Raw genomic sequence first — 288,358 nt, forward strand, 5'->3', positions numbered from 1 at the left:
CGCTTTCTGAATTCTTAGAAGAAAAACTATGTTGGGCAGACTTCTATAGCAAATCGGCAGATCGGAAAAGGAAGTCGGGTGGAGCCATATCTCTCGTGACAAGCGCATTTGTCTTAATCGATTTCATAATATCATTCTCTTTCTCTCTTTCTAGCCCCTCTCTCTCTCTCACACACAATACATAAAGACAACTCAACTGGGAAACCAAATAGAAGCAAGCCAATGTTAGGTATGGTTTTGAATCTAAATGAACCTTGCCAGTCTCGTCTTGTCTCGTGTGTGAAGAGCTCTGTCCCGATTTGTAAATACCTGTCTTGTTTTCGATTGTCTCGATTTATGAGCACCCATCTCGATATTGAAGGCCAAATCTCGTTCTCGTCTCGAGTTCAGAAACATATACATAGTACAAGCAACATTTACAACGTGTCACGGAACTAACTTTCACAGCGTATATATAAAGTAAACAACTTTTCTTATCATTTCTCTGTTTGACGTATCATTTTGATACCACGAACCGTCGAAAAAACTTACCCTCCATGCATGCAACCACGTTTTAGAGGATTGCAGCTGTCTCTGATGTATGTATGAATAAGTTACATAGAGAATTATAAATATTATACATTCATATATTGTGGTTTATCAAAACTTAGGACACTAAATCTCGTCTCGTCTCGATTTTTACAAGGCAACCTTGATTTAGATACAATTCCTACCCTGGTTTATATTAACCACTACACTCAGCATTATATTAATCAGAACTTATATTATTTAATTTATCACACGAAAGCCATTGGTAATTTCCGACAAGGGATTTTAATAATTCACTAGGATTGTAGCATTGTAGCAACTTTACTCTTGTACCGTTGCATATTTCAATAGATTTTCTTACTCTACCTGGACACTGTGGAGTCTTGGTCACTCTTGAATTATCCCTCTAGGCAGTCTTCGTATACACAAACCCACAGCTGTATTATGGAGGTGACTTTAATACCACCACACAGAATCCCTGAAGACTGAGACTAAATAAGTTTCCGAAACATAGGAATAAAGCTACAACAACGATTGAAAGTCCAGTTAAATACAGTATTATTTTCTCCTTGGATTCACAATAGACTTAGGCAAAAATTAATCTGTTCAGGGAAGTTTTTTAATGTTGTTTTTTGCGTGTACGTAAATACTCTGTATAAGTATTTGTAATATGTTCACGGATAGGGATATTCCCATTTTGGGACTTTCACCTTTTAGATACCATGCCATTTTCCACATCATATCTTTATAAGGGTGTTCATCTTGGAATCGAAATATATGGATTGAATTGAAGTCGATAAATTAAAATATTCTATTATACTTTCTGCAGTAACAACAGATTGCTTGCATTGTCTATATATTTGTGACAATTTCATGACTCCGTAAATCTATTTTATATAACAGATATATGGAGAAAAGCGAATTTAATTGACGTTAATATTTTACTGAATGTATAGGATAGAAATAGTAATAATAATAACAAAATTGATATTTGAATGATTTGTAAAATATCACACCCTTTGTGTTGTTAAGACAAGTCCAAGTTTCAGCTGAAATTGAAAATGGATTGGAGGTAATTAACATTTATTTAGATGCCTATTGTGTAGAATTAAAGATCTGCAATGTTGGAGACACAGTTATTGATGAATTATTATGCTAAATCTGCACCAAAACTCGCATTTATTGAACACACATATCCACATTTCTATTAATCACACTTCTCATATTGATACATTTGCGTATACCCCACATTATTTTGCACAAGACGCGAACTCCAAGTCGTCACAAGAAAGACAAGTTTTCTTCACTTCGTGGGCTACAAAGACGAGACGAAACAGCCTCTGATCCTCCGACGAGCTCCAACTCATCCGGTTGGATACAGACGGAGAAGAGGACAAAAAAAGAGGAACGAGTGCCTGAGTTACTTTCCGTGTTTCTATGCAGACGTCATTCCAACTTCAAATCTTCCAGACTTCCATGTGCAGTATCTGTCGTGTTTGTTCTCGGAGACACACAATCTTTCTCCCGGGCTCTTTTGTCGCTGGCGCTGCTCTTTGGCAGTTCCGCTTCAGGTGCTTTCATATGAAAAGGTCATCTCGATAATTGCTACTTGGGTGACTTAAGTCTCAAGGTCTTCCTTTGCCAACGTAGCAAGTTATTGAAACGAGAAATAAAGTATCTGGGTTATATTTCCTTCTGGGGCTTAGCGACAACAAGCATAAGGGACTTACACACTTATATCTTTGGCAATGTGCCGGCAGGTATTAAAGAGGAGCATCGCTTTGTCATCTTTTCTAAGCAATTTGACTGAGTTGATCAAAGTTGAGAAGTCAAACGATTTCTTTACGTTATGAAGAAAGCATTCATTCTTCATTGTTTTTTTTATTCGCAATTCTTCTTACACACATAAACGTTTAAGTCTAATTGAACCTGATTTGCGTTACATGTTTCACAGAAATATCTTGAAATAGTCATAAGAACAAATCGGAAAGTCTATTACCTTAGTATTAAGTGTAGTCATGCAAGTAGTTAATAAGCGTAAACGTGGAAAACATTTTGGATACACTATACAAACTGCAAAGTAACACCAAGCGTGCTCTTACAGATATTTTTTTGTTTGAGTTGGTGTTTTAAGTTCACTTAGTGCACAGCAAGGTTAATCTGGACTGTACCTACAGCTTGAAGTGGAATCCGAACCACTATGTGCCTCCACCGGGTATCGAACCCGGGACCCCTTGATTACAAGGCGACGACACTACCACTGCGCCATCGGGGAGGCCACTCTTACAGATATGCTCGTCTTGGTGGAACAGAATACTCCTTCTGGTGTTAATACGGGATCAACATTGTTGAGCACCATTGAATGTCAAACAAGAAGTATTATTAGTAAGTTCTGTTTCGGGCATATTTTTTAGTGTAGATATTGTAAACTACTTATGTATTTTGCGGCTGTGATGCAAATTTTCTTAGACGGATCTGTAAATTTGGCTTTATTTGTTTGTTGTGTTTTTGAAATTTAAACGTTATGGCTTTTATAGATAAGAAATATCTAGGATTGGATTTAAATATGAATACTTGCTTGAACACGAATCACGAAGAATATCATCCATGCGGCTTCATTCGCAGAAATGTGAGGGAACATGGAATGAAAAAATATCTCAAATTTCTTTGGTTTTAAGTAGAAATTCAACAAGTTGTATTGACTCTTGCGGAAGATCAAGATGGTGGCTTTATTTGATTTAATAACGTTTTGTTGTTATACGAAAGGTTTATGTAATGAAGTCAGTTAAATCCGATTGAACTTTAGCTTTGAATTCTCATGAGTTCTATGATGCATTTAATACTAAATTGAGCTTCCATATTTTTGCTCTTTTAGATATTGAATGATCTAACCGTACGACCGTACCGTCTGCGAATACGAAACCTAAGGATAATTTGTTAAATCTTAATTTTACTGTAATTTAAAATTTTGGAAATTACCTTTTCCTTTTGTAAGTTTTTTCACAAAAAACAGAAGAAATGTACACGTACAAATTGTCAATTCGGTTCAACCCCCTCTCCATCTTAACTTTGGGCAAATACTGATATTTGTGGAGATGTGTTACAGGTACGTACACAGATTTTTTAGAAATGGTAATCATTGCTGTTTTTTTAAAAAGTATCCTTCTTCATATAAGCACTGTACGCTTACAAGTAGCATCATGCCCGATTTCCTATGGTTGGAAATCCACTTTAATCTGTAAGTCCAGTCTCGATTGACCCATCTGAGCATTAAATGAACTCGAAACAAACTTTTATAATTTCTGCATTCTTCGTGTTACTACGTATAATGTGGAATGTTGTATCCTAGGTGCTCGAGCATATTTGACTCATGGGATCCAGAATCTCGCCACCGACAGTTCCAGGTTCGAGTTCCTGCCTGGACAGGAGCGCTCTTTGTAAGTGTCCTTTCATCAATTTCATCTCCATCACCGCGATTAGCCTAAAGAGGCAAGAAGAGACGTTAAATAAAGTTTGAAACTATTCAAACCACAAATATAGAATTGGAATCAACTTAATGCTCTCAATTAACCCATCCGTATGTGGGTATTACCGATTGACATTTTGGGCTCCTCCATGTTGATTTCCCGGCCCTTTCACCCCCTTCATATAATCAGTAGATTTGGGAGGGGAGGGGGACGAAGTTTGAAGCGCCAGGAACAACGTAACATAAGCAACACACGGTAATTGATGCTCTAAGATCACCCGTATCAAATATTACTGTATTATTATTATTACCTACGTGTACAGCACCGGAAAGGTAAGATACATACAAATATTTTAATTAAGGCAGTTTCATCAATTGTAAAGAAAGTTTATATCACCTGAACTCTGTGTCTCTCAAAAGTTTTAGGACAACGACATTTTAAACTAGGCAACCCAATTTACACAAGGCGTTGGTGGGTTGCGTGTAGAGTTAGGCTCAATTTCAGGGTTGCCACATGCACAATAGATATTTATAAAATACTTGCGTCAGTAAACAAGCATTATGTCTGTTGCAGTATAACAGGAAAAGAATATTGTCCTGCAATGTTCAAGCCTCTAGATATTTTCCATTAATAATGTCTAATCACAATAATAAGTTAGAAGAAATAACTCGCATTTTCGCAACTACCAATATTCTCGTTTTTCTTCATCACTTCGAAAATTATTTCTCGAAGATATCTGCTATACTACAAGAAAGAAATTCAAAATTAAAGTAAAAGTTCAACTACATGTACCCAACGACATTTACAATATTGGAGGGACAGAATACTTAAAAATTGTTGTTTCAATCGAAGGTAAGGTTGTGGTGTAGTGGTTAGATTTCTCGATTGGGCTGTTAGCGGTCCCAGGTTCGATCATCCATACTAGGTGTTCCTTTTTTAATTCTCCTTTTATTATAAACAAGAGCATGGTAACATTATTTGTAATAGCAGTGTATAGTGGCTACATTGTTCTGCATATGGAATTTATATATAAAAAAATAAACAAATAAATGAATTGACACACATTCCAAGGGATATTTTCATGTCTAAGATCGTGAATTATGATACTCTAACGATAATTGTGTACTGCTTCAAAGACATTGACAAATATTAATGAAATAACTATTTATATTTGTGGCAATTCATGACGTACTAATTTTAACCCTTTTCGCACTCGAGTTCAATGCAAGGATACCTCCGCAAATATCGAATCAAAAGTTTTCATCATGTGCAATTCTCCATTAAATGTTTTCGCTGAGTCGTACTACCTTCGTTTTCTTTGTTACAAACAAGTATTCTTTGCACATTATGTGTACGAGGAGAGTTGCATCTACATTTCACATTGGTCAGCTCCTTCTACTTACTTTCAGGAGCGAAAGCTTGTAGGGTAGTGTTTACCGTTCAGGACTGTCAATCTGATGGTCGTAGGTTCAAACCCTTCTGGCGGAGGAAAATTTTCGTAAGTTTTAGACCTATCCCATTGCGTTCATTGTCCACACCGTGTGAAACGGAATGATTCAGTTTGGAATTAACGATGGGGGGAGTGGAAATATTAAATTACAAAATCTCCATTTCAACAAACCGAGAAGTGGACAAAAATTGGATAATTCTTATAAATATTCAAATTACATTCATGTTTTTAGTGGTACAATCGCAGGTAAAATCAAAGATCTTACATGGAAGATTTTACCTTGCTCTGAACTAAGCCAAAAGGCATTTCGAAACGATCTAATACATTCTCCATTTTTTTCAAAATGTTATTGAATGTTTCATGTCGATAACACTGGTCAACAAAATAAATAATATTTTTTCTGGCATGGACTTTTCCAACTGTTTTAGACAAATTTCAGTGTGCTGATTCTAAATCTGATCTCAGATTTGCTGTATCACATCTCATTTGTATGCTATTGGCAAATCCCATTTTCAATGATTTTACCCGGAATTGACCGGTGGTCACTTATGATTACAAGTTGTTGCAGTCAGTGAGTGCTTTAGTGATAAAAGATGGTGTTGTATTTGTAGGATAGTGTGTTTATAATATGATTTTATGTAGACATCAACATTTATGTCATATTTTTCATCTGCATGTCGTGATCTAACAATGGCTACAACATTCGGAACAAGGACTTGCCGTAATGACACAGATATCTTCTGCTAGATCTGTGGCAGCTTCACTTTGAGGGATCAAAGGCACACCATCAATACCTTTGTCAAGAAGGTGTATCTTGCCTACATTAATGTACGACCGGGAGACCAAGACAGATATTGGGCCCCCCACAAAGTGTGCAAGACCTCTTTGCGATCATGGTCTAAAGAAAAGAATGCTAAGCTGAAGTTTGGTGTGCCAATGGTTTGGAGAGAACCAACAAACCATTTGGATGACTGTTACTTCTGCCTTGTCAATGTAAAAGGTTTCAATAAGACGAACAAACACCACTTACAATTCCCAGATATCCCATCTGCCAGACGACCAGTTGAACACTGTGAGGAAATAGCTGTGCCTGTATTTACTGAGGTACCAGAGATTGATGTTGAAACCCTCACTTCACCTGCTTCTACAGACGATGAGGACGATGCTCTGACCGAATATACGCCATCTGTTGCAGCTTCTGATAAAATTTCTCTGTTTAGTCAGCCTGAATTAAATGATCTGGTAAGAGATTTATATTTGCCAAAGCAGTCTGCTGAAGTGTTGGCTTCCAGGCTGAAAGAGAAAGGACTACTCAGACCTGGCACTAGTGTCTCCTTTTATCGAAACAGATAAGCAGCACTGCGAAAGTACTTCCATTCAGACGGTCAACTTGTTTATTGTACTTATGTTGAAGGGCTTCTTCAGAATATGGGACTGCCTACAATGATTCAAGTGAATGGAGACTTTTATAGACAGTAGTAAAAGGAGTTTGAAATGTGTGTTACTGCACAACAGAAATATATATGGTTCAATCCCAATAGGACACTCTGTACGAAAGAAAGAAGAGTATGCACACATCAAAACAACTCTGGATAGATTGGAATATCATGTTCATGGATGGGTAATTTGTGTTGATTTGAAAATAGTTAATTTTCTGCTGGGGCAGCAAGGAGGTCACACCAAATACCCTTGTTTCCTCTGCTACAGGGACAGTAGGGCTGCATTAGAACACTGGGTTCAAAGGACATGGCCACCAAGAATCAGATTGACGCCTGGTGACAAGAACATCAAGAATGAGCCTTTGGTTGATAGGAATAAAATTATATTTCCCTCACTGCACATAAAACTTGGATTAATGAAGCAATTCGTCAAAGATCTTGATCACACTGGAGACTGCTTCAGCTATATTTGTTCAACCTTTTCAAGTGTTAGTGCCGAGAAGAAAAAGGCAGGAATATTTGATGGCCCTCAGATAAGAACACTCATCAGGGATCCACACTTTGTTACAACAATGACTGCGGCAGAGGCTAGGTGTTGGAATGCATCCTCTGATGTGGTGCGGAATTTCGTTGGGAACAGGAAAGCGGACAACTATGAAGAGATTGTGGAGGAGATGCTCTTGAGTTTCCAAGCACTTGGATGTAGGATGAGCATCAAGGTTCACTACTTACATAGTCACTTGGCCGACTTTCCAGAGAACTTGGGTCATTTGAGAGAAGAGCATTTATATGCAGTCACAACTGTGTTACGACTCATTAAACGTTTGTTTCGTTATTATTGTATATTGTATTTTATCTTATTCTTATTTGTATGTCTGTTTAGCTCTTCGTAAATGATCATAAATGTGCTGTTTTTATTGAAAATGCAATATTTGATATCTCAAAAACCTGATGTGATAGTGACCACCGGTCAATTCCGGGTAAAATCAATGAAAATGGGATTTGCCAATACCATACAAATGAGATGTGATAGAGCAAATCTGAGATCAGATTTGGAATTAGCACCCCAAAGTTACCTTAAAACCATTGGAAAACCTTATGCCAGAAAATGTGTGTTGATCAGTGTAATTTGACCAATGCATCAATTCTTGACGCTGAGACGATATTTTCTGCAACTACCTCTTCTCTTCAGTCCCTTTTGTTCTTCTCTTCTCCTTCTCCTCTCCCCTCCTTCTGCTCGCTCTGCTTTTATCTCATATCGCCTTCCCTACTTTCCTCGCATCTTATCTCCATCCCACTCATCTCCACTCCTCGTATCTCCTCTCCTGTCTTAGATGTCCGACTCCACTGCACTCTTCTCCTCTTCTTTTCGTTCTTCTCTTTTTCTCTCCTTTACTTTACTCTCCATTCCCCTCTTCTTGTCTCCTCTTCCCCTCTTCTCTCTTCTTTGCTCCATTTTCCTCATCTCTCCTAGAATCTTTTTCCATTCTCCTCACTACATCTCCTCTCCTCGTCTATCCTCTCTTTCTTCTCTCCTCTACTTTTCATGTTCTCCTTTCGCTTTCTCTTTCTCCTTTCCTTTTTCACCTTTCGTTTTCTCTCACCTCTTTTCCTTTCTGTAGACTCATCAGCGATGAAATACTAGAAAACCTATTTTTTTCTTTCAGAAAGAATTTTGTCACTTGCGATATAATAGTGATATTTTTAATAATTTTATACAATATTACTTGTTTTTATTCCTTTCGCGTATTTTATAAATATCTATTGTGCACGTGGTAACCCTGAAATTAAACCTAACTCTACATGCAACCCACCAACGCCTTGTGTAAATTGGGTTGCTTAGTTTAAAATGTCGTTGTCCTAAAACTTTTGAGAGACACTGTACAATACGAATCCCATTATGAACAGCTTCCCAGTAGACTTATGTAGGCATTTATATTTGATCTGTTTCTTTTTTCTATGGATTAAGTATGTATGGAAAGATAAATTAAATTAAAGTGTTTATCTCTCTTACACTCAACGTTATCTTACAGTACAATGTGGCGCATGGGCATTACGACTCATTGAAATAGTCATGGGATACTTTTCCCCCAAATTTTCACATTTCTTTCTGGAAAAGGAATCAGATCAATGCGATTTTTTACGTGTTGTTTGTACTTAAGTTACGAGTGAGGCTTGAATCAGTATCTTTATCATGAATAAGTTTGTTATCCGTCGAATTTCCATATTGAATAAAATTGATCCATACATTAAAGATTGTACAGATTCTTGCAGAGACAAATTTTTGCAGATAGTATTTAAACACCTTCATATAGTAAAATTAATGATTTGTATCTGTTACAAAGAAAGTCCAAATTGTATACGAGGGTGCGCGTATCTTTAGACAATAATATTTTCTATTATATTCCATTCCAAAGTTTAGGTTTTTGCATTATTTTATGTCTAAGCTTAAGCCAGCTCTCCTCTGTCGGCATATGCCATTGGCACAGGGACACGTTTTCCTTAAGAGACGACTAAGTATTATTAAAGGTGATGATATCGTTGTATCCCAACGAATAAGAAAATTTTGAGGATCATAAACTTAAATTCAATTATATCAAAAATGCCAAATAATACGAAAAAGGTTTAACACAAATAGGCTAATATGTACTGGATCTCTTCGGAATTCAAATTTACCTCCACAGTACTTCGAATCCGGAGTATCTTGATGGCAGATCGATAATGTTATACAACTACTACAATGTGAATACACAATCAATTGAATTTCATAACTTTTTCCTGTATTTTCAAGTACACTAAATTTTTAAACGTAAAGAAATCACGAGAATTCAATTATGCATTAATATTCAAAACTTTAAAAAATAAATAAGAATAGTATTGTTAATTTTACTTACATTGCAATGGATACTGTAGAAATTCTAAGGTTGTTTTATTATACTGCAATGGGCGACACCAGAGGTCCCGGGTTCGAATCTTGGACTGGGCATGGATGTTTGTGAGTGTCCATTCATCAATTTCATCATATCGTCACTCATCCCCATCTTCGCAAATTAGCCAAAAGTTGGACAAAAAGCGAAGTACAATAAAGCAACTCAATCAATCAATCAAACTACTGCAGTGGAAGGCAAACAGACATTGTATTTGTTAGTAGATATTTTTGCAAAATATTATGTGCATTGTTAAAATTGTATTAAACTCCTCTTTAATGGTCAGAAATATTAGCTTCACACTACAAAAGATAAGAGCGCCTTCATTAAGAAACGATTTTACCAGAACTTTGTAAATTTACTGCTTGTAATTTTCTTGAACATATATACGCAATGTGTCTTAAGTCAACTAGCTGCTGCATAGCCGGGGGGGGGGGGGGGGGAGGTACGTTCGTATTTAAGGGGTAAAGGTAAATTTAGAACCAAAATTACCATAAATTGGGTTTGGGGAAATTTTTAACGGGGTGTTGAGGAAATTTGGGAATGTTAAGGGGTGTGGATAAATCACTGCATAGCGTAAAGATTATCTCTTCTTCTTACCTTTTATACAAGCGGTCCCAGGTTAGATTCCCCGTGGAGCTCCAAAGCGTTTATGTTGACCCAGCATCGTGAGGAAAATTGGAGAGGTACCTGAAAGCCGTTGTAGTGGACTCATGTCTCGAAAATAAAGAAAAAGCAGTGGGGATGAGACACCATGTGCTGAAGATTCAGCACCAGAACAAGCTTACAGGTCTTGACCTTTAACATTCTGTTTGTGCCACGAAGTTTAGTAATCTCTGTACAACACTGGCAACTTTCAATATGTATAGAGTACTTTAGAGCGAAGAACTTTTCTTAGTAACTGCTTGTTGAAGCCTTGTCTCGATATTACGAGCGGTCGGAAATGGCATTTTTTATCTGTATCTATGCAACTCCGTGGATGCCACGGGCATTTATATTTACTGTTGAATAATATTCTAAAAGCGATACTACACCGTGGAAACAATATCATGCCGCCAGAGATACTGTTATACATGTATCATCATATGCATGCACCCACATGTTGCTAATTATATTTGGAGCGTTTGCATTAAGAAAGAAATCGTCAGTTTTGTAAGAGATTCACATATCAAAGGACGGACTTTTCCTGGTATAATCGTATCGTACTACATAATGTTTGTCGTTTTCCGACAGTAGTAATAAATGTCAGTTGCTACTATAAACTGGGTCACGTGGTTGCATACATACGGCATATAAAATGTCGTTTTTTTGTTCAAGGATTCTTTGCATCGTTATGAGCAAAATGTCTTTAAGAAAACTTGTTCGCCTGTGTGTGGGCGTGCGTGCATTAATGGCTGTTTGAGAGGTATGCAAGGTCAAGGCAAGGTGTTGCCGTACATTGGCGGAAATAGCGGGGGAACATAGAGGTATGTGGCTCCAAAGGCAACGACTTAATATGAATAGAAGTGTTATCGTTACATGACAACAAAGTTTGAGCAACATAAAATAGAATTCTACAATAATGGTTGCTCCCACAGCAATCAAATGCACACAGAGCCCTTTCTCAACCACGTAACTCAAATTCTTTCTCAAGCCAAGAAGACAGCTTTAACAGCGGATTTCACACACGAGGAACGTATATGTATACTCTGCAGTGATACAGGTGAAACCCACATCCTCTTCTGACATCGATAGACTACCTAGTTCATTCTCTCAAAAATTTTGGCCTCTACTGATACTAAATGGGTCAACACAATCTCACAGCGCAACGTTTGGTTAATCACCCAAAGAGTCTGACGGGAGTGAAACAATTCAACTAACATCACCCGTCTATGTCAATAGTATACCACGTCAATATAAACATTTGCGATAGTTGATAGTTGATCTCTGCTACATAATGTTACATTTACCCCAAATTCAGATACCGAAAGTGGCGCAAATAGATATGTTGAACTCTCTGTACATAGATAGACAACAGCGGTAACACTAGAATCATTGCACTCTGGTACCGAAGTTTCCAACCCCCACCAAGGTCGAACATTATTGTTCGATATTGTTACTTTGTGCTGTACAAATTATTTTCTCGTTGTCTGCCCCGGCGAATTCTACCGTACGCAGGTCAACTGGTTGGTTCGTAACAGCATTGTTATGGAACTAATAAAAGCTTTTACCAAATACTGCAAACACTTCACGAAGTGATAACAGGCTACTAGAACCACTCTGGTGAACAACAGCAAGCGACAGTTGATTTGGATTTTAAAAGTGCCCTTGATACGCTAAATCACGAATATTTGTTTCAAGTTTTAAATAAAATAGGCTGTGCTATCGAATTTGTTAATGTTATCAAGAGTCTTTATGAAAACACCAGGTCATGTGTAAAAATTAATGGGTTCTTGTCTTCTTGACAAGAAACTTTTAGAATGCAGCGAGGTGTCCGACAGGGAGACCACTTATCTATGTTGATCTTCTGTTTCCGTGATGTCCTTCCTCCGAGAACTCGATTCACAGTTGCACGGATTAACCCTACATTCTGTCTTTGCCTATGCATATGACGCCACCACTTTTGTGACGCTGCTAACGACCTTCAGACAATCTCCGAGTGGTGGGCGGCGAACAGCTCTGAGTAAGTGGCCGGATTAAGAGGGATATCAGTAAAACTCTGTGTTTACCTCTTGGTTAATTCTCTTTTGAACTACCCCGGTGTGAACCTCGTCCCATCTATCTCTGGAGCAAGGCCGCGCATAGCGTCAGACAATGGGAGGAAATCGAGTGGTCAGAGCGAAGCAGTACAAGGTGCTGCGAAGGCTGGTAACTGCAGTCGCCCTGCCCCCCTTCCACGAAATCTTGTTCCCTCTCACGTGTTCATTGGTGGAGCCGTCTCGCTTCACTACTTGCGCAGACTTGTTTTTCTTCGCCTGCTCCAGAGATAAGTGGGACAGGGTATAACAATTCAGCAAGTCTCCGAACTTAAAATTCTAGGAATTATCTGCATTACATCCTTCCAGGAAATAGTAAAACGAAACTGTTCCTCTTGCGTAAATACGATGAAAGTAGTGTTATGTAAACACAAACTTCGTGACCTTAGCCTGACGTCACGTGTTGCTTTGTGAATGTGTATGCTTGTTCCAAGTTGTGGTATCTAGCAGGAGTTCTTCCGATGAGGACATTAGATTACGACAAAATACGAATTACCATACATTGGTTTGTTTGGGAAAAACCTATCCTCAGGGCGAGTCATGATACTCTTTGCCTACCTGTAAATCGCAGAGAGCTCTAACCTTGACTCAGGACATCGCATCTTTGGTTAATCATTCAAACAGTCTAACGAGTGTGATGACAAGAAACATTCTGCAAACAATTCAAAACTAGAAAAAAAGAAAAATATATTTTTTTCGTTTGAATCTTTGCCTCAAGAAGACCCTATTAAAGGGTGAATCGTTACGTGTATAGTGTGTTATTATAAATAATGACTGACTGCCTTGGTCAACATTTTTAGATTTTTTTAAAAAAATTCCAATTGATCAGAATATTTCCACTTTAATATATTTGTTAATGAAAATTGATGCGCAAACTAAATTGACTGTGGTGCCCGTCCGTCACCCTCTAAATTTGGAGGCGGGAAGCAACGTACTCCCCGGTTGGATTGTGTGATCCATCACGGCTATTGTCACAAAAGCATTTCCTGTTATCGCAGCCGAACTCGAAATCCAAGCGGGCCCACTGTTGCTTTTTATGGTATGGCCCTTCGGGCCCTAGTTTGGGCGGCCCTGGCATATGTATATGTTCTAATCCCATATTTTCATTTGTGAGGACATATGCGTTTGATACAAACTGGAACCAGCCGATTTCGTCATCGTTAGCACCGAAACGGTCAAGATCCGGAATGGGAACGCGCTACTTTCTGGGCACCCTGCACTATAAATGATCTTCCCCGGAGTAAAGTCAGGCAAGTATGATTTAAGTGATCTAAGATAACCTTTCATTACAGGTGCATTTCTCCATAAAGCATAAATTGGTCATATTACTATAATTTTCTACATAATTTTTATTTTTCAAATTTCTAGCAGAATTGTTGATTTTAGCGAAATAATGATGAGACCAACAATTGAAGGTGTTATTTAGAGTATTCAAATTAAAAAAAATTGAAATCGGTTGATAAATAGCCGAGAAACAAGGGATATAAAATTATGAATTCCACCTTTTAAAATCCAATATGACAGCTAAGTAACAAAATGAAACACAAGTTTTCTATACACCACCTTGTACGTGCTCTCTACAGCGATGATAACAATAATCAAATTAGGAGTGTCACTTTTGAGATATAGACTTTTGAAAATGGTTTAAAGAGCTAAACTTTGGCAGAAGGGGTTTAAGGATGTATAACTCAATAAATCTTTGAGGAGACAGGACACTATTTATGCAGCGTTAGAACATGCTCATGGCTCATACACTGGAGAAATGTCAGCCACTCAAAGCAATTTCTTCAGTATTCACAGCTTGCTAAAGTTTGGGGAGCATTCATCACAACATTCGTATTTGCCGCGGCATTGAAAAAGTGGTATTCACAGAAGCAGCCCTGGTGCTCCAACCGAACCACTTATGAATCTGAAACTTTGCAGGTCTTCATATAGGATACGTATGCACAACCTTTAGAAGTTTCATCGAACTTGGAGAAGGTAGAGCAGGGACCATATCTAAGTTTAGGCGACTTGACATGACCCATATGTATGTATTTATGTGTATATCCCTGCTTATAGTATTTTTATGAATCTTGCCCTCCCCCAAAATTCTTGATCCACTGATGTTACCGAACATCAACGATAAACTTGCACAGCGTGTAGAGGACATAAAGGTGAACAAGTTTTGTATGCAATATGTATGCAACCACGTGGCACACATTAATAGCATATGCTGTGCCTCTTCCCAGGAAAAATTCTGGATGACCTAAATTCGGCTACAGCCAAAACCATATAGTCACACCCCTAAAACAAGTACATTCTTTTATGCCAACTTCTAAAGGAGTGTCGGCACGGAAGTGACAAGTGACACTTAACTACACACTCGAGTAGTCACTTTTCCCTTGAAGAAAAAAAAACAGGAATAGAATAAGGCAGGGGAAATTGTAAAAGAATACGCATTTACCATTCACTTTTGTTTTATTGTGATTAGAAGAGATGTCAATACATTTAAAATATAAGATTTCTTTCAATTCTTTATTTTTTAGCCGCATCATCATGTTGGAACAGAGGAATTCCTCCCTGGAAGTTTATCATTCTTTTTTCTCCATGATTTTCGTTCTGTTGAAGCGTACCACAAAAATAACTGTATTCCATTATTTGTTCTTTTCAACAAGAAACACAACGAATGTTATGGAAGGAATTAATGGTATACAATAGAATTTACATGAAGGCTGATTTGGGAACAGGTCTTGTGGTCTCGATGAAGTTGCCCATAAGAGTGTGAGATTGGATGACAATGTTCATATCGTTTTGTAGTTTTACGTGGCCTCAATGTGAGTACCAGCATTCCATTGAATGTAGCCTTGATCGTATCTGCTGCTGCGTTCTGTAATACCATCGAGACCACAACATCATGTTCTCTATTAAACTAATTCAAACACACTGTAATTGGAGGGATCAGGAAAATGTTGATAATCTGTATACGAAAGAAGGGGTAAAAAGAAGAGGGAGTAGACTGTTGGGTATCTGTTCCCAGACGCCAGCCTCTTAGTATTCGCCTGGAACGGGCCCCAACAGAAGGTCCGATTGGACAGCCGGCAGAGGGGCTCTAATCGCAAGCTGTCCTCATCTTTGGGGTTGTGGGTCCAAACGGGTGAAACCTGAAAAAGAACGAGAATCCGTTACATAAATAAACATTTTTATTTAATTTAGAGTGTAGCGGTTTTAAAGAAAACATCGTTTAGCACACATAAATGTTCATCTAAGTACGTGTTACGTAGCAAACATTATAGAGTGCCGTGCAAAAGTTTATCAACTGTGTTTTTTTGCGATAGCTTTTTTCATAGTTCATAGATACAAATGAATTTTTTTATGTTTCGTAGGAAGGTAGGTATATCTGTATCAAAAGGTGATAGATCAGTTACAAAATTATTAAAAAAAATATTCGATTTTTTTCAATCTGGCAAAAAAATGACACTTTTATTGTTATCAATGTTCCAGGCTGTGATTGATGCTAAGAGCTTTGCAAGCAAGTACTAGAGTGTGTTGATACCGGTGACGAGCTTGGTGCGTTCATGTATTATGGTGATAACAATAAAAGTGTCATTTTTTGCCAATATATAAAAAATTCACTTGAATCTATGAAGTATAAAACAGTTATCACAAAAAACGCGATGTTGATAAACTTTTACACGGCACTGTATGAATATATACACGTATTCTTTATAATTTTGAATTCAACACCGATCTTAAAAATGTATTTTTGTGGTTGATACTTTTTACATTGGTATTTAATTTTGAAAGTGGATATAGTTTAAGTACAATCTGTAATTATCGATTGTCACATGTTATTCAACAAAAATTCCCAACAGCTCATAGTTGAGAAAAATTCAAAAATATTTACTTGAGTATGGTTATTTTCATCTGCATTATGCGTTTTTCCTGAAAAATAGTATTTAACATTGCTTTTCCCCGTAGTCTACATTGAGTAAGCAAAATACCAGCCAATGAAAACTAAGCGCAGATTTCCTATAGACAACATACGTACTTATATTCAGTTTGGCACTCATCTGGTAGGTTGAGTAGAAGTGTATGCAGAGAGAGAGAGAGAGAGAGAGAGAGAGACTATATAGAGAGAGCTGTGGTGGGCCAATCGGTAGGGCGTGTGACTGTCACGCGGGAGATCGACTTTCGATCAAGTGTGAATTTTACAGGAAATGCCCCTATATGAAGCTCTGGAGTCCCTTCAAGGGGTATTACCTAGAGGAATCCTGGAGACCTGGAGACCTGGAGGTAAAGGTGGCCGGAGTTTGTTGCTGATCCCATTTTCTCCACAAGTGGAAGAGACTGTGAATGTGTGGAGCCCTACCTCCACAACCCACTGTATGCCTTTTTGGCATGTTGCAACGTGCAACCTTTATATATACAGGTATAGTCAATCTCATATGTATCTTGAAAAAAAAAAATATGGCTAATTATTCGTATTAATTCTTGTACTACTTTCTTTCAGTATTTCCAACTTACAACACAATTGATTCTTACACTTGTAGTTCAATCGTGTTGGTCCTTTGAGTTTTTCTCTTTTCTTCTAACTTAAATAGAAATCACCCACGATAATTATTTTCTTGCAACTGTTTGCATGAAGCAGATGGTTTCCTTCACACGCAGCGTAGAACCACGGCGTAACAGTTTCTGATATCATAGAAATTCGTTACTGCGTCGGCATCTCTCCCGTTGCTAGGCAACATGTTTATTTTCTCTCCGCCAAAGCATAGAAGCAATAAGCCCCAAACAACCAAGACTGTTTAAATTTATATACGATGCCTTGTATTGCCTCCTAGAAGACGTTGCAACCCTACACCTAACTCTATCTGGTTTGTGGCGTAAATGGAGGTTGTTTATCGCTCTCCTACGCACCTCTTTCCATTTTCGTCAACATTTCCGCGAGCTAAAACTTGCTTTGGCTTCCCTGTGGCAGACCTGTTGCTCAAGGCCTCAAAAATCACCTTTGTCTGGAAAGTCCCTGTTTCCCTCCTTCCCTTCTTATTTATTGATGCTTTTAAATCGATATCCTATTACAACGCTAGAAGTTTGGTTGTCTTGGAGCGAGAATGAGCTCAAGAGATAGATAGGGTATATGGAGGCGGGGTTAGCAAATGGGGACATGTTTACCAGGAGCGAACACTGCCCCTTCTGATCACCCTGATAATAAGTTTACGTGAGGACCAAGAAAGACGTGTCGCATTATGGTTCCAAAACTACAGGGAAGATTAAAACCAAATTCGGCACACGAGTTGACGAAGTTGGCAGACGCCGAGGTTGTTAGGCTATAGCCATTGTCGTTGGTTTCTTTATCAGTGCTGGGACAAGCAATAAACTTAGGAAGGGAAGAAGCAACGATGGTCAATCTATATATATACGTATGTACCGTCCTGGTGTTGTTTCCATTTTGCAGTCTGATGAAATTTTACAGTCTTTTATGAAAATAGAGTTCTCATTATATAGGAAAGTGATTGGAATACACATATATTATACAATGAAAGGTATGAATAAAGTGTAAGGGGAAAAAAAATAAACAGCAGGCGAAAGTGGTTCCATTATTTCACCACTATACATTATAATCGCTCTTCGAACCGTCTGCCTGGATGAGGTTTATTGTAAATGAAATACAAATATAATTTTGATGTTCGTATATTTCCAACTTTTGGTGAGGAATAATGAAAAAGTTTGTTAAATTAATTTGACCTTTTCTTAGAATTAATTATGACAGAGTTTTCTTCCAAATTATATTTCGTTTTAAAATATGACGCTTAAACGATCCGATCTATTTTCAACCACAGTCTCTTCCTTATTGTACGGAATAGTAAGAAGGTCTCATCTATTTCTCACTTGATTTTTATTCCATAACAGACACAGCCTTTTCTTCAATCTTCCAGTTTTACAAAAAACAGAAATCATTGTAGGTTCTCACATATCTCACCAAGCACATTTACATAATGTGGTAATTTATTATTATATTTCCTCTTTATCCAAATGAACATCTACTGTAAGAGCGATAGCTGCGAACGTCCCTCCCAACCGTGTTTCTTGGCACTTTCGAGCCTTACAAAGGCGATATTATTGCCGAGACTAAATTAATGTGTCATTGATTTTCGTTTTTACGTCGCTACAGGTACGGCTATATGCATATTAAAGCTGACACTAGTTGCAGTGTCACTGCTATTAGTTGACTTTGCTAATATACACGTGAAGTTAATTCAGAATGAGTAAGTCATGGTCGTCAGTGCTGTGCTCAGAAATTTGGGTCGCAAAGAATGATTTTGACTTTTTCAGTGATAGTAACAAAAGGGGAAAAGAAATGTAAAGCTCTGCTTGCGCCCATGAAGGCGCGTGAGGGATATGGGTAAGTCCTCATTCATTCTCAATCTCGACCACAATGGAGGTGATGTGATCAGCACCACACATCGGCCGACCTTTACCTTCCAGGACAATGTATTTTGAGGGACTACCAGGGTTGTCTCCAGGTACACATTTGTTAGGGGCTGGGTGAACCCCAGAAACGTTTTATGCAGAGACGTTGTTAGAGAAATTCTCACCTCGGACATCTTTTTAAAAGGAAAACTAGGCCACAAGGGGGTATATTCCCATCAATCTGTTCATTGGCACGCCACCGTAAGGAGATTTCACACCGAAACGCAAGCAAGGCGTTGTGTGTCACTTGAAGATCGACCAATGAAAGCAGGCTTATGCAATATGTCACAGGGCTGCTGTGTGAAACGTCGAAATCGACTGCTTCGTTCTCAAGTGACATGTGTCGCTCGTCAGTTTGGTGTGAAACCTTCCTATGTTAAGCAAGTACAACAACAATAAGCTAGAAGGTACCTGGGCTTATTTTTCAAGATGGACGCTAACACAGCGAGTGGCATTGGGCTGGGTGGAGGTCTCCTTGAGCCACGCACCTTCTGATGCAACTGGGACTTCTTTTGGCTGCCTCTCCAAACCCTGAAAGAAACAAGGAAGAACAAATATTGTCAGTCCCACCGTTCACTGTCAACGAGGTAGGTTATTATATTAAGAGCGCAGCTCAAAGGTTATTGCCAAAATCACACTCTTCTGGTGCAATAGAAATTACACATCTTTCCAGGAACTTAAAAATAACAGTGAAAAAGTGACGGATTAAAATTTGTAAGGCTATTTTCAAGGTTTTTCGTTCGAAGATTTCAAGGTTTCAAATTAAGAAGAAATAACGACACAGGGTGACAGTATAATTAATATAATTTTGCACATTTAAGAATTTTACAGGCCTTCCAAGCGGCGGTTCTACAAAACTAATGTTTGGTTGCGTTTTTTGAAGTTTTGTTGTTTAAAAGGTTTTGAGTTTTTGTTTTAAGTCTCCTTTATGCACAGAAAGGCTAATCGGCACTGGACCTACAGTTTAGTGTGGGATCCGCACCACTATGTGTCTCCACCGGATATCGAACCCGGGACCCCATGATTCGAAGGCGGCAACATTATCATTACTCGATAGGGGAGTGGTGTTTGGTTGGGCTTTCAATTTATATTATTTAATACATTACTCTTAAACACCACGACAGATCTTTTAATTATATTAATTACCTATGACTTTTAGAGCCGCGGTGGTCCAATCGGTAGGCATCTGACTGCCACGCTGGAGACCTAGGTTTAATTCCCGGGATGGATGATTTCAGGTGGGAATTTTTCCAGAAATGTCCCTGCATAGAACGGCTCTAATAAAAATGGATATCTGGAGTGCAAACCTGCGGGTAAAGATGGTCGGGGCGTTGTGCTGATCACGTCATATCCACAAATGTCCGAGATATGAATGTATGAGATGAATGTATGGGCCCCACTCCCACATCCACCTATATGAATTCACGGCATAGTGCAATGCACACGGGTAGCATTATCTTTACCTTACTTATGATTATAAAAATAAAATCTGTAGTTATCGAGAATCACAACTGTTCTAAAGTACCGTACCATTAAAATTATTTGGGAAGTATTTGAAAATGAGGAGGGTGATGGTGGCGAGGGCGAGTAAAGTTGCCTAATATTAAAACATTTCTGGTTACTAGCTTACAAAGGTTTTTTTCTCGGAGTGGATTTGAATTTTGAAGGTGGATATTACATAGCTGCACCCTAGGAGGGGGGGGATACACTATAAAATATATTGTTATAAACTTTTTTAACCTTCCATTTAAAAGTTGCTCAATGACAAAAATGGCAATCGGAGGCCATTTTAAGGCCAGTTTGCATTTACCACTTTGTTTTTTCCATGCTTTCATTTGAAAATTTTGATTCTATCCAAATTTCGTGTGGGGCTCTAACCCCAATCATCTTCCCTCCTTCGTACGCCAATACTTCTCGCCAATTGTGATTACAATTTTTTTTACCAATAAAGCGTGCAGTAGCTACGAGTGATTACTGTCCTCACCCCCCCCCCCTTTTCTGGGCGTTTGCTGAACTCGGCTATAACTGCTTCTAACAATAGAAAACAAAAATGGATAAAATAAAAACATTTGCTCACCCTACTTGATTAGAATATTGACTTCTCTAAATATTCCATGGTAACAGTGACATCACACTCTTGTCGCAGTTTGACACCAAAAATGTGCTGCCGCCACACGACAGCTAACCGAAAAATTTACAATAATTGCTAAATTTAACTCTGAACGCTTACAACTGCAGGTAATTAATTTGGTTTATTCCAGAGATGTCGACGTGGCGTTGCTAACGAAGAAGGAACGCAATTTCCGAACGTTATTGCGCTTCTAAAAATATTGCACCACGTCGAGTGTATTGCACAATGAGTTAATTAAAGTCAACAATTAATCAGCAGAAGTCACGAAGTGCATACAGTAGGTGGTAAAAGTGTCGGTCTTTTTGTGGTACTGATGTCTGGCGCTTTTTTGTTGAGTAGCTAGAAAATCTGGAGGTAAAGGAGGGGGGAAAGGTGCCGACCATGTGCATTCATTTCGTTCAAAGTCCAGTATCATGTCAATATTCAATTGTTAGTTGTACCTCCAATAAATGCAGTATTGTTCTTTTTTTTTAGGTCGTTTTTCTGCATTTTGGCTAATTTCCACAGGGAGGATGAATGATGGTAAGATGAAATTGATGAAGGGTCACTGGCGCCCAGGGCTGGAATTGAAACTGGAACCTTCAGTGGCGAATTGAGTCGATTACTAAGAGACGCTCGACGACCGAGACGGTTGAAGATTATTAGCACATCTTCTTAGCCATTATTTTATCTGCAGGGATACACAGTAATTTGAAACAACATTAAATATATTTTGAAGTAATACTTTATTTTGTGGTTCTAGATCGTAATTTGAAATCAACATTGAAAAAGCATAATAAAATAGATGTTTCTTTACTATTTTTTTTAAAAAAAATCGTTGGTACAATGATATTTCTTAGTACGCATGTCAGATAGTCGGCTGGTTTAATTTTTAATATTAAGATTTAGGTTCGAATCGAAATATCCTATTTTCGAGAATAATTGTATTGTAAGTCCCGTGCCTGCTAACACTTAATACACAAGGTTAGTCAAGAGTTTTGTCTGTGCATTGAATGAGCTGCCTAGTCTCGCCAGTGCTAGACTATAAAAGTAGTGATAATGATTAAAAAAAAATGATCAAAATGCATTATATTCTATAGCATTTATTAACAACAATTCTTCATAATTGAATTTGTTTTGTAAAGCTGACAAAATCCAGGGGCGCAGGTTGCGTCCACCCTACTTTTGAGGGGTGGGTATTTTTGTTAATGGAATAAACAATACAGCATTGAAACAACGTTGGCCTATGTTATTATTTAAGCATCACTGCTACGTACATAAAAAAAACAATTTATAAACTGTCAAGGGAATTATAACGGGTAATGAGTATTATTAGGAGGGAACAATATCCAGCTCTTACATATTACGTCTTAAATTATCACGTGAATTCTGGTTGGGGTGTGGGGTTGAGGATCAAACTTTGAAAGTGTCAATATCTAAATCTTGAGTATCAGTGTTAAATCTTAGGCTATCACGGAAATTCTGGTTAGGGAAATTGACCGTTCAATTTCAACGAGGGGATATTCAACTATTAATTATGAATATTGCGCCTTACACTGTCACGGGAATTATATGTGTGGGGATTCAGAATTATTTTTTTGAGAGAGAAAAATGTCCAGCTTTTGAATATCAACAGTAGTCTAAAATTTGCTTGGACATTCTGGTGAGAGATTGTTAAGGGGTTTATTAATGGAGGTATCGAACATTTAAAATTTTGGAGAGAATATTATCGATCATCTATAAAATTTCTGTACTGATCATTATTTGATATTTTCCTACACCTTTTAACTTACCACTGACCCCCTATAAATATATTTTGTTGTTACAAAACCACTACTTCCGAAAATGCACCAAATTTATATAAAGTTGCTTATCAAGCGTACTTATTTTAATTATATAAATTATTATATTTTTATTCGAATAATTATAAGCAACAATTACACTGGGCAGTGAAAGATGGCTTAATGTTATATAATGAGAACGCTGGTATCGCACTTCACTTACAAGTCTCGTTATTACTTTGCGTAAGGTTGTTTCTCACCACTAGCTGATTTTACATTTGTGTCTAAGGTCGCGACGAACGCAAATGGACCGCTCTTGGCTTATTGATCTTCTGCACATATGAATATAACATTAAGTTTTGTATTATAAGCTATCTGTAAAACATATAAAAAGTATAGTATCCCGGGGCTATATCGATAATTTCACATTGAACCGTATATAAAAAAAATTAAAAAAACTTTTCTTCCCAAAACTGTTAATTTATTCTGAAACACCATTCTTTTGGCTACGAAAGTGCACAATTTAAAATTATATGTTTATATTTCTGATAGTTGTAAAAATGGAAATACTGAAACACTACACATTGCAAGATTTTCCAAAACTATGGGTAATTCTGATCATTGACAGGGCTATTCTGATCACTTGCAAAATCACATGTCTAGATAAATTTTCCACAAATAAATTGTTTCTTACCAAAAGCCCCGACACATATTTCATGAAACCAAGTGTTGCATCGTTGGCATCGTATCCAGTCACCTTTAACAACACTTTCGTTGTAGTAGTACAATTGACCGCAAAAACCGCAAGGGATATTGTCTTTATCGTTACCGACATTCTTTTTTTTTTGCTGTCGTTTTCTCATTTTCTTCCCTACAGGCGTATGCTCGTCAGATGTTAAATGGCATGCTCCCACTTTTCTTCTATATCGTTTTTTCTTTTCTGGCTGTTTGGTGGGAGATGGGATTATTTCAGAGAATGGTGAAGTGGAAGAGGATCGTAATAATCGTAAAAGCCCCAAAAGCCGATATTTTTTTCATTGGTTAGCTACACTGCGCTATACAACTTTGGCGCCACGAACGTGTATGACTAACAAGTAATATACCTACCCCATTGTTACATATATAGTCAGCAGCGGCTTCTGCCTATTCGCACATTCGCACGTGAACACCCAAATAAATCTGCAATGCAATTAATTTTTATTATACTTATTCACTGGACACTATCTCCTTCAAAACATCAAACGTTCCGAAACCCAATCGCCCCATCGGGTTCGCATTACCAGCGCCTGCCGCTAAGATACGTTCGCTTGGAACACAAGTCGCCCTGTGCTCGTTTGCCGCTGTTTGCAGCACGCAAGAAAAGAGAAGGGACTTACTCTTCTAGATCGCGGTATTATGGGCTCCTCGCACACTTCTAGCGCTGTGTTCACGATACAGCAGTGTTGCAATCCCGTTCCATTCGAGATCCAGTAGCGGAGTAGAGGCAACCCACACATCGTCGTAAATCGAGGGATTTTTTTTTGGAAAAGGGAATTTCTATGATATCTTCGCCCACACTGTTCCGAGCATTACAGGCCAAGAAAGAAGGGAGGACGGAAGGGGTGGGGGTGGGGGCAACTGAAAGCGAAACGCGTGCTTTAAACAAAGTCTTGCATTGTCTTTGCTTATTGCAGCTTGGCCAAAATAAACTGCCCTTGTGGCGCTGTAGTCGAATTATCAACCCGCGCAGGGGAACCGTGGATCAGTCAGCTGTGCCTGCTCTGCGTTGCAAAATTGTTGGACTGTCAAAAGCTCGTTCCTGTTTCAGTGGAAAGTGTTTGCTTTCATAATGAAAGGGAAAACTGTACATAGCGAAAGCAGAGACATAATATTTAACGTTGTTGAATTTTCGGAAGGAAGTTAGCCGCAAAGCGTGCAGCGACTGCAGTAATAATACGGATACGGCGGAAGGGAAAGGAAAAGTTTGAAGTACGAAGCACGGCAGTGTGGAGTGGAGTGGACTGAGTGAGTAGTACTGTTATTTTCCTTAATATTTATTATTATCTTGATTTCGCTTTCTTCTGTCGGCCATTAGAAGTAAACAAGTGCTAGATAGATTACAACTGATTTTGTGCATGTGGTCGTTGGATCTGCTACCTTGTTTGCAGGAGTGGCTAGAGATAAAATTTTCACCCGGTGAAACGGAATTTTTGCTCCCCCTACTTTCCACATTCCTCCAATATAAATCATAACCATGTTATATATTTACGGTTTTAATGACGAAAAGTAATAGTCATATTTTAAAAATACATAATACTGTTGTTTATTGTAGGTATGTGTTTCATTATTACCTACATAATGACATCAAAACAAAAAATATCTCTTAGCTTAAATTGCTTCATGATTTTGCAATATACTTATTAAGTTATTAAGCAGTAACTTAATAACAATAAATCCAACTCTTTTAAAATCAAATAGCCACGGACACGGTGGAGGCACATAGTGGTTCCGATCCCAATTTAAACTGTAGGTCGTCCCTATTTGCTTTTCTGTGCATAAAGTGGAGCTAAAAAATAAATTCAAACAAAGAAACAAATAGCCACGGTTAGGATTTGCCTCTAATCAAGGAGGATCCTCGGATTGGCGGCCCTACGAGGTCGGTGCTCCGGATAATCGCCTGGCCCTGCTTGTTTGATGTATGCAAATGTTATTATTCTTGTTCACTATTATCAGTGGAGCGAAGGAGAAAATGTTTACTAAATATTTTGAAAATCGACAATGATATTGAATATTGTAGGTCGGAATTTCTATGTTTATAGTGATTTTGTCAGGTTATCGAATGTTGATTATCTACCCAATAACATCACTCTTTTCGTGATCGACGGAAAATTCACCGAAGTATTTCCAATTTATATACGTATATATTAATATTTTTTTAATATTTTTCATGAAATGAAACTCTCTCTCATAGCCTCATCTTCAGTAATAGGTGATCATAACTTGGGTTGATAACACTTCTTCTGGACACGAGTGAAGTGCACACGCATAAAGATAAAGTCAGACCACGAGCTGCCACTGTATATAGTTACTCACTTACTCATAATAATGTGGCTGGTAGAGCTTACGTTGTAAAGCTTCTCTGTTTATGTGAAAATGCACATGTAGAGTAGCTACATACCTTGTTTCCAAAACCAATTTTTTACAGGCACATCAATTTACAAACAGCAGCAGTGTAGTGCGCATCTCAACCGTGTAGGTTCTCTTTCTCCACCGATGCCATGCAGTTTGCCAACCCGAGCATTAACAATGCGCTAGGATCGAATATTCTTTCATCGATCGATATAGTCCTGTGATCGATATAGCCCCGGGCTACCCTATTAACATTAGAACATTTTTACTTCCCAATTACCTATTTAATTTTTGAATCGGCCTATTTAACAATCGGCAACCTATTTTTGTCAAACGTTCACAACAAGGATAAGAATTGGAACATTTCTTCAAACCTTCCGGAGAACAAACAAACGTGATCCACAAACACGACGAAATGTCATGTTTCAAATTGCTATATTCTTGAAGTCTCAAAAACTAGACGATGTACCGCAGTCAGCGTTAAACTAGATAACGGGGGCATGGTCTGTCAGATTCCTCCAGCCTTTTTACAAGTTTCAAACGTCCCGCCTTCCGTATTGCGCCGCATACGAGAATAATTTCGAAAGTACAATGCTTGGGTGAAATACACAGCAAATTGGTGTTTCTCTATGTGTGATAATGGAGGCACATAGTGGTTCGGATACCAGTTTAAATTGTAGGTCCAGTCCCAATTAGCCTTACTGTGCATAAAGTGGACTTAAAACACCAACTCAATCAATCAATCAATCTATGTGTGATAAATTTGTCGGCCCAAATTGACCGAAGACCGGCCATTCTGGCATTTGCCAGATTATCAGCCAGGCGCTGAAATTATCTACGAAAAAGGATTATTATGTTTTTGATCATCTTTATCATTTACCAGAAATTTTTTATAGTTTTTACGCCATTTCGGGATGAGGGTGATGCACACGCCGAACATGCAAAATGAGAAAAAGTTCGAAGAATATTCAATATCCCGGCACCCTGTGAAAGCATTGACGTCCAATTAAATTAATATTATTATAAGTTTACAAAAAAATAGATCTAAAATTTTGTTGCTCGCTTTGCCCGGAATACTGCGTTAAAAGAAGATACACGTTTATGGCGTTTTGATGAAGTGCCCGTGAAGGGTTATACTATAACTGCATAATAGGATATAATATTCTCGGTACTGATTAGATAATATCAGTTCTAAAAATATAATATTTAGCGTTGGCATACTATTAAATTTAAAACAGATGCATCATTTTAACAGTTTTGTTCTATTAGAATGTATCTATCGATTACATATATGCTGTAATAAGTATACTCTATAGTGATTCCTTGTAAATTACCCGATAAAACTGAAAAATAAATAATGTCAAACCTCTTGTCACAGGTCAATTTTCCTTTGGCAAGTTAATTTTTCACTTGAGATAAAAATCCATGTTACCCCTAGCAGAGGGAGTGAATTCCTTGAAGGAGGCACCAAATACTATTCTTGCCTCTGCTTTAAAATTTCTAGACACGGCTCTGTGTATGACATAGTAGAAAATAGTTGAATCGGTAAGACAGACAATACAATTGCATCACGAATATTTGGTGTGCTTAGTTGCTATAACAAATTATTAGAATTGTGGGATTTTAAAATCATATTCTCTGTCCACAAACACTGATTAGAATGAAAATTTTCCATCCGTTCAAATTAACTTAAGTATCTATCCATAATTAATGTGCTAGCTTTCTTTGTTTCAAAAATTTGAAAATTTGAAGATATAAATATCTACCATTTAACGGACTATTACATCAAATAAAAATCAATTATTACGTATTTATCAAAATCATTTCGGGGGGGATTATGCTGAACGATTTGAGGGAGGGGACATCGTCTACGATCTTGGGGTGTGGGGATGGATACCTCTGGCAACACTTACCGTCAAAAGGGGTAACTTCGTACAGATTTTGGCATATTCTAATGTGCCCTGCAAAATCCGTGGTGAGTGACAACACGAAAATTATAAGCGAGGAACACTTTGTCCTTTATAAATGTACTGAAGGAATACCAAAGAAATTCCAAAATATTAAGGGGGGGGGGGCAAATACGTCACCATTTTCATGACGAAGTTACCCGAGCAAATGGGATAATTTCGTCATCTCTGCTTACGTTCCTAGCAGGTCAAAATTACCCCCATGAAGAGATAACATCGTCACGCTTCCGCGACAGCTTTTCCCTTTCCGATCAGTCATAAAGCCTCCTGCACCTGATCGAAGGTATAGTTCTGATATTTCCGACCACCAACTACCTTCTTATATGTCCTTGGCATCGTGCATGAGAAAATTCTGCAAACAGCGCCAAAGCACAATGCACTTGCACACAACACCCTTCCTCCCTTGATGTCCGCTCCACAACTGCACGTGTGTGACTTCACACTCCCTTTGTTCCACCAGACATCCTACTCCTACCCTACCGACATCTATGTCTCATGACTTAGTTACACTCAAAGACGAAGTTACCCAGTTTAACGGTACTTTTTACTTCTTAGTACACTTTGGTACCATTCTAATTTGTCACCGTGGACAAGTATTTGACCCCAAACCGAAAATAAATGATAAATTGTACAGTTACCTTCAATAATAATGGGACACTTAGATCCTGAAATACCCTCTTCCCTGCAAGGCGTTATGTGTAATGGCTAATACTACGACGATAAGTGGATTTAATAGCAAAATTTCAATGGAAACTTCTACCACCGCCGTAGTATTAGCCATTACACATAACGCCTTGCAGGGAAGAGGGTATTTCAGGATCTAGGTGTCCCATTTTTATTGCCGGTGACTGTACATTTTCTATAACTTGCTCTTCTCACTCAATTCCCGGACAGGACTTTAAAACAGCATTTACCTCTCTTAAAAGTTCCAAATATTTCCTCCGTTCTTCCCTCAGGGTGGCTTCTGGGGCGGATTTTATCGCCAGCAGCTTGTAGACCTAATATTTCGCCCAATACACGCCAGGAGGCAGATCGGTCGCTATTCGTCAGTGGTATCCTTCTTGCTTCCTGTTCGTAGTCACCGTCATTGAACGGTAGGCTCTCCGGTCGCTCCAAGGGGGCGCTCTCCTCCGCGTAAAACGTTTCTGTGTCCTGAGCTGGACCTATTTCTGCAAGAGAAAAGTAAATTACGTTGTTACAGTGTTTTAGAACGCTATGTTCGTTGCACAGAAAGAGATTAGGAGAAAGATTGATTCATTGATTTGATTTTTTTTCTCGCTTTTTTCCACTTTTGAGCTAATCGCGAAGATGAGGATGAGTGACGATTGATTGATTGAGTTGGTGTTTTAAGTCCACTTTATGAACAGTAAGGCTAATCTAGACTGGACCTACAGTTTAAAGTGGGATCCGAACCATTATGTGCCTCCACCGGGTATGGAACCCGGGAGTGAAGTGACGATATGATGAAATTGATGAAGGGATCAGAAAGAACACCTATGTCCAAGCCGGGATTCGAACCCTGGACCCCTAGCACCGTAACGCGCTCTGCTAACCACTCCGCAGATTAAGAGGAAGAAGGAGTGAGGCAGTGAGTAAGTGAGGCATAGATAGAATGGAAGGAAGTGAGGATGAGAAAGAAATGAGAAACAGAGAAACCACGAGGAAAGAGAGAGAGAGAGAAAGCAAAAAAAAGGCGATGAGAAAGAAAGTAAATCAGAGACGGAAGTGAGAAAAAGAATAAGTAACAGGGTATAAGGTAGAGAGTGATGGAGTATGAAATGAAGGATAAGAAAAAGATGGAAAGAGAGAAGAAGATTATGCTTAAAGAGAAGGAAGCATGAAGAGATAAGAAACAGAGAGAGAGAGAGAAAGAGAAAAAGAGGAGGAAGGATGAGGTGAAGAGAGTGAAAGAGCGCAAGGCAATGAAAAGCTGCTAAAATAGGTACGTACAGTGTCGAACATTTCTTGATTGTAACGACTCATTTTCTTTCACAACCCAGAAGTGTCCGTGGCTGTACCAAACTACATTCTCTACTTACTCGACTCATTGCACATGCTATTCAATACGACAACCATATGCACCGACTTGGAATAGAGAAGGTGCTTCTGCTCCTTCCCCCCGACAAAACTGAACGGAGAGCAGTTATGTATAAAATATTATCGATTGTCCATCTTGCCTCCCCCAAAATGTATTTTAAGTCGGCGTCATTGACTACGAGAGCTGTACGTGAATCAATTTTCTGATTGAGCTTGAAAAACACCAAAGAGAAAAGTAATAAAGGAGGGAAAGAAGTGAAACGCACAGACACAGAGAGTCTTCACTTACCGTAGATTGCCTTGTCCCTTGGCCACGGGGATGCTCTACCTCTGTTGTGTACTGGAACTACTCCTGAAACCCAATTCTGCCGGTAGATGTCCTCGTAGTCACCTAACCTAGGTGATTCTTCTTCGTATGGTGCTGATTCTGGAATGAGAGATAATGGAACAATGTAGAATAGCAAGTTGAGAACGCCATTAAGATTAATGCAAATTCCCGACGTAATTTGTGTGAGATATTACCTGAGTAGATCCTGAATTGATCTTGTTTCACACCGTATATAATTATGTCATTGTACTGCGATGAATTGTTTTCTTGCTATATATGTGTTGTATAAAGCTTCTAATTATATTCAACGACTGATTATCATTATTGTCATCATCATATCAACAATAAAAATCACAGACAATTCAATGGAAATACAAATATCTTCTATATGGCGGAGTGGTCAGCGTAATTGTTTTACGAAGCCAAAGGTCTCAGTTATAACCCTTAGGTAAGACATGAGTGTCTGATAGACTATTTCATCTCTTTACCATTCATCCTCATCGTCACTATTAACCCATGAGGTAGAAAATCGAAGCACAGTAAAAAACCAAAATGGAATGTTAGATAGAAAGAAATACATATTAATAAATGCTGTAATTTACATTTTTACTTTTTCTGAACTGTAAGTTCACAGTTAGTCGGTAAGAAGTAAAGGTTGGCATATTGTCAGTAATGAAGTGATTTATGTTTTTACATACGTATGTCAATGCTAGGCTACAGCAATTTCCATAATGTTACAATTGTTTCCACTGGGTAGATAAAACTGACAGATGTATATTTTTTTTATAAATGAAACTAATTATAATATGTAATTTTATTCGCAAATGGATGAAAGTTACTAATATTGTGACCAAAGATATTAAAATATTTCTTTATTAAAAATTACAGGAAGGATATTCCCTTAACGAACTCACAAGCCCTGAATAATTCCCTTGTGAATTTTAAGATTGACGCAAATTAAATTCGGAGAAATATAAAGTACCTGTTCCGTATATTTAAAATAGTCACATTTTTTACTGGAGATTTTTCTTCTGAATCGACAAATCAAGAAATAAACGTCTTGGCAACCAATTGATCGTTTTCCAACCAAAATTTCTCTACGATTTAGCTGATGCGTGACATTTGAAGACCGTTTGTGGGAGAAGAACGGATATCTTAGCCTTTTCAGCGAAAACAGAGGGAGCAGTGATGACACGAACGGAGGAAGACAATTCGTGGTACGATAGTCGATAAACGTTACGAATCTAAATAGAACATTTTGGGGTTACATTCGCTACCATTAGCGCAGATTCTTCTATTTAGCAGGTAAGAATGGAAAAATAATGAAACTCCCTGTAAACGTTTATGAATGGAAATCAACTTATTTTGATTTTAATTGTACAAGGCGTCACATACACAAGGAAGGAGAAAAGGACGGGCGTGCAATGGGCGTGGCTGTAACCCAATTTTCACAAAAATAGGATGAAACAGTTAGGAGGAGGGAAGAGAGAGATAAAACATGTATCCAATTATTAAAACAATCATGAATTTTAATTGCATTCGTACTTATGTGTAACACGTGACTGCATTATTCCCACGCAGTTACTTACAGTAGAATTAATTAAAACAGAGCAATATCAAAAGCCATTATGTTCATTTCTAGTGTTTTTAAAAATATGATGCTATTTTTCTTCATACCAATTATTCACTTTTATAAAAATATTATACGTACATACTGTCTTACATGAAACAGAGATTTAAATGCTGAAACTCTTCCTTGGAAACTTGATGGTGTAGTAAATTCAATCATTACAATGCATAATTAAGATAATAATTATCTAAATGCTCTCTTGCTCATACTCTTTCATGTTTTCATTTCATTATTGCATAATTTATGTTCCTTTATTTCCTAATAGCCCAATGGCTAGGTGCGTTCAATTTTTGATTCACGATATCACGAATCCGAATGTTCCGGGTTCGATTTCAAACACCAATTTAATCTAATCACTATTCATCCTCATCTTCGTGCCTAATCTATTTAGATAGAAAAACAACCTGAAATAGGTAAATATACAAGAATACAAAGTACTTATTTCGGATTTTAGCAACCCTATACTGTGTCAAAATATAATGTTCCTATTCTTTCATACCATAGTCTCAGCAGTGAGGGCCGGATTAAGACGAAATTGGGTCTGATGCTGCATACCGTTGATTTTTCTGTACAAATAACTTTCAAGGTGAAAAATTTACTACCTGTGTCTAGGCGTCCGAAATTGGGGCTCCAAATTTCATTCTAAGATTTATTTTGAGGTTAATATAGCAAGAGAAAACTGTTCAGCTTTCGGAAAATTCTCGTCTGTTTTCATCTGGGCCTATTTCAGGAATGGGCCTAATGCTGCAGCATCAATAACACCCAACTTAATCCGGCCCTGTCAGCAGTATATATATCTACTTCCTTAATGGTTAATTTTTAAATTTGATAACAAAAAATGATCTCTTTTGATTTACATCCGAAATAACATCAATTCTCTCTCGTAAGGGTTTTTGGTTGAGGAGGTATTCTCTAGCGTGGGAGCACGACACTATTTCTTTCCTTTTCAACAATGAGGATATCGATTGTGGCTATCCAGGAATGCGGAAGAGCTCATTGGACGAGCCTCCATTGTTCGACTGTTAACGTGGATTTTTCATGGAGGAAAACAAATTAGAATCGACGGATGGCAACGGAACAAGCGCATTCAGGAATACGCTTTGCTTCCCTTTCACCCACGCTTGCTTCCGCGATCCAACCTCCGTTCCCCATTGTTGCCTTTCTATAGCGAATCCGTTCGCTCTTCCTGGTTTCGTATCAGGTAGGTCCACCGAAAGTTCATCCAGGGTTCATAAGCGTGACCTTTGAAACTATTCATCTTCTTGAACTTCAAATATTTCTCTCTTACGTTTCTGTTTGAAAGATAATACAACCATATCGGTTCATTCTAGTCCTTTCAATATTTTAACGACAAGGAAAGGGAAGTTTATACGAAATTCGCTCTCTTTTTGAGAGGAGATAAATATTATTACTTTTGTTACTACGAACACTAACTATAATAAAAGTGAAAATACTGAAAGCTACACAATGACTCATTCATTTCCTTACACAATTAAGTATTTTCCCTCCAGTGTTCACTGTTACTAGTCTGATTTCTCTTTTATTTACACGAATTGCTATTGCATTGCACCACGCGTGTATTTGCATGTGAGTTACCGAGAAGAGTTGTTGATCAACTCCGTCTTATTCTGTAATCATATAATGCGAGAATGATTTGTAGATTTTACCTGGGTTCGATTTTGGATGGAGCGACATTTTAATAGTTACTAGTAGTTTAATAGTTAATACCGGTGTATAAGCTTAAATCTGCTGTTTGCTCATAGATGGCGTTAGTGAGCGTATGAAGCTACCATGGGCACGCCATACCTGGTGTTTGTATGAGTGCACATCGTCAGCACGTGCAGACAACAACAGACAGTGTTCCTGTGGTAAGCATGTCTAGTTTTGTGCCAGAAAAATAGCATATGTGGGAAGCTCTGCTTTTCTACTTCCATTTGAAGAAATCGGCTGCCGAATCGCATCGAATGCTTGTGGAGGCGTATGGTGACAGTGCTGTATCGGAAACAACGTGCAGGGATTGGTTTCGTCGGTTCAAAGACGGCAATTTTGACCTGAGCGACAAGAAGCGTGAAAATCAGCCCAGGAAGGTTGAGGACCATCAATTGCAAGCTCTTTTGGACGAGGACGATACCCAAACGCAAGAGATGCTTGCCGAGCAATTGGGTGTTACTCAAGCAGCCATTTCCATGCATCTACGTGCCATGGGAAATGTTCAAAAGATCGGAAAATGGGTGCCGCATGAATTGACCGATCGGCAGCTGGAGAGTCGCCAAAACACATGCGAAATCTTGCTTGTCAGACAAAAAAGAAAGTCTTTCCTGCATGGGATTGTGACTGGCGATGAAAAGTGGATATATTTCGAGAATCCTAAACGCAAGAAATCGTGGGTTGATCCAGGCCAACCATCAACATCTTCCTCGAGACCAAATCGCTTCGGCCGGAAGACGATGCTGTGTCTTTGGTGGGATCAACAGGGTATCGTCTACTTTGAGCTCTTGAAACCTGGTGAAACTATCACTGCCCACCGCTACCACCAACAACTGATCAAATTGCACCGTGCTCTGTGTGACAAAAGACCGGATTATCAACAAAGACATGACAAGCTGATTTTCCTTCACGACAACGCCCCATCGCACACGTCAAGACTGGTCCAAAACTACTTGGAGACACGCAACTGGGAGGTGCTACCCCATCCCGCCTATTCACCAGACCTGGCCCCATCCGACTACCATCTGTTTTCGTCAATGGGCCACGCCTTCGCTGAGCAGCACTTCGATTCGTATGCAGACATCCGAAAATGGCTTGATGAGTGGTTTGCCTCGAAAGAGAAGGATCTTTTTTTGGCGTGGTATCCACAAATTGCCCGAGAGGTGGGCAAAATGTGTAGCTCGGGAGGGCAAGTACTTTGAATAAATTTCTTGTTGCTTTCTATAAACAAACCATGTGTTTTTCTGACTACAAAAAAGCAGATTTAGGCTTATACACCTGTAGATAAACTACGTATAAGCCAGCCACGGCTGATCATTTGTGCATAATGTGAATTTAAACTCAAATATTGCAAATATGCAAACAATAAACACTCTTGCCAATTTTACACCGTAAACTTTAAAACAGCGCATGTTTCCCTTTCCTAACCCTCTCTCCCATTATTCTCACATCTATGAAAATGTTTACGAGGGGCATTAATCATATAAAAGAGTAAACACATGGTTCAAAGTACTCTCCTTGCATCTGAATGCGCTTGTGCTATCTGCCCATCCTCTTTTGAAATACTGCTTTGAACCTCTTCTTTTGAGAGGTAGTTCGTGTGTTCTCGTAGTTGTCTTCTTCAGTCTCTCGCAAAACTTGATAGCTGTCCTTTGCTTCTGTTTCAAATTCATGTTGGATAGCTCCTACATGCGTTCACTTAACCTCTGGTGGAAAACTGAATTAGTGGACTACTTTTGTAACATGTCTAAACAATTATCGATATGTTGCTCTACTTTTACATGAACACATATTAGATTATCTATGTTTTCCTTCTTTAGGAACAGTCTCGTTTTTTGGATGCACCTCGTATTATCATTGTGCCTGGCCAGTGTGGTGAGATGATTAGTTTATTATTCTGCAAAATAAGTCTTATGTTCTAAACCAGGTTAAGGAATAAATTTATTCTCTTATCTCCTTAATCTTGATCTTAACCTAGATATGCAGAAAACGGACGAAAAATAACAGAAATATAAATATATGTCAAGGTAGGACATCAATTCTATGAACAAACACTACCCTGCAGCCATAATGTTTCCAAAACATTCGAGTATACTCGTAACGTGATATTATGAACATTTCTCCGCCTTGTTAATATTCGATATTGTTTTCGCTAATAACACTGCACAACAAATTTGAAGACATTGTCTGTCCTTTAGATGATATGTGATTTGGACTAAACAAAGGATACAGAATTGAAGTGTGAAAACCGTATGCTTCTATCACGCATCATTTTCATTGGACAGCCACCTGATGCATTCCTACAAGTATGTCTGAAAGGTATATTAAAATACAGTAACAGTAACAATACCTACGAAAATGACGTTGTGGAGCTTTTACGCTTGTACATATCTGCAGCGATCTCCCTGACCAACAATAGTCAGCAAGCATACAGCCGTTCCAACGTCTTCTGAAACCCTTTTCAAACGCAGTAATGTTCGTCCCTGACTGCTCCCAGGTTTTGCTGCAAAAAGCCCACATGTGAGTCCACAAAGTGTAATTTGATTGATTGAATTAAAATTTTTGGTTTCGTCGGCAAGTGTGGCCATTTTGTGCCCTTCAATATATGCGGGGAAATATCCCCTTATCTAAGATTCTTACTTAAAATGTAAGGAGTGTAAAAAGCGCGAGGTTGTAGAGGAACCTGCACAAGACAGAAACAACACATTAAAAAGTCGAATTAACTAAAAGCTTCCTTACAGACGAGCTCTTCTCAAAAAGCTAAAATCATTTGATAAAACATTGTCATCATCTCCCAACAGGGATGACAAACAGCTGGGAAGATTAAAAAGTCTGCCGGAGGAAAGCAAAATCGGCACATTCAACAAGAATAGTAGAATACTTAAAACGACATTACAAATACGACAGATCGGAGGGTCCAACCCTTTCAGCAAATGGCCATGGGTTAGACGGCTGTGTTCAATACGCAGTCGAGTAAGAAAAACTTATTCTTGACTAGAGAGACGGACGAGAAACGCTATGCACCTATGGTGGGCGTGAAGCTTCTTCCTCGTTGCTGCATCCACATTTTGGAACTTCTCAATAGGATCTCGTGATATGTTATTGGTGCCAGTATTGTACGCCTGACGTGGCGGCCAGTGTTTACGGACATAATGATTAGCTCTGTCCCGACTGCCCCACTCACATAGGAAGCAACAGTATTTCGTGTAACCTTGTTGCATGCATCTTATCCTGTCACACCATTTTACAATTTGAAGCATTCATTCTTTGTAATACAGGAGAAACACACTATCGGCCATTCTACCATATGTTTCTTATGTAACTTTCAAATTTTGTGTTTTTGACTAAATGACACATGATACACGGAAACAAATTGCAGATTCATTTTTGTCATGCACAAATACATTAGAAACACACATTTTCATCTAAAGGACAAATTTCGTGTTGTGCAGTGTAATCTAGAAGGTAGTGTACTCTTCGTGCCTACATTATCTCTGGTGACCCCGGGTGGGACAAATGCGCACGCCATCCACAAGGAAAACAATGACTGATTAGCGTAGAGCTGTGGTGAAATACGAGTGTCTGATGCTAGGCAATGATATCCACTGTACCTGACCGATGCCTCAAGTTGAAGTCGGTGTTCAGGCGGGAAAAAAGAAACAGATAATGGAAAGGGGGCACGTTGACACACACATACACGCGCACCTAGCTATCGTAAATTTGACATCTTTACGGTCGGGCCGTCAGGCACGCGACAGATGGACTGATTAAATGGCGTTGCGCGTTTCCACGCAGGATATCCGACTGCACGTAGCGACAATTGTTCCGAAAGTTCCACTTTAAATCAGTCGCATTCCTGCGTCTATTGACTGTGGGGAGGATGCACCCATGTTTCATTGTTTAATTCTCCTAGTAGTAAATTCGTTCTACTGGCTTCCCCGATAGTGATAATGATGTTGTCTTCTAATCATGGGGTCGTGGGTTCGATACCCGGAGCAGGCACACAGTGGTTCGAATTCCACTGTAGACTCAGTCTCGATTACCGTATCTGTACATAAAGCGGAGTAAAAAGTTATGTGTCAGGAAAGACAGTATGAGCGGAAATTGTACGCTGTATGTCATAAGTAGTCTATTATGGAATCGTTAATATTTGAATTTCCATTTGAAGCCGTACACGTAAAGCTAAATATGGTCATATTGAATAGAACTTGCAATTTCCTATTGTGCTGAACTTTTTTGGACAACCTGTGTAGGTTCTTTTACTTGGGCATGCGCAGGTTCTCCATGAATTTCGCACAAGAATATATGACGTCTTTTTTGGCTTGGCAGTATTATCTTTCCATTATTATATGAATTCAACGTTTTATTTAGGACACTTGAGGTAATTAGGATATAGAATTCAACATCCTCTCTCCAAGACGTGCCGAGTTAGGAAAATATATGAGAAAATGTGTATACAATAGAGAAATGAGATATTTCAGGTGTATTGTAGGAAAGACAAGACAAAACACATAATGAGAACATCAAGAAAGTGATGGGAAAAGTAGTGCAGAGAAGCAGAGAATGTATGAATGATGTGGTACCTACATTTGAGGAGGATGTACCAATGGAGACGTACGACTCGAATATGAAAGGAGTGGAAAGAAGAGGGAAGGATTTGTGATAAGTTGAAGAGAAGATTAGTGGAGAGAAAGAAAATTGGAGGGGCTTTGACATCGTTCCCGACCAGCCCTGAGGGTGGAAACTGCGGGGAATTATTATGATGCCCGTAAGATAATGCTGACTGATAATATACTGTATCGCTACATATTTGGAATAACTACATCAAAATCTTTTATTTTAAAATATACAATTTTCACTTGTAATGATAACCATTACACGGAACACCAATTAGAAACTACACAATATTTCAACGGAAAATAAAAACAATTTATGTACATACGTATTATACAAATACATGTGATTATGTCTCTTTTTAAACTTTTAAAACTTTTTGTAAACTTTGTGTGTTTGTAAACACACATTAAACTACATTCATCCTGTTTTCAAGCAGCACAATAGGTAGACGTATAAGTACGTATTTTTAAAACAATTAACTTTAGTTAGTGTTGCCAACTTTACGACAATTAGAATACAAGTATTGTCAACAGTAGTTTTTAACGTTTTTATTGATAATAGTGATATCAGTGCATATTTTATTTTGGATTTTTGTGCTACAATAGCTTTAGTTATTGCATTGTAAGTACAGGGATACTTGATTGAAAGTGATGAAAATGTTCACTGTTGATCCACGCAATCCGTCTTGCGCAGGTCTTATTTGCATCGCGTCAGAGGATGGTTCTGCATACGTCCTGGTGCAGAGGTACTCAAGGTGCATGAAATATTTAATGGAGCTATTGTGAATTCAACATTTTTCATTCCAGAGAATCAGAGTCTTCGTGTAACGCAAATGGAAATATTCATGAGTGGAAGACACCCTTCAAAGATTTTCTGTTAAAAAGAGAGAGAGAGTTTGCATCTGGTTCGACCGTTTCCACTTTTCGCCAACAAATATAAAAGAGTAAAGGTTCCGAAGGTTACAGGTTCAAACCACACTGACGGCTACACTGTTTTTTCCTGTCTGTCCTCAGTCAATTTAGGCTAATGCTGCTATGGTACCTTTAGCTAAAGTCAGGGATGGTTCCTCACCTTTCCTTGTCCATTCATGCTGGTTTCATTGTGACAGGAGTGAAAAAAATTGAAAGTGAACACATTTCTTTAAGAATAAAAATTGATGTGTGAAGTATGCAGTTTTCAAGACACACATAAAAAATTGATCAGTGTTACCTGGTGTTCTTCAGACTCGATAATTAATATTCACTTTTAGGTTTTTAAATGTTCCCGAATGTACTGTATTTTGACGTAATTGTGAAACCATTGCTTCAGTTCATATAAGAAAGCAGATTTGAAAATCCTAATAAACTGTATACGTTAATAGTAGAACACTTAACGTACATTTTCATTACATAACTTTTACTCTTTACTTTTCGATTGTCAATTGTTTTTAGAAATGTACGTTCATAAATTCACCTTAGAAAGCCATCAGCTATAACGCTGGTCAACATTCCAATATTTGTGCTGATCGCAAAATGGCACTTTACCGGATCGTTTCGCACTGAATTTTAAAAAAACGGCTTTTTTTGTGCATCGTCATGCGAGCTGTATTTTATTGTCTTCAACTTTTCGATAACAAAACTCTCCAAATTACGAAAAACTGAGGCAACAGCTATATATTTTTTTCATATTTGTTAAGCAAATTTTTCGTGTTTAACCAGAATTTTTCTAGAATTTTCAATCTTAGGGTGTAATCACGTTTTTAAAGAAATAGTGAATTTAGCACCAAAATGAAACAAAAAATGTTGGGCCATTGGGAATGAGTGGATAAATCACTGCTAGGTTAGCAAAAGCAAGACCTGCTATCGGGAAGAGTAGGATGTTTGACGTACGTAAAAGATAGACTTCCAAGTTACAGAAAGTGTACAGGGTTACTTTCCGTGTTAACTTTCGCCCCTAAAATAGATCAATCTCCATTGCTTGCTTCTCCGTCTGCCGGAGGGCCTTGTGTGCAATCGGAAACCGCTTCTCAGCGACGGCGCTCTTCGTCTAATATGTTTCTGTATTAATTAATGTTCGTCGACGCAGAATCTTGCGGCTTCTTCATTCCTCCCGTTTCCCAGAAGATGATGAACAGGAAACTAGCAACGTTTAAGTGAAACCCGAGAACACCGTCACGAGGAAAGAAAGCACTTAGATTGAGTTGCCCTCACGATCTGGGCTCCGGGAAATTCACAGAGAATAAGTATAATAAAAAGAAACAAGTGTTTACTCGAGGCGTGACGTAAACGCCTAGCAACGAGGTGCAGACGTACCAATTAGATCAGTACACACCGTTGTACTCACAGATGTCGTAAGTTATGACGCCTTCGGACTGGTGCATGCTCTGTAGTAGTGATGTTACGAATTTACAGATCTGTGATCAAATCACTGTGGTTCGTACATCACAATCACAAATTTGATTGGACTGGAATTCGAACTGTGGTCGACTGTTACATCTCCTTTGTTCTCTTTTAACATGTGAGAAATTAAATTTTGCCGGATCATTTTACTGCGCGAATCGCCTAATTCATGCGATCCCGTGTGAATAGCAATCGCACAAAATCACAGTTAAAATTAACTGAAGCAATTACAGTTGACCCTTGTATTACAAAAATCACAGTTTATCCATTACTACTTTGTAGCACTCCAATATCGATTTTTAATTACTGAGTAGAGACGTAAATAATGGAATACAGCAGTTATCCTCAAATATAAATTACGTCAAAGTTGCTGCTTTCTGAATTCAGCAACAAATTTGAATTTCCTTAGAAGAACAAAGTTAGAAATCCGCCAGACGTTCTCTAAATAATTCAGAAATTACAGAAAACTCATAGTATTTTTGTTATGCTGGCGTATATACGCATTGTGTACGTCCCTCATGCATCTTCCTTGTAAAATAGGCGAAATCTCCCTGTCATCTCATTGGAGATTCCCGCATGTGTATATACGTATATTCGTAATTTTTCTTGCTTATGTCACTTGTTTTGCCTCCTAGGCTAATAACGACGATGAAGTTGATGATGGGACACTCCCAAAGAACAACCATTTCCCGACCCGAATTCTAAGCCGGAATATTTTGATGGCCAAAATATGAGTCGAATACTTAATGTTTAGGCTCCCGAGGCGCGTGCGTGTTATATATACAGTAGAGCGTCGATTATCCGAAGTAATTGGGGGGCATGGGTGTTCGGAAAACTGGTTTGTTCGGATAATCGAACTGTACATGTTTATTTGCCAAAAAGAAGTACTGTACAGTAAATTTATTCATAAAAACAGGCATCTCTTTAAGTATTACAAAGTAACGTACAAAGGCAACTTTAGTAGGAATATATAGTATGTGGTACAGTTTATTAAACAAAAATATGTACATATTACATACGCATTTTGCATGAACAATACACACAGTACACAAAATTAACTTTTAAAAAAATCCTTTATTTTGGTCAGCAGCGCCTTATGAAGGCCCCATTAGAAGCAATGTTCCGCCAGCGGTGGTTCAGTGCGGCGACTACTGTGGGAAACTTGGTTTGGGAGTGAGGGGGATGATGGACGGTAGGGTGGGAGAGTAACAGGTGCGAGCGAGTACACAGTTCGGTTAAGCGGTCGTTCGGTTGACCGACGTTCGGATAATCGACGCTCTACTGTATATATATATATATATATATATATTTCTGAGAACACATAAGCATCCCAACAAAGACATTTCTCTTTCTTCATTTCGCTAACCAACGAGACCACTGGGTGTTCCCCGGAACTCGTCTTGTTTCCTCGTTGCGATCTCAACATGCGAAGTGACTCACTCACGTCACGAAAGGAGATGCAAAGGATAAATAAGGAAGAATGGAAAGAAATTCACTTTCAATGCGACGAGCGCTTAAGCAGCATGTACAGGGAGGTTATTTCAGTCGTTCACCGCCAGCGTAGCGGCCGTTCGGCGGACTCTTCATGCAACAGGTCCCGGCAAATTGCATTACAGGAAGTCCGTAACAGAAACCGCTTGTTTTCTAATGTTTCCACTTTTCACAATTACAGTTACAATTGAAATAAGCACGTACCTTGTCGCAAGGATGCTGGAAAAGGTGTCCTCGCAATTACAAATATTTCTGGCACATTATTTCTGACATCTAATCTTAGATTAGTCATCGCTACTTTATCCTCAGTTGTCGCGACAGCGCCGGCAGCTTATCGGAGGTTGGGTGAGTTGTCAGCCGCGAGAGGGCGCTTCATACTGCACGTGTCGGCAGTGATGCCAACCGTAGGGACATGTCCCTACGCATAGGGACTTTTCACTAAATTTCGCCCGCGTAGGAACGTAGGGACAGATTTTGCCAAATGAGGGAAAACGTAGGTACTTTTTTCAATCTTGGTAAATTACATTTTATGAATTAGTTTATCTGGATACTTTAGCGAGGAGGAGAAAAAAGAACTAACTAACAGATCTCCATCAGAATTTTGGAACATGTTATCGGTTACCAAAAACTTTCAAGGCAAGTTCCTTTTTGAAAACATTTCCACTCTCGCGAAAATAGTGCTAACATTGCCGCATTCTAACGCGGAAACGGAAAGAATATTTTCAATGTTAAGTGATACAAAAACAAAAAAGGGAAATAAAATGGGACCAAAATTGTTAAAGAATGCAGGAAATACAGCATCACCAACCAACATCTATCTCTTCACAGCAGCAGCATGTATGACTTCAAATAACATAATCAACAGTAAACGACTCAACGTTATTCATTAGGGGTGTGCTGGATTCTTTACTTTAAAAAGTCGTTAATTCTCGACGTTTTCTGCCTTGTAAGTTTCTGGAACTTATCGAAAGTTGTAAGTTTTTATTCTAGAAATGCAAAAACAATCACTTAAAGTGAAAATGACTTGTAAAATTCGAGATTTCCAGTGCTTCGGGAAATTTCGAACATTTCCCGTCCCGAAAATTTTCCGACTTGGTCGGGAAATTGCAAATTTTTCAGTCCCGAATGTCGGGATTTAAAAAAATTACCGTCCCGATCCCGTCCCGACCCAAAAAATTCTGTCCCGCGCAACCCTATTATTCATTAAGGCAAGAATTTACAATACCGGACCCTTCTGTAATTTCTATGCTACGTCTTATACTCACGAAATAATTATTCGTGATGATTTATCTCAAATTAACATGTTGGGGTGAGGGGGAAAAATGTTCATTAACGTGTAGAAGTTGTAAAATAAGCTTTTCAATTCTTGCAATGATTCTCCGTATACAAGTATGGTAGCCATATTTGTTGATATGAACAAATTACAATTAGTTACGCTGTCTACAGCGTTGCCACACTGTTGATTTCATACTTGGAGAGCATGGATCGTGTAAGAATGGCGGAAGAGAACAGTAAAAAAGTTGTTAATGTTGTACAGATTGTTAGGTGGAGTGTGCAGAAGGATGGCTGTGGGCTAATTAATAAACTTATGGATTTCAGTATATTGCCCAAAGAACGTGCTTACATGTGACAGCGACAATCACGATGTAGAAGAACTGATTTGATTACAGGTAAATTTGGCAACAGTACATCAATCATAAAATTGCAGGATACGAAAATAGCGTCTTCGATGATGAACGTTTCCCGTTAAAGTGCTACGAAAATAATATTTTTTATCGGTTCGTAATCACAATTACCGCAAAACCATTCAGGAATAGCCCCACTGACCATTCTCGGTAAGTTTAGGTTAAGTTAGGTTAGGCAAACATAGTTAAAATTTGGGCTCGAAAAAAACATGCACGGGTAGCCCAACAAACCATTGACGGATAGCCCCACGAACCATTCAGGTACGGTTAGGTTAGGTTAGGATAGGCAAACATAGTTAAAATTTGGGGTCGTAGTAATATCAGGAATGTATATTTCGTTTTTTAAGTATTGGAAACACAAAATCTTCCGGTAAATAATAAGCAATCGTGCCGATCGCGGACCACTCAATGTCACTTATTTTGCAATTTCTACACGTGACCCCCCAAATCTTAACTTGAAATTCGTGATTAGGAGGCCTCAATTAGTGAGTATGCAAAATATTACAAAAATCGGGGAGGGGTCATGTATTGTAAATTCGCTCCTTCATTAATTGTGGAAGCACCGAGCAGAAAGATTTGGTAAGTAAATGTGTATATTTTATCTTCTGTTTTGCATGCTAATGAGGTGTTGTTTTTTTAGTTACTTTACTTGGCGTAGGGACATTTGGTCAGTTGTAGGGACATTTTGACTACGTCTGTAGGGACATTGCTGAAAAATGGTTAGCAACACTGTCGGCTACCAGACGTCAGTGTTCGTTCATGTTCAATTCTGTTTGCGTTCAACAGTACGCGTGTTGCTTATACTGTGTTATTGTAATGTGCTACTCATGGCCAGTGCTTTATTGTGTGTTAATTGTTATTCATTCATTACTTATGTCGTTAAACAAATATAGTCTTGAACAGAGAGTTTTTATGTACGATAATTACGTGAAAACGAATTCTTGCAGAAAAGTGGTCAGGCAATTACGAGACACAGGATCTCTTGAACCTAAGAAACGTGTTGTATTGCTGTTGAAGTAGGTCATTTTCAACATCTCTTATAACACAGGAGGTTAGTGATCATCATTATTATTACTTTTAAATATCATTTTACGCTTTCGGTTTGCTTTATGCGCCGGGATGCTGTCTTCCTTTCTGTCAACTGAGGTTAAGTAGCGATGTCTAATCTAAGATTAGATGTCAGAAATAAGGTGCCAGAAATATTTGTATGTGGGAGGACACCTTTTCCAGCATCCTTGCGACAAGGTACGTGCTTATTTCAATTGTAATTGTAACTGTAATTGTGAAAAGTGGAAACATTACAAAACAAGCGGTTTCTGTTACGGACTTCCTGAACGCAATTTGCCGGGACCTGTTGCATGAAGAGTCCGCCGACCGGCCGCCACGCTGGCGGTGAACGACTGAAATAACCTCCCTGTAGTATGCGTGTATATACAGCGTCCATCAAACAACCCAACTTGCACAAGGAGTTGGTGGGTTGCATATAGAGTTTAGCTAAATTTCATGGTTGACACATGCACAATAGAAACGTATGAAATACACGAAACGTATATAGAAAAGTATTATGTATTAAAAATACAAAGAATTCTCTAGTATATCACAAATGACATAATTCTTCATGAAAGAAATAGAGTTCCTCTACTTAAAGCAAATCCATTTCCTACTGTCATCCCTTATGACACAAAATAATGGAAGAGAGGTGAGGAAAGGAGAGTTTAGAAGAAGATGAAGAGCAGAGGAGGGGAGAAAAGAGAGGAGAAGAAATGAGAGGAAAAGAAAGGAGATGCAAGGGGGTAAGGAGGAAAGGAAAGAGAAGAGATGAAGAAAATGGAGGGAAGAGGGAGAAGAAAAATACTAAATGAGAGGAGAGATGACAAGAGAAGAGAAGGAGATGAGAAGATAAGTACAGTAAAAGATGGGAAAGAGAAAAGCGGAGAAGAGGGCTGCGGAGTCGGGAGTCGAAGACAGGATAGGAGAGGAGAGATATGAGATAGGAGAAGAGAAGTGAAGAGAAGAACATAGTGGAGACAAGAGGTGAAGATACGGAAGGAGAGGAAAAGGTAAGAGAGAAGAGCTGTTAAAAGAAGAGAGAGGAGATAGTTCCAGAAAATATTGTCCGATTATCTAGAATTGATGCATTGATCGAATTAGCAACATGCAATAATCAATAACATTTTTTAATTGAAATTCTCGGGAGCGCATGGCGTTGCCATTTGGCTACATCAAATTTACTGCATCCTAGTTATGTCAACTAATTGCTAGATGGCAGTTGTATGGCTTCATTTTATAATATGAAATATGAGTTTGCCCTTTGTAGCAGTAGATGTCATGAATTGAACTTAATCGCTCATTAATGTTAAATAATGTACTATGACCGCGTTTGTCAAGGTCATGGTCATTTTACGTATTATTTAGTAATTTTTATGTACAATCAAATGACATTTTTTACTTTCGCAAAAAATACACAAAATAATTTGAAGGTTTTAAGTTCTCTTTATGTGACTGGATATGTAGCAACAATTCATTTGCTTGCTATTGTTACGATAATAACCTTGTTTCCAAATGGCAACATTATGCAGTCAGGGCCTTTTACAATTCCAATATACTTGTTGCCAATTGGCAACATGATGCAAGATGCAAGAAGTAGCAGCTGTAGCCACAGTAAGTAAAGCATTGTAGCACATTTGTACTGCTTCCTGTGAGCTTCGAATGTGAATGTGGTGTCATCGCGTGATTTGTAGTTGTGGAAGTTTGTTGAACATTGGAGATTTATCTAGCTGTGTGTGAGGTGTGTTCCAGGACAATAGATCAAGGAGTTGACAATACGAGGGGAGGCTGATAAGTATTGAGCCTTACCCAGAAAGAAATGAGCTAAGAGGCTGAAATTTGCAGAGTGTACTGGCCAATTCTTCTATATGTAATGGTGAAAAATCGACTTTATATGATTTTAACTTCCCTTTGTTTTTCAGGTACAAAGTGAAAATGGCAGCACCTCCAGAAAAAGCTGTCCAAGGGCGTCATCAAGTTGAAAATCGTTGTCGCTTTATGTGTTTTTCAGATGGGGGAGCAGATAATAGTCAGATGGAGCCAGGTCGGCGAATCAGGTGGATGGGGCTACACTTGAAAGCCTAAGGAGGTCCGTGTCACCATTGTTTCACCTGCAGTGTGTGGCGAGGCATTGTCATGCAACAGGATGACGTCTTTGGAGAGCTTTTCTGGAAGAGCTGCCATTTTCACATTGGACATGAAAAACAATGGGAAGTTAAAATCATAGAAAGTAGATTTTTGCAGCATCACATATAGAAGAATTGACGAGTACACCCTGCAAATTTCAGCCTCCTAGATCTTTTTTTTTTTTTTTGATAGAGCGCAATACTTCTCAGCACTCCCTCGTATACGCTTTGTGGATGACAACGGAAGTGTTTGAGGCCATTGACACAAAGCATTATACTAGAAATCCCCAGTGGTAGCGAATTGGATCTTGATTTTGACGACAGTGACGTGGACACAACTTTTAATCCGAAATGTATAGGGTTGGACACATGAAAAACTGGACCGCCTCATCTTGTCAGACATTCACGAACTATTATTTCATCTACATTCGCCCATTCCACTACTTTCCCCATCTGGTCACGTGACGTCACGTCACGTCACTTCACTTCACCTCTCCCCCGTATCTGCTCATGTTCTTGTTTCTAGAGCACATTGACTTAGGTTTTAGGAGAAAGTTTTGTTTCAGACCAAGTGATATGAGGTGGGCCAGTTTTTCGTGGAGAACCCTGTATAATGTTGCAATTTGTATCTTATGATAATAATAAAGTAACTCAATGCATGATGTTGCCATATGTCACATGAGAATTGTGCATACAATTAATATTTTTCACTATTTTTGAATAAAACTTCAATTGTATATGCTTTATGTTGAAATTTGTATATTCTAAGAATAATAAATAATCTCAACTCAATGCATGATGTTGCCATTTGTCACATTTATGAAAATTGTTCATAAAATTAATATTTTTCACTTTTCATTTTTTAAATATTTTTTCATGTGTATATATTGACTGGAGAACAGAATATATTTTTTCGTTTCATTAAAAAAATCATGAATTGTAGGGTTAAACAAGTATTGGTTTGCATATTTGCATTTTTTAATATTTTAGGTAGCTTTCCTGGCACTTTTGATTAATCGTTACAACGGAAATGCACTAGGCCTCATAGCCGGTAAATAAGTGTGTGTGTGTTTTGTCGTTTATATTAAAAATTCTATGCACAGTAGAGGGATTTGTAATCCTTAGAGACGAAAAACTTCTAAATTGCATATCTATTACACACAGAAAAATGAATGCCATATTTAATACAAAGTATCTCAAAGAAACGGAAAAATAGATTAATATAGAATATTATGGAATGATGAATTCAGTATAAATATAAATCATGTGAAAGGAACTGCAAAAACAATTTTATAAAGATAACTGTTCAGGCAGAAAAGCAAATCACGGTCTCAATGCTCAGTTAACAGCGAATGTCTAGTTCCATTCTTTTGTCTGTTGCCTCGTTAACTTGCCTTTGATTGCAGGGCAATTCATTCACTTCAGTTTCTTTACAATTTGTTTCTATAATTTCCGCCTCTACCCGATCAAGACCGGATGTTAAAGCCTTTGTGAAATTAACAAAGAATCCAGTGACCTTTCATCCTGAGTAGAAAATGCGAGCAAGAAATGTGAAAAGGTATTAAGATGAAGATGCCCCTTTTCCGGCACAGATAGGTATAAGAATAGTTTTCCTATTTTATGGACAATTGGAACTCAGAATTAGATTTACATTCAGAGAATACTGAATTCAGCCCATTCTTACAAGCAACCTTCCGTCAAATATATAAAAAAAGCACGTCAGTAATAAAAATTGAAACAAAGGTAATCATAAAAACAAACAGAAAAATTGAAAAGTTATATTTAGCAAATTTATTTTATAATAACAAAAAGAAAACGAAATGTTAGTTGTAAGATGGTCACATGTAATAATCAAATTACAACGACACAAGAAATAATTATAATAATAAGTTAAAAATGAGATAACTGATATAAATTTAAACAACCAATAGAAGAACGATGTAATTCGTTCCTTATTTGTACGACAATAATACATTTCCACGTCGTTCAGCTATTTGAAGTAGCTAACAAGAAAACAACATTTTAAATTTGGATCATATGACAGAGATTAGGACAATTGGAAGAACTTAGAAAGTTGGAAGAATTCATACACTCCTAACGCCAATGCACCGAAATTTTGTACAATAGCCTAATGCGATCATTTGGTGCTATATTTACTTTTACACTCCTAAAACGGCCTTGCACTCCGTCTAGTGGAAACATTTGGATAAACCTTTGATTACGTGTGTGTTGACCGGTAGTGAAGTCATACTATCTGAGTTTGAAGATATTCAAGCAATTTACTTCCGTTAAACCTGTCTTGGCAATCTTAGCGGAACACTACACAGTTCAATAGTATGTCAATAGTATAGTGAGCAACGAAATGTTAAACATTTGTTTTGCCGTTTTTAATACCTTTCATGTTTATAATTCTTGTGTTGTGATGACATACTCAATAAGATGCAGAATGGTCAAGCACTTATGGGTTGTAATGGGGTTGTTACAAACCAGAAGTGACCGCAACTATATAAGTCACATATTAAAGACATATAGTCAAGTGATGGTGATAAGCATTGATGGGGTGCACATGGTGTAGAACTGAATTAAATCCACATAATTATCTTATGGCTCATCCTAGGTATCAATATTTATATACCGACTACAATGTCTGCTCCAACTGAGGTAGGGGGATTGCCCAATGGCGTACTGGTAACGTTGTCGCCTTGTAATCAAGGGGTTCTTCGTTCAATACTCGGTGAACGCCGCTTTAAACTGTGGATCCAGTCCCGATCAACATATCTGTGCATAAAGAGGACTTTAAGTGAAAACTCAAACTGAGGCAGAGTATTCTTGCCAGTTCTTTCTATGTATTTATTTTTATCTTACTTTGCATCACTTTTCTGCCACTTTTAGCTAACCACGAAGGTGGGGATGATTGATAATGGGTGAAGGGACACTGACATCAAGAAACATCTGACTCAGGCCAGGAGGTGCACCCGAGCCATTTGGTCGCGAGATTTTGACTTGTTCAGTTCGTTATTGAATACGTTTGTCAGAAATGGTCTTCCAAGCTGACAATATTGTCTGCAAGCTGTGGTAGATGCACACATTGTACATGCATGCATATGAGCAACATACAAGGGAATTTTATATGTGTTAAAAAACGAAGATTTAAGTGCCATATTTTCGTAGACCACCCATAACTTGTAATTCATGATTTGACCACCAAACCTTATTATAGATAGATACCCGACTTGTTTCCGATTACGAAACCAGACAACCAACAATGAAAGACATTTGTTTGTTTAAAGCTTATTATAGATAGGTACCCGACTTGTTACCGATTACGAAACCAGACAACCAACAATGAAAGACATTTGTTTCTTTAGAAACACCCACTTTACGGGTCTCTTGGGCAAAATCAAGACATTATACATAGAACTGTTTTTGTAACCACGAGTTGACAACGACTTCGATAATATTTCAATACTTCAGCTTTACATGCTGTAATGTGATTGGCCGGTTGCCACCTTGCGGCACTGCGGAAGCCCCCGCACCATCACCGGATCGTGTAGCCTACAGCTGCGGAAACGAGAGCCATACCCTGCGGAAAACCACAGATACCTGATGATGCCAGCCACTCTTGGAAGGGCCAGAGGCTACGAAAGTTTCCCTGGCCAAGAAGCGGAATACAAGCCACTCTTGTTCTGAGTCCTGTCTCAAGTTACAAACGGCTGCATCGTTCCCGTTTTTACTGTATTTTCCTATTTTTATTATTTTGAGTCGACTTACTGCAATTTCTTCTAATCGCGAATAAGAGGACGAAAAATTATTGGATGAAGGCTGGGATCAGCCACCGAGGAGTTCGGTTCTCGGTCTTGTCTCGATTTCTAAACGTCCATCTCATATCCGCAGAATACTGTGTCACAAATATCTGAGCCCAAAGTGGACTTAGAGAAACAAGTGTCTCCCATTTTTTTTTTTTTTTTTTTTTTGCTTTGCCGTCAAGTACCTCTGCGAATGACCAAACGTAACTTAATTGGCGATGCTTGAGAGTTCAGGGGTGGACGAAAAATTTCACTTTCACACTGTCTTTCTTTTACATTTTCTAACTTCCTTCCTTTATTTTTCTATCCATATCCATTTACTTTCGCTTTCTCTATAATTTACTTCTTCATATTTTTTCTTTCTTTCCATCTTTAATTTTCTCTTTTTACTTCCTTCTGTTTATCTATCCCTCATTCTTTCCATATGTGTTCTTTCCACTTTCCACTTTCTCCCTCATTCCTTCCATCTCCTTATTCTTACGTGTGAGCGCGTCTGGTTCTTTCTCTCCTATAAATTATTCTGAAATTTTCTATTTGGTGGGGTTGCGTTTTCACGATCGGACAGAGCATCCCCAGTGACGACGCCTATGATCGTCGTTTATAGGGAATAAGTTTAGTTCGAGACTAGAATTTATGGTAAGACAAGAATAAGCATTGAGCACCGATGGAAGCTCTTCAATGGAGTTTCTTGCACCCTACGTCGCTTGTAACAAGTGACGTGTATCTGTCTGAGAACCACCGCCGCAGCGTCCCCTTCCGCCCAGCTGAGACGTGAGAAAGGAAACACTCAAGACACCGAACGGAGGATGTGGGAAGAACAGGATGAGCCAGTCAATATCAATCGCGGAGGACGACGAAGTAGTGGAATCAGATTTCAGCGGCGACATTCGTGATCGATAATGGCGGGAAACATCTGCCGTGTGTCAGTGTGAGCGAGGTGATGGATCGCTTTCTAAATTTCATCCTTATCATCTTCTGCCAATTTCAAGCTTCGTTGTATTTCTTCCAACTACTTCCATGTATGGTCACCGCAAATTTTGAATCTGCACTTAAATCACTGGCGTGCTTGGAATTTTCGTAAGGGACGGGGATAATGATCGAAAAAAATGGGGGTTATGTATTTTTTGTTAGCATTAAATGAATTCGAGAGGACTGGAAGAAATCTGAGAGTTTAATTACTCAGTTACTGCCTTTCAGTCAGAATAAAGAATGTGATGATGAAAAATATATTGATTTATTGATCGATGGAACTAGGATAATTTACGTTGCTTTTCTTCTAGTTTTGGCTAATCGCGACGATGGAGATTGTATCGCGGAAAGGACAATAACGAACACATATGGACGACACAACACAATTCCTACAGAGGATTATCCTGGGCGCAGGTTCAGGCACCATAGCCTCGTTAGTTTACAAGCATGCAGTCCAGGATCTATTGATTTATATCTTACTTCTTACTGCATATCGCAATGAACAGAAAGTGCTGAAGTTACTGCTATATCCCCTAAACACAAGGACTCGATGTTAGCGAAGGCAAATCGAAAGTGTTGGCTTTCTTGCGTTTCTTTCCATTTCCAGATATCAATGATATGTCTCTATATTTTTAATTTTAAAACTGGTTTTATAATATCTAGCTTTACTACTTTAGCTGCCAATAATAATATTCAATCCCTATTTCTACCATAGTTTTTATATTGTGTGCAAATTATTTTACACAAGATGCTGGGGTAAATTTACATGTTTGCATGTAAATATATTTTCACATCATCGTATCATCTTATATATAAACGAATAGTACGCGGAAACTATTTTTGATTGATATTAAGGAATTCCAAATAAGTTTTTAGTGTAGCAATTTTATGTAGTAGTCGCCTCTTTTGGCGGGAAAATCATGGGATCGTCCTTTCATGTGTATACTGATTGTGATATCCATTCTTCCAGCACAAAAACATAAAAATGTTAACTACATTTTCTTTTGCTGTAGGTGAGGAACACGGCACAGGCATTGTCGAGAGAAAAAGTTTTGTGAGGTTGGTTTACTAGGATGTTGTTCACTCTGAATGACGTACCAAGTAATGTTTCTTTGGTGCCACGAAGGAAGTCTTGATATGTTTACCTGCATAACATATGGAAAATTCGAATTCCAAAGACGTAATTACTGATAGAAGCAATGCAAAGGTGACATGCATTCCCTTTTTCAGTTTCAAGTTAATTCTCACCAACTTTAGTATGCCTCCAGCGAGTCGGTGATAACACTATGACCTGTTGAGCTGCTAATTCCATTTTGGAAGGACGAGCTATCGTGTCTTCCCTGTGATCATTTTTTTGTTTCTCTTTCATGTCGCTAATTATGTCTGCACTCTCTCGGTGTTAAATTGACAATAACAGCGATTTCGCGCCACCAAGCGGATGGATATTTGCTTTCCGTCAATTGGTTTAGAGCGCGCCATAACCTTCCGCTTCCCTTTCCGAGTGAGGATGGAGGGATGCCTCGGATAATGCAAAGGTGCTCACCATCTTGTCGGACGCCTCTTTGCAAGTTTCAACGTTTTCGCGTTGCAGACCCGACTACATCCCTTCGGCAGGTCCGAACAACGCAGTAAGTGTAAACAAGAGAAAGATTTCATTTGCCACTTTTTTATTTTTTGATAACTCGTTTGGAGGAAATTAACGAAAATTTTGATTTACAAATACGAACAAAGAAATTACATGTGTACTGAGGGAGGTGGGGAGGAGGAACATTTTAATTTCCTGAAACAAAATATCAAGCTTTTGTTTACCTGATGAAATTTCGTGAATGGCTTCTTTCCGTTAGTTTCCTCCTCTCACTCCAAAAGATAGCAGCACTGGGGAATCCCATCCATATCGAGTCTGACTACAAACAGGTTCATAGTTTAAATGAAATTGTGGTTGTAATTATTTATTTGATTGTTTCGTAGAACATTAGTGAACTGATTATTGCGGAAGTTATGATCACGTGGCACATTTTCAGGGATGGGCAAGCAAGACAATTTTCTCCAGGGGGGGGGGGGGGTGAATTAGGGTAAACAAGGCATTTCCACCAAATACAGTGCTGCTCTGTCAAAGAACAACCAATAAGCAGTGGCGAAGATTATTACTTTCCAATAATACTTAAGTTTTGCTGAGGGCAGACACGTATAGAGAAAGAAATAGACAAGAAAATTAATCATCATTTCTTTAAGGAATTTCCCAGTACACATTAATGTGAAACTTACAGGAGAAAATAAGGTTAAGTTAAAGGCATTAAGCTTTATGTTGCTGCCATACTTGAACTTCTTAACTCTGAGCGTCCATAAAAGTTTATATCATTAGGCGTCATTATCTACGTAGTGCGAGTCACGAGTACGTCATGAACAGTCACCGGCAATAAAAACCTAGATCCTGAAATACTAGCTTCCCTCAAGGCATTATGTGTGTTGCCTAACTCTACAGAGTGGATTTAAATACCAAATTTCCAATGGCAACTTCTACCAACGCTGTAGAGTTAGGATACACACATACGGCCTTGCAGGGAAACTAGTATTTCAGGATTTACGTGTCCCGTTTTTATTTCCGCTGACTGTACTATGTAGAACATAGTTATTTATAGGCAAACGCACATCAGATGTCGCAGTTAATTATTCTCTCCGCGGTTCCAATCACTTGAACTTTGTTAGATCTACATTCGTTTGGTGGGGTGTGAGATACCCCAAAATAGAATTTCTTCATTTAGACCTTATAGCTTAATCCACAGCTCACATGATAACAAAGAAAGCCTTTAAATGAATACAACTAAGCGTAGGAAATAAGCTCACTTTTACAGTATGCGCTGTTTGTTGATTTTTTTTAACGACATATCAACTTCCTGGATAAAGAAAGCAACCAGCCGAATACTCTTAATCATTATGAAACGAACTCTAAATCGACAAACTTAATCATTCGATCCATGCTTTCATCTTCATAAAATTATTAACAGACCGTAAGACACACTATCATGACGTGTAGTGGGATGTGTCACACCCCAAGCGGAAGTAACAGGACGCCACAAGCAACAATATTTGCAACACCGTCTACGATATGTAGCTGGAAGGTATGCGAGGGGATATAATGAACTCATTGTAGCGTGTGTTGGGTTTCTGGCACATCACATCACTAACTCAAGGTTAAGTAACTCCTAGTGTAACAATTTGTAGATTGCGTGCAAGCAACCTGTCGATATACAATTATGGCGTATCAATGGAGGTTCAGGCCTCTGTCTCTAACTCAGGATATATCTTTCATAATAATAAGTTTAAGGTTACACGACCACCGATAGTTATTTCTCCTCTTAAAGCTGCGACGTCGTAACCTTAGCTTGTCCACTCGTTAGTTCCACCAATCAGATTCAGAGTTCCCTGTTCGTGGTCTCGGAACGCCCGTATCGTGGTGTAATCCATGCTGTGAGAAAGGCCATAAAACGTGCATTAACTTTGGAATATGGCGGGAACAGAAAGACAGGAGTCAAAACCAAGAAGCCGCATTATTCTTTCGTGCGAGGAAACCGTATCATTGGGATTTTATGGCTGAGTGCGACCCCCGCTTAGCATTTTAACAAACCAGAAATAACGTATCGTACCCAAGGTATTGGGTAAGAAGTATAAAGTCTTAGCATAGCAGGTATCAGAGAAAGGAATGCTGAATAAGTAATCAGGCAAAGGTCGGGTGATTGACTTGGAACGCGTATGTGGCATGAGTGTTGAAATTGTCAGGAGGTGTGATCAGTTGGCGAGAATAGGAGAGAGAGTAAGGTCTGCGGATTGTGAGAGAGGAGCAAAGTGGAGAACGATTATTGGACGATGGCGTGTGATAGATTCGATGTCTGACAGGGAGGTCAGACAAGTGATAGTTGAGAGGACAAGTGTAGGAACAATCTTCATATATTTGTAAGGCAAGTAATATCCTTTTCTTAACCAATCCATATCGGTTCAGTCATGGAGAGTATAAAACCCATATCTAATCTAAGTTAATTTCTATCGCCATTCCTTTAAAAGTAACCTCTTGCATTTATCACATTTAGGCCAAGCGAGTGATAACCATCTGAGAGATGAATGAGAAATAACTACATCACCCAATTCAATCTAGAGGTTCTTGGTTCGATCCCAAACGCAGCATGGGAGTTGCGTTACGATAAAGTATGTGGGTTGCCTATGTTGAAATAAAACAGATCATCTTATGCGAGACATAAAATGGTTTCGAAGATTCTAAAGTGAATTCTTGAAAAGTATTGTCTTTAAAAAACAAAAGTACATGCAGGGAAGGAAGAGTAGAGCGAAGAAAAGTGCATCACAGATGGGGAAGGGGGGATTGTACTGGGACATTTTGTAAGTAAAATGAGCAATACTTGCCTCTCAGATTATCAGAGAGTCCACTTGTATTGCAATTTGCCAGACATTCTCCACAAAATAGACAAACTCTTGATTTATTCCATCCAATCTCTTGTTTTTATATAACTTTGTACGATACCTTTCAGATTCATGTTCTTGCATTTCTTTACTTTTATATAATCATAACACGATACATCCTCCCTCCTCTCAATTAAGAAAAATAAGAAATTGAATGCAAAAATGACATGGGATAGTTTCATGGACAATAATTGAATATCTGATGTTATGTGAATCATCTATAAATAATCAGGTCGCCCATGTTAGAACTCCATTACGTCACCGGGTGGTAATTTTTTTACATTTTCCAATACTTATTTCGATCTCGTAAAGGGGGCGGGGAGGGAGAGGGGACGTCTGTGTGCTGAAAGATGAGCTTGTAGTTGGCTTACCTAACTGGTGAATTTGAAGAAGCGGAGACTTAAAAGTTCGGGAAACTTAATTACCATGTCTGGACGCGTCCAAATTGACTCACCGTTGCAGGGGACATCTGTGGTAAGTCCGGATAATCAATGACAACGCCACCGTGTTCCTTTGCTAGGTTTTTTATTTCCTGGAGAATGTTCTCTCGTTAACACCAGAGAAGTCTTTTGGTTTTTAAGGGTATTCAACGTAGCGCACCCTGGAACAGTGGCGGAGAAGGGGTTTTCATTGAGATTGAGGTTTGATTTCTTCTTGGACACAAACGATTCGATTTAGGTTAAGAGAGAGACTGTTACACTCGACACAGGACCAATTACTGTTCGACCACGGAAGACGCGCCTTGCTCGAGGTGACGAATTCAAACACGAAAGGAGAAGCAGAAATATACACGCTGTAAATTTTACACCAATATTTCAATTGTATGCGTTAAGTTGTTGTGGCTCCATTCTTTTCTCTTTATGCTGTGTGATGTTTGTTAGAAATCGTAGCTAATTCTCTCAAAGTAAAACAATGACAATTTTTGGGTTGCATCTGCGGCCATCCCTATTTTGCCAATAGACTCGACTCGTCCGATTAGAGCATGCGCACTCAAAATACTGTAAACGGGTCGAGAAATGGAAAAAAAGATTAATGCGTCCTATGGTACAGGAAAGAGATATCATGGCTCTCTAATCCACCTTGAAATAGTCGTACATGTTCGCCCAAATAGCTCACACGAAACATTTTCTAGATGCTTTATTTATAAGGCTACCAGATCAGATTTAGTCGGGACGGTCCGTTCTATTTAATCTCAATCTCGACTTTTTCCAGACGGCAGTCGGGATGTGCGAGTTTCCCAATTTTTGTCAGTACATAATCAAGCACGTAATTTTTTTATGAGAGCAATGGCTACTATGTATCATTACATTCATACTAAGTCTACTTAGTTCAAACGCATCAGAGAAAAAGATGAACTAATAAGGTGAAACTCCTATTTGTCCTTATTTCATTACTTAAAATAACTCAGAAACGGACAAAAAATTTATTCTTCCATTAAAATTAAACATTTTTGCGTAATTTGAAAGTGGTGGACAAAAGTTTGATTGTATTTATCTTATTTCACTGCGCTTATCTATCTCTTTAGGATAATTGCGATGATGAGGATCAATGATAACGCAATTGATGTTGCACATCAATGCCACTTCCAGAACTTGAATACGGAAACTTCAGTGGTGGATTTGGGCTTAGTATGCAGATTATAACACAGAAGTAGAGCAGCGATCGGACTACTTTTCCTCTCCTATAATCTCATTCTCCCCAGCCGCACCCTCAAATTTGTGACATTTAAAAATCTCATTTTTAAAAGGGGGCGGGGGGGGGGGGTTAAAATGTGTCCCGATTCCACACTGAAAATATGGCTGCCTTATTTTACTATACAGTAACACACATAGCATCTGATAGAGAGAGAGAAAGAATGACAGAAAGAATGAAGAAATATAGAAAGAATAGCAATATAAATGGAGAGAAAGTGAGAGGAAGTAAGAGGGGAAGAAAAAGAGATATAAAGATACAAGGAACGAAAAGAGATAGAAACAGAAATAAAGATAAATAGAATGGATACTGAAGTAGAGAAGTAAGAGAGAGGCGAAGAGAAAGGGAGATAGAGAAAGAGTGGACGAAATGAAAGTGAGAGAAACAACGACAAATAAGAGAGAGAAAGGAAAATAAGTAGAGAAACATGAAGGAAGGTCGAAGAAGATAGGAGTGGGAAGATAGAATAGGGGATAAAGAGAAAGATACAAGAGACAGACAGTCAGAGAGAGAGAAGAACTAGGAAAACGTGAGTCCACCGAAACAGACCGCACCTGAACATATTCTCTTACGACACAACTACCTTATGAATGCACATGCTTCTCCCGTGTTCCTTGTTACCTTTGTTAAGCTAGCTACCATACGCCCTTGACCTCTCATGTATATACATCGATTAGGTTTTGGACCAGTATTTCCTGTGATGCTTATTTACGCATATGTTCATTGCATGGCGGTATCGATCGTGTTTTCTTCAAAACGTCCTCCGTGAGTGAGGATTGTTGGTCTTTTAAACCACTCGCATTATCAGTGTGTGTACACACACGGGTCAAGTATCACGTGTGTGCATATTACGACACGCGTACACGATTTTGTCACGTGACCTATTTTATGTCTAAACAGTTGTCGATAAATTTTCACTGGCTCTGTCACATTGTATGGTGCGACAACCTACATTTGAAATGAAACACATTGCTGTTCAATACTACTGTACTGTAGTTTTGTCATTTTTGATATGGACAGACACCAAATGGAAACACAAACAAGTACATCTTTCATTCTTCCATGCAGTGATGACTTAAAGGTGTTTAGAGACGTGACTCGTAGTCAGGAGTAAGACGGAATATGGATTAGACAAATGTAGGAAACTGCCACTTTAAATTAATTAACCCCAAATGTTTACTTTTTGTGTTACATTGTACGAAATTATTCCAAACCCTTCTCGTCAATAATATGAAAATTGTAAATACTAGAAAAACTATTGAATTAAGATATAGACAGAATTATTGTCGTACCTCTATGATAAGGACCAATGCAAAAGGGTATTTTACCATTATTTGTATTATACTTGTACGTACAGTCAGAGAAAGAAATACTTTCCCCATAAGACTAATGGTACTAAGGCTCTATGCAGGAAGATTTTTTTCCATGTCTGTACATCTCGATAACCACCTACCTAACCTATATGAAATGTCTGTTATATTCCAGTTGATCAAGTAATGTTCACTACAAAGAAAAATGTTTATTGTAATGCCGAGACTGAGATATATTGTGCGAAAAGGACTTCCATGTAACGCCAATAGACAGCACCGCCTCTTGATAAAGGAGTTACGAAATGCATGTAGCGTCAGGCATACATTTATCTTCGTTAACTTGAAAAACGACCATGCAAAGGATTTAGCCTGTTTCTAAGACGCCTTTTCCACGTGTATACAATGGGGGTACGTTCCATTAGTGTCTTTCTAAGGGTAAAGGGAAAACATTTTCATCTGTTACCCGGGATGAAGTAATGCAGACCGAGTCAGGATATAGTTAGCACTGTTTAGTTACTACAACGAATTTACTTTCGAGAAGATAGTTATTGTTCTAATATTTTCTCTAGGGGTTTCCTGCTGGGGCAACGATTGATCCTGTAATAAAGATTGCCCGGGTTCGATTCCCGGTGGGAGTACACTTAAGTGATGGGTTCAATGTCTTTAACATTTGAACGTACGCAGTGGAAATTTCCAAACTTCGTAAAGTTGTCTGTTCCTTCAAAATTAACCTCAAAGAGAATATTTATAGAATTTATATCTACGTCTTGCAAGTGCTTTCCTAATTCTCTAGATGGAGGCACATAGTGGTTCGTATCCCACTTTAAACTGTAAACCCGATTATACTTTCTGTGCACAAAGTGGACACAAACCACTCAAACTCAAACTCTAATTCTCTAAACAATTTGAGCTACTTGCCCTGGTTCTGGAGGGCGTTATGCTATATTGTCTGGTATAGGCAAGCAGACTACAAAGATCTACATCACGATTTGTAAATGTCATCAGTGATTTTTCACATGAACTTACTGGAAGAAATACCTGATGATGAAAAGTAAAACAAGAAAACAATTTATTGTGTAAAATGTAGTGGGAAATAAAAATCACACTATTTTCTTCACAAATCTTGATTCTTGCCGTAATCAGATCGTGCTCGATCAAAAAAAGCTAAAGTTACTAACTCTCAGGCATCCTTGATTGATTTATTTGGTTTATTTTACTTCACTTTTCTGCGACTTTGGGCTAACGCGAAGGTGAGGATAGTGATAATATGACGAAATTGACCACGGGACACTCATAAAGAACACTCATGCGCAGGCCGGGATTCAAACCCGGCGTCCCTCCTGGCGTCGGAGAGCTGTGCTAACCACTCCGCCACGGAGGTCGGCTCTGCTACTGACCAATACCAAGACAAATCATTGCTCATTTCCTTTAGGTCTATCTTCGTTTTGATTATCCTACCATTAGGTTTCCCAGAAAAGATGTACATTCTTCTCTCTCTCCCATGCGCATCACGTGACCTGCCAAGTCTTCTTTATGTAATTATTGTAATAATATTTGATCATGAACATAGACTATGCAGTTCATTGTCTCTTCACCTATTTTAAGTTCAAATATTTTGCTGCTTTTTTAAAATTTGACCTTTAGATTATTTGGATAAAAATGAATCACAAGTAGGCGTATCGACTGTCGGATCAAAATTAGACACGGCGACAGGTGTTTGTGTGACCTCTTTTCCCGCGGACAGTTTTGTAATTATTCCCGGGGACGAAAACCGATTAGCACCGTCCGGTCCTATCCTGCAGGGCGGTCGGAAAATGGACAAGGACCGAGCTGACGGAATCCAGAAGGCCTTAACAGGCTTGTTCCCGAGAGAAGCTTATTTTGATGAAATATGAGACGCGCGATGAGCAATCCCCACCACTGGAATTCTATCTTTGGATCCATGGAGGGCGGCGTTTCTCTAGAAAGTATATTCCTTTGTAATAGTGTTAATATCCGTGTCATTCAATTTCCATAGATTCTATGAGGTTTCTCTTGATCTTGTGCTTGTTTCTTTTCGTTAGTCATTCAACGTAATGCGTTTCTGCAGCGAGGCTAATCGAAAAGCATAAATTGGAGGAGGATAAATGGAAGGAAAAGCCAAAGAATTGCAAATAAACAAGCACTTCTTGTACATGATAAAGCTGCTATTCTGATGTTCATCTTGAAATTACGCAAAGACAAATCTCTGTTGGATTATATAGATGAATTTCCTATTTTTTGCACCTTTTTTATACCTCTGATTGATTGATTGGTTAATTTTACTCGCTTTCATGCCACTTTTGCCTAATAGCAAAGATGATGATGAGTGGTGATAAGACGAGATGGATGAAGGGGCAATCACAAGCATATATGAACAACGCAACATGAGCCGCACAAAGGATTATATTGGCTGTGGGCGCCAGGGCCTCGTTAGTCTGCAAAATGCAGTGCATGGTGTACTACGCGGAAGAGAGGTTCACAATTGAGTGTCTTCACAACGGATCACCCCTTACACACCTTTCTAAGAGGATGAATAATAGATGTAATGACTAGGAGATCCACGTCAATGAAACACGACACTCTCGAACCAGGTTCTGTAGGTTCGCAGCGAGTCAACCATTATGTCACGATGGTGATAATTCTCTCTCTCTCTTGTTCACGCAGACACTCACATAAATTATTCACGCATTGTGAGTTATCATTTTACTGAGTTGTTTGTGCGTAAATTATATCTCTCAACTACAATCCAGACATTTAAAATTGTTATTGATCGACAGAGAATAACTAATGTTCACTGCAACTCGACATGTCACACACCGATCAATTTGGAGTCAGAATCCTCTTAGAGACGCATCAATGGAAATTATTCAAATAGTCTTATTAGATTCTGAATGTCATTATTTCAAAAGATTCGGACAAGTCCACTTTGTTTCTGGGCAGACCAAATAATATGAATCGAAGATAGGACTTGTTGTCCACACGGCACAAAGATATGCTTTTTTATTTTAATATTGATTTTAATTTGAGGAAGTTTGAATCCGAATATCAAGCTTTCTCCCACCACCCATCTTTTAATTACGCATAGCGCTGCAACTACGGGTTACAACAATCGCCCTTGAGGATATGATAAACACACCAACCGAACGAAAAGCCTTGAACAACAACACTAATTTCCGGTCTCTTGAGAGTCATAACTTCCGGCAATGAAAAGTTTTTGGTAATTTCTCGCGCCTTCTTTGAAAGAGAGCTTCTGACAAAGGCCATCAAAGGTCGTCATGGCAACTACATGCTTCAAGCACGGCAAATTAAAAGTTCAATAATGAAATAGCATAAAAATGAAACCTCTTAACGCCTTTTAGGGAACCTACACGTTGAAGTAGCGGCTACGTTATTCCTGGAAGTACGATGGGTGCTGTTCAATTTTAAAATATGAGGAATGAAATTAGTCACGTTGAAGTAGCATAACGCTACGCTGCTTCAAAGCAAACATCTTGTAAGGAAGAATTACAGACGACACTAGTGGTCCGTTATGTATTGCGCGATGAACGAACAACCAATCGAATACTGATTCTTTCTGTATTTGTCCTTTAAACCTTATCTTTGAATGAATGATTGAAGTAAAATTGCTGGGTGCTTCGATACATATGACCAATTTGAACCCTTCAATGTATATGGGGAAATATTTCCTTATCTAAAATACGACTTGTAAGAGTTATAAAAGGGTTGTAAAATTTCCCTTGAGAAATGTTAAAAGTGCAGGGTTGCAAAGGAATCTGTACACCCAACGGCGAAAGAAAGAGTAGCCGAATTGTCCACCACCATTTTAATTCGGTCTGTATTACACATTGTGATGACAATGAATTGAAATAATGACGTCAATAAGCAGAGAACAATGCCTGCTTCAAACCAACATAGTTTCATTTCTTAAAATAACACAGGATGTAGAATAAAAAAGTATTATTACAATTAAAATATTACAATAGCGGTGGACAATTTGCCTACCATTATATTTACCGTTGACTGTACAAGACAAACACAACTTAAGAAGTAAGTACTATAAACAAAAAGTTCCTCGTAGACATTAGAAGAGAACAGTTATTCTTAAAAATCTAAAACTTTTGTTAAAATACTGCCCTCATCTCCTAACAGGGATGAAAAATGTTGAGAAGATTAAAAATCTGGTGTGCCGTCATAATGGCGTGAGTACTGGTGAACATAGTGATATTCACTATTTTTTCACCCTGTCCAGGTGGTAGCGAGGAGGCGTTCTCTACTCCTCATCCGCGAACTTCTTTGTATGCGTAGCATGATGGAATCCTTCAAGTAAAAGTGTGCAGTGGCGAACATTTCCTTCGAAAGAGGGTCGGCCCCTGTGGCGGAGTAGTTAGCACATCGCGCTACGACGCCAGGGGTTCCGGGTTCGAATCCCGGCCTGAGCATGGATGTTTGTGAGTGTCCATTCATCAATTTCATCATATCATCACTCATCCGCATCTTCGCAAATTAGCCAAAAGTTGCACAAAAGCGAAGTAAAATAAAGCAAATCAATGAAACCTTCGAAAAAGGAGGAGCGGGAGCTACAAAACACACATCCACCCCTTCATATATCAAGTATGCATATTTTAGGTATTATACCAGTATGTACGACACATCAACTTTCTTTTCCCGCAATGTTGGAAAAATATTCTATACCAGCTGACCACCCACACTATAGACATGGGTAGGGCGCGCAACCCCTGCGTATATGGAGTGTGCCACTGAAATTGTGTACATATATCTTTTGCGGACAATCTGTATTTAGAATTATAGCATTCAAGGGAATCTGCGACGAAGAACATTGCGCGAACAAGTTTCTTGTGGATGAAAAAGCTTCACGTGATCTATTGACGTACATTTCTGAGGCTCTACAATTTCATGCCGGCCTCGATTTCCGCTCAATATTGACGTCATTGACGTCCAGCGAAGGGTGCTCTGTTTTTCCAGAGGGAGCCTCAAGAATATTCGAATTACTGGCGAGACCCGGAAAGCGAAAGACGTTTGGCGGAAACTGGTTTGCAAATTCCTATCGACCTTTTCTTTGATTTTTTCCACTACGTAGAGCAGCAATCAGTTTTTCGCAAATGAGTTCCAATTCGTTTTCTCCTGATAGAAAAATTACATCTCTTGCAGTTACATGTAATAAAAATAAAACATTTCAGTGTCCCAGTGTAGGTAGCATAGTTTCTTTTCGTCATACTCTGCCGCTGTGGCAGAGGCCTTTTTCAGGTGTTTTCATGTCACTCCTGTTACAGTTTCTCAGATTCCTTTGCAGACTTCATTAACTAATCAAGGCAAGAATACTTTGAGGGACCAGTTTTCAATAATACGATTCTGCGCATAGGTATCTCTCCTCTCCTATACTCTCAGATAAAATTTTAAATGAATGCATGGAAATATACAACAAAAATCAGTACTTCCAGAAATAACAAGTTGATAAGAATAGAATACGTAAAGAAGCGGACGAATCCATTTCGAGAAATGAGTCGACAAAAGAACTAAACCTCGTTGTGGAACAGTCCTAAGAGGACCAAGCTCTGCCAGGCAACTTTTTCATTGGGTGATGCTTGATGCAGTGTCAGCGCAACGGGCTCCATAGCTGGTTTTCTGGTTTTCTAAACTGGAGTACGCTACTTTCACAGAAATTTAGGAGCTCCCACCGGGGATCGAACTGGGAACTGCTGACACTAAAGGCGTGAATACTCACCACTCGGCTACGAAGAAGCTCTGGAAATTCCTTCAGAAGCCAATTATTACAGCAAGTGTTATTTTTCACTTTTATAATTTTAGTATGAAGTAAATGCTTTATATTTGTCACACACACGAACACACATGTACGTATATCGTTTATGTCAACCCTGCAGCCCTCCAAAAAATTACTTTACTTGAAACTGGTACACCTGCTTGTGCATCTACCAAATAAATAAGTAGAACTTTTCCAATAACGGACCTCTTCAGTCTCTTCTGTGACCTCTAATTCCTGAGTGAATAGATACACCCTGCAAGTAGGGGATATAATCGAACCATCTCTTAAACAGCGTGTAGGGAAAAATACCCCTTTGTTTGTTCAGACACTGTTCTGAACTTCGCAGCAAACAGTATCCGTTACTTACGTGCTGTCCTGACAAAAAGATAATGGCTAAGAGAGGAACCATATCCAATTACACACGGCAAAGAAGCCTTGATATCATTATTCTCCTCTCTTTAAATTCACGAAGGTTGATAAAACAAACACCTAATAATTTAAATGACGATAGCTTACTACATAGGTTATTAGGACATCATCTGGTGGTTAACATAAATCACTTCGACGTCAAGAGTCTTTGTTTTCAGGCAAAGGCGCCCACCCGCAGAGAGGATCACTATCACTTGCCCCCCCCCCCCCCCCGTTCCTGGCATAATGAGAAATTCCCTATTTCTACCCTTCTCCATTTTACTTCTATCTCTATTCTGTTTCAATTTCAACATCTCTCTGTTCGTGCTTACTTCTCTTCTTGATTATAGCTCTTTCTATGTCTTTCCCCCGTTATCTGTCTCACTTTCTTCCGTATTCTCTCCCCTCTTTAGTCGGCACCCGTGGCAGAGTGGTTATCACACCGGCCTGGGCATGGATGTTTGTGAGTGTCCATTCATTAATTTCATCATATCATCACTCATCCCCATCTTCGCAAAAGTAGCACAAAAAGCCAAGTAAAATGAAGCAAGTTAATCAATAAATCACCCCTCTTTCTCCCCCGCCCTTTCTGCGCGTCTGTCTGAGCCTGACTTGCTTCAATAGTTTCTTTTCCTCTCTCTCTCCGCCCCACTTCTTTCTTGTTTATTTATTTCTCTTCCTATCTTCTTCCTCTCTATTTCACTATCTCTAGCCTCGTATTTTTATATATATCCTCTTCCCTTTACTTGCTCCTCTCTCCTTTCTCCATGTCTCTGTATCTAACCTCTTCAGTTCTCTAATTTTCTGTTTCTCTACAGCGTCGTTCATATATATATCTCCTTTTCTCTTTCTTCTTTAAACTAAAATGACACGTAAACATTACGTCCATACAATCCGCTAACTTAATATGCAGGAGTTGTTTTTTCGGAGGGGGTTGGGATTACAAAGGTGTATATCACACCGCTGCGTTCTAGGTCGGAGCGGGATACACTATCTAATATTTATTAATTACTTTTTTAACCTTTGTTTTAAAAGTTACTCAAAGACAAAATTTGTAATGGCGGGTTATTTTAAGGGTAGTTTTCATTTACCACTTTCGTTTTCCCGAATTCTTTACTGCTTTCGTGTGAGCATCTTGATTTCATTTTTCAAAATTTCGGGAGAGACAGTGGTCTCATCAGCTCCTCCCTGCATACGCCAGTGCTGTAAAGCACCACATTGCATGATGGTTCGTATCCCACTTTAAGCTGCACTTCCAGTCCTGTTTAGCCTATTTGAATATTAGGTGGACTTGAAATAAGCTTCTGACATGTCTATTTGTGTAACGAGTTACGCCTTAACTTATTATTCGTCTAGAAGCAATTCCAGGCAAACTAGTATTTTGTTGCAAATTACTAGCGCGTGTATTTGATTCCGAAAAGAGCTTCTCTCGCAGAATGCTCCGTAGAGGCAAAATGGAAAGCAGCTTTTCCTAGCTATTGTGTTGTCTGTATACAGGATTCCTACGGTTCCTACTAAAATAGAAATAGCACGTGCTTTTCAGGCTTAAAATATTAGCCTAAGAACTACAACTTCAATGAATAACATACAAAAATTCCGAGGGACATTTATACGTTTACCGTGAAAGTGCTCATGAATACGACCACGTTGTGAATTAAGCAGAGGAACTCGCACCAACCTCGTTGCTAAGCAAGCGCTTCTGAAATGAAAAGTGTTGCCTGAAATAAAAGATAAGCCACTCGTCCGTCTTATTTCCAGGTGAAATGTGAGCTGCTTAATTACTTGGAACTAGCTGAAATGTTCAGACAACTCTCTGTTCTTGTACAGTCACTGGCACTTCTGGTTGTAAGTACCCTATCGGCTTTTACTGGAACTGTTACAACCGAGAAGTGTCCGTGAATGTACGTATATTCTAATATCTCAAATGTAAGTTGGGAAGGACTCTGTAACAGGTTGCAGCATAGATTTCAGCAGACACTTTAGCAAAAGATTCTATGCATGATGATTCTGTAAAGACCAAATATTAAGTAATAAGAAATATCTTATTACAGTCGCATTAAAATATTGGTTGCAGAAATTAAGGCAGTGACTGTTGTATTCAATACTTTTGGTGACATGGATGTGAAGACAAAAATACCTTTAAGTATATGGTAGTGATATTAGTAGATGGAGGCCTTTTTCATTTTGAAGGAACAACGTGTAAGAGACAGAAATACCAATATGGCTGACTACTCTGGTGTTTTCGTGTGACTGTCCTTTCTATACTCTTCACTTCGCAGTTCCACACGTAACGGTACATTTTTCAAAACAAATCTGTGGTTCTTATAAATAAAATACCTTGAATTAAAATTCAAGTACTTGCTCTCTGCGCTATTCGATTATGTGTAATACAGACAATATACAGGCACTTGAATAGTGTCGTTTGATACACGTACATATACGCACACTCATAATCTCATATACGAGGGGAAGTCAAAAATTATCCACACTTTCACCATAACTTTCTTTAGGTTGGCCATACTGGCTTCAGAGCTCGCGTGCTGAAAGATGCTACTGTTGTGGTTACTTGGCCGAGGTTTCATATTAATCGCTCCATTTTTCTTTCTTTTGTAACAGATTAAAAATTGCCGCTCTGCTGGCAGTGTGCACAAATGCAGAACAGAGAACAATGATCCGTTTCTCTGCTCCGAAGGTGTGTAGGGGCTGATTTTCACCTTTAGCTTTCAGTACAATACGGGGACAGTGCTCTACTGCGTAGAAGTGTATAGGAGTGGATCGAGAGGTTTAAAAATGACCGGACAAGCGGAAGCACGAAGCGGGAGCAGCCGAGCAGGACGCCCATCAACCTCCACCACTGATGGGAAGATTCAACAAGCTCAAGAGATGATTCTGACGAACAGATGGGTCACAAGGTGGCAGCCGATGAGGTGGCATGCTCTCTGCAAATTGGTCATCAGTGGCATGCCTGAGGGGGAGGAGGGTTGGTTGGGGTTATAACCCCTCCCCTTAGGCCCAGTATTCTTAAACAAAAGGAACGTCAAAGGCAGGATAAGATGGCAAAATGAGGACCGACTACTAAAAAAAAAGTGTACATAACCCCCTCGCCTTTCGAAAATTCTGGGCACGCCACTGTTAGTCTGGTTCTGTTTGCGAAATCGTCCATGGCAAGCTTCAGATCACTAATCTCTGTTTTCCCTTGGTGCACATTACCAGCAGCACTGCCATGTTTACTCTGTTACCGAATAATATGAAACCTCGACCACGTAACCACAAGAGTACCACTTATAATCATGCGAGATCTGTGGACAGTGTGGCCAACCTAAAGAACGTTATGGTGTAAAATGTAGATAATTTTTCACTCACCCTCGTATATGATGTTGGGGATCCTCAATACTCTAACGCTCTCGGCTTGTACTAATGTACGTATTACTAAAACAAAGTTTAGATTGATGTCAAGATGTTTCAAAATACATTATGAAATAAACTAGTATGTATACATCATTGTGATGTGTAAATTTCACTGGACTCTGTATATCAATTATATTAATGTTGTTTAATCCTTCTAAGGGCGATTTTAAATGTTGATAGTTGATTTGATGAAGGTTGTAAAACGAATGCGTTTCTCTGGACAGAATATGTTCAAAATAAATCATTCTGAAATGGGTATTCAAAATGGAAATTCATTAATCAAAACTTTCGCAAAGTGAGAGGAGATGTGGTTTGTTCCTTCTGGTAGTTGCCATTTCTTTTGCACCTAATTTCAGACAGAACTAGGAAATCTTCTTCAGAAATTGAACAAGTTTCAAGATGACATTGCGATCCTTCGAATAGGAATTACTTCTGTCTCAGTTCACTTGAAGACAGGGGAAGATATGTTTTCTCAAAACATGAAGCGGGAAGTTTTGTAGAAAAGAAAAGTAATAGACTCGGGCTGTGCGACAATATGAAACTCAGCACATTTGTTTAAACGTAAAGTTTCCTTATAGTGACTGCATAATTTCTTACATGTTTCTTCTCCCCAAAACGATGATCCACATCTCCCCTTTCTCTTTGCCTTGATGGGGTAAAATGACGTTTGAGTTCCTCGCGGCTGGTCTTAGACCGATCACAAGGGTAACGGGGACTTTTCGTGTCGTTATCTTATCTAATCTCCTGGGACATAAAAACCAAAGCCTCCTGGAGCATAATGTCCATCATATCACCACGATCGCTTACATAAGTGGACAATATGTTGGTCTTAACCCTCACGTTTCCTCGCTGTGGCAGCGAGATTTTTACCCTTTAAACCCTTTTTTGATTCTTTATTTTTTTGTTCTAATGTCCAGGACATTTCTCAACTTAAAATTAAAACGCCAGGAAGTAAAGTTAATTACTACCATGGGAGGAGCATTTGTTAGTTTCACACAACGTAGCAGAAACCTCGTAATTGCTTCAAGGTAATGAAATAGCCTACGCCGTCCTCGAACCTTTCCCCTCGGGATGTTACCCTGGAACAATTTTTTTGCAGTGGCAACACTTCTCGTCGCGGTGTCTAGTTAAGAGAGCGAGAGAGTAAAAACAATCTCAAAAAGCTTTTCATTTTGGTTTTAAAAGAACATAACTATGTAGCAAAATATAGTTAATGGAACTCTATGAAGGTCGGAACTCCACTTCAGGTGTTGTACTTAACTGATAACTAGACCTCGGATTTTTAGGTTCTAAAAAGTGTGCTTTTAGGTTCCTAAAATAGGCTCTAAAAATCCTATAACAGGTTCGAAAAACCCTAAAATAGGTTCGAAAAATCCTAAAATGGGTCCTAAAAATCTTAAATTAGGCTCTAAAAATCCTGAAGTAGCTAGGTTCAAAAGCTTAAAATAGTTCAAAATTTCTGAAAAATACTTAGGTATAGTCACCGACAATGAAAATGGGACACCTACATCCTAAAATACGCACTACCTTGCATAACGTTATGTGTATTGCCTAACCCTACGCCGATGGCAGAACTTACCATTGGAACTTTGCTATTAAAATCCACTCTTCCCCGTATCGTAGTTAGGCAACGATATATTTTCGTGTTATCCACAGTCAAACTCTGCAATTTTGTCTGTGAGGATCATCTTATATGCTGAAAATAATCTTGCAAGAAAAGCATAGTCAGTGGTGCAAACTTCAATGCTGAAATGTTAGTTTGCAAGGCGTGAATCTACAAAGCACCGAAGTGACGCAAAAGAGAGCAAGACCACACAGTTCAGACCACTTTGGATTGTACAGATAGCAGTGGCACCAGACATTTTGCTTTGTTTAGAGCTTTGAAAAATCACCATGGACTTGGAGGAAGGGAAATCGACAGAGAGTACGTTTGAAACACGTTCGTCATTGAATTTTTTCGTGACCAAACAAAGCAAATACCTCTGTGTGACATAAAAATCCTGTAAAACCTTAGAAATATATAGAAACCTACAGGGTGTAATAGCGCAAACTGACACAGTTGAAAGTACACGATAATTGAAGCAAAAATGTCTCAGTAAACATGGGTCCGCAAACGAGCCGTTTTCGATATAATTGCGAATGTGTGGTTACAAGCCGCCACTGACTTCATTGTCAGTTTGCGCTGTTACTTATGATACACCCTATACATGTAGCAGCTTTTTGCTCTGCATAGTCTACTGAACACGACGTCAAGACTTCTCTAACATATGTTATGCCAACATTTCTGTTATAAATAAGGTCAAAAGATAGAATGTAAGACTAGACAATCATATTTTGTGAAACTAAGGTAATAGAAACAATTTCGTAACTAATTTATATACGAGGAAAACTAAAGTAGAGATGTAAATCAATCATGGCTGCTTTAAAAGAAGTTGTTTCTGGATGGTATAGTTTTGTTACATTGCATTGATTGATCTGGTTTATTTTACTTTGGTTTTCTGCCACTTTTGGTTAACCGCGAAAATGGAGATGAGTAATGAAATGATGAAATTGATTAAACTCCTAAACCGAGATTCGAACCCCTGGTCAGTTTTATTACAGAGAACGTAATGGGGGATGGATACGACCATCTCTGGCAAACTTCGAGCCGCGGGACATTTATATGTATAACTGTATTCCGTAATTTAATATTAGAGCCTGAGAAATTATGGGGTGCGCCCCTTCTTACCTAATGACGCCGCCTATGAATGCCTCCAGGCCACCAGAGGGGTATAATAAGTGACATTTTTTTAAGCTAATCTTTTCAACTCCTCAAGACGTAACACACCCTGAAAACTGTATTCTTGCAACTAGATCTAGATGCAATGGGATTTGCGTCCTGTCCGTATGGGCTTGTGATTTGCTCTTTATCCTTTTCATCCTCATAGTCATGATTAGCCAATAGTAGCAGAAAAGCTACGTAAAGTAATACAGATATATTTCCCACAAGGTATCTATTCGCCATTCGATATCAATTGCTAACTCGCACAGTTTTGCAGATTAATTTGATTATTCTAGTTAGTCACAATACACAACTCATCTCAGCGTCATTTAATTCTTAAGATGTTCGTGCTTCACGCAATGAGCTACCACATTGGCAGAAGGAGAAGTGAACGTTTTCATTTTTTATTCCAGTACCTTTTGAGAAAACATTATTATTACGTTATATAGTTTAGGTTATAATATCTATAAATACACTCGTCTCATAGACACACACAACGAACTATTTCAGAAATGCAGAAGTGCATTCTCCTTTCCGCTTTTAGACAAAACTTTATCTTTTTCCTTATTCACAAGCTCAGATCTGGAAAGTTTAGATTCTTGTAAAAGGAGAACATATTGCGCCTTACGCTCTCAAAGGAGAACTTGATCCCAGAGTCTATTTGCTTCCCTTAGAGAAAACAACACATCGAACAGGAATTTGCTAGGAGGAGAAATCCTTTGCCATTTTTCTTCTTTCTCTTCTACGTCCATTCTTCGCTTTTCTTCTTCTGAGAGAAAATCACAGATACGGCAATAGATCTGGGATAGAAGTAGAAAGAGTTTAAAGACTAGATATTCTACAGCCTTCCAGTTACTTATACTTTGATTTTATTATTTCCCTCTTTTTTTCTTTTCGGAATATTAACATTCTCTTAGAATTAAAAATATCCTGAGCTTTAGTTGATTGCAGAATGTGTAGATGCTATGCAAGGCAGGCATCCTTAATATTCTAATGTGATTCAGATGGGCTAGCTATAGATATAGGCAATGCTAAGACGTATCTGAATAATTAAAGAATTATACCTATCTGTCAAACACATAACCGCTTCGCCATTCTAGAAAAACCTAAGCCCAAAATCCAAAATAGATCCTTTGTGTACTCATACAGTCAATGGCAAATATAATAGTAGGCAGATTGTCCATCACTAATTTCATTCTATTTTATTCTACTTCCTGTGTTGTTTTGAATTGTGGAATTCTGTTGATATGAAGCAGATATTGTTCTCTGCTTATTAACATTTCAATTTATGACCATCACATTGTGGAAAACAAATTGAATGACAAAGGTGATGGACGATTCGCCTACTCTTTCATTTGCCGTTGGGTGTACATGGTGCAACTTTCAAGGGCGCAATGCAGTGAATTCTTTACACAATGTTTTTTTTTCATGAAATATACTTTTTTTTGCAATGATGCTTCAGTGGTCATCAATGTTCTAGGTATGGTTTGGATTTAAGTGAGGACACGCCATGAGTTTGCTGTGTCTAAGGTATCCAGCCAGCATCCTTTACCCCGGCTTGGGTGAGCTCTGGCACTTTCGGTTCAAACGATCCCCGCTTCTGTCAGGCGGATCTCTATTGATTACCCTCACCATCACCTGTTGCCTTCTCTTAGCCCTCCGCTGGACTCCTGTTTACTGTTGAGGTAATGACAATGCATTGTTGCTAGTCACACCTTTACCTCTTCTTTACACCATCACGAATGTCAGGGTTGCCAGCAAACAGAAAATTTTCATTGGAGATCAAATGCTAAGAGATGTTTAGATTTATTATCGGTATTCAAACAAGCACATGCATTTTGTTTTTCTCAGGAGTATTGTTACATATTTTACTCAAGAATTGGTTCAGAAACCGGATGTTTTGAATCTGGAAAATAAACATCTTCAAAAATCTGTTTTCGCCGGTGCGTAAGATTTTGCGTAACAATGAGTGCGTCACGGCGAATAAACGAAGTTATCTCGATCGTTTGTATGGGTGCAGCATTTTATATATTCACGTGTGGCAACATTGGTCTTGGAGATAACCTAGTGGAGTCACAAGGCATAGAAGGGGCTCTATTTGTTCCCGCATACGGCACAATAAGCGCCTCTAAACCCACATTTGAGACCCATTTCGAGCTTGAATGGGTTCACGGAATCTTCCGAATCCATTTGTTTGCTGCTTTCATTCCCAAGAAACACGACCCCTTAAGCTTTGTTAGGCTCCATAGAATGTCCGGTGTCAAGAATTTACTACGAGGTCTTATTAGCTTTTACTCTTTCCGAACCTACTCCCTGAAATTTTAAAGCACCTCAATTATTCTGGCTAACATTGGAAGAACATTATCTTTCCCTTAAAATAAGTGAAATATGCCCTTCTTTATACAGCTCTCCCTCTCTCTCTGTGTGTGTGTGTGTGTCTCATGGGCGTGTATATATAGTTCACGTAAGGGGGGAGGGGGTGTTCAACTTTTGGTATGAATAGGGTTGCTATATTTCATAAGTGAAAATCCGGGACACTGCTGACCGGAAATTGTTGAGGAGCGGGGTGAGGGGTGTGCTGTACCCGACAAAGTTGTGTGTATGAACATATCCATTATCATATTATTTGCACTTCTTAAGAAGAAACAGAAATCCACTTCGAAGTATATAATTAATCTTGCAATTCCTTTTCGGTGCCATAATGAACTCAGCTGCTATCTCACAATGTCGAAACTTTACTTGAGAACTGCGGACTGAACAGTGCTGGCACCCAAGCGCTGACTGTTTACATTAAACAGCTTACTATGCAATGGAAGAAATTTGCAACTGAAATTCAGTGCTGCTAGCAGAGGGCGGCGCTATCGTGAAGTCAAATATCTTTGCAGAACCTTTTTGTAACTCGATAACTCTTGTATCGTCGAGAGGAAGCGGTTCAATGTACAGTTAGATTGTTTAATAAAATGAGCATTATAATATTACGCATTTAAATATAATTAAAGTTCAGGAAAGTATAGTCTTAATCATTTCTTCTTTCCCACCCGATTCCAGGACATTTGTGCATCCCGAAGAAACTTTTCGGGACACCAGGACAAATTATATCATTCCGGGATTGTCCCGGAAAATCCGGGACGTATAGCAGGGCTAGGTATGATCAGGCTATCATAATCCAATCTATCAACAGGCCACTCAACATTTTGACACAATGTGTCAATGAATGAGTGATAGTCATTTCACATTTAAGGAATAAGTTGTTGCAATTTTGCAATGTGTTGACTGTGTTCAGAGAAACTTGAGTTCAGTTCTACTACAAAATGGTCCAAAAATGTAGAACGAAAGTTTACCTTGTAATATTCTTTTGTGTTCTCACCTGGTGCATTATTCCCTCAGATTTGAGGGCTGGGTGTTCTAGGTCTCTTCATTGTCTCTAAGTAGTTTCTCTGCTTTGGAATAAATTTCATTAAAGTTCTCAGAACGCTCACTTAGTTTTTTAATATCTCTATTGGAATACTAACATATTCACAGTACTGAATAGTCCGTCCATCTTTTGAGGTGCCCAACATAATCTTGCACTGCATGAAAACAATTTGGTTAGAACAAGTGGAGATATTTAAAACTCCCCACAGGTTACACAGTAAAGAAACTGAAGAGCTTCTTGAAATATTTCTCTTCTACTAGTAAATTGTAAAGTCTGTAAAGTTTCTATAATTAGTGAATGCAATTCCATAAGTCACGCCACTTAGTATTAATACTTTTCTGTCCATTTTGTATCAATAATTTGAGAATGTTACGGTGTTTCCCTGGTTTTCTTGCACTGTGTTTCTAAAAACCAAATTCCTTTAAGAAGACTCGAGGGAAATAAATTATAACTGATTTTACAGTCACAATGCAGTTTCTTATTGCAGAAATTCCGAAACTATCAGGAAATCGCAGACATTACATTTGGTCTGCAGTCCCATCTGGTGTGTGGAATTACGTAATTTCCTTCCCATCCTATACGTCTCTCATTTAGGAGAATAAAATAAGTCCGAAGACATTTGTATGAACAAGCGGATAGAACAGGTAATCTGGTAATTTTACTAAACCAAAAGGGGGGATTGAACCCGTTGAACCCCCTTAAATACGCCTATGGTGTGTGTGTGTGTGGGGGGGATCGTGTGTACATTGCGCATTGGTTCTACTTTAAGGTAGAACTTCGACAAACTTTGTGTGAATGAATGATGGAATTTGTACTTTTAGTTTTTGTTGTTTATCGTCGTTTTTCTGTCCCTTTAGCCTAATAGTAACATTGAAAATTAATGACGCTTAGATGAAAGTGACGAAGAGACACTTAAAAGGAGGGTCTCCAGATGGCACAGTAACAACGTCGTAGCCTTTTAATCAAGAGATCCGGATTCCATCCAACATTGCACAGTTATTCGGATCCCACTTCAAACTGTAGTTCCAGTTCCAGTTAGTTTGTTTAACTATAAAGTGGGCTTAAAATAAAACCCACACCAGTCAGACTCAAACACGCAAGTCGCCCGTTCTTTGCTCTAGTCTACCGAGGTAGCTGTATGCACGTATACTTAATACAAGCAATATTTAGCTGCTTCTATGGCCGAGTGCTTTGAATGGTTGACTCACCTTCGATATAGAAGGTTCCGGTTTCCAGACCTGAGTTCCTTTGTAACTGTCCTTCATCACTTTAATCTAATCCTCATTGTGATGAAGAGACTAAATAGGGAAAAATGCGATGTAAATTAAGGAATATGCAGCAATATTTTTTTTTGTGTCCAATGGGCAGGTTTTCCACTGCAACCAATATTGAGCCTTGAGCCAGATTAGGATCCAAAGAATTAAAACTCGCCTATCAGTGATTTCTTTTTCTATCTTTTCATGGTAACTTTCAGCATTGCTCTTTTTACACCAACGCTTTCCAGCAGTTTCGTTTCAGGTACTGTTTTGTCTGTCTCACGTTCCATCCTTCGGCATTTCTAAAGCTTCTAACCGCATTTCCTCACTTCTTCTTAGCAACCAGGTTTCCGTGCCAGACAATGCAACACTCCAAACAAAGCAATCCATTAGTATCTTGCTTAGATCTGGGTTCAAGGACCCACAAGACACTTCTTCCTCTATTAAAGGCATGTAAAATACACATAATATTCCCCACATATGGTGAAGGAATTTTATCACGATATTATCTATGGTCATATTCTGTTAACAAGGAGCACTTAGGCTCGAGAAACGATGAAGCTTTTAAGTTTCTATATCTTGTAATGAAGTGCTAGATTGACGATAAATAACAGATTAAATTAATTTGCATTTTTTGGAAGCTGGCATAAGTTGGGAAGTGGAGAACAATCAAATGAAGCATTCAAATCCCCTAGATTTGACTAACAATTGATACTAAATTAAAGAGGAAGTGTTGTTTTAATAATCATACAATTGTAGTACAATTTTATTTCGACCTTCATAAGAGTCTTTATTTTTCATTCTCTAGCTTGCAATGACTCACCAGCGAGGGCTAAAGAGAAATACAAACACGTGCAAATGGTACCAAAGTGTGAATAAAAATGGAAAATTTTAAAATGAACAATTGAGAAACCTGGACAGTGCATGTGTGTGACGGCTAAAATATATGAGGCAATTCAGTTATTTGAATCAACGTGAAATGTACCGTCTCGAGGAAGAAATCTAATGGCGAGTAGCCTATTTTCTTTCTGTTTCTGTTCATTTATTTGCCATCTTAGTGAACAACCGCGTTGAGCGATTTCCGTCTAAGATTCAGGATTTGGGTCCTAATTTGTGCATGGGTGTTCCTTGATGAGTGTCTCTTTATCAATTTCACCTAACCATCGATCATACATGTCGCGAGAAGACTGCAGAGGCAAAAAGCGACGTAAAAGAAGAAAAATACAAATACGAGTATTGTTTATATACATGTCAATTTACTTTGTACAGCCGAAGAATATCTAAAATGAGTTGTTGTCATAATATTCACATAGTACTCTTAAAACATGTGAAACATTCTTCAGTGAGAAAAAAAAATATTTGCGTGTGGATAGGGAAAGAAAGGTTAAATTTCATACAGCATACTAAGCTGCACACTTTATAGATAACTGAAACCACGCATACGTTTTCGTCATTTTCGTCATTTTTTTGTCTGTTGTGTTGGGTCTTTGTGCACCCTGTAGTAATTTTTGTTTTCTAAATGCTTATGGTCAAGAGACGATTTAATGCTGGATCGAGCGATTCAATTGTCAAAGTAAAAAATTCGAACGAAAAGACTCCTAAAGAAAGACACAAAGTATTTTTGTAATGAACTCCACTTATATGAGTCTTGTGTAAATGTATAATTCAGGGGAAAAATAGCACTGCTTTGTGAGGTATTTAAAATAGACACTTATGATTTAATAATATGTTCACATATTTCATATTAGTATAAAAGAGCAAAAGAATGAGGGTGGGGGGTGAGAAGCTAGGAAATATAAAGTGAAGAGAAAGTGGAAGTATTCTGAAAAAAATAAGTTACTAGGACCAATCAAAACACATGTTGAGAAAACGCAATCTCTTTTGTATTTGGTTATTTAACTTTGCGTATCTACCTCTCCAGGATGAATTATGATGGTATAAAATAACTGAAAATCATGAGAGAACTCAACTAGCTCGACCACCGAGGTAGCAAAAACGTAATATTGCATGCACGGAAATTATATTTAAAATAAATAGCAACAAGTATGTATTTGTTGACGTGTGAAATACACATGCTTTATGTAAAAACTATAAAGTTGATTTTCGTCGTAATTCTGCTAAGACGGAGGAGATATATAAAACAATTATTTTTAAAAATAAATTCATTTTTGGGAAATTACAAAGAAGGATACTTCATTTTTTTTATTGTGAGAACTATTGTTTACTGCGAAATTGTATGTGTGTGTAATATGTCAGTATCTAATTATTAATTTTCAATAACGAATTCTAAAATGCTATGCATTTTAATAACAATGAACCTGGTATAAAGATCTGCCCTGACATACATATAGCCTATTTCTGAACTTATGAATACATACTGGCTCTTGTCTACTCTTACGGCAGGCGCTCTACATGCTAGAAAGGGAAGTGGGGAGCGGGTAATACGCCGCAGACCAACGTGGTGCTGAGAGATACAACGTGGCGGGAAGAAGTACTAGGCGCAGCTCGTTCTATAGGCTGCGGTGTTTCTCATCGCACTGGATTGGTCGCTTCCCCGCTCCCCACTTCCCTTGCCATTCTGTAGAGTGCCCGCCGTAAGACTGATAAGAGCTATAGAGAATATGTATCTCGTAGAAGTCCGTTCATAAGTTATAAAAGAATGCATTTTAAAGAGCCAAGCACAAATTTAAAAAGTTATTGAAATCAAAATCTGTAGTAATTTCTTTCTCCATTACACTGAATTTCTTTTATGATTATATTGAATGGTCACAATCTCTTCTTTTATTCGAGTTCCTACCAGAGCGTGAATGCACGTATATACGAGATTGGGTACATTAATTTTACCAATCATCAGCCTTTGCAATTACATGTAGAGGCATAGAAGGGAGGTGAAATTTTCCTAAAAACAAAACTTTATATTAGGTAAGTTTCCTAAGTTACCCAATTAGATGTTCTCAAAGTATACCGTTGTGCAGGAACAGAAATGTGGAGATGGTTTAAAGAGAAAGTAGCCCTGGCGCGTGGCATGTGTGTGGTGTAACCTTCGTTCTTGATTTGAAATCTTCAGGACTTTATTGTTTCGTTTATCTAAACGTCAACTTTGATATGCAAATTGACATTTGTGCGGTGTTTATCTTCCAGCTTATCCTGATTAACAATTCGCATACTAATATGCAAGTGCAATTTCCGTAAGGTCTGCGTGCCCCATTATTTACGACCAATAACTGACCTATCTGGGGAAGGAATAGTTGGCCGCATCCATATTTCCTACATCAGGCAATAATGGTTCTTATGCTTAGACGCTAAGGAAACACAATACAGTGGATCATCATAATGTTTTTATATAACTTTTCAATTATGGTTCTCCACACAATTATATTTCGTCGTACTCGAAACACTACATCAATAAAATACGAATATTGCATAAATAAACAAGAATTTAAACGGGTAGAAACAATCAAAGATCTAGGAGTTCTGTTTGATTCTAAACTTACATTTCCTGGCACGTTAACTTCATAACAAACGAGGCTTACAGACTTCTGGGATTTATAATGCGTACATGCAAACAGTTAAAAAATCTCGGAAGCTTAATGATGCTCTATAATGCTTAAGTTAAAGCTAAAAATGAATACGCAAGCATAGTGTGGCACCCTAAAACCCAGCAAGATATAAAAAAAATAGAACAAATTCAAAGTAAATTCTTAAGACACCTAAAAGTACAAACTAGATGGTATTTACCCTCAAATGCAATCCCTTGACAGCCTTCTCAGATATTTTAACCTAACAACTCTCAACAACAGACGCATCATGCATCAGCTCATTTTCCTCCACAAAATTGTAAATAATCGCATTGAAGCTCCTTGCGCACTGTCACAGCTCGACTTCTACGTCCCCTCAAGCAAATTATGACCAAGAAGGCAACTCTTCAGCCTCCGTCGTAACCAAGGCTCTGGCAATATCCCCAATTTGGAATATGTGTAAAACATTTAATGATACCATCAAAAGTGAAAACAATGTGGACTTATTTTGCCCGACAGCAATTTTGAAAAGGAATATACTAAAATTACATAAATTACTATAGAACCTATGACTTGTATGTTCGTTAAAAGTTTTCTGTCCATATACTTCCTTGATCTGTGCAATTAATCAATAATATTAACACAAAATTATTGTATAATGAACGCCATAAATGGGTAATATATCTGTTGCGTTCAATTTCTGAAATAAGTAAATAAATAAATTGCTTAAGGGAGCTTTCAGACCGAAGCGACTCGATTTTTTTTATAAACCAAAGTGACAAAAAGCCCGGCCCTCATTCTGTTTGTGGAAAACTATTTCACACCAGACTTAGGCGACACGATGGACGATATTGAGAAAAGGGCCCAGACCGAGCGAACGCAAAGCGACAAGCGACTCGTGCAGCTCGTCGTGTTGCTTCGGTACGAATGGTTACATATATGTCTGAAGGCGCTTGTAGTATGTCGTCTGTCCCTTCGACCTGAAAGTTCCTTAAAAATTAACTATTCTCATACTCCTCTGAAATGTACTGTGCTATGTTTTGACAAGCAGGAGAAAGGTAACAAAAACATATCTTAGTGGAAAACTAACAATAGTTTATTACATTTCTATAATTTTCGCTTAGATCATATTGTGATAAAGACAAGTATCTTTACCTAATATGAATATAAATACATTTTTAGGTAGAAATAAGTATATCAGTAGAGTGTTTCTGTGAGCTACATAAATTATAGTTACGTAAAAAGTAAGTTGGTGTTGAATTAATTCTTCATATGCGGCCAGAGAATATTCTTCGTTTGGGCTTAAGTGTGTATGAAATATTCTCAGGTAAGGTATGCTTTCTACTTAGATTCTCACTTTATTTATTTATTTATTTATTTAATCTCTCTCTCTTCCCTTCTTTTTTATCTTTCTATCCATTTATATTTCCTTCTTTGTTCCTTTCTCTTTTTCTTTTCTCATCTTTCTTTTAGCTAGCTATCTATCTCTTTCTTTTATCCTATTTCTCTTTCTCCAATCTCTATTTCTTTCTTTCTACTTCTATTTCAATATCTTTCTCGTTTCTATCATTTTCTATTTCTCTGCCTCACATTACTTCTATATCTCTGTCTCTCTTTCTTTCATTATTCTTTCCTTTATTTTTATTCCTCTTTGAGTGAGATTATTATTGCTCTGCTATATACAGTATGTTCCTGATAATTTCTCATGTAGGCAATATGAGTACGTTAATACTACGTACATTCGCGGTGGTCCAGCCCCTCCTCTCCCTCATGGCTACGCCGATGCTTCTTCTACCCCTCTCCTTCAACAAAAATTGTGACGATCTTCAGTGAATTTGAAAGTTTGTTCTCAATGCCACAAGAAAGGTTTTATCCATCGCTCGCGAGACTTTCGCATTTCCTTCTTATTCACCGAGATGGAAACTGGGAATGGGTGGAGGACGGTAGAGAGAGAGAGAGAGAGAGAGAGAGAGAGAGAGAGAGAGAGAGAGAGAGAGAGAGAGAGAGAGAGAGAGAGAGAGAGAGAGAGAGAGAGAGGATTTCTAAGAGATAACTGAATGTTTGTCCTCAAGTTCTAAGAGAACAAAGGGGGCTAAACGACCTCTTCATTGCCTCTCGTTGTTGTTATCTGTCCTCGGCCGAATTATTGGAAATGCTGCAAGTTCCCCAGGTACAACACTCGTCTCTCCGCCATCGATTTCTCGAATTGCCTTATTTCGAGATGCTCCCTTGGGATAGAGTGTCACTTCCTCAGGGATAGCAGCTGTCAGGACAAGTCATTGACTGACTTCAAGAAGGGACTGGGATATTGGAAACCAAAAGCTATGGAGCTCATAAAATCTATTTCTCTCTTTCGTTTCTTCTTCCTTCCTTCTGGAGTTCCTTTTCTGCAAATGCTACCTTCTCGGCTTAGAGGAAATTGGGATCAACGTACTACGGTCATATACTATCTTATCCGAAATAGTAATATTACGTATTAAAGCATCAGCGGCTGTAACTAATCTCTACCGCATCATTTTGCTGGTGGGCGTTGTGTGGGCGATACACGATCTCTTCACCGAAGGTTCGAGGTTCGAGTACCAGTCTTTACGTGGGCGTTCCTTTGTGAGTGTATCTTCATCAGTTTCACATAATCATCATTCATCCTCATCGCCGCGAACAACAGTAGATATTCGACTTAAAGTGTGATCTGTGATACGTTAGTCTTACGTTTCTTGAAGGGTCTTCCTCTATGACGTGGTGGTAACGCTATTGTCTTGTAATGAAAGGGACCCGGTTCGATACCCGGTGCAGATTGCCATGTTTGGAAAGAATGAGGAACGAGGAAGTGTAAGCGTCAGCACGAGCTAGAATGCGGAATGATGCGAGTGCAAGATGTGGTAAGGGTGTTGACGTAGCGAAGTGAATGATCGTAGTTTTGGTGGAAAAGAAAACGAGGGTAGAGGAGTTGAATTAGAGCCGGCAACGGAATAGCGTCCATTTCAGGAGAAGGTTCTCAGTCATCCCAGGTAAATTATACCAACCTAGCACCTAAATGTGAAAATGTCTGTCGTTGTACAAGTAATTAGATATGTGGGAATAAATTTGTATTTTATAATTCGACTACTTAAATTCGTAGGCGTATGTTCGTTTCCTTTGCCAAGGATGAACATCAACCTATTTCATTCCCTATTAGTCGACGTTAATTACCTCTCGCAGCCCTTCCTTATTTCTAGGAAGACTACGTGGTGCAGATGCGGGATTCTTTTGTAGCTTTTGTACATGACTGTACATGCTACTCGAATGTTACGTCCCTCAATGAACAATTTATCTAATTTAACATGGTGATGATGTCAGGAATTCTTTACTATCCCCGACTTATGTAATTATTAACACAAGAACATGCATTTCATACATACTTTTTATATATGTTTAGCTTGGTGATAGTGCACTGTATTAAATTATATGTCAGGTAACGATAGCGACGAACTACATCGGTCTCTAAATTTAATTAGAAATTTAGCAGAAAGGGGTATTCCACAGGTGTTATACCTATCCCTGTAGCTACTTCCACACTAGTGCACAGGGTGGTAACACGAAGCCAGACTAGACTAGCTCAGACGCGTCAAGAGGAGGACAGAACTGAATCACAAACAATGGCGAGGCCACATTTAATTCACCCATCATTATTTGACTCGATACAGTTCTACTGGACGTCCTCCGAAGATCCCGAAACTTAAATAGAAAAGTTCGAAAGCGCGATTATCCTCAAAATCTGGGAGGAAGAAAAGAAACGGTAAAAGTTACCAGCCCTGCTGTACGGAGCAGCCCTCAAATGGTACCAGGCGTTTGTGCAAGCCAAGGCCGACAACCCCTTTACATACAGACGATTAAAAGAGAAGTTTATCCAAGAATTTACGGGACCGTTAGATATTCTCCAAATTGAGGATAAAGTCAGATTTAGACTCCAAAAGGAGAACGGGGCAGTTTCCTCGTACGTTAGGGATAAACAAACCCTTGTGCTAAAATACGACCCTACCATGCCTATAGTCAAACAAATTTTCCTAAAAACAAAAGTTCATATTAGGTAAGTTACCTAAGTTACCCAATTAGGTGTCCTCAAAGTAGACCGTCGTGTAGGAACAGAAACGTGGAGACGGTTTAAAGGGAAAGTAGCCCCGGCGCGTGGCATGTGTGTGGTGTAACCTTCGTTCTTGATTTGAAGTCTTCAGGACTTTATTGTTTCGTTTATCTAAACGTCAACTTTGATATGCAAATTGACATTTGTGCGGTGTTTAATCTTCCAGCTTATTCTGATTAACAATTCGCATACTAATATGCAAGTGCAATTTCCGTAATTTCCCATTATTTACAACCCATAACTGACCTATCTGGGGAAGGAATATTTGTCCGCATTCATATTTACTACATCAGGCAATAATGGTTCTCTTGCTTAGACGCTAAGGAAACACAATACAATAAATCATCATAATGTTCTTATATAAGTTTTCAATTATGATTCTCCACACAATTCTATTTCGTCGCATTGCTTAAGGGAGCTTTCAGACCGAAGCGATACGGTTTCTTTTTATAAACCAAAGTGACAGAAAACTGTCTGTGGAAAACTATTTCACACCAGACTTAGGCCACACGATGGACGATATTGAGAAAAAGGCCCAGACCGAGCGAACGCAAAGCGACAAGCGACTCGTGCAGCTTGTCGTGTCGCTTCGGTACAAACGGTTGTCTGAAGGCGCTTGTAGTCTGTCGTCTGTTCCTTTGGCCTGAAAGTTCCCTAAAAATTTACTATTCTCATGCTCCTCTGAAATGTACTGTGCTATGTTTTGACAAGCAGGAGAAAGGAAAAAAAAACATATCTTAGTGGAAAACTAACAATAGTTTATTACATTTCCTTAATTTTCGCTTAGATCATATTGTGATAAAGACCAGTTATATGGCAAGTATATTTACCTAATATAAATATAATGAATGAAATAAATTTCTAGGTAGAAATACGTATATCAGTAGAGTGTTTGTGTGAGATACATAAATTATAGTTACGTAAAAAATAAGTTGGTGTTGAATTAATTCTTCATATTCGGCCAAAGAATATTCTTCGGGTGGGCTTAAGTGTGCATGAAATATTCTCTGGTAAGGTATGCTTTCTACTTAGATTCTCACTTTATTTATTTAATCTCTCTCTCTCTCTCTCTCTCTCTCTCTCTCTCTCTCTGTCTTTCCTTCTTTTTTACCTTTCTATCTCTTTATCTTTCCTTCTTCGTTTCTCTCTCTTTCATTTCTCGTCTCTCTTTTAACTATCTCTTTCTTTCTTCCTATTTCTCTTTCTTCAATCTCTATTCCTTTTTTTCTACTTCTATTTCAATATCTTCCTCGTTTGTATCATTTTCTATTTCTCAAATTTCTAGAAGATCAAGAAAAAGAGAAAACATGTAGCAAGTGAAAATGCTATTTCTTCACTTCAGCAACAGATGGATCAGCTAACGTTTAAATTGGGGGTAACAACAACTCACAATTTCAATGATAGAGACAGGGCTCGTGAGTACCCAAGGGACATCGGTAGTAACAGATCAAATTATAGGTTCTATTCAAGGGGTAACAATAGAGGGAATTTTAGAGGTCAGAGGTTTACTTTTAGATCACAACGAGGTTATGAAGATTATCGCGGTGGTAATTTCTCAGGAAATAGTAGAGGTAATTTTCAAAGAAACGGTAGAGATGATTTTAGGAGAAACTACCGAGGACTACTACTACTACTAATCCAGTCCTGATTAGCCTTGTCTGTGTAAAATGAACTTAAAAGAAACTTTGATTTGACATTGACGTTTCTTTAAAGCCTAAAAGCAAAACAAGATTTGAGTTCGGTCTCAAACGATATATTTAACTTTTGGATTAGAATCCACAAAACAATTGGAACCTCTTTGGTCGAGCGCTTCCAATGGTCATGATTCCCGTCTCTGAAGTTTGTTGGATTCGAATCTCTACCAGAACATGAGTAATCATTGTGTTTATTTCGTCAAATTATCAATCATCCTTGCCGTCGCAATTACATGCAGAAGTGCAGAAGCAAGGTTAGATACTCGACATAAATATTCAACCAGCCATTTCCAAGAGCAAGCAATCAAGGGCGGAACGAATTGATAAATGGTGTAACGTTTACGGATCTGCCTACGGGTATGTTCAAAAGGACGATCTCTCCACCCTCTCATTTTTAAAATTATATTGTATTTATCGTGAAACACATGGAGGAAAAGTACGTTGAAGAGAATAAATGTCAATGTGAGACAATGTGACCTTTTCCCCCGGGAACCTTGTCGTAATGGGTGTCAGGTGAAGAACTAATTTATATATGAGGCTTTTATAGTATTATGAAGCACTACATGATCATTTTTAAATAATTCTTTCACTTGCTGATTGCTGTATGGAATATTTGTCTCCCCTTAGAGCATACTATATACAATGAAAGCACTGACTTTGATATCGTTCGTGTAATAAATATCACAAGTAATAGTGTAATAAATATCACAAGTAATAGTAAAAAAATACATTAAGTACTTAAGGACAAAATTTACATGAAATATTGTCATTGTCTCAACTGAACAAAAATATAATTAAATGTTCATTTATATTTTTTAGTTATTTAACTTCGTTTTCTGCCTCTATATGCTACTCGCCCGTTTAGGTTACACTTATTGGTAGAGTGGTAGAGCAGCCACAGACTGAACTTCGCCCATGAATAAAGAATAAAGAATTTCTAATAAATGAATATTAGATGAAAATTGATTGGAGAACGAAAATGAAGAATTGCCCATTACCAGTACATGACTTCAACCCAGAACCTTTGGTGCCGAAGACGCTGTCCCTCGAGGTGGGGGAAGGTGAATTACCATAACTCTCATGATATTTGCTGCACGCAAAAAGCTTTGTACATAAATGGAAAGATCCGATGAATAGAAAGTTGGTGTACGATTTATCCATTGATGGTTTCGATAATGTCCATTATAAATATGTTGCGCACATAAGAAACATGAAAATATTTCATAAATTTTGTAAAGCATGTCGGGGCATGGGTGAATAAAGGAGACGAGGGCACCCCCACGTGTAAAACTTAAAATAAGTCCATACTTAACGTAAAAGTAAACCTACTGTCCTTTTACAAAAAAACGCATCCATTTTCTAGATATGTCATCCCCTCCACATTAAAGAGGTATCAATCGCGACCTTTGATGTATAAAAGAGCGAGGACTTCACTAAGAATAAAAGTAACAATACATTTATGGGTCTAATATCGAAGGCAACCGTATACTTCTCTCAATTTGAACCGGATTTCTTTATGGAATTGGCTGTTTCTGATTTACATATACGACTGTCTTTTAAAAGATCCGATTTTCTTTGAAATGCACTCGTTTAGGAATCTTCAAATGACCTTTCTCCTGTTTCATATTCCGATGTTAACTAAAAATGAAATAACAGTGGACGTGACTGCCTTTCAAGGCTCTTTTAGCGGAAGGTTATACTTACGAGTTGGCTTAATCCTTAGAAAAGTTACCTCGATTATCAACTTACATAACAGTAAATGGTGACCTTTCCCTTTACGTCACCACAGAAGCGACATCTTCGGTTAATAATAAACTTTCGGTGAATCTATAGAGCGGCTGTTAAATAAACTGTCATTCGACCCCCACGCGAGAAAGTCGATAATCCGCCACTGGGCGGGAGGGAATTTGATCCTCGGTAAAAATCCGATCGTGTGACAAGATATCCTTCGTAGAGTTCCCTCACGTCTCATTCGGTTGCATTTGTAGTCGAAAGAGGTATCCTTCAATGGTTCACATGATTGATTGATTTAGTTTATTTTACTTCGCATTTATGACACTTCTTGGCTCATAGATACGATGAGGATGAGTGATGATATGATGAAGGGATTCGAAACCGGGATCCCTGGCGTCGTAGCATGCATTGATAACCACTCCGCCACAGAGGTCGGCCTCAATGGTTAAAATTTAGTATTTTGTTAGCATAATACTCAGGTATAGTCACGGACTCTTCTGGATTGTAACGATTCCACTGAAATTCAATGGGACCATACTAACCTAGAAGTGTCCGCGACTGTACAATGCGGAAATCTAAACCAACACCTAATATCACAGTGGAGGTCAAGTTTATGATTACACAATCTAACCAGAACGTGAATGTTGTGTGGCGTAACGTATGAGAAGATCCAATGGAATTTCCGCACTCAGAAGGTTAAAGTGACGCGAGCTCAAGTTTGATTCGTTTCATTCCCGGCAGATGTCTCGCTTTACCCATCCTGGGAAGAGAAAGCCGTTAATCTCATGAAAATCCATCTTTTTTTGTCACGGGATGAAGGGCCTCAGGGTTATTTCGGTCCCACTCTAAGCCTCATCTTCACGTTAAATAGAAAGATAACGACATTATCTGGCGTTGTTGCTGCGATGGGGGACCGCCTTTCGGTCAATAAGCATTGGAAGTTGAAGGTTCTATGCTCAAGAGATTCTACATAATTAGTCGGTGGTGGACATCACATCACTCCCGAACGCAAAATTAAGTTATAAAGTAAACACTTACTCCAGGAAAATATAATAAAGAGTATCCGAAACTTCAGTAAACTAAGCACCTTGGTTTTCGAAGTTAATGGCAGGTTCCAGATTTTTAAGAAATAGTATTAGGATGGAAGAGGAATTGCCATTATTGTGATGTGATTCAGGTTATAACACCATTAAGCCTTGTTTCCAGGTTGTCTCAAAGGAAAGAATGTAATCGATATGAAATGCCTTTCCTTCGACGCGAACTAGTGTAAAAAGTATACGTTCTTGCAATTTCCTTAGCCTACTATCTCTTTCCCCGTGTTGTTCCTGCCAACTTCTGAGGCGGAGAGGTTTCCACAGCGCGCTACGACGCAAGGGATCCCGGGTTTGAATCCAAGTTCGGAAGAAAAATCAAGATGACATTAATTATTTTACTGTTTCACGTAAACTAGGGATAGTTGGATTAAGATTGTGATAGTAAATCCTAATGTGTGTAAATTTAGATACGAGGCGTTAAGGCAAGGAATGCAGCTCGAATGCATGGTCGAATGAATTTTGCTTTTACTGTTTGCATTTTCATGAATAACTTTAATGGCAAGAGTTGGCGTTGAGATAGCACGATATTACTTCAGGCAGGTATTTTTTTAAAATGTATTTAATTACCAAAACGTTCTTTCGTTTTCCTATCTCAATAGTAGTGACTATGTTATTTCAGACCAAATATTTGTACAGAGTTCTCTAGATACATATATATGTACATATAAAACGAGCAAGGTGTGAATTAACGAGGATTTCTTCCACTAGACATCAGAATCCCTGGCTTAAGGATAAACTTTGATCACTAAGTAATTGCAAAGTTAGTCAATTTTGAGTCTGTGATGCGTGCTTGCATATATTCAGGATATAATTCCGGCTTTTTTTGGTAGTAAAACAGGATTTTTGCCTTCATGATCTCTATATTCTGTGAAAGTTTGTGCGGTAATATTTTTTTATTCTGTCTATTTCGAGGCTCGATACGGGACGAGACAAGCATTTTCAACTCGAGACGAGACCACTGCCAAGTCTAATCTTGTCTCGATACCTTTCCTAATAGGAAAAGTTGTTTATTTTGATGCCGTCTAATGTCTATGAAAGTTTGTCGTTATTTAACCCTGCTGTTGTGTTTGGGTCATATTGACCCGAAACTATATTTTATGTGTATATATTTCTTGTATTAATTTTTGCACAAAGCTGTACTCCCGTGATTTTATGTTTATGTGGGTTGCTTGGTTATTCAAAAGAATATATGTATATGTATATATATATATATATATATATATATATATATATATATATATATATATATATATATATATATATGGGTATAGGATTTTTTTTATTATCACTACATACCCTTAATGATGTGTTCGGGTCAATATGACCCGAATTCGTTATATGAACTGGAATAAATATATTATTATTACAAATAAAATTACGAAACAAAAAAACTTTAACAAAAATGAAAAATAAAAGCTATGAATGCAAATGTTGCCATATTTTTTTAAAGAAATATGGCACTCGGGTCATATTGACCCGAATACTACACATGTAAGCAAAATTTAAACACTACAGAAGAGAATGTATATATAAATGTATTATTATTACTAATAAAATTACGAAAAAAAAAACAACATGACACAAAAATTTAAGAAATACAAAATGAAAGCTATGAAAAGCAAATGTTGCCATATTTCTTTAAAGAAATAAGAAATATGTCACTCGGGTCACATTTACCCGAACACTACAAACGTAAGCAAAATTTAAACACTACAGCAGGGTTAAGGCAGATTATTTATTTTCAATGGTGCGAGTGTGAGGGAGTATATATGTAATCCCTTGCACTCGCACGATTGGAATAAAAACCAGAGACATAATAAGCGATTTCCCATAATTGTCAGCCCATAAAGCCTCTTGGCCACACCTCATCGGTTTTTCTGCTGAGGAAAGCAATCATTGGGATTAGATGTCGTGTAATAAGTTCCCCTGACGAGATTACGGTTGACGTGTGACGAAAACAGAGCGAAAAGCTTTCCAAAAAGTCCTGCGGGAAGACGAGATTTCCCATAGACGTGAGGAGGCACAGAATGAATCAACTATACAGTGTAGAGCTAGATTAAGGTGAAACAAAAGTAAGTTTATATATTTCCCATAAAAGATACATTGCTGAGTTGTTTCCTTCTTTTTGTTGTTGTGCTTTAAGGCTAGAGAAAAGGGGCAAGGAGTGTTTCGAGGGAGTGATGCTAAATGTAGTCACGTGTGGAATCAGAAGCGTGCCTAGATATGTTGTAAAGTAGTTGATATGACCACATAGGAAGGGAAGAATAAGGTTCAGTGTTGCCTAACTTTACTTCGATGAACTTCGATAGCAAATATTAAATTGCAAGTTTGGTAACCATCATAGAGCTACCATCTACAATAAAAAAGTCTGTCAGCGACCGTCACATATATCGGAGCACACAGTGACCTAAATAAATATCACGATCGAGTAGAAGTCATGGCTAAACAAGCGAGAACGAGAAAACAAGTCACCGCTCTACGCCTGCCGTACCCTGACCTCCTCCCACGGGTCAAAAAGTCAAATTAGAAAAACAATGGGACGATTGGTGCACCCAACAAATACAACATACCACTACTTTTAAGTGGTATGCAAAAGTCGGAAACAAACGTCCTTAGTTTCAAAACATGAATCTACCCCGAGCAGTATTGGTGTTTACCGGGCACGTCATAATGCACCCCAGTTCATATACAGTGCCTGCAGCTTCCTGTTAGTGTGGAGAACCTAGACAATAAATCACCCATTTGTTTCTCCAATGCCCACTTCGGCAACAACATCGCAATACTCTTTATAAACAATTACAACGCGTGGATATCCCATTTTCGATGTCCCTTTCGACCCTACCTTACGAATCACGGACTGACGTCATGTGGATATTGTACAGCTCTGCACGGAACAACTCGTACCGTAAACAAACTTTCAGATAAAAAAAAACACGCACGAGTTTCGTGACATGGTATCAGAAGAAGAAGAGTGTTACCAAAGATTAGATGTTCCTACGAGAAGAGTTGACTGCTCACAACTAGGACCTCTGACAGGAAATCGCTAGTAGGCGGTGTGTGTCAAACAAAGAATACGACGACGACGACGCGCCATACAAGGAAGTAATTGTTTTGGAATATGAAGACCTCGAGCTCGAAAACTGAGACTGTGAGTTTTTCCTCGCTGATGTTCCTGAGTAAGCCTCTCTAGGGTTACCGCAACTCTGTCGTCCTTGTGTATCCAAAACCAGCGCTGGGGACAAAGGCGACCAGAGCACGATACAAATCACGTCACATACACAACTGCAGAGATCGCTAATTTAGCACCAAAAATGTGGGAAATAGGCACTAAAAAGCACTGAAATGTAAAAAGGCATATAATACCCATTAACTTTCAACATATAGTGGCTTATAGCATATAGTTATATAAATGTATAAGTAGAATTCGACTATAAATAGGCAAATAAGGTACATCACAAACCATTCCGGCATTCGCGTGGGTTGACTTCTTAGATGCACGAAGAAACATCACCACGTTCGATCTCGGTGTTTGAACCCATGACCTCCCGAGAAAAAGAAATACGTCTGACTGGCATCGACTTTCGAAAGGTTATCGAACCACAGTGTGTCAGCAAGACACAGATCAAAGCATTCGATATGCAATTACCACATAAAGAACCATATATTCCTCCATCACGGCCAACCTTTTGGTATGTAACAATCAAAGGCGATAAATAAACAAAGCCACAAAACAGAAATAGATTGTAAGCATCACATGTAGTGATTGTAGAAATGCATTTTGACCACACCTTTTATTGTTTTTCGTGAGCGCGGTGTTTGATTTCTTCCCACTTTCCGCGTTTCATTTCAACAGAGTTTCCGTGTGCAACTAATCCAGCATTCACCGCGCCGGGACACGTTCTCAGAGTTGTCAAGCTCGAAGCGTCGTGTGACCAGCGCAGCCTAAATAGGTTTGCGGCATCCGAACTACGGCACGTTATCAATAAGCTTATAATTGAAATCGCCATACCACTAGCAGGGGAAGTTTCAACCTTGGCACGTTTTTTCCCCCTTCTCTTTCGTGGATTACGCTGACTGTCTTGATCTCTTGTAGCGGGCGTCCTCAAGGTCTGGTAGATCTCAAAGAAAGATACCACACACCCATAATTGCTTGGGTTGCTCTAAACCTAAACGAAGATGCTTTTGTTTGTTTTCGTTTCTACCTAAAGGTTAACCTTTTTGGTATTTATGTTTTTCTCTTTGTTATTTTACATTGTAGTGGCCTCCCTCATGACGTGGTGGTAACATTGTCGCCTTGTAGTATCTCGGTGATGCACATTGCCGCTGTTTTATGGCTCTCGACCCCTAATTCCGCTATTATTGCTATATAGTAGTAATATGTTGTCCTCGCTGTGTTAGATCAACAATGCCATGTTAAAGCTCCCGTCGGGGATTGAATCCGGAACCACCAGCACCAAAGACGAGAATGCTAACTTTAAGAGTACACGGGAGATCGAGGATGAATGATAAGATGAAACTGATAAAGGGAGACACACAAGGGAAGACCTATGCCCAGACCTCGAACTTGGAACCGTAGGTGGCGAGATTGTGAGTTCTGCGTACAGACATAGAGGCAGCTGATTAATCGCTGTGGTGGCTAAGTGAGGGCGAGTTGTCATTCATGCAAGTGCATGCTTGTTTGAATGTTAGCGACAATGTCTTTGGTCATAGCTTCCCTGTACTTCTACATTTCCAGCTAACACATCTTCTACCGTCGTCAGGTGAACTTTTATACTCCTTTTACTCACGGTTGGGATCGAATCTACGACAGATCCCTATGCATTCCTACTAGATGGAAGTGTTGTAAGTTTGATCAAGAAAAGAAAAATATTTCAGCTGTAAATGAAAAATAAATGGTGTCTCAAAACAGTGTTGGCGTAGGTAAAGGGTAAAATAAACAATGAATAATTTCCATAAAATTACAAATGTAAGTGGAAATTTACGCCTTCTCTCCTGTTCAATAGATGGATGTTTACACTTATGTGCAATGTCACTATATGTAGATATGTGACAATGCATGATCAAAACTAGAAGAGAATTGGTAAGAAAGGGCATTCATTTTAGAACACAAGTATTGTCTGTTGTTTACTTTCATGTTTGTAACGACAACCGACCATGATACTAATTAAAGAAGAAATCATATAAATATGGGATGAATCTTTTAGATTATGAAAAACAGTATAAAATACATGATTTAAGTCTGAAATGTATTATCGAAATGAACTCAACCTAAAATGAATTTTAACCCTATTAAGGCTGCATTTATATTGCATAGCAACGAAATAGGCAAATGAGGCGACAACTAATCCTTTTTATACGTGTCCAACAAGATAAAAGATAACTCTTCGAAATGACTACAAGAACCCGACCAAAAAGGTTGCACTGTTTTTTGAGGTCGATAAAGTGTTGATTGGAATGCTTTGCTGAGCTTGACTTCCTTCAAGAGGAGTGGAAATCAATATATACACATGAGATGTGTATGTGTGAAATTTGCACATGTAGGTACAGGTATTCACTTCGCCAATAAAGAAAAGTATAAAACGTTTCCTATAGAAAGGATCGCTTAGAACATTTTGTGCTTGTTCCAAGGAACGAGAACGTTCAGCATTCTTTCTCGCAATAGATCAGCTTGTTGTAATGAGTTTCATAAGAAAATTTCAACACTGGAATATATTATTTTTGAATATAACATTTAATAATTGAAAAATACATTTATGTATTATTCAATTTATCACTGGCTTTATGTAAGAGTATGAATTTCGTCTACTAGTCTGCTTGGTCGCCGAGTTGGGTGTTCGACGCACGATTTCAGCAAGGAAGTTTTTGATTTGTTCGGCCTGTTTATTATGAGTGTTAATTGTGAATTTCCTTTTGTCAATTTCATCATTCTCATCGCTATTAGCCAAAAGTTGAAGAAAAGAGACACAAAGATAGGAAGGGATACAAGCATACATTGTGTATTATACAATCACATCAAATGTACTTGGTCTTCAACTCTTGAATTCTACTGACTAGTTACGGGTTAATACGTTGATGAGCATAAAATGATTAGATTAAATTGAAGAGAAGAAGAAAATTCTCAATGTCTTAATATAAATGTGTATCTGTTATTATGATTTAGATAATACTGTTTGTCCAGAAGGTAGCTGAAAGATACGTGACAAATATAACCTTGTTCTTTCAGATATTTTATTAATTTATTAACCATTATTTGTCTCCATGATATCAAGGGATTTTCCTGTTCACTGTCTGGCGAGGACATAAATTAACGGTTGTGATACCATCACTTCAGGTTGAGGATCAAGGTTTGATTTGTATCTGTGTGTTTAGTAAACTTCCAAACAAAGTTCACCTGAACTTTTGTCATTACTCATTATCGCTATCGCAATGAATTTAGAGAAAGTATAATAAATCACTGAAATAAAGTTGTCTCTACAGTATGCTTTGGATGTGAGGTTCCGTTTTGCATCAACACTGACTATGAATATTTGGTTCCGTTATCACAATTGCAGAAAAACTTCCAACCCTGTTATTATCTCCAATTGTTGTCATAAAGAACCAGTTTAGCTAACACTCATGAGGCATGTCGTTTCGTGCATCGCCGCTCTTCTACATTTATCGACATTCCACGCTTATATGTGAGTACGAAACCATCGTACACTCGAGCCTAACCTTGTTCATTTTGGCGCATACACGTTCGGCAATTTCAAGAATCCAAGGGCGCTATAAAATTATATTTACCCACTTTAGCGAATGCTAACTCACTTTGGCGCTAGGTGGAACCCGGGAACGGATGTCGTTATGTCCGCCGAGAAGCGTAACAAACAACACGAGTTGGAAAAACAATTAAAAGCTTTATTCTCGCAGGACAACTTACAGGATTCGTTCGATTCCACATTCTCTACCTCCTCTTTTTTAATTGGAGGCCGTTTCTGAGTGTTTTTGTCTTTGTGGAATGCATCTAAATTTCTTGGGTGGTGTTTTATCTCAACATAATTAGTTACTGGAGAGATAGTCCAACAATTATATGTTGCTTTCTCGTACTTACATATAGAAATTAATCTTTCTGAATATCACGGAGCAATGGTTACCAATACCACTACTAGATGCTATTGTACTTGTTTAGATATTTGTAATATTCAATAAGATTACAGTGCCATAAAACCATTTCAGGTGCCTATGCAAAGGAATGTAATTCATTCCTATCTTCCCTTACATTCTCTACGAAGAACTCCACACACGTATGATTTTCATTGAATTTAAAATATCGACATAGTTTCTGAAAACGATTTTCAGGTTACATCGTAAAATTTGTTTTTTAAAGTCCAGTTTACACTCAGATAGGTCTATGTGGGTTGGATCTGAAGTTTAGTCTGATGTTAACCATCATACAATGTGTATTCGAGTTGTATCGCCCCCAAACATTAGATCTCAAAAGAATTTGTTTTAAAATTATGGAGTATTCAATACTAGCTTCAAAAACAATGGAAACTTCAATTTGAATGTATTGGTCCCGTAAACGTGTCATTTGATACAGAACATGATAATAATAACATGATAATTCTTTAGAAATTGTCCAAAAACTATCCCACAAAGCAACTTATGTATCGACAGTAATTACTAATTTTGCCTACGAACACACACAATCACCAGAAACAGTTCAAACCCCCTTTAAATTACACAATCCACAGAACGTTACCATACGACGGGTTCCGGCATGTTTTTCTGTATTTCTTTCGGGAGGCCTTGCGTATGCGTATAGAAGTATTTATACTTCGGCTGCTGACAGAAAATATGATTAAAGTTATCTTGGAAAAAATTAGGGGAAAGAAACGAAGGACTGGATTGGTTGTGAGTCTGATGCATGTTGGTGTAAATAATTGATTCAGTGTATCCGTCCGTGTGTATGTTGTTTGAGCTCTATTTCACCCAGTCCCTTACTTATTTGCAGTTAATTGTCACGAGAGTTGTGAATTTACTACCAGTAACCAAGTACATAAAATAAATTTTAAGCCATCTGTTTTGTGATTTTGCAGAATTTCTTAGAATTGTATATAAACATGAACTTCATATAATTTTTCTTCATAGAAGGAAATGATTTATAAGAAGCATTTATGATTTAGAATTGACTAAACAGTAGTAGTTCTCTAGAAATTGAATGAATTATGTGGCCACACCGTGGACTTAATCCATATAACTTATTGTGCCATCTTTCTCTTTCCTGAGCTACAGAGCTCGAATTGCGCGGATTGTTCGTCACAACGCAGTAACTTGTGACCACAGCGATGCTGTATTCACAAGAGTGCAAACGTGTACATTATTCCTCATAGGAGATATTCAGCAGGAACAAATTGGTGACAAAAGTGTCACTGGACCATGAATTATGATAGGGCATTGTTAGAACTGTATTTTATATAATTCAATTTGAGTGTATATGGCTCCACAAGATTAAAATCATTATGCGTTAAGACGTTGCATGAAATTTGTTCGGAGCAGGGAAAAGTGGATATTGGGAAAACACGGAATTTACACTTCAACATGTTTTCATGATGTTTTCCCTTTGCAGGTGGAGACGGTGATCGATTAGAAGCTGATGAGTAAGTGACCCTGGTGAACCTTGAGGTCGCCGGGGTACGAGGTCGCTGACTAAGAGGGCTTATGCTCATCCGCCTGTGTCAACGCATGGGGAACGTGACTGACACAATCATTGTGCAGCGCAATCAAAACCACAGACGTTATTGAGGCGAACGTCTCCTCTGGCAAACACCAACAGCCGTGATGCACGGGTTCCACCCTCTTCTTTTTCTAAGGCTTAATTTGCAACAGCGTTTCGCTTCGGTTCACCACCGAGTTGTATCCATGTTATATGAACCATAATGTCTAACATACAATTAGATTCTGGCTTCTTGTTTTGTGTAGGCGTGGAATCCACAAATAGAGAATAAGCCCTTAATAAAACCACCCCAATGCTTCTTGGGAAAAAATCAATAGTGCTTGCAGAAAGAAAACTGATCATGTCACTGAATTTCTGTGTTGTACAGTGTACATAAGAACATTTAACATTTTCAGTCATATATTGTCCTATACCGGCAAAAAAATAATTCTCTTAAACTAGTGTGTTGAGAAATTAATTTTCTATGCGTTATTATCAGAAAATTATCTCTCGAGAAGATATAAATGAAAAACTCCAAAATAAATTGAACATGTAAAGTACTTGTAACAATATTTTTGTTGCACAATAGACTTATAACACCATTAAGCCTTGTTTCCATGATACGAAAAACTCACATTTCTGCCTTGGTCACCATATTGAGTTTTTCACAATAGACTTGTTATCGTTTAATGAACTATTATGTCATGAAAAACAACAAGATTATAATAAAGTGAATTCTTGAGTTGGTGTTTTATGTCCACTTTATGCACAGTAAGGCTAATCGGGACTCGACCTACAGTTTAAAGTGGGATCCGAACCACTTGTACCTCCACCGGGTATCGAACCCGGGACCCCTTGATTACAAGGCCTCGACGCTACCACTGCGCCATCGGGGAGGCCTAATAAAGTGAATTCATTTGTTTTGAAAATTAGCACTTACTGCCGATTTGTTCAATTAATTATTCAGTTATTAACTCTCTCTTTGTATTCTTCTTTATTTTGTTATTCATATTTATCTTTTCATTGCTTCATCTTGTAATTTCTTTTCATACTTCTCCTGTCGTTTATTATTTTCACTTTCACTCTTTTCTTTCTCATATTTTCTCTCTTGTATTCCCAGATATATTTTTTTACCTCTTTTCATTTCGTGCTCATTCTCCTATCTTTCACTTTTCATTTCTTGTTTTCCTCCGGTGCATCTTGTTTCTTTCCTCGTCTCCCATATTTTGATAATTTTTATCTTTCGACTATCAGATGCAATTACAGCATGAATCTATAGCACAAGTAAGTATATACAAGATTGTGTCATCCAGGTATTTATCTGAAATAACTGTGGAGAAAGTTTTAAATCCAATAATGCACAAAAGTTGCTGTTTCTTGTAATTCCAATATATATATAAAATACATTTTATAAATATGTAGATTTACGGAAGTTTCTCCTGCCTCCCAACGGAGTTGAAACTTGGAGTAACTCTGATTATGTATAATTTGTTTTCAAGAATTAAAATTGCGATAATTAGATTTAATGCCGTGCAAGCGTCATACAGTAAAATATCTTTGACTTCTGCCTTCCCAGGGTTATTGGTTTTACTGGAAAATCCAATATTTCATAGAGAATCGTTGGATTTTAAAAGAGCTCAGTTTATATTGTTATTTCCAACTCGGTGTCCGTGCACCACTTTTGATCTCGATACCGAAGTTCCGGGCTTGAATCCTGGCCCGGGAAAGGGGCGTTCCTAGTGAGTATCCTTTCATCAATTTAAGCTAATCATCACTCGTCCTCATCGTCGCGATTAGAAAAAAGTGAAAGAAAGCGATGTAAGGTAACAAAAATACGACAAAAGTTTATGTCATTAATTGTGGTATTTAATGTTCGTATAGTCATTAGTCACTTTTTCCTCAGTCCAGACGACGGATAATTAGCTAAAATGCACACCAAAATATGACACTGTCTTGTTGCGGACGGTATCTAGGTGGCCGGTGTAAGGCAGAGAGATTTAGTCTCTGTTAAGTGCTAGTTCAGTGTGACGTGAAATACAATAATCTATAGTAGTATTGCTGTCTGTTAGTACAGAAGAGTGAATCAATAAGCTGAAACAAAATACATAGGCGATTCAATAATTATTGTCCCCGGCATACTTAAAGTATATGAATTGCAATGAATGATGGGGATATTGTAGCCTAATGTCTTAGATGCCTATATGCAAAATTTCAGAACCGTAGGTGCTATAGTAAATTTGTTTTTCTCGTTTTAGGTGTGAGAGGTGGCACTTAGTTTGAAAAATGGAGAAAACCGAACAACGAGCTGTTATCAAGTACCTCCAGAAAAAGGGGCTAAGCCCAAAGGAGATCATGAGGACATGGTCAGTGTGTTGAGTGATGGGGCTCCTACCTACCAGGTGGTAAAAAACTGGTGCCGCGATTTCCGTTGCCGCAGGGAAAGCTGTCAACAGGCCCCTGGTGCTGGTCCTCCAACAACAGCATCCACCCCAGAAAACATTGATGCTGTGCATGACATGATTATGGCTGACAGAAGAATCACGGTGCAACAGTTAGCAGACATCATGCACATCTCTGTAGGCTCAGTGGAAACCATTGTGCATGAACACTTGGGATTCAGAAAGGTGTCAGCGCGATGGGTCCCCAAAATGTTATCCCGTGAACAACAGAAAGACAGAGTTCAATGTTCAAGGGCTGGTTTGGAGCTGATAGGGGCAGACCTGAAGCAGTTCTGTGATAGATTTGTGACAGTGGATGAGACATGGCTCCACCACTATGATCCCGAGTCCAAACGACAGAGTATGGAGTGGCGGCACAGAAATTCACCTCCCCCCCGCAAATTCAGGGTGCAAGCATCAGCACGCAAGGTTATGGCCACAATTTTTTGGGATGCGAAGGGTGTGCTCCTTATTGACTACCTGGTGGGACACACTGTTACTGGGGACTATTATGCAGCCCTAATCCCTAAGTTACGCGAAGCAATGAAGGAGAAAGGGCGTGGGATGTTGCGGCGAAAAGTGCTGTTTCACCACGATAATGCTCCAGCACACAGAAGCCATGTTACTGGTGCCGCAATCCATGCTGCTGGTTTCCATGTGTTGGAACACCCTCCCTACTCACCCGACCTCGCCCCTAGTGACTTTCATTTGTTCCCGAAGTTGAAGGAGCACCTCAAGGGGACGCATTTTCCCTCAAATGCTGCTGTTATGGACGCTGCGGAAGAATGGCTCACGGCTCAGCCACAGACATTCTTTGAAACTGGCATAGTGGCTTTACAGCATAGGTGGAAGAAGTGCATTACTGTGAAGGGGGACTTTGTGGAAAAATAATACTGCTTATATGTCAGGGACAATAATTATTGAACCACCCTCGTATGTTTGTATTTTTATGTTTGGTGTATTTTCATGCCTTAACTTAAGTGATGGAAAATGTAGAACATTATGCAGTAAAAATTCAAATTACAAGCAATAACAGATACAGCTGTCGCACGTATTGGATTTAAATTGTCCAATTTTCATTTTTGTCGCTCCACTCTAATAGGGAACCTCTAAAGTCGAATCCGGATCTCCTGTGCGGCAGTCAGACACCACAGCTACTGGACCACGGTTCTCTTTTTCCACACACACAAGTTTCATATTCCACCACATCCATCTCTCAAATAAGCTCTTTACTGTTCGCCACTGCTCCTTACAGGTGCCTAGGAAGACTGGAGGGGGAAGAGAGAGAGAGAGAGAGAGATAGTTCCCTTGTCCTCCCTGGTTGCTTCCGCTTGTTCTCCTCTTGATGTTCCTCAAGGCTAGATTCGTGGAAGTGACATGCGGGCGCTGGACAGGAAAGGTGGAGGGAAAATTGAACGAAAACTGACTTCCCAGGTAGAGAGATTCGGTTACTGCAAACACACGCATGGGGTCCGGACCTTTAGGGTCAAGGATACATTTTTTATTCAAATCTCACGATGCAAAGTAGAGCTGTTCGACGTATCACAAGATATTTTTTCTCGTTACACAGCTCATCGATTCAGAATTCAATGAACAACGTTTCGTTTGTATCGCCAGAATCACTTTTCGGGTAGACATACAGGTTTATGTGCTGGTTAATGTGAAACGTATTAAAGGTATAATTTCATTCATATTATTTAGCTTCCTTTGTATCGATTCCTGTCGTTGCAAAAATTTCACCATCATGTCGTTTATCACTTGTTCTTTTTTAACAACTTTTTTGACATTCGACACTACGGAGTGTATTTAAAAAGTATAGAGAAGTTATCTTCTCTAAATTTTGAATTTTCGCGTCAGTTTATAACGTGACATGCTTTATTTTTCGAAGCAAGCACATCTCGTAGACTACTTTTCCCGCGCTACTAAATGTAAAGTGTGTCCGGCGTGCAGTCACAATTCAACTGGTCTAAAAATAAAATTTCGCATTATTATTTTTCCCGCCATACGCTTGTGACGTCACTCCATTGTTCTCTCTTGGGAAGAGGACAAGATGACTTTCCAAAGGAAGCCTAACCTCATCGGCCAAGGCCGGATAATTGCAAGTAAGAGCCTACTGCGCTCGCATGCACACAGAAATATGTGTGCATATATGAGTGTGTGTGTATAGATGAAAGTAAAGCTTGTCCCTTCCACGTTGAAATATGTCGTGAAAGGATTTGGGGGATGTGATAGAAGGGCTCCACACATACACAATCTCGTCCATTTGTTGTCATGTGATCAGTACCATACTCCCGTTGACTTTAACCGCCAGGGTTGCCCCCCGGTACCTACTTATTAGAGGCTGGCCTCCATGCAGGTACATTGCTGGAAAATTTTTCTCTTAAGTTATCTCATCTCGAAAGTCGAACCCGGATCTCCTGTGCGGCAGTCAGACGCCATAGCTACTGGACTACGGTTCATTATTTCCACACACACACATTGAATAATAGGATGAGAAAATGTAGCATGGAAAGTACTAACTGTAAAGGAAGTTACATGATTCTTAGCTAAAGGATTCATCAAGAAATCAAAGAAAACTCACAAGGAGTCGTGCGATTAAAAAATATGCAGGCATGGCATTTCTTACATCTTGCGATCAAGCTTGGTTCGAAAAAGCACCGAGTCCATTTTAATACACCCAAATGCTTTCGCCTTCCCCCGTCCGCGCTGTTACCCGATAGCAGGATGCAAACAAAAGAAGCCCGTCTGAAGGAGACTTCCACAAACACGCTCCCGGCAGCTACGAAATCAGGAAATGAGCGATCTTTGTGTGTCGAGACTTGCACCAACAAGCGACCTCTTTGTTAGTCCTGCATCCTTCAGGATTGCCAATCAGGTTATTCTACGACCGGTAGTGAAGGATGGACATTATGCCGTTGCATTTGTCTTCGTAGTTTTGTCGAACCCACGTGGCTTATCGGTTAGCATTAACACACTGCAAAACTATAGTATACTGGAGTTTCTCGTCCTTCGTCACCTCATCATTCAAAGTTATCGCCTTTAACTTAAAGAGGTAAAATTTACAACAGCTAAAATTATTAAAAGAAGAACAACAGAAGTTTTACACTATGATGGATCATTGGTTGTACATTTTCAGCAACCTTTATTAAAAGAAAACTCCAGAGCAATGTTTGATAATTAGTTTACGAAGTACTTTTTGAACATAAGAAAATGAACATGAACATACCATGTTATATGCAAGCATAAAATCCAAGCAACATTTACTTTTGAAGTAAGCAACTAACAATAATTTTCTTATTTATGAAAGTAACTTTCATAACCCAACTTAAATTATTCCGCTATTTGGTATATTAACTTTTTAAAATGTGTTATTCGATAACGCAAAGTAATAACAGCTATATTGATTTGGAACCCAGAAACAGAGGCTCGAACGCTCAGGAAATTAATTTCAGTGGTTTCATCCTCCTCCTAGCTGAATTGTGGCAGAGTTCAGAAACATCTAAATGTAAATCCAATGTTTTATTAGTATATCTGAGAAGTTCAGCAGTACTAAACTTCAAGTGAGCAGTTGCCGGTCCCCATGGCGGAGTGGTTAGCACATCGCGTTACGACGGCAGGGATCCCGGATTCGAATCCCGGCCTGGCATACACATTTGTGAGTGTCCATTCATCAATTTCATCATATCGTCACACAAATTAGCCAAAAGTGTCACAAAAGCAAAGTAAAAATAAAGCAAATCAATCAATGAATCAAGTGAGCAGGTTTTCTTTTACACTTTTGGGAAAATGTATTAATTACTTCCCTATGTCTGTTGCTATAAAGCTTCGGGTAGATTTAATAAGTTTATTTGACAGATTCACAGATACCTGCCGCTGTTGCAAACTCAGGCGAAAGGTACAAGGATTTTAAACCTGTAATTTCTAAATTAAAATATTTACATAAAGTTCGTGTAGTGTAAAATTTTGTGGTGGGGGTTATACTTTAATAAAACATTTTAGTAGACTAGTAAGGTTCTGGTAATATTTTTTATTATTTCCTAATCATTGTCTATCAAAAAAGTTACAGAGTTAATAAAGAAATTTTACTAAAGCGCTTCAAGAAAGGCTAACGAGTGGTGTAGCAGAATAATACAAGTTAAAAGGACTTGAAGCTTTCCTGGCGACGAATGATGAGTAGATTCTCTTTGGATATCGACCAGCTGAGTTCTGGAAGGATTTGGAAACATCATTGATAGCCAGAGAGAATCTATTCGCCAGACTCAGTAAAATTTGTAAATTCGTATATGGGTTGATTTGGATTTATCATGTATAAAGAATGGGAGAAACTGCAATGCTTAAAAGGATATTGAAATCGAACGTATGAATAGATGAAGATTAAGATGGCTACGTGATGTAGTGGAGGCCTTGGAGATAAGAGGCGAATGAATGAAGCGATAAAATAAATAGAGGATTGTGAGAGCTGAATCTTGAGTGTTCTATGGACCACCCAGTGCCCTAATCAGACTTGCAATTGATTCAAGAAAAACTACAACGAAAAGATTGTCAACTCCGTTGCAGATAGCCTAATATTATTCTATCCGGGGAAAATATAAGTATTTATGTAGGAATAAACTTCATTCTTAGTTGGCAATACTGGAGATGGTTACTTTATCTACACCGATCAAAAGTTGATAAGCGGAAGGAGTTGAGCGAAGAGATGTTATAGGAAACAAAATGGACTTAAGCAAATTAAACCCTCTTATCCTCTGCTATCTGGTGTGTGGTTTTGTTGACTCGCAAAACGTTTGCTTTCAAAAGAGAACATGACGTCCATTGTATCAAGAAGCGTGAATCGAGACGTCTCTCGTAAACATCATCAACAAAATTTGATATTCCTCGTTCCCTATTCCCCTAATGGAACTGGATAAAACTATTTTTTTGTTTACCGTGTGCTTATCGGCTTGTACAATAACAAATCTGGGGAGATAATGTATTGATTTACAAAAAGATGGTTCCTTGGAAGAGTATCAAGTCCTGCAGATTGTTACAAAGCAGTAACAGTGCGTGGGAATATCAACTTGTAATGGTAATTGCGTTTTTCAAAACCTCACTGAAATAATGCCACTTTAGTTTATCAAGATCAGTTTCCATAATCAGTCTTGGGTAATATTGTAGTCACTACCTATGTCAAGCAGCTTTACGCCTGGAGTATTATCCACCTGACAATCTTTGAGATGTAAAGAACAGCTTCAGTTTGTTTTATAGAGAGAATAATTAGCTATAATGGTTACCTGTTCTAACTAGAACTCAACAGAAGAGAACCCATTATAACCAATATAGATAATTGCCTGGAGCGTATATACAAAACCATAATCTAGTTGAAGTATCATGCTTAATCGAGTACTTTAGAGAAAGTTGTTTAGATAGTCGCAAGTACCAAAATAATTAATTTGTGTTTTCTTACAGAATACTTTATTACTAATCAGAAATGGTACCTAGATGAGACAAACCTCTGTCTCGACTCGAGAAATCTTACGAGAATAGTCGAGACTCATATCGCGATAGAATCGAAACGAGATTGAGACGTGCCTTCGAAACTTTAATTGATTAGAATATAAAGTATGTGAAAATTTTGACACGAAAACAAAACTGCTTTATTATGCAAAATATTCAGATATACCACGGGAGCAGTTTCCTGATTATGTGAAAAAGTTAGGTTTTAATGTTAATAAGTATCTTTTACTTTTTATATTTTGAGACTTGAGAAGAGACCGAGACGCGAACGAGACTGGTGTTTTGAAATCGAGAAGAAACCGAGAAGGAAATATGAATTTTTAACATTAGACAAGCTTCTTCATTCAATAGACGAGAAGTTTTGTCAAGTCTCGTCTCGTATTCTTGCAGTATTATCGTCACTACTAATCTAGAAATTGATATATTTTTTGAGTTTTGTTCTTTTCCTACTCATAGCTCATAAAAAAGTACTCGTATACACTTATGCGTACTGTGGAAAGTTCGAGGAGATAAAAATGTGAAAACTTCTGTTGTTGGCCGTGACACGAGGGTGACAACTCATTAGGAAAATGAACAAGTTGTGATCAAATGCGCGTGCGTGAAGATTTTCTTTTGAAAGGGTGTCTCGAAGTAAACGCTCTCTTCAACAATACGTTATTCGAGAGGATAAAAAATCGAATGTGAAGCTAAGAGTGAAGCTGTAATTTTCTACCCGAATCTCTTCGTTCATTCCTCACGCATCGGTTACATTGTAAAGCGTGGAGGAGCTTTCCGAAAATGAACAGACGGAGATTGAACAGAATTCCAATTTTTCTTATTTGCAGTCGACAGTGTGTATTCGGAAATCGAGGTTCTTGAATCTTGGTTAAGGTTTGTTTGTCCTTTACCTGTGAAATTCTTATCGTGACGGATTACATGCTGGCAACACATTATTGCTCTACCCAAAAGAGAAAGACCCTCTGATGCTGTCGTCGAATATTCAACCCTAAGCGAGCGAAAGGGGCGTGGGTGATGCAATCAGCTGATTACCATGCAATCCTGCGACGTTCTTCAACACGTATTCACCACTTTTATTCAGTGCCAAATGTTTTTATCATCATGAAGGACGAAACCGTATTCAGCGAAAGCAGAGACGAAATATTTAATGCTGTCGAAGCGAAGAGAGAACATTTTCATCTGCAGAGAAACTAATGGCTGTCCACTTTAGTTTGTGGGTTGGTCACGATATTTATAATTTTAGTACAACTGTAGAAATAAAGTGTACAGAATTAAACTTTATCTCAAAGATTTATTTTTCTTGGTAGTTTCACAATTAGTGATCACAATAGATCGGTCGACCTGTACTGTATAAAATTGTTTCCATTAGAATTTCATTAATGTAAGAGAGTTGATACACGATTGTGTTTCATCCTAATCAGTGTTTACAAAATGTCACTTCTATATTTTAGCGACTACTTCTGCCATCAATGCGTACTTTACTCTCATTTTAGAAGTTTCTAGTAAGTATTACACAGCATTTGGTTCTAAGGAATGATCGTCGTCCGTCGAAAGTCGCTGTTTCAGTAAGGCGAGTGAGTAGAGCATCCTAAATCGGACGACCCGACCAGATGCTTCCTCTGCTCCGTCTAACGAAGGAGACAAGGGAGCGCTTGTTCTTCGGAATCTACACAATGGCGAACAGCCTCATTAAGCACCTCATTGGATTTCTATTAGCTCCGATCGCGACTAGGACGGACCAGGATATTGCAACTTCAACTTCCGCCGCGAGTTCTCGAACCCGCAACACATCTCCAATTTCCGTCGCTGCAAGAATATTGTGCAGGCAACTGAGGTAGGAAAGGGAACAAAGGAAACCAGGTTACTCGTCTCATAGGGTCTGTATCGAAACAGACGGAACCTTCTTCCCTATAGTACGATGGTTCGATCCCCAGTGGAGGTATGCAGTAATGTTTGAAACTAGACCTCCCTTTACACTTTCGAACCATTCGGTTCCTAATGCATTATTAGCACTTTTGTAGTGAATAATAAATTATAAAAAAATAAAAACATGCTAATATTGTTTATTTTGAAATGCGAAATTTTACAATAAGAGTTCAACATATTGCTCAGTAATTTAAATATTTCGCGATTAGCCAAAATGTAGCAGAAAAGCGAAGTAAAATAAACTAAATCAATCAACCGACCAGTCATTTAAGATGATATATATCAGCACTAAAAATAAAATATCTCAAGTGATATAATGCATTAATGTTTCATAGCACTTTGTCTGTGGGTATTTTCGAATATTGGTTCATCGTGGTTCGGATCCTAGCTCAAATTGTAGATCCAGTCCCGATTAGCCTATATGTGCATAAAGTGACTCAAAATAAACTTTGCCAGACAAACTTTACTATGCGTTACATGCAGCCTTTTGTATAACGCACGATCACGAAGACATGCTGTGTCTCTAAATACTACAATGTTCTGCATCAAAGTTCGTTTCCAGGTCAGTTTAAGTTCAGATAGGATAATGGTATCTACGGAAAACTGTATCCGAAATATTATAATATTATCTCACGGGAAATAGTACCTTGCTTTCAAAGTTATAGAATTGCATGCTGAATCATATTTCACTACAGTATTATTTACTTCTGCTGGCATTATTATTCGGTTTAAATGGAATCAATTAAATGTGAGCATTTTAGAATGAAGCGCCTGAATTTGTTACAGTACACCACAGTACAAGCTTTGTGCCAGTTGCAATGTTGTTCCGCTAAATACATTCTGGTTTATATTCTATAAAGCATTACATCTCGTGTATTTTGCGATTTTTGCTCCTAGAAATTAAGAGTGCAACTTTATGAGGTACTTGACAAACTAAAAAGGAAATGAAAAAATATTTTGAAACTAGCTTTCCGTGTTGATGGATGATCTTGGCTAAATGCACACTTACGATTTAGTTTGAATATGTTGTCGGGCGTTCATGAGCAAGCAAGACAACAAAATACGTCTCGAAAAATATACTGTAGAAGACGAACCTGGATGATTACAGGTGGAGAGTCAGTTCGATATTCATCTGCGAGATTCTGAAGCAGTTGAAAGGATAATATGAGACGAGAAGTCCCAATCTATTTCCTTATAAGTTTGCAACCTGGTTACCGCTTGAATAGGAACGTGGCTTTCTTGAGGACACCGATAACGAGCAAAATTGTTGTGTCAATCCACTTATACAAGTAGTTTAAGGGCCCTAGTTTCTCCCTTCCTTCATAGTCAAGGATCACGTGCCATGGTGACATAGTATAGATCTTGGACTCAGCACACGCACTGTCCCTTCTTCTCCAAATGGCGCATTCACTGTGTTTCCTCCATCGCATTCAACTTCTGTGAGGAATTCTGGATTTTGATTCTATTTAATTTTTGTTAATTAGCTTTCCTTTTCTTCAACTTTTGGCTAATCGCGACGATAAGGATGAATGATGCTATGATGATATTGATGAAGAGACACAACCATTCCAAGCAGGTATTCAATCACGGGACACCTGGCGTCATTGCACGCGATGCTAACCACTCTGCTCTGGAGGTCGGCGGGTGTTCAAGAACTTCTATTCTTTGTGCTTTGACAGGGCTTGGCAAGACGAAAGGATACTTCTTTCCGAGGCAAGATACATTGCGCAAGGAACATATTCCAGTTCTTTCAGAGAGGATGAAATATATATGAACAAAATTTGGAAATAAAAATTGTGCTTTATTATAACGTATTACTTCTTCGTCTTTACATAAACTGGCATATGTTCCTTGCGCACGGTATCTTGCCTCAGGAAAGAGTATTTTTCGGTCTTGCAATGTCCTTATTATTCCTGTAAATATTTCGTCTTGATCTTAATTACACTCAGTAACCATAGCAGCTTCAGATGGCACAATTCCTATCTCGAAACATCCTCCAGTTCCTAAGTACCATCTTGAGAGTGAAGCTCTCAAAACAAGAATGGGAGAACTTCTTAAAAAAATTCTAGTAGAAGGGAAATAATTGTCCGTGTGTGCCACTGGAAGTCCTGGAAACGGCCATATAGTGTTTGAAATCGAATGCATTATCAGAGAAATAGCGAACCGTTTCCAATCAGTTTTCCAAGACAGCGTCATGCGTCCTTATCACACCCAATAAACATAGTCCAAATGAGGCCATTCATCCACGTAGAGAATTAATGTGGTTCACGGTTTGGTACGTATGCCCACGTATTATTCGTTACACCCTGCAGCACTGGAGGAATTTCCGTTTCAGTCAGCTCTTAAGATTGATTTAATTACAACCTGGGTTGTAAATTTCATGTTAACGGAATCCGCCCATGGAGTTTCTTGAACAACATTCCGTAAGAGATTTGCTAGTTGGGCAATCATATTTAGACGATAGCTTATGAGTCTCGGAATGCATAGGCAGAGTACCACACCGTAAAGCCTTATGTTAATAAGAATTCCGATACGAGGTAGTGCAGACGCCAGTCACATTTTGGGCTCTTTCACACACAAAATAATATTCAAGAAAATGCCTTGCTTGATAGACCTGATCTAAGATAGATTTTCTTGTTAAATCTAATTTATTACCCCAAGACCACAGGACAAATTTTAATGCGAGTTTTCTTTATTTCAGTTTGAATATCCTGTTTCCTCGTCCTCGAAAGCTTGGTGAGTACATCTTCAATAGTGAATATTCAGTTTGTAAGTTTATTCTCTTGTATTTATTGTTTGTTGTGCGAACGTAAAGATAATGTAATCTTACAACCCTCTTGTCATTCTAATGGCTTTTATATGTTTATTGATTAAATATTGTGCCTGATAATTTCTTACTTTGCATTTTACATGAGCACGACTAAAATAACGGGTGGAAAATAACCCATTTTTTATTGAGAAGATCCTTTCTGATAACCTATTAAATAATGTTGTTGCATTGTAACCAAGTGATTCCGAGTTCTATTCTTGGTGGGACACATGTTAATCGTCTCATTATTCTACTTTAAATTATCCATAAGGTTGATTGATTCATTGACTGAGTTGTTGTTTTAAGTCCAGTAAGGCTAATCGACACTGGACCTACAGTCTAAAGTGGAATCCGAACCACTATGTGCCTCCAACGGGTATCGAACCCGGGACAACTTGATTACAAGGCGACGACGCAACCACTCCGCCAGCGGGGAGGCCAAACTCTCCATAACGATTAGCTTCTATACGCAGAAAGTGTAATTAATGTTTTTCAGTCCAACGCACGTCCATTTCGAATTCACTTATTCATTGACTTTCTTGCATAGTTTTAGAGAACAAAGATATTATATCATTTGAGCTAAGTCCAGGACGACTATCGAACAATTTCTCCATCATCTTTTGTGTCACGTTTAAGTATTTGTATTTTTTCAATGAAGTAAGCAACATATTATCCATACCTGCTTTATTTGCACAATAAACCTCTTATTTTTATTACCACGGTCCCCGACTAACGAAGGGCAAGCTGTTTCCATCAGTACCATCCAACACAGCAGAGAATTCCTAGAAGTGGCTAGATTATTAACGCTATTAAAGCGTGGGGAAGAGAGGCAGCGGCGAATGTTCAGATTGATTAACAATACAGCATTCTTGCGGGTTCCTGACGCTTAAAGTCTGCACAAAAAAGGGTCACGTAAAGTGGCCTGGTGCATATTTCTTTCGCCGCGGGAGCCTTTTGTTTCGGGAGAAAACAGTCAGGCATTGGAAAACGCTGAGCGCTCGGTTTATATTTAGAGTGACGCTACATGAAAAGGAACTTTGCTCTACCAAAGTGGAGCCATTGTATTCGTCACGGGCGAGCGTGGATGTTCCAATGCGAAGGTAATTAACCGCTTTGTTCGCATTTTTAAAAAAAGTTTTCTTTATCAAAGGCTTTTATTTCTGTATTTCTACGTCTCGATCATTCTGCGTGGGGTTTAACGTCTGCAATCCATATGCCATTTTCTACTACGTAGTCTCCAAAGAGATTGTGTATGGGAATATATAAACCCACACACTGCTTTCTGCTATAGTTTTCAATGCAACTTTGATGTGAAACCTACAAAGGGAACAACACGTATTATGAGGTCAAATTAGCTAAAAATAACATAATAATCAACAAAACAAAAACGTTTTGAGTGGTATGCTAGACTTAAAAACTTCTGACATTTACCTCCCATAGACTTTTTCTTAAAATAAAAGGGATTCAACACAATCTCGCAAATCAATCAATATTTGAGAATTGATATCCGCCTCGAATTATGGTGACGTTGTTTGGATTTTCCAGAAATTAAAGATCCTCTCAGAAATCTTTTCACAGCAACCTCGAGAATTTTCTTATTATATCGTATTTAAAACTTATCTATGTTCTCAATATCAAGTTTTTTGTAATTCATCTTAGCCAATAAACAAACCTAGACGAGTTCAAGAAAATAACCTCGAAAGTACTTATTGGCTGTGTTGAAGGAAACTCGAGACAAGGCTTGTGTTGCTCCAGGAATAGTCCATCGAGTTTCACACTCCGTCAATGCTATAAAATGTGATTTTAATTTACTTGCAACTTTCTCAGGGCGTTAGTTTCAAAATTGTAAATGATGAACATAACCTTTATCATTGGTCCATGAACTATGGCTAAAAATTTCACTTGTTCTTACCACCTGGAGTGGCAAGTTCTAGTAATCATTTTTGTAATGCTCCATGTGTGAGGGAAATTTTCTGATGTGATAACCTGAGCAGAGCGGTAGCTTAAGGGGAGTTATAACCAGTTTTGTCACTATATCCGTGAAAGGCTTTTCGGAATGACAAAAAAGACAATTTTCAGAAAGAACTTAATTCTAAGCAACATAAGCTACACAATTATTTACATTACTTTCTTTTAGCAAAAGTTAATTACACATGGTAATATGCAATGCAATAAACTCTTGTAGTTATTAGTTTTAGGCCTAGTAGGCTACTTTAAACAGGTTGAGGTTCGGCAAGTATAATGACTAACATGAAACGTACACATTGTTTTATTGTTAATGGTTAACCTCGACAGTTTTCTTACTTATTATTACAATTTAAATTAGGATCATCACCACGGTAAAACGTTACAACAATCAATCATCATACTTCTCACATATATCATCGTCTGAGTCCTCAAGTTGAAAATCAGATTTTTCATCTTCCTGTAGTTTCTGGTTACTACAGGTTTCTAACTTGCACATGTATGTGCACTTGAGTCAATTGGACAGGCAAGTGCAGTTTGGCAATTTGCAGAAACGCACACAATTACATGCTAAGAGTTCCAAAACCACATAAGGTGCATAATGAGAACGCAAACACTTAAAGACAAGGTTGTCATTTTCACCATTGGTCCATCCATATTCTGTAGGGCTTGGCACCGTAGGGGTTGCCTGCAAGAAACACTTCCTTATTGCTACCTGGTAGTTGGCTCGTAGAACGTGCATGAAGAGACAGTCCCTGCATGGTGGTAGGTGACTGTATTCAACCTCATCCCTCTTGGTATAGAATAGTTGATAGCGAAGTTCATTTACCTTGTCCGCGTTGCCAGTGGCAACATACATGCAGCACATAAACTTCTCGATTTTATGGAAGTCTTCATCACTGACGTCCCATGACTGGCCAAGCTGAATAAAGATTTCCTGGTAGGAACGGTCTCTTTTAACCAGCTTCAAAGCTATGAGCTTCCCACGACCCGCAAAGGCACCGACAGTGTCACAACCTGTGAAGGCATGTAAGCCAATGGTTTGTCCGATTGAACTTGCTAGCTTTCTGATGTCAACCAAGTGTGTCCTATTCTGAGTCTCATGCTTCTGGCAAATAGGACAGGATATCTTATTTTGGAACTCGAGACAAAGAACCATGACATCGGTATCTTCAGCCGTAATCACGATTGTCTTTGACCCAGCATTTGCAGCATGCAAAGCATGTAGGAACAGACGAGTGTCGGCTTCCTCTTGTGTGGACCGCAACTCCCTTCTTCCCACTCACTCTCCGTTATCTTGTAACAGGTCTCTTCGCAGGTCACGTACAGGACTTTGGCATTCACCATTTTTCTACATCGCTGGGATTTCCACTCTTCTATTAAGAACTTAATAAGGCTGGTCTTATTTAGAGAACTATACAAGAATTTATCTCCACTGCTGATGTGATGTCCTTCTGCAATGCTACTATATTGGAGAGTTGTGGATAAACCCCTGTTCAACATTTCAGCACCATGATTGAACGCTGGCGGTAGACATCAAAGACAACATCTACCTACATCACTCTGTGCTCCCTCATGGAGGACCCTGGTGAAAGCCAACACTGCCTGCTGTGCGAAGGTTTTGTTGTTTCCTATCATTTTTTGCACAAGGTTGAAACGCCCCGGGTTCGATCCTCACACACGCCCTCACGGCACAACGTTGCAGTTTCTCAGAATAGTACTTGACTGCAACGTACCGGGTTCGACGTTGTGACGGGGAACATTATTCAGTTTTACCCATGAAGGTAGCTCTTTTCTAGCCGGAGATATGAGGTTCTTATACACTCAGGGTTCGGGTATATATATATATAATGAAAATTAGCGTCGACGTAAACAGTTTATTACACTGGGGTGAAATTAGATATCCGCACAAAACAGTCACAATATCTCCTGATAAGATTTCACAGCACTTTTGTCGTTCTTGAAGTCCAGGTTCGAATCTCCTTTGCAGATGTCTTGGAGAGGGTGGACAGGGACCATTCAATTTTTCTCAAGTGGGGAATAAAGGACCTTATTTTTCTTTTAGGGCATTGGGTCGCCGCTGTGCTGACATGGGGACAATAGGGCATTAATTAAATGACTCAAGGAACATTTAAATCTGCTTTCCTAGTAAAGAGTAATATCAACATAGCAACGGAAATTTACTATAAGCTTACAAAGGATAATGCTTAGTTAAACTTTTTTTTTTTACTTTAATTAATTACTTGAATAATGCTAAGCTGTAGGCAGTAATAAAACACTGCTCGTTTTTCCCTTAATGAAAAATTAACTAACGATGAACATCACCCTTCGTATTTTCTACCTGGTAGGCCAAGAAATATTGCTATCGCTCGTATAATCTACCACAGTAGGCCTAAAGATGACGTCATTTCTGCATCGACTGTTGTGAAATGTATAATCTACTAGTAGGCCAAAGAATACGGATACCCTTCGTATAATCTACTAGTAGGCCGTCTCCCAACAGTAAATATGTCCACGAGCTAAACCGTAACCCAATACAATGCGTATAATCTACCTGTAGGCCGCACAAGGAGTACGTTTCTGTTCTACAGGCAGGCCACACTGTAGGAGGTTGAGCTTGAAACAATGCGTATATTCTACCCGGTAGGCCGAGAAATATTGCTACTTCTCGTATAATCTACCAGAGTAGGCCACACTGTAAGAAGCCCTCTTGTATCCCTAAGCACCCGTGTGCTTGCAATGCTGGGCTATTTGCGGGAGCAGAGCTCGACCATGAGTCGCCGAAGAGTCAACACAGAACTCACTGGCCGGAGCAGTGTCGCTGCTTATATACAATTTCGAGCGCAGCGCTAGCGCCTCTAGTGGATTCTCGTGAACTACGAGAGCGCTGCTTAACATGAGGTGCCATCTATACAGATTAACAATGAACTATTATAAACAATAACGCTTCCTAGTGAGATATGGTAGAACTACGTTCTCTACCAAGCATAGCAGTGAAATCCTATGCAGAAGCGATAACAAAATAGATAAGATTGCACAATGCTATTCAACAATGACAATAAAAATAACGAATGTGTAACTTGTGGCGATCTCGCAAGATCGTTACAATTGCCCCTCTCTTGGGGAAAAATTTTGAGAGATCGACTAAATTTTAAATTTACAAGAAAATCTTGAAAAATTTTTCAAAACAATATTTCACCATAGTCCACTAAATAATATCATCTTTATATAAGTTCACTCACAGTCCTGTAAATAAGGAAAGTCCACTAAACCTTTGTTTATACTGTAAGTATCAGTCTTTTCAAATATCGCTCAACACTAGGTTCTTCTTTATACACTAAGAGTCCACAATTTAGTTCTTCAAGTCACCTACCAGTTCCTGCTTTCGATCTGGGGAACAATTAAACACTTTTAAATTGTCAAAATTTACCCTGTCGACAGGCCGCTTCGTATTGGGATGCACTATCATAGCCGTGTTGTTTCTAAGCTGGGTTGCTATATAAGGTCCTATATACACTTCAAACAACTTGGCTATCGTCTTGTTTTTCTTCGAACTAAGTTTATGGTTCTTCACTAAAACCAAATCACCTTCCTTTAGAACGAATGCATTTCCTTTAACCTTAAACTTCTTCTTCTTGTTTCGCTCTCGCTCTCTAGACTTTGCCTGGAATAATTTAAATTCCCATTTCGTGGAATCAGAGTCCTCTTCATTAACAGGCCAGTCGAAGTGATCCATAACTTGGTCTGGTATGGGACGGTTAAAGAATAGCTCGGATGGAGCAAACCCTGTTGCTTCTGATATAGAGTTGTTGAGGAGCCAACTTATGTCTATTAAATATTTGGACCAACTCTGGTGTTCATGGTGACAGAATAATCGTAGCAGCCTCACTATTTCCTGATTCATACGCTCTACTGTGTTGCTACTCGGATGATATGCAGTAGTATAAAAATACTTAATACTCTTCCTGTCCAAGTAACTTTTCCACATCTGGGAAGTAAACTGCGTTCCTCGGTCTGACAGGATAGCCTTCACTTTAGGATAGTGAGCGAAATAACCTTTTTCCATAAGGTTGACTATTTCTTTAGCAGTGCCTCTTCTAAGTGGGTAAACTAATGTAAATTTAGTTCCTACATCCACCAGTGACATGATGTATTGGTACCCTTGAGAAATAGGTCATTTCCCAATCAAGTCGACAGATAGAAGTTCATGGGGTTTCTTCTGGTTGATGTTCAGTTTCTCCTTTATTATACCCAACTTATCCATCTTTGTTTTAGCACAAGTCAAGCAGTCCCGAATAAACCCAGAGACATCTCGTTTCAAGGAGGGCCAATAGTATCTCATCTTAAGTCTCTTGAGGGTTTTTCCCATACCAAAATGTCCTAAGTTACAATGGTTGTCCTCAAGGACCTTCTGCCTGAACTTGAAAGGGACGCACAGTTTCCAAGATATTTCGTCTCCAGCAGTTCTCCTGAAAAGTAATCCTCCGTGAACTTTGTACAGTTTCTGAACTTTAGCCTCCATCAAAGACATATCTTCAGGTCTTTGTGCCATTACTTCAAAAATAGGTTTACAGAAACTATCTTTCTGCTGGGCTTCTACCCATTCTGTGACCTCCTTAGTTTCTTCTCTCTCTTGCCAGATAAAATTTACATGGAACGTCACCGGATCTATGCATCGTTGGGAATCCTCGATGGGATATCTACTTAGAATGTCAGGCACAATGTTATCCTTCCCTTTTATATAAATGATTTCATACGAGTAAGACTGAAGCTTCAAGGACCACCTGGTTAGTCGGCAGTTCCAATTCTTAGAGTTCTGAATCCAAACAAGTCCTCTGTGATCTGTATAAATTTTGAAACGTCTGCCTTTCAAGTAGACATCAAATTTGTTCACTCCGAACAGTATCGCAAGGCACTCTAACTCGTGAATGGAATAATGCTTTTCATTTTCTTTCAGCTTCCTACTTGCATACTGTACCACAGTTTTATCTTCTCCATTTTCTTGAAATAACATAGACCCTAAGCCTTTGAGAGATGCATCACACTGCAGACAGAAGTCCTTATTCAGATCAGGCTGTGCTAGTGCGGGAGCGCAAACTAGTTCAGTCTTCATTCTTTGAAAGGAGGCTTCCTGTTCTTCTCCCCAATTCCACTTCACAGATTTGCACAACATTTTTACTAATGGCTCTGTTTTGGTAGCAAAATCTCTGATGAACTTTCTCCTCCAGTTCGCCAGTCCTAGAAACTTCCTCACATCCTTCTTGCATTTCGGTTGAGGGTATTTTAATATGGCTTCATTTTTCTTGGGGTCAACTCTTATTTTGTCACCAGATATAAGGTGTCCTAGATAGATCAATTCTCCTTTCACGAAATCACACTTCCGCAATTTAACTTTAAGACCAACTTCATTTAACTTCCACAGGACTTCTTCAATGTGCTTTAGATGAATTTCAAAATCTGAATCAAAAATCAACAAGTCATCAATGTAAACAGTCAAATATTCTTCTGTTTCTGGTCCGAAAACTTTGTGCATCACTGAAACAAATGTTGACACTGCATTGGACAAGCCGTAAGGCATCTTGAGGAACTCGTATTGTCTGCCTTTGTACGAGAAAGCTGTATATTTTCTACAGTCAGGCTTCAAAGGGATCTGCAGGTAGCCTGATGCAAGGTCCAAACTGGTGAAGAATTTAGATCCTTTGAACCTTTGAAGTGATTCGTCGATCGGTGGTACTGAACTCTTAGGCACTATCATAATTGCATTGAGCTTTCTGAAGTCTAAACAAGGCCTAGCACTGCCGTCTGGTTTATCAACAACCAAGAGAGGATTGAGGTATGGAGAGACCGATGGCTGGATAATGTTCCAATCCTTCCATAGATTTAATTCCTTCTCGAGAGCTCTTCTTTTGGAGAGAGGTACTGGATACGGCGCTCTGTAAACTGGTTCGGCACTAGTTAGCAGTATTTCACATTCTACGCCAGTCATGGTTCCTGGCTTTTCTGAAAAGCCTTCACGATACTTAGACAGCATATCTAATAGCTTCGAGCGTTGGGAATCTGTCAACAATTCGACGGTACTGACCTTATCCTTTAGGTCAGCGAAGGTACAAGTCCATTCATCTTCTTCTTCCTGAATTCGCTGGACGTACCTCACAATTTCAATGCTAAGGGGACTCCCATCCTCGCTTCCTTGAGACTTTCCAAAGTACAAACTTACTTTGTTTTCACGGAAACTGATTTCCGCTCCATGCTGCTCCAAGAAAGGCATTCCTAGTAAAAGGTCTGTGCCAAATCCTTTCAGAATAAAAACTTCTGTGCTGAACCGCGTTCCTTCAATTTCCAATTCTACTTGTCGGCTCCCACAAACTCTCTTCTTAAGAATCCCAGAGAAATCAACAAGTCTCACCTCGGGTACCTTCTGGATCTTCATCCCAGGTAGCTTCATGGATAACTTCTTCCAAACGGCATGACTTAAGATCGAACACTCACTTCCAGTGTCTATCACACAAGTTACAGGAATGTCTAATAATTTAGCATAAACTATGGGAGATTTATATCTTCTTCTTGACTCCCTAGCAGACTGCAGATCAATTTTCAGCTTCTTTTCTTCTGTTTCGGTCATGTGGAAGTTTACCTGTAACTCTTGGATATCTTCCGCGCAGGCTCGTTCCTGTAGTGAGCCTTGCCTAAACGGGAACGGCACATCCAGACAAGGTCTTAGTTTGTTTGCGGTGAAGGAGACCTGGACCGCTGATGAAACTCACGCGCCGCAGCAACAGCTTCTTCTTGTTCAGACGTGAGCTCACGATTTCTGGCCTCTGAAGGTTCCATAGATCTGGATCGGTTTCGAGGAAAGTTCCTTCTGGAAGGAGATTGGCTGTTCCTCCCTGAATTTCCTCCCCTCGAATCTCTATTTCTCTGACTTTCATTAGAATTTCTGTTAAAATTCCATCTAGGCCTCCAAGAATTTCTTCTCTGGGGATTTTCTCCGTCGCTATTTCGTCTAGGCCTGGGTGAATTCCCACCAGATCTTCTCTCCCTGTTCTGGATATTTCTAACCTTAAAGTTTTTCTGCCCATTTGCTTCTTTGTTCTTGAATTCTTCCCTATTCTTCCACGCTTCAGGATCATCGTAAATATCGAAGTTCTTGAGGAAGTGAGCGAGATCATCTATTGACTTGGGTTCGTGAGCAAAAGAAAGGTTTCGTATCTTATAAGGCAATTGCCCAACAATTAAGTTTATCACTTCCTCTTCACTGAAGTGATCGGCCAGGTTTCGGTATGCTGCATACACGTTCCAAGCATAACTCTCCATATTCTCATGGATCAGCCGAGAGTACCTCCTGTTTCGTACTGCCGCCAATTGTCGCTGCTTGGCTTTCTTGGAAGCAAATTCTTCACGGAACTTCTTGCAAAAGTCTGCGTAATTCTGGAAGTTATCTATGTTAGCCGTCAGCCAATGCTCTGCCTTTCCAGAGAAAACCCGGGGTAATAGTTCTAGACGATAATGTTCAGGAACTTGCATCAGTTCAAAACTTACGTTCAGTTCTCGCAAGTACTTTTCTGCAGACTGCGCCTCAATGTCCCCTTTGAACTTAGGGATATGAGCAATGTCTGCCATCCTGGGCATCTTAAATCCTGCTCGCCTCCTTGGTGGAGACTCACTAGAACTGTCTCTCTCCCGAGTCCTCTTTCTATTTTCTACCGAAGTTATCTCCCTTGTATGAGGTTCTCCACAGGATAAATTAGGTGGTCCAAACTCAGGAGCATCTGGATTCAAATTACGTCGCTCTGGAGACGAGTGAGAGGACTCCACAATGACTGAAGCCTCTGGACGGACTTGAAGTTGTTCAAAACGTTCTTGTAACTCGCTTACTCTCCGAACCACTAAACCTGTTTGGTCCGCCATCTCCCTTCTAAGCGTCCTTTCTAGTAGACCCACCTTTCCAATGGTGTCATCAGCCATCTTCTTGTGGGATATAGAGATACTTTGCAAACTTTCTTCAACCTTTTCCATCTGAGTCTCCAACATATTCTCCTTTTGCTCTACAGCTTGAATCTTTTCTGTGTAGGCTTTCACTGACTCCTCAATCACCACTACCCTCTCGATTACGGGTTTCAGCTTTTCTTGCATAAAGTCAGCCATCCCGGTTTCACAGAATTTCTTTATGTTAGAGCTAAGAGAGTCCAACCTGTCCTGAAGCTTCTTTTCTTCTTCTTCTTTCTCTTTCATTCGTCTATTTTCATCATCTGCCTTCTGTTTTCTCTCCTCATCTTTTTCTTTCTTCCGCTCATTGGCTAGATACTCAAGCAGAGATTGTTTCTCCTTTTCTCGTTTATCTTCATCATCTTGTTTCTCTTTCATTCGTCTATCTTCATCATCTGCCTTCTGTTTATCGAGTCTCCTTTCTAGGGACTGAAGCACAGAATCTAAATCTTTCTTTCGTTTATCTTCATCATCTTGTTTCTCTTTCATTCGTCTATCTTCATCATCTTGTTTCTCTTTCCTTCGTCTATCTTCATCATCTGCCTTCTGTTTATCGAGTCTCCTTTCTAGAGACTGAAGCACAGAATCTAAGTCTTCCTTTCGTTTCACTTCTTGTGACTGAAAATATTTCATCAGATCACCGATAGAGGGCGTGCTGGTAGCAATAGGTTCTGCTTCAGGGTTGGATGCAGACCTGCATGCCTTATATATGACATCAACTTCCTCCGTGGCTACCTCTTGTTCATCACAAGTAAAGTGACAGTGTAACGAACATCGGCAACACTGGAAATGATCTGTCTCGTCACCCCTTTCCTCACAGCAAGCGTACTTATTTTGAGGCTCCATGATTTTCTTTGATCTACTCCTCAGAACTCTTCCACTAAACTCACTGTTCATTACACCCGCGGGAATACTTCACACGTCAAGTTTCAAGTCTTTCAGGCATCAACACTAAAGTTCCACCGTTCTGCACACCAAGTTTCACAGTTCTAAGTCTTTGGGACACAACGAGCGCCAACAATCTTCGGGCCCCACGTTGGGCGCCAAATAACTGAAACGCCCCGGGTTCGATCCTCACACACGCCCTCACGGCACAACGTTGCAGTTTCTCAGAATAGTACTTGACTGCAACGTACCGGGTTCGACGTTGTGACGGGGAACATTATTCAGTTTTACCCATGAAGGTAGCTCTTTTCTAGCCGGAGATATGAGGTTCTTATACACTCAGGGTTCGGGTATATATATATATATAATGAAAATTAGCGTCGACGTAAACAGTTTATTACACTGGGGTGAAATTAGATATCCGCACAAAACAGTCACAATATCTCCTGATAAGATTTCACAGCACTTTTGTCGTTCTTGAAGTCCAGGTTCGAATCTCCTTTGCAGATGTCTTGGAGAGGGTGGACAGGGACCATTCAATTTTTCTCAAGTGGGGAATAAAGGACCTTATTTTTCTTTTAGGGCATTGGGTCGCCGCTGTGCTGACATGGGGACAATAGGGCATTAATTAAACGACTCAAGGAACATTTAAATCTGCTTTCCTAGTAAAGAGTAATATCAACATAGCAACGGAAATTTACTATAAGCTTACAAAGGATAATGCTTAGTTAAACTTTTTTTTTTACTTTAATTAATTACTTGAATAATGCTAAGCTGTAGGCAGTAATAAAACACTGCTCGTTTTTCCCTTAATGAAAAATTAACTAACGATGAACATCACCCTTCGTATTTTCTACCTGGTAGGCCAAGAAATATTGCTATCGCTCGTATAATCTACCACAGTAGGCCAAAAGATGACGTCATTTCTGCATCGACTGTTGTGAAATGTATAATCTACTAGTAGGCCAAAGAATACGGATACCCTTCGTATAATCTACTAGTAGGCCGTCTCCCAACAGTAAATATGTCCACGAGCTAAACCGTAACCCAATACAATGCGTATAATCTACCTGTAGGCCGCATAAGGAGTACGTTTCTGTTCTACAGGCAGGCCACACTGTAGGAGGTTGAGCTTGAAACAATGCGTATATTCTACCCGGTAGGCCGAGAAATATTGCTACTTCTCGTATAATCTACCAGAGTAGGCCACACTGTAAGAAGCCCTCTTGTATCCCTAAGCACCCGTGTGCTTGCAATGCTGGGCTATTTGCGGGAGCAGAGCTCGACCATGAGTCGCCGAAGAGTCAACACAGAACTCACTGGCCGGGGCAGTGTCGCTGCTTATATACAATTCCGAGCGCAGCGCTAGCGCCTCTAGTGGATTCTCGTGAACTACGAGAGCGCTGCTTAACATGAGGTGCCATCTATACAGATTAACAATGAACTATTATAAACAATAACGCTTCCTAGTGAGATATGGTAGAACTACGTTCTCTACCAAGCATAGCAGTGAAATCCTATGCAGAAGCGATAACAAAATAGATAAGATTGCACAATGCTATTCAACAATGACAATAAAAATAACGAATGTGTAACGTGTGGCGATCTCGCAAGATCGTTACAAGGTTCATCCCATCAATGATGGTGCTTGATGATCCTGGAACATCTTCAGCAAAGGCAACATTCTTTTCGAGCTCTCTGGTAAATGCGGCCTTCTTTGTCTTTCGAAGGGAACCATCATCGTTTGCCAGAGGCCATATTAATGGGCCCAGTTGGTGGTCCAGAACCTCTTTCATGTTTAGGTTCCTACAGGATCATGTGACTAAAGAGGTTTCGGTCTGCCTTCAGAACCACTTCTTCTGATTTTGATCTATGGACATTTGTGCAGACATTGGAGAATGTCTTCAGGTTTTTCCTCGCTATGTTATCATGAAATTTCACCGAAGGTGAATGGATCTTCATCTAACCTCCTTGCTTAAATGTCTGGTAGGCTTCCTCTCCGACTTCAAGAGTCCTCAGGAGATCCTTGACTACATCTGGTGTGGCCATGCTGCCAGTGGACAGACTAAATACGTCAGCCCTCATGAGGAGACATAGGGTTCAGCCAGCTGTTCTCCATGAGATCAACGAGAGACTTCACATCTGCTTCGTCTCTCCTGATCCTTGGTCTTTGTAGATCTGGATGGGATTATATGGACTTGCTTTGACCTATCATGTCTCTAAGCTGCTTCATATAAATGCTTTTGTACTCAGCTGTAAGGTAATACCTGGCCACAACAACTTCCTTCAAACTGAACCCCCTTGTCCCTCCTGGTATATTGGTATCTTTCTTCACAGTTTCTTCAATTATTTGGTCAACGGAGATTGGACCAAAAGTGTTGGTGGAGCTGAGTTGAACTGAAAATCCTCCTCGCTTGAATTCAGAGTGACAACTGGGTGTGTAGTTGCCAGTTGACACATCTGTGCATAGTAGTCCGGGAGGTGGCGTGCATAATTTAGTCTGTCATATGAGTAGTAGTCAAAATATGCCTTTGACTGCAATTCTGATTTCTTGACCAAACGACCGCCAAAAGCTCAAAAACTCACTTTCTCTCCCTGTTCCGCGCCTCATTTATTACGCTGACGATGTTTTACGGCGCAGAAAAGTCGTGATGAGCGAAAGATGAGCTCTCATCCTCTCATCCTTCGAGGATGAATGCACCTTATTGTAATTTTCCAAGTCCCTGGGGGGGGACCAAATGTTTATATATCGTGAGCTTTGTAAACCTCTCTCGGGGGAACACGATGTGCCACACACACACACACACACACACACACACACACATATGCGCGCGTGCTGACGCCTCTTATTAATTTTTCCGTATTGTGAGACAAACAAACAAATAAATAATTGTTTTTTTTTTTTTTTTAGGATTCCTGGCCCCTATAACCTCGCCAGGGTGCGTGGTGCCCAACCAAAAAAGTAAAAAGGTTCTAACGGCTGCGGTTGTAGATAACCACACCTCTGTAGAGTTTCACGTGTTTTTTTTTTCCCCTCAAACTTCCATGAAACCCTACAGAGGACCTCCGTAATGCATGCAACGTGTACTAACGACTCTAGTGTTATTTTGATGTTGTAATATTTTTGGATATAGAGTTTTATTGTGAGATAGATAAAAATAATTATGTTTATTATAATATTTTCTTGATGAAGATGGAGAATGTATACGTGTGTTACAAATAAAGTTGCATGCTTTTTTCTTAGTGTGTGTGTATGTGTTTTTGATGTTCGACAGCATCTGAAACGATAAAAAAAAGAATTTTGTTGTTAATTTTCTCGTGTAAAAACAACAACATCAAAATTTTTGTGCAAAAATTCTGATTGTCTCGTGCTATAGTGCAAAAACTGATGAGAAAAAGATATTGTAACTGATAACTGATGAAATTGATATTGTAACTGATCTTGAACTAGTGAAAATTTTCGTATTGTGCTATTGAAACTGATTGTGCTAGTACAAAAATTTCTTATTGTGCAAGAAAAAATGTTAAAAACTTGTTAAAACTGCTCTGTGACCCTCTCGTTCTTCACGTCGTGGACGAAGGACTTCTCGGCGACCAGGATGACACTGCATACGGTGTCCTCGGGCAACGGACTGTTGAACTCGCAGACGACCTTGATGTTGGTGCGATCGTTGACCACCACTTGCTTCCTCTTCGTGGTATTGATGACGGACATGGGTCTGTGGGTTATGAATTCGCTGGGCGTGTAGTACATGTCCACGTTTCCCTCGGTCACGCGTTTGAAAGAGGTGTAAGCTTCGTAAAGTTTGAGGTAATCGTCTTTGGTCATGTCGAGGTTGTAATTCTCGTGCGGGAACACTTCGTTTCTTCCATTCTTCAGATAAATGTTTTTGATCTTGCAGTCGTCGAATTTGCTGGAATCTTTTTCTTGATTCTTGTCGCGTCCGGTCTGAAAGAGCACTACGACGAAATCTGGCATGTCGAACTGTATGTTGTTGAACTGCGTCGTCACGTCGAATTCCATGTGACTTCCCGACGCCAACTTCTGCACGCAGTGGTAACCGTGAAAGTGAATCGACACCTGCGGACTCTTCAAGATCTCCGCTTTGTACTTGAGGGCGTAGTTTGTTTCGTATTCCACGATCGGCATCCTCAACTCCATGCTCCGGATGACGCATTTCGCCGCTTCGGGTAAAGTGTTGGCTATCGGCGTGCCGTCGGCGTTCAAGTTGGTCTATCGCATCAGTGCGTCGTTGTCGTTGGCCGCTCTTCGAAAGGTGACGCGCAGTCCTCCCTTCCACATGATCTCCTTGTAGTCCGAGAAGAATCCCGGCAGCAGACGCATGGGAAAGAGCGCCGTGTGACTTCTCGTCGATATTTTGGTCCCCGCTTCGAATCCTCCCGCTTGATAGTATGTTGCGTCCGTTTTGGATAATTTCAATGTTCCCACTGCCGTTGACGTGATGCCTGGATAGTCTATTCTGTCTATGACGGTGTTGTGTTTCCTCACCTCCACCTGCGAGAACAGGTGAGGCACGAAGTTGTCCACGAGTTTCAAATTTGCATTGGGCGGAAACGCGTCTCCGCTTTCCTTCTTCACCACGTCGAATTGAAGGTAGAGGTCCGCTCTGTGAGGATGAACGAACCCGTCGCCTACGTCCACGTCGTATTCGATCTCCCTGTTCGCTTCGTTGAGATTGGCGAACGTGCGACGGTTGGGAGGAAAAGATTGCAATTCGTAACTTTCGATTTGCTCCATTTTTACTATGTGTGTTATTTATTATACATTGATCTCTACGATGGCAGTGGTCGTTGCACCTGCGAAATCCACCACGTCTCCTTTCTCGTTCGTCACCACCAACTCTATGTCGTCTATGCGGTTGCGACATACTGGAAAATAGATCGGCGAAGAGGGTGTGTAGATGATCGGTTCCATGAATTCGGAACTGGGTTTGAAGGTGGCGATGATCCCCGTCTGCTTGTGACTTCCTAACAATCCGTCCGAAGATTTCGTGATCATGCCTTCCGCCACGTTGCAGTGTACGTTCAGAGTCTCGATGGCCAAGAATTTAGGAATGTTTGCTGCCGTGTGCTTGATGCCAGCTTCAAGTTTTGTGTCGTTCTCGAAACCTAAAAGTTCCCCCATGGTGCCCAGGTCCACGGTCTCCGTTGCCGATAGGATTTCCACTCTGTGCGTGACCGAATTTTGAGAAAAGTACGTGCCTTTGGGTAATTGAGCTTGCAAAGTGGAAAGATTGTATTGACCTGGCGTGACGACGACGTGTTCGCTTCCGACGCTAATTTTGTTGTTGTGCTGCGTGACGTTAGGTATGAGGTACATGCTGTAGAATGCACGCAGAGCCACGGATTTAGGATAGACGATGTCATCGTGCAGCGTGAGTTTCAAGATCGAAGATTCGCTCGTGAGATGGAACACGCCCATCGTGTTTGAGGTTCCACAATGCTTTCTGAAAATGTTCCACCGACGGGTTATTTATTTTAGACATGTATGCGAGAACGGAAAGGCATAGGTGGCCGCAGTTAACATCGGTGAAACCCTGGATGGGTTTGTCATTGTAGTAGAGGTTGGCAACACTGAGATACTTTACCAACCTGGCAGGTGGTGTGCCACCGAACGAATCGAAAACAAATGCATTTTTATCGTCAATTTTGAGGTAGCATATCCAATGTGTACCAGGATTTTTGTAACTGTCCAGGTTGACCACGCCATACTCCTTTTTCTTCACAGCAGAGGGTAGAGAATCGGACATGAAAACACCCCTGAAGTTTCTTATTCCCAACAGTTCGATCAGAGATTCAATATCGAAGTTGGACAGGGCTTCTTCTTTTTTTTATATTTCTTCAAAGCATCGAGGTTGCTTTTTTGTTTTTTCATCACGCCCTTCCCCTCTTTCTTTTCCATGGTCAGGTTGTGACGTTTCTGTTCTTCCAATTCCGCCTTGTTCTTCTTCGAGTCGATGACGGTTTTCGCGATGGCGGCGCTTCCGCCGGCCAAACTTCCAACGGCCCCCAATGCTGCCAGGATGGCCGGGATGCTGAATATGAAACCTCCGATCTTTTGCTGTTTCCGCGAACGCTGCAAGCGTCTCAATTGAGGTGTGCTGAGAAGTAATTTCATTCCGTGTCCTTTCGTCAAGCAAGAACGTTTCTTCTCGCGTTGTTTCTTGGTGAGTAACCCATCTAGGGCACCTAGATTTTTCAGATTGGAGTATGGTATCTGGTACACAACACCCTTGGGCTTCATGTTGTTGTTTTTTTCACGGTATGTTATTTATATATATAAATGTTCTGAGATTTTTCTCGTGTAATTTTTTTTCACGGTATGTTATTTATATATAAATGTTCCGAGATTTTTTTTGTTTCGTGTAATTTTTTTTCAAGGATATACTCCGCGCAGCGTTGTTAAACAAATTCTATTACGTGCTTTGTTTTCTTACCAAGAAGTTCCTTTGTACCCTTGTACACAATTCGAGTTTTGTTTTCGATTAAAATAGATAGCTTCTCGTCGGATAACATGTTAGCATATCGATCTGGTAAAAATAGACTGTATTGTGCGTTGAGCAACAGACGCACCCTGGGACCATACTGGGTAGAAACAATTGTACCGGAAGTTATCGCGTAAGGTTTACCGACTTCCAATTCCTGAATTTTTACATACTCTACTGACAAATTTAGCATTTGTTTTAATGCTTGGAGGTCACTCATTTTTTCAGTCGTCATATCAAAGAAATTTCAGTGTGTGTTATTTATATATACTTTTTTCACGATGTGTATTATTTATATATCAAGTTTTGACACGTATATATATTATTATTTATTTTTTTAACGGAGGAAGAAAGTTCGTGCTTCGGAAAACGCGATGATGTGCGTGATGATTTCTTCAGTTTTCTGCTTCGACTTACGCCAATCATCTGTGTATCGTCTTCTTCCCTGCCTCGCCTCGTGCAGTTCGTCCATTCTCTTGTTTAATTTTTCCCCTGCAGCCGAAAAAAGAGTGTCGAGATCACCGCACCTCATGCCATTGATCTCCCGAAGACCGTCCTTGATAGCCATTTCACAAGGGATGCGAAATTCCGGCGTTGATCTTGCTATGATTAAAAGTTTATTAACATCTCTGTTTACTGCCTGTTGGAATATTTGACATAGCAGCTCGTGCGGCAAATCGGTTATACGAGACATGTTGTTTTTTACTCTATGTTATTTATATACCCCACCCAAGTTTTTGTTTCGTGTTCATGGCGATGGTGGTGCCCAGTGCGGCAATTCTTTCTCCCAGCGAAGCGTCTCTGCTAACGAATCTTTCGAAAGCTGCATGTTCCAATTTCTTGTCTGCTTCGTGACGTGCATCCAGATCCGTGCGAGTGGTGTTGTAAGCGATGTCGTGATCTTTGCATGCGGCGTCCAACGGATTCACACCCTTGTCCCCTCTCTCCAATCTTTTCTCGAGTTTGGTACCCGGTCCGCAGTACTGGTAGCCAGGTAGATGCATCTCGAAAGGTAACTTGTTGATGATGTCGTTCACGAGTCCCTTTCCTTCGGCCACGTTCCAGAATCTCGGAGGCAGCGTGTTGATGATTTTGATGAGGTACCCTATACCCTTGTCATCGTTTACGATGAAATTGGAAAGTTTGGTGCTGATCATGTCCACGATGCCAACCTTCTCGTTGTAGAAATTACGATTGCCAGCATTCTCCTCTCCTGCAATAACCAACAACCTGTCTATGAGCTTGCGCACGTTGTCCACCCAAACGAATTCTTTGGGTAACGTGTTGTAGAGTTTGACGCCGCTGCCTGTTTTGACCTGGTTCCATATCGGTTTGATGAGATTCCTGTACTTCTCGCCGCTGCTCGATTTCACCCTATTCTGCGAGGCGTCGTTGTTTTGGTACAAGGCATCCGTCATGATCAAAATTTCCTTGTAACTCTGGTAATCTTCGTCGGTGTAATCCTTCGGCTGCTTTTTGGCAACGAGTTCCCACAGTCCCACCGTACCCGGATACCTGTTCCAGCTATCCTTATCGCCTAAATTGACTTTAATGTCGTTGCCTTCGAAGGTCACCTTCGATTTCCCAATCTTCCACACCACACCCTCGTTGGTTTCCATGCTCGGATACAATCCGAACACTTCATCCTTGTCGAACTTGCCCGTGCTCAGGTAGTCTCGTGCCAAAGGTCCCAACTCGATTTTATCCGAAGACGACGTGCTGCTTATGGCTTGACGTTGTGGTACTTCCTTCAGTTCGAACGGCGTCGAAGGAATGCTCGAAATGGGCGTGGGTACGGTGTAACTTTTAGCTGCAAGTGTACGAGTTCGTTGATCAAATTTTTATTTTGTTCCGTGACACCTTTAATTTCTTTACCTAGATCGCTGATGGCATCGATCACAGGTTGATCTTGACGTTTCTTCTCTTCGTAGAATCCGCGATTCTCGGATTTCCAACCTTTGAAGCGCTTCGCGAGGTAATCGCGAAGCTTGAGATTTTCGTCTTCGATTTTTCGTTTCGTCATAACGTTATTTATATACGTCGTTTCTCACAACGTTGCAACGTTTAGAAAGTCGTTGATTTTGTTTCTGTATTTTCCGTCGTTGGGTTTCTTCGTCATGTCGATCGTCGCAAATCCGAAATCGTCACTGTTCCAGCAAGAAGAGCAGCAGCATTCCGAAAATTGATTGTAGCTCATGTCTCCGCCTACGTAGTCATCGTATGCGTGCTTGAGGTTGGTGTTATCTTGGCGAAACAAACATATGAAATTAGCGTTGTCGCGTACTAACTGTTTTGGAATTTTGGAAAACGTTTGAGCTAGGTAAAAGCAATCTATTTCTTTGTGACGACCCTGCGTGAAAAAGTTGCGAATTTCATTTTGATTTTCCAGGATGACATCGTCGAACACAACGACTGAATTTTCACGACAATCGTCGAGTGGTTTTATTTCCGAAGCGAACGTTGCAATGTCCAGACCATCATACAGTTTCATCAGTTGCTGGTATTTGGATTGCTCCAAACTTTTCGAGAACACGTACAGATGCCTGTTCTTCCAATCTAACCAATTAGGTGCGAGGAGAAAATTGTCCACGAGCAGTGTTGTTTTTCCACACCCTGAAGGACCTACGATCAGACAGCGGATGCTGTCGGGGAGCAACTCGCCGTTTTTTTTCTTCGTTTGACTTTCCGAATCAGGTAGACGTTTCACCACGTTCCACGTACTCACAAGATCACTTCGTTCGCGTCGATCCAACTCTTTTCCGGAAGTCCCAGCCATTTGACAAACAGTTTGTCACCTTTCCTACGCAATACTTTCTCGATGAGGTACGTGTCGGGGTGTTTCGTTTTAGAGAGTTCCTCCTCGTAGAAGCGCCCCAATAAAATTTCACCGCCACTGTCCTTTATTATATACGTGTGGCGGTTGCCGGGTAGAACTCGAACCACGGTAAAAAGTTCCGTGCTCCAGTTTCGTGTAAAACCCCTGTCAAACGTTCGCTTCAATTTACTGACCCTCACCTGGTCTCCAATTTTGTATTTAGGTTTTTTTGTCGTGGGCGTGTACTTTGGACAGTAAACGCTGGAAATTAATCGTTGCTCGTCGGCCTTGGTAACGTCAGCTGGCTTCATGCCTATCGTTCCGTGCACCGTGTGATTATAGTCGTTAACGAGTTCCGGAAGAATGGTGACCCACTTGTAGCTTCCCTGAAGCGTGAAGCGTGAGCACATGCGCGATTTCAGAGTGCGATTGAATCTTTCCACGATGCTGGCCTTGACGTCACTGAAGGTCGAGTAATGTCGAATGCCATGTTTTTGAATAAACTTTTGGAATACGGCATTGTAAAATTCCTTCCCCTTGTCAGTGTGCAGAAACCTAGGTCGTCTGCCGCCGCTTTCGCGAAAAATTGTCTTGAATGCTTCCGTGACGCAGGTTCCCGTTTTCGCCTTCAAAGGTAGAGCCCATGCGAATTTCGAAAATGTGTCTATGACGGTGAGGAGGTACTTGTTGCCCTTGTTCAATTTATGCACGTTTTTTAACTTGCCGCTGCTCATCTCCACGAGGTCACTTTCCCAGAGGTCATCGATGGCCTTGGTCACCACCGCCAAACGTTTGTAGTTGCGGCGCGCAGGTTTATGCAATTCTTGGACTATGGCTTGCCTAGACATTTTTTTTTTTTTTAGAGATTACGTTTGAAGAGAAGCACCAGCGTGATGGGATTCAAAGAAGGTGGCACCTCGCTCGTGTTTTGAATGATCAGCTTATCGCCGGCACTCACGTCGAAAACTGTAAGATCTTCGTCTTCGTGTATTTCATATATGTTGCGCGTTTCGTTCCAACGTGCCAGAGGAATGTTTCCTGCTTTCTGGACACCACGATTCGATATCAAAGTCATGGTGGGGACGCTAGCTTTTCTACCGTGAGACCAGTACGAAAATTCGTTTATCTGAATCGTGCCATCGAGGAGAAACTTGTGGTACGGATGATAGGGATGCAACATGTACAGTTTGTTACCTTCGACGAACGTGGAGATTCTCTGTTGATTGGGAACGCTGTTGATTTCGATGGCTTGCAGAGAATGCAGTTTAGCGAATTTAGTGTCGACGCTAACGAGGTTGCTGTGAAGCTGTCCCAGTGTATTTTGTACGGGCAACAAATGTTCGACTATGGTATTCGTTACGGCAGAAAACGACGGTTTGATTTTCACTTCCACGTTCAACTGCTTGTAGTTTTCGTTGAGTTCTTGTAACTTGGCACCGAAAGAGGCCAGCGTCGATTCCTGCGTGGATTCCAGCACTCCAACTTGATCTCTGATGTTGACGAGGATGTTCTGAAGGTTCTCGACTTGATTCAATTTCGAACTCTTCTCGGTAAGATCGTTCACGATGCTTCGCATCTCGGTAAACTGCGTGTGAAGATCCGCGACGCTCTGCGAAGTGGGCAGCGTCGACACCAGCGAACCAGCGTCTCGAATCTGTTCCACGTTCGCCGTTTCCGTTTCCAGTCGTTTCAGCATACGTGATATGTTCCTTTTCAAAGCATGCAATTCTTTGGAGGTGGGGAGATTGCCCACCCTACTCTCGAGATCGCTTAACGAACTTTTGATGTCGCTCGATTCGGATAGTGCCGTCACGGCCGTTTTCAATTTTTCCAAATCTTCGCTCGAAGGCACGCTCGTCCGTAACGATTCCAAGTCACCCTGTATGTTGTCCAGTACGTGATGAAAATGAGCAAGATTCGTTTCGACGTTCAAATTTTCTAAATATTCGATCTTCTGCTGGACCGTGCTTAACGTGTCTTGAATGCTCGTCAACGCGCTCGCTTCGGCGTGAATATTTTTAATTTCTTCGTTGATCAACTCCAGAGACGCCTGAAGCGTAGCGACGGTGGTTTGAATGTGTTCGAAATCTTGATAAGCCTCCAATTGAATTTTTATGTTCGCGACGCTTTTACCGATGACCTGCAGTTCGTCTGATGAAGGTAGGTTCGTCATTGTATCTTCCAAAGTCTGTAACTTGGATTTAATTTCTTCCAACGTGCCGGTGAATTCTTCTTGTAATTTGGAAACGACGACATGCAAGCGTTCTACATCTATATCCTTCACGACGGTTTGAAGTTCAGAGAAATTCTTTTCGATTGCCGAAGTTCGTTCTTCGATTTCGAGTTTCAATTTTTCCAAATCTTCATTTTTCGATTGAAATTGCTGTAATTTGGCCAAATCATTTTGAAGCGAATCCACGCTCAACTGTATATTTTGAATGTTGTCGTAAGAAGGTACGTCGACGTAATTTTTTATGAGCGTTTTCAGTTCGGAATCGATTTTCAGAATAGGATCGAGACATTGGGTTTGGAGCGTAGCGATCTCCGACTCTAAACTTTTGTTTAAGGTCTCCTGCAAAGAGATCAAATCGCTCCTCAACTTCTTAACACGAATATCCAACATGAGAATCTCTTCTGCGTGGTCTACACGCTTGGTGTGGCCGAAAATGTCGTTAGGCATTTTTGGTTAACGGTTATTTATAATAGGATAGGTGATTCGTAATTCTACGAAGAGAGGAATGAGTTTGTCGTAATCTCCGAGGAGTTCCACGTACAGGTAATCTCCTACGGAAACATTGTACGTAATGTTAGAAAGCATCTTGTCGTGCTTGATTCGAAAAATGTTCTTGCCGCTAGAAATTTTAATATTTTGCCCTTCGTTCTCCGGATTCACGGTGATTTGAAGTTTCCCGTCGATCGGAATCTCGTAGAAATGTAAATTGTTATTAAAAACATAAAATATCTTGCCCACATCATCATTTAGTTTCGTCCAGATACTATTGAGATGAATGACCAACAGACCCTTGAGTTTAGGTAACACGGAAGGTAAGAGGTTATTGGAATTTGATAGTGGAGTTTCCATGTTGCCTTGTTTCCGGAAACCAAAAAGATTCATTGTCCCTGTTATTTAAATTAAATTTCTACATGAGATGCCCCTTCGTAGATCGAATGAAGAAAAGAGAAGATTTTATCTGCAGCGGTCCGCAATTCAAAAGGCTCGAGAACATGTAATTATGTCATTATATTACGAGGAAGAAGAAAAAGTAAGACTTGAATTTAATGACCCTCGTGTTTAGAGCGAGCCTTAACGACATAATAACGAGTTTCAACTTTTCATCGCCTGAGGGCCCCTCTTTTCCTCCGTCTGTGTTTGGAGAGGAAAAGACACAGCGGACTTCATGGCTATGGGGTTACAGTTAACACACGTCACATTTATTGCTTCCATTGCAGTGGCCCCACTCTCTCGTGTGGATTTGACAATCGAGAACACGTAACTTGTTGTCTCTTGCATCCAATGCGACCTTGGTTACGCGCGTCGTGTACAGCTCGTGTAATTTATTCGCAATGCGATGATCTGTGCTGAGTTTTCTTTCACCTTGAAACAGGCATTCTTTGTAGTCTTGCATGTTGAATTTGCTGGTACTTATTTTTCCTACCCCTTTCGCTTTCTTGATCTCTTTCTTATCTGCAATCTTGACGCAGTACATTTTGGCACGAAGCCCCGCAAATTCGCTGATGTAATTACCAGCCGCTTCGTCTTTGAACTTTCCTATGGTCATTTTGTTTTCCGTCGAATGCAGGTGATGGCCTGATGGTAAGTTACTGAAATCAAACAGATGCTTCATCTTAGTCAGATCATGTTCGAGGCTGGGTGTGTTTTGGATTAGAAAAATGAAGCTATCCGTGTCAATGTAACATATTTGGATGTTATCTCCATAAAAAGGTTGAAACCGGTCGTAGTACGATTGGTACATGTGCAATTTTGATAGTTCAAGGACGGTGGCACCTATGGCAATCGGCTTGTTGAGCACCACTTGCTTCTTGTTCTTCTCGACGAATACTAGATTCTCGTCGAAAATAGTGAAGTTTTTGAAGTAGGGTGACGCGACAATCTTTTCGAATTTCTTTTCGTCCGTGACCAACGTTGCGTCGATGTAATTACGCACGTTCTCCATCGTCTTGCCGTAGATGGCGTTATTGAACAGTTTGTACAGATCCTTGTCTGCAGGCGATGTCGATTGCGCTCTGCATCGTGTGTTCTCGGCTATGTAGGGTTCCAGCCACCTACTCTGCCTAAATTTCAATCCTCTGTGTACTTTCTTCAGCTGCAAGCCGTGACGCACGTAAAATTGGAGGAGTCGGTAGTGCAGAACGTAATTCGTCTTGTTCTCCATGCTTAGTATGAGTTTTGGCTCCGATGATCCTCCAGGTGGCTTCTCTTTGGTAGGGGCCAGGGCCAATCCGTGATGTTTCTCATGCAGCGTTTCGGGATAATCGAGATCCACTTCCAAGAAACAGCCCCATTCGTTATCTTCGCTCCAGTTGAGAAAAAAATCCTCGCAGGAGAGTTCCTCTTCGGTCATCCACGCGTAGTCGCTGATGGGAAGACACTGGGACATGGAGTGGCCGTACAGGTTGTTGACATCCCAGTAGACAATGTAGGCGTTGGGCTTCGATGCATCGTAACCAGGCATACGAGGATTATTTGCCTGAGCATGCCTTCGGGGACATTGGACGATGCCACCGCGTATCGCACTCTCCATGAAGGCATACTGTTCCTTCTCTGCGATGAGTCCCAGTTCCACATTGGTGTATTTCATCATCGATTCCCAAGTCAATCCCGGCGTCGTGAAGAAATAGGCAGGATCCAACTTGTAGATCGAGATGCATCTCTTGCGAAACGACTCGAAAATGTCCATGAGGAGAGTCACGTCCAATTTCAAATACAGGTCGTGATAATCACGAAAAGTTTGGCAATTGAAGGCCGTCCACACACTACGAGCGTGTTCGTAGTCCTCTTCGGAACAGACGTCCTCCGTGAGATGAGAATAAAATGCCTCCCGGGGTGGAAGTTCCGTCTCGTCAAATTTGTCAAAATCGTTGACGTACTCGTAGGGGTAGACACCCTTGCGACGCAACAGATTCAAATTTTCATCTCCTCCCGAAGAACACTTTTGCTTGGTGGCCACAAGATCTTCGCCCCCAAGTTGAGATGCAAGAGTGGCGAGGCTGGAGGACAGGAAATTATAGGAGTCCAGGATTCTAACTTCCACACTTCCTCCTTCTTCGAGAGGGATCCACACTCTCACCGCGATGTACTTCTCGCTCGTTCTCGGAATGATGCTGATTCGAGAAGTTATGTTGTAGAGCTCTTTGACGAACAGATGCGTATCGTACTTCTCCGTGTAGTGCAGAAACACGGCAACGAAATGCGACTCCTTAATCTTGAGATTGCACAAATTACAGATCGTGTTCAGGAATAATCCATTCTGGTGGTCATGGTGCACGACCTTGTGATTTTCGGGGTGAAAGCCTGGTCACACTCCGCGCATCTTGTCGCCGTGTCATGTCTCCGCTGTTGTTCCGTCGTGAGAGCAGGTGGAGAAACATAAGAGCCTTTCAGGCTGGGTGCAAGTTCTCTCGCGCATTCCGCTATCTTCTTAACAAAATGTTTTGCCGCATCGGGTCCGCAATACAAGATGACATCATTCAATTTTTCTCCGCAGATGGAGAAACTGCAAGGCTCGTGATGAAAAATTTGGATCGTGCTTGAGGTAGAGGGATCAGGGTCGCAAGACGTCATGGGAACTTGGAAGCTTTCAAAGTCGGCATAAAGGATAGCGGGATGGTGGAGAAGAGCCTGGTGTTTCTGAAATTTCATCTTGGTTCCGGGTTCCGGCATGACATCTTCGGGTTCTGCATTCACGGAGCCAAAACATTTGTGCTGTTCTTTCGTCTTCTTTCCCACGCGAAAAATTCTCAAGCATCGATCGCAAATGTCGATCTTATCGTGATCCTTGCTGATCTGTCTTCCTACTAATCGTGAGAAATTCCGTATCAAACTGTAACGGCCATCTACAAGCAAGAGTCGAATTACATTATGCTGGCTTCTAGCAGGTCTTAACACACGAATGTTGTCGCAATCGTCAACCCCAAACACAGAAATATCGATATCTTCTCTTTTTTCCTCTTTATAGTTTTTTAAAAATTGATTGATCTCATTCAGGGGCACAGGATAGGAAATTCCTCGCATGACATTCTTGTATTTCTTCTCGTATCGTTTGTAATTGGACAGGCGTTCGGGGTTAACATTATTAGCTGGGTGTAATGCGGCGATGACAGACCATAGGAAACTCTTCTGATCATTACTTTGTATGTTTAACACTGCATTTTGCTTTTTTTTTTTTTTTTTTTTTTTTTGAGCGCTGCGTAAGGGGTTGAAGTTGCACACTCGAAGCTCTAACACGTGGCTGTGTCCGCAAAGACTCCATCCACTTCCTCTACCTTCAAAGTCTTCTTGTTTTTCTCCCAGATGCTCAAAAAGCCGTGTCACTATCTCGTCAAGATCCTCGTGATTGCCTTCGTGTAAGCCTTCACACCCTACGTAAAAGCTGAAAGTGCTCGTCTTGGACGAAACAACTTTCTCATACAGCAGGGTCAAGACGAGATGAATTTTAACTCCAACATTAACAATGCAATCACGTAATTGATCGACTACTAGGGATTTCACGTTGTCGAGGAAGGTGCTCGAGTCACACTTTTCGTCACCTCTAGATTTATACGTCATGATGCGTGCACTTTTATTTAAAGCACCGCCGCCTTCATGCACATCAATGCGAGATTTCTTTGCCGGGGGGACTACGACATCATGTTCCGGTAGACGACATTTTTTCAAATGCCTAGCAATATTAGGTTTAGAAATCAACTTTGCACAGTTACGACATGCCACTTTCCCGCAAAGACCGGAGGGACCTGCTTGCGATTCCATTTTTTCCTCTGTTATTTATATATATATATACAGAGAAATTTTTTGGGGGGTTGTGGTGGTGGTAGGGGAAAGCGCACTGAAACAGAAGAAAAAAAAATTGAAAAATGCTAGACATTTTTTTTCCTTCCACATATATATATATTAGACGCGAACAGTATATGTGTGTGTGTGTGTGTGTGTGTGTGTGTGTGTGTGTGTGTGTGTGTGTGCACTCTGTTGTAGGAGGTAAAAAATATGGGACATGTAAGTGTGTGTGTGTGTGTCAATTTTTTATGACTCCTCTGAATATGTGTGTGTCAGACGCAAAACAAAATATAAATATATCATGAAAAAAATAAAAACTTACCTTTCAAAAGAGATAGAGAGACTTCAAAATAAAACTTGTAGCTCACTAAAAAAAAAACAACTCCCACGATGCCAGACAAACAAAATTAAAAAATACTGAACTGCCACGATTGACGTTCACTATGATAATAATGTACAAAAAGAAGAAACTGGTACGTTATATAGGAACCCCCACAACCCACGCGACCCCCTCCTCTCTCCTTTTGGTGAAAACACAATAAGCGCTATAGTCAATGTCCTAGCAATAACCCCGTTGACCGATTCACTCATGCATGTGGTACAAACGAACAATGCTATACTTTTTTTCAACAAAAGACTTTTCGATGCGCGCAATATCCTGTGGGGGATAAATAGCAAATGAACGGGCGTTGACAGTTCCACCCATGCATGTGTGTTGTCGATCATTTCCTCGGTTTCTCTATTTCATATGTCCCGTTAGAGGGTGTGGTGTGTGAAACAGGTGATCCCCACCAGCTCTGTGAAAACCAGCACACAAAAAAACTCAACCATGCCTGAAACGAAAACAGTAGACGCTTTTGTTTCGTGCTTTGTGATTCCATAAAAAATAATATGCGAAAAGGTTGAAAAATTCTACGTGCAACAATACAGCTTTTGTTGTCGGTCGAGCATAATTTGTGGATAGATAAAACTCTATATCCAAAAATATTACATCAAAATAACACTAGAGTCGTTAGTACACGTTGCATGCATTACGGAGGTCCTCTGTAGGGTTTCATGGAAGTTTGAGGGGAAAAAAAAACACGTGAAACTCTACAGAGGTGTGGTTATCTACAACCGCAGCCGTTAGAACCTTTTTACTTTTTTGGTTGGGCACCACGCACCCTGGCGAGGTTATAGGGGCCAGGAATCCTAAAAAAAAAAAAAACAATTATTTATTTGTTTGTTTGTCTCACAATACGGAAAAATTAATAAGAGGCGCCAGCACGCGCGCATATGTGTGTGTGTGTGTGTGTGTGTGTGTGTGTGTGTGTGTGTGTGGCACATCGTGTTCCCCCGAGAGAGGTTTACAAAGCTCACGATATATAAACATTTGGTCCCCCCCCCAGGGACTTGGAAAATTACAATAAGGTGCATTCATCCTCGAAGGATGAGAGGATGAGAGCTCATCTTTCGCTCATCACGACTTTTCTGCGCCGTAAAACATCGTCAGCGTAATAAATGAGGCGCGGAACAGGGAGAGAAAGTGAGTTTTTGAGCTTTTGGCGGTCGTTTGGTCAAGAAATCAGAATTGCAGTCAAAGGCATATTTTGACTACTACTCATATGCAAAGCACCATGGTATCATTGCTCGTATGGATGATAAATGTAGCATCCCATCTCCCTCTGTAAATGCTCGGATCAGACCTAACAAGATCTCCACCATATCTAAATAAGACATCCAGAAGCGTGCCAGGTTCCCATTCTAACTTACGAGAAATTCACGATAGACTCCAAACAGATACATGATGATTGTACATAAGAGATTTTGGAGAACTTCAATCAAGGAGGCTTGTGACAAATCTTATCCAAGATCTTCAATGGTCTGCAGTGTCTTATAACAATGAACCACATCTTTTACACAAGTAGCTTCAAACCATGACAGAAAAACTTTCCATGTCAATCGCACGTTAGCTTCATACACCAGCTGATGTAGCCGAAGCGCTCTGTCGTACTTTCGACCTTCCATACAGCTATCACTCCAGACTTACTGCAGATATCTTGAAGTCCACTATCTCTAAATCGCTTCCCTATTATTGCCAACAGTGTGAAGATGGTATGAAATGCTCCAAGCCTAACAACGATGGTATCTTGCAATTTGTCTGATTGTTTCCATATGATCTCGACAAGTTTTGCATGCAGTGTTTGGTCGAAGGCCCAAACAATCATTGTCAGGTCCAAGGACTTCATAATGCTCAGTGACAGATTAAGCACCTCATTAACGGTAGACATTTGAGTTGCTGGAGCATCGATTGTTGTCAGGTAGCCTACATTGTCTGCATTGACAGTGACTTGATCTCGAGTCTGAATGTTGAAGCCGGTTCAGCTGCTGATTGATTGACTTTCTAACTGTAACATTCGTGTCAGAATACATATGAGGTTTTTCTTTCGGGCAAGCTAAGTCTCAGCTGCAGCGTCGGCATCTAATGATTTAGTTTGAGGTGGTTGCACTCGTGATCCAGCATTGTATGTTGGTGATATTGCTGGTGGTGCGCAGGGACGGCGCCAGAAATTTTCGACCGGGTGGGCAGAAGCTCCTTATTGATAGATTAGGGTGGGCAGTATAAATATAAGACCATGTATGTGTACGTATGTATCCCCCTCTCTCTTACACTCCCGATTTTCCTCTTACTTCTTTTTCCTTTCCTTGTTTTCCTCTTTATTCTTTTCTAATCTATTCTCGCAGCTTGTTCCATTTCCTTTCGTTTTGTCTCTGATGGACACAAGGAAGTGTTTACACATGCGCAGCCATACCCCAGCCATACATTCTAATGTATGCATGTTAATACAGTGAAATAAATTTGAATTAGATTTAAGCCTGTGTTGCAAATACAAGGCACATACTTGATTTTATGTATTCGGCGACAATCATAGAAAGTGCGATGGTAGACAATCGTGAAGTTTCTCGTAATTTAAATGCATGTTCCTGAGCATAGTATTTTCATCGTATGAGTTTTTGACAGAAAGAGTTTTCTTACTCCTTAGGGGTCACTTTTCTTAGCTTACAAGGTTTGTACAACTGAGAAATCTATCTGAATGTTTGTAGTAGCGGCGATTGGGTGCCAACATTTGAGGGGCAAGGACAATATACTTTTTCTTGGTAGAAAAGGCTTAGCATAAAAAGGCCATAGTGCAGGGGCAAAAAGTGGCAAAATTTGGCGAGGGAACCGCATCCCCCACTTCCCGGTTCTCCTAATCGCCGCCACTGAATGTTTGGATTGAAATGAACGTCTTATTAGGAATGATTTAAAACACACACGGAAATCAAATTCTTTGTTCATTGTCCATGAAGTATTCCTTTGCTAATGAAAGGCTATTTTGACAGAATATCACTCACAAACAAGTAAGATCGAAAAATCTGTTCAGAATCAAAGAGATTATTAGCTAAGTTGTTATTCATTTACTGAACTGTCATGTTACTAATGCGGGAGAAGCAATACACGTATGGTTGGTTACTTGAACATATTTTTTGAGGTAACAAAATTATTTAGGACACAAGGAATTCAGCGAAGTTGATCACCTTGCCAGTAATAATTCATCTATTTTTCATAATGACTTGGGTTGCATGGCGTGACCATTTCGAACACACTAGAATGTCAACCTCTATCCTGTGCAGCACACCCTGGAAACTTGATTTTTCAGGCAACGAGTCCCTGGTGCTTGGAACCACTGTCAAAGTAATAATTTATGAGGGTTTGTATTTTGAGTGTCAGCTTGTGTTTGATTTCGCCCCTTCATAACTTTAATCTAATCACCATTGAACCTTATCGTCGTCATGATCAAAATTAGCAGAAAAATGACTTAACCTTTAAACAGCCAATGGGTCATATATGACCCATGGTGCGGATTACAACATTCACGTGCTTTTAGGACCTTCATACTTGTATGTGAGGTTGAAAACGCTGACAGATGTTGAGACAAGACATTGAAATGTCATGTGGAAGAAAACCCACCCCCCTTTCTCTAATATGCAAATTAGCTATTTTTAGCCCTAAAATGTACATATGTACATATTGCTTCATATTTCATCTTGTATGAGAACTAGAACTTGAAACAAGTTTCGCTTTGTTGCAAAAGGTCTACTCTTTGAAAACAATGCAAATGTTTGCACCCTTTTTCCAAAATAACGGGAGAAGAGGGTGCGAACGCCAGACTTTATTTTCATTGAAATTTTGGGACTTGGCCCCTCCCAAACCCGTTTTTCTCACTTGGTCTTTCTGAATTGTACACGGTTGCGTGCTCTGATGATTTTGCTTTCAAACAAAAGTTATCCGAAGTAGATTGCTCAAATAGTATCCGAGATATAACGTTTTCCTGAAATAAGTGTAAAAATTTAAAAATCGCGTGCAAAGGCCGCGGCGAGAGAGGGGTTACTTTCGAAAACCGGCTCGGCTGTTTAAAGGTTAAATATAACAAATCAACCACAACTTACTGTTCCAAAAATGGAGTTGCATTAGTTCATACCTCTTAGATAGTTGAGATGGTAGTTTCAATTGCACAGCGTTTCATTAGTGGATCAAGTCAAGGCAGCTAATTCCGTGAACAATGATGTTGTTTTCCCAAAGTCTCAAATATTTGCCTCAGGCAATCACCCTCCTAAAATGGACGCACCTTCTGTGGTAATAAAATGCCACGTTTGGTGCGAGTTCTTTCTGTATATTTTTCCCCAAAGCCATAACGCTGTCGCATTATAATGAAGACGTCCTGTGTTCGACTCCCCCTCCTCTGGTGGAAGCACAATGCACACTGGTTCCACGTTAAACTGTAGGTTTAGTCCCGATTAGCCTATCTGAGCATAAAAGTGGATTTAGAAACAAACTAATAAAATCGTCTTCTGGATACTTCGTGACATAACTTTCTTTCTTTACTTCAGCTGCATCTACAGATTCTGTTGACATTTTTGGCTGATTCATGTGGCAAAATTTATGTATGGAACGAGGATTTCTAAATAGGTTAAGCCACTCATTAGCAATTGAATAATTCTGTAGCTTTTTCCATACATAACTGGTTTATTAAAATTTATTCACTGCAGTATTGTAGTGATTATTGTGATTCCTTCTTATTAGTAAAATGAATATAAAGTTGATATTTCGCATACCATATTGATATTTGAAGATAAGAAGTATATAAAAATTGTAATGAAATAAAAAAAGGACACTTTTGGAATTTTAATGCAGAGCTAATTAAAACTATATTATACTCTCTAGGTTTATGGCTTCAGCAACAGAAGCCTTCCATCTGTCCCTATTCGGGGCAAGATCAATCCAATCTTTTCGATCCTTGCCGATTTATTTTAGGTCCATCTCAACGTTATCCCTCCATCCTCGTCTTGGCCTTCCTACTGCTCTCTTACCATCAGGTTTCCCAACAAGAATCCTGTAAACTATTTTCTTCCTCTGCCATTCGTGTCACATGGCCTGCCCATCTAAGTCTTCTTGATTAAATTATTCTAATAATAATAATTAAAAAGTAAAAATAATGTATTGTGTTGCCGGTGGAAGTAACGCTAAGATGATGATTTTATTTGTTTATTTAGAGATTATTTTAACCAACCCAGGCCGGGATTTATATACGTGTGTGGAGGCCCGGATATGCAATCCTCAAGTTCAACCTAAATTCTGATATAATCTTGATCATACCCTGCATAATTTTGAGCCTCCTAAGCCTACTAACTGCTTTTAATCATGGAAGTATTCATTTGATCACAGTTTATGTTTCAATAGCTCTAGTATTTACTTTCACTTTCTAACGACAAAATTGGCTTTTTATGGGTTGATAATATGTGAATATTTCTAGCATAGATAATATTCACAAGTAAAATATAAATGTTATGAACACCAGAATACACTTATTTATCGAATTATTCATATATCTCCAAGTATATGTACTTATTGAATTTGATTGGGTGGGCAATCGGGTGGGCACAGGAATTTTTGGGTGGGCGCTTGCCCACCCGTGCCCACCCCTGGCGCCGTCCCTGGTGGTGCGTCAATGCTTCTATGCTTTGGTCTTGCTACAGTGGATATGGAATGAGCTGGAGCTAAGTCCCACGTTGACGTTGTAAAGACACTGTGTTTTATATTAGATGGTAATGCTACAACACTAACCGATGATGAGAGTTTCTGAAGGCAAAAGGCAGTGTCGATCTCTTCCATCATTGCATATGACACGCTGTGGCCAAGTCGATTGAGGACAGATATCAGCTCTACATTTACTGTTAGTGATTTCACACTGAATGGCAGAATGACGTGTTTGGGAGGCTTGATCTTTCCATTTATTACTGAATATATTATATCCTCGCCAAACGAATGCATAAGTCGCTGAATCATTGGGATGCATCGGTAAAGTCGTTTGATCCTGTGAGTAGATATCACAGGAATACCATGAAGGACTTGGGGATGATGCCACATTCAGATGTTGGTTGTACTTCTGGCTGCCAGGCTTCACGAGCGTGTAGGTTGTTGATGTCAGCTTTCACTTTCATGGCTGCTTGAGTTACAATGTCTTCAACCGAATTGACCTACAGACGCAACGCAGTAACCGGATTTCAAGAGCGATGTCGCTGGAATCGTCCATTGATTTCAGCTGTCTTTTGTTGCACCTTGTTTTATTGAACTATACCAGGTACACGTTTTTAAACACAACTATTTGGGTATATTCGTTAACTATCGTGCTTAGCAGCTACGACGATTCGTTCAGTTAACGAATCTTCAAGCTTCCCTACAGGGATGTATTGTTTAGTGACACAACATGAAAAACAATTATCCCGCAAGAGTCCAAAGAGGCTACTTTGAAAATTACGGGAAAACCCGAATTGTGCAGTGGACGAAGATTTTCAAACAACAATTCTACAAGAAGTGGTGCGAGCGAGATAACCCAACCCTGATGCTTTAGTTACTGCCTGGATGTTATGCAACCCAATTAACACTACCGTCAATCGGGTTGCATAACACGCAGGAAATAACCTCTTTCTTTGTGCCAGAAAACCGCGTGTCTTGTGCATCGTACTCGCGCGTGGAGGGGAGGAGTAGAGTGGAGTACGCTTCCTTATAGCTAGGGACATTGAATTTTCGCGATGCGCGAAATCGCGAAATGTGAAAAAAAGATTCAATTTTGAACATTCTGCACGTAACTACACCCCCAGTGATGAAATAAGCATGAGTTTTATTCGCGAAGTAATGCGAAATGTGTGCTTTTCCACGAAATGAACGCTTTTTCGCGAAATAACCGTGAAATATCATCAAAATAAGTAGAAAACATGCAAAAACCGGCAATCGAGGTTGCGTGAGCAAACTGTCGATTTGTAACGAAAAGTTTGCCTAAAGTTTCCTACCACTAGCAGCTGAAGAACGTTTTATCTTGGATCACATCAGGAAGACGCTGCAAATTGGGATTTCCCATGCACATAATCTCAGTTCGAAAACTTCGTTCCCTGTCAAGCTGCATTCCTTTCTTCCGCCGAATGTCTACTCAACTTCCAGTTTCATTGAACTTGCTAGCTGTAGCAGCGATAAGATTAGTCTGTTTCAGCACATCAAGGGAAACAATGGTGTCATTGGTGTTTAGTCATGAATGAATTTTGTTTATCATCATGTGATTTTTAACATGTGTTTGTGTATGTGCAGTAGTGATTATTTAATATGTTGGACAGCAAGGATATCCTTTAAATACATACAATGAATAAATCACTTGAGATATGAAATTTAGAAATGAAGTGATTTTGTGTTGATGTTTTCTTTTTGGTTTGACAGCTAAGTACTTGTGCATGTGTACAGTATATAAAAATGAAGTAGTTTATCAATTTATAGCTCTTTTGTATGTTGTTTCCTCTCATAATGAAAAAGTGTGTGCAATTTTTTTTCACCGCTGGTATATTCCGCTGATGTAACATTTTATTTACCGCTCTCCTCAGTTTTTATTTACCATAAATTTGTGTCCCTACTTATAGCCCAAATTGAACAGATTGAGCGGAGGATGCTTGAATGCCGAAGGTTATTTTGTTTGTGGTTGCTCTATACCATGTAGTACATTGTCTAGAAGTATTTATCAAGAATACTTGTGTAGAAAGACGAAGTAACGTGAAAACTGAATTTACCGAATGGCCAAACCGCAAAGAACATAACAAACTGAAAGATGTTCTTCACCTTACAAATTCCAGATCTCCCTTCTTATTGTAATTCCTCCCGTTCCACTCCTGCCATGAAAAGGGATAGGGGGAAACGATGGCTAGCAATCTGTCCTCAATTATTACGTTACGATGTAAGTTCTTCTTTTCAAAGTCAGACCTACAGTTCTCTTTGATTAAAAGACGACAATGTTAGTCGTCACACTATCACTAAAGCCTTCTATATACCAGAATGTCGTAAATATAACCATAAATCAAATTAGAGCTGGTACGAGATAATTCAAGCTTCAGTCTCGGTTCAAATTGAACCGAAATTGAAACAGAGACTACCTTTTACTGATCGAGACTAGAACGATACTAGACCGGGATTATCCCTTCAAGTTCGAAACAAGAACGAGTTCGCAGTTTAGATATCATAGCGAGAACGAGACATTTGCTACTCGAATCGAAACAGAGAACTAGCAGACATTCGTAATCCGAGAACGATACTAGCCTAATCTTGTCTCGATACCACCTTTAAATTATATTCAAATCAATTTTCTATGTTAATATTAGAGACTAAACAACAGGTGACTAGAGAAGGTTTCATAATACTGAACAGGATAATCGATATTTATCCCCTGATATTGTTAGAATAATTCAATCAGGAAGACGTCTTTGGTAAGACCATGTATCAAGTATGGGAGAGGATTCTTGTAGGCGAAATTGTCTGCAAGAAACCTGTAGAAAGACAAAGATGAAGATGAAATATTAAAATGAACCTGAAGGCAATTGCTATGGATGGTGATAAATGAATTGATCTTGCCAGAAAGACAAATATCCCGAAGCAATAAACCTTAAGGTTTAGGAATGCCATAGATTAAATGTTAGAAACTAACGATGTCTCAGTGTACACAAGGAAGATAAAAGTCCACAAAGAGTAAATAGAATAGATATAATGGAATGACGGAAATAAGAACGGTATCCATGTAGTGTATTTTGGCTGAATATTGCACTACGAATTAGCTAAAGAATAAAATCTCCACGTGTTGTTAGAAGTTTCCCACTTGTAGAGAATAACAGTGTTATTTTATTGATTAATGAAGCATACAACTGCAGTAATTAATTTTGCAAAGATGACGCAACAATATGCGTGCTAATTTGTGCTTGAAGCAGAAAACCGTTGCTTAGGACATCAGCGGCCGTTGAGAAGTGTTTCGCTCTCACATATCTTACACTACAGTTAACAATGATTGTGTGGAATTGGACCCACGGATTACATCTTCGCAACCAGCGTCACTTTATGTCAAGTATTCGGTTCCTATGGTGACCATCACAGAGCTAACGTTGTGGGAACCATTGAATGCGTCAGGGGACGGCCGAGGGGCTTTGAATCGGCAACTTCTTGCACAGGTTCTCGTGAGGTATCGCTCACTTAACTGTCGGTGGGAATGGCGGAGATAGACACCGGATCTTGGTTGCTTGGTTTACTTAATGAATGCTACTTTTTATACGATTAAGTTAACAGCAAGGACGATGGCGGGAATAAGACAAGGATGTGGGAGAGATTCGAAGGTGATGAACAGAAAATGATGTGAAATAACGCATTCGCATCTTCGTTTAAGGGGAAAGAAAACTAGCTTAGGATGGGATTTTTAGTGTTGCCAGATGTTTATGTTTAAAAAAATCACGACTAATGAGAATTGATTGCATGTAAGATCGTATTTGCGAAATCTAAAACATTAGTAACTGCAGTGGTGGCTGCTATTAATGCTTCGGTAAGATTGAGATATTAAATATCAAGTGTCGTTATATCCTTCTCGTAGAAAATATCAAGGTGAAAGTGACTATTCGAATTAACTTTACCAAAACTAAAGCAAAAAAAAAATCAGAGTGAATCTCAAAAATGAATATTTATATAATAATACTCCAGTAAACTAATGATAGACAGCTATAATAAAGATAAAAGCAGTAAAATATTTATGGATGGAGGGATGAGGCAAGTTAATTAATAACCTTGTCTCATTCTCATTTACAGTGTTTCCAGTGCTTTGGTTTGCTCCAAAGTGATGGTTTTATGAAGAATAAATCATAAATTCCCACCGTAGCATGAACCTGCGCAGGACCCGGATTTTGATGACATTTCATCTTTTAACTCGTGCAACATAGACATTGCTAACTAGTACCGAAATCTTGAACACCCTCCTCTGGTTGAAGAAATGTAATTTTTTTGAGTCATTTTTGGTCATTTGTTTACCATTTTTTATATTTAGGTCATTTTTTAAAATTTTGCGTCATTTTAGGTAATTTTTTTAAAAATTTGCGTTATTCTTAGGTCATTTTTTTTAAAAAAATTGTGTCATTGCATGCTGAAACATAAGAAGTTCACCAATTTCTGTTCTATATTCAGTATAATGTTATCTTGCGGTCCTTACTCTGTATTTAACTACCAGCGCAACAAAGCAACATGCACCTTTAATGCAGTGAAATTCTTTATTCTCTCCAAATGTTTTTCAATTAATACTTGTGCTTTGACTGTATAGAAAGTATGGATACCTATTTTTTTGTGTAATACTCTGATATTTCTGAATTCTTCCCAATGTTATTGATTGTGATCCATAAAGTAAGTGTACAATATAAATATATATACTATTTTCAATAAGCAGATTAAGTTTTGTACGAATTTTTGGGTAATTTTTCAAAGATTTTAGGTCATTTTACAGGATTTTTTGTTGTCATTTTAAAGGTAATTTTCCAAAAATGTTTAGGTCATCAAAATCCGGGCCCTAGGCGGAACTATATATGCACAGTATTTTTCCTTCAGTTACGGATTTTCAGCATTCCTTTCATACCTTAACCACTTCTTTAGTAGGAGTAAACAAGTTGTAAATTAAGAGCCCAGGTATGTAGAATGAAAAAAAAAATCATCTTACAAAGCAAACCAAGTGATGCACTTGAGTGTCGTATCGTCGCGAACCATCAGACTCTAAGCACATCCTTTCAATCCGTTGTCATCACACATACGAGAGATTGCAATTATTAAATTGCCCTTAAAGCACCGTTGCTTCGTACTGTGTACAGAATAGAAGATAGTTCTCTCATCCTCCATCCTTCCCTCTCTCCGTCTGTCTCTCTCTCTCCGTCTCTATTTGCTAATTCTTACCTGGAATACTGTGTTTTCGAAAGGAGCAAAGCGTGTTGACTACGATCCCTTCCAAACAAAGCCTCAGACAGTCGTTATAACGATTAATCTGTTAATTAGAGAGTTAGGAAATTACTCCTAAAAATCTTCTGTTCTTTTCAAAAGACTGTGTATCAACGTCGGGAAAACTTCCACTTTACATCATTTTTCATCACTTGTTGTTAAGAAACAAAATTTTCTCAAATACAATCAGATCATGGTTGCTTTTAACTTAAAGAATCCTTGTTATCTTAGGATTTGTCGAGAGTTACACGTGATTTTTTGTTCATGAATGCTATTCATGTAATTGAAACGTTTGTGCAAAGTAATAACATTGTTTCGCAATAATCTATAAATATTTTAGTGTTTTTACCTTTATTATAGCTGTTTAACGTTAGTTTACTGGAGTAAAATTACATAAATATTTAGTTCATCTTTCTTTTATGCACTGGCCGGCCCCCGTGGCAGAGTGATTAGCGCATCGCGCTACGACGCCAGGGGTTTCAGGTTCGAATCCTGGCCTGGGCATGGATGTTTGTGAGTATCCATTCATCAATTTCATCATATCATCACTCATCGTCATCTTCGCAAATTAGCTAGAAGTGGCACATGAAGCGAAGTGAAATAAAGCAATTGAATCAGTCAATCAATTTTATGTACTGGGTAATTGAAAGCTCTGTACACCCGATATTCAGGATACGTATATCCGTTGTTTGATGGAACGAACTGGGAAATTGCTACCCTAACGTACGTTAGACTTTTCTAAGTTAGTGCTACCTCTCTCACATGAATTGACTCATCTAGTGAACCGAGTGAAGGAAGACAAAACTGAAAAAGGACGCACTCCATTTTGTAAAGAGCGGGTTTGTATTGAACACAATCACGGGACTTAACCAAGAGCAGCAATATTTATTGAAAGTTATTTTGAAACGAAATCCTATAGATTGTGCATTGAGCAATGCAACATTTAAGGATGGATATCATTAAATGCATTCCAGCTCAGGCCTTCAATGTTGAAAATGGTAAACAATATGTGAAGGCGTATCTGTTGGTTCATGGAACAAGGTGGCCTGCTTTTCCAGCATGTCCTCTAACTTGTTTCACTTCACCATGTAGTTCCTTATGTAACTTTGTTTATACTTACATAATATTTTCGTTATTTTAGGGTAACTAACTATCTTCTCAACCAGCTTGTACGTATATCTTTTCTTATTGTCTTTCTGGCTTCTGATTCTCAATCAGGCTCACATTTCAGAATTTTGAGCGTCTCTTAAAACCATAGCCTCCTCGTATGAAGAAGTGTTTAATATGGATAGTATTAGTTGTCTATGGACCTACAATTAACATCGTAAAGCACCTGCGACCTGAAGAGGAAGACACAAAATACCACAAAACATATCAAGAGAACACAGATGGCAAGTAAGATAAACTTGTGAACAAAGCACATCTTTAATTGTATCACACTTGAGTCACCACCTGAAATTTTCATAAGAAATCGAAGATCTTTGTAAGGAAAAAGGTCACAAAAAAATTTTCAAGGTAAGATTTTGCATCTTTCCCATTCATGCAGGATTCTCAATGTCTAACGAGTTTTAAAATAGTGTCGTACGCTTCATTTGTTCTATGTAGACGTTCATCTGTCGCTCTCACACCAAAAAAACGGAATTAAATTAAGCCTCTCGCTTCAATGCTGCGTAAAATTTCGGATAAATAGAAGGAAATACGCTTTGTCGAGCTTCGCAATTACTCGCGAACAAAAGAAAGAGGAGAAGAAATGATCCGTGAGCGCTTTGTTTGACATAAATCGAAATCCTGTTCGAGAATAACCGTGAAGACAGGGTTGTCTCTCATTAGAAAATTCCAGTTGTAATGCATTTCGAATTTTCTTTAACTAGAGAAAAAGAAGCACTGCACACTAAAAAACATAAGACAAAAGTGTGTCAAAAGTATTAGTGATCCTTAAGTTAGCGTTTTAAGAAATAATAAGATTTAAAAGTATTATAAGATAAGTACAGCCTACGAACGATATAGAAATACACATGATTCTTTTATGATGGAAAATGCCTAGAGGTCTTTGTAGTCCAAATTTTATTAATTTTCAATAATCTCATTCCGTAAATTATGGGGAAAATATTTCTTACCTCACTAATTAATTAACGTAAATGTTGTCTGTATATAGAGCTGAGGACAAGTTAATCATATTCCCAGAAACATAAAATTGGATAAGTTTGTAATATTAGTTATAAATATATAATTAAAGTTAATATACTTAAGTGAAACTCAAACTAATAATAATTTCTACCAGAGAACATTCATGCTAATTCTTTAAAATCAGTCTTACTCTGCTGAGGGTGACAAGGATCTTCACAAATTGGCATTGCTCCTTGCGTAATCGACACGCCGTTTACCTCTAAATACATGGAAAAGGGAAGGAATATGCTGACTACAAAAAATTCTGTCTGTACGCCTTCCAACTTCAATACTTGAGAAAATAAATGAATTTCCTGTGTGAACTCGTCGCTGTACACTGAAATATGCTCCTTCTCTGTGGAAGGTTTACGAGATATGCGAAAAACGCACCTTCCACGAACAACTAATAATGGAGCACTCTTTAAATTATTATTATTATTATTATGGACAGATAACCATCTTCCGACGTAATTGGCGTGTTTGTCTTGATTGAACCTTGCCGACATAAATGAAAATGCCAATTTCCCACCAGAGGTTGCTAGGCAGGGGTCTGGCAGTAATTTGTGCACTGCCTTTGCGAACACGATCCTGAGTAGATTGAAAGTGTGCAAAACACGAGAGAGTTTCATCTTCGTAAAATAAATATTAATATCAGGACCTTAGGGTTAATTCACTAACACGGAATTTAATATCAAGTGAAGACAAGTGTTTTAATGTTTTTTAAGTGGTTAGATAGTTTGCTACCGTCCTCTTGCGTTTTTGTTTTATATTCTATCCCCGCTGAGGGTCTACTTTAATGGTTCGGTTCGCACTTCAAGCTCTAGGACCACTGTTGTTTGCCAATGTGAGCATAAAAGTGGAATAGCAAGCATTTCCAGTCTTTACGCAATTACATATCTGAATAAAGTGGACTTAAATTACAAATGTTTCACTTGTCCAATAATTTGTTAGCATATATTAGTGAAACGATATAACGTAGGTTAAAGATAAAATATGTTCCTTACCCGCTCTCTCTCACCAAAAACCATATTATCCAATACATTAAATTATATCAAAACTCTCTTACAGTTATTCTCTTAAACCTCTAAAATTACAAGGAGCAACGTAAACAGGTATCATACAGAGAAGAAAATATTTGCTGATTTATAGCAATGCAAGAAAGAACGTTAAAAACATTATATAAGGTTTTAGTAAGTATCTGAAGTAGAAAAAGAAATAAGGTTTATTAGATTCGCTGCAACGTAAGCAGATAAAAGAAAGATTTTGATATCAAAATTTTATTTAACAAGATAATATGCTTCTAGCACTCTCTATAAAAGTGTTTTATAACGAAATAAAGAATAGCTGAACGGGACCACTTGAAATGATAATGCCTATGACACTCTCATACTGTTGTTATTAGAAATTCAATTAGCCGCCTCTGTGGTGGAATGTTGTGTTGTGTTCGAGTCTCGGTCTAGTCATTGGTGTTCAATGTGAGTGTCCCTTTATCAAGTTCATCTAATCATCATTCATCCTCACCGTCACGATTAGCCAAAAGTGGAAGAAAAGCACAATGTACAAAAAGCCAATATTTCCTATAAAAACGTTAAGTTAAAGAAGCAATTAAAGTTGCTCTCTGCACACATACCGCTAAGGCTTACTCGGTGGTGTGGGATAGGGCCCCACATATTCATTGTCTTGGCTATTTATGGAACACTTCGGCCTCATATGCTCTCTAGGCTTGGAGGTTAGGTGAACCACAGAATCCCGTACCCTGGAAATTAAATCTGTCTCTCTTACGTGGAAGTCAGGCGCCTTACTAACTGGACCACCTCGCCTAGAATACTTTCTGTAACCTAAGTCTAAAGAAGAAACAGACAGACTGGAAGCACTTCACAAACTCTATCAGTGGCTATGTAACAAAATACAAATTTTTAAAAAGTAAATATTCTGTTACTATACTATTATCATGAATGTATTATTATTATTATTATTATTGTATCAATTAACATTTGAGAGAACCTCCTTTTAAAACCAAACATGAATTTTGTGGTTAATACAGTGATCCAAATTTACCAGAAGCATATAAATATTATTGACAGAAGGAGTAAAGTTGAAAATTTACGTCAACTGTCACTGATGAAGTCACTTTGCTACGATATATTTAGAGAAGCGAGAGCGAAACATCTCTCCCGCTCTCATTCCTACAATCCCCTGTCTCTTTCGGAGTTGGAAGTGAGAGGAATAACCTTTCACTTTCGCTAAGCGATTTCCTTGCGAGTTCATTTAGAGAGAACGAAGTTTCGGATGGAAGAGGTGGGGGGGAGATCCTGTCTCGTTCGCTGCGGATGCTGGCTGATGTGGAAAGGTCAGTTTTAGAGAGAGATGGATGAAAAACCGATATCGTCAGTTAGGTGTTGTCATTACTATACTGCACATTTCTCTTACCATGATGCTACATTATTTTTCAGATCGCATTTTTTTCACCTATGATGTACTTTTATATATTACCTTAACTGATTTTTTTTTTAATATACCATCTCCGTAATTGCTCACGAGGGAGAAGATAATAGTAAAATAAGAGAGGGCCACAGTTGAGGAAAGAAAAATGCTTGATGTTTTTAAACCATTTAATTACTAGCGATTCTTAAATTTCAATTGATTTTGAAAGCTACTTTTTCCTTTAACTAAAACCTCAACAAAAAAGTATGTCCACGCTTTCAAGTACCATCAACAGAAACTACGTATTTATTACAATGATACGATATTAATTACTTTTCACTAGATTTAATATTGTCTCCAGTGTAAATATATTGATTAAAATATTTATTCTTTTTCTTAGTTCTGTACACAAAAGATTTAAGACCACAGAATTTCCAGTAGCATTTCATAATCATTTGTCAAAAAATGTATTTAATTAAAATAAAGCATAACAAGTTTTAACTTGGTAACGAAACTCTATTCCCAACAAGCAACAGAAAAAAATATTTTGAAATGATAACATAAGCTCGAAAAGCGAGAATCAATTAATTTTTATTTACGGCTCCCAAAGTTTATTTATATACAGCAAAACCAAAATTTCCTATGTTAGCAATGTTGATTTTGGGCGAAATACTGGGTCAGAGCAAGTGAGGTACAGCTTTGTTCGTAGTCCTCGGATATCAGACCATGAGACGGGCATTCCACTGGATCGTTTGGTGCATGTTGAGAGAACACGTACACCTGAGACCATACAGAAATACCAGGGTGCAAATACGGACGCAGATATAGTGGCCTGTTGCAGAGTTTCACAAGACACTGACTTCAAATAGAATGTCTGCCGTACCACAAATAGCAGTAATATTGAAGCAAAAGTGCGTACTATTTGAGGTGAAACTTGATATTGCAACAAAATGATACGTCAGTCACTTGTCTCACTATCCTGGATAAATTGTTGTACACCTTCAACGTTGGTAGAATCTCTTTTGAAGCACGCTATATCATTGGCGGATTTAACTGGGGGAACACGGGGCACGTGCCCCTTACAAAAGGGGATGTTCGAGCAACCATTTCCCAGATAGTGAAATAATAATGCGAAGTCTAGCACAAATACATTAGTTTGTACTATATTTATTAGACACTGAAAATTGAATCTGGGACTTGATTTGGTCCATAAGACTATAACGTTAACTGGTTAAGTAATGACACAAAGCTAGAACAATATTTCCGATGTTTATTGCGCCTCCCCGATGGCGTAGTGGTAATCAAGTAGTCTCGGTTGGATACCCGGTGTATGCACATAGTGATTCGAAACCCACTTAAACTGTAGGTCCAGTTCCAATTAGCCTATCTGTGCTTAAAATGGACTTGAAACAAACAATCAACATTTCCGATGTATATGACAATTTCTTCTGCGGAAATGAATTCTATCTAGAGCTTTCTATCTGTAATCATTGTTAATATAAATAAAGTAAAACTATTTCTATTTCACAAAAATCTACTATATCCAATAAGGATCAAGGGGTCCTGGGTTAGTTTCCTGGTTAAGGTACATTGCCTACTGGTTCGGATTCCACTCTAAAGTTCCAGTCTCAATTAGTTTATCTTATATGACCACAAATTGGCCCTAAAACGAACCCTTCTAATTGTATTGATGTAAATGTAATATAAATATGTATGTACAGGGTGGTCCAAAAGTCGCTGTACAGCCTATTATTTCAGAAGTTGTAAGGAAAATGAAACATTTGAAGACACCAATGTAAATTGGGTATGAGGGCCCACCTTTTCGGGCATAACACAACAATGGCCGCCATTTTAAAATCCGCCATTTTGAATTCCCGTCCATTTTTTTAAATGGGAAGGGGGTCATGTGGGTTATCAAAACTCATTAAAATTTTGCCAGGAATTCATGTCTGGAATCAGATTTCACATGACTGTTACGGTGTAGGCGTTACAACTTCTGAAATAATATGATGTACTGCGACTTTTGGACCACCCTGTATATATTGGCTATGTTTAATATCTAGTAAAATCTGCACATTATTTTCAGTGTTACATCTTACAGGTATGCTTATATTCTGTGCCTCTCCCAGAAAAAATCTAGATCCGCCAATGCCCTACATAATGTTTTAAGTATTTTGCAGCTAATCTAACAAGAAACATCTCTGTGCCTACATGTGAACTTTTGACATCTGAGCGTCCTACTTGTTCATATTCTGCAAAGGCAGGGTCTCCAGTGACTTGCCTTCGGGTTGCAGCTCACTTAATTGAAACCTCCTACTTTCCCCCTTCCAAAGCCCAGTAACTTTATCCGCAGTAGGAAAACTTAATCGAGTGTTGACGTTAAACATATTGTTCAAACAGAAATTTGAAGCGGAAGATATTTTGTTGCACGCAAATGAGATTGCCTGCTTGGATGCTTTGTAATTCCAGATTTTAAAATTAGGATACGAGACAACCCATGTAAGGTTGTGTGTTACCGAGAGGAGATGCTTGCTCTACGTTGACTTGTAACGAACGTGTAGAAACAGTTGCAGAGGACGCGCTATTTTCTTGAGTATTGTACACCGCCACATTTCAGTGAATGCGAACATGCATATTAACTTACATATGATAGCATGGTGAATGATCAGAAAGATACATTTTTAGAGCAACTTCACTACTGCTGTGTATTACTCGCTACTTTGCTACTTATGCATAAAAAAATTCAACATCCAAAGAATCCCTTAACAGTTGTACTTATTAGATAATAGATTCGGTTATTTATTATGACTATACCAATCATTCTATATACGGTATGCGCCAAAATATACAGTACTGAAACTCGCGCACCTCGAACGCGCATGTGCGTTTGTCGATGGGGCATAGCTCCAGCCGCTCGTGTTCTCAGTAGTGAAAAGGATGTTATAACTCGCTAATAGTAGTGTTTCTTTCAGGATAAATAAACTTACAGATGACAACAATATAATGTTCGTCTTTTAATTTCAGGACTGCATATTTTGGCGCATACTGTATTTGGATAGCAGTGTTACCAACTTGACTTGTTTTTACTATAGATTTTGAGAATGATATGGCGCCCAAATACGTGTATAAGTGGACTACAAATTCAAATTTGAGTCTTGCAATTAGGATGCTACCCAAACTAACGTTTACAACTATACATAGATATTATTAGGTAGGACTATTTATGTTTATGCATCAACATATTTTTATTAGGAATAATTACAATTTTTTAAATAAACGAGTATGAGGACAATATTTTGAGCGAAAAATACCAATGGCAATTTTTTTCTTCACTGACCCTTTCTATGATAATTGTCGAAGACATGATGGAAATTCATATTATCTGAATATACGAATAATTATAACTATTACTTATGTAACAGAATTGTCTGTGTATCAGTCATTAAGATAAAATAATTTTCGATGATTCGAATAGTGGAAATCTATACGTTGGATAGATACCCTCAATTAGGATAGCTAGAAATCTTGGCATCTTTTTATCCGAGTATCTGAGATTTGAATTCAATCGGCAGGTTTAAGAAGGGAACCAAGACCAATAAATGGAAAAAATGACCTTTTGTACTCGACATCATCGGAAAGCGTCGCTCTACACGTGAGTGTGAAGAAATATATATCAAAAGCAGTCCCTAGAGGAAGATAAAGATCCTGAAATCAACGTAAGGTGTAAGAAGAAAATGAATCCATTCTTTCTTGTAGTGTGCCAGGAACTTTGGCACTGCAAAACGCAAAATAAGGAGGAAGGACCGAATATACACACCTGAGGACTATAATGACTTGATAAGAAGTGTTAAAAAGACCGGTTACTCAGTGGCAAACATTGCGCCCGTAAACATATTGGATTTCAAGAATTGGTGGTCCAAGTTTTCAAGAAGTCCACAAAATCCGTTGAGAAAACGGAGACCTTTTCCGTGTCGAAATACCGACATCTGCGGTATGATTCCTCCAGTACAGGTTACGTAACAGCTTGTGAGTTCATTGATGGGTTTGACAAGAAGAGTTTCTTGCTGCAAAACCAGGTGCTGCTGTGACAATCCTCACGGAAGCAGCTTACAATGCCACATTACCAATCAACGAAAAGAAATTGAATGATGTTAGGAAAATCATCCCCTAAATTCCAGACGACAATAAAAACTTTCTACGACGTCATGGTAACTTGGCATACAACTTCTCACCACGATGAAGATCAGTCGGAGGGTGAATGACTGTTTGTTGTTTCACTTGCCTTCAAATTTCCAAAATTTGTACATTATTTTGTATTATTCATTCCATTGTGCACCTTCGTGTTGTAAACTACACGAGAATATATTTTGTTTTCCATTGTACACTTTACATCCGTTTTTCCTCAGCAAAAACTTCATATGTTTTAAGAAGGAAACAAATCCACAATCTTTTCTACATTTTATACAAGTTCTGGTTACATGCACATTGTTTTTCGCATACTCCTCTGTACCTACACAGAGTTCTCACGTTCCAGTACGAATTTTGTTGTTCTTGGACGCACACTCTCCCACATATACAGTTCTTTTTTTTTTATTTCCCATAATTTTACTTTTTGGACTTATTTCCTTCTTAAACCTGCCGATTCAATTATTCATAGGCTGTTACTAAGAATATATAGATATCCATCAACAAAATTATCTGGGTATCTGTCAATTGTATATCTGGGATAAATTCCATCGAAAATAATTGGATATTCATCCTCTGCGTATTTAGTTATGTATCAAACAATGCATCCAGATAACCGTCGATGTTATTATTTCAGTTGATTACCTGGATATCAGAATTATTTGAATATCAATGAATTAAATTACGCGGATACCTATAATCTGGTATCTATCGTCTACCGATTATCCGGATTACCATTATCTTGCAAATGATCTTGTTCTTGACGAAACTCCTTCACAAGGAAGCGTTTTTGTTTAAAGCTTTTTGACACTGTTGCCGTCGTAAAAAAATAACTCAAAACGCCGAAAAGTTTCGCTACTATAGCGAAGCTACAGCTACATTTTTTTTTAGTTACGGCTATCATTGCGAAGCTTCAAGTATAGGGCGCTACTCCCGACCGCTGAGCCTCAAGACCTTTGGGTTGAGCGAATGTCTTTGTAGGCATCCCTTCATCAATTTAATGTAATCATCATTCATCCTCATCAGCGAAATTATCTAAAATCAGCAGAAGAACTACACAAAGTTATAAAATTGTTAAAATACAAAATGAAAATTTTTCAACATCGCAATTGCCTTTGTGTGGTAGGATTAGCTTCCGAAATGGAGTTGCATCAACATGCAGAAACTAGATATGATATGTACGAAAATTTAAAAAGAAAAGTTAAATAATTCGAATTTACTTTGCCGACCTTTGTAGCGGAGCACAGCGCGCTACGACGCCAGGGGTCCAGGGTTCGAATTCCCGCCTGGGCTTGGGTGTTCCATGTGAGTGTGCCTTCATCAATTTCATCACATCATTCATCATTCATCCTCATTAGCCAAACGTGGAGAAGAAAAATAAACCAAATCAATCAATCGATTTGACTTCTTTAGTTTTTAGTTTTAGATATGTAGCTACTCAAATTAATTCAAAGTGAATGTGATGTCTGACAGGCATATTGCCAATGCTGAATTAACACAGGTAAAACGGCGTCGATCCCCACAAAAATTCTTTCCGAGAGGATCACTAAAGCTGTCTAATTAGGTTCGCCTGAGGCTGACAACAAGTAATTTGCAGTAGCCTTCATTATCTCCTACCTGCAGACACTTGACAACGACTTTAGCGGAAGTGATAAAACAGATGAGATGCCTGAGAAAAATATTTCGCTAGAGACATGCGTCAGTTTCGAATTGTTTGTTGTAGTAGAAGCGTAAAGGGGAATATCATACTGAACATTTCCTGCTTTCTTGTCATATTATTCTTTTCTTTTTAATTTTTACGTCACTATTTAATGTATTTAACTAAATCCGGACGATTAGAATGGATGAATGATGAAATTACGAAGAAAACGGGCGAGTATTAACCAGAATTCTAATCTAGGATTTTACATTAACCGGTTGACGACGCATGGTGACCGCTTTAGAAGACATTTTGTTGATATTCGTAAGTATATATTTTAAATTTTTTGTCGTAAAACAGAAAAGGATAAAGGTTAAATAGTAGAGTTCACGTCTAAAGGACTTGTATACATCGTGACGTGGTGGAATGAATTATGGTAATTGTACTGTACACTTTCTCCATAATGGTTAAATATACATTACACTTTATATGAAGTAAAGTGTTCAGATACGTGTGTTATATACTCGTATTATGTGACGTATTGAGCAGATAGCAATGCATTATGTTATGACACCCATTGTCAACATCTCTTCCACTAGTAAACCGTAGACTACATTGTTGCAGACTAACGAGGCTCTGGCGTCTAGGCTCACAGCCAGACTTGTGGGACTTGTGTTGTGTCCTGTCCATGTATGTGTGTATGGGAGGGATGTGTATGTGTGTGTGTGCAGTGTGGTATTTGTAGGGGGATGGGGGGTATTCCCCCCTCTGGATTCTTATGTCCCCCTCTCTGCTTAATAAATTTTATCCCTGGAGGGAATGATATTTGGGGGGAAACAATAAATTATTGGCAATTTCTTACTTTTTTCCACTTCGCCATTCAATTGCAACATTTTCTGTCAGACAACTGGAAGCTTTAATAGGCGAACACAGATGTGGCCTCAAGCCCTGCTCCATTCCTTGAACTGTCAAACAAGTGGCCAGGGTTGAAGACCACCTCCCCTCTTCCCTTTTCTTTGTCCACGGAATTTGGCAGGAAAATGCTACCGCAATCAATGTAAAAGTTACAAATGAGTTGTCACGTGACTCGAACTTGTTACCACAGATCATCTGTATTTGAGTGGAACAATAGTGCACGAAGATAGCCTACATGGATTTTTTTACGTGAGCGCGATAGCCCTTTACGAAGTCATTTATTAAAGAACAAGTGTGCTCTTTTTTAGAACAATGAACTAGATGTCTTTGTGAAAATAGAATGTTATTGGAAAAAATAGCATTACGAGTTCCAGACTCTGCAATATCAGGAATCTGCATTCAAAATGAACGAAATCTGGTGGCGGTGAAGGCTGTGTTGGTCAAAGGATGGGTTCTGAAAATTTGCAAGTTGGTCTGCACAAGAAGGCAGGAGTATTAGTGGTGAGTTCCTTTTGATTGTTGGTTGCCTGTGAAAACATTAACAAATGAAAAATTACACGGCCATGGCTTGATGTATCTACTGATGTTAAACATACATTATCTTTCAACATCTTCCATCATGAATTAAAACACATGGACCGGTTCCCGTGGCGGAGTGGTTAGCACATTGTGCTACGACGCCAAGGGTTCTGGGTTGGAATTCCGGCCTGGGCATAGATGTTTGCGAGTGTCCATTCATCAATTTCATCATATCATCACTCATCCTCCTCTTCGGAATTAGCCAAAAGTGGCAGGAAAGTGAAGTAAAATAAACTAAATCAATCAAACTAAAACACATTGGCGAGATGGAATGTGGTATCCTTTCTTGGAAATATTTTTCAGTTTGAACATGCGTTGTGAAGTTGGTAGTTTCGTAATTTTGCATCAAGCTAAACACATTTCTAAAATATCATGACTAAAAGTACAGAAGAATCGATATTGAACTCATTCTCTCGATCAGTTCCTTAATAACAATTGATTATGAAATTACGTACACAATGGTCGGCGTTAGATATACGTATAATAGTGGTAATCGCTATTGTCTTGTATTCAAGGAGCCCCAAACTAATTAGCCGTAACTTGGCGGGGGCACTCGCCCACTTAACGAACTTTCAGAATTAACAAGCTAATGGAACTTGTGTCAATCTCCTGGGATCTGAAAAGCAAGTTAATGAGTAATTTTTATGATTTCGCAAATGTGACCGTAATTTAGCAAAGTAGTCTTGGGCCCTATTTTTATGGAGTAGAAAACTTTTTGATTCTACCCCGCTAAAGTTATGTCCAAGTTCGATTCAGATCACCAAAAGTTAGGTCAAGACTATAGATTTCTGGGAATCTGGTGTCAAAATCCCACTTTAAAAATTGTAGGCCCAGTCCCGATTAGCTGTTTTGATCATAAATTGAACTTGACCTTTTCTTTCTGTCAAGATACAAATTTAAATCGGCAATTTTTAGCAATTATTTAAATTATGTTTTGTTCAAAGCTCTTTTTTTAAATAGAAAAAAGTTGAGTGGCGTAAAACGAAGTGTGGAGTGATCCCATTTACCATTTAAAATTGTCGAGATACCGCCTCCCCCCGCTTCCCCTCTCCTCTAGCGGCGATAAACATATGTGTATATAGCTATATATACACACACAGCATATAAATCATTATCCCATGCTGTCTCTAGACAGTCAGTAGAATCCTCCCCCGTTCGGAAATTTCTTAAATCCCACACTGCGTATGTGTCGTTCTTCATCTATTTCGTCCTAGCACTAATCATCTCCATCTACGCGATTAGCTAAAATTGGCAGAGAAGCGTAGTAAAATAAAACAAATCAATCAAGTATTGTGAGTATTAATATTTCATTCAAAAGGTGGAAGTATTCCGTTTAAAGTGGCAAGAGGGATTTAAACAGTACGTCTGTACTGACTGTTCTACAAAATCCTAAAACTACGTATATAACTCATATTGACAGTCGTCTTGGAGACCGTGCACGTTGATTGGTCGAATCACAGTATCGTGTTAATTGGCATGGGTTTTCATCTAATTTTCATTAATTCTCATTGTCTCGATTAGCTAAAAGGGACAGGAAATCGAAACAAATGAGAAAATACAAAATAGAACTCAGGTTGGCATGGTTTTTCAACTTTCAACGCACACTCTATGCGTATTGTGTACCGAGTCTTAAAACCTATCTCTTACAGTTGATCTTTAGCAGAAACTAAAGCAGTTCTACTTGGTAACGAAAGGGAAATTCCATGGAGCGTGTATAATACAAGAACCTCTATATGTGTGTATAAATTCCAGTTGTCGAGTTGGCCTTGAGCGATTCCTCAACGTGCATTCGAGTCCGCTGGTTCGGATTCACAATGCTCCAATTCAGAATTCCGCATGGCTGCGTGTTCATGAAAGAAGGCTCCAAACACCACGATCACGATACAGCAGTGTGCGGTCGAAATGTTTCAAAATTGAATATCCTGGTTGCAGGAAACTTCGTCCGTTGAATCACGTGTCGATATGCCTACATAACACATGCGCAAACTGATACGTTTGGAATACAGATTGCGCAAGAAAATACAGGGAGTCTGTAATTATTAACCATATTCGAAATTGTTATACAGAGCGTAACATAATTATTTTTCGAAACTTTACGAAGGGATTATATATATACACAAAATGTCGATGAAAATAAGACATTAGTAAAACTGGAAATTAATATTTACAGATTTACTGCTATGAGGAAATCTTGAAGATAGGTTATTCTGACTCCTAATTACTAATACCTTAAAAACGTTCTATTTTATCTCGTTCGTTGCTCCGATGGTGGAATGGCTGAACCTGTAGCCTTGTAATCAAGGAGTCCCTGATTCGAAGCCTTGTCAAGATATTGCTTTTTCCTTCGAGTTTCCATTGCATGATCTATTTCATTAATTATCATTCACTGTTGCATTCCAATCACCCAAAATACCCCAAGCGGTCAGGAAGAGACTATTTCATTTTGTACTCAGGTATTTTAAATTAACTTCCTCCAGAGGGCCTGTTTATTCTGATTTGTAATGAAACAGTGGATTTCAGACACTTAGTCTTAAGAATGGCATAAATGGAATTAACCATGTTGGCTGAAGAGAACTTAGGGTAGGTAACAAGAAACAGAAACGTAGAGACGGGGTTGAGTGAAATAAGTACAGTATCAATACAAGAAATGTTGATGTCCCTAAAATTTAGATGTCAGAAACATGAAAATATGTTAAAATAACGGAATGGCTATTAACATACAGTCACATTACTGTCATATCCTCCTCCCGTCCCAAGATCCTAGGCATCGTGTTCTGGCAAGAAAACAGATCTGATTGCATTGCATTCGGCTACAGGGTTTCCACGATTAGAAGCAAAGGATCCTGGGTTCGATCTCGGATAGAAGCACACTATACAGTGCCTCGTTTCAGCTTTAAATTGTAGATCCATTTCCGATTAGCCCATCTGAACATAAAGTGGACTTAAAATAAACTTTGGGATTTGCGTGCAGGGTCTGAAGGAAAAAGAATGAAATGAATTTGCACGTACTCTATGTAGAAAGTCGAGTTATGCCGAATTAATTAAATGCGTTGAGAGAAACGAAGAAATGAGAGAAAGCAAACTTGTGGTTCTTTCTTTCTATCTATCTATCTATCCATCTATCTATCTATCTCTCTCTCTCTCTCTCTCTCTCTCTCTCTCCTCAAATTGTGCCTTGACCTGATTACGAATATGTGTCCCATCTCCCTTTTGTCACCGCTGGTTGATAATGTATATCGTTATTGGCCTTCAAATCATTATAACATGGCTTTTGGGCTTAGCGTAGGGCAGAGGGGACATTGATAACCTCACAGAAAGAATACAATGAAATATAAGGCGGCATTAGCACTTATATACAAATTACACGGTTGCAAAAATACCTAGTGTTCGATTTCAGACATTACCAAAAAATACTAACTTTTCGAAATTTGTTTGCTAGTTGCCTGAATAAAACGAACTATCTAAAAATGAGAGAGGCTTCAATTTCAAGTTTATCGGAGTTCCTCTTCAGAGGCATAAAGATGCACAAAAGGGAGAAATATAGGCGCAGAGATGATTCACTAACTCATCTTTGTTTACTTTATTCAATTCATAACAACATATTTAAAGAAACGTTTCTCATTATTTTAAAAATTTTATGCAACTTAAATTAAATATGATTCAAAACAAATATGCTATCCTTACATATTCCTCATTTTCATATTCGAGTTCGTTTAGCTAGGTAGCCTGGTAGGAAATATAAGGAATGTGTTAACTTCAGCGCCAGCTCAGCGAAAAGGATTCGCCAGTATTTGCAGAGGAAAATGGGATGAGAGAAAAGAGGGGAGGAGTTTGGATCAGGGTGGATGCAAGTTGCATCTTGCTCGAGAGAGCTGGTCTTGGGGTTGCGAAAGGAAGAGAAGAGGACAGTTGTTCGGGAGTGAGAAAAGGGGGTTTTGAGTTTTGGATAGAGGAGAGTGAGTTTGATTTTGAAGGAGATTCAAGCTGGCTTATGAACAGTGAACGTTAGAAACTTGTTTGGGAGTGAAGTGCTGCGAAGCTGAGAGACAATTTAATAGACAAACTTCAGCAAGCGAGTGAGAGTTAATTTAGAAACTCTTCGATCCACGCTTCAAGAGCGGGACAGGTAATATGCTTTTCTAATGCCATCCTTGCCTTTGCAGTCTTTAGGTCATTATAACCCAAATACAAGAGAGTTGCCATTCTTTAAAGGGTTCTGTAAATTTAAGTTTATTTGGGTACCTCCCGCAGTTAGCAGATGCAGCCAAGCGAGAGCTTACGGACTACCGCTAACCCCCAATGGTAAGAATTACATTCATCTAAAGGGTTCCAGGTTCGATCCCCGAACCTTTCGACGTTCACACGCTTAGTAAAAGTGTGTCACAATACGCTTTTCAATATGCAACATGTTTCATAATTGCCAACTTACAACTCTAAGAAGTTCAAATCTGACCAATATTGTGGCCAAATACTGGATTTCTATTCCAGCTTTTCTTTTGGTTGTAATCAAATTTAAGAACTATTCATTAATAACGCATTAGAACTTTCGTTTAAATTTTAATTTTTAAATTTTCTTTCAAGGGCATTTGCCTAGTTCGTTACACGTAATGTAAAAGAGGAGTTATTAATATTTCATTACACTTCAACTGTGAAAATTTTTCTAGGTCACCGGCTTTCACTCCAACAAGGCTATCCATCCATCGCTTCCAGACAATGCCTCACCTCATGCTGTCAGTGTTATCATAAAGTAAACACAGCTATCAGCGGGCGTTGCCTGTGGGCGTTTCGGTATCACTTTCTTCGAAGAAAATAAATTCCACGTTTGGGTAAAAGAAAAACAATGCCGAAATTCGCAACATGTCAGTGTTGCGGATATTCATTTGTGTTGCTTCAGGATCGACAATTACGTTACACCCTCCCTCTCTTTCTTTCTCAACCTATGACGTAAAGATATCCATTTCGATTACCTAAATTCTTTACCGCGATAACCCAACATCTCTTCTCCGAAGGCTTCTATTGAAACTACATATTTCTCAACAACCGATTTTGGTTTTCTTATCGGTTTTCTTTTGTTTGCATACTTCAGGCGAGCCATTGTTGTAAAAAGATGGCGCGTGGGCCGCCGCAGAAGTGAGAATTGACAAGGGTAATCTGAATGTATTGAGAAGTAATGGAGGAAGCTCGAGAACTCTCTCGGCAGCAACGTAGGAGGGAGTTTCCCACCGCCCGAGGACACCTCTTGCCGCTGTCGATAACCATAGAGGCAACATATGTTGAGAAATAACCCTCCGCGATCGGGACACTTCTTTTTCAGAAGTAAATCCTCTGGAGTAATGGAGAACGGACGGATGAATCTTGTCGCAAAGATTGTTCCTGATCTCCCGGATGATTTCTTCTGACAAGGCAAAAGAAACTGAGAGAGAGAGAGAGAGAGAGAGAGAGAGAGAGAGAGAGAGAGAGAGAGAGAGAGAGAGAGAGCTATCTCAGAAAGACTGAAACCACACTCCAAGAACACTATGTAGCCTTTGGCTTCCATTCGATCCAGTACGTGAATAGTTATGCATTCGCCTCAAATAAATCCTTGAAAATTCAACCAAATTTGATTTTATGAACAGTGTCGCCGTTTTACTCGCACACCCTCCTTACAATATTCGCTTATTTCGTTTGATTATTATACATCCCGTTCATGCAATCAGAAATCGAACCTAGAAATCTTTATTACTAATTTGCGGGTCGTACATTTTATATTAGCATTAGTATTAAAAAAAAAAACAGCTTACACTCAATTGAATTCATATAAATAATATTATTCCGACTGAATAAATATACATAGCACTTGTTTGAAAATAATTGAAGTCTCTGGTATTGAAATTACTAAATTTCGAATACATTAAGCACCTGTAAATTAAACTAGTTCGAACTGCGTTTACTACCTAACAGCTATATGCCCCATTGGTCTATGCTCATTATAATTTTGATTTATGTCTGTCATTACTTTTTTCCGTTCGTTGAGACTAAATCACGTTGCAATTCACAGTACCTAGACGTTTTCTGATTTGAGAGGAATTTGTAATATCTGATTCAATATCAATTTCACATTTAATTTGCTTTAACAGTTTGCCGTTTCAACAATCCTGAAGATAGACTAGAGGCCATTGTTCACATCTTGAAAAAATAAAGATTGAATAGAGGATCCCTGTTTTAATCAATTTAGTGATCTTAACAGTGTTGTGTGATATACTTCATCCAATATCACTAGAATCTTTGAAGATTAAGCTTTGATTAGGAAATCAATCTTAATTTTCTGCATCCTCCAGAGGAGATAACAAAGCCGAAACTTTTAACTGAGGATGTAATTATCGTAATTTGTTAAGGAGATGGAAGCTGTTACAATGTTGTCCTTGGTCCATACTTTTACAGGAACTCTCCTCCTGTTTAAGAGTCCCGGGTTTTATCCCCGGTGGAGGAGTATTACACAGTGGTTCGGATTCCACTTTAAACTGTAGGGCTAGTCCCAATTAGCCTATCTAAGGATAATGTTGACTTGAAACAATTTTTCACAAACTTTTTGACGGGACCACATTCTTCAACTGTGTGATGTTGGAGAAGAGAAGCAAGGCGTGATTGATTTCCTCTCCTTTCATTAACAGGGGTCAAGAACGGAAAAATAGAACCAAAAAATTACATAATGTTCAGTATTTTCCCTGGATTCGTTTTCACGAAGCTATTGTTTCTTACCAGACCCACAGAGCAAGCAAGTTGACTCTGAACTTGTTGCTAATAATCTCTTACATATTTCCCGATAACGCTGTAGTGTAATTATCACTACAAATGTATGTTACCATTTCTTACACCACCTGATGAATATTTTGGTACCGAAACTCAATTTGTGTATTTAATCGTTGTGAATAGTTGATAAGATGTGTCAAACTCTCACACATTTATAATGGTACAGCGATTATAGTAATATATTGTTGTAGTATGGCACTGTCTTTTTGTTATTTTAGAGATTTACGTAGGGTTATGATGTGCTCCTCCCATTTTCGAGATCAAATATAATGTGAGAATTTCGCCATATTATTTTGTTCCACCGAAGATTCCAGGTTCGAGGCTCGGTTCTGGTCAAGGATGTTCTTTGTGAGTGTCCCCTCATCAGTTTCATCTAATCATCATTCATATCATTGCCACGATTAGCCTAAAAGGCTGGTACTACGTAAAAGAAAAATACAAATGTCTTGGCCATGAATCGCACCTAGTGTATTCTTCAAAGTTCTGTAGGATTTGCAAGTATGAAGTCCGCCATTTCGAAATTTCTCTGCGCAAATAGTGACGCGAGACAGTTCTACCAATGCACACGTGAGAGGGAACGGGATTGCTTGGAGGGGGGCAACTGCAGTTACCCGCCTTCGAGCAGCGTGTACTGCTTCGCTCTGCACACTCGATCCATCCTCCCCTTCTCTGCCGCTATGCGCGACCTTGCTCCAGAGATGGCCGGGGCAGGGTATAGTTATCGCGGGCACATTGTTTGTGACTGCTTTCCACTTCACCCCCTCCCCTTCATTAACCGCGCACCGTATTCCATTCGGTTATTACAGTGCCACGCATGCCTGCAATTGCTGTGAGTTTTGTTAAGTTATAAAACATCTTACTTGGATAAAGGTTTGAGATTATCAGCTAAATTTAGAGCGCACTTAAGATTAAAAAAAATCGAATTTTCATTCGTCATCTTGAAAGATTTTAACAGATTTTGCTTAAATGCAATATCAGACGAATCTATATAGTAGCTGTATAAATGTCATGTTATATCAATACATTTTTGGCTGTTAACGTGGTCTCTCTATTAGACTTGGTCCTTTACGTCTAAATCATATTCTTGCCAAAGATTTCAATGTTAATTTGTACCCCAAGATATACGGTAACAGGCCTGTGCGTTTTGTTCTATATGCTTCTATATGTAGCCTATAAAGAGTTTTGAAAATGTCAAAAATCGATAAAATGTGGAAATACACGTACATACACACATGCACAAACACACACAGATATATCGTTACTGTGGACATATTGAATGTCATGCACATTCATGGTCTGCACGTAGAGATCCGGTGCATAAAACGCAGTCTTTGGCTCATATTTCACCATGAGGATCTTCGGATTAGTGTATTTTCCTTTGGAAATTCATCCTTCCCTTGACAAAAAGGTAACATTGTCCAACATTGGAAACAGTTGCTTCTCTGCCGGTGATAATAAATAAGAAACGTAAAAAATTGCTTACGTCTCACTTGCTATCAAGGGTGACAAAAAGTTCTTCTGCTCTGCGAAAAGAAAAGTGATTCCCAAGGCAGATAAACCAAACTTCACTCAAACGTACCTACGTGGCGCTCTCAATATAGGCGATAAATTTAATTGTAAGAAACTTAGTCTGTTGCTGGACTGCAAAAGTTATTACGACAGGTGTACATATACAGGACACATCAGCAAATGGCGGATTCTATACATTATAATTATCTTAAAAGTACACATACAGTAGACTCACATGTGTAACAAAATCTGTCGCCAAGAAAGAAGCAAAGACACAGGAGAGATAGAATGTGAAAGATAGTATCGGACATAAGATGCTAACAAATGTGTAAGATTAGGAAAAGAGCATGGATTTTTATGGCTATAACCAATTAGCTACTAAGATTTAGTTTCATTAGTGTGCACTTATTTCGACATCAGTATTTTCCGGATTCAAAACTATGCATTTTTACCCATTCTAAGAGTGCAAGGAGTAGAACAGGCGACATATGGCTGTAACGTTCGACATTAAACTGTAGCCACGCTCGAGAAAAGAGATTCCTAAATGTTGTCTCAGTGGAGTGCACCCTGTAACTGCCTACTTACTGCATAATGATTCGGTGCTTTCAAGTAAATGGATGTTTCGTTGCGTGTCCTTCATTCGCGAAGCCGTTTCTCATATTTGCAGTCGCAAACAGGATGGCCTTAGAAATATGAGGCGTTATACAGGGTGTCATTTTAATGGCGCCCACGGACCATAGATTCGTATAGATGACATCAAAAGAAACAACTTTTCTCAGTAACATTATTCTCGTTTGTGCGTCGATTCGACGGTGCAGTCGTTCAAAAAAGGCCGTTTTGCCGCCTGGTTGCTGGCAACCCAACACAACATTTGATCGTATCTGTGACGCGATTTCCTGCGGCGAAACAGCGCACGGCAGGGTAGCAAGGAACGCACGCATTTTGTGAAAATTGACAAATTACCAACCACATGATTAGCTGTAAAACGAAGGGAGAAACGCGTCCAGTAGGCCGATCATCATAGCCTACCAGCCAGAAGATCAAGTCATCTCAGGGGAAGGGAGAAGTGAACCAACGATATGAAAAATGAAAAAAAAAAAGTATTCAAAATTAAGTGTCCATATCGGATTTTGTCTCAGCCTACATGTCAAATATCAACAACAATACATTTTATTGGACTTACAGCTTACATGTGGCTGTTTACGCCCAGTTACATGTCAAATATTTGCAAATCTCGTTTGCAAGGTTGATATCTACAGGTTTGTGTCCAGATTCCTTGTGGTACTTTTGTGCTGATAACGGAAGTATCCGAGGTTCACGTTGTTACATTATGGCTAAAACACGAACAACCACAGTAACAATCTAATTATGAATCAGTAGCGAATATACTGCCCTGTTCACTTTTGCAAACTATTACATGTGTATCCGGTGCATAGATAAACACAGTCGTCGGAGAGCTTGTAGTAGTATTACTTATATCCCTGTTTTTTCAACCATTTTTGTCACTTGCCTCATAATGACCTAAATATACATTATATTATGTCTTGCTTACCTTTGGAATTTTGAGTTCTTTCATTTCTATTTTGTCATCTGTTCAGTGTGTTGCAGAAAACTAGTATCAGAAGGACGAAGTGGATAAACTAAATTGTAGATGCGAACTTGGTAACTACATTTGCAAATATTTGACGTGTAAGCTGAGACAAAATTCGATATGACCACTTCCACTCGTCCCCACGAACGCGGCTAAAAATATGGAAACAGTAACGTATAAATTAGCAATAACAGTCCTGAATGAAGCCAATTATCAAGTGAAATATCATCTTTACCTGAACAGTAAATATATACATATATCCTTTAGTGCGATACAAATGAAAAGTCTCATCATAGGGACGCTGAAGATCAGTTCATTGCTGATGCAGGACAAATTTCAATCTAATTTTTCTCCCTTATATCAAAAAACACCTCGACAAAACTTTCTCAGTATGAAGAGGAAGAATGGTAGTTAAAAATATCCAAAAATGAGAAAAATCGATTGGGGGGTGTTTTGAGCTGTTCAAACTTAAAATTTGAACATTTAAACAGAGTGTTCAAATTTTACTAAGTTTCAACATTTGATCATCTCATGATATGCAACAGTCCTGGCTCTTTACAACGAGCTCAAGAACGCTTATGTATCTTTATTCGTTCCCGAGATATACTTAATTGAAAAGAGCATGTTGCTCAAAAATGACATTTTGAGCAACCCTCATATAATTCGTAATAATCATATTTCAGCAAAATGCTTTCACAGGTATCGGTTTTGGAACAAAGCAAAGCTGTGTACCAAATATCATCAAAATTGGTGACTATCAGGGTCAACTCCTGCCTGATTTGACATGGAATGACCTATATATATATATATATATATATATATATATATATATATATATATATATATATATATATATATCTGTGTGTGTGTTCAAAAATTTAAAAAAACAGGCGCTTACACTGTGAAAATATTGCAAACGCTATTAGTATGATTTTGTAAATTTTCCGCTTTTTGTGGCAATTAGATTGCATTATAAATGCTCACAAGTCTATTCTGACGTGAATTTTACACAAATAAATGCTAAGTTTATATCTGTAATGAAGGGTACTCTTTTGCTCTTTCTATCGATGGACGATATCCACATCATGAAAATGAAATGAGCGATGAACGAAATATCGCTTACATATTGAAAAAATATTGTTTGAGTTATGTCGGTGATAATATCTATATCCTGAAGATGCGTTAACTCTGTATCACCTGTGCTCTATACGGCACATCGTGGCCGTTATGGTAACGTCGTCTCCATTTAATCAAGGGGTCCAGGGTTCGATACTCGGTGTAGGCACGTAAGCACATTGAACAGTGGTTCGAACTTCACTTTAAACTGTACGTCCAGTTACGATTAGGCTATTTTCGCATAAAGTGGACTTAAAACGTCACTTTAAATTCAAATTTCGTGACCAATAGATCGGCCTGTGGATTATATTTTACGAATAGAGTGCACATTGTAATTTTAGTTAGGGCACATGTTTAGTTGTGACATGGATAGAATTTTCTTTTTTTTCAGTTTTTCTTCTAGAGAGCAAAGTCTAAACAATGGAAGTGCCCAAAGGGAGATGTGAAAGTAAAAACTTCAATTGCACTGTCCAAAAGATAAATGTCGTAGTCACGATATAATGCCGATTTCATAATACAGTAAAATGCTGCATTGTGTTGTTAGAGTCAAGGTGGTGCTTACTATGTATATACGTATAGTGATATCTAATTTCATAAATCGCCGATCTCTAATCACAAGCGCTATCTCTAATCGCTATAAATATCTTATCCGGAATAATGATCGGATGTTTAGCACAGCACGCTACGACACTAGTTCCCGGTTCGAATGGCGGACTGGCCATGAGTATCCCTTCATCAATTTTATCCTATCAACACTCATCCTCATCACTATTAGCCAAAAGTGGTATAAATGCGAAGAAAATATACCAAATGAATCAATCAAACCGTTGAATGGTACTATATGTACGTATTCTCGGCGATATCTTAAGGGTACTAGAGACAGTTATCGTATTAAATTTTAGAAACCTCAATATCCGTTGTCTTGAGACTAGTGTTAGTCGGAGTCGAAAGAGTAACTGGCATTGCTAAAGAATGCAGTTATAGTTGATGAAGAAAATCATGAACCCCTCTCAGTCTGCACTTTCGTACACACACACATAATTAAATATTACGTATTGCATACAATGTTAGGATGTAACGACATAGCATTTCCTAAAAATTGTAATTGGTCATACTTTTCATCTCACATTGACAATTATATATTGTTTGGTCGAAATCCTTGAGATGAAGTTGTTTTAATATTTTTGTAACTCCCAACCTTAACATTCGAAATTTGTCAATCATTTGTAGGCTCTATCGTTACGTTTAGTCAAATGTAGATATACTCGGCGTTAATTTATCAGTAGACAGAAATCACAACGCTTAGCGTTACTCGTTTTAATAAACTCACGAAACACAGAAAATAGACAAATAGAAAAGTATTTAACTAAGCTCATATTCTACCAACTATGGCTCTATTTTTCGCTGCAAAACGATGAGTTGATAATTCTTCATTTCTCGTCTTCCGCCAAAATCTCTTCTTTTTGGTGATGAAGTTTCGCATGCTGTAATCATGCTAAACTTTCGGAAAGTTGCAGCGAGAAATCGACCACGTCGGCAGCCGGCAAGCGTAAAAAAGACAGTGTTGCCACTTACCTACGGTGAATATGCCCAAGAGGAGACACACGCAGAAGAATTTCGTGTTCATGTTCAGATCTTCTCTTCGCGATGTGTGGATGCAACAAGTGGTCGTTTTCGTTCTCGCAGGTCCGGGCTTATGTTGTCGCGTGGAGCATGTTGCTTCTGCGGTAGCTGTTCACAACCCAATAGATGATCCCTACACCAACACTCCGATTCCTACCTGCCCGGGTTCGCGTCCTACCTGCGTGACCAGCCAATCGCCGAGAGCACGCTCCGAGGCTCCTTCTCCCATTGGCCCGCCGCTTCGAGCAGGGGCGGATGACGTCATAGGGAAATTTCTCATAACAGGGAACCAACATAAGGAGTCTCCCTTCCATCCCATCCCCCTATGGTATATAATTTCTGTCACTGCCTTCATCTTACCGCACGCCGATCTTCAATTGTCACACTCGTTACACTTGCATTGCTTCCCCCTTCCCTTCAACTCCTGCGCCCACTCGTCCCCACCTACACGTATCCTAACTTATACGCTGGTCAGTAAAAAAAGGAAAACTTTGAAGTCTTTCATTAAGTCTCATACGGGCCATAAAAGACAATAAAACTACACCACAAACTCATTACCCTGTGTCTATTTCAGTGATACGCGAGGTCGTATATCTTTCCTAGCATAGAACAACAGGCAGCAAGCGAACAGCTGAGCATACAATTCGATTTCCACTTGGTACAGGGTGCAGCATAAGTAGGTGACGAATTCTGCCTATCCTATCAACGGGAATAGTTCTCACACTACTTACGGAGTTACATATAGAAGACAAGAATGAAGGTTGAAACTGTCGAGTATTAGCAGAGCAAAGGAGAGGAGGGAAGTTGCGTATGTATAAAGACTAGTACGAAAAAAGAAACCACAATATTGTCATTGTAAAAGGATACTGTCTGTTTTTACTTTTAAGTCACACGCATTTACCGTTATGTTAACCCGCAACGAAAGGAATCAAGAATGATAATGAAGTGAATAATAAAGCATTTAAAGCATCAAATTCCAGAGGAAGAATCCTGAATCTTCAATGAGGTTTCCTTAACATCCAGTTTTACCTGAAACGTTTCCGTTAATTTACTGAACACATTTCGTAGGTTAGAATACTTCACTATTCTGTAGTTTTGAAAGTTTAAAGTCTCAACCAAGAAAAGATAGCGATTCGTGGGTTTAAATCGGGAGACCATGTCGTCAAAACTGAAATTCCACGTATCGCTGAATCATTATTGAAGTAATCTGACGTTCCAGTAAAATGAAATTGATGCTAAAGGCAAGATGAATAGAAAATATCATCAAATAGGCAAGGAGTTAAGAGCATAAGATAAATATGTATGTTATAAGATTTTACCATCTGAGCTTTGTTTCAATTGACAGAAATTGATGCATCCCTCGTTTTATAAATTCTGGAATACACTGTTAGTTCTACATTATACACACAGAACTGGAAATGCATCAGATCAAAGTTTATGCACTTTTGGTGCATCAATTGATGCAGTTACATGTGTAATTTATGTTTGCTTGAAGTTATCATGCCTGATCTTCTAAATTGATGCACTTTTAGTGTATATGCGGCCCAGCAGCTGACAAACGTACGCTATGATGCATTTTCTGTGTATTTTGATGCATCAGAAAGTGCACTTTGCATGCATGATGATGCATGCATCAACAGTTTATGCATTTTAATGTGTTATTGCAGTGAACACTTTTGTGCCAATTGAAACATTCTGGGTTCTGTGTGCACATAACACAGGAGTAAGATCCTCTTCGCGATCACATTCAAAACAATACGAAACACTGGCACACCTTCTTCCCATATAGTTCACAAGAAGTCCCAGATTTAAGGGAGTTCAGCCCCTGACCTTCATCTGGAAAGGGGCCTCCATTGGGAAGGGAAAATTTGGTTAAATGGGTACAAAGCTTAAAAACGAGAATTTGAAATGTAGTCCCGGCCTCCACATATATAAATCCTAGCCTAGCTATGAGTAGTCTATAGTTTGACTTACAATGCAAATAGACACTAGCCGACCCCGGTTGCTGAATGGTTATCACATCGCGCTACGACGCTAGGGGTCTAGGGTTCAAATCCCGGTGAGTGCCGGGATAAATTTCATCATGTCATCACTCATACCCATCTTCACGATTAGCCAAAAATGGCAAAAACGCAAAGTAAAATAAACCAAATTGATCAATCAGTCATATATACCTAGGTACACTAAAAGCACAGCTTAAGTTAAGTCTAATCTACAATAGGAACATTGTAGAACTGCTCTCCAACTGTTGTACATGGTTTGTTAAAATCTATGTATTCTTTGCAATTTTTACTCGTTATATTATTTTTCAAAAACCCGAAAAAGACAAAAAACTTGAAGTATTTGATGACGATATTTTCTTAGGATAGCAATGAGATGAGTTCCCGGAAGTTATCGATCTTTTGAGAGCTAATGCCACTCTCATCTTCAAGGATTAAATTGATGAGAGTAACGCTAGCTATCGAAAGATCGAAAACTTTTAAGAACCCGCCTTCCCAAGTCTCGTCTCGTTTTTACTATTCCTCTCTAGGTTCGCTCAAAAGCGTGTTAAAGAAATAATTGAAGATGTTCGTGACACATAAAATTCTTCTTCTATGGCGCTGCGGTTCGTATTCGGTCCATGGCCTCCCCAATCTTCCTCTTCCATCCCGTCCTATCCAAGGCTTCTCTCTTCCAATTCCTAGCTCTAAACATAGCTCTTATATAAGCTGAGATGGGTACATCTTTGTAAAGTTTAAGTAATTCCTCATTTGTTCTTATTCTCCAAATAACTTGCACTTTTATTGGCCCAAATATTTTCCTCAGTATTTTCCGTTCAAAGAAGTCCACCATTTCAGCTGCGCTTTGATTAAATGTCCATGTTTCACATGTATAATTATGCTGCGAATTAGGGTTTTATACAATGTAACTTTGACTCTATGGTTTACTCCATGATATATAATCAATGGTAGTAATGAGAAGTATGCTTTATTGACTCTTTGTAATCTAATTCTTACTTCTATCACCTCATCATTTTTGTCTGTGATGAATACTCCTAGATAAGGAAAACTTGATACCACTTCCAATTTATGTTCTCTAATTTTTATATGATTTTATTTTGACTTTGATTTCTTTGTTTGGACTAATTTGTTTGTTTTATTTGTGTTAATTGTAATCCAATTTCCTTCCCTTTCTCGTCTAGTGTTTCCACTACTTCTTTAATTGATCTTATTGATCTTCCTATGATATTGATGTCATCTGCATACCCAACTATTTGGGTCGACTTATATTATAATGTTCATCTAGTATCTATCATTAGTTTCCTTATCACATACTTCAGAGACAGATAGAACAGGAATGGTGCCAAGCCACCTCCTTGTTTGAGACCTTGTTTAACTGAAAAGCTCTCTCCAATATGTTGTTGTTGATTTGGTGTTTTAAGTCCACTTTATGCACAGTAAGGCTAATCGGGACTGGACCTACGGTTTAAAGTGGGATCAGAACCACTATGTGCCTCCACCGGGGCTCTCTCCCATATTTGCTTGTATCTTTTCACGTGCTTTGTAGTTCTGCATCGTCATTTCTACCAATCGAATTAATTTTGTGGGTATTCTGAATGTACTCAATATGTTTTCAATTTTAGTTCTATCAATGGAGTCATAGGCTTGTTTAAAATCGACAAAGACTTGTGTTATTTCTACAGAGCATTCCCTGACATTCGCTACGAGACTCGGCGGCAAGCGGCCCGGCATTAGCGCTTGTCTTTCCCGGTGAACGGGTCAGCGACAGTCGGTAGAGTCGGCTATTAGAATTACAGTTTTCATATTGTGTGCTAACCTTGACTACAGAAGGTGTTGAAAATGATGTTCCTCTGCTGCAACACATTCCTGGCATCTCCGAAGGAAATTGGCATTTACACGTGCAAGTTCGTTTACTGTAATTCTCGTACAATACTCTCTTTTAACTCACGGATGGTGTGCGGATTGTCTTTGTATACTTTCTTTTTTAGATTTCCCATTTTCCTTTAGAGGTTTAATATAATGATCCTATGTTGAATGGGAATACCAGGAAATTTCGTTGCAAAACGTCGTCCCACTTCTCCACAATTCCTCTTTCCGAAGTAACACTGCTCTACAAGATAAATCCTTTGTTGTAATGTAAACTTTTGTGGTTCCATATTAAGCCACAATCTTCAACACACGGACACGACACAACACAACTTCCGAGGGAGGATTATACTGGCGTCAGTCTGCAACGTCAACAGAAGGGAAAGAGAGCGAAGGCAGAGAGAGCGAAAAAAAAAAAAACAGACTGTAGCGTGCGACTGTCGCGGACCCGTTCACCGGGAGAGACAAGCTCTGATGCCGGGCCGCTTGCCGCCGAGTCTCGTAGCGAATGTCAGGGAATGCTCTGTATGTTCCCTTCCCAACACTTCTCTAGTATCTGTCTGACTGTGTGCATTTGATCTATTGTAGATCTGCCTTTTCTGAAGCCGGTTTGGTACTCTCCTAATGCTTCTTCTGCATACGGTTGTATACTTTCCCTAAGTATGCTTGTCAATATCTTGTATGCTACACACAGCAACGATACTCCCCTGTAATGTTCACATATTTGTTTATCCCCATTATTGAATATGGGGTAAATTATACTCTCTTTCCAGTCATCTGGCATAAGTTCTAGGCTTCAGACTTTGCACAACAGTAAGTGTAGGGATTCTAACAGCTTCTTCCCTCCATATTTCTGCTGGTATCCTGTCTTTCCCTGGTGCTTTGTTATTTTTCTAGGTTCCGAATAGCTTTTCGAATTTCTGCTAGTGTGGGTGGCTCTTCTGGTTCTTCTGACTCTTCTTCCCTCCTTGGTCTCATTTCTTGGTCCTCATTTGGGGTCCTGTGTTGTTCAGTAAGTGTTCAAAATATTCAGCTCATCTATTTAATATTTGCCTTTCATTCCCTAGTAGTTTTCCCTCTTTATCTTTGCAGATATTTGTTCTTGGTTTAAAACCTTCCCTTATATTCTTTATTTCCTTGTATGCCATGTATGTATTTCTTTGTTTAAAGTCTTGATTGATTTTATTTATTTTCTCTGTTACATGTTTTCTTTTCTTCCTACGACATATGTTATACACTCTTTTTCCTAGCTCTTCCAATTTTTGTTTCTTTGCTCTTGTTGATCTATCTAGATATGACTGATATACTGTATCTCTTTCTTGGATGGCCCTTTCGCATTCTTCATCAAACCATTCCTTCCCTTTGTTGTACTGCATTGGTCCTGATACAACCTTTGCTGTTTCCTCAATATTTGATTTTATATTATTCCATATTTCTTCCACTTCTGCTTCTTCTGTTACTTGCTTGTTTTTTGTGCCTACTTGTTCTAGTGTGCGCGCAAAATTCTTTCTTAAACCTCTTACTATGTATCTTTTCTGTCAGTTTCGTAATATCGTACTTCTGATTCGTTTCTGTTTTGTTTCTTTGTGATTTTGTTATTCGTCCTCTGAAGACTACTTTGACTAGGTAATGGTCTGTTCCGCAACTGGCCCCTCTGTATGATCGCACATTTATAATGCTTGTTGCTCTCCCTCGATCTATCAAAACATGGCCTATTTGATTGTTGGTTTTTCCATCAGTTGATCTTCATATATATTTACGTATTTGTTTTCTAGGGAACATTGTGGGTGCTATTATCATATTTTACTCATTGCCAGGTCAATGAGTCTATGACCATTATCGTTGGAATTTCCATGTAAGCTGTGCCTTCCAATTGTTTCTTTATAGATTTCTTCTTTACCTAATTGTGCGTTCAGGTCCCCCGTTATCATCTTCGCATCGCTGGATGGCACACTGTCTATTGTCTTTTCTAGTTTATCATAGAAGTCATCTTTTATTAATTGTTCCTTTTCTTCTGTACGTGCATAGAAATGTATGATGGTTACATTAAAGAATTTAGTTCTCATTCTTATTTTACATATTCTCTCATCTATAGGCTTAAAATCAATTATGTTCTCTTTCATTCTTCTCTCTACTATGAAGGCCACCCCTGCTTCTCCATTTCCTTTGTTTTTGCAACTACTGTATATAACATGTGTCTTTGTTTCCCATATATCATTATCTGTCCACCTTGTTTCCTGTAGGGCAGCAATCTGTATGTTATATTTAATCAGTTGGTCCGTGACTATTTTCAGGGCCCCTGGTTTGAGAAGTGTTCTGATGTTCCATGTACCCATCTCAATGTCCATATCCTTTTGCCTTGGTCGTCTTAGTTTATGTCCATCCTTGCGAGGCTCTGATTGTGGTTTCGTAACTGTTGGAATTTTTCTGGGCTGAGTTGTCGGAACAGCGCCCAACCCCCACCTTTGGGGACCAGGATTTTCTTTCAGGTTTTGCTCCCTTAGCCTTTGAAGTTCCTCTTCTCCACAAGGCTGTGGTTTCCCCTCTTCTCTCAAGAGGGTGGGTTGCCTCTTCCGCCATCTCTGCCATCCCGAAGGTTTCCTTCTCCGCTACAGATGCCGTTGAGGTCTTCACCGTATCCCTGGTAAGGGGCCCTTACAAGGTGCTGCCATCCGGAGCCAGATGGACCAAGGTTTTTTTTTTAAGAGGTATTACTCCTCTAGGTTTTTCCGACTCCTGAGCCGTTGAGAGACCATCCATCTTCTTCCGCCTTTGGAGCCCTTGACCGTTAGGTTGCTTCTTAGTCTGGCTCTTTACCCGCTAGCCTGCTCGGCATGGGAGACCCTGCCAGTAGCTATTCTACTACCGGTATAGCCTATGTGATCATCAGAGGACGCAAGCCGCACAACCAACTACAAGGTCCTGCAACCACTAGGTGGGGGAGGCATAAAATATCAAAATAAAATTTGTCAGATTATTAGAGAGAAATCGACAAAAATAAGATTTTACTTGCTCAGAATAGACAGACATACTGTCAAGATGTACCATAACACAGTGGCGTGACGATCTCAAGGAAGAAAGGCGGCTCCTGTCGAAGGAATGTAGTGGTGCTGATGAGCTGGAAACGATCAAGTATGGTGATTGGGAGATACCATCCCTAGCAGGGACCCTAGCGTCAAATCCCGGATAAAGTATTTTGTAGTCCTCCATCTTATCTAACCGTCATTAATCCTTGCTATGTACAAAAGTATGTAGTAAAGTGGCCTAAAATAACCAAAATGGCAAGATAAATACTCAACTCTCTTCCTATGCATCAACTAAACCAGTACAGAAAAAAATCAGGTAACTAGAATCTGAATTGTTGATCTATAGGCAACTCGACGTCCGTGGCGGAGTAGTAGCACAGCGGCTGCGACGCCATGGGTCCCAGGTTCGGGCATGGGTGTTCTTTGTGAGTGTGCTTTCATCAATTTCATCATATCATAGACCAAACTCATCGTCGCCATTAGCCAGAAGTGGCAGAAAAGTGACGTAAAATACACGAAAATGGTGCACACATATATATTTTTCTTAGTCGTTGTGTAGATTCGTCCCCATGCCCCTCGCTCCGGACGGGCGTGAGTGTTCGTGTAAGTGTTCTACCATATTGATATTAGTGAACTAGGATACTGATCAGTGGCGTGGCGTGACACTCTCGAAACTGTAAGCAATTCTAGTTAAAACGCCATGTATTTTTAGAAACTTCAGCTACTGTATAATCAGTTAAAAAAAATAATGAATTTCACAAAACCCCCACATTAAAAACACAAAAGTGCAGATCATTATAGAGTCATAGGCTGTAAGGCGTAGCACGGACTCCTTTCACAGCCAACTGATTTCCATCCGGTCTCGATTCGATGCCAGAGGTCCCGGGTTCGAATCCCGGACTGGGCATGGGTGTTCTTTGTAAGTACCCCTTCATCAATTTCATCATATCATCACTCATCTTCATCTTCGCGATTAGCCAAAAACTGGCAGAAAAGCGAAGTAGAATAAACCAAATCAATCAATCAATCAATCAACCACCTGATTTCGAGTCACATAAGGAGAATTACAATTGTTACACTACATTATATGCACAATTTATCAGTTTGGTAATTCGTGGTCCTGCGCTGCACTGTTTACAACCAGTTTCATAAATAAATTGAAACCAAATTTAAAACAGAAAAAAACAGTAAATGTGCTTGAACACTCTAATTACCTTGCACTAAACGATGTCTACATCAACAAGTCTTCAATCGCGCAATTAGCCACTTTCAGTTGATAATGACATTCCCGAGGGTAAAGACATCCGGAAATATTGAACACAGCACTAAAAGTTCATGGAGTAATCATTTTTCCAGCTGCTTCCACAGGAAGTTACAGTCTGCTGCGTGACGCTGTCTAGCAGAGGGCAAGGACCGCTATCATGTCTTGCCGGATCGGTAAGTGCGTTTCTTATACATGTCTTACCACGGTATATTTTGACATCATTAAATGCTAGGCCCTCAACAAGCTAGCACACAACAAACGCTGATTAACTTTTGAATACGTTAAATTTCGCCCTGTAGGTTTACGAGCTGAATATTATTTATAATTATTATTTACAATGTTTAAGTACACGCCACGCCCCTGCTCCTCATATTGTTGTTGTTATTTCTGTAGAATAGTTACTGCCATTTTATGGTTCTTGCTTTACAACTTAAGTACCAAAGGAAGACCCTCTTGTGTTTTTCTTAAGTAAGTACAAGAGGAAACACTTAGCGTTTCTGTGGAATTCTGCAAGAGGTTTGCAACGCAGAGAGAGTGGTCGCGTAGGTCTGTGCGTAGAGTGCGTTGTAAAAAGGGTGTGACCTGTAGCAATTCCCTCCTGTGTTGTTTTTCGTGATCTACCGTCGCACTCGGTGAACTGGGATCCTTTCCAAGGTCTCGCCACGTGCGTGTGGAGGCGTTGGCATCGCGAGCGAGGGAACTCAAACCCAAGTCCCGCAGCTAAACTGCCGAATGTTTCTAAAGCGATACATAATTTAAAAGTGAAAGCTTTCTTTTCAGTTATTAAATAAATTTGTCGCGGAGCAGAAAAGGTTATGACGCAACCTCTTGGTACACTAGGCATTGGAAGGCATGAAAAGCTGTTTTTGACTTCGTATCTGGTTAATCGCGACGATGATGAATTGATGGGTGGAGGAGCTTTTGAAAACAACACAATGAAACTTTCGTGACTTATACCCAACATTATAACTAGAGACTATGGTTTGGTAGCGAGTTCCCCTAACCGCCGAGAAGACTTGCATTTTGGCTTTTTCACGAGTAGATCATAGAGGATCCATACGTAGAACTTAAAGGAACTGTTAATCTGCCACTGGTAATTTTGTTACTTTTTATGACCACATTTTGCAAGGAAGCAATCCAAACAACCATATATTCTCAGAATTCCATCAGGGTTAATCCCGAATCATCTGATTAACAGGCAATTATTACGTGTTAGACTGATTCCACTATAAAAGAAGGAAGACCAGGATTAGCAGCGAATATCAACGTCTGCACACCAGGTGTTTCCCGAAACTTCACTGACTGGTTGCTTATTCCTAATTAATCGGTGCCTATGGAGTAATATTCAAAACATCGGGCTCATCCAACTATACAAAGAGGATGAAGCTGTGCGCAAAATTTGTAAAATGTGAGGAACTTTAACTCTCATTCCACCAGAGAAAATTAATGAGGCCTGGTTGTTGATAATGGGAGAAGGACCTCCAATGAAAAACTAATTCAGTTTCTCGACTACTTCGTTCAGGGGGGGGGATTATGGCTCAGACTGCGCCATCGAGACTTTTGGGGGGATTATTTCCCTTTAAATAATATAAAATTCAACGTTTATATATTTTTGTAAAATATATGAAAGATTTTTACACCTTGAATTCACCATATTTAATCCATTAGATGAAGATAATAAAGTGTTTAAGGGTATTATTGAAAGGGGGGGGGTAAAATATCCAAACTCTTACATATTAGGCCTTAATTGAGATGTGCGTTTTGGGGGGGAATTCTGAATTAAACGTTTAGGGGACAGTATCCAACTCTAGGTCTTAGATTATGACGGGTATTTTGTTCAGAGGGGGATTGAGCATTACATTGGGGGGGGGGGCATCAAATTCTTGTGTATTGCTATTGTCTTAGACTGTTGCGGGAATTCTGGTGTGGAGACTGAGAATTAATTTTTTGGAGGAGGCAATATCCAATAGTCTAAATTAGCATGGAAATTTTGGTGGTAGGATTGAATATTAAATTTAAAGGGGGATAGGCTGGAAGCTCTTGATAAAATGTTAAATCTTAGATTGTCAATGGATTTCTGTAGTGGGGAGAGAGAGAGTTCGAATATTAAATCTTGGAGACTGTATTTAGCGATATGGTATCCACACGTTTTCAACCCCGAACGTGCCAAAAGAGAAGCTGGAAGAGAGTAAATATTTCGGGATCATACGAAAGTATTGACACCCCATTAAATTAATATTCTTGAAAGCTTGCAAAGAAATGGATGTAAACATTTTCTTGCTGAATGTAGTTTTATACTATAGCTGCATTACAAGACATAGGCGATATTCTTGATATTCATTAATAACATCACTTCTTAAAATATAGCTTAATGCTTAGTGTTAGTCGCAGGGAAATTTTACTTTAACAAGTTAAATTTGCACTGAAGATAAAATCCACATATTTATTGTTATGGGTTACTAAAATAATTATATTTACCACAAGAAAACAGAAAGGGGGAGTTCTTTGAAAGAGGAACCGTATTATTCCAGTTGTTTTTTTAATTTTTTTTAATTTATTTATTTTTATTTTATCGCCCTGAGCTTAAGAAGTTCTAGCTAGGGTTCTGTAATGTCTCGTGAAATAATAATTGAATCAGTCATACGGCTGGAACATGTTTGTTTTGCCAAGCTTGAATTTTCTATTTTTATCTTAAGTTGTGTAACAATTTGTGTTAAATACTCAAATTGTGAATTTTATAAACCCACCCACAAACACTATTTATATGCATATTTACATAATTTAATTTGCTACATTTAACCAATCAATGTGCTAGCTTTACTTTCTTTCGAAAATCGAACAATTAAAAAATATGGTTCAACACGGTATTTCATTCAAATAGACACCAATTATTACGTATTCATCCAAACTATTTTGGGGGGATTATGATGAACTATTTTAGGGGTATTATGATGAACGATTTTAGGGGCGGTCTTAAGTGATGAGCACCCCTGTTTAGGGAGGAGGGGCAGATCAAGTATAGTGTTCAGTAAAGCTAAAAAAAAATATTACATTCGGTAGACTTTCGGTTATCGTAATTAAATACTTCATGGTGATTACGATATCGTTTGAGAACGCGAACGACATGATTTGGGGGAGCCGCATGACATGACTTTAGGGGGGCTGCGCCATTGGCCTTGGAGGGCATGAGCACCCCTGACTTCGTCCAGCAATGGCTGGAGAACCCCAACCATCCTGTTTCCTCCTGGGGACGTTCATGGCCAGCACCACTAAACTAACAATGGAGTTGAAGGCTGGAATTCGCAGTTCAAGAAGAGAGTGAGTGCCAGTAACTGAACACCTTGAACTTGGCCAACAAATTAAAACACGATGCCGAAGAAGAAATGGAAAAGGTATTGTCAATGGAAATGGGCATACAATAGATGAAAAGGAGAAAGCTGAACACCGAGATTGATCAACGAGTCAGGAGATACAAGACCATTGTCTATGCCTATCTTCGTTGGCGTATATTTCCCAGTTAGGATAAGTATTTCTGTTGTACCGTTGTATATAATTGTAAATAAATTTGACGATCTATCAACTGAAAATTCTTTAAACCACCAACGTGTTACACATATTGTCCAGTCCCATGTAGGTAAAAAAGTGTGAAGGAAGGTTTTCAACATGATGAAATTCGAGATTTAGAACTGTCCGCTCGATCCATGGTAAATATTTGACTTTCAGGTACTTTCCGCTCAGTCTACGACTTTAGGCTTTTCCCCTCTATTCACGTATACGCTCGCACAAAGACACCGCCGATGCTGGCTGCAAACAAGAATTTGGAATCAAACCCGTGTCTAAGCAAGAGCACGAGGACAAATACATTATATTTGAAAAGAAGTACCAAAACGAAATCGAAACACGTTTCCATAGCAATAACACCACATAGTTCGCTCAGTGCCAGCACTTTTAGCGGTACACTTTCACCAAATTACAATCTAGGTGGTCGCCACCGAAAATAATCAATTGGAAAATGCATACAGATCCTGTATTGAAAGAAAATAGAGCGATTACGGAATCTAAAGTTTTATGAGAAATCAGTGTCGCTCCTCAAATTAAAATTAATCTCTTTCAGTAATTTTTGGATTTAAAAAATAAATGAAGAGGCTAAATGTCAATAATGGCAAATTAAAGGGTTTAAGAAAGCATGTTTCAAAACCTCCATTAACACAGTCAAAAAATCAAGTTACCAAATAGTCATGTTCACTAATGTTATCATCTATGATGACGACTGAATTAGAAACCAAGTAATAATAAAAACAGTGCTAATATGACCATTCCTTGGTGTCAGATCTGAAAAATATACACAAATCTTTCAACGCGCAGAATTTTATACAGATATTGTGCATTGTATTACATGTTGAAAAATAGTTTTGAGATATTTTATACGCAGTATTAGAGAATGATATCCCTCAAGTGTAAGACATGTGGTGATTTTTAAAACTCTGACATTCTTTTTTAATTATCTCTTAATTATGTTGTTTCGAAAGTCACGCAACATTAATTTTGTTTCCTTGTATCATGAATCCTTTCAGAGACATTCACACTGGTTTTTTCTGTACTACAAAGCTTCATCCGCTGAGATATTTTAAATACTTTCTATTGCCAGTTCACTTAATATAGGAAATTCTAGAAAATATATAATCGCTCAAGAAAATTTCGATCTACAAAATTATTTCAGGCTCATAATTGGCAGTTTCGTGACTGACACCATTCAAAGTTTTGCTTCTGAAAATTTTGTTGACCCATTGGGTCAGAATAAGGAAGATAACTTAATCCTATCCTGCCCTTTCTCCCAAATTGATTGATTGATTGATTTGATGTTTTAAGTCCACAGTAATGTTAATTGGGCCTACAGTTTAAAGTGGGATCCGAACCACTATGTGCCTCCACCAGATATCGAACCCGGGACCCCTTGATTACAAGGCGACGACGCTACCACTGCGCCATCGGGGAGGCCCCGCCAAATTGATTAGTTGTTGTGGTTTATATTTTACTTCGCTTTTCTGCCATTGCAAAGATGAGGATGAGTGATGATATGATGAAATTGATGAAGGGATACTCACAAAGAACATCCATTACCAGGTCGGAATTCGAACCCGGATCCCCTGGCGTCGTAGCGCGCTGTAATAGCCACTCCGCCACCAAAATAAGCAATTGCTAGCCTGGATATTTCAAGGAACTAAACTAATCTCTGGCACCGACTTTAGAGCAGCCTTCTCTAACCGATTTAGTTTTCTATAGAGAGTTTATTTGACAGAAGGGTACCCCCGACTATCCGGCCTTACGTTTATTACAATGCAATGTAGACGACTCCATCACTACAGTGCTTATACATTCTGCATTTTAAGCAAAACCATTATTACTCATTACGCTCAATCTATAAATTTCACGTGTATTTCTTCCTGAATTTTTCTATTTTTTTTTTTTATATTCTTTGCAGACATATATTGGGAAATGACGTTACTTAGCTTAACACATCCGGTTGATGAAATGTTAATAAGCAAGCTTTTAGGAAAGTAACGGAAATATTTTTCTACGTAAATTATTAGCGTGCAGACATTCTAGGAATGGGTGTCTCTTGAGAGAGGCGCATCTCACTTCCTCTGCCATGTCTTTCCAGCTGATCCTCTTTAAGCATGCATTAAGGAAGAGTCCACCGAAAAGAAGTCATTCGGCAGGTAAAATCAATCCCCCGTCATAGGTTTTCCCATTTGGATGCAGAGTAAATTTGAATTGTCCTTTAACAACGAAAGAAGCTTATCAAATACTTTTTTGTGGAAGTAGACTGCAAATCTTTAACATCCTGTCTGAAGTTGATGTACAATAACATCTGTCTCCATTCTGACACACAGAGAAAGGGACGGCAAGGAACGGGAAACGGGTTCAAACTTTGACAAACTTGGTTGTAAATTCACTTCATACTCGGGTAGGTTAATCGGGACTGGATCGAAACATCTAATTCGTGAGAGGGGAGACTCATCCATGAAACATGTTAAAAACAAGACTTTTTATAGCTGCTACGCCACTTGTTGCCACCAAAATATCGTTTCCAAAATTTGCCACACTACTGGGGTCACGGCCTAAGTTGGTTTATGCTTAATCACAGATCGGTGACATATGACATGAATATTCCCTTAGAATTTGAATGTTTTATTTTAACGACCAGAATATTAATAACCATAGAATATGTACTTTATATGTTAGGCTGTGAATGAGCCATTGTTTCTAAGCTTGAACAATATCTTTACAAACACTCCATATTATTACATTTTCTGTAAATTGTCTTATGCTGAAATTTGAGGAACTAAAAAACATTCATAGACTTTCGCAGGATTTTTTCCAAGAGGAGCAAGCAAAGTATCTTTTTCCGGGGGGAAGGGGGGAGCAAATGAGACATATTGTTCCCCATCATAGCGTTCGTTACCAACTCAAAAACACTCCTTGACTTTGAAATTACCATGTTCTTGCAACGCGCTTCTAATAATTAACATAAAGTACTGTGTCTGAAATGAAATTATGTGTGAAATAACCCTACATGGTTTTTGGTTGATATTAATTTTCAAGGGGGAGCCGTGATTCCCCTTACTCCCATCCAGACGTCCATGTTTGCATTATAATTACGTACAATGTATATTGCATTCCAGTGACGAATATTTGGGTCCAGTTCATATTAGGCGACATGAGCATAAAATTGATTTCGAAGAACTCACTGGAATTCGGCATCTCATGCATATAGACCACAAGTAAAGTTATTAACTGAAGAATTCCTGGTACACATTTCATCGGTATTTCATACAAAGCAATTAAGGTTGTTCATCAAAAACCTTTGATGTGCCAAGATGCACATGTTTGCAGCTTAACAGGATGACAGCGTGAGGTGAATTGAATCAGGAATTCATAAGAACTTAAAAAAAACAACATTACTGCTTTGTAAGAATAGATGCGCTGTTACGTATTGAATAATGTCTGTTTGTATAAAAGCCTTATTATAATCATTATTTTTTCATTTTGAAAATTCAGTGCCTGTTTTCGTTTCATCTTTGCATTTTTAGTGTGTAGAAATATGGGCTCCCATGATATCGCGCATATCATATTTCAACAACAGCGCTACAAAAAATAATCATTGCATACTTCAGTCAGTCACTGAGAATAATCAGTGGTGACCTATCCCGTTCGTGGATAGTTCTGTTCTGCTCTCCTTCCTGACGCGCTGAGCCTGTTGGTGAGAAGTGTCGAATGGATCTTCTTGCGTTTTAAGGTTTACTGGTTGTGCTGATGTATCGGAATGCTTGGTAGAGAACTACCTTCTTGCTGCTTTCTCGAGAAGGACAAATAAAGCTGTAAGGTAGATGAAGAGAAATGGCAACTATTGCTGTCAAGTGTAGAACATTTTTTTAATGTCCCGGCTGCAGATTCCTCCATAAGATTTTCGAGATTCTGCACAAAAGCATCAACAGTAGATAAGCCCTGGCACCTAGCAACCCATTGAGCGAAGATAGGAATGAGAGGATTACTTTATTTTCCTACTCCCCACAAAATAAGCAATGGCAATGAGACAATAATTAATCTAAAAAAGTATCGTTGTTCGTGTCATATATTCTTCACATATTAATCAATCTCATTGTAATACTGACTTTAGAATGGCTGAAAAGCAGGACAAAATACCTAAACATTCACTAAATTTAGTCTCGGGTTTACGTATGTGAACGGCAATGGCTAGCAACACATGAGATCGCCCACATTCAATCAAATATAACTTTTAGGCCAAAGTATGTACTTTGCATCTGTTACTCCAAAAGCAGCGGTAACTAATCTTTTACGTTGGCGAAAGCGACGCGAAAGTCTCCTTAAAGCCCATTAGTTAAACATTTTTTTTTCCATCCCGGGGAGTTTAAGGCTGAACACTGCATCCCACGAATGAATGAACGTGCGCTTGATTGGCGTTTCACACACATCTGCAGTTCTCATCTTCGCCGTGCAACGCGTGCAACAATATAAACAATAAGGTTAATCCGACGTGCATTAATGAGATTACCACGCAGCCTGCTGGAGATATAGGAACTTGTATTGACGCGCGTGTGATGGCCGCTGCCACGGGAAAGTAGAGCAATTATCAAGTCGGTCTGCACCTAATGAATCCATGTAATTAAGCAAAATTGGCGCAACGTATACTAAAAACAATGGGTTAGTGAGGCGTGGTCATTTCCGTTATGAATTTTTATTATTCCTGGGCGGTGTTTGAGGTGAACAAAGGGATAAGCAAATCGTAGGTGGCACGAAAAGTGATATGGATTGAAAAAATGCGTAACATTTTTCTACCTTGGTTTCCTCGGTGTCCACAGGTTTGTTTTCAGTACGATTTTGGCACTGAACATTCTGAGTTCAGGACCAGACCTAGGCATTTGTGTTTTATTGTGTTGTGCCTTCATCAATATCATCTAATAAATCATTCACTATAGTAAATAAACTAGAGTCAGGAAACCAACATAAGTAAACAAGAATAAATAAATAACCTTACCCTAGATTCTAGAGGACGTCGTGCAAGAACAAGAGTCGTTCAATGTCCACAGATCGGTATACAAATATGAAAGATGTATTACACTTTGTGCTTTTTGACGTGGGCTTTCTCATCGGAAAACAGCGGGTGCAATAGGGCTAATCCCGCGTGATCGAGACCATGTCAATCTGCAGGCAAATATCGAATCAGTTTGATATCTTGGGAAAGTAGCACGTTTAATAGATGTTATTTTGCACATGTTATTTTACCGGCCCACGCATGCGTGAACCCAGAACACAGCCAGCTTTTGGAGCTGCTCCCCCTACAGTTCTTTGAATTTAAAATTTTGGGTGCGTCGGCACTTAGGCTATTTTGCACCCGTCACTTTATACGGGGTCTAGCCCCTTACCAGAACTAAAAATAACATAACTGTAACGTCGTGTTGTAACTAAAATATTAAAATATTCTGACTTCGGTTAAAATCTGAGGCTGTAAAAATGCACTCAGCAAACAAGGACAAAACACAGGACAACACAAAAAAGTATACTGGGTATAGGGCCAGTCGCCAGAGCCTCGTTCGTCTGCAAAATGCAGTCCAGGGTGTACTACGTGGAAGTGAGGTTGACAATTGGGTGTACGTGGAAGGTTACCCCTAGAGTTCTTCTGGGTGGACGATAGATATAATGATGGGGATCTCACAGCATTATTTTAGGCATTTCTATAATCTTCTCCACATGTCCTAGACATAATAATGTGTTGTGCATTTTTTTAGTCTAAATACAATATACCTCTTGAATGATCTCCTCAAGTTCCACATGATAGCTTATTCTCCAGTTATCGCCTTCCTCAATTGATCAACATATCTTACTAATTAGGTATATGGATAAAATATCATTACACTTAAAATACATTAAACTAAATATCAAGAAAAAACCTGACGACTCGCAATGGTATTTGGCTAGTAACAAGTCTAAGTGGTAATACACAGTTCTACCAGAGCGTATAGAAGAAATAGTGTGCGCACTCCCTGAGTTGCCGTGGTCCACCGCCTAGATGGCAGTGGTGACGTTTGAGACGGCGCGGAAGATGCTCGCGTTGCTTACATAACTAACTACATAATAAACAAAAATGCATGTTACTTACGTTTGGAGAAAAGCTCAGCAGCTGGATAGTTTGGAGAATTTCCGAGATGATTTTGCTGTCTTCGAGGCACTTAATTCCTTTCTTATCTGCTTGGTGCGGAAGAAAAATCGACATTTCAGATAGTGAAATACGAGTTTAGGTAGCGTACGCAGCACATGATCTTCACAGCATCCTAATTGCGAAGTTTTTACAGCAATTATGTTTAAATTGTCCAAACACTCAAAAAATATATCACCCCATAAACTATTAGCACATGATATTTTTTCTGCAACAAATTCTTCCACTCGTAACAGCACATCATAAACACTTTTCGATGCATAGGTAAGGTATTTACAGCCGTCGCCCGAACCATAGTCTTGGATTAACGTAAGTGAGGCAGGTACATTAGGTGGTTCCCCGTGCAGAAAAGTTGTACACAGTTTACAATCCGTCACTTTGAAAATATACCGCACTATGTATCCTGCCAAATGATACACCAAGTATTCTTTACCAACACTTTGTTCATTTAAGTTCGGTATGTTGTTTTCCCAGTCCGGTATTTGAATTTCATCTTCAACAATGGAAATTTTTTCCCTTATTTTATTTTCAGCTTGCTTCTTCACAGAAATATTTTTATTTTCGGTTGATCTTGCCAGAGTTCGCATTTGATTAACAAAAGACGTCAGAGGAGATTCAGTCCTGTATTCACAGTTTCCGCCCGCAAATAAAGCAAGTTTTGCTGGTACGTAAATTGATTGCAGCATATGTAAGTGCAGAAAATCCACAGTGGAGGGATGATCATCGCAAGTGAACGACCGCAATATACCAAAATGGCGTTCTAGGGGAACTTGATTAAATTTTCCTGTCAAAACGTACTTGTAATTGTTCTTCCACAAATATTCGGACACTTCTAAAGTACTTTCTAAAGTCACTCTTAAGGACTCTAGCGTTTATTCTGAAGCGAAGGAATTTCGATTATCTCTAAGGACAGCATTCCATTTTATTAAAGTTGTATGTGCTTCTGATCCTTTATATAGTGCCTGTGCAGGAGTGAATGAATTTAATGCGTCAACCAGGCAGTTTAGGTCCCTTGTGAAATTTTCTGTTGTTTCACTGCCTTCTAACCCCTTCATTAATACTCCGATAAAATTTTATTCCATTAGCCACAGATCTGCTGAACAGCTGCATTGCGAGTCTTACATTCATTCGTTGGAATGAATTAGGATCCAAATGAGCAGAGGTCACTTTGTAGCAAGCTTTCATACCGGAAAGTTCAGTAGATGAATCATGTTCATACACTTTTCTGTAAAATGAATAATCAACAATATCACCATTATAGTACACCTGCACTTTATCATGGAAGTTATTCCTTATGCATTTAAATATATGTGGTGCGTCTGAAAATGCCCAAAGCTTTCTACTAGGGTCAGCTGGATTGGATATAGAGTAGGGTGGATCGAAAAACATTTTTTTTTTCGAAATCGGTCTGCGGCTAGTGCTTAAAGTTTGTGGTTGGTGGTCCTTATAACCCATAAAAAAATCCAAGTTGATCGGATAATATCTTCAGTCAAAATTTTAAATTTTTATGAAAACATGTCCAAAATTTGCAATTTTTCCTGATGAGTTCTCGATGTTTCTGGAGTGATTTAATGGCAAAACATTACATATATTGCTTGTATTGGGTTGGTGCGAATGAAATGTCCGGCCCAGGTGCGTCATTGCCAAAGGCCAAAAAAATCAAAACTACAATACCTGGTTAATCAAAATTGTCGCCGTCTGCAGCCACACACTTTTGTCATCGCTCAGCCAACAATTGGATTCCATGGCGAAAGAAGTCTGGAGTCTGCGACGCAAAAGTTTTCTCTACGGCATGTTGCACCGCCCGATCATCAGCGAAGGTCTTCCCTGTCAGGAAGTGATCGAGATGCCGGAAGTGATGGTAGTCAATGGAAGAGAGGTCGGGAGAATATGCTGGATTAGAAAGGGTTTCATATTGCAACTCATGGAGAGCCTGCACCGTCCTTTGTGCGACATGTGGGCAACCATTGTCGTGCAACACGAGGACACCATGTCTGTGGACCATTGCTGGATGCTTGTGGAGAAGTTTGTGGTGCATTTTATGGAATTCAGCACTGTAACAATTTGCATTGATGGTTTCACCTCGCCTGAGAAAGACATGATGGATCACACCCACCATAGACCACCATACCAGCAACAACACCTTCCGTGGGTGGAGAGGTGGTTTCGGAAATCGCCCTGGACGTTGATCACGATCCAACCATTGTCCTGATCGTTTATGATTGTCATAGCAGATCCATTTTTCATCTGAAGTGACAATCCGATGCAGGAAACCATCCCAGTTATTCCTTACACTCAGAGAACTGCACACCTCCAGACGGCGAGTCTTGTTAACGGGTGTCAAATCATGTGGTACCCATGAGTCCAACTTTTTCACTTTACTGATCGCACGGAGCCGCCAAACGACAGTGGTATGGTGTATGCCTAACTCGTCTGCAATGGCACGAACACTTTTCCGAGGGTCCGCTTCCACGGGGTTGCTGAGGAGCTCATCCGAACATGATGTTGGTCGATGGCCACTGGGTTCATTTTGTAATGCTGTGTCACCGAAACGAAATTTGACAAACCAGCGGCGAATGGTGCGTTCATTTACCATTCCTGGCCCAAATGCACTGTTAGTGTTTTTGGCGGCTTGCTGAGCAGAATGTCCCAGTTTGAATTCGTAAAGACAAATCACTCGCAATTGCGTGTTCTCCATGGTGCACTTTCAGATGACCCTGTTCAGCAACACACTGCCTCCTGACTGTCTGGGTGCTAAAGCCTGTTTGCTGGACGTATACAGAGTTTATGACGTTAGACCTGTGACCTCAGTCAATCCCTGTGTTGTGTTGTTGAGGTGAGTTTCCCACCAGACGTCAAAGCGGACATTTCATTCGCACCAACCCAATATGTTGCGTAATATTAACGGTTTAGTGTGTTTGAATAAGGGAAAATGGTTTCTTAGTTCGCCAAAATTCGTCAAAAAACGCCAAATATACAGAAATGTTACGAATGTTGGGTAGGCAATAACCCGCTATAATTACTCGACCCCACCGACTTAAATTTACCAAAAAGGATAAGGTAATAGGAAAAGAAGTAAACTGCAGCTCTTAGTTCATCGACTAATCGACTATCCATCACTCACCACGAGGGAGCGTAAACTTACATGGGAGCGTAAACTTTAACGACAAATTCTGTCAGTGTCTTAAGAGCAGGTTATGGATTTGACGTTGCTACATACAGTCGAATGATGCGCCCTGCAAGAGTCAGCTCCCATGTGGTTTTGCATCAAATGCAATGGAACTATCAAGGACGCATCAAAAAATCTGTGGCTAACATTACAGAAAATGGAGTACTTACCAAAGGATTTAAAGACTTTTCTCTATGAACGTCTTCAAAATCATGCTTTCTGGGGGCATCCAGAAAACATACTTGTTGGTATGTTGGCAGACAGTCGCCCAAATGTGCGTCAAAACGCGGCGAAGAAGATCCTGGAAGCAAGAAAAAGCCAAAGCCAAGCAAACAACAGCATTATAAAATTGCACCCCCAGTGATTAACTTTAATGCCCAAGATTACACAGATTTTAGTGTACTGGGGAAAGGAAGAAATAACATCGCCTCCAGTAGCACACTTACTTACCAATGAAGATTTAGAAGAGATCGCAGCAGGAAGAGACGATTCCCTAGGAAAACTGCAGACTTTTTTGACCTGCCGTGCCATAGCCAGGCAATGGAACGGTGCGTCAAAGATGTAACTGCTGCATCAATTGCTATATGTGGTTATGACTCCCGAGTTGGCTATATTAGAGCTCGATTGGAGGACAGGAAAATATTACAAAAGTTTGATACCAAAGCGGACTTTAAAACCTAAAAAGGCCAGTCTACCTTCAGCACTCGATTGCAGCCACCTCCTCGTGGTGAGTGATGGATAGTCGATTAGTCGATGAACTAAGAGCTGCAGTTTACTTCTTTTCCTATTACCTTATCCTTTTTGGTAAATTTAAGTCGGTGGGGTCGAGTAATTATAGCGGGTTATTGCCTACCCAACATCCGTATTATTTCTGTATATTTGGCGTTTTTTGACGAATTTTGGCGAACTAAGAAACCATTTTCCCTTATTCAAACACACTAAACCGTTAATATTAAGCAACATACAAGCAATATATGTAATGTTTTGCCATTAAATTACTCCAGAAACATCGAGAACCCATCAGGAAAAATTGCAAATTTTGGACATGTTTTCATAAAAATTTAAAATTTTGACTAAAAAGCGCAGCCTGAAGGTATTATCCGATCAACTTGGATTTTTTTATGGGTTATAAGGACCACCAACTACAAACTTTAAGCACTAGACGCAGACCGATTTCGAAAAAAATGGTTTTTCGATCCACCCTAATATAGAGCACTTAAGATTGTTTCTGTTTCCGGAAATTCCTAAGCATTTCCATAACTTTTTGTTAGATTGGCTACCGTCAGATGTAAAACCAATAATTCTCACCCCTGCTTTTTCCAAATGTATGATTACCTGGATAAGTATTTTTGTGAGAATGTCACCAGGGGTGGCATTCCTGCTAGCATATACTGCTATGGGTTGAATCCAATTATACAGAAAAGGAACAAACATAAAAATTAGAGCATGATTTGCTAATTGATTCTTGCTTTCGTCTGGAGTAAGATTTCCCAAATCAACAAAGCCGTCTATTTTTAAGGAATTCGAGTTAAACTGAATTGCTTCCCTAAGTTTAACTTCATCAAAAATCAGCATTCCGCTACGCTCATTCTCATTCTTTTCACTAAAAAAATGTGTTACAGCGTCGATGGCATGGGAATTTACGCCGTAAGGACATTTAAGACCCTTCACCAATTTTCTCAAGTGAGCTACAGAAGGCAAAGGTAGCAAATCGTGATGCAAACAGTGTCTATACCCCTTGGGGAACTTAATTTTTAATAGAAGAGAATCCAGTATAAACTCAGAACTGTATCTCATTCCTGTCTTACTTTTCAGTTGGCATTTCTTTAAGATTGTATCAATTACAATTTTTTGATTTTTGCTAAGAGACGCGAACTGTTTTGACTGTGTGACCGTTGTCTTTAATTTAGCATCTTTAACGCCTTTTCCAAGCAAATTTATTTTAGCCTGTGCGACCTTTAGTTTATTCTGCGTTCTAATTAAATTGCGTTTCTGATTCTTAAGTTTTTTCTTTAGCAATGCTATTGTATTGCTAGCATCCGCAGTGTGAAGCAAATCATCCTCTACTGATAAGCTTAATGATACATTGCGACGAGTACTTACGTTATTATCATCTGTCCGCAAGGATTGCCTTTTCATGGGAGATTTTCGCTTCTTAACTGTCTTAGAGAGGTATTTGGGCAGATTAGGAAATATATGAGGAACTGCTTCTGGTTTTAATTTCCACCTTTGTCGTGGAATTTCTACTGTATCGCCATCCACTATGAACGAATCCACTTTCACTAAAAGGTCAGTGGAAAAATGAATATCACACACATAGCAATTATGACTTAGTTTTTATCTTTTCTAGGGATGGCACTCTCCCATTTTGAGAGATCATTACTGTCTTTAGGTGGCCTAAAAAAATGTCTACTGCCTGAAGAACAGCGGTCATATCCAGATCTACAGCCGGGTACGAAACACGTAGGATTCTTGTAGTTTTCGCTCGCGGCTGTCTCAAAGCACAATAATAATGCGTTGAACACAACACAAACTAGTCACAACGTATCAATCACAAATCTAACGACACTAAACTCAATAACGTAACAACGTTGTCATTAATAAAAGTACACAATGTTATTCTAGCACAACAAAACACAACGCTCTACGTAAAGCGCGGCCGTACTGCAAGCAGAAGACGCTCGCAAGCGAAGGTGCTGCCAGTGTTTCAGTGGGGCACCGCTCTATTCACTTGGCTTACGGGAAGAAAACAAAGTGCACACATTTTCTCTTCTGTACGCTCTGGTTCTACTTTAGTATATCAATTTGGTTGTTCATATAATTCGCCTACTCGGTGGCCGAGGGCGTTCGATCGCCCTGTCGAAGTTCACAGGTTTGCTGTCTGGTCTAGGCATGGATGTTATTTGTAAGTGTCCCTTCATTAATTTTCATCTATAGCTCTTGTCCAGTCTTACGGCGGGCGGCCTACATGCTGGCAGGGGAAGTGGGGATCTGGGAAGCGACCAATCCAGGGCGTTAAGAAACGCAGCAGCCTGTAGAACGAGGTGCATTTAGTTCTTATTCCCTCCGCGTCGTAACTCTCGGCGCCACCGCTGTTGACTGGTTGGTCTGCTGCGTATTCCCCGCTCCCCACTTCCCTCTTCAGCATGTAGGTCGCCCGCTGTAAGAACAGACAAGAGCTATAATCACCACTCATCCTTATCGTCGCGATTAGACAAAATTGACCAAAAGCAACAATAAGTAACAAAAATAGCATACAAGTATATAATTCCACATTTCAGTACTCCACCTTTGATGCAAGTTTGTAGTAAGGAAACGTAGTTGTATGCGGAGATCTTCACCACAGAGAGGGCCATAAATCTAGACCAATGATCGGACGAAGATCCTTTCGAGCACTTATAACTTGAAACTTTTATTGTATAAATAATTAAATTTACAGTATATTTCATGCGTAAGAGTTAAAAGTACTTATTGCACGTCATTGTTTAACCTGCCAAGAATATCAACAAGTATCCAAATTATTAACAGCAATTTTAAATTTTAAATGCAGTGGATCTAAATAACTTCTGCGAAATTCTTTCCGTTCGGCATCCTTTGTGCTGTTGCTGTCACCTATTTTAATCCTCTTTCCCCCTGTTTGTGGGAAGTTAATTTCTGCCCATCGCATTTTTCTACGGCTGTAGCTCACTAAAGGGACAATTCCGGTAATTTTTGCTTCGGAATCAAGAGTGTAAATTACATACAGACGAATTAATTTGTGAAATACACTCCTACGTCTTTCTAGCATGGTTCGACGGAACATACTTTGATACATTGCAACCATCGGTGTTAATTCTTACGGAGGGAACGACGGTTTCACTTCGATCAGACCCTCATGTTTACAAGCACTTGCATGTTTAGTACCTGTACGTGATCCCTTGCACTCCGTCGCCGTGTACACAGCAGCCACCTCTCCACCCACGCACCTTGTTTTAGAGCAGATTGTTTCCTCTCGGAAATCCCGTTCTTGGCTGAGCCCTGAGTCTAACTTGATGCTAGGATCCCGTTGGAAACAAAGGAGTGCCTTTCCTTTCGCCTACAGATCTATAAATTCCTCCTTCAATTGGTATGTCTCTAATATTCTATCTTTGACGGGCCTCCTCGATGGCGCAGTGGTAGTGTCGTCGCCTTGTAATCAAGGGGTCCCGGGCTCGATACCCGGTGGAGGCACATAGTGGTTCGGTTCCCACTTTAAACTGTAGGTCCAGTCCCGATTAGCCTTTCTGTGCATAAAGTGGACTTAAAACAATCAATCAATCAATATCCTACTTTGTTTTACAGTGGTTCTTTTATTCCTGTATCATGGTAACCTTATTAGGCTTCATTGCACTACGTTTTCACTTTCATCTATTCTTATACGTTCTAAGTAGTATTTTTCCATCTGGTTTTTAATTATTCCTAAATTAATCTGTGCTTCATTTCTCTCTTCGACTTTCTCTCACTTATTCACTTGGAAGCTAAGTATTTTTTTTTCTCTTTTTGTTTCTTTCTGTTTCGTTTTCATTACTTTCATGTCTTCATTTACAAGATTTTCTTTTCACAGGCAGGATCTTCTCCTGTCCATCATAATTCATCTGTGAAACAAGCGCCGCTGCAGGCTAACAAGATACGACTATGACAGTCACCATTCAGACACTTAGCACTGGGCAGTAGATAGGTGAAATATCAATTTACTTAAAATTAAGTAAATATTGGAATCTTCTTGCCCAGAAAATGGATATTCAATTGCGTGTGTCCTTTCATTTATAACATCTAATCACCATTCAATTAGCTTTCATTGCAATTAGCAGGACAAAAATATTAAAGGCAATCGCATCATTATGTTCTCCTGCCTTCCAGCCTAACCAAAACTACGAAATACGTGTCCTTGCAGGGGTGCAGACTTTGCCATCCATCGAGATTTTTTGGAGGGGGATTTTTTCCCTTTCAAATAACATAAAATTCAACATTTATATATTTTCCTAAAATATATCTAAAACTTTTACACCTTAAATGCACCATATTTAATCCATTAGATGAAGAAAAGAAAGTACGTAAGGGCAGGGGTGTTCACAGGTGGGTTTGTAGACGCCTGTTGCGTCCACCCAATTTGGGGGGGGGATTTTTTATGGAAATTTGACGTGAACAATAAGTAGTGGTATTGACTGTATTATAAACCCGAGAAAGGAAGAGCCCCCCTCAAGCAGGTTTGGCTATACTTAAAACTAGCTCAACATGCCCATATGAGCTTTTTGCTCTAGTGTGGAACCCTGCCTAATCCAAGATTTTTGTAAAAATGCCCTCAGGAATTTTCTGTGAAAGGAAGAGCCCCCTCAGATTTATTTGCCCATACTTACAAAAATTGCATCAGCCAGATTTTTGTCCATAAACTTGTCAAAAATTGATATTTTTTTGGCTACACCTGAAATTAAGCCAAAACCCGTACATACACACACATATTTACTTCTGGTTTAAGTTCAATTGGATACCAGCTTCAATTTGTTTATCTAATATTAAAACAATGCAATATGCAGAGACCCTCTAGAATTGCTCCGTGACTCTCTTATTTCTTATATTATATGTTTGCATGTTTCAAGTAATTCTCCTCTGTGTCAGTGTGTACAATTCCCAACACGGTAGTATTGATTTTTTGCTTTGCATGTTTCTCCTCAGCGCCAGTACTTACAGAAATTCCCGAGTATTTAAGCTTTGATGCAATATTGCATCAGCCAGTATTGTGAGAGTGGCTGAGGAGAACAGATGTGTTTTTACAGGCCTGTTTGATTTAATATGAATATTAAATATTGAACAATATTTTGCCTGATATTTGTTACATCTAGCTTGTTTGTTGTAATCCACTCTTATTTAGGATCAGGCTTATATCTATCCCAGCTTGTTATACAAAAAATCAATACATAACACTCAGTGCCAGGTCATTGCCATTCAAGATATGCATGTTCGTGCAGGTATTTGCGGAAGGTCAGTGTGAATGAATATTTATTCTTTTTTTCCACTTGTGGGCTATTGGCTTTACAACCTGTCATAAGATAAGCATAGAGATTTGATTTAAAAACCCAAGAAATTTTATATAAATACCAAAGCCAAAAAATATTAACACACATATACACACACATACATTTGAATCCTGTTCCCAATAACAGCATTATTGCACAGGGATCTAGATATAATTTCATGGCAAAAATTAATTCTTCACTCATATCCATAAATCTGTGTAGGATTTGAATCCTGTTCCCAATAACAACATCACTGCACAGCTCTGTTAGGTTTAGGGACTAGATATTCATCATCACAACATGCAGCAGAGCTGTTCATAATTGATAAGATATAATTGTACTCAGAACAAACCTCTATACCAACAAATATTATAAACACATCACCTCTTGCTCAAATATATCATGCAAAAGCTGAGATAGAGCCGCTTGTAGAATAGCTTCACTTTTATGAAATTCCAGACAGTTTGGATTCTGTTTCAAATTTCAGGAACCTGAAACACATAAGCTTTGGGAGTTTTGTATGCAACCCGTACAATATTATTTTTCCTACATTTGTAGACAATATATTGCACAGACCCGAACTGCTGAAGCTCCAATTGCAGTATGTATAATATGGAATCGTGGAATCCATGCCATCGCTTGGAATTATGATTTTATGCGGTGCGTGCCTTGTAATGGTACTTGTGATATTAATTGTATTAGAATAGGTGTGACAGAATCCAAGAACTTAACATGTTCCACAGCAATACTGTACTACAGAATCAATGCTGATCTTAGAAACAACATATTCCCACTCAAGGAACTTGAAATTGTTAGCAAAAAAAATATTGTTAGCATGTCTCTGTGCAATTTTCCTATCCTATCTGTCAAGTGTGATGAGCAAATTGATACTCTTATACTCAAACAATGGGCCTGTATAAACATAATCTACATAGAATAGATTATAATCTGGTAGAGGTTCCATCTACAAAAAAAATATTTTGTGTAAAAACTCTAATTATTTAAATCCATCTTGTATTGAAGGAGCCAGAATTGATATTGTTTTTAAGCAGGTACTTAATCAACTCATTAAAATATAAACCAGAATTTACATCCAATTTTCCTGCCTCATCAAGTATAGAAATTGTTGTGTCCCATGTTATGTCATCAACAGGCCACCTGCTGTTTGTATAAATTCTATGATCATGAAAAAATTTGTAAAACCTAAATTTTTCTAAACTTGAAGTACTTTTTGTAAAAAAAGCAACATATTTTCCCCAATAACAATGCAACAGGTATGCATCAATTCTATGCCAGTATGTATTGGATTCAAAATCATCATATTCAGAACCCAATTCTATGCTCACATACCCAAACCCAACATCACTGTCAAGTACCCATCTTGCCTCTGTTTCATTTTGCACTTTAAAAAAATCATACTCTGATAGATTTTCAAATTTTTCCCTAAAACAATCCAACAGGTGGTCTGATTTTATATATCTTGCAATATTTCTTCTTTCAAAATATGTTTGCATGTTCAGGTATCTATATTTCCTGGAAGATATTATTCTGATTGTTTTTTAACATTAAAACATTTGGTAAATATTTACTGCTGTTGAAATAGCCCAGCCTAACATGTAATATTGTTTGCAGGTTGATTCAAGATGCAAAAATATTTCCAGATACATCAAATCCAAATCTCTTGTTCCTGAATTTAAATTGAGATTCTCAAAATTGTAAAATATATTGTGTGCTCCATGATGTTCACATAATTTGTGGAGAGCCTGTTTCTGGAGCACAGGATCCAGCTCCTGGTCTACAAAATTACAAAATTTGGCCTTGCAATCTAAGTTATACAGGGCAATCACACAAATATTTCCAATCAATTTTGTTTGGAAATGTTGATGACTGTGCAGAAGAAGTATCTGTATGTTTATATGTGAAGTATTTCATGCTATATTCTCTATGGCATTTGGGGCAAATTTTTGTGAGAATTCTGCTTTTATCTGGGTTACAATTCTTTTGGTGCTTATCCCAATTGGGGCTGGATATATTCTTATTGCATTGATTACAATATTTTTGACTTGGCATTTTTGTTGTTGTTTATTATATACAATTTCTTGGGATTCAAATCAAAATTCTATGCTGGATAAAAATATCAGTTGGGTTCAGCAGTGTGTTTTGTATATTTTTGTGTGTGTGTGTGTGTGTGTATGTGTATTAATATTTTTGGCTTTGGTATTTATATAAAATTTCTTGGGGTTCAAATCAAAACTCTATACTTGCAGAAATAAGGTGTTCCCCAGAAAAAATTATAATTTAGACATGTCCAAGAATAATTTCCTTAAATTATATGAAGCATTTACAGCATACAAAAAGGTCACTTCTGGCAATACTGACATGTATTACACACCAGATGAATTCAAAGCACAGAGACCCATGTTTGTAATCAACACTTCAAAAAGGAAACAAGTTGTGGTGAATAACAGGACAAATATTAAAATTATCTGTGAATTCCATGAGGCTTTACCTGATGACACCATATGTAGTGTTATTCTCATAGGAGAAAAATCTTATGTTTATGATGTAAGAAATGAGAGAGTCACGGAGCAATTCTAGAGGGTCTCTGCATATTATATTGTTTTAATATTGGATATGCAAGTTGAGGCTGGGGTCCAATTAAACTTAAATTGGAAGTAAATATGTGTGTATATGGGTGTGTATGTGTGTGTATGTGTGTGTGTATATAGCTTTTTGGCTTAATTTCAGGTGTAGCCAAAAAAATATCAATTTTTGACAAGTTTATGGACAAAAATCTGGCTGATGCAATTTTTGTAAGTATGGGCAAATAAATCTGAGGGGGCTCTTCCTTTCACAGAAAATTCCTGAGGGCATTTTTACAAAAATCTTGGATTAGGCAGGGTTCCACACTAGAGCAAAAAGCTCATATGGGCATGTTGAGCTAGTTTTAAGTATAGCCAAACCTGCTTGAGGGGGGCTCTTCCTTTCTCGGGTTTATAATACAGTCAATACCACTACTACAATATAGCATTGGACACAAGTTACCATTCCTGCTATGTACGTAAATAGCAATTTGTACACTTCCAAGGGAATTGTAAAGAGTAATACGTATTATCGAGAGGGAAAGGGGGTGGAAGGAAATATCCAACTCTTACATATTGACACGTGGATTCTAGGGCAATTGAGAATTAAACGTTTGGGGGGGGGGGGTAATACCCAACTCTTGAATATCAGTGTTAAGTCTTATATTATAGAGGGTATTTTAATTAGGGGGGGGGTGATTGAGCGTTTAATTGAGGGAATATCCAATTCTTGTATATTATATTGTCTAGACTGTTGCAAAAATTCTGGTGACTGAGAATTATTTTTTTTTGGAGGAGGCAACACAAACAGTAAGTCTAAAATTGGCACGTAAATTTTGGTGGGAGGATTGAGTATTAAGTTTAAGGGGTGAGATATGAAGCTCTTGATAAAGTGTCAATGGATTTCTGTAGTGGGGGAGAGTTTGAATATTATATTGAGGGGATTATATTTAGCTTTATGGTATCCAAACGTTTTTGACGCTGAACGTGCGAAAAGATAAGCTTGAAAAGAGTAAATATCGCGGGGTCATAAGAAAGTATTGACATCCCATTAAATTAATATTCTTGAAAGACTGCAAAGAAATGGTTGTAAAAATTTTCTTGCTTGCTTCGCTCGCAATATTGTGTTACGAAAACGCGTGTTTCGCATATTACTAAAGTTTCATACTATAGCTGCATTACATAACATCACATCTTAAAATATTATGCTTATAGTGTTGGTATTCTGCTTAATTTAAAGCAGGTACGTACATCATTTGGATTATGTACTTCTATTAACAGTATTATTGTAGTATTGATTCGCTGTATGCTGTAATAGCTCGTAATTGTACTAAGTGTACTTCGTACAGTAACACGTTGCACGTTATTCGATAAAACAGAAAAACATAAACAAACATAATAAACATAAATAATATCAAATTCCTTTGCATTTCTAACATCTTGTCGCAGGACAATTTTACTTAAACAAGTGACATTTGCACTGAAGATATAAAATCCACGAAATTATTGCTATGGATTATTAAGATAATTATATTTACCCAAAGCAGAGAGGGCGAGTCTTTGAAGGAGAAACCGTATTATATTCTCGCCATTAGCTTAGGAATTTCTAGCTAGGGTTCTGTAATGTCTCGTGAAATAATAATTAAATGGGTCACACGGCTGCATCATGTTATTTGGTTTGCCCAGGTTGAATTTTCTATCTTAAGTTGTGTAACAATTTATGTTAAATGCTCAAATTGTGGGTCTTATAAATCTCATAAATCTTATTCTCCATTCACAAACACTGTTTAAATGCATATTTATATAATTCAACTTATTACACTTAACGAATCAAAGTGCTAGCTTTCTGTTATTTCGAAAACTGAACTGTTAAAAATATATGGAAAGTTTAACATGGTATTGTATTCAAATAAACATCAATTATTACTTATTCATCAAACTATTTGGAGGAATTATGATGAACGATTTTGGGGAGGTAATGCATCCACGGTCTTGGGATGATGTTCCAATCATTGATTTGGTTTATTTTACTTCGCTTTTATGTCACTTTTGGCTAATTTGCGAAGATGGAGATGAGTGAACACTCACAAAAATCCATGCTTAGGCCGGGATTCGAACCGGGGACCCCTGGCGTACCGCGATGCGCAAACCACTCCGCCACGGGTCCGGCGGGTGATGTTCGATTAAAGGTTATTAAAAGTAGGTTGCGTACCAGTTTGGGGGATTCATTATAGTCAAGTTTGCTTGTTTTGTGTAGTGAGAGTGACATTCTTGCACAAATTCCAAATGATGAAATAATAAATAAATTCGCAAGGTCCAGTATTCATAGACAAAAGCTTATTTTAAGATCTTCATACTAAAGTTTGTTTTAATATCAATACTCTCTTGTAAATAAACATTAATTTGAAACAGCACAAACGTTCTACTTCTGATATTCTTTTTCAATGAGTAATCAAAAAACAAAGCAAAAAGAGTAACATGGCTTACCATTCACGTGATACTCTGAGAACTTAAGATTTCTTATGTCATCATAAAAATATACTATGTAATATGTGGATCAATACAGGTATATACGATTAATTGGTTTCTTTATACAGAATATTAAGTTTTTAGTTCTTACTAGATAAAAATATGCACCAGTGAAACAGAAAGTAAAATTCGTGTGGGTATTAATATGTCTGACAAATTTACAATTCATGATGGGTTAAAACAAGGAGATGCATTATCTCCATTGCTCTTTAATTTTGCCTTAGAATATGCTGTTAGGAAGGTAAAAGAAACTAAAGAAGGACTAAAATTAAATGGTGTGACTCAGTTGTTAGCATATGCAGATGATGTAGACTTACTGGGGGATGATGTGAATACAATTAAGAATAATGCTAAAATATTTTTCAAAACTGCTAAAGAGATAGGTTTGGAAGTTAACCAAGAGAAAACTAAATATATGCTTACAGGCCGAAACCAAGTGTTAGGTAATAATCAAAATCTAATTATTGATAAAAACTCGTTTGAACCAGTTTCCAAATTCAAATACTTAGGAGTAATATTAACGAATGAAAATTATATTAAAGAGGAAATAAAAAGTAGGCTTAATTCAGGAAATGCATGTTACTTCTCTCTTCATAAACTTTTGTCTTCTCATTTAATATCTAAGAAACTAAAAGTTAAAATATACAAAACCATAATTTTGCCTGTAGTATTATACGGATGTGAAACTTGGTCCCTTACATTGAAAGAGGAACATAAATTGAGAGTATTTGAAAATAATATCCTTAGGAAAATCTTTGGACCTAAAAGGGATGAGGAGACAGGTGAGTGGAGAAGGTTACATAATTTAGAACTACATAATTTGTATTCATGTCCAGATATTATTAGAATGATTAAATCAAGAAGACTTAGGTGGGCAGGCCATGTGGCACGAATGGGAGAGGAAAGAGGAGTTTACAGGATTCTTGTTGGGAAACCTGATGGCAAGAGACCTGTAGGAAAGCCAAGACGAAGATGGAGGGACAACGTTGAGATGGACCTAAGGGAAATCGGTAGGGATGGAAAAGAGTATATAGAACTTGCTCAAGATAGGGAAAGATGGAAGACCTGTGTTGCTGCAGCCATGAACCTTCGGGTTTAAGAAGGCTAGAGAGTTAGTTAGTTAGTTCTTACTAGGAAAACAATTGTGCATTTTGTTCATATACATCTTTTAATGAATGAGTACAAGAAGTAAATAGCAAAAAGTCAATACATGCCTTTACTAAAATTCATATAATTATAATTACCTATTGTATTTCCAAATATGCAGCATATTTTCTCTTAACAGAACTCGCACATTGTTATTTCATATAAATTTAAGCAGTTTAAAAATGACAATGCATTTTATGACGTTTAATATGTTAATAGTTAGGTATATGCTAGGGGTGATCAGAAAGAGAGTTATCAAGGGCCATAAATTTCAGTGTAGTTATAGTGGGGTTAAGTAAATATGTGTGTATACTAATGTCATGAATATATCGTTGCAGGTGTAGATGTGTCCCGTTTTGACCGGAAGTAGGTGAGCAGGGACTTTTCAAAATAGCGATACGTTTGGAAAATTGGTGAGGGCGGAAGTGAGGGTTTGTTTGTGATTCGTTTTTTTGTGGGGGGAAATGTTCCAGCTGTCTAGATTCATAGAGAACTGCTGGAAGTTTATGGTGAAGGTATGATGTCAAGGCAGCATATAGCGAAATTGTATCGTGCCTTTGGTATGAAGTTCAAAGTGATTCAATCAGCAGAGAAAAATTGTAGATAGCCTACTGTTTTATGAGACGCGTCTGGCATCCTACTGGTGGAATGGACCCTCCCACCCATTCAGTCTGAATGTAGCATCAAGTGATTTCCACCTTTTCTCTGTTCTAAAAGAACACATCTTTAGACACTACATTCAGAGCAATGATGATGTGAAAACCCACTGCCTCCAGGTGCTTCCGAAATCTTGACACAAAATTATGTTCATCCGGCATAAAGAACTTAATCTCACGCTGTGATAAGTGCTTGAACAGAAACAGCGATTATATGAAGCAATAGTTTGATTTTGATTTTGAATTTAAAATTTTGGGAGCGTCAGCACTTAGGCTATTTTGCTCCCATCACATTATACGGGGGCCAGCCCCTTATCATTACAAATAACAACTCTAGCGTTGCATAACTAAAAATGTTAAAATGTTCTGACTTCTGTTAAAAGCTGAGGCCGTAAACGGGCACTCAGCACACACAAGGACAACAAACAGGAAAACACACACAAAATTATACTGGCCATAGTGCCAGTCGCCAGAGCCTCGTTAGTCTTTAGTCCAGGGTGCACTACGTGGAAGTGAGGTTGACTTTTGGGCGCCTACGTGGAAGGTCACCCCTTACACCCCATATGAAGCAATAGTACCATGTACCCTCCTTCACCCCGCATACTCATTTCCAGACTATATTATTAAGTACCCTGTCATGTTCAAGCTTTGTAACTTATCTCTGATCACCCCTCGTGTGTGTGTGTGAGTAAACCGGTTCTGTGGCCGAGCGAGCTAAGTGGTCAACTTTTGATCTTTTCACTGAAGTTCCGGGGCTCTATACTCTATCCCGGGGATCTCTGGAGCAAGGTCGAATATAACGCTAGAGAAGGGGAGAAAGCGAGTACAAGCTGGTGCAAAGGCTGGTAACTGCAGTAGCTTTTCCCTATCCACGCAATCCCACCCCCTCGCACTTGATCATTGGTCGAGCCCTCTCGAGTCAGTATTTGCGCAGAGACTTGCTTTCATTCGCTCGCTCCAGAGATTCCCGGGACAGAGTATAGTGCGGGCCTTGACGTGGGTGTTCTTCGTGTCCTTTATCAATTTCATCTAACCCCATCACTCATCCTTATCGTCGCGGTAGCCAAAAGTGGAAGATAAGTGACGCCAAATAACGAAATACAATGTGCTTGTGTGCGTGTGTGGGGGCGTGAGGGTGTTTGTGTGGCTTCCCTAACCTAATCAAACACATACACACACATATTCACTTATGTGTGTATGGGAAGGGATGTAGCTTTGATACATTACTTGGAAAACAGGATGTCTAAACCCAATACCTAAACCATTGACTACTGCCGATTTACTTACAATGAATCTATTTTCTAGTCGACAATAAACAGATAGTTCAATTGCCACTTGATTGCCCTCCCACTTTTCACTATTTTTGTTATATGTTTACAGGGTTGTGTTAATATACATTGGAAACAACTCCAGCTTCTCCTTACCTTGGAAATAAAAGTCGACACTGAACCCATTCAGAAAACGATTTTCTATTTGTAAACTCTTTGTCGCTCCAAAGTGATTGTTGACACTATTGTGTTCCCTTAACGAGCACGAAATCTCCTTTTCTCGTCACCAGATGGCTCTGGAAAGAAAGCTCGTCACAACGGAAGCCGGCCAATACAAAAAAGCAACACAGGAAGCCTTATCGGTTGCGAGACGCTCTGTAAACAGGGCGCCTGTGAGACACCGTTTCGTGATTGTCACAGATATATTGACTGTTGTTTAATTTTTGGACGGTTATTTATTTCTCTGTAACCATGGAAGCAGGAAACTCCTCTGGAGTTGAAGGTCAACTTCCGTTTCGGAGTGAGGGTGGGGGTGGAATGAGAAAAGGATTGAAACATGGATTTAGAGAGCCCCTTTAGGATACCTAAAACTTGCGTTACGCTGACGAAAATTTCAAGAAACATAATACTATTAATAGAAACAATCCGAACCAGTTCATTTGATTCTCATATAAGCTAATTGTGATTGGCTGTACAGCTTCAAGTGGGATCTAAATCAGTGTTCCTCCACCGATTATCGAATCTGAAACTTATTGATTCAAAGCGACAATGTTACTTTCCAACTACGTCATCGGAGATGTCACATGGTCACATGTCGGCTCGATGGTTGAGTGTGTTATGCGGTATACTTTTGATCTCGCCACCAAAGTTCCCGGGTACGAATCCGTGTCGTCTAATTGCGAAAGTCGTAATTCCGAAAGTCGTAATTACGAACAATCCTAATTGCGAACACTTACTGCCTGAACAGGAATAACACTATATTACCTTGAAGAGTTGTGTCCGAAATTGCGAACACATTTTTCTGCCTTTGGACCTACAACTTCCTCTCACACTTCCTGCATCCTTTTAACGAATTTTTAATAGGGACTCAGTTCCACACTTAAGACTGGTCAGTGCCTTGTGGGTCATAGTTGGAACGTAGAAAATTCGACATGATTAAAGGCGTCGCTGAAGTACATATAATTCATTAATAAAAGTGTGGTCTATTTTTATACGACTTTAATACTGCAAAATTCTTAACTGAAAAGAGCTTCGTCAATTAATAATACATTTATTAATTTCACCTAAATCCAAATTTCAAAACATATGACACTGTTCTTAAAAATTTAGGAATATCACCAATCTCCATATACTTGTTATTGCTCCTCGCCATCCTTTACTCCAAAAATCCAAAACACATTTTTTCTTCCGTTTTACACCGTAAGTTTCATTACCATATTAAGAAAAATGTCATTAGACTTTTACTGCAAAGAACACAAGAATAAACCGTCTTCCTTTGTTTACCCTTCATACTTCATTGCTAAAACTAGACGAACTCGTTGATTGTGAAATGTTTGTTGTACCACAACAAGTTTATGAGATGATTTTTTCGTTTATGGTGATATTTATCAATAACTGTAGTTCGGTAAGGCATCGGAGAAAAAACGTTGCGTATCATGAGGTACCAATTGGCTATTCTGGGACATTGTCGTGGAGCGGCAGAAAAGTGTTATTTGTTCATGATTCAGGCATCGTTTTTTCCTAGTTTCTCTCGCGTTACCGAACTATAAGTAAAATTCTTTATTGACTCCTTCCATTCATTGGCAATCATCTGACCATTTACTCACACCACATCATATGCTTCTATACGATTGTGTCCTAATTGCGAACAGTCATATTTGCTAACACTCCTAATTGCGAACAATGCCTAAATTGTCCTAATTGCGTACACATGAAAGTGAGAAATAATTCCATATCCTAATCCTAAAAACATGGAACTGATAAACCTGTTTTCAGATACAAATAAGGGTATTGACTCAGAGAGGCAGCAGTGTGTTAATAAATAAAATAAACCGTCTTCCTTTGTTTACCCTTCATACTTCATTGCTAAAAATAGACGAACTCCTTGTTTGTGAAATGTTTGTTGTACCACAACAAGTTTAATGGGATGATTTTTTTTCGTTTATGGTGATTTTTTATCAATGCCTGTATTTCGGTAAGGCATCGGAGAAAAAATTCTTATTGAAATTGGCAAATACGGTGGTATATTTATACATATATACTCGGGTAAAAGACTCCATCGAATCCATGGTGTACTTAAATTGTCAACATCCAAACCCGAAGAAGGTGCGTCTTAGATTCGAAGAAGTAGGGAAATAATGAACTGAAAGGCTTTCGAAGAATAAATCTGATTAATATGTACAGTCACGGACACTGCCGGCTTGTAATGAATGCATTGACTTTCAACGCAATTGTTACAAGCCGGCAGTGTCCGTGATTGTACGTAATCAAATAAGCACTATATTTTTAACAGTCCTCGTACATGCCGTTTGCATAATAAAATTCTGGAAAACTCTACAAAACCCTATCTTTATCTGCACTGAATTTGCAAATAAAACCGCAAATACATATGTATAGTGAGAAGTTAGGGAAAGAAATTAATCATATGGGTTTCATTTTGACATGAATACTTTACAAATTTTTGTCATTGTCACTGCCAAATACAAAATATTGCGGTAGTAGCCAACATAATAATGATAGATAGTTTAGGACTTATAAATTTTACTTGGACTTGGAATTAACTTCAATACTGTATTTCCGACTAAGATATATTCAAGCTTCGTTAACTTAGGACCAATTTGTTAAGAGACCCAGAAGGTTTCACAGACTAAGCTAACCAAAAGTTGTTACTGTCTCTTTGAAAATAGTGAAATCAAAATTAATGTCTCTTTACAAACCTGCTTTTGGAAATACTTTTTAAATTACAACAGTAATTTACTTCATGAACTAAGCTTTAGTCATTGTTATTTTCTCAGAGAAAGTACAAACTACTCGATTGCAACTGAAATTTTCCGTTGAATTCCCCTTGAAGGAAAACAAGTTTCTGAGAAGTAAAGGAAGTTCCGCAGGGAAAATTTCAACAGATACGACGAGTTAATAACTTTAATGGAAACGCCTATATATTATATTAAAAAGGAGCACGTGGCCATGCTTCCTTTCTCCAACAGAAATTTTGCTATTTTTATCACGTTTATTATTATGGAGGGGCGATATCCGGCATGTAAACTAAATGACAACTATGCATGTCTACCATTCTGATGTCCAAGAATCGATTAGGGGTTGGAAACACTAATTGCGCAAGATTTGTATCAGCATAGGGCGTGCAGGCTTGCAATTTATGTCAATAATATGAAACGAAAGTCTTCGAGCAAATCTGGCGGAGAGCATGATAAGCTGTGCCATTTGTCTGAAGTTGGATTGGACAAGTTGATCGCTTTGGATCGGTCGATTAAGATGTGATTTTTCATCGATCCTAAGCTGTAGCTATAGTACGTTACATATTTCTCAGTAAAATGTACTCATTATCTTAGCAATGACAAGGAAAATGTAAAGCTGCTTAACTCTTTATTAGTTTCCATAAAAAAACACGTTCGCAATCACTTAAAAGCTCGTTTTTCCTTCTTACCTTTGCTGTAGAAGATTCACTGTGAAACTTGATACTCAGAAATACGTATGCAGAACTAATGAGAAAATGGAATGAAATTAATTAATCCTGTTTTGCCCTGCATTTTCTTGTTTGAAAATTGCAAAAACTGGGCATCGTTATCTTCGGACGATAGGTGAATGTTCTTTACCTAAAAGCTTCTCTTCACCCATTAATCGCATTACTTTCATCAGTTAGTTCATAAATTGCACACAAATACGTCACTCTATGCGAACAGTATGTATTATGAATATTGGTAATATGTAATATTTGCTCTTTATCTTCTAACATTATTTTTTTATAATCTAATATCTCATATGAAGTATTATCGAATAAAACTATATTTGAAGTTCGTAGATCCCTTTGATTCATGGAAATCGATGACATGTTGCTTTAAGTTGGACACACCTAAATTAAAGAAACTACGAGTATACTATAAACTGAAAAGAATCTTTCTGTAATCGGCCTTCTTGGGAGTAAATATAAGAAGATGTCAACATCTATATTTTATTATCTGTTTAGTTGTCAACACTGCTTGGATGTTAATGATAGACCTCGTTACAGCTTATCATGGAGCGGAGTTTTCAGATAAAAGTTCTTGGTGACGGTTAACGTGTTTCTGACTATACTTGTTAGAAATTCTAGTTCTAGAAATAACAGATAATAAAATGTATTCAAACCTGAAGATCGAACAGGCGAGCGTCAATAATTCAAATGTAATGCAACAGAGCAGACAAATATGAAAGAATAGAACTTGATATGATGTCTAGTACTCCGTTTAATATTCATCAATTTTGAACGATATTTTTTCCGCTGTGAAAATCAAAGACACCAAGCGTCCACATTGGTATGTATATACACAAGTTAGCACTGAACATAAACACAGACATCAATAATAATATATAGTATAATCATGCAGAAAATAGGGCATATATTACCTAAAAAAGCGATTGTATGTTAATATATTAATAATGCAGCATAGAAATTTTTTAATCAAGAAAAATCTCAAGGACAAACAATAATATATTGTTTACATTGTTATAAAATTCCACTAAATATTATCCTAGCAGTTATTTCAATCATCACCTCTTCAAAGGGCTTGAAAGCATGAATGGATGAAATATCAACAACTATAACGTGGTGTAAGTCCTTTTTTTACCACTCGTATTAAATGTTTCTATGCAGATTTAAATAGGCTATGGGGAAAATGACGAAATAGGACATCTCATTTTCTATCTACATACCACCTGAATTTTGTTAATGACGGTTATATTCAAAGATTTTAACATTTTAGAACATTGTACAGAGGTGTATATAAACATAGGCCTTTTTACTATCAAATATAGTCACAATAATTAGTCAACGATTTTATATAATTACGTAATAATAATAATAATGATGATGATGATGGTAGATGGTGACGATTAGGATGATTTTAGTTGACCGTTTATGTGAGAGATAGAAATTGTTTGTATTTTAACTTCCCAAACATAGCAAACCTAGATACCATAGAACCTATTGGATACAGTGCTTTCATAACTTCCACCTTCATATATTATTTTTGTGAGCAAAAGATGTTGGCATCAATACTTTCCTTTCTTTGTAATTTCTTTCACATGAGGTTTTACGTCACGAACCTCAATGCGATCATTCCCTTTAGTAAGGAAGGGAGCTACTCTTGTGAAGAAAATATTGTACCACTTCAGGTAATGACCGTCTCTGCTATAGGGACTCACACAACACAACGAAACTCTTGTTGCCAGAACACACACGCACACACGCACCTCTCTCTCTCTCTCTCTCTCTCTCTCTCTCTCTCTCTCTCATATATATATATACACACACACACACACACACACACAACTTTCGTGCTCTTCTCACGTACAGAGTCTTGTGTGCGTGCAAGTGTGCTCCTAACAAGGATACCTGATGCCATGATGTGATGGATTGGGTGGGGTCCACAATAACAAGACCAATTAACAAGATGGCTGTCCATTTGCGTGAGAATTTTCGCATCTTTTTTTCCTTCTTTTTGCATCGTTTTCCTGGTGTAGTTGGAACAGCGGACGTAGACTCCTTTGATAAGCGTTGCAAATGGCACCGTTTTTCGACTTCCCATCGCATGATGACCGAACTTTAAGGTAGCTGCCACATCAGACTCTTTCTACGTTTCTAGGTACTGGTAGGTCAGTTGGGATGGAAAACGTAGGCGTGTTTCACTAAACGCTTCCCGTCATGCTCTTTTGTCGAGTCCGGAAGTAACAAACAATATCTTGGACAGGCAGGTCTTCATGATATCAAATATTCACATTATTTCTGCCGCTTTCGTATGAATCATCCGATATCTGTGTACTGAAGGTACTGTATTGTCCTTATATGATACATTCAGCGGATGATTGGTTCTTTACAAACTCATCGACAGATGAATGTTATTTATCTGAAACCTTTTTCTTCACTCATTATTCGCTTTACTTTCAACAGTTAGTTCATAAAGTGCACAAAACACATGTCACTCTATGTGCACAGTATGCATTCTGAATATTGAGAATAAGTAATATTCACAGCACAGCGGCAGCTCAGTCGTGGCGGAGTTGTCAGCGCAGCGCGCTACGAAGCCAGATGTCCAGTGTTCGAATCCCCGTTCGAACATGGGTGTTTGTGTTTGTCCAAAATTGAGAAGAACAGAGAGTGCAGTAAAAACTGACAACTGAGAAAAAGTGAATAACGGGGGATACTACCGCTTAGAGGTATTCCTTTTTCAAACACAAAAAAAACAGCTGCTCCGGCACCCCCACCCAGCGTCGTGTAACGTAAGTACCTGGAGGGAACTCTGGGGGGTAAAGGCGGCCAGGGACGTGGTGCTGATCACATCATCCCCACCTTCGACCATGATCAAGAAAGTGTGGGGCCCTAACTCCATACCCCCTATACGCCTTCATGGCATGGTGCAAAGCACAGGGGAGCAGAGACGCCAGGGGTCCCGGATTCGAATCCCGGCCAGGGCATGTGTGTTCCTTGTGAGTGTTCATACATAAATTTCATCGTATCCTCATCCTCGCGATTACGCAAACGTGGCAGAAATGCGAAGTAAAATAAGCCAAATCGATAAAAAAAAAATCTCGAACTTATGAACATAATTTTTCCGCCTTTACATCTCTGGTGCCAAAACATTATTCATGTGACCGAATCAACTAATACCAGCCTATATACCTGAACACCACCTATCAACGCTCACACGATATGTAGATAAGAGTTTTGCATCAGAGCGCAGGTTCTTGGTTAATCTAATACAAGCTGACATTGTTAATTCTATCAATTCTCTGTATTCTGCATAAATGCAATTGAATATTCTCAGAACATTCATCGTGGATTGCTTGTCTACCTGAGAATTGTTTGCTGTATGTGTATTATCTATGTTGCCTCAATAAATTTGGCCATCCTCAAGATTCGAACCACAGACTTACATAGAAACACTAAAAGGCAATGAGGAAAACTCCCGAGTAGTGAGATTGAGAATTAGACAGGCTTTTTAATTTTCTCATCTTCTTTCGATATCTTGCCTCGCGTAAGTTATTTCTCTTACATTATGTTCTGAACAGAGTCGTGGATTCTTCGCGAACCTTTCAGAACGTAAAGACCACCTTCCGGCTCCGAGGTGCAACAAATCATATTTTGCACTTTTCACCGCGAGAGGGCAGTTACTTCTTATTTTCGATAAAGACTTCCGGCGGGTATTGTTTCGCCTGTGCTCCCCCCGAGGCGCATTCCTCATCGTTCGCAGGAAGAGAGGAGAAGCCGTTACGGATATGCTCTGCCTCTTCCCTCGAGCCGCGAAGCCATGAAGGCAGAGACAATGTTTCCAACTGAGCGAAGGAAAACCTACTACACGTTTAAAAGAAATTGCATTGCATTCCATTTTTTGGCGGGTATCAATCAATCTACGTCAAAACTAAATATGCTAGAAAATATAGCAATTGGAGACGTCTCTTAAGTTGAGATGGCACTGAAATCACATTTCCCTTTAACTTTCTTAACTCTTATCACAGATTCAGTGGTGTGCCCAAGAAAAAGGGGGGTTATTGGGGGATCATACTCCCTCTTCTTAGGCCCAGCATTTCTAAAGAAAAAGGAACATTAGATGCAAAAAAGGGTGAGAAAATATAGGGTTCATTACTAAGGAAGAAATACGTAACACCCTTCCCCCTTACGGTAATATCACCCTTATGAAAATCCTGGGCACGCCACTGCACATATTATCCAACTTTGAAACTGATTTATAAAATACACAGGAATTTCCAGATGCTAGAAGGTGAGAAATTCGCAATACATATGATCGTGGAAATGAAATTGGTAATGGTCTCGTATTTAGCAGATGAATATGGCCTAGGCTATGGTGTGTAGCGAACATGTATTATTTTATATATGGGTCTCCCCGATGACATAGTGGTAACGTCGTCGCATTATAATCAAGGGGTCCCGAGCTCGATACGGGTGGAGGCACATTGCACAGTGATTCGGATCCCACTTTAAACTGTAGTTCCAGTCCTGATTAGCCTATCTGTGCATAAATTGGACTTAAAACAACAATTCATGTATTTTATATATCACAGTGTTAAGAAGAAGAAAGAGACCTGCTAGTTGTCAGGTTAGATGTGTTATAGTTTATAAGCTATTAAGATAGAAAAATAGTTCAAATGAATGACGAGGTGGCAGTGGCGTGCTCAGTGTTTTCGAAATGGGGGTTATGCATTTTTAGTAGGTAGCCCTATATTTTGCTATATTTGCAGAATTTCGTGGTTTTTTCCCATTTTTTAGGAATTCTGGATTACAGTGGGGGTACGATTCCCACCAAGTCCCTCTTGGGCAAGCCACTTAACTAGATTACAAATACTTCCAAGGAGCATCTTGTTTTACCCGTCCCCAAACAGTGCATCTCAGAGATAAAGGTTTGCAACAAGAAAGAGGGAATTCTCACTCATTTTCCCTACAAATAGTATCCTGTCCTTGTGCAAATTAAAATTTGCACATTGTTACCACTGTATTTCATGGCATACCGGAATGTTTAGTAGCATGGAATCTTAATTGAACATTAACCGATGGCCAAAGAAGCCAAGAAGTTCACCTACGACGTGCTCTGTCGAAACGTAGTGTTGTAATACTTTAATGGTAAAATTGGACAATGGATAATATCACAATAATATTGCCTGATAGTAGGCTGATGGTTGGCTGGCTGATCTTAGAATTGTGGTACACCCAAAGTTTGTTGTCGTGTTCATTTTCTGAAATATTTTTGTGTGCTGAATCAAAAAATGTCGGGTGTCAATACGTCTCCCTTGACGTGCAACGTCCTCCAGTTAGTCCGCTACTACTTTTGTTGGGAACATGAGAAGTAACTCATCAGGGCTTGCTGGGTAACAAGTATAACACCACCAATATCTGAAATTATACACTGTTGTAGGTTCATACATGCATATGCATTTTTCTACTATATAAGGTTACAAACCGCATAATTCGTTTCTTCAAGCTAACCTCTTAAAGCCGGAAAATATGAAAATATCAATTCTCATAATATTTCATAAAACTAACAATTAAAGCACTAGAACTTTCAAAGTAACGTTGTGCACACTCACATGTCGCGAAAGTCTAATTACATAATTAGTTTCTTACTTTCAACTTAACGGCAAGAAGAAAACTCGAAAACCGAAAACTATTCTTGAATTGAAAATATTCAGGCGGGTTCATACACTTCCTCTGCCGAGATGGAAAAGTGACGTCAACATGAACAGATTATGATGTATTAGTTTCAACAACAACTTTACCAGGCTAACTATAGTTTGTCTATGATAATCTGAACATTATTTGAATTAACAAACATTTTAAAAATCTTAACAATTTACAAATATAAAACCTTAAACACTCAGGTTCGTAACAGAGGAATATGAGATATCGTCTCACTCCCGCCCAAAGCAAATAATAGTACGTATAGTTGGAGCCATAATGAAATTGACGTGCAACGTCCTCCAGTTAGTCCGCTACTACTTTTGTTGGGAACATGAGAAGTAACTCATCAGGGCTTGCTGGGTAACAAGTATAACACCACCAATATCTGAAATTATACACTGTTGTAGGTTCATACATGCATATGCATTTTTCTACTATATAAGGTTACAAACCGCATAATTCGTTTCTTCAAGCTAACCTCTTAAAGCCGGAAAATATGAAAATATCAATTCTCATAATATTTCATAAAACTAACAATTAAAGCACTAGAACTTTCAAAGTAACGTTGTGCACACTCACATGTCGCGAAAGTCTAATTACATAATTAGTTTCTTACTTTCAACTTAACGGCAAGAAGAAAACTCGAAAACCGAAAACTATTCTTGAATTGAAAATATTCAGGCGGGTTCATACACTTCCTCTGCCGAGATGGAAAAGTGACGTCAACATGAACAGATTATGATGTATTAGTTTCAACAACAACTTTACCAGGCTAACTATAGTTTGTCTATGATAATCTGAACATTATTTGAATTAACAAACATTTTAAAAATCTTAACAATTTACAAATATAAAACCTTAAACACTCAGGTTCGTAACAGAGGAATATGAGATATCGTCTCACTCCCGCCCAAAGCAAATAATAGTACGTATAGTTGGAGCCATAATGAAATATAGGGAAGGAACAAAACTTCCACCTCCCAAACAGGAAACATTCGAGACTGCTTTCAAACGTTTCCTCGTGTTACATAAAGTACATATTCAAGCTGTTTGCAACCTCAACATACGAGGGGCGATCAAGAAGTTCGTGGAATGATTTAAGGGATCTTTTCAAGAAAATGAAATAAATTGTCCCTAACTTCTCTAACTTTTAAATAAACATACCCGATTCTTGATAATACATACAGATATAAGCTCTAGAGCAGAGGTTCCCAAAAAGTTTCGTTTCACGACGCCCCTAGTGTTTCAGGATTTTTCTGCGGCGACCCTACTAGTGCTTCAAGATTTTTCCGCGACGCCCTAGTCAGAATGTACACCTAACACTTGCAAAGCTCAGTTAGTGTGGTTAGATTGCTTGCCTTAGTTAAAATGTGTACACATATTTCAAATTCAGAAACATTTCACATGTAAATCAGCAAATATTTGGAACAATCACATGATTTCAGTGAAAAGAATGGAACATTTCGCGGCGCGCACTTTGGGAACCACTGCTCTAGAGCATACAAACGATATTTGTGCCAAAATGTCGTCGGGTAAAACTGATAACAGTAAGTACCTAACCAAAAGAATGTAGAAGATATTCGAAATCTGTGAATAGGAACCGTAGATAATAAATACGGATTATGTTTACGAATATGGTTTTCCCATAATGTTAGAACCAAATAAAGTGTGTTTTCATGGAAAGATCTTTGTACGAGAATGTTATGTCATATGGTATTTTTAGGTTTTTATATGCAAGATTGCAGGATCATTAGACGAAGAATCCCTGAATTATTGCCGGCTTTAGCAGCTATTTAAAGACATTTCTCTTATGTAAGAGTCTGCTCCGAGTCAGAAAGACTGGGCTGTAGGCTTTAAACGGCTCGGGCAATGTGCTGATGTGGAGGAAACAAGCCCCGAGAAACTATAGAGATGCCGTAAAACTACCGGAAAAGAGAATAAAAGGCAATAAAAACGATGCCGCTCCGTTCTTGTCACCTGCTCTTCTGCAGGATGGAATTTCCTCAGGTCGTCTGCAGCGGGCACAAATGCAGAAACCGAAGAACAAACGGATCAGGTTACTCTGTTCGATTGCATCGTGAGTTCATCGAACTCCTAGGAGAAAGGGACGAGAAAAGGTATTAGAGATTGTAATAAGTCGCACAAGCTGAACCTTGTGAGTTGGAAGAATTCTCACAAAGGTTCTATAGTGATGAAACCTCGTGTAAACATTGACAGGCTGCGTGCAAACTTCAGGGGAGGGGTTAGAATTCCAGTAAGGTTGATTGTGCGTTCGGAACATTTATTATAACCCCAACGTATATTGTTGTTCATGCAAAATTCTATTTATGTTTATGGAATGGGCATAACTTGTAAAAGAGTAACTTTCTGTTGATGTCAGAGATAATTTATTCAATTTGCTTGCCTAGTTACAGGAAAAGAGATAGTTCACTATGTGAGCACTTAACCCACTGTACTTTTGTTATTGATTTGGTGTTTTAAGTCCACTTTATGCACAGTAAGGCTAATCGGAACTGGACCTACAGTTTAATGTGAGATCCGAACCACTGTGCAAAGTGCCTCCACCGGGTATCGAACCCGGGACCCCTTGATTACAAGGCGACGACGCCACCACTGCACCATCGGAGAGGCCAACCCACTGTACTGTTTACACCCAAATAGCCTACATGAGAAATTTTCAGGGGTGTAAGGCGTGACCCTTTCGGAAGGAAACCAAATATCTACCTCTCTTTCACGTAGTACATCATTGGCTGCCTTTCTTTTGCAGACTAACGAGGATCTGGCGCCTAGACCTGCAGACAGGATAAACCTCTGTGGGGCTGTGTGTTGTCCTGTGTTTTGTTCTTGTATGGGCTGGGTGCTCCTTTACAGCCTCAGATTTCAATCTGGATAAGGAGATTTTAGTCCTCAGAGAGACGTGTTGATTTAAATTATGGTCAGGGGCTTGACCCTCTATGTGACGGGGCAAATAACCTAAGTTCGGACGCACCCAAAATTTTGACTTCAATCAATCAATCAATGAGAAATTTTAAGTCATATTTGATAATCACAAGTGCACTCTCTCTCTCTCTCTCTCTCTCTCTCTCTCTCTCTCTCTCTCTCTCTCTCTCTCTCTCTCTTTTCTCTCCATCACACACACAAACACCCCGCCCCACACACACACACATTGTCGAGTATTCCTCGTTTTTACTCCCCTATAAAGGTTTTACGATCGTAACTTTTGTCCCTCTCTGTACAGTATATATTTAAAATCTCATTTTCGTGGCGTTAAATTTTACTATCCTACGTTCTTAAGTTATATCACGGATGGGGTCTTAAGCTTTAAAACTGGGAAGACTAAACACGCAAGAAAGATGCAAATCCCAGTCTGCCCGCGGCACTCGGCGAAGGAAGATTGTTTTGGAAGAGATTGTAGGAAAAATTGCAGCCAGAGAGTAAGAAATCACATTACTGGAGAATTCAAAAGGAGAAATAATGCCGGAGTTAATAACACTTCACGTTCAAAATCCGAAGAAGCTTCAAAGGAAATCCTGCGATAAAGATGTTCTTTCCTCAGAAACCAAATAGAAACGTGTTAAAGCGCGAACAGTGTCGTTGTAGAAAAGACCGAGGAGAATGAATATTTAATTATTTAAATTTCGACGCTCTGCAACATGCCCAGATTTGGCAAGAATTTAACAAGCAGTAATTGCGCTGTTAACGCCGCCCGATTAACATCGTCACAACAAAAATAGCCCAGCCCGGTAATGACTTAATGGCGAAACTATACAATTTTCGTGTGTGGCGAAAATGAACTTAAAGTTTCAGATGTAGTTACTATTTTCACTTTTTAATGTATCTTGATGAAAACATTCAACCTCAGACATCTTTTTAAATTTTCAGAATAGGTTTTTTATGCATTTTAATATTCGACTTCGTTGGATTGGCCATGTGGCACATATATGAGAGGATAGGAAAGCTTTTTAGGAAACGTAATGGTAAGAGACCTGTAGGAAAAGCAAGACGAATATGGAATAACAATATTAAGGTGGACCTGAAAGAAATTGGTAAGAATGTTCACAAATGTTCTTGCCAATGATAGGGACAGTTGCAAGACTTATGTTGCATCGATAATAATCTTCTAGTTTAGGAATGCCAGAGAATTGAGTAAGTTACATTGTTTTTTTTAATCGTCTGCTTTATGGTGGACACCTTAGGTAGGCATGTATGCCTGTGTGTGTGTGTGCGTGTTTGTGTGTAATAGAGAGAGAGAGAGAGAGAGAGAGAGAGAGAGAGAGAGAGAGAGAGAGCATGTATGGGTATTACAAAGAAAAATGAGAAATTCAGACACCGAAATTCATTTTAATAGTAGAATTTCAGGCTGTTCTGCAAATACAAATTACATCCAAATTTCCACTCGAGGAATAAAAAGGTCTCTATGAGTTTATTTTCATTCAGTTTTGTGTACTACATAATTTGCATGCATAATTTGAATTTATTCTTCTTGTTGACAACGAATCGCCCACTTTGTTAGTTCAGCTGTTTTCATTTACTGATCATTCCACTAATATCTGTTCGTTATTTTTCCAATGAAGGGTGTACGAGAGATCACGTGATACTTAAAGAGTAGCCATGGTTCATTGCTGCATTTTAAATTTGTTCTTCCAACGAAAATTAAAATATTTGTAAGGAAAAAAAACATTATCGTTAATACTAGATAATAATAGAAGTAGTTCACACTTTATTTCAGAGGTAATTTTTCTGCGCATAAAAATAAAACTGATTTTGATTTGTTTTTTAAGTCCACTTTATGCACAGTAAGGCTAATCGGGACTGGAACTACAGTTTGAAGTTGGTTCCGAACTACTTGTGCCTCCACCGGGTATCGAACCGGGACCCCTTGATTACAAAGCGACGACGCTACCACTGCGCCATCGGGGAGTCCCAAAAAAATAAAACTGAAATGTGAAATTATGCATAGCATTTTGTTATATGATTTCCTATTATATTAATATTTTTTATGATCAAATCGAACAAACAGTTATTAATTACAGCGTAAACAATTTTTGCTGGCTTCCTGTACATGTAAGCCACATGTTCCATTAGCATTTTTTGTTTGGATTGAAATGAAATTGAATATGGCTTTCAGAAGCAACCAATAAATATTTTATTTTAATTAAAGGTCTGGATCTCTATATATCTATCGCGTCACCCTCAATCAGCATATGATTGTTGTATAAATCGAAGACTTCTTTTCGGGTTTGTGATTAGCTATTGTTTCAAGTCCTTATTTGCACTCACTACCCGTTTGCACTTTTCCGCAACAGCTGACCCCTTTTCTCCTGGCACTTCCATCATCTGCTGCATAGATTCCTCGAAGATTTTCATGGATGCTACAAGAGTTTCAGCTCTTTTTTTCTAGCTTTGTAATTGTCTCTGGCAATGCACCATAATGTGCAAAAATAAACGACAGTTCATTCTTCAGTTCTGAATAGCACAGGAGTTTTTCACTTCACGAATTGAAGCCGCTTCATTTTCTGGAAGAGCATCGATCACCTCACTGATTTTTTCAAGGTTGTTAGCATAATATATAGCTGCTGATATCCAGGTTCCCCATCTTGTCAAGACTGGTTGCGGAGGTAAACTAAGCTCAGGCGCAACTTCCTGAAATTTTCGGGTTCGAGAGGGAGATTTCAGAAATATCTTCTTTGTGTTCGAAATCAACCTCTCCACTTCAGCAGTCAATCATCCACAAGGAAATGTTAACCGAAAGGCAATATCCGAACTCATCATGAAATACTTTTTTCTCACACTTTTCTCCTTCAGCAATGTTGAAACATGCGTGAGTTCAATATTACTTAAATAAGGCGAAAATTATTCACATAATAAACGGAAGAAAAATAAATGCCAACATATTTTTTTTAAAAAAATGGTCAAATTTCATTGAAAAAGGCAAAAAAAAGGCATTATAATTAAAAATAGGCAGTGGGGTCCCAAATAGGCAAAATAGGCAAAATGAAAAGGATTCTAAAACATTCGGAACAACATAAAAAACGTATATCCGAAAAAATTTATCAATATATGCAGTAGATAAAAAGATGCATTTTGCCAAACTTCCGGGCTCTAATAATGATGAATGACGAAGTTTTAAAAATGTACTCGACCCAAGATTTCTGGTTTCGCAGTGCGTTATGCTAACCTTTACACTACAAAAATTGGTGCAGTACTTACAAGTGCTAGTGCAAAAATGTATAACTCTTGCATTGTACAATATGTAACACAGTCAACCTAACAAGGCAATGGGTAGGTTACGTGAGGAATATGAAAAATTAGTCGGCTACTTATCTCAAAAGAATTTTTCCTAAGATATTAAGAGAGTATATAATGGACTTTCAAATATAGCAAACTAGGCATATTCATCTAATTCTTGCTATTCTCGTCTCTCCTTCTGCATTCGTTTTTGACCTTTAGAGCGTGAAATAACTTCCCGTTTGGTACTTTCTTGAATCTCGCCCCGCTACTTCTCGATAAATGGAAACCGAGTAATCACGGCCTCGACGGTAGTTATTAAAAATGCATGCAGTGTTGGGGACACAACGGTTGCCTAGGCGGCGGGAGATTCTTCCCTCTCTATGCCTTGTTTTCGTTGCCTCGCGAAAAGAAACCTCCGATCCTTTTCTTAGAATCGTTTATTGCAGTTTTCCAAATCTAGATTGCATTTTGTACACAGGCCATTGTTCGTAAAAAATCAAGGACGAATCTATTGATCGTCTAATAGGAACACAAAATTGGTATCTTCTTCTGATGATGATGCTTCTCTTGTGGGTCGCTAGACGCCCAGGTCACCTTCTAAAATTTGTTCTATTGTGTGTTTCTGCTGTTGCTACCTTCTCTCTATTTTCAACAATCTATTCCCAATCTGTTTAGTCTTCCGTTTCCCTCTTTTCATCCAGGCGTGCGTCACACATGGTATTATCAATTCCTTTCCCTCTTGGATCTCTCGATAATGAAGTGGCTAACGCTACTAGTCGCCTCGTAATCAAGGTGACCTGAGTTCGATTCTCGTTGGGGACACAGTATTTTTCATTTAGAAACTGAGCAGCCGCGGTCTTCCAGTGGGCAGGGCATCTCGCTGCCACGCAGCTGATCAGCATTCGATTCCCGAAGTGACATATTTCAAATTGGAGTTTTTCCAGCAATTTCCCTCATAAATCTTCACTGGGCACTTTACCTTGAAGGTAAAGGCCGCCGTAGCGTGTTGCTGATTACATAGCCTCCAGTATGGCTGAAATTGTGTGGGTCTTTATGAGCCTTTTTAGTATAGTGTAATAACCGCTGAGTGTAAAGTGAACTTAAAAATCTTACACTACTTAACTTTTCCATTCTATCATCTCGTCAACCGATTCCACTTCCAGCTGTTTCCAAATTTTTAACATTTCTAATTAGTGAATCGATATTTCCTCTGCCACCCTTCTGAGGTATTTCTTCTCTCTTACTTTTTGCCTCAAAGAACGCTAATGAAATTAACAGTTACATTAGCCTAACATTTCCTTTTTCATTTCTTTCTATTTTTTTCGTGTTCGCATGGAAAGGAATTTCAATTCTCGTTGCTTCAGATTTTGTACCTGCCTAGCATCAAATGCTCAGCTCAATTATAATCTGTAGTTTGTGAGTTCAGTGATTTATTAATATTAATAACGATTTATTTATGTCGGCTTTATATACATGGCGAAGTTAAGGCTGGAATGTATATTCTTCCATTTAACCATCTCGATATTGTCTTACACCATCGTACTGTAACACAATAATTAAATAATGCGACTGTATCAAGAGTCAGGTCTCCATCTCCAAGAGCGACTGCTTGCGACGCGTTTCAAGCATGTAGCAAGGAAGAATAGCTTGAATCTGTCGGTGGAGAAACATGAAATGAAATTTCAGAGTATCGTTGACGTAGACGGGGCTATTTAAATGTCTAGTGCACTTTAATATTGCATAGGTTATATTTCTGGTGCCATCATTCTATTTTTGTCCTACCACCCTTCCGCGTGTCTTGCTGACACTTCCTTTGAACTTCCTCCTAGTTCTATCCATGTGACGTCGTCGGAAATGTGGAAATTCTTGAAAAAATAGAAAGTGTCAGCGACACCATCCACGTTCCTTTGCAACGACAAAGAGTGTGTAATTTTAATTTGACTTCTTTGTGCGACAAGCGGAAGAGTCCAACAGTCTTCTTACAAACTGCGACGGCGTTACACAGCCTCCTCCTCTCTTTCGTGTAATTAACAGTTTGAGCTCAGAGGTTTTTAGCAAGTCAGCGTTAATTGTTACTTGCAATCCGGGGCAATGATGCAAGGAAATTTCAGTCTGTTTGTCTCAGTTTGAGAGAAAAAGAATTTGTACATGGCATGTCCCGTTTTAACCGGAACAGTCCCGTTTCAGAGGCATGTCCCGGTCGTCCGTCCAAATTATTAAAAAGCCACTATTTGTCCCGTTTTATAGAAGTCTAGGAGTTATCTTGAAAACCAAGTCAAAATTTGAGACACATTCATGCTAAAAAGATGTATTGTCTTGTGTGTGTTCCGATATTTGTAGAGCAGTGAATAAGCATGTAATTTCTTTGCGCAATTACAACAAGAATTTGAAGTTCCTGCGTCTTGACACAAACTCAAAGAAAATCTAGAGTTGTGTGTCTGATATGTGGGTAAGGTTTTCGGGACGTTCTGTAAACGGTTAATGAAGAATAAAGCTACTCTCAAGAAGATTGGTTCTTCCACTAAATGCTTCTGGCATTATTCAACTTTAGCGTAGGACTAACACAAAAGATTGATCAGAAGGGAGCAGCAACACTATCTATGTAAGTCGTACCAATATTAAAACAGTTAATACTTTTTGACAACGGGAGATCACATTTCATTTATTGTTTATGATATATCATTAATGTGATCCATCCTTTAATAAATGTGCCTTCCTATGTGCACGGGGAACTTTGCTTTTTTACCTATTCTTTAATAAATAATAATAATAATACGTTAATAATAACAATAATTTTATAATTGAAGACTAAAATTGGTAAACGCTGTAAGTGCCACAATAATTCAAACACCGTTTTCCACGTTAAACTGTGAAATGTGCCATACTTTATAATGTGGTAAACGTGAAATGTAGCTGGTAGCCCTCTAAGTAGTTCAAAGGGCGTGTAAAGAGGTCACTAGTGTTCACGTTCTTACGGGCTGATGTGCGGAACGATGCGATTTCCGCTTTTGGCACTTACAACGTTTTCCACTTTTAGTACTCAATTAGGCCCAACCAATTTTTTTGGGAGGGGGATAAACTGATCTCCTTGGAACGTTCCGTTTTTGGGTAAAAAATATTATGGTAGCCTAACCCTACTTAAAAGTATATGCTGCACATATACTGTTCATACAGAAGTGGAGTCACTCGTGCAGAAATAACACTCTAATTTCCTTACTAATTTCTAGAGTAATATTTGGACAGTCCGCAGAAGTGACGGTGTGGATATAGAAAATACAAATTTGCTGCCTGTATTTGCTTTATTCGCGGGATCGAGAGAACATGTTCTTACTATGCTCACACGACGAGAAAAGATTTATATACATTTACGGTACAGCTTAAAATAGAAAGAAAATCAATGTTTACTTACGGACAAATCACGTCATTCCTATTGTATGTACTGATTAATTGTATGGGGTGGACGTTACGAAAATATCCTTTATACGTTACTGCTTTGCAAACATGCGTGGGGGAAGAAGGATCAGAGTGCTAGAGATGCCAGCACAGGTCATTCATTGGTGGTCGGTTGCTGAAGCAAGTGACTAACTTTAGAAACAAGTTCTCAAATCCCATAAATAGTCTAAGCAAGATATAATTGCTAACTTTGTTACTCAAAAAACAAACATGAAGAAATTCACACAACAACCGTTTAAACAGAAATCGATATGTTTCCTTGTGCGAAGCCAGAGGTTACTGTTTCAAACCCTGGTTCAGGCATTGTGTTTGTTTCATTATTTATTTCATTCTCGTCGTCGCGATTAACCCAAGACGTAGAAAAGCGATGTAAAATAACCGAAGTGGAATGAAAGATATGTATCGAAGAGTGCGCGTGCAAAGTCAAATGGAATATGCAAATCTTGGTTTACAAATCGGTTCATTTGTCAATCCTTACGAGTCAACGTTAATACAGACAACTCATGCTAATTTAGGTTGCAACCGATTGGTATGTATTGATGTTCAATCCAAATTGATGCGTTACCTTTCATTACTTGATCTATTAAAGTAATATAATAGAACGGAATGGGAAGAACCTGACTGTCCTTTGGTACTTATGAAAAATTTTGTGTGAGCGAACGTAACAAATGCTCTAGTTAAGTTCAACTGGACCTTGATCCTGTTAGTAAAAACTTGGTTTTCGTTTTCAAAAACTTCTCTGATGTTTAGAATATTGGAAAATTAGACCTGTTTCCAATTCCTCTTGAACATTAACTATATACTTTGTGTCAATTACGATACATGCAATGCTTTGCGGATATTTGCAATAGATCCTTGGCTCCGTCATTCTATTTTTAATAGTTCGATTCCTGGTGGAGGCACACAGTGGTTCTGATTCCACTTTAAACTGTAGGTCCGGTTACCGATTAGCCTTACTGTGCATAAAGTGGACTTAAAACACCAACTCAATCAATCAATTGATTTTTTTACTCGATACTTGAAAATTCATTAGAACTTTTAAAAATATTATTTAAAATATTTGAATTGCCATCGTGATTTTCGAAATGAGATAATTTAGGAAAAAGTTAGCTAGCCAAACCCAAGGTACAAAGAAACCTTAATGCCTACAGTAAGGATTCACGAACTGGTGATAATAATGATGACGGTAAATCATTGAGGACGAAAGATAAGGAACCAAAGCAGTGAAACGTCCATGCCTTACCCAAGGTTCGAACCTTAGACCTCTGGCTTCTAAGAAATATTTTTAATCGAGTAGACGAGGTTCAGTTACAGGCTATCCATTAAGTTATACTACCTAACTATTTCCAATATCTGCATAAATGAAGATAGCAACTGCGATTCAGACTGAAACATTTCGCCTGTCTGTCATTTCAAAATAGTTCATTACTATCCGGCGTAAATGTCTTAATAATTCATTCGGCGTCCCGAGTGAATGATCTGAAATATTATCCGAAGTAATGTTTACTTTACAAACGCTGACATAGCGCTGCTATAAATGAAAAAAACTGTCATTATATCCTACGCACTTTGCTTATCTTAGAACTGCATGAAGCACGTGGGTTTTTCGTCGAAATATAAACGCGGTCATAATTCTTACTGAGAGACAGATTTTTCATTAATATAAAAACATGATATATCATATCGATAGGACATACATGGGCGTTTAAACTTGAAGGTCAGATGTGACACAAACGTTCTGTACCTAACGTGAGGGAGGAGGTTGTTTTTAACATTTTACTCACACTTGGTTAGTTGATAGTCCCAGTCATATACTACCCAGAATGGTAAAAAAAAAATAGTATTGTTCCTTACGATTGCAATGCTATTCGTTGGTTTTCATACAATAATAAGGTTATTTTGGTAATCTAATATCCGTACATGTCAATACTCCAAAAGAAACTTTGTTGCAAATGTCTATGTGAGTTAAATGTAAATTTCACAAACTGGCGGAGTGAGCATAATAATGCTTATTTAGCAATGTTGTATTGAACGAACGCGTTTATTCACTTGAAGTTTCTTGATTTTCTGTAGAAAAATAGTTTTGCAGTTTCAACATTTTTTGAATCTAAGGATTTTCATGGTGGTATCGTTTGGATTCTGTGTGAATAGCGTGTTGAATTGTTTGTTTTTCTAGTTTGAGATCTAATTAATTGAAGTTTGATTTGAGAATAATAGTTCTAGAGTTACAAGATTAAATCTCTCTATACATTTTACATTTGATATGTGAAAGAGAATAGCGAAATAAAATCGCTTGTGATTTCCCAAGATGGCTCAGGATGTGAAGATTAATGAGGAAAATTTAATGCAAGCAATCCAGAGTGATATGAATGTAATTGTACCTGAACAGTTAGCGGAAATGGAAGTTAGTGATAAGACTTCTTTCAAAAGAGGTCGATCTAATGAAGAATGCATGGAACCTGAAGTGGAGAAAAACCCAAAAAATCCGAAAGTAAGTGCAAGTACAAAGGTTGGTGTTGCTAAATATAGAAATGAGGCATATGATATGTCTTTATATTATGAGGGACATCAAGGCCCATATATCGTGTTGGTGGACAGTACATTACCTGGATCACAGAGCTTGAATACGGTAAAATTAGGTTATAATTTGTGTAAGGAGAAGGTTGATGTTGAATTCGTTAAACAAAGTGGTTTGAAGCAGGCAAAATTGACATTTCGCACAGCATATGATGCAAATAAATTTGCTAAAAATGAATTCATCAAGGAAAAATACCATTTAGAAGCCAGAATTCCTAAAGGTCTTTTAGTGAGAGAAGGATTAATATATGGTGTACCTACCGACATCCCAGTAGACGAGATAATCGAAGACATTAGAGCTGAAGTTCCAATAATAGATGTAATAAGGATGAAGAAAACTTTTTTCAATGAAGAGGGGGAAGTAAGGCAAGAACCTACTAAACTGATTAGTGTAACATTTCAATCTCAACAGTTACCAAAAGAAGTGAAGTTGTGGAGACAAATATTTGAAGTGAAGCCAAAAGTAAGATCTGTGATTTTATGCAAGAAATGTTTCCGTTTCTCACACACACAAACACAGTGTAAATCCTCTCCCGTGTGTTATAGATGCGGTCAAGCGGAACATGGAATCTGCAATGCCAGTCCTAAATGTATTAATTGCAAAGGAAACCACTTATCTACTGATAAGTCATGTGTAAGATGGGAGCAAGAGAGAGAAATACAAAGGCTGATTGCTTATAACAACATCTCCTATCAAGATGCAAGGAAACAAGTACTTTTTGGAATTGATCCACGAAATGAACAGCGAACATATGCGACCTCTGCTAAAGACTTTCCTAAATTGCTAGAGATAAGAAAAGAATCAATAAACAAGGAAAGCCCTTGCACATCAGAAAGTCCTACTACGATCAGATTAAATTCTGTTACAGATTGGGAAAATAGAAGAAATGACACATATCTGAGTAACCTCTGTTGGAAGAAAGTGCCACCAGAATCTGACCGGTCTTATGAAAGTTTTAAAAAACAACACGGGGAAAATTTTAGACTGCATTCTGCTTCACAATTGAGGAAAACAATTAAACCTGTTTTGATAAAGGACAAAAATAAACACAAGGATCCACAAATTGCGTCAACATCATCAGCAGTGGCTAATACAAGTGAACCTGTGAGCACAACGTGTTCCTCTAAGGAACAGGATAGAAAATCAGATTCGATTGGACGCCGGACAACAGCGGAGAGTCCTTCTCAGAAAGAATCGCTAGTAAATCTGCTACATCTAATAGCTGAACTTACCACAACAATTTCAGTGAGTGATGATTTATTATATATTAGGAAAATAATCTTAAAATGTAATGAAATTTCTGCACAAATTTTAAAACTAATTCAAGACTTACAAGATTTCGGGGACACCCCTTAATTTAAAACAACAATGTGTTACCAGCAAAGAAAATACTTGCCATTAATAATACAATGGAATTTAAGATCCTTCTCTGCAAGGAAACTTCAATTAATTAAATTAATAGATGAGTGTCACCCGTTAATTATTTGCGTTAGTGAGGTATGGGGTTTAAAATCAGAAAATATTCATATTGCTCACTATCATAGTATATTAAATGATTATAATGTGCGAAATAAGGGTGTGGGAATTTTTGTTCATGAAAGTGTACCATTTCAACAAATTCAGTTTAATTCAACACATGATTTATTTTCCAAATATAATGTAGAAGTGGTCGGTATAAAAATTCAGTTAAACAACTTACTTTATAATATTATTAGCTTGTATATTCCATCTCATTATACTTCGCAACAAATACAGAGCTCTCATCTAAATTCTCTTATATCTGGCTTTCAACATCCCTTTATCATAACAGGAGATTTTAATTGTCATAATACATTGTGGGGTGATCATAGAATTGATACTTTGGGAAAGACAGTTGAAGATTGGATGGATTATAATAACTTGACAGTTATAAATGATGGATCTCCAACGCATGTTCCACCAAATGGAAATAATATGTCCTCTATTGATCTAACTTTAATATCTGATAATCAGTGTTTTGATTTTGTGTGGGAAATAGACTTTGATTTACGAACTAGTGATCATTTTCCATGTTTTATCACGCTAACATTATCTCAAAAATTTCCAAAATTAATAAAACAAAAAACAATTCGTAAGTGGAGCGTAAAGAGGGCAGATTGGATGAAATATAATTCAGTTTTAGACTTAAAATTTTCAGCTAAAGAATATCAAAACCAATATACTGTACAATATGAAAAATTTGTGGATATAATAACTCAAGTTATGGATTATGCCTGTCCCCGACTAAAACCGCAATATGATCGAAATTTTCCTAAAATAGATTGGTGGAATGAAGAATGTTTTCAAGCAAAAAGGAAGCGAATACAAGCATTGAAAAAATTTGTAAGTGCTCCTTCACCTGCAACTTTGATAAATTTGAAACGAACTACTGCAAAATCTAGAAAAGTATATATAAAGGCTAAGAGATTTTCATGGCAAAAATATTGCGAAGAAATAAACCCTAACACAAAATTAGACGTCATATGGCGCAAGTTCAGATCACTTAGAAAAGCACATGTAAGTCGGACTTTACCTTTGTCCACTGAATGGAAAACTGAATTTATTAATAAAGTAATTCCTACACCCTTTACATCAGCCTGCGAACCTCCTAATATATTCTACACGTTCTCATCTACATCAAAATTCTCAAAGGGGTTCACATCCTCTATCACTGTAAATGAAATTCATGAAATTCTTCAAGGGTCTAAAGATTCTGCTCCTGGCATTGATGGAATTACGTATTCTATGGTACGAAATCTTCCACAGAATGCACTAAGCATTTTATGTAAAATTTACAATCAAATATTCCTATCGGGTAAAATTCCTGTTGCATGGACCTCTCAAATTATTATGCCAATTCTAAAACCAGGAAAAAACCCTTCCTTGGGTCAGTCATATCGCCCAATAGCTCTTAGTTCCGTATTGGCAAAAATTTTCGAGAAGCTTTTATTAAAAAGATTAGAGTGGTTTATGGAAGGTCAAAAGGTATTTTCTCCCAGACAAATGGGATTTCGTAAAGGTTATGGAACCCAGGATGCATTAGTAACATTATCTTCTCATATTTATAGCGTTATTAACAAAAAACAATCAGTACTTTCAGCCTTTATTGATATTCAAAGTGCATATGACAACGTAGATATTACTGTTCTATTGAGACAACTACAATTACTAAAAGTGCCACATTGTATACTCATATTGACATGGAAATTGTTATCTAAAAGACAACTTTATTTTCATTTTGGTTCAGAAATGATAGGTCCAATATATATTGGACAAGGACTACCACAGGGAAGTCCTCTTAGCCCATTATTATTTAATGTTTATTTATCAGATATTAAAACAATAATAGATTCCCCATTTCAGTTTCTACAATATGCTGATGATGTATGTATATATTTAGACTCAAACAATCACTTGAAAGATTTTTCAATGTTTGAAGATAAATTAATAGAATTTAACCAATGGTTAAAGCAGAAAAAATTATCAATATCTTTAGAAAAGTCCAAAATAGTAGTATTTAAACATAAGGGTCTTCAAAATATTTTCAACATTATTCATAGGAGATTACAAATTCCAATTGTTTCACAAGTAAAATATCTAGGTGTATACTTTGATGCATCATTATCATGGCAGTATCAAATAAATATGATGAAAAATAGATCCGATAAAATATTTCATTTATTTAAAGCTATGGCGAATACCAAATGGGGAGCACATCCTACCAGCATGCTTATGTTTTATAAGAATTATTATCGAGCAGTATTAGATTATGGATTAATGGTCTTGTGTAATCTTCCAGTAACAAAACTTTCTCCACTAGAAGTCCAGCAACGAAAAATTCTAAAAAGATGTTTGGGATTAATGAACAGTACTCCTAATGTAGTGGTATATATGGAGTCAGTAGAATGTTCGGTTTCTGTGAGGATAAAGTTAATTGCTATAAAAATGTTATTTAAAATTCAACATTCACCATGGCATCCTTTCAATGATGTGTTATTAAATCTTTTAGAGCTGCATGATTCAGGAATAACCAATGATAAATCAGCTACGCTTTGGGTACAACTATTTAGTAAATATCATCATGAATGTAGTCAAGTACTTATAGCAAGAACATTGCCAGTATACTCGTTAGAATTTCCCACACAACCAATTCAAAATATATATTTCCCGAAATATAATCATTCAGCTGAGTTTAGAGAATCTTGGGAAGACTTTTATCATATATATACAGATGGGTCTAAAACTGAAAGTGGAGTAGGAGCAGCTCTTTATGATACTGAAAGAAATATATCAAAAATGTTTAGGTTACCAGGGGAGGCATCCATATTTACAGCTGAAATATATGCGGTATATCAAGCTTTGATTTATATTGGTACAGTTCCAGAACAGAAATTTCTAATACTGGTTGATTCGCAAAGTGTTTTACAAGCAATACAATCTAATTATAAAAATTTATTTAAAATATCACCATATGTCATCAATTGTATTCGTGCAACTAATAGCTTAATTAGCAATGGAAAGGTAGTTCATTATGTGTGGGTAAAATCACACATTAATATTTACGGAAATGAACAAGCAGACAGATATGCAAAACAAGCTGCTCAGATGAATGAAACAATCCAGTTACCATTGCATTACACAGATCTTCTGCCGAGGGTTAGGAAGAAAATTTTTGAAGAATGGAACTTATGGTGTAATAATGCATTAGAAAGCGTTGGTGAAAGTTATCGTCCTTATGTTGATTACACTAGAAAAAAACCTTGGTTTTATAATTGTAAAGGTTCAAGAAATGCAATTGTTTTAATAAATAGACTAAGAAGTGGTCATGCGAGAACATATCTTCATTTATTTAAAATACACATTTTAAAATCTCCGAATTGTGATTGTAGTGATTTAAGGGGTGATGCTCATCATATTATTTTGGAATGTCCAATTCACTCAGAGAGAAGAAAGACTTTATACAAAACATTGTCAAAAATTAATGTTCCTTTCCCTATTAATATGACTTCAATGTTGTATGCTCCAGATATTAGAATTGGATATGTTATACTTGCTTTCTTGAGAAAAGCTGATATAAAATTATAATATACTTCTGTTACTGACTGACTTAATGTAGTTACATAAAATTGTATTTAAGAGCGTTTATGAACTTTGTGTGTAAAAAATTTATATTAAAAATGTATATTATGTACTTATAATGTATGCTGGGCATAAACAGCCATCTGTAAAGCTGTAAGTCCAATAAATCTTTGTTGAGTTGAGTTGAGTTCAACATTTTTGTGCAAACAATTTACAGCTTATGCTTTAATTTACGTCAAATTGTTCTTATAAACCTTTAACTGGAAGAAATTCACTCCAGGATAGTTGTTTTGTGCAAATCTGTGAAGGAATCCAAAAATAGCACAAAAAATTCCCAAACAAAAAAAGTGGCCGACGGGACCCATCTATATAAATTCTCCTTGCTTATTTAGAATCTTCAGGTATTAACATAATAATGGCTATTTTTCCTGTATTTGGAACATAGAAAAAAAAGGAAAAAATAAATAAATAAATAAAATGTCCAAGATAGATCACATACATTTGCTAACAGAGAAGAAGACTGCAGTTTATAATTATAATAACCTTGATTTTCACCACTGATCACTTTCAAGCGACAATGAAGCCAGGTGTGCCAAATATGGATGTGTAAGCCTTCTGTTCTCCTAAGTTAGCAACAATACTTTCAAATGAGTTCCTGTCCTTTAAATACAAGTAATAAAAGATTGAATCTGCCTAGACATATGAAAGAAGTTTCACGTTTTCACATGCAGACACCTGTGATCTGGTAATTCTGCAGACTCAATTCGAAACACGTGACTCTCATGATAGCTATTCATACGCTCAAGACATAGGTACAATTATACATCCATCTTTTACGATCTGATTCTAAATGTATCAAAGAGCGTGAAATGTACGTGAGCAAGAATAGCATTGTATGTTATGGAGTGTTTGTTTTGGTCTATTCAGAATTAAGAAAAGAAGAAGTAAGTAAATACAAGTCAATTTTAACTAAGTACATTTAAACTTAACTAACTAACTAACTCTCTAGCCTTCTTAAACCCGAAGGCTCATGGCTGCAGCAATAAAGGCCTTCCATCTGTCCCTATCTTGAGCAAGATCTATATACTCTTTTCCTTCCCTACCGATTGCATTTAGGTCCATCTCAACGTTGTCCCTCCATCTTCGTCTTGGCCTTCCTACAGGTTTCTTACCATCAGGTTTCCCAACAAGAATCCTGTAAACTCCTCTTTCCTCTCACATTCGTGCCACATGGCCTGCCCACCTAAGTCTTCTTGATTTAATTATTCTAATAATATCTGGACATGAATACAAATTATGTAACATTCTCCACTCGCATGTCTTCTCATCCCTTTTAGGTCCAAATATTTTCGTAAGGATCTTATTTTCAAATACTCTCAATTTATGTTCCTCTCTCAATGTAAGGAACCAAGTTTCACATCCATATAATACTACAGGCAAAATTACTGTTTTGTATATTTTAACTTTAAGTTTCTTAGATATTAAACGAGAAGACAAAAGTTTATGAAGAGAGAAGTAACATGCATTTCCTGAATTAAGCCTACTTTTTATTTCCTCTTTAATACAATTTTCATTTGTTAATATTACTCCTAAGTATTTGAATTTGGATACTGGTTCAAACGAGTTGTTATCAATAATTAGATTTTGATTATTACCTAACACTTGGTTTCGGCCTGTAGTTTTCTCTTTGCCAACTTCCAAACCTATCTCTTTAGCAGTTTTGAAAAAATATTTTAGCATTATTCTAAATTGTATTTATATCATCCTCTAATAAGTCTACATCATCTGCATATGCTAACAACTGAGTCATACCATTTAATTTTAGTCCCTCGTTAGTTCTTTTACCTTCCTAACAGCATATTCTAAGGCAAAATTAAAGAGCAATGGAGATAATGCATCTCCTTGTTTTAACCCATCATGAATTGTAAATTTGTCTGACACATTAATACCCACACGAATTTTACTTTCTGTTTCACTGGTGCATACTTTTATCATACTAACAAGCTTCTTAGGTATTCTTAACTCTACTAATATATTATATAATTTATCTCTTTTGACCGAATCATATACTTTCTTGAAATCAATGAATAGCTGATGGACATTTTGATTATATTCCCACTTTTTTCAAGTGTCTGTCTGATGTGAAAAATTTGATCTGTAGTTGATCTGTTACGTTTAAATCCACATTGATAATCACCTATAATTTCATTAACATATGGGGTTAGTTTTGTTAAAAGAATGTTAGATAATATTTTATATGTTGTTGAGAGTAGAGAAATTCCACGGTAATTATTGCAGTTCATTAAAACTTTATAATTAGAAATCATTAATTTCCATACACATACATATATACCTATGTTTGTGTGTGTAGACACACCCAAAATATTTTATAATGTTTAAAAGTTATGAATGAGATATGGGGACATGAAAATGTATGTGTTGGTAAAAAATGGGAACTAACACTGTAAACAGAATTGTTCTTGAAGCTCTTAGGTAGGGTATCTTCTTGAACATTTTAATAATTGAAACGAGCAATATTTTCATATAAACATTTATTTGAATTAAATGAGGGTAGCCATCGACACGCCTTCCTAATCGAAGTTCTAAATTCATAAATTTTGTCCCAAAATGGTGAAAGAAATTACCAATTCTAAATGTGTATTATCTATTTTTTTTAATTACTCATCCAATATTTGTAGTGTTGATAAGAAGTGTGCAGTTATTTTATTAGATGGAATAATTTTACTATGGACATTTCAAATCATTGATGAAGCCCAGACTTCACTGGAACTCTATATTATATAAATACATAGATACTATGTCAGGATATTAAAAGCGTGTTGCTATTATTTTAATGATGAAATGATTTCAATTAGCTTTGGAGTATTATTAGGTAGATCATAATTACTTTAAAATATTTCTAATTTATAAAAAATACATTTTTTAAGTCTTTGCTTTAGCTACATTTTTTTTCATTTTGATAGCTGCTTGAATAAAACCAGTTACGGTAACTGTAAATGTAACTGAGCTACTATTTCTGAAGAATGTGTAACCCAGCTACTTTCCCACCTTGAGAACATTCGTGGCCATCCGTGAAGGTAAGAAACGGTCTGTTAGACTAGAAGATGCTTCAAACATTATCTTGTCATCTGCCTCCCTCGTATAGTTTTTTGTACAGCTTCACAGATTAGATAAATTCCTAACGGATTTTCAATTGCAATATACCCGAGATGTCCGGCTTGGAACTTCCTCCAACATAAAGAAGATAATGGAGCCCCCCTCCTTTCACACTCCCATCTTGAACCTTGAGCCGAAGTCACAGCTTCATTTCCGAAGCCGTCATAACGTGGAGTGTTTTTCAGCAGAAATCAATTAAGATGGGCAGTAACAAAGCGTAATTAAACCGTCTGGAGTTTCTGGAATCATTGTGATTGAAGACGTTAACGGCTGGAATCCATGGAATTCATTACTGTAGCGATGAGACAAAGTTTCATCCTCACCGAAGACACCGCCATGAGACGGAATACTTTGATCTTAGGAACTCTCATCTCGAAGGGGTGCTGTAGAGGAGAATGGGGGGGGGGGATTGATGTGTTGCGATGTAGTTGTTCCGCTGGTTCATCACTGATGTAAAGGGCTCCCCGAGGAGGCTGCTTGTATCTAATTATTTGTACTGAAGCTAGGATTCCCTTCCACTGGATTCTCCTACGGACAGTCCGTTTTCACGAGCCAGTAGCGTTGCCAAAGAAGTTCGTGTCGATGGGATCAACGGTGGACAACATGTTATGGGGGTGGAATGGGCTACACTTTGGTGGTCGTAGCTGCTAAACACGTCGTAGCTAATTATACGTACTTTTGCTAAAATAAAATCCTTAATTGTTTAATCCCTCGTATACTTTATGGTGGACTAGCAACAACCCCAATGTTATTCACGATGTGACCGTTGAAAATTACTGGACAAACTAAACCGAATAATAATACAGAACCGTTTTTCATGTAGCGTTCTGCTTAGAAAGAACAAGCTTCTGAAGTTTCAAAACCCCCCATCAAATTTACTTAAAATCTTCGAAAATCTGACATGAAGAGCTGTGTGGATTAGCCTGATGAAAAATTCGTAAGTATAGCTGAAACGTTGATATCGAAAACTTTTATGCTTGTTTTATTTGCATCGAAAAATGATGGTGCTTTTAATATTAGATTAATATTTTCGTGTTTACTATCGGACTCCCAGTTGTTAATCTGTCAGAGACCGTATATGTGCCTGGTACTCTGATACACTGACAGAGAGATTCCTTTTGCCCTTATTCCCACACAAGCAATAACTTTCTTCCTGAATGGTTCAGCGACAGAACCTTAGTTCGTGTTTTTAATTTAGGCTCTCTGCGGCTCGAAGATAATTTTAGAAGAAACTTTGAAACACTGCTTTCTGCAAAGAAGGCCGGAAACCGCGCGTACCATTCTGCTGCATTCAAAATTTGCCACGAACCTCCGTTCTCGAGGGGTCGGTTGCTTCTTAATGAATCTCCAAACTAGAGAGTCAACAGCCTTGTGTGCTTTGGACTTGCCTTCGAAACATGATCAAACCGTTCATTCTTCGACGCTCTTCCGAAACTTCCAGAAGACACCTCGTGGAGAAATATCGAGAGAAACTTGCCTCTTAATTAGAGGAGAAACACTCGAGGCTAATGTGAGAAAGCTTCTTGGATGCACATTGAAAAGTGGTGTTTTTTTTGTTCTTTGTGTTTTTTTTATGGTTTTTCTTTCTTTGCTAGTTTTCCAGGATTTATCTTTCATCTTCCTTGTTCCTCTTTTTCTCTGGCAAGGAAAGTTTCCGAGCAAATAACACCATCGTCTGCTAAGATCGTGGTTGGGGGAAGAAATTTAAGGAATGAGTTAATACATCCGGTAAAGCTTCCGGGATTTTTGTACTGGTTTTGCAATGTTTTAAGAATGTTTCATATTGGAAGTGAGGTAAAGGGATTTTTTCTTCTCCATGCGCGAGTGTCTTGATAAATGACTCCATCGCGCTTCGGATGAAAGGATGTGGTTTACGACATCTTCCGGAAACTTCAAAAAGCAATCCTTTAATAATACGCGTTTGAGAGCCCGATTCAGCTGCTTGCCCTCCCACGCAAGTCTCTGTCTTTCGGTTGAGCTAGAATTAATATCAGCTTCATGCACACAGGCTGATCCAGATGGGGACTACCTACTTATAGTCGAATGAAGGGTGGGAACTGCTTCGTCCAATCCATGGACTGGAGGTGAACGTAGTGTGGGATTCGATATAACTTTGACCAAGGAAACTTACCTCATTTATACATGCTTCAGTCTGCGGCTGATAAAATGACCTCACTTTGTAACATAAATTTCACTCAGTAGCATTGTTTCGAACCAAACCTTTACTTTTCTCTTTTATTTACATATTTTATCCAAGCGTACTTCCATTATAAATCTCATTTTTAAAAAGACAAATTGGATATCTTCATTTAGTGACTCTTGTTCAAGATGTTTCAGGAGGTTTGGTGCAACTTGTTTCATTTCCAAAACAAGTAACACTACAGAGAACTTGTTCTGAACTTTTTTGAAATGCAAAAAATTGGAAAAGTCACATGAGTAAAAAAATGTGGTATCTAGCTTCATCAGTTTCGAAGTTGTATCAGTACATATTTTCAAGATGTGCCACATTATTTTCTAGAGGAGCCATACAGATTTCGATTTATTAAATTGGAAGGAGGCGAATGTCTCACACATACATACGCGCACTTATTGTTTTGCTCCTACACAACTGAGTTCGAGCCTACCTCCGTGGCTGAGTGGTTAGTACAGTGCGCTACGACGAATCGCTGCCTGGACATGGATGTTCTTTGTAAGTGTCCTTTCGTCACTTTCATCACATCATCGCTCACTCTCATCTTTGCAATTAGCCAAAAGTTTCAGAAAAGCGAAGTAAAATTAACCGAATCAATCAACAACTTGGTTCGAATCCCACTTCATGATGTTCACTTGCATCGCAGAGCTTCTGCCGATTTCGTGCCGTAAACGAAGCTTCAATCTTCTTTATTGATTCACATTTATAGACATCCTATAGTTCGAAACAACAGCGACAAGAACTGAACTTCAGAAGCGGAACAATTGCGATTGACACTTCAGGTAGCGCCAGAAAGAACCAACGCGACAAGTGGAAATATTGACAAACCTTTCGTAAAATATTAAAACACAACATCAAAAAGCGTCGCGGTCACAAGACGGAGGATCCGTCACACAGAAAAGCCTATCGGGAACTTTTATGCATTGCAAGTCCCCTTTGAATAGACACATCCATACGGAACAGCAAAGAAGAACAAAGACTGAAAGGTGGAATGAAAAGCAGATGAGAAAAGGAAATAAGAAAAAGCAGGAATTTCTTATCGATATTGAATACATTTCATCTTCTGCATAAAATATTTGTCTTGGTTAGTCTCTTGTGCTCTTAAAGAAAGTATCAGAGGACCAAGCAGGCTTTAAAAGCATGAGTACATCAAACCGCAGATTTCTTAACATAAAATTGATCCACCCCTTCCGTGGGGTTTATATAAAGGAGAGAAATTACCGCCTACTATTGTTACGTTATTGTCAAATACATAAAAAATAAGGCCATTAATTAAGTACAAAAGAAAGCTTCAACCAGAGATTCTTTGCCGTAGTGGTGCTTTACTTTAAATCTTGTACTTCTCTGTGCGCAGTAGCGGTTTCTGCCTATTTGTGCATTCGCACGTACACACCCAAATAAATTTTTAATTCAAATTATTATTATACTTATTCATTGAACTCTATCTCCTTCGAAACATCAAGTGTTCCCACGCCGCTCCATCAAGAGAGATGGTGGAGAAGCCTGCGATCAGTGATATCAACCCACGGAGACCGAGCCGCGATCGGGGCTTGAACACAATGATAGTTTCGCTCGCTATGACGCTGTTGCAGCAGTCGCGTAGAGGACGCTGATTGAGTCTTTTGGCTTGAGCGCCGTGTGAGGGGAGGTTGAATCATTTAGCAAGGCCGGGAACACAGCGATCGGTGTGTTAGCAAATGTAGTGTTGCAAACCCATCTCATTGGAGATCGTGTGACGGAGTCGATGCAACCCATACATCATCGCAAATTGAGGGTTTTTTTTTCTTTTTTTTTTTTTAAAAAGGGAAACTTCGATGGTATATTGTCCCGAGTATAACAGGGAAAGAAAAGGAGGAAAGGGGGGAGGGCAACCGAAACCAAAACGGGTGTTTTCTAAGCATGCCTTTGCTTCGTGCATCTTGGCCAAAATAAACGGTCTATGTGGTGCAGTAGCCGAATTATCAACCCGCGGGGAGGGAGCGTGCATCAAATAGTCAGCTGTTTTGCATTGTGTGCCTGTTACTGCGTTACAAAATTGTTTATCGCTGTCAAAAGGTCGTTCCTGTTTCAGAGCAAGGTGTTTGATTTCATGATGAATAGGGAAACTGTACATAGCGAAAGCAGACTTAATATTTAACGTTATTGAATTTTTGGAGGGAAGTTAGCTACAAAGCTGTAGCAACTGCAGTAATATATGGATACTGCGGAAGAGAAGGGAAATTCTGAAGTACGATTGAGATGCAGGGCAGTGTGAACTTAGTGAGTACTGTTATTTGCTTTAACATTTATTATTCTTTTGATTTCGCTTGATTTAATCAGTCTGTCATTAGAAATAAACAACAGCTAGATAGATTACAAATGATTTCCTCCATGTGGTAGTTGGATCGGTTTCCTTGGTGTACGCCAATGCTATTATTCTCCTTGATCATTTATATCAGCAGAGCGGGGGAGAAAGTTTTCACGAAATATTTTGCAAATCGACAATAGTATTGATATTGTAGATCTATGTTTTGAGTAATTTTGTCAGGTTATCGAATGCTAAATTACATATTGCACAATAACATCGCTCTTCTCGTGATTGGCTGGATAATATCCGAAATATTTGAAATTTGTAAAAAAATTCGTGTTAAAAAATCCTGAAATATAACTCTGTCATAGCCTCATTTTCAGTGAAAGGTGATCAAAACTTGGGTTGCCAATACATTAAGCATCATTATGTACGCAAAAACGGGTGTGCGTATTTCACAGGGGTGGTATAACACTTCTGGACGCGAGACTGAAGTGCAGACCCATAGAGCCAGACCACGAACCGCCACTGCCTGTGCGTATGTTATTTTGCGTCTCCTCTTGTAAATTCTCACATATATACTACGAGAAATAAGAAACAGGTTGTATATTTTCTGACTGTATGTACGGAAAAAGCAGAAAAATCATAAAAATCTACGTTTTCAGAATATTTGAAGTAAAGTTCACCTCGGGCAGTTTTCAGTTTTATTTTCTTGAGTGGTGTATTTTTATTAGTGGTGATGGTGGAGAGAGGAGGTATGGGTGCCCGCAAAAAAAAAATGAGGAGGGTAAATATGGAAATCGTGTTCTGTATGTGGATAAATTTAAGTTCGTGTGACGTCAGTGTCCCAAAACCATCATGAGCCGTAGATTTGTGGTGTATACATCCTTCTAATATATTTTTAAGGATTAATAAATTAGATGACTTGGTCTTTGAAACAAATAAACAATCCCACACTTCATTTTACTACTTTCCATTTACTACTAAACATTTTCTCTCTTTTCAATTGGAACAGTTCAAGATTCTTCAAGATTACATTTTCTTATTTTACATAAAAATATTGCCACCATTTCCATCATTGTGATTAATATGGTGATATAAACACAGCATGAGAAATAGGGAGGGAGACAGACAGAAGGAGAGAGAGGGGACAAATTCCCAAAGGGGAAATTATGGAGACACTTGAGCGAAAAGATGAAAAAGAAATCAAGCGACGAAGTAGAATGAGGAACACTACGAGAGTGAGAAAGGAAGCTGAAAAACTAGAGATGATACAGGAATAGAAAACTAGAAAGGGTGAAGAAGGGATTAGCATGAAGGGGAGAAGGAATGATAAATGCACAATATATCCTTACTTCAACATCGCAACTTATCGAATAATTTTTCGAGATTTAACTGACCTCCGTGGCAGAGTGGTTACCACACCGCGCTACGAAGCCAGAAGTCCCGGGTTCAAAGTCCGGCCTTGGAATGGGTGCTCTTTGTGAGTGTCCCGTCATCAATTTCATCATATCATCACTCATCCTCATCATCACGATTAGCCAAAAATGGCAGTAAAGCAAAGTAAAATAAACCAAATCAATCAATCAATTTTCGGAAATTTAGTTATCTTACGTCAATGTAATCATCATAAAGAATTTACATAATGATATTAATCAATATTAAGGAGTTTCGGAACTTATGACTTTATGACATACCTAGGAGTCGCGGCGTTTGGTCGGCATTTCGTCTGGCTGGCATTCGTGAGACCCAGTTCGATTCCCAGGGCGAGTAACCTCAGGTGCGCTACAGCACGCGCCATGAACTCTCAAGTATTCTTAACGCAGAATACTGGATATCCATCTGAAGAGAAGACTTAGTTCTATAATTATAGTCAGCATTCTTATAGTCACTCTTAAAAGGTTACAAACTACAGTTGATTCACATCACTGCAATCATTGCGAGACTTCATCAACATCACGAAAATGAAGAATATATATGTGCATAACTTCGGCCTATAATCATCTGACTCATTTTTATCAATATTCCAGTGAACTTTTCTCAAATGATAATTAGGATACAGGTATAAACCCAATACGGACTCGTCTCAGTGGCATTAATTTTTTTTAACCATATATTGGGGCATTCCAGCGTTGCGCGTGTGACATTTTACACAAAATGTAAGGATCTAGACATGGGATTGGATTAAAATATTCATAATGAATTGATTTCATAGAATTATGAGGTACTTTGTGGTGTTTGCTAACAAATGAAATTAGCTTGAGCCTTAATGACATAGCTTGAATACATGAAAAGCATTAACGAAAATGCGTTACGTGTGTGACGCTTTAAAAGTGTAGAAAATTTTGACTTCATTTGTCTGTGAAGCATACTGGCTAAAGATGCTAATAATTTTTGTTGGTAAAATGTGTAAATTATTTGCATTCACAAACATTCAAACTTTAATGCAATAATAGTCTCCAGATTAATTCATTTTGTTATTTATTTGGAGTAGGACAACATTCCGTGGAATACCTCTGCGGTTTTGTTTTTTTAAAATTACACTTATAAATTCTTCAAAACCTGAATTTGAAGATTGTTATTGAAGAACTTTTTCCATTCTCTAGGGGCTGATGTAGAAAATCCACGGTAAACTTAACCATACCCACGATCCGGCATAAGTTTGGTTCAACAAACTTTACCTTCTGACATTCTAATTCATCACTGGAATAACTGCCGTGCTGCCCTGTTAACTAAAATTGCAAGCCCCTCAATGTAGCACAAATTGACCTCGCAGGGGTCGAAGATTGGGGAGGTTCGAAGGCCTGGCAGACAATGCAATTCAATCGCACCGCTCAACGGTTGACTTCACGTGCGATGAGCAGAGGACACACCCTTAACCATGACTTCATTATTCTGTCACTTGTTTAATCTCAACAGCAAACTCCACGTAAATTCGTGACGTACGGTGGCGTCGAGTAATTTCCCTTGGGATGCTAATAAGGGCACCTGAGTCGCTGAGCTAGTTTCAGAGTTGTTCCGATACGATAGGTGGGTTAAGTGCGAAGGATGTTCATTAGATCGACTCCGACAATTAGTAAGGTCAGAAATACAAATTTAATTGAATGCAATTAATTCATCGCATTAAGTAATCTCAGCAAGATATTCACTTTGTTGCAATTTGCTCTCTTTGTTGGATTTCTAGAACTATACATGCCAGCCCTTGTAGTGCTCTTTATTCAATTGAAAAAGGTAAAGCTCCCACCTGCACACATTACAACATGCCATGAAGGCATGTGGGGGGGGGATACGGTGGTAGGGTCCCACACTTTCATAATCACATACTATTGTGGAAGTGGTGCGATCAACACCACGCTCCGGCCCCTTTAACTTCCCGCCAGAACTGAACCTACGATTGGATTTGAACAACTATGTACAGTCACCGACAATAAAAATGGGACACCTAGATCCTGAAATACTGGCTTCCCTGGAATGCGTTATGTGTGTTACCTAACTCTCCAGCGATATCAGAACTTCCTATTGAAGTCGGATCATCACCGTAGATTTAGGCAACAAACATAACGCATTCCAGGGAAGCCAGTATTTCAGGATCTTGGTGTCCCATTTTTATTGCCGGTGACTGTACCTCCATTGGATACTGAACCCGGGACTTCTTGACCATAAGACGATGACGTTACCACTACTGCATCGGTGAAGGAGCGCGTCTGTGTATCTTTTGAAGCATTTTGTGCTTTCTAATTAAGATTTTTGGAGTTCGGCACGCAATTTTGTATAATCGTTATGTTGTGTAGATACAGAAAAGTGCTGGTGGCCATGTCGGACCAACAACTGGGGAGGGGGAGGGAAGTGGCTAAAGCTTCCAAACTGAGTAAGAATTTAAAATCTATAGTCTATTGTACAGAAATAAAATGGGATTCGACGAATGAGCTGCCTTTGTGTTTTTCACTTTCTAGCAACTCAATACTTTTGGATTACGCAACCTTAAAGCCTAAAATGTTCATTGTCGTTGTCTTTTTATTATAGTTATCACTTTACTAGGACAAATAATATTTTTGTCATATAGCCCAACACCAGTGGTATATTTACTTTTTTATACTTTACTTGCTTCTTTTGATTGGCATTTATATTTTAAATAATAAATTGAATAGATTTTTGTAGCCATAATCAAACAAAAACTCAAATTACCATTCTGTGTTCATTCTGCGTATTCTGATGTTTCAGTTCTCTTACCTGACAATGAGCCCTTGTTGGGTTGGATCTTTCTCGAGTTACAGCCGCAAGGGTGAAGCGACTTGCAGCCACCTGGAAAGATGGATGGCCTTTCGTTCTACGTTCACCAGCGGTAACCAAGAAACTAAAATATTCCATTGGATCCAGTCATTGTCAACTATTTGAAACCAATTTTTATATGTGTCAACAAGCCTAGACATAAGCGAACTAATATATTAATATTAATTTAAATTTAATTTAATATTAATAATAAATTTGAAGGGTACATATTAATTAACGTATATAGTTGAAAGAAATAGAAAGCTATTTACGAATTTACGAGTATAATTGTTGGGATCGGGGCATCGAATTTTAAAAAACAAATTTACCAGGTCGCGGGCTCACGAAGGTTGAGAACCACTGACCTATACACTTTTTGCCATTAACTTTATATCATCGTCATCCCACTTAATTGTTGAATTAAGCTGTGTTAAATGAATCAATCAAGCAATCAGTCAAACAAGAAGGCTCCGTGGCCGAACACGGTATGCGGTCGACTTCCGACCGTACCACCTAAGTTACCGGTCTTTAAATGGATATTCTTTGTGAAAGTCCCTTCATCCCGTTCATCTAATCATCGCATATCCTCACCGTCGTAGTTAGCGAAAAGTGACATAGAGTGACGTAATGTAACAAAAATACAAATACATAATACAATTGATCAAGACTTCGATGCAGGAAAGGAGAAAGTGACAATGAATAGTCATCGTGTCAGACTTCACACTTGAAATGTCGCACTGTTTAGCTTCGTACTGGTAGTCCGCTCACAGCAAGCCACCTCAGTAGGAAATTAGATCCAATCAATTCCGAACAAATAATTTCCACGTTCTTTCTTCATCCGTCCTCATATCGTGAAAAATTCAACACCCTTTTTCAGTGTCTTCATTTCCGTCTCCGACGAAACGACCAATGAGGAATTGATACATGTTTCTCCCTTTTTGTGGCCGGTTATTCCCCCTACCCGTGAGTGGATTTGCGCGCGTTGGGCAAACCAACAAATCCTCTATCGTATTCCATCGCAGCTCCAAATGTCGAGTCTCAAAGCGTGTTACACCAAATTAACACAAACTTCTTTGATGCTTTTCAAATAGAATAATTTCTCTTTGAAGCAACTTCGCACCGAACAAATTTTAAATACAGTAAGTTGCCTCCTTCATGTGCACGGTTACATGTGTATTGTTGAAAATCTAAAAGATGTAAATAAATTCATTTCTGTCAGAGATGAAACTAACTTTGGTTTTTCAGAGATATTTGTCACGTGAAGGATATCATCACACCCACCTCGAATGAAAACGCTCTTAAAGTTTTCACATGTCAGACATTTTTCGTAACAGCCAGTTTTTCTTCAATCTTTCTTCTTTCCGTTCCTTGCATGCTACTATACTGCTTATAATAGTAACACTTCCATCAGTACCCATGTAAAATTCTAACTTACGTCCGACACCAGACCACGTAGATCTCTCTTGAATCTCTTTGCGCTTCGTGAAGGAATCACTTTGCCCTTTTAAAAGAAAACTGCAAAATATTTTTTGCACACCCTGCTTCTTGAAAATCTGACATTACAGGATTGTCGCAAAATTATTGATATTGAGTACAACATTATGAAAACGTTTGCAGCAGTCGCAAGATTTTGGTTCAAACTTGAAAGCTCATCAGACGTCAAATTCATTAGATCTGTAGAAATTCTTCGGGTGTCCTCCGACGTAAAAGTTCTCCTTCATCCATCTTCGTGACGTCATGGTAAGTTTGGAAACTCTATTTCTGACTGTGCGGTGAACTTGTCTGCAAGTGGGGGAGGAAGCAACAAGACCCGTTCCAGGGAGCAACATATAATAAGCTACGAAAGTCTTGGGGGCAAAGACCCCGCACTCCATCATTTAACTCCGCCGGATCGATTATCTCGCGACATTGCTTGTTCTTCCATAGCCACTTTGTTAGCTTCGCATCTTTCCGTTGTGCGGTGTTGTTGCGTATTCTTATAACCTGTTCCCTCTTTCACAGTAACATTGCAATTATATTTGCTGAGACATCTCCACTTGAGAAGCAGTGAGCTTAGATCCAACACGTCCTTGCTTCTTCAGATTAAACCTAATAAGTTGAGACAGTACCTTTTAATTAATGTATAACTTATGTTTTAGGCCAACATGTTTAATGAATGAATACATGTCACTTTTACATTTACACTTACAATCCAATAACGTGAAATCAGAGGTAAATTCAATTATAAATAGTTTAATAGCAAGTTTACAAGAAACGTATAATACTAGGTGTTCAACGATTTATGGTATTTCTCTCTTTATTTCTATTTCAGTTATTTTGCGTTGCTTTTTTACCTCTTGGGTTTATCAGGACGACGAAGATGAATGATGTTCTGATGAAACGGATGACGAAACATATACAATGAAACTCTCATGTCTGACACAGGGTTCAAACCGTAACCTCTGGTTTCGTACCACGTTAAGATAACTACTACACCACGGTGGCCGGAAACAGATATTTAAATAAATACAAGCATCTGTGAGGTGGAAGATATAGCGAAGCTCATCATAACTCATAACTAGGACTAGGATTTTTATGACCTAAAAATCAGAAAAATATGCCAAATAAAATATGCTCTTACGACCTAAAATTTTACAAAATATGCACTATAATCTGAAAAATATGCCCTTATAACTGGACTGTTTCAAACATCAAAATCTAACATATGCTATTTTCACATACGTACTATTTTTAGTTCACTTTATGGGCCCTGAGTTCAATGCACAATGAATACTTTCTGCAAATTTTCAAATAGAAATGAAAAAGATTTTGCTGCAGTCCAAAAAAAAAAAAAACTCCAGTGAACATGGGAGTAAGAAAACGAATCCACTTCGAAAATTACTTTATATTTCTTGAAAAAGCGAAAGTATGCTGAATATGATCGAAAATCAATCAAAATATGCTCTAACGTACAGAAATGGTCAAATATGCCAAAATATGCCTGTATAAAGCACCTTCATTCAATTAGTTTCTTCATAATACGAATTTCTATATATTTAGGGAACACATTACCCTTACCAAAATATATATATATATATATATATATATATATATATATATATATATATATATATATATATGCTATGTCATGGAAATCCTAGTCCTACTCATAACTAAGTTCGTTGAAAAACAGTGCCCAAATTTTAGTGAAGCGAAAGTAGGAATTTGTATTTTTTAGTTTGACAGTGTTTTATTTTTTCTACTTTCATGCATACAGAAATAATGAGGAACATTGTTTATTTTCAGGAACCTATTTCGAATGGAAGCTTCAGTATTTTACAATTGACAACATTCAAGACCTTTCCACTAGTAGTCTCTCAATGGATAATGAAGAGGTAACTAACTGATCTATCTTCATACAAGAGAGTAAGTTACTTCGGTAACAGAAAGCATCGTAATTATTGTCAAAGGTTTCTGGTTCTCACCCGACCTGTCCATGGGTGTTACTTTCTAAGTGTATCTTCACTAAATTTTTATCTCGTCATCGTTTATCCTCACTGTCACGATTACCAAATAATGCCGAAATCGGCACAAAGTAAAACAAAAATACCAATACACATAATTTATTGTGACGAGAGTCTAAATGAGTTATATTTGATCTTTTTACTTATTTGCTTTTTTTTCTCATGGAAAAGCATAAAGTTTAGTATTGTAAGAATGGAAGGCATGCATACCCACGAATCGGTGAGACGTCAAGAGGCAGATGAGACTGATGGTCGTTAGTCAGTGAGTCAGTCTTCCTTAGCGCCTCGCTACAAAAGAAAAGAAAAACTCCACAATTGAATTAAAGTTTACCCCAGTTATGAATGTTTCATTTGTTACTTAGGACACATGGGTGTCGCCAGAAACTTTCGAAGGAGGTCAGGACGTTGATTAGACCTCACTAGAAATAATAACAAAATAATTATTGTTATGATAATACAATAATTACAATAATAACTGTTATAAACTAATAAAAATAAACCAATCGTATTCCAAATTTCTAATCATTACTACTGTATTATTGTTGTTGTTGTTGTTGTTGTTATTATTATTATTATTATTATTATTATTATTATTGTCATATCCTCGAGGAGACTTTTCTACTAGGTCCACTAGATGAGTGAATATCTCTTTTCCATTAATTTCCGTACATTTCATACATTTAGTGTACTGAAATGCATATACATATATTGCACACCCCGTTCAAGAATAGGTCTACAAATTCGGCAGAAATTTCAGTCATAAAGTTTACCTTGTTTAACCTCTCACATAAAAATGTAATATTTTGAATTTTGAAAACTGTGTAACCATTTATTATTTGGATTAAGTGGCACAGTATGAAAGCATAAACTAGTGATTTTTTCTTTATTTTGGTTATTCTGTTCGAATACTAACTAATTCTACTTTATTTCGGTTATTGACTATAAAAGTAACAGGCCTTCTGCTTTTTTGTAACTTAAAACGAACCATGCGAAACTCCAAGGAGAAGGGTTGGACGTGATGGCGCAATGGCAGCGTCTTTGCCTTGTAATCAAGGGGTCTCTGGTTCGATATTCGGTGGAGGCACATAGTGGTTCGGATCCTACTTTAACCTGTAGGTCCAGTCCCGACTAGCCTTACTGTGCATAAAGTGAACTTACAACACCAAATCAATCAATCAAGGAGGGGTGGACGGACCGACGCCCAATGTAAGATACAATAATGCCTGCCCCCAGCAAATATTTTCACATTCACCTTCCGGTTCTCTTTCTGCTGGCGAGGCTCATGATTAGTTCACTGTAATATTTCATTGAATTAAATTATTCACTTATCATCAACATTCACTTCAGCAATAGGAAATCAATTTCAAGAGGTCTAAATTAGCCACAGATGCATTGTAAATAGTAAATGGTCCACCTAAAGCTTCGTGAAATTACTTTCGAACATTTTAAACTTTACTGTCCTCGCATGAAAGTTCTGTTCCCACGTTAAATTAATAATACCAGCTTATGACAACGATAATAACAATAATACGTCACTTTTAAGAATTCAAAGCATTTGCTATAAGCAGAACACATGCCAATTGCATTAGTATCTAACAGAAATAAATTGCTCCTTGTGTTTCAGGACTCTGAGATTCCGAATTTACGGTGGCTGGATGTTAATATCCAAGTCTTTATTCTGCTTGGTGTTCTTGCTGTAGCTGCAGCTGTAGGAGTATGGTTCCTCTGCATCAATCCCTGCATCCACATATCAATTATGGGATACACTGTTGTTCAGTATTGGGTTGGCTACATTCAGGATAGAAAGGCTAATGTTGATCCTTGTAAGTTTAGCAAATTATCTTTTGAAGAATAGTGGGAAAACGTAACTATTTACAGTAACGAAATGAGAATAGTAATAATAATAATAATAATAACTTCGGATATGTGAAAATATATGTCATATCCACCACATATAATTTGTGGGTGCCTATTATTTCCTATCTGTTTCACCTGTTAATTACTTAAATCGTTTATTTTTATAATGTACCTTTGAATGAATAAATAAATATGTGCATCAGTTAGGACCATAGCCGTGGCACAACAGCCCGTGATGCCCAGGCCCTACCTGACTGTCGACCTCACTCCCACATGCCTCAGCAGAAGTGAGCGATCATCCACGGGGTGAAGTGTGGTCAGCACGACGAACATCCTGTTGTTTCCATGACCGGATTATACTACTCATTCGTAGCTCCCCAATTTCCTCACGATGGTGGGTGGCCACCGGTCCCATACACAGGCCTTTTCTCAGAAGAAAAGTTGTTACGCTTTCCCCTCGAGAGACTCAAACCTGCGCGCGTCCTGTATCCCGAGCCCCAAGCCTGACCGCACTGCCACGGAGCGGGACAGTGAAGATGAGAATGACCTTAGCTCTCGAAAAAACTTTGAAGCATATCCGGAACTGACTTGACTGATATCCAAAGAGAATCTCTTTATTACAGTGGCGGCCGGCGGCAACTATGATGGGTAGTGCCAACGTGATCAAGTAAAAAAAAACTCCGCAATGCCCCCCCCCCCGGCCCCCTCCTTGAGGTTGCGCTACTAGCCAAGATGTTTGTCCTCGTTTGGTAACGTGGAAAACAACATGTGTTTAAGTAATAACGTACTAATCCGATTCATCGTCACCCACTAACCTATCTTTATACACTACAGGAAACTTCCTTAAAAATATAACAATTACAAGAGGAACGGAAAAACAAATCCTATCACCTTCTCCTCCCCCATGCACACGTATTCTAACTGGATGTCGAAAATATCTTTGTTATGAAAAGAAATTGTCGAAATGCCAAAGGAAACTCGCATCATCATGGGATATTTTTAAAAAAGTCTGGATGGCCCTCTTGGTGCATCTATCTATTATCAAAAATGTTCATTTTGGAAAAATATTAGGTTCGTTTCTCCAAAAGTAGGCAGAAATTACTTCCCCAACGGGTCTTACAAACCAGTCGTATTTAGCGACTTTTTTCTGAAGGTGGCAACTGTGTCGTGTCAACACTGCGAAAGTTCCCTCGCCAGGCCAGGCTAAGACTGGCACGGTTTCTTATGGGCTAACCCCGCTCCCTGCCACTTTGTTCTCGGCTCATGGTGGAAATGTTCCTCGCCGAGATTTCTTCAACCCTCTGCACGTGTGTCAACGTGGTTAGGTCCATGATTAGGCCAGCTCTTCCGCGGCACGGACTGTTGCCTAGCGAGGATACGAACGAAACAGCTGGCGATGCAGTGAGGAGGTTGGGGCGGTCGTCACGTCAGCTTGACCGATTGCAAGATTCGAATCTCCTTGTCTGTAAACTATCAATGTATTCAATTAACTTTACTTGGCGACGTATGAATTTCTTCTGAGGGTAGTGCCATGGCACGGCGGCTATACCCCTTGAGCCGCCGCTGCTTCATTATATCTAAGCAGGCACGTATCCAGGAATTCCTTTCGGGGGGGGGGCTCAACACCATTTTTTTAAGGGGTATAGTAAGAACCTCACAATTGTGTGTTTAAGACCAGAGGTGGCAATTGGGTTCCAAAACGGGGGGGGGGGGGGTGCGGAGGGCGTTGCAAGGAAAGTTTACTTTCTCTTGGTAGCCAAGGCTTAACATTAAGAGGTCATAATGTTGAGGCAAAAAAATAAAAAATTGGGAACAACTATCTCTTAAATCGTTGCCACTGTAAGGCTGTCATTTTAATCAGAACGTGAAATCGGAACATTTTTTACCACTCGACTCCTCTGTTTCCATGCATTAATATTGTGTGCCGGAACCATCTCAGTATGTGTGTTTGTCCATTTCATCTTATCAGACACAAAAACATCTATGGTGTCTTTGAGTGTTTTGACTAAGCTGTTACACATGCACGGGATGGACAATCCACTCGACAACGCGAGATTCAAATTGTGGGCTGCGAACTGGACGCAGACAGCTCTCGAATATTTCTCTCTGATTCGAGCCTGAACACCACTAACGTGTCTTGTCCTCCCATTTTTCAGCTTTTATAAAAGCCGAAACCCACCAAATTGTTCACATTCAGGCCTTAGCACTCACAAGTGTTCAAAAACGCCTGTCACAGCTTCTGCTGTCTTGTCATATATCGGCATGAAAAAAAGGAAGTCTTATCGAATACAGGTGGATCACGAAACAATTAATGCACAGTGAAAACCCCTCCGCTTACTCATTTATCTCCAGTGACGTGCCCAAGGGAGGTTTGGTGAGGTAATAACCCCATTTGACCCAGTATTCACCCTCTCCCTTCCGAAAATCCTGGGCACGCCTCTCTTTATCTCGGATATCTTTTAAAATCAACTCACCAGAAGTTTTTATCATCGTATTGTAGATTGAAGTAAGATGCGTTCTTTCTGCAGGTTTGGATATGATCCTTTAGGGTGCTGTCGTCTGCCTGCCTTCACAGCTAACCTTAACAAGACCCTAATTTTCCATCCTTGTGACTTGGATTTTCAAGACTTAGGAAGGTTTCAGACCAAAGGGACACGCGATACATGTTGATTGGAATGGGCCAATCAACAACAACGTTTCACACCGTAGCGACACAAAGGCCGCACAAACCTAATTTCGATTTGTGAAATCCTCAGGCGACAGGGTGTGAAATCTCCCTTATTAGGCCACTGTCATTGTCACCTCGAAGTAGTAGCTCTTGTTGACCACAGAAAAAATTATCCTCAACCGGTGATAATGCTCCTCAGTTTTCTTCTCTCTCTCCTATATTTCTGTGCTTGTTACGATTTGATATACACAGGACATGTACTATGTAGACATTTTAACGAAAAATCGGTTGAAGTCAAGGATGGCTAGGTGGCTCAGTTGATAGAGCCCTGATTCGGGTCCTGGTAGAGCCTGCAATTTCCGCCTAAAATGTCTACATATGCAACATCTTCTTGCTTTCTCTTCTCGACATTCATAAAATTTTCGGCTGTCTCTTTATGGTAGTGTTTGAATGTGTTTCGAACCCAGTAGGCTTAAACAAAATTATTTTTTATACCATGAAATTCTCGGACTGCATATATGAAATTTAGTTCGGCAAAACTAAATCATCACTCAAAACTTTGATTTTCAGTTGATCTATGCAGTTTATTTCTGTTTTAATAAACCACTCCAATATCCGGTACTGCTGAAATATTCACTTTAGAGAGAGACCTTTGATCTCTTCGGCCCTCGAACCGAACTAGCACTACACTGAGGCCCCGGAAATTCTGCTGTCGTCAATGTCTTCATTTTCGAATCACTATGTATCTTATAAAGTAATCAGAGGACGCTGACTGATCTGATCACCAACGACTGTATTAATTGTCACACTTACCTCTGAAATCTCATTAACCGATTCTTTGTACAGATCAACCGAAAAATTGAATCCTCGTATTTATATCCTCATTATATTCTAGAACGTTCCGCAGATAAAACGATTCGTTAATATCGCCAGTAGTTGACTCCTTCTCTCATTCAAGAACGTACCCCTTCCCGCCTTCCAGAGATTAGAAATTACAACGAATCGCCCTAAGTGTGGCGCTACCTTTGTTGTGCAGCTTCCAAATGCTGACAAGTATCTACATAGTGCTCAAATGCGCTGCGAGAACACCGAAAGCACAAGAAAAGTGTACGTGCAATATTATCAACAACAGGGTTATAGAACATTCTCCGTCTTGCCTCGATAATTGTCTATCTCCTTAAATCATCGTTACATTATTCAAAAAGCCAAAAACCTGATTTTATCTAGTGTAAAATAAAAAACATTCCTGGGGGGGGGGCTCGAGCCACCTCAACCCCAGCTTGGATACGTGCTATTAACAATAACAGGGTTATAGAACATTCTCCATCTTGTCTCGATAATTATTTCTCCCAAATTATCATCACATTATTCAAGAAGAAAAAATCCTAGTTTTATCTAGTGTAAACAGAAAAAAATTCCTGAAGGGGGGCTCGAGCATCCTGATTCCCACCTTGGATACGTGCTATTGACAATAATAGGATTATAGAACACTCTCCGTTTTGTCTCGATAATTATTTCTCTCAGATTTATAAATTTATTATCTTCACATTATTCAAGACGCCAAAAATCTAATTTTATCTAGTGTAAATTGAAAAATTTCCTGAGGAAGGGGGGGGGGTCGAGCCATTAACTATAACAGGGGTATAAAACATGCTCCGTGTTGCCTCGATAATTATTTCTCTACTTACATTATTTTCACATTATTTAAGAAGCCCAAAACCTAATTTTATGTAACGTAAACTGAAAAATTTCCTGGGTAGAGGGTCTAGCCCCCTGTGCCCCATCTTGGATACGTGCTATTATCAATAACAGGGTTACGGAACATTCTCCGTCTTGCCTCGATAATTATTTCTCTCCTTAAATTATTGTCACATTATTTTATTTCACACCACAAGAAATCAAAAACCTCTTTTTATCTAGTGTAAACCTAAAACTTTCGGGGGGGGCTCGAGCCCCCTAAGCCCCCCTCTGGATACGTGCCTGTATCTAAGGTATTGTCAGGAACGCTATAAAGTTACTTTCTTCAGCTGCTTGCAAGTGCCTCATTCTTAATCTTACTTCTGACTTTTATAGTGTTTTGTATGTAGTATAGAACAGGCAAGAAGGTAATGCCGGAACTGTTATTCATGCTCGTGAATATGGCCTAAATCTACGTGTGTTGTCTACTCGTAATCTACACGTGGATTGCAATGGCTTGAGGAAATGTCAGCAAGAAGCTATTTGCACACCGCTCTCAGGCACTTTCTCTCCCGTCCCTCATCTTATTCGCTCTCTTTGTCCAGATGTAATGTAGGAAGGTTCCCAGGTCCCTTATTTGAGTTTCGTCCCTTCCAGCCATTTCCCTCCCCGAAAATGGCCCTCATTAGCCCTTCCATTTTTGATTCGTTCATATTCCTTATGTATTTCCGTCTAGCCTCAGCTGTTTCTTTGCACTGGAGGAGAATGTGGAATTTAGTCTCGCCTTCCCCACACATTGGACATTCTGCACTCGCGTCCTCTCTCACGTTCTTGAATTGTGCCCACGCTCCTAGTCTGAACCATGCCAAACTCGTCCTGTCACTGCTCCACACGTCTACGTATTTTCGCCTTCCCCATTGCCTATCCCATCCACGATTTGTGCCGCAGTTAAAGTTATTTTTCCCGCACATTCTTCCAAAATGTTTTGTTTGTTGATGTCCTCCAATCTGTCCCGTATGATCCCCATTTCCTGTATGCCCGCCCTCCCCTCGGCTCCTCCTTTCCAAATCCACCCCAGCCCTATGGTATAGTTCCTTCTTTATCATTATTACCCATTAGCGTTCCTTTGTCTCATTGCTCTGCGCTTGTGTCGCAAGTTTTTTTTTAGATTTCCATCCCCCATATTTAGCAGTCTTGCCAAATGTTTGAAACCTCTCATCTTTGCTTCTACTTCCTCCCTATACTTTCCCTAACAACTCCGCACGTTGCCGTACTCATTCCCACCCCCAGAACTTGTTTTAGAAAGTTTGATTGATTGATTGATTTGGTGTTTAAAGTCCACTTTATGCACACTAAGGCTAATCGGGACTAGACCTACAGTTTAAAGTGGGATCCGAACCACTGTGTGCCACCAGCGGGTATCGAACCCGGGACTCCTTGATTACAAGGCGACAACTCACATTGTCATGTCCATACCCAAGTAATCATACTGTTTTACCCTATCTAGTTGTGTCCCACTATATTTCCATTGTTCGTCCCTACCCAATACGTACCCATTTTAAACACCATGACTTACGTTTTCGTAATATTAACTCGGAGAGCCCATTCCTCGCAGTACATATGCAGCCCATCTAACCCTTCCTGTAGCCCTTTTATTGTGCTAGAAATTACCACCAGGTCGTCCGCATACAGTAATAGTGGTACTTTTGGGTCCGCGATCGACGGATTGCGTGTCCTCCTGTGATAGTTCTTCTGCAATATCATTAATATTAAACAGAATGAATAAAAGTGAGGAGAGTACGCAGGCTTGTTTCACCCCCAGTACCGATTCATTTGATCCCGTCACTTCACCATTCTCGCATTTAACGTCCGATAAAACCAAAATACATTTTGCTCGTTCGTGTGTTCGTACTTCCTGCAGTTAGTGGGAACAATTTGTGCTAAAAACGTTTTTTCAAAATATTTATTGAAGCCAATAATATGTTTGTAAATATTGCATTTCAATTTTCTGGACACGACTGGGGGTGTCCTCCCTAGTAATAAGTGTGGATAACCCCCCTCCCCCGCCCGACACACGTCCGTAATTTCTCCGAGTCAAATTGTAAAAATCCTAATTGCAATAACTAAAAACAATATTACGCAGGTAATTTGGTCGGTCTCCCACTTCATGATCAACTATTGTCCTGTAATCAATGTCATATAGCTAATCATCAACCATGCATCCTCATCGTCGCGATTAGTCAAAAGAGGTAGAAAAGTGACGCTAAATAGAAAATTCATAAATTTCCATCTCGCCTACCCCCTGGCGACGTGAGGAGTGAGGAGAATACACGTTTACCAAAAATATAATTTTACAGGTTACCGTGTTATGAAAGCCCAAGCGAAGAAGTTGAAGCTTAAAATGCCACCGGCATCTGAACTTCCTGAACTGCTTGAAGTCTATGAAAGCATACTTAAACAAGAGCAAAGGATGAAGGATGAAGAGGTAAATCTAAGTCACCCCAGCAATCATTACAATACCACTGTATCTGCCATCATGGAAACAGAAGAACCAGCAGCCCGAAACTCAAAAGACAACATGATTTCATGAATTCCAAAAGAACAAACTTGATATTATAACAAGCATCTATTTTAATATAAAACTTATCAATAATAAAATACAGCAGAAACCATGTTTATTGTTTGTTTTATAACTATTATAAACTTTTTCATACAATGTGTGTGGATATTGCCAATACTAAGTAAGAGCAATGTAATGGTGCATGTTAAATATAATTATATATTCACAGGGAGCCCAAAAACGTATGCACATGTTAATAGGAATATCAATTCAAGTGTCGATGTATTTTTAAGCTCTGGCATTGGAAGAGTTACATTTCCAAGATGAGTCCATGCTCTCAATGCAGATGATCCGGACCTGAGAGTGCACTTTTGTGAGTGGTAGTTGGCAAAGTATGCCGTACATATGGATTGGACGAAGAGGTTCAGAATACCCTCCGCGTTCACCAGACCTCACACCAATATAGTTTTTGTACAGGGATCAGGCCCGTAGCGAGGAGTAGGCTAGGGTGCATTGCACAGGGAGCGCGATTCAAAACTATAATAATCATAATAATAACGAAGTCAGAATATGTGACGGAGATATTTACTCTTGCCAGAGGTAAGGTGAGAAGACACTAAAACATAACTGAAATATGCTAAACTCTTTTTTAAATCAGAAATGCCAACTACGAGTCTTTAAATATAACCTATATTATTTTTAATTAATTTATCTTTATACTAATTTTAAAATTGGTAGGATGTAAATATCACAAAACGTTCCATAAGAAGAAAATATCGAAGGAAGCACATTCGTATAATGTCGGTGCTTGGTAGTGCGGGGGGAAAGGGAGCCCAACACCACAATCCTGCCTAGTGCCCAAAAATATTTAGCTACGGTGCTGATAGGGATGCTTTTAAAATTAAATTTTAAAGTACGGTGCTTGGTAGTGCGGGGGCAACAGGCCCGTAGCCAGGAATTCTTAGTAGGGGGAGTCGAAGTCAATCCCAGAGGGGGCAAATTTTAATATACTGTGTCGCATTGGCAGATATAGCAGGGTGCACAGAGGCGCTTGCCCCCCCCCCAAAAAAAATATAAGTTTTGATTTTGATTTGATTTAGTTTATTTTACTTCGCGTTTTGTGCCTCTTGGCTAATTTGCGAAGATGGGGATGAGTGATGAAATGATGAAATTGATGAATGGACATTCACAAACAACCAAGCCCGACCGGGATTCGAACCCGGGACCCTTGGCGTCGCAGCGCGATATGCTAACCACTCGGCCACAGGGTCGGGCAAAAATTATAAGTAACAGGAAAGGGATGATATCTTGAAACTCCAATGAACAAAAAAAAGTTCGAACAACATCAAATAACAATATTTCGATAATGACCTTTCCGGACTGCCAAAGAATACAAAGATAAAGTATAACTAACATAAACAGTCTAATCAGGACTGTATTTACTTGATAGTTACAGGTCGATAATGTTAATAGATGATTGATATGTACCACCAGCTTTGAGCCTCTCTGCAGAGCTGATTAAGGGAGCCCTTTATAAATCGTGCCTCTAAATGTTTCTCTCTAGTTTCCAGTATGCAAGATTTATACGAACAAAGGAATCTAATGAGAATCCAACACCATTGTGTTGTGTTATGCAAGGAAAATTGCATTAATTAAATAATAATGGTTAGGCTACATATTATCTACACTTTAATGAATTGTGTAAAAATTTGTATTATTATTATTATTATTTTGTACTTGCTAAAACATTAAAACAGGGGTCCCTTAGTTCACCACGGATTCTATTTGCTTCACTACAGACAATGTTTGCCTACTGGTTACCATTTTGCAAAATATTGTGTGAATTGTATTATTTTATTGTTGAAATACATGTTTGACACCCGACGAGCAAATAGGAATCCCTTAATTGATCAATGACTTCTTGGATGACATTGTCATCATTAATATTTCAAATTAAGTTTCATAGAGATAAATTATGTATCCTCTTTACATTATGAAAATATGTTCCTTAATTACTATGGTACGAAACCAATCGATATAAGGGGCCTCCTTCGCCATTCCCCAGCTCCGCGGCACGAGGTCTCTGGGCCGCTTATCGCCACCACTTTTTGAGCAAAAGCGTACAAACCCCAAATATTTTTATGCTGATACTGATTTCTGCCAGTCACAGAATGGCTTAAGATTTATTAATAAAATTAGGGGAAGCCACTCCACAGCAGGAGATTTGACAGAATAATATGTCAAAAAATTAGGTTGTGCTTGAGGTATTTTAACAGACGTCTGTTACAGACACAGTGTAATATTACAAATACAAGAAAATAAATAGAATATAATTTGAGAGATTTTCAATCGTATTATTTCACTCCAGCTTTTTATATTTTCATTTTCTTGAACCTATATTCATAGGGTGCCGCCTGATAACACTAACAACTTTCACAGTTGAATAGATTCTCTCGGGCTATGGACTCGGTCGATAGCCCGAGAGAATCTATTCATTATTCCTCGCCAGGAAAGCTTTAAGTCCCACTTTCACAGTGTGTACAGGGCATCAAGCAAACAACTTTTCTCAGTAACTATTTGCTCGTCCAATTCTTCTTTCGATGTAACAAGCAATCGAAATACGGCATCGTTTGTCCTTAATGTGTGCAATCCCATTGATAACTTCGCAGTTGCAAATGGCATTTATTTTTACTGCCGTTTAAATTCTAAGAGCAATATAGATATAACATGTTATGGAAACTATATCATGCAAACAGTCAGGGTTATCACTTACCTTTTCCTTTACAAAATGCATATCATAACACACACCTATGTTGGTTATCATATTTGATGCGTTTGCATAGAGAAACGATTCATAAGATTTGAAATTGATATTTACATTCCACAAGATGCCTAGTATCAAACTACAAATTTTGTCGTATTTTATCCAAAATAATAAATGTGAAACACTCACATTTCCATCATGTTTGATAATAATTTTATCCACTAAGCTGTCCTACATCTTTCACCAGCCGATCTCTATGGTGAGATGGTTACACAACACACTATGAAGCTAGGGGTCCCAGTTTCGAGCCTGGGCATGAGTGTTCTTTGTGAGCAGAAGCGCAACCACGAATTTTTGTCTAGAGGGGGGACTGGGGGAGGCGGTACCAGGACAAACGTGTAAATAATAATAATAGTAATATAGTGGTGGTCCCGGTCGAGAAGACCTACAACAACGGCTGGGGGTTCGTCGGGCTGATCACCCGTCACCTCAATACTGGTCTAAGATCTCCACGCTATAACAGGTGACGGAGGAACAGTGTGGGAGGGAGACCAGCAGTCGGTAGGTAAGCCAAGGCTCTCAAGGGCTGTCGCGCTGTGGGTTATTATTATTATATAGTGGTGGTAGTGGTAGTAATAAAAGTAGCATCAAAGGCGTTATTAAAAATCACGCTTGAAGTGGGTAGAAGTCGGTGCTAAAGCAATTGTGTTGGAACAAATGATTTGAAAATATTTTTCCAACACGTTCAACTTCACATTAGCTAATAATAAAAAACAAGCACAAAAACCGTATTTTTGATAGACACAAAATGCATGATGAACATAATTATATTTGTACATATGACATGTGGGCCTATTACTTTCATGTACAACATATATTTTATTTATGCAACATGGAGCGACGTAAAATAAGAAATACATATGCAACATATTAACGCTAAATTGTGTTCGCATTCAAAGTTTCTTTAATATATATATATATATATATATATATATATATATATATATATATATAGAGAGAGAGAGAGAGAGAGAGAGAGAGAGAGAGCGAGAGAGAGAGAGAGGAGAAGGACTAAATATGGGCGAAGGTTTAAATATGGGTTTTGGAGTTATCTGCGCTCCCGGGTACTGCAGCCTGGCAGAGGCTAAGGGAACTGGTTATCTGTCAAGGACAAAGGTTGCGGTTCAGAAAGTGGTTGTTAGTTTCGGCCTTGGACGCTGTTACAGAATTGCGACCTCCGAAAACTTTTTTCAGGTATGTTTTAACTCAGCGTTTTCTGAATTCTCATCTGCCTTGTATAGGTTATGATATTAGCGGTACATAAAACAAATGTGGGCTTTTATAATGCCATGATTTGTTTGTGAAATATATACCACAGAGAGCGAAAATAAATTGAAGAAGAAAAATAGCGTGATGGTCTAAATATGACATGAGGTCTAATGCTGAGATCACATTTTCAACAAATATTTGGAGGTTTTTCTTAATTTCGATTTTTCCCATTCCGCGTGACTTTCAAAAAAACAGACTATTCATAAATATGAATTTTATAATGTTTTAGCGATAAATGACTGTTCTTTTTAATTTTAATTGCTTTTTGTCATATTGCCACTTGTAGCCCATATTTAGACCACAATTTTGAAATACATCATTTTATCATTTTTTGGAAATTGTTTTTTTACTACAGTATGCTATTACCTTTAAGTACATATTTCATAGATATGCATTTTAAAGGCAGGTGCTTGATACATTAATTTTTTCCTCCGAAAATGACAAATAAAAAGGGGGCCCATATTTAGACCTTTTCCTCTATTATATGTGAGAATACATTAAATACAATACACAATCAATTCATCCGCTTCCGAACAAATCAACAGTAAAAATAATACAAATTTTGTGTCCTTTTCCTCAAAAGAAATATTCGTGCATTTGAGACAAAACATTTTAGCAGCAACAGTCTGAAGTAGCTACATATTTGGTATTACTTCTCTCTCGGGCAATTTAGAATGCATTACAGAAAATGAAGCTAGCAAGAAAATTTTTAGATCCAATTTTTTGTAAACTGAAAACATATTGACTTAATAGGCTGCAAATAATTTCACGGGGCGCCATGGCATTTTGTTTAACACATTTTTTATTTCATTTAGACCTTTTCGGCCCCATAGTTATGGCTTTGAGCTTGAACTATAAGAACAGCAGACATTGCGAGCGAAGCGAGGAAGAAAATTTGAAATAAAGGGGGGCAAATTGAGCCTCTGTGCCCCCTCCAAGTTCCCTTGGTCGTCTGGAAGAAAAATGAAAGACACACGTGATAACTAATTCCATTTTGAGTATCCATTTGTCCTGCTATTCTTAGATTTTGCTAGTCTTGTTCTTTTACTTAAATGTTTGCCCCCTTAGAATGGACTTCCGTTCAAGATTGGGAAAAGACAATGGCCCCTGTCCCCCTGTGGTTGCGGCTCTGTTTGTGAGTGCCTCTTCATCAATTTCACGTCATCACTCATTGTCGCGATTAGCTAGAAGTGGCAGAAAAGCAATGCTAAGTAAAATTAATAAATATCCATTCCCTCTCTGTACTGCATGAATCACTATTACCCTGGGCTTAACTTTGGAGGGGCAGGTACGAACTTGAGGCTTAACTTTGGGGGGGGGGGGGGGCAGAGTCGAAAGTTTTCATCCCATAAAAATAGTGTCCAGGATTACTTGCTAAATGACTGTTGGGTCATTCCATGTCAAATCATCCAGAATTTTGTTAAAATGTCACCCACCATCCCCGATTTTGATGAAATTCGGTATACTTATAGAATTTTTAATGCTGATTACAAAAATGACAATTCTTTTTAGATTGGTCAAGGGGTTCAGAAGTTACGCGCTTTTTAAAATCACCGTGTACGCCACTTGCTGCTCCACTTTGAATGACACGCATTAGGTTATAAATGATAGTATCTTCCTTCAGGTTTGCCGTAGAAACTTCAAGTTTCTTTTCTTTTGTTCAAAATAGTATAAACTTTCATTTTAATAAGGTTTCAGATGATTGTATAATAACCATGTATTTTTATGTATAGTTTCATGTATTTTTTAGGAGAAAAAATGACTAATTTCAAGAGCAAATTTCGTGCAATGCTCCCCCTTCAATTTCCCCCCAATTTTATATGTAAGTAGCTCAAAGTGTGTACTAATGCTTGATGGAAAAATTTGGATGGGCGGTTCAGAGACAGGGTGATAAAAAAATCATTTGCATCAAATGACATTAAAAGTTAATCTTATTAAAAATGCTTATGTATTTAGCACAAAGCCTGAAGTACAATATGTTTTAAGGTATAATATTCAAAATTTCTGTTCACTATGTGTGAAGGTAAGTATAGGCGTAACCTGGCAGGGGCAAAGGGAAGCATTTGCTCCCTCCAATATTCATAAATTAAATTAAATTTACAAATAATAATTGCAGCGGAACCCCGATTTCAAGTTCCTTGATTTTACATTGTCCTGCATTCTATATTCAATCCCAACATAGCAAATTGCTAAGATATTTTCCTTCGTTTTACATTTTCCCGCATTCTAAGATTTTTCAGCTTGGTCGCCTGAATAACATAAAATCGAGGCTTGCACTGTATCTAAGTCAGTTTCAACTGTCTTCATATTTTAAAGAAATATAATTATCGTTATTAGCATTCCCAAGTTTAGCAAATTATTTTCGAGAATATTCTTTTTGTGCATTTTATCTCAATATGGAAGTTCTATTTTTGGCTAATCTTCACGGGGATACGTAATATGAAGTTAGAATTAATAATACACATTTGTGCTGATTGAAGTTTTCCATGGAGATTTTGCCATATACCACAGAAACTCTTGTGACGGGCTAGCTGGAATAGTTAAAACAAGTGCGGCAATGATGTACCAATTAGAAATAGTATTCAAGGCATAAATTTCTTATTAATCATGTAAGGTGAAATGACAAAACTCGCAGTACGATGTGTCAGCGATTGCAAAGTACCAAACAACAGAACCAGGAAAGTTATTTATGCACTATTTTGAACTTAGGCTACAGGTTCGGTAAGTTACTTTTTACAAGTAACCGAGTTACAGTTACTGATTTAAAAACTGCCTCAGTTACAGTTACTGGTACTTTGAAAGTAATTATGAGTTACTTTACAATTACTGTGAAAGTAACTTACAGTTAATGATCATTGATTTGTGTAAAAATTACACAAAATCAATGATCATGAAGAATTGGGTGTTTTCTCGTATTTATGTTTCTAGTACATAATATGTCTTCATATATTTACATTACTACTTCAAATAAATGATGGAACACAGAGTCAGCTTTGCTTGAACGATTCTAATTAAGAAATCATTAGTATGCTAACCACGGTATTTTGAATATGGTGTCATTGATTCCACTTGCACCTATTTCTTTCTCCTCCATTCCAAGATCAACAAGGTCCACTCCTTTGACAATGACATTTTCCTAGCTTGAGAACCACATTCCAAACGAACGCAGCAGACCACCAAAAACACTGAACTTTTCACATATAATTAAAAATGAATTGAAGTAAAGCGTGAATGTTCTAAAGTCAGCATGCAACAAAGCATAGCTTCCTTGCCAGGTCAGCAATTCCTAAATAAAAGTAACTGTTACTTGCAACCAGTTACTTCGAAACACTAGTTATTTAACAGTCAACACAAAAAAAAAAAAAGAGCTGATGAAATAAGTTTCGTGTAACTGTGTGTTTTGACTGTTGTGAAGAAGTTTCTGAATTCCAACTCTAAACAGTTATGTAGTAGCTTGTGTGTGTGACTAAAACTTGTTTGTAAGATTGCTTCAAAAGTCAATGGGGAAAAAAAGGAAATGCTGCAATTAAATTCTTGCATCCACTTGATCCATCAACTTCCTACTACTGGCCACAAAATATTCTGTGTCCAGTGGACATTAACAACACAAATGGAAGGACATACTGTATGTACTTAGTGATAATTCAAATATTTTAGAGTGTTCGAAATGGTCAAAATATTATTCTAAAATGTGAAGGGCACAATCCTACATGAAACTTTGTCAATGCGTAGAGTACAATAGTGTAAGTTATTATTAGTACTATAGTACTTGAGAACTATCTTTGGGTTGAAAGAATCACGAAGTTTTCTATCCAATAAAAATAGTTTCCAAGATTATTTGCTAAACACATTTGAAAAATCACAATTATTACTCTTTATTTGTTTGTTCCTCAAGTGCCAGAAGGTTCACAATATATATTTAACTGGCAAATTTTAATTAATCTATAAATTTTGGAGGGGTCAAATGCTCCCCTTTGCCCCTGCCAGGATACTCCTATGCTTACCTTCACACATAGTGAACAGGAATTTTGAATATTATACCTTAAAACATATTGTACTTCAGGCTTTGTGCTAAATACATAAGCATTTTTAATAAGATTAACTTTTAATGTCATTTGATGCAAATGATTTTTTTATCACTCTGTCCCTGAATCGCCCATCCCAATTTTTCCATCAGGCATTAGTACACACTTTGAGCTACCTACATACAAAATTGGGGGGAAATTGAAGGGGGGGCATTGCACGAAATTTGCTCTTGAAGTTAGTCATTTTTTCTCCTAAAAAATTACATGAAACTATACATAAAAATACATGGTTATTAATACAATCATCTGAAACCTTATTAAAATGAAATTTTATACTATTTTGAACAAAAGAAAAAAAACTTGAAGTTTCTACGGCAAACCTGAAGGAAGATACTATCATTTATAACCTAATGCGTGTCATTCAAAGTGGAGCCGCATGTGGCGTACACGGAGATTTTAAAAAACGCGTAACTTCTGAACTTCTTGGCCAATCTTTTAAAAAAATGTCATTTTTGTAATCAGCATTACAAATTCTATATGTATACCGAATTTCATCAAAATCGGGGATGGTGGGTGACATGGCCTGGATGAATTGACGTGGAATGACCCTGTTACATTTGCAAAATCACAAATATTATTATTTATTGCTTAGCTCCTCAGGCCTCAGGATGTTAACAAAAGCATCCTTAACTTGTAAATTTGAACAAACCTGAATTTTTTTTCGGTGGTGGGCAAGTGCTCCCCTTGCGCCCGCCAAGTTACGCCTATGACTATTACCAAATGGTAGACTTAGGAAACAAAAAATTAAGCAGTTCAAACTTCATAGCAACACATCCAAAAATAACATCCAAATACATTAGGCACCTCTAATACAAGACTTCTCAAAACGTCACAACTGTTCTAGATACTGAATATTATGAAATCATTTCCCGAAGTCTGGATCAGGAAGATATCGTCCCCCACCCCCAATCCTAGTACGACATTATTCGGAATCCCACAATTTCAATAAATCACAAAATTAATAAGTGTCTTTGTTATGTTGCAAGAGTAATAGAGGATATAATTGTAAAGATTGGTGAGAATACCAGGTAGGAATGTGTTCTGTATTTTTCACAGGGAGTAAGCAGGCTTTTAGGGGGGGTAGTTGCCCCCTGCCTCCCTCTAGCTACAGGCCTGAGGGGCAAAGGGGGCACCACACCACAATCCTGCCTAGTGCGCCAAAATATTAAGCTACGGTGCTGATAGGGATGCTTTTAAAATTAAATTTTAAAGTACGAAACCGGCAAGAGTCGACAATTTGAAAGCAGTCATTGAAATGATTATTTGCGATTTCATTACTTCGCATTTCCAGCAGTGCCTCGACCAGAACGGCCATCACTTTGAAAACAGGCGTTGACAAGAAAAATTATTCATGCCTAGGTATCCCCACCTATAAAAAGGCGCCGATATGACGTACCGTTGGCCAACAGAAAAAAACACTATATACAGGGTGATTGGTAATTCGACCTATTCCTGGAAAGGGGTAATACTAGAGCACATTTGCAACAAATTCGACCCTATGCACGGGGGGTCGGAAATCAATGGGTTTCGAGTTATTGAAGTTTGTAGATTTTCGTGACATATTCCGACTTGCGACCAAAAAACTACTAATTGTGAAAAAACTACTGCACCCTGGGCACTTAATCGACATGTTGCTAACAGCTGACGACTGAGTGACTACTGGAAAAAAAATTCATGCCCAAAATTCCCATGCCCACAGAAAGAAACAGTCATTGGAGCACACGCCATGAAGAAATTTTGAAATTATCGTTTAAATCGAAGAGGATTACTCAAAAAAATGGTAACACACTTAGCGTAAAAATTACGGAAAAAACTTCCTCGTTTCATAAGCTCTCCAAAAAGATACAAATGTTGTCAACTGGCACACGGGTTGGGGGGAAAATCTGAATGAAAGCGGAGAAGGCGCGTTGTAGACCTCTGTGTAAAGTGAAAGAAGTTGTCGGTTGTGAGAAATAAAGGAACGAAAATGAGTGAAATAATAATGTTATTTACCATTCTCATGATTCCAGGTTGTCAGAATTAACTGTTACGAAAACTACAAATCCTGTTCCAATTGCCTCCCCGGTTATGTATGCAAGCACGCAGCCTTCGGCGTACTTCAGACACACATTCACTCGCGTTGACACTCAGTCTCTTATGTATTGGGCGGCTGTCACAATTCTCTCTCTCAACTCTTTCTGGGAATCCACTGGTGTACTGTAGTCTAACTCTTTCATGTGAACCCAAATGTAAAAGTCACATGGCGTCAAATCGGACTCCTCGCCGGCCAGGGGGTCGGGCCGCCTCGACCAATCCATCGCATGGGATAATTGTCGTCCAGCCACTGTCCCACACCCCGGAAATAGTGGGCTGGGCAGCCATCATGTTGGTAAATCATACCCCTTTTTGTGACGAGTGGCACATCCTCCAGCAGCGACGTCAATTCTTCCCTTAGTTGTCGTAGGTAATGCCCTCCGGCAGACTTTTAACCTTTCGGGCTGTCTGTCATCCCTCTTGGGTGATGACAGCAGTATTTTATCAAATGTTTTTAGTTTTTTGCGAAGAGCTGGACTCTTCCACCGTCTGTAAGGAGGTTTTTGGTTTGTTTTCTCAGACTTTTTATTTTAATGTGTTGTGTTTGTCTCGTGCAGGTCTTTTTACAACCTTGCACTTTTAGTTTTTCCCAAGGGGCTATTTACACCCCTTTTTAAAGTTTTCAGTCAGAATTTTAGATAAGGGGATATTTCCCCGTATACATAGAAGGGTGCGAAATGGCCTTAAGTGCCGACGCACCCAGAAATTTTAAATCAATCCAATCGTAGGTAATGCCGTTTAGGTTTTGTGGCAGATAGAATGGCCCGATCACATGATTGTGGGTGATTCCCATTTAGCGAGAATTTTCTCTGGTGAGCCTTTTATTTAGATTTTCTGGGGTTATGACCTTTAGGGGAACAAAAATGCGCATTATGAAAATTCGTAATACCATCGCGGTCGAATTTGGATTCGTCCGTCCACAGAAATCTTGTCAGATGATAGGAGTCTACAACGCGCTTTCTCCGATTTTTATTCAGATTTCTCCCCCAACGCGTGTGCGAGTTGACAACATTTGTATCTTTTTGGAGAGCTTATGAAACGAGGAAGTTTTCTCCGTAATATTTACGCTAAGTGTGTTACCATTTTTTGAGTAATCCTCTTCGATTTGAAAGATAATTTCAAAATTTCTTCATGACGTGTGCTCCAATGACTGTTTCTTTCTGTGGGCATGGGAATTTTGGGCATGAATTTTTTTTCCAGTGGTCACTCAGTCGTCAGCTGTTAGCAACATGTCGATTAAGTGCCCAGGGTGCAGTAGTTTTTTCACAATTAGTAGTTTTTGGTCGCAAGTCGGAATATGTCACGAAAATCTACAAACTTCAATAACTCGAAACCCATTGATTTCCGACCCCCGGTGCATAGGGTCAAATTTGTTGCAAATGTGCTCTAGTATTACTCCTTTCCAGGAATAGGTCGAATTACCAACCACCCTGTATATGTGTGTGTGTAGCAAATTGCTACATGCCTTGTGTGCACTGCTTAAATTAATATACCAATATCTTCAGGGTAATAGGTTCTTTCTTTGAGAATTTTAATCAAAAAGCAGATATATGGCAAGGGATATAAGAAATGAGGATCTATATTCTGAAAAATCTTTACAGTTTACAGAGATTATATACGAGAATTATATATATTATCTGTCTACAAAGGTTAGATTCTTCTTAGATGGAAGACAAATTGGCTTCTTCTTCTTTCTTCTTCTAGTAACCTTGCTGCCTTCTTCTTCTTTCTTCCAAGAATGGAAGAATGGTCACTTTCTTCTTTCTTCTTCTACTTTTCTGAAGAATGGATCATCTACTTCTTATTTCTTCTATATCTTCGGAAGATTGGATCATCTACTTCTTATTTCGTCTAATTACAGCAATCATCTATTTCCTCTTTATCTTCTGAAGGATGGATCATCTACTTCTTATTTCTTCTATATTCTTCTGAAGGATGGACATCTACTTCTTATTTCTTCTATATTCTTCTGAAGGATGGATCATCTACTTCTTATTTCTTCTATATTCTTCTGAAGGATGGATCATCTACTTCTTATTTCTTCTATTTACAGCAATCATCTATTTATTCTATATCTTTTCTGAAGAATGGCTCATCTACATCTTATTTCTTCTATATCTTCGGAAGATTGGATCATCTACTTCTTATTTCGTCTAATTACAGCAATCATCTATTTCCTCTCTATCTTCTGAAGGATGGATCATCTACTTCTTATTTCTTCTATATTCTTCTGAAGGATGGACATCTACTTCTTATTTCTTCTATATTCTTCTGAAGGATGGATCATCTACTTCTTATTTCTTCCATATTCTTCTGAAGGATGGATCATCTACTTCTTATTTCTTCTATATTCTTCTGAAGGATGGATCATCTACTTCTTATTTCTTCTATTTACAGCAATCATCTATTTCTTCTATATCTCTTCTGAAGAATGGATCATCTACTTCTTACTTCTTCTATCTCTTCGGAAGAATGGATCATCTACTTCTTATTTCTTCTATCTCTTCGGAAGAATGGATCATCTACTTCTTATTTCTTCTATCTCTTCGGAAGAATGGTTCATCTACTTCTTATTTCTTCTATTTATAGCAATCATCTATTTCTTCTATATCTCTTCTAAAGAATGGATCATCTACTTCTCATTTCTTCTATATTCATCTGAAGAATGGATCATCTACTTCTTATTTCTTCTATATTCTTCTGAAGAATGGATCATCTACTTCTTCGAACTCTTTTTCCTGCACGCTTCCTCTTTTTATTTGGCATCAAGACCTGAACAAAACTCAAAATATATTCAAGGGCGACAAATCTGGATATAGCGCCACCTCCTATATCAAACCAACAAGAGAAAACTCAGGGTCGCTAAAGATAAGTGCTACCTGTGGCCCAATGCGTCTAAAATCACTAGCGCAACCGTAGTGCTTTGGGGCGGCTAGAGATAACTATAGCGTCACCATTGACAAATCGACCCATATCTAGCGATATACTCCTCGCCAGAGGTAAACGAAAAAACAAATTCGATCAAAGACCGAAAGACACGGTTTTGAAATGGACTTCTTACTTTGCTATACAGGTCTCATTGCAGAACATGGGCTGATTTTTTCCTCAATAGACGAACAAAATTTATATCCCCTGAAAGTACGTACCTTCTACTTCCATTTTCCGGTGTTACTTTTCCGATTACTATTATATTATTGCGCATAAAAATGTTTTTTTCTGCTGCTAAAAGCAATGCATTTCTCCATTCGTTCGCATCCATATTGTTTACGCACAATTGCTGTCATTTGTTTCGGGGTCTTCCTCTCCGCACAAGAGTTTTGCTACCTTGTGTTCCGACGTCAAATGAGGAATGCCTACGAGGTTAGGTTAGGCCTGTTAGGTTAGGTTCCATTAGCATAAATACAATAAAAAATTATTCTCTGGGCTAAAATAACTAAACCAAGCTAGGCTACAATAAAAACGCTTTTTCCCGTGATGTCAGAACACAAGGTTGCTCAAGTGTTGTGAGATAAGTGAGACCCTTCTTTTCACGGAATTCGAGTTGATTTGTCGCTTCGGATTCCACCCACACACGCACAGTTTCTTTCATTATTTCAGACGAGGAATGCTTACAAGGTTAGGTTAGGCCTGTTAGGTTGGGTTCCAATAGCATTGAATTATTTTTTCCTGCTACTAAAAGCAATGCATTTGTCTATTCGTTCGCATCCATGTTGTTTACGCACAGTTTCTTTTATTATTTCGACGAGGAATGCCTGCAACGTTAGGTTAGGCCTCTTAGGTTAGGTTTCATTAGCATAAATACAATGACAAATTATTATTCAGGCTAATAGAACTAAACCTAGCTAAAGCCCCTATCACACGGAAATAGATTTCTACTAGGAATGACCTAGTTGGCGCTGAACTAACTTTCTACAGGGAGGTTATTTCAGTCGTTCACCGCCAGCGTGACGGCCGTTCCGCGGACTCTTCATGCAACAGGTCCCGGCAAATTGCGTTCAGGAAGTCCGTAACAGAAACCGCTTGTTTTGTAATGTTTCCACTTTTCACAATTACAGTTACAATTACAATTGAAATAAGCACGTACCTTGTCGCAAGGATGCTGGAAAAGGTGCCCTCCCAAATACAAATATTTCTGGCACCTTATTTCTGACATCTAATCTTAGATTAGTCATCGCTACTTTATTCTCAGTTGTCGCGACAGCGCCTGCAGCTTATCGGGGGTTGGGTGAGTTGTCAGCCGCGAGAGGGCGCTTCATACTGCACGTGTCGGCAGTGATGCCAACCGTAGGGAGATGTCCCTACGCATAGGGACTTTTCACTAAATTTCGCCCGCGTAGGAACGTAGGGACAGATTTTGCCAAATGAGGGAAAACGTAGGTACTTTTTTCAATCTTGGTAAATTACATTTTATGAATTAGTTTATCTGGATACTTTAGCGAGGAGGAGAAAAAGGAACTAACTAACAGATCTCCATCAGAATTTTGGAACATGTTATCGGTTACCAAAAACTTTCAAGGCAAGTTCCTTTTTGAAAACATTTCCACTCTCGCGAAAATAGTGCTAACATTGCCGCATTCTAACGCGGAAACGGAAAGAATATTTTCAATGTTAAGTGATACAAAAACAAAAAAGGGAAATAAAATGGGACCAAAATTGTTAAAGAATGCAGGAAATACAGCATCACCAACCAACATCTATCTCTTCACAGCAGCAGCATGTATGACTTCAAATAACATAATCAACAGTAAACGACTCAACGTTATTCATTAGGGGTGTGCTGGATTCTTTACTTTAAAAAGTCGTTAATTCTCGACGTTTTCTGCCTTGTAAGTTTCTGGAACTTATCGAAAGTTGTAAGTTTTTATTCTAGAAATGCAAAAACAATCACTTAAAGTGAAAATGACTTGTAAAATTCGAGATTTCCAGTGCTTCGGGAAATTTCGAACATTTCCCGTCCAGAAAATTTTCCGACTTGGTCGGGAAATTGCAAATTTTTCAGTCCCGAATGTCGGGATTTAAAAAAATTACCGTCCCGATCCCGTCCCGACCCAAAAAATTCTGTCCAGCACACCCCTATTATTCATTAAGGCAAGAATTTACATTACCGGACCCTTCTGTAATTTCTATGCTACGTCTTATACTCACGAAATAATTATTCGTGATTATTTATCTCAAGTTAACATGTTGGGGTGAGGGGGAAAAAATGTTCATTAACGTGTAGAAGTTGTAAAATAAGCTTTTCAATTCTCGCAATGATTCTCCGTATACAAGTATGGTAGCCATATTTGTTGATATGAACAAATTAAAATTAGTTACGCTGTCTACAGCGTTGCCACACTGTTGATTTCATACTTGGAGAGCATGGATCGTGTAAGAATGGCGGAAGAGAACAGTAAAAAAGTTGTTAATGTTGTACAGATTGTTAGGTGGAGTGTGCAGGAGGATGGCTGTGGGCTAATTAATAAACTTATGGATTTCAGTATATTGCCCAAAGAACGTGCTTACATGTGACAGCGACAATCACGATGTAGAAGAACTGATTTGATTACAGGTAAATTTGGCAACAGTACATCAATCATAAAATTGCAGGATACGAAAATGGCGTCTTCGATGATGAACGTTTGCCGTTAAAGTGCTACGAAAATAAGATTTTTTATCGGTTCGTAATCACCATTAGCGCAAAACCATTCACGGATAGCCCCACTGACCATTCTCGGTAAGGTTTAGGTTAAGTTAGGTTAGGCAAGGCAACCATAGTTAAAATTTGGGCTCGAAAAAAACATGCACGGGTAGCCCAACAAACCATTGACGGATATCCCCACGAACCATTCAGGTACGGTTAGGTTAGGTTAGGATAGGCAAACATAGTTAAAATTTGGGGTCGTAATAATATCAGGAATGTATATTTCGTTTTTTAAGTATTGGAAACACAAAATCTTCCGGTAAATAATAAGCAATCGTGCCGATCGCGGACCACTCAATGTCACTTATTTTGCAATTTCTACACGTGACCCCCCAAATTTTAACTTCAAATTCGTGATTAGGAGGCCTCAATTAGTGAGTATGCGAAATATTACAAAAAATCGGGGAGAGGTCCTGTATTGTAAATTCGCTCCTTCATTAATTGTGGAAGCACCGAGCAGAAAGATTTGGTAAGTAAATGTGTATATTTTATCTTCTGTTTGCATGCTCATGAGGTGTTTTTTTTTTTAGTCACTTTACTTGGCGTAGGGACATTTGGTCAGTTGTAGGGACATTTTGACTACGTCTGTAGGGACATTGCCGAAAAATGGTTAGCAACACTGTCGGCTACCAGACGTCAGTGTACGTTCATGTTCACTTCTGTTCATTTATCAGTACGCGTGTTGCTTATACTGTGTTATTGTAATGTGCTTACTCGTGGCCAGTGCTTTATTGTGTGTTAATTGTTATTCATTCATTACTTATGTCGTTAAACAAATATAGTCTTGAACATAGAGTTTTTATGTACGATAATTACGTGAAAACGAATTCTTGCAGAAAAGTGGTCAGGGATTACGATAGAAAGGATCTCTTGAACCTAAGAAACGTGTTGTATTGCTGTTGAAGGAAGTCATTTTCAACATCTCTTATAACACAGGAGGTTAGTGATCATCATTATTATTACTTTTAAATATCATTTTACGCTTTCGGTTTGCTTTATGCGCCGGGATGCTGTCTTCCCTTTCTGTCAACTGAGGATAAAGTAGCGATGTCTAATCTAAGATTAGATGTCAGAAATAAGGTGCCGGAAATATTTGTATTTGGGAGGACACCTTTTCCTGCATCCGTGCGACAAGGTACGTGCTTATTTCAATTGTAATTGTAACTGTAATTGTGAAAAGTGGAAACATTACAAAACAAGCGGTTTCTGTTACGGACTTCCTGAACGCAATTTGCCGGGACCTGTTGCATGAAGAGTCCGCGGAACGGCCGTCACGCTGGCGGTGAACGACTGAAATAACCTCCCTGTAGGTAGCAATCATGGCCGCCTGGCTGACTGCTTGACTGGTTTGGAGGAATAGGACATGTTCTAATTGCTACTTGCTTTCCTCGACTGGATTCTGTGGAACAGCCAATCAGAGCAAAGTTTCGCCATGTGAAGATAATCTGTGAGTGTGCAAAGGATCGCTTTTGTCTGTGGTTTCCGAGTGTTACTCCAGCAATGTATAACGTATACAGCATGAAAGGAGCGTTGAGTTACACCATCTATGCCGAGTGCACGGTGTTTACATTTGAAACAACTAAAATATTCTTCCATACGTGTACAATAAACGTTGTAAAGTATGTATTTAAGCAGCGCCATTGTTTTGTACCTAATAACGTTTTATACGAAACGTTATTCCTCTCTGTTGAATAGTTATCGGCTTTTAAAAATGTGAAATGATACATTGTTTACATCTCACGCGGCCGCCATTACAACTTCCTTCGTATGGGAACAAAAGTCTATCGACAAGTACGCTTATAAGTATAGTGTGAGGCGAAAACTAGCAAATTGGTAGCCAGTCAAACGCCAACTAGGGCATACCTACTGGATATCCAGTTCCGTGTGATGCGGGCTTAACTAACAACGTAGGCATTTTTTGCTTTCACTAGATTTGTGTAGAAATGTGCGCCACCATGTCACTTTTTACTTCCAAGAACACCCAACCTGGATACGTATTTCTTGTTTGTTTTTTTTAAGAAGAAAATTTTTCCGCACCTTGAAACTTACTTTTCCCGACTACTAACTACAAAACATTAAGAAAAAATTATGAACCGCGTTCCTCCTAAGCAGCCCATATTCTGCAGTCTTACCGCTATACATTCAATCTATGTGTATATTATTAATCATTATAATGTCCTTTTAAATTTATGTTTCCTATCCTTTGTGTTCAATATTTTAATCGGTATTCATTTATATTTTGTTTGTTTTAATTAATACAATCATCTTTTGTCTCCTCCGTTTTCGTTAATCAACTTTCTTTCCACTATTCTGCCGCGCTGCCACCTGTTGTCACTTCCGCTAACTAGGTCATTCCATGTAAATGATTGTGTTCGGCCAACTATACGGCGCACGCTTTTAGAAGGAACATGAGTTCGGCCAATACCCAGCCAGTGCTACTGCGCTGTTGCCAAACTAACTGCTAGCGCAAGGGAAGGACAGCAAATTCGCGATGTGTCCATTATTTTGATAATGCATGCACAGTATATATGAGTACAGTGAAATAATATAGTGAATATTTCTACACAGGATTATAATATCATATCACTGTAGCATATACGAGAAACCCATACCTAAAAGAAGCTTGAAGGTATTTATTCATCACCGCTCTCGTCGTCTTCCTCGGTCTCCGTGTCACTGATTTCACTCATTCCCGAGTCACTCTCCTAGAGGTTAATGATTAGATTTTGCACCCTTGGTGTCTGTACTACTAGTGCTAGGTTTTGAGAGTGACATTATTTAAAATAAAAAGAACACACGGAACACACACTATCGCAAGAAAGGGTTGTACTTAATCTTTTCACAAACTGTGAATTGTGGCGCACAAGTGAACGATAAGCGAATAATTTTACACCGGCCTTGCTACGAAAACACTGAACTCACACTGACCCAGACTTTCAGTGTTCGAGAATGCCCAGAACAATGAAGGGTTATTGTTTATATCGAGCATGGGCGTCCGGAAGGGGGGGCAAGGGGGGCCGTGGCCCCCCCTGGAAAATGAAAGTCAACCAAAAAATATGTATTTCACACATATAATTTCATTTTAGCCACAATAATTTGTGTTAATTATTGCATGAACACCATAAATTCATATTTAAGCAATGTTTTTTAGGGAACAACACTATTTTTGGGGAAAAAAATACCTTCCTTGCCCCTCCCTGGAAAAAATCCTGCGGACGTCCATGATATCGAGGCGAATTTAACACCCACAGTTTTCCCTAGACACAACAACTCAGCTGCGTCAACACGGTGGCAACGAACAAAAACAGGCTGAAGGAAATGAAAGGTGTTGTTTCCCTTGTTTCTTCAAGGAACGATAACTCCGGCTGTAGGCGACGGAAATTCATGGGATTTGGACAGTCAGGTTCAAAATGTCTTTCCCCATCTTATGATGAACCTTAAAGTGACGTCTTTTATGAAAACTTCTTGCGCGCAAGAAAAATACAGAACACGGCTTTTAACTTCCGCGCCGCAGTCTCCTAACTGTACAACGTTGCACTTCTGCCATTGGTTCATCGCCACGCACACCCTCTGCGTGGCCCCACCCGATATCGCTTCTAAAAGCGTGCGTCGTATAGGCACGTAACAAAATCTTATATCAATTAGGCATAAGCAGTGAAATCGGATTTGGGATTGCCACTTTTAACAGCTTTTCCCACGACCATATCGCATGTACATAATATTATTAAACCTTCTTATTATTATTTTCTTGTATCACGCGATTTCGAGCCAAACGTGCCGAATACTGCTTTTATAACCTTTGTTCTTGTTCCAAACAGTAATCCGTACGGTTATTCACTTTCCTCAGGAAATTATGTCCTCCATTGTCACTTATTCAGTTCTGTTGGCCTTTCTGTTCCTAAGGTAAAGTGAAGTTTTTGTGGTTTGTTTTGGTATCGATTATTCTGGTAGTTAAAAGTATGTTTACATTGCGATGTTGTTTCCGGGCGTATCCTTACAGAATTCACATAACCACAGTATGAGGTGCTGAGATGTGTTGATATGGATATCTGAAATGGGTTTTTTGCACGTTGTAAATTTATGTATAAAGTATCACAACGCTGTTGCCGTAAAATGCATTGAAGAAGCAAAAGATTAATTGACTGTAGAGCTTCTCCGCATTGGCAGCAAATGGAGGACACACCTTGCATACGTGCTAAGTATTCATTAACTAATACATGACGTGTACGCATTCTCAAAATAAATACAATTACTGCCCGTGGTAGGTTCATGTTTTGATACCATGGTCGATTGTTATTAACTACTTGGGAGTGCCACTTGTATGAGGTAGCACTATAGAGCTCTTTTTTGTAACAATCTTACTTTTGTTTTTGTAATTTATATTTATTTAATTCTAGGTAATAGATCTGTGTAGGGTAGACGAATGGTGTTATGTTGATTGATTGATTGATTTGCTTTATTTTAATTCGCTTTTTGTGCCACTTTTGGCTAATTTGCGAAGATGAGAATGAGTGATGATATGATGACATTGATGAATGGACACTCACAAACATCCATGCCCAGGCCAGGATTCGAACCCGAACCCCTGGCGTCGTAGTGCGATGTGCTAACCACTTCGCCACGGGGACTGGCTAGTGGTGTTATGTGTCCCCAGTTTCTCGCTCTTTTAGCATTAGCATCTACTATGTCGTGGTATTTATTTATTACACAATGTGCACGAATACAAGTGAAAATCAATGTCTGTCCTTGTTATCGGGGTTGTTGCATCGTGTGTAAAATCAGGTATGGAAAGGTTGTTAGTTTGTAGGCTGCACGACCTATTCTCGACAATGTTTGTAGAACGCTCAATGCATCCGTGAGGATTAATGAGAGGCTAATTTTTAGTTTATTAAACTTCCCATCGCATCGACAAAACTGACAATAGATCTCTTACAAAACAATGGTCGTTTTAGAGTTTAGACTGTACCTTGAAGATAAGTTAATTTGATTTTGATTTGTTATTTACCGTTGCTTTTCTGCCACTTTTGGCCAATCGCGACGATTAGGATGAACGATGATATGATGCAATTGATGAAGGGACACTCACAAGTAATACCCATGCCAAAGCCAGGATTCGAACCCAGGACACCTAGCGTCTTGCGCGCTGTGCTAACCATTCCGCCACGGAGACCGGCGTAGGTACAGAAAGAAAGAATAAAATATTACAGAATAACCTGGTTGTAAATCCAACCAGGTATTCAGTCACCGCGTACACGCCACAAAATTATAAAGTTGCATTTTTCCCCACAAACACACCTTCTCGCTCCGCCCCGTCTCTATTTAGGTCCGTCAACGATGCCTCATCACGAGCGACGTACATTTTAAATGTTGGGTGGGTATGTATGGGGGTTATTCCTGAGTAAACAAAAATTAATCGATTAGACAATTCGATTATAGATGGCGGGGAAAGAACTTCCGGTTTGGGCAATTTTCCAATGTAAACAAGTGGAATACAGATCGTCACCGAGCTTATTTTCTTATAAAAGATCAGATACAAAATGGATCACTTGAAATTTTTGAATGATATAGAGAAACAAAGGTACCTAGAAAAGATTGGCAATTTCCCGGATCCTTTGGATAAAGATTTACGGAAAAATAGTAGTCTTTTCCAAGACAATGTTCATCATCTACCAACAGTTTCGTGTTAAGACTTCTGGAGGTTGAAATGAAGCTTACATAAACTATAAACATTGAAATCTTCAACAACAGTAAAATGTATAATTTTCGACATTGTGTGGTCAAACACTGCCCCTTTAACTTTATCATATGGCTTAGAGATAGCGTTGTCACAAATTCTTGTATGGGGTAAAGACCAATAATAATAGTAGAAATAATAATAATAATTAATTACAACCGTTATAAAATGTTATACAATAAATAATTACTAAACTAATGAAATGAACAAATTTTATTCGAAATGTAAAGTATTATTATTATTTATTTACTAATGGTATTCGAGTGCATATCCATCACAACAGTTACAATACTAAAATGCACAGATATGTATTTTATTATTAACTTTTGCAAGTGTCGTTCAAGAAAATACGTTAGAAGTTAGTAAAAACTTTACGATTTGTGTATATTAGGATCATTTTGTAATCCATATGAAGGTATTCAGAAAATAGAAAATATTTTTTATGAAGTGAAATATTGGCTAGAGGGAATGAACTTTATCATATCACAGAACAAGTCAGCAGCTGTATGTTTTAATAACAAAAGTGAACATAAATTTCCAAATACGTTGACACAAATTGCTGGTATTCCATTTCAAAATAAAATAAAATATTTAGGAATTAATTTTGATAGAAAATTGATGTGGATGGATCATATAAGGTATTTACAAGCTAAAGGTGAAAAAAAATTCAACATGCTAAAGATTTTAGCAAATACTAATTGGGTTCTCACCCAAGAATAATGCTGTTATTTTACAAAAACTTTTTAGGCCTAAGTTAGAATATGGATGCAGCATATATGGAAATGCTACAGAAAGAATTCTATGCAAGATAGATAGTTTAGAAAGGAAAGTCTTGAGGAGATCATTGGGACTCATGAATTCAGCTCCCAATGTTGGAGTTTATTTAGAATCCATAGAGAAACCTTTTAAGTATAGATGCAAATGGATTACAAATAAATTTGTTTTCAAGTGCTGGGAAACACAAGAACACCCAGTAAATAAACTTATGCAACACCAATGGATTTTATATCAAGAGAACAAAATAAAGGGACAATATTCAACTTTCCTACAATGTAAAATATAATTTCAAGATTTATTTTCAACAATACTAACGCATAGCAAACATCCAATTTATGAAATTTCATATGACCAAATACCAGTAAGAAATGTTTCATTAACAAGTTATACAAATATTCAATCATATTTACAAAATTGGGAGAATTATAGATTCATATACACAGATTCATCAAAAAATAAAGAATTAGTAGGATGTGCTTTTATTGGCTTTTCTAATGGAAATATTAAAAAGTTTAGACTACCTGGAGAGTGTTCTATATTCTCGGCAGAAGCATATGGAATATATCGTGCATTGATGTACATTAATAACATTCCAGAAAAAAGGATACTAATATTAACAGATGCTAAAAGTGTTTTCTACAGTGTACAATCGTCATGTAAAAAGTTATATAAGGCATCAGCATTGGTGCTTTACATAATAAGATTATATGATAAGTTAACTACAGAGGGAAGGACAATTCATTTTGCATATATACCAGCACATTCAGGGTTCCATTATAATGAAGTGGCAGATAAATATGCTAAAGAAACAAGAATAATGGATCACAGAACGAATATATTATTATCATATACAGATAGAGTTAAAAACAAAATTCAACAAGATTTGGAGATATGGGTCAAATAAAAATTTACATATATGGGTCATTCATTTAAATATGTACTAAATTTAAACAATAAGACTCCGTGGTTTTATACAATTAATATACCCTAAAGTTTTTAGTTTTAATACTAAGATTGAGATCAGGTCACATACGTATAAATCACCATTTATATCAAATTAATGTATTTAATTCACCTACTATGTGCAAGTGCAATCTAGACCAGGAAGATGCTAATCATGTTATATTTCAATGTCCACTTTATACCACTCAAAGGGAGATCTTATTCAAGAATTTAATAAAAAAGGAATACCTCTCCAAACTTCTTTAGCCTCTTTAATATCGACACCAGATGTAACAATTGAATTTATCATTTTTAGATTTTTTCATGATATTAATACAGAAATATGAAAATTGTAAATATTCAAAATGTGTAACTTGATATAGTCACGAGATATAACAATTGTATTTATAATCAATTTTAGATTTTGCATGATATGATGTATATGAAAACTGTATATATATTCAAAATTTGTATTTTGATGTAACAGTATCATATAAGACATATTTTTAGGACACTTGGTGTAGAGCTGTTATAACAGCTATAACCAATAAAGCATGAATGAATGATGATTATAAACTGTTTCAATTTTTAAATATAGTGAACATATGTGCGTTAGACAATTATAATTTTCGAATCACGTAAAATATTTTTATTTGAATTACTCCAGTGAAGTAGTGTAAACTATAGAGCCTATTCCCTCGTGTTTGTGTCCAGTCTTTTCGCTTTACTGCCTGAATTCACTGTTTTTTCCGTATCGGATCTTTCTGAAAACTATGCATAGGTACCCGAAAAAAAATATTTGTTCCCAACCTCGTGTTGTAACCGAAAACCACACAATGATTGTCGCCTTTTCTTAAGACACTGCCTTTACACCTTTGAACTCCACGTTATTCTATTGAAAACCGGAAGTAAAGTTCCCTCCCGGGTTAAGGAAGCACATAAATGTAAACATCCGGTGAATAGCCCCCATACGACCATGATATGACATCTACCAGCAGATTTCCAAAGTAATTTCGCATGACGTCATTGAATCAGGCCCCAGACAAGGCATGGGATTGAGAGTTCTGCCAGAGTGTAAAACTGTCCTGCCGATAAGTTTAGTCCCGTAGTCTGCGTTGACACTGATTGCACACTTCTTCAGCACCTTTCTTGGTCAATCCCCGCCCTTCTTCTTCTGATGTCATGGTAAATGCATTCGTTGTTAATAGGTGAGGCATGCTACCATGACTGCAACTTTTTCGACGTCAAAAGTCGAAGGGCGGGGGGCTCCCGAACGGTCATTTTAAAATGTCGTTCATTCTCGACGTTCTCTGCATTGTAAGTGTCTGATTGATTGATTGATATGCTTTATTTTACTTCGCTTTCGTGCCACTTTTGGCTAATTTGCAAAGATGGAGATGAGCGATGATATGATGAAATTGATGAATGGGACACTCACAAACATTCATGCTCAGACCGGGATTCGATCTCGGTATCCCTGGCGTCGTAGCGCAATGTGCTAACCACTCCGCCACGGGGGCCGACTGTAAGTGTCTGGAACTTATCACAGAAATGCAAAAACAATCACTTAAGATGAAAATGACGTGTAGAATTCGAGATTTCCAAACCTTCGAGAAATTTCGAAAAATTTCGCAACTTTGTCGGAAAATTGCGAATTTTTTCGTCCCGAATGTCGGGATTTAAAATATTTCCGTCCCGACCAAAAGAAAATCTGTTCCTCACACCCAAGGAGATTACAATAGTTTGGCAAGTATTGTATTTGGCTCGTTGATTGAAGAAATGCATACTTTTATGACAGAAAGATTTTTAAAATATGTATAATTGTTTATAGAAAGAAATACTGCGCTGAAACTTTGACATTGATACCTACAGTGGCGGCGATTAGGGGTGTGTGGGGGGCTGTTGTCCCCCACTTTTTGTCCGCAGTATGGTCTCTTATGCTAACCTCGTTTATCAAGAATTAGTAAACTCCCCCCCCCCCCCGTAGTTTTGAGTTCTTGTCCCCTCAGTTTTGACACCCAATCGCCAATCGATCAATCGAGTTTGTGTTTAAAATCCACTTTATGCACAATAAGCATGGATGGACGTCCGCAGGATATTTCTAGGGAGGGGCAAGCAAGATAATTTTTCCTGGGGGAGCAAAGGAGGCATATGTTCCCCCATAATAGTGATGCCCCCTCAAAAACACTATTTCAGTCTGAAATTATCATGTTCCTCCAATGAATTTATAATAATTAACATATATTACTGTGACTGAAATGAGTTAATGTGTGATGCAAATGCTAATCGTGACTGGACCTCCAGTTTGAAGTGGGATCCGAACCACTATATGCCTCCACCGGGTATCGAACCCGGGACCCCTTGTTTACAAAGCGGCGACGTTACCGCTGTGCCAATCGCCGCCACTGCCTGCCGTATGAAGGAAAAGTAGTCAGGTAGAAAAGCGTTGTTACGTTAAAGTTAACAGGAGACCTGCTGTATAAATAAAATACCTTGCCTACCTAATTCATTTTCCTGAATTATTGATGGGGTGTGTTCCCCATTAACGACATCTGTGGTCAGGTATTGCAGGTGTTTGACCAGATATTTTCATCTCGGGAGTGGTGAGGTCATTTTTAAGGGGCCTAAAATGGCCCTTTGAAAACTATCAGAGGGGTGTTTCGGAAAATTTGATGGGTGTTAAGAGGTGTAGGGGGTGTGTGGATAAATCATCGAGATGCTGTATCCAAAATATTAGTTTTAAAGGGTCTGATTTTTTATTGTTTTTATTGTCGGTATTTGGAGTGTATAAATGAAAAAAATATGCCATGAGAACAAAAATGCAATACTTTTTAAATACCCTATTTTATTACATTAAAATATGATGAATTATATCTTTAAACTGAATTAATTATTTAAATGTTTATTTTTTCGTTTTTGAAATTCCATCAAAATTCTAAATACGTAACATTCGTCCTTTCATGGCACATTCGAGTCATTTGTATTCGAGATCATTTTCAAATTAGATAAATTATTTGTCGTAAAGCTTGCAATTGTTTACAAATACCTACTTGTGCAATGGTAATGCGCAACAATTGCAAATGTTGCAATTACCGCCTTTGCATGATTCCATGATGAATTTAAAATAATAAATAATATGTGATGAACGGATATTATATTAAAACCACAGTATCATTAAATATAATAAAGTGCTCTTTAAAATTCAGAAGCAAGGAATGTTTCTTTATGTATGATAATACGTTAAGACACCACTTACTTGGAATTATGTTATTCGGATTTTACATTTGTGAACCCCGTACCGTATCGATACGTATTTCCCTTTCCGGTAGAGCGATCTTGTAGCCGAAAACATGCCTGTGAGTATGAGTTCAACACATGGTTTATTTGCACATTAGATAATAAGACTATTTATAATTGCGGTAATCGTGTTTTTATATTGGATGTAACGACTGCTATGAACGTTCATCGTGTTAAAGATATATATCACACCAATTTTTTTTTTTTGTGAATATGTCGGAATGGAAATGCAGCATGCATGCTAGGACATGTTTCCACGTTGATTTGTTATTGGACGAAAGTAATTGTAAAATGCCGCCTTCCTTTTTTATTTCCGGTTTTTAACCCCATTTCATATACGTATAATCACCTCAAATATATTGTGGGCCGAGTTCTAATATTGGAATCCCCACATGTCACAAAAGTTGCTTGTGACAGTATAAACAGTGCACAGTAACTTTCAGCCCTATTTCAAGGGAAAGTAGGAACTGTAGGAAATCGTTATTACACATCCTCCAGATTATTTTAAATAAAAGTTTAACCATAACAAGTTTTTGCGACAAATTTGTATTTTTTTTTAAATAGTAGAATTACTTTTTCTTGATAGAGCGAAGTCGTGTGAAATAAGTGCCCAAACTTTGTAAGATGCATGAATATCTCCTTTGTTTGAGATCACACATCTAACATGTTAGTGTGCGCGAAAGTAAATCTGGCTCCTGCAATGTTCTTTTTCTTGTAGGACGAGGCCAGCAAACCTTGTCAAATCTTAACAATATTTTCTTCTGGAGAACATTACAGAAAACCCACGTACCACACACCACATTTCTTACGGCGATAAGTGTGTGACGTTCACATACAGTTACAATGTTGTTTCTAAAGGGCTAATGTGATAATGAGAACTAATTTACCATGCAGTCTGGAACATATTGTCATAAGGTTGGTAAGTAATAAACATAAGTATGTGAGAGAGTGCTGAGGTGCAATAAAATCTATATATCATTCAAATGTAAAAAAATAATAATGAAAAACTATTTAAGAAATCTGAACTGGACCTACAGTTTGAAATTAGATCCGAAGCACTCTGCCTCCACGGAGGATTGAACTTCAGATCCCATCTTATTACAAAGCAACAGCACTACTTTATTCGGTACTAATCTGATATTCGCCGGACAGATTTCTTCATTTTTACAGAAGAAACTACGTACGGTAATTAGTTCCTGTAGCATTGTCTAATATCTGAAAGGTGTTTAGTGTGATGTGGGAATGTTTCAGAGTGGAAATTCAACCATTGATGCATAGCCCCACAAACCATTTCCGGTAAGGTTAGGTTAGGTAGGGTCATGTATAGGTTACAATAATAAAAAATTGGGGAGCGAATTTACAATATAGAGAAAGTCTCCAATTTTGTTAATTTTCGGTATACTAACTAATTTTGACCTCCTAATCACGAATCTGTTGATAGAAACCGGGGGTCACGTCTGAAAATTTGAAAAAAAGCCGATTGAATTTTTTATATATATAGGTGTATATGCGTAGTTTTACGAACAAAAATGTAATATCCTGTCATTGTGTCCAACCACGCCGTTGTTTTACAAGAAAATGATTTATGATGTTCAATTCTAGTAGGATCCCTATTTATTCAATGAATGTAGGGGTGAAATGAGTGCTAATGGAACCTAACCTAACAGGCCTAACCTAACCTCGTGTGAATGGTTCGTGGGGCTACCCGTGGATGGTTTGTGGGGCTACCCGTGGATGGTTTTTGGGGCTAACGTCAATGGTTTGTGGGGCTATCCGTGGATGGTTTTTGGTGCTAACGAACAATTTTTCATCAAAATGTACAATTTCCAGACGTGACCCCCGGTTTTTTACAACAGATTAGTGATTAGGAGGCCAAAATTAGTTAGTATACCGAAAATAACGAAATTGGAGACTTTCTCTATATTGTACATTCTAGCCAAAATTGGTTTCGAAAAAAATATGCGTAGCCCCACACACCATTCTCGCATAGCCCCACACACCATTCTCGCATAGCCCCACGAACCATTGACACATAGCCCCACAAACCATTTGCGGAAACGTACGTCCTTCAGTTACAAACACTTTTTTTTAAAAAAAAAATTGCAATTACTTTGATCAATAAAATGTGAATACACGTTAAAGAATGTTCCGCGAAGCAGATAGGTAAGTACAAATGTCAAAAAATGACAAAACTAAGAAGTTATAGGTGTCCGGGGAATATCAGATTTTTACCCTTTTATTCCACTCCAGAAGCCCATTCATGATTATAGAGGGAACCTTTTATCAAAAAGCCAGCCTTTTTCCAACAACAGTAGTTGCAATTTGTTCTCTTGTGATTTGCAGGTTAAATTAAATCTTAATGTCTGATGAAGTAGCTAACTTGTTACGTTTAGAGAACATTCAGAACGAAGCAACACATGACAGTGGGCATGTCACATTGAAGCGAAAAGTGACATGGCCCCCTTCAGTCTGTAAGCAAGCATCCACTACGCATGCACAAACAAGACGAAGGTGACATGATATGAGTCTTTGAAGGAGCTTTCAGATTGAAGTCACAGATGATAAGTGAC

The 288,358-nt window shown here is 38.5% G+C and overlaps 4 protein-coding genes across 4 annotated transcripts in view; 2 read left to right on the forward strand and 2 right to left on the reverse strand.

Moving 5' to 3' along the window:
- Positions 1–15,024: 15,024 nt before the first annotated feature.
- Positions 15,025–172,996, reverse strand: LOC145989825 (uncharacterized). The gene is made up of 5 exons (XM_083125207.1): positions 172,829–172,996; positions 30,292–30,429; positions 28,880–29,134; positions 19,411–19,530; positions 15,025–15,689 (listed from the first exon to the last, which is right to left on the reverse strand). The coding sequence occupies exons 1-4, from the start codon at positions 172,878–172,880 to the stop codon at positions 19,436–19,438; spliced, it is 540 nt and encodes a 179-aa protein (XP_082981333.1). The 5' UTR covers positions 172,881–172,996; the 3' UTR covers positions 15,025–15,689; positions 19,411–19,435.
- Positions 172,997–178,538: 5,542 nt separating this feature from the next.
- LOC145986757 (protein CFDP2-like) lies at positions 178,539–179,090 on the reverse strand. The gene has a single exon (XM_083121143.1). It carries the CDS (start codon positions 179,088–179,090, stop codon positions 178,539–178,541), a length of 552 nt encoding a protein of 183 aa, XP_082977269.1.
- Positions 179,091–235,777: 56,687 nt separating this feature from the next.
- Positions 235,778–259,173, forward strand: LOC145989828 (uncharacterized). Its single transcript, XM_083125223.1, has 5 exons — positions 235,778–235,859; positions 237,900–238,013; positions 250,125–250,213; positions 251,967–252,165; positions 258,902–259,173. Exons 3-5 carry the CDS (start codon positions 250,199–250,201, stop codon positions 259,132–259,134), a joined length of 447 nt encoding a protein of 148 aa, XP_082981349.1. The 5' UTR covers positions 235,778–235,859; positions 237,900–238,013; positions 250,125–250,198; the 3' UTR covers positions 259,135–259,173.
- Positions 259,174–285,772: 26,599 nt separating this feature from the next.
- Positions 285,773–288,358, forward strand: part of RpS27 (ribosomal protein S27) — an 18,378-nt gene continuing 15,792 nt past the window's right edge. The window contains exon 1 of the mRNA XM_083125235.1: positions 285,773–285,847. Within this exon, the coding sequence (XP_082981361.1) occupies positions 285,842–285,847 (6 nt within the window). The 5' untranslated portion in view covers positions 285,773–285,841. The remainder of the gene's footprint in view (positions 285,848–288,358) is intronic.

The sequence above is a fragment of the Lepisma saccharinum genome, chromosome 1 (genome assembly GCF_977018435.1).
Source record: "Lepisma saccharinum chromosome 1, izLepSacc3.1, whole genome shotgun sequence".
Taxonomy (NCBI): domain Eukaryota; kingdom Metazoa; phylum Arthropoda; class Insecta; order Zygentoma; family Lepismatidae; genus Lepisma; species Lepisma saccharinum.

Excerpts from the sequence above, each read along its gene's own strand:
- LOC145989825 (XM_083125207.1), bottom strand. The coding sequence starts at position 172,880 with ATGAACACGAAATTCTTCTGCGTGTGTCTCCTCTTGGGCATATTCACC. Across the intron at positions 30,430-172,828 it reads CTTGGGCATATTCACCGTAG|AATCAGCACCATACGAAGAA; the intron begins GTAAGTGGCAAC and ends CTCTCATTCCAG. Across the intron at positions 29,135-30,291 it reads AAGGGACAAGGCAATCTACG|AAATAGGTCCAGCTCAGGAC; the intron begins GTAAGTGAAGAC and ends TTTCTCTTGCAG.
- LOC145989828 (XM_083125223.1), top strand. Across the intron at positions 252,166-258,901 it reads AAAGGCTAATGTTGATCCTT|GTTACCGTGTTATGAAAGCC; the intron begins GTAAGTTTAGCA and ends ATAATTTTACAG.
- LOC145986757 (XM_083121143.1), bottom strand. The coding sequence starts at position 179,090 with ATGGACATTGAGATGGGTACATGGAACATCAGAACACTTCTCAAACCA.